Consider the following 245973-nt stretch of genomic DNA (forward strand, 5'->3'; position numbering starts at 1 on the left):
GGTAGTGGTAGGTTTAATTAAAACAAAGAAGTTAGAGTTAATCGGAATGTCATACCGATAATTAAACATTTTGCTATTCTTGACTATATCTTGCCCAAAGATAAAGCATATTCATATCAGCATTTTTTATCAATTGCATCTTGTTTTTTTTCCCTTTATCACTAATTGTAAATGTCTAAACGACTTTGATTGTAAAGGGGTAACCTTAATATCTGCTTAAATAACATTATTAAATAATTGATGAATTGATACATGTGAACTTTTGTTACACCCTTCCTGCTGTAAGCCTTCACTTCCGTACACGCTACCACAGGAACTAATTGCTCATATACCAGGATATTGGTGATCATATCTTAACAGGGCTCATCACTACTTGCGAATGTGAATAAGACAGTTTAAGCTCTAATGTGTACACCGCATGTGAAGCGAAAAATGGAGACAACAAGTTTGATTCGGAATTTGTATTTTGATCACATAACATTAAGCTAAATTTTAAACGATATAGTGTTGAAATAAAGTATAAATAGTCACGCTTTTTGCAGATAGAGAATAAGACTTAGTGTATTTGAGGCGGTTTGTGTGTAACATTAATTTTCTATATGGATATTACTTTCTAAGGTATAGTTAATCAGACAAAGAAACTTCAAACATGAGTATCTTAATTTGGCTGTTAGCAATTATTGTGAGCGAAAGGGGACTTCAGGGTACCCATGTTCATATTGCAAGCAACACTATCCTTATGGAAGACATGTATAAGAAACTTAAGTTGAATCATATGTTTATGGCGGAAAATGGAACGTCACTTTATGTGACGGGCAAAAATTACATTTATCACCTAGATACAAGGAAAGATTTGCATAACCAGACTGAAATTAATAAAGTGAAAACTGGACCAAATGTTGAGGCGAACGGCGAGTATGAAATCGACGATGTTACCAACATTGTGATACCGAATGGTACAGACTATTTAATAACATGCGGAAGCAGTTACAGCTTCTGTCATAAACGATTTCTTAAAAACATCTCTGACTGGACCGAAGGATTTAAACCCGCCATCAACAGCAGTGCAGCAGTGGCATTTGTTGCTGATTTTGATAGTAAAGAGTACTTGTTCGTTGGTTGCCCGCATGGAAGCAATCAAACAAATACTGTCTGTGAAAAATTCGGGATATCTTGGTTTGCGAACTTTGGTGGAGCAAAAGAAGGTCCATTGTTTAAGACTGCCGATAACTTACTGCTGATAACAGAAAAATATATAAAGGGATTCTCTATTGACCACCACCGACTTTATTTCAGCATACAACGGAATAAGACGGATAACTCTGCTGTCAGCAGAGTTGCAAATGTTTGTCAGACAAAATCTAAAATCGCAACCAAAAATTATGTGTATGTGGATATGGAACTGAAATGTGGGGACTTCAATTACATGCAAACTGTGGCAAAGACGTGCTTTGAAGGAGAATGTATATTTGTTGCTACATTTACCCAAGGAGAACACTCGGCCGTTTGTGCATACCTATTCTCCGATATCAAATCGAGGTACATGCGAATTATGTATAAATTATCAACATTTAGTGTATAGTTAACAGCATTTAACAGCACTTCTTTCACTTTTAAATTGTAATACTCCATATAAACTCAAAACCTGATCCGATGTGCTATGGTATTGATTTTAGTTATATAGCTGTATTTGTAAGTGTTTGGCTTTTATTGTTTTGGGTTTGTAGTACTATAACCAATAAAAAAACACTATAGCATAATGTCTTCATTATATTTGATAGATTGGCAGTCAATGTAAAACGATGTTACGATAAAACTCTTCAACTGCCTTCCCAAATATATGACTACTTCAATTATCCGAATAATAGGCCATGTACTAGAAACGTAAGTAAACACTTTTTGTTCAACAAATTTTCTATTAATAATAAAATACATGTGTTATATGTAAAAAAAATACAAACATACCAAAATAATGAAGCTGTATAAGCGCTGTCCGGGTCAATATATAGAAGATGAATATCACCTCTTGCCTGCCTGTAGAATTTACGGTAATAATGCTGACAAGTTAAATTCCAGAAACTGATAAGCATTTACGACCTTTTTGTGTAGTGTTTTTTTAGTAAGTAACACACGGTTGTAAGAAGTAAGGTTCTAATGTTTTGCAATTCATTTTCTTTGTTTATAAATTTGATTTTCAGTATAATCATTATAGTTTAATATATATGCTTTGCCTTTACTTGATTTAATCTGTTTAAATGTGAATTGTTATAGAATGAAACAAATGGTTGTATTTTTCTGCGAACGCATACCATATGTTTTATTTAAATGGTATTCAAATTGATTGAACCGTTTTAAACCTTATCTCGCTTCATTTGGTAAAACTGAGTTCGGTTTTAATTAAATAGTTTTGAAACAAATTAATGAAGATTTTGTAAAAATAAAACAATCACATACGGATAGAGTTAATGTGTTAAAAGCTTAGGATAAGTTAGTAGGATATAAAAAAATTTAGCTTTGTATTGTTCAGCCCAATAAATATTTGTTTTTTTGGTCCAGAGAAACAATATTTGTTTCAAAACCAGTAAGTCTATGTATGGATAATATCGGAACTAACAGACTGGATACCGACAATGCGAGAAATATAATAACGTAATGTCCTATGTAACAAAGTTGGATCTGATTATTTGACAACGCACTATATTTAATATTTTTACATGTTTTGATTAGACTATGAATCAAACCGGAATGAACAGCACCGACGAAAATTTATTATGTGACGAATACGATATTTATAAAGACGTGATAGGCGATAAAGCCCTGCAGATGGATGCCAGTGTAAGGCTGAAACACACGGTCGTTACTGCCATCACCTTGGTGTCCGTCCGCGGACGTGTGCTAGCTCTACTAGGGACAGCCGATGGAGAGATTATTAAGGTGAGTAGATATTTATAGATTATTATATAAATATAAATGCACGAGTTCCTGAACGGACGTCATGAGAAAGAGAGCTCGTCTCAAAGCGTGATCGGCTTATTACCTACAAAAGTGACAAGTACTACCTATACCATGTAAGTGTCGTGTGTGTGGCGTGACAATTGCCATAGCATCAACACAACAAACATATATCAATGTTCCCGCCTAGATTTCCAACACGAGCAATCGACAGTGCATTCAAACCGAATTACTGTCAAAGACTGATTATTGCAGTTAAATAGTTCTATGTATTTTAACACCTTATCTAAGCAAAGTTATCAGTGTAGTGCGTTAGTGCAGTTACATTTTACGTTATACCAAAAAATAAAAAAAATGTAATCATGGGTTTCCTTCGTTTTCGGGCAAAATAATACAATTATTGCCTTCACTTTCAAAATTATCTGAAAAGTAGTTATAGTAATCGCACTAAAAGTATGCTGACGATACAGGATACTTACAAGAAATTGGTTACAACATTAATAAAGAAGAATTATATAAATATAGAAAAATGTTCGGTAGAGGACACGAGTTTATATTGTGCTCGTTTTCACTATTGAAAAAATCGAAGGATGATCAGTTTGGGCGTCGTCACCCGAGTCGTGTATTCAGCTATTCACGCGAACCTAGTTAGCACACACGTTAGGAAATCTATCATGATGTATAATATAATTGCTAAGAATCTAATTGTTAAAAACATAAAAATAACAGATCGGTGCTTCTTATAGTTTATTTCGGCCATCTCAATTTTATTAAAAACGAAAACAAACAAAACGCAATGAAATAATAGAAGCGCAGTGAAATACAGACTTAAACATAGGAAATTATTATAGGACATAACCATAATAAACATATTGACAATATTACATTTATGAAACATGCATACCTACACAGAACAAAGCGAGCGGATCTTACCATCTTAAGCATAGATACATTATGCCACATATAGAAATGCGTTCCTTCACAGAACATAGCGGATCTTGCCTTCATAAGCATTGATACATTATGTCACATATAAACATGCATACATACATAGAACAAAGCGAGCGGATCTTACCATCTTAAGCATAGATACATTATGCCACATATAGAAATGCGTTCCTTCACAGAACATAGCGGATCTTGCCTTCATAAGCATTGATACATTATGTCACATATAAACATGCATACATACATAGAACAAAGCGGATCTTACCATTGTAAACATAGATACATTATGCCACATGTGTAACATGCAAACCTACACAGAACAAATCGGATCTTACCAATGTAAACATAGATACATTATGCCACATATGTAACATGCAAACCTACACAGAACGGAGCGGATCTTACCATCATAAACATAGGTACATTATGCCACACATGAAACATGCATACCTACACAGAACAAAGCGGATTTTACCATTGTAAACATAGATACATTATGCCACATATGTAACATGCAAACCTACACAGAACAAAGCGGATCTTACAATTGTAAACATAGATACATTATGCCACATATGCAACATGCAAACCTACACAGAACGGAGCGGATTTTACCATCATAAACATAGGTACATTATGCCACACTTGAAACATGCATACCTACACAGAACAAAGCGGATCTTACCATCTTAAACATAGATACATTGTGCCACATATGAAACATTCATACATACACAGAACAATGTGGACCTTACCTTCTTCATCATAGATAAATTGTGGCACATGTGTAACATGCAAACCTACACAGAATAGAGCGGATCTCACCATCATAATCAAAGATACATTATGCCACATATAAAACATGCAAACCTACACAGAACAAAGCGGATCTTACCATTGTAAACATAGATACTTTATGCCACATATGAAACATGAATACATACACAGAACAAAGCGGACCTTACCTTCTTCATCATAGATACATTGTGGCACATATGTAACATGCAAACCTACACAGAACGGAGCGGATCTTACCACCATAAACATAGATACATTATGCCATACATGAAACGTGCATACGAGCTCGTGCCTACACAGAACAAAGCGGATCTTACCATCTTAAACATAGATACATTATGCCACGTTTGAAACATGCATACCTACACAGAATAGAGCGGATCTTACCATCATAATCAAAGATACATTATACCACATATGAAACATGCGTACCTACACAGAACAAAGCGGGCCTTACCTTCTTCATCATAGATACATTGTGTCACATATGTAACATGCATACCTACACAGAACAAGGCGGATCTTACCATCTTCATCATAGATACATTATGCCACATATAAAACATGCATATCTACACAGGTCAGAGCGGATCTTACCATTATCATTATCGATATATTATATCAAATATGAAACATGTATACCTGCACAGAACAGAGCGGACCTTACCATCTTAGTTATTTGTTAACAATCCGATGTATTCATTTAACTTGAGAAAAAAAAGATCAGTATTGTGTATTTTTCGAAAAAAAAACTGGACCGGCTTTAATAACTTCTGCATATTTAAAAGTATTTGATACCCTTAACGTTTTTTCCTTACGCCAGGCTACACAACCTTAATATATTTGAATTGTTACCCCACATTTGTTCTCGTTCTGTCTATTACTACTTTGGAGCTTTTTGGCCGTCTTGTATTTAGATACTGCTTTACAATGCTCCCCTTTGTGTATATTTGAAGAAATGGATAAAACTGTGCTTCCAAGCCTGCAATTTTACATACTCTTATATAGATAAATAACTGTTTGGCATATGTTGTAATATTGCTTTCAATTATGTTTGCTGAAAGCTACTTATTACCTGGTGATTTTTGGTGATTCGATTTTTGCGGGAATGAATTCTAATATTCTCAGTGCTATCTCATACTTGTCATCACAATTAAAGTTACTGATAAACTGTAATTGTCTTGCTGTTCATATGCCAACCAGTTTGTATGCACCTTACAATACTTCATTCATTTAGGCTGCAAGCATGATTTTCTTGACACCTGATATTTCAGCACCTTCAGTGCTTTGATTCCTATTGAAAGGGGGATCCAGTAAATTACTGCCTCAATAAAAATAACTTTTTAAGAACTGTGATCCTCATTAATTAAAACTCCTGTTTGCGAAGTAACAGGTCCTAAGTAGCATATATTTTATATCGTTAACAATTAAATACTTAGAATACAATTAATTTAATCTAAACGTTTTGAAACCATCACTTCGTTTTAACATTTATGTTTTCCGTATTAGATGACAAGTAAGTTGAAGTACAACTTTCCGTTATTGTGCATCACATTCATTTACTTATTGATTTCCTGTTATAACTTATTTTCCGGAAGCACTCAATTCACCAAGAATATGTGAACAACAGTGTCGATTGTATCGAAACTAGCATAAAAAGCTTTTCAAAACCAACATTGGCAAAGGGGCTGTAATGCATGATAGTTTTGATGTGAGTGCGGTGTCCTGTGTGTGTCATCGAAGACAGCTCGTGTTTCGCTGATCATTCAAAGACCTCAACCATTTAATAATAAAGATACTTTGTCGCATGTGAAACGGCCTTTGATGTATTGATGTACGCCTTGCGCTGAGTGCCTGTCGTGCCTTTTGGTAGTTTTGTTGCTACTGGAGTTGCCCTTGTAATGTCCATTTCATTATCAAACGAGACAGTTGGCTGTTCTCTAAAAATCTTAAATCTAAGCGTTACTAAATGTAACTCCTACCTTCAGGCCCTGGTGTATCCGCGGGAAGAGGCTGAGGTCTTGTCTTGGAGAGCTCTTGTAGACAGCCGTCATGCAGTTCTGCCGGACATGTTTGTGTACGGATACACATTGTTTGCATTCTCGGAAAATATGGTAAGCGTTGGGAAATTTTATTAACATTTACTTTGACAAACGGGTCCTTGGTATTGTCTAAAGACTTTGGTTGAACTTGATTATTGAACAAGCTTGTGTTGGAATATATTTTGGTGAAGAACATAAACAATGGCTTGTCTTAGATCATATTAAATTCACAAGACTATCATAAAATGTGTTAACAGAAAACTGTCGGTGACCTGAAAAAGAGTCGGCATATGGTGCATACTAAGAGAACCAGGTAAACAAGGTATCTGTACTGTTGAAACTCGATGAAAACTCAACTCGAAGAGGAGCAAAGCATAATCGGATATACACGGAATTGCAAAATATTGGCAACAAATACTAATCACATTTATAACAACATGTCTGTTAGGGAGATTATTGCAAACTAACATGACCCCGGACCAGCCTGACAATAATCATAACAGTTATTCAATGGATAACTTTCATAGTCGCATGATAACCCTTACCAAAAAGGCGCGTTGTCTTTGGTTGATTGTAATCATTATTTATTTTTTTAAATTGCAATTATTGAGAGCGGTTGCCCTGAATTTTAGCGTCATATCAAATAGAACGATTTGACTGGCAACTGGTGACCAGTCAACCTAACCTATGAATTAAATAGTGTTTCCCCATTAAGATGAAATATCAATTTTGATACCTTGTAGGTAAAAAAGATAGAATTGGCGAACTGTTCCGATTTTTCAACTTGTGACAAATGCATAGCAAGCAAGGACGTTTTCTGTGGATGGTGTATGTTGGATAATAGGTATTTTAAAATAACTAGGTTGTGATGTTAAACGAAATAGTAGATAACATGAATTATTCTCAAAATGTATGCCTAAGATAAGAGCACATTCATTTGAAACGCCGACAAGTTTAGCATTCATCTCTTTAAATTGAGAGTGTTGTAATAATAAGTCATTTTAAATATAATGTATAATTGATGTTTCAATATAGAAAATGCACATCACAGTTTTTTTTTGCATATAATGCACTTGCATATATCAATTAATTTTAATAATTTTCTAGAGCTAGAGGTGGACAATGTTCAATATAGATAACCAATAAGTAACTTTAATGAATCCGAAAGCTTAAAGTAATCCTTAGCATGTTGCTCTTCAGATGCACGACCACACCACAGTGTTCAAATTCAGATTGGATATTTGCTGTAGGCTCAGCGGGTATCTGTCCACACATAAACCAAACGAGTCCGAAAGTGATAAGAACTGATGAATCGTCAGAGGTTTGATGTGACACTTATTGTTCAGTATAGAAATAATTTGAGATTGAAATGTAAAGTTTTTTCTCTGCTAAGTTAGTTGGGGTCATTGCTATGTGTCATTGCTACGTACATTTCTTTTTCTTGTTCTGCTGCAATAAGCATTAATCTTTGTTCCTTCTCATCTTATTTAAATAACAACTATTGCAAAATGACTTGAAGGATTTGGTATTATGATCTTTGTTTATCATTGGTATTAGCTGGTCGATTTAATAGACAAATAGAATATGCCTGTGTTAAATGACGTTTTTTCAGTTGACACTCACCTTGTCCCATAACCTGAGTACTGGACTAGAGTTGAGATGCCAGTTTGAAAGCTTGGTCGACAACAAGACTATATTGATGAACAGCAGTGTTCCGGGTGTAGAAAGAGGCGACGAGGTAACAGTTAAGTGTCGATCGCCAGACTGGACGGAACTAGAACATCACATCGAAGGTATAAGCATAAATAATTTAAAAAAAACGTTATGAATTAGTTATTCTCTTTCGATGCATATGTAGTCATCCATTGTTGTTAAGTAGTCCAGATATTTGGTAAACGTTATGCTACCTGGCTTGTCCCAGAAGTTTGCATTCTATTACTTGGAGGGTTTTCATTGTGTTAATAGGAGGGTTAACATTGTTTTACTGTGAGGGTTTTATTGTGTTACTGGGAGGGTTTTCAGTGTGTATCTGGGAGCGTTTCCAGTGTGTGACTGGGAGGGTTTCCATTATGTTACTAGGAGGGTCCCATTGTGTTACTGGGAGGGTTTTCAGTGTGTTTACTGGGAGGGTTTTCAGTGTTACTGGAAGGGTTTCCATTGTGTTACATGTATGGAAAGTTTCCATTGTGTTACTGGGAGGGTTCTCATTGTGTTACTGGGAGGGTTTTCATTGTGTTACTGGGTGGGTTCTCATTGTGTTACTGGGAGGGTTTTCATTGTGTTACTGGGAGGGTTCTCATTGTGTTACTGGGAGGGTTTTCATTGTGTTACTGGGAGGGTTTTCATTGTGTTACTGGGAGGGTTCTCATTGTGTTACTGCGGGGTTTCCATTGTGTTACTGGGAGGGTTCTCATTGCGTTACTGGGAGGGTTTTCGTTGTGTTGCATGGAAAGTTTCCATTGTGTTACTGGGAGGGTTTCCATTGTGTTACTGGGAGGGTTTTCATTGTGTTACTGGGAGGGTTTCCATTGTGTTACTGGGAGGGTTTTCAGTGTGTTTACTGGGAGGGTTTTCAGTGTTACTGGAAGGGTTTCCATTGTGTTACATGTATGGAAAGTTTCCATTGTGTTACTGGGAGGGTTCTCATTGTGTTACTGGGAGGGTTTTCATTGTGTTACTGGGTGGGTTCTCATTGTGTTACTGGGAGGGTTTTCATTGTGTTACTGGGAGGGTTTTCATTGTGTTACTGGGAGGGTTTTCATTGTGTTACTGGGAGGGTTTCCATTGTGTTACTGGGAGGGTTTTCATTGTGTTACTGGGTGGGTTCTCATTGTGTTACTGGGAGAATTTTCATTGTTTTACTGGGTGGGTTCTCATTGTATTACTTGGAGGATCCTCATTGTGTTACTGGGAGGGTTTTCATTGTGTTACTGGGAGGGTTCTCATTGTGTTACTGGGAGGGTTTTCATTGTGTTACTGGGTGGGTTCTCATTGTGTTACTGGGAGGATTCTAATTGTGTACTGGGAGGGTTTCCATTGTGTTACTGGGAGGGTTTTCATTGTGTTACTGGGTGGGCTCTCATTGCGTTACTAGGAGGATCCTCACTGTGTTACTGAGAGGATTCTCATTGTGTTACTTGGAGGGTTCTCATTGTGTTACTGGGAGGGTTCTCACTGTGTTACTGGGAGGATTTCCATTGTGTTCCTGGGAGGGTATTCATTGTGTTACTGGGAGGGTTTTCATTGTATTATTTGGAGGATTTTCATTGCGTTACTGGGAGGGTTTCCATTATGTTACTGGGGGGGTCCATTGTATTACTGGGAGGGTTTCCATTGTGTTACACGGAGGGTTTTCATGGTGTTACAAGGAAGGTTTCCATTGTGTTACAAGGACGGATTTCATGGTGTTTCCTGAAGGGTTTCCATTGTGTTACTGGGAGGGTTTCAATAGTATTACTGGGAGGGTTTTCATTGTGTAACTGGGAGAGTTTCCATTGTGTTACATGGAGGGTTTCCATTGTGTTACTGGGAAGGTTTTCATTGTGTTACTTGGTGGTTTTCCATTGTGTTACATGGAAAGTTTCCATTGTTTTACTGGGAAGATTTCCATTGTGTTACATGTATGGAAAGTTTCCATTGCGTTACTGTGAGGGTTTCCATTGTGTTACATGGAAAGTTTCCATTGTGTTACTGGGAGTGTTTCCATTGCGTTACTGCGAGGGTTTCCATTGTGTTATATGGAAAGTTTCCATTGTGTTACTGGGAGTGTTTCCATTGTGTTACTGGGAGTGTTTCCATTGTGTTACTGTGAGGGTTTCCATTGTGTTACTGGGAGTGTTTCCATTGCGTTACTGCGAGGGTTTCCATTGTGTTACATGGAAAGTTTCCATTGTGTTACTGGGAGGGTTTCCATTGTGTTACTGGGAGTGTTTCCATTGCGTTACTGCGAGGGTTTCCATTGTGTTACTGGGAGGGTTTCCATTGTGTTACTGTGAGGGTTTCCATTGTGTTACTGGGAGTGTTTCCATTGCGTTACTGTGAGGGTTTCCATTGTGTTACTGGGAGTGTTTCCATTGCGTTACTGTGAGGGTTTCCATTGTGTTACTGGGAGTGTTTCCATTGCGTTACTGCGAGGGTTTCCATTGTGTTACATGGAAAGTTTCCATTGCGTTACTGTGAGGGTTTCCATTGCGTTACTGGGAGGGTTTCCATTGTGTTACATGGAAAGTTTCCATTGCGTTACTGGGAGGGTTTCCATTGTGTTACTGTGAGGGTTTCCATTGTGTTACTGGGAGTGTTTCCATTGCGTTACTGCGAGGGTTTCCATTGCGTTACATGGAAAGTTTCCATTGTGTTACTGGGAGTGTTTCCATTGCGTTACTGTGAGGGTTTCCATTGTGTTACATGGAAAGTTTCCATTGCGTTACTGGGAGGGTTTCCATTGTGTTACTGTGAGGGTTTCCATTGTGTTACATGGAAAGTTTCCATTGCGTTACTGGGAGGGTTTCCATTGTGTTACTGTGAGGGTTTCCATTGCGTTACATGGAAAGTTTCCATTGTGTTACTGTGAGGGTTTCCATTGTGTTACTGTGAGGGTTTCCATTGTGTTACATGGAAAGTTTCCATTGTGTTACTGGGAGGGTTTCCATTGCGTTACTGGGAGGGTTTCCATTGTGTTACATGGAAAGTTTCCATTGTGTTACTGGGAGTGTTTCCATTGCGTTACTGTGAGGGTTTCCATTGTGTTACATGGAAAGTTTCCATTGCGTTACTGTGAGGGTTTCCATTGTGTTACATGGAAAGTTTCCATTGCGTTACTGGGAGGGTTTCCATTGTGTTACTGGGAGTGTTTCCATTGTGTTACTGTGAGGGTTTCCATTGTGTTACATGGAAAGTTTCCATTGCGTTACTGTGAGGGTTTCCATTGCGTTACTGTGAGGGTTTCCATTGTGTTACTGTGAGGGTTTCCATTGTGTTACATGGAAAGTTTCCATTGCGTTACTGTGAGGGTTTCCATTGTGTTACTGGGAGGGTTTCCATTGTGTTACTGGGAGGGTTTCCATTGTGTTACTGTGAGGGTTTCCATTGTGTTACATGGAAAGTTTCCATTGCGTTACTGTGAGGGTTTCCATTGTGTTACTGTGAGGGTTTCCATTGTGTTACATGGAAAGGTTCCATTGCGTTACTGTGAGGGTTTCCATTGTGTTACTGGGAGGGTTTCCATTGCGTTACTGTGAGGGTTTCCATTGCGTTACTGTGAGGGTTTCCATTGCGTTACTGTGAGGGTTTCCATTGCGTTACTGTGAGGGTTTCCATTGCGTTACTGTGAGGGTTTCCATTGCGTTACTGTGAGGGTTTCCGTTGTGTTACTGCGGGGTTTCCATTGCGTTACTGGGAGGGTTTCCATTGCGTTACTGTGAGGGTTTCCGTTGTGTTACTGCGGGGTTTCCATTGCGTTACTGGGAGGGTTTCCGTTGTGTTACTGCGGGGTTTCCATTGTGTTATTGGGGGGATTTTCAGTGTGTTACTGGGAGGGTTTCCATTGTGTTACTGTGAGGGTTTCCATTGCGTTACTGTGAGGGTTTCCATTGCGTTACTGTGAGGGTTTCCATTGCGTTACTGTGAGGGTTTCCATTGCGTTACTGTGAGGGTTTCCATTGTGTTACATGGAAAGTTTCCATTGCGTTACTGGGAGGGTTTCCATTGTGTTACTGGGAGTGTTTCCATTGTGTTACTGTGAGGGTTTCCATTGTGTTACATGGAAAGTTTCCATTGCGTTACTGTGAGGGTTTCCATTGTGTTACATGGAAAGTTTCCATTGCGTTACTGGGAGTGTTTCCATTGCGTTACTGTGAGGGTTTCCATTGTGTTACATGGAAAGTTTCCATTGCGTTACTGGGAGGGTTTCCATTGTGTTACATGGAAAGTTTCCATTGCGTTACTGGGAGTGTTTCCATTGCGTTACTGGGAGGGTTTCCATTGTGTTACATGGAAAGTTTCCATTGCGTTACTGGGAGGGTTTCCATTGTGTTACATGGAAAGTTTCCATTGCGTTACTGGGAGGGTTTCCATTGTGTTACTGTGAGGGTTTCCATTGTGTTACATGGAAAGTTTCCATTGTGTTACTGGGAGGGTTTCCATTGCGTTACTGGGAGGGTTTCCATTGTGTTACATGGAAAGTTTCCATTGCGTTACTGGGAGTGTTTCCATTGCGTTACTGTGAGGGTTTCCATTGTGTTACATGGAAAGTTTCCATTGTGTTACTGGGAGGGTTTCCATTGCGTTACTGGGAGGGTTTCCATTGTGTTACATGGAAAGTTTCCATTGTGTTACTGGGAGTGTTTCCATTGCGTTACTGTGAGGGTTTCCATTGTGTTACATGGAAAGTTTCCATTGCGTTACTGGGAGTGTTTCCATTGCGTTACTGTGAGGGTTTCCATTGTGTTACATGGAAAGTTTCCATTGTGTTACTGGGAGTGTTTCCATTGCGTTACTGCGAGGGTTTCCATTGTGTTACTGGGAGGGTTTCCATTGTGTTACTGGGAGGGTTTCCATTGTGTTACATGGAAAGTTTCCATTGTGTTACTGGGAGTGTTTCCATTGCGTTACTGCGAGGGTTTCCATTGTGTTACTGGGAGGGTTTCCATTGCGTTACTGTGAGGGTTTCCATTGTGTTACATGGAAAGTTTCCATTGTGTTACTGTGAGTGTTTCCATTGTGTTACATGGAAAGTTTCCATTGCGTTACTGGGAGGGTTTCCATTGTGTTACATGGAAAGTTTCCATTGTGTTACTGGGAGTGTTTCCATTGCGTTACTGCGAGGGTTTCCATTGTGTTACATGGAAAGTTTCCATTGTGTTACATGGAAAGTTTCCATTGCGTTACTGTGAGGGTTTCCATTGTGTTACTGGGAGGGTTTCAATTGTGTTACTGCGAGGGTTTCCATTGTGTTACTGGGAGGGTTTCCATTGTGTTACATGGAAAGTTTCCATTGTGTTACTGTGAGGGTTTCCATTGTGTTACTGTGAGGGTTTCCATTGTGTTACATGGAAAGTTTCCATTGTGTTACTGTGAGGGTTTCCATTGTGTTACTGTGAGGGTTTCCATTGTGTTACATGGAAAGTTTCCATTGTGTTACTGTGAGGGTTTTCATTGTGTTACATGGAAAGTTTCCATTGCGTTACTGGGAGGGTTTCCATTGTGTTACATGGAAAGTTTCCATTGTGTTACTGGGAGTGTTTCCATTGCGTTACTGCGAGGGTTTCCATTGCGTTACTGTGAGGGTTTCCATTGTGTTACATGGAAAGTTTCCATTGCGTTACTGTGAGGGTTTCCATTGTGTTACATGGAAAGTTTCCATTGCGTTACTGGGAGGGTTTCCATTGTGTTACATGGAAAGTTTCCATTGTGTTACTGGGAGTGTTTCCATTGCGTTACTGCGAGGGTTTCCATTGTGTTACTGGGAGGGTTTCCATTGTGTTACTGGGAGGGTTTCCATTGTGTTACATGGAAAGTTTCCATTGTGTTACTGGGAGGGTTTCCATTGTGTTACTGGGAGGGTTTCCATTGTGTTACTGCGAGGGTTTCCATTGTGTTACTGGGAGGGTTTCCATTGTGTTACTGGGAGGGTTTCCATTGTGTTACTGTGAGGGTTTCCATTGTGTTACATGGAAAGTTTCCATTGCGTTACTGTGAGGGTTTCCATTGTGTTACATGGAAAGTTTCCATTGCGTTACTGCGGGGTTTCCATTGTGTTACTGGGAGTGTTTCCATTGCGTTACTGCGAGGGTTTCCATTGTGTTACTGGGAGGGTTTCCATTGTGTTACATGGAAAGTTTCCATTGCGTTACTGGGATGGTTTCCATTGCGTTACTGTGAGGGTTTCCATTGTGTTACATGGAAAGTTTCCATTGCGTTACTGGGAGTGTTTCCATTGCGTTACTGTGAGGGTTTCCATTGTGTTACTGGGAGTGTTTCCATTGCGTTACTGCGAGGGTTTCCATTGTGTTACTGCGAGTGTTTCCATTGTGTTACTGTGAGGGTTTCCATTGTGTTACATGGAGGGTTTCCATTGTGTTACTGGGAGTGTTTCCATTGCGTTACTGTGAGGGTTTCCATTGTGTTACTGGGAGGGTTTCCATTGTGTTACATGGAAAGTTTCCATTGCGTTACTGTGAGGGTTTCCATTGTGTTACTGTGAGGGTTTCCATTGTGTTACATGGAGGGTTTCCATTGTGTTACTGGGAGTGTTTCCATTGCGTTACTGCGAGGGTTTCCATTGTGTTACTGGGAGGGTTTCCATTGTGTTACTGGGAGGGTTTCCATTGCGTTACATGGAAAGTTTCCATTGCGTTACTGGGAGGGTTTCCATTGCGTTACATGGAAAGTTTCCATTGCGTTACTGCGAGGGTTTCCATTGCGTTACATGGAAAGTTTCCATTGCGTTACATGGAAAGTTTCCATTGCGTTACTGCGAGGGTTTCCATTGTGTTACATGGAAAGTTTCCATTGCGTTACTGCGAGGGTTTCCATTGCGTTACATGGAAAGTTTCCATTGCGTTACTGTGAGGGTTTCCATTGTGCTACATGGAAAGTTTCCATTGCGTTACTGTGAGGGTTTCCATTGCGTTACTGTGAGGGTTTCCATTGTGTTACATGGAAAGTTTCCATTGCGTTACTGGGAGGGTTTCCATTGTGTTACATGGAAAGTTTCCATTGCGTTACTGGGAGGGTTTCCATTGCGTTACATGGAAAGTTTCCATTGCGTTACTGCGAGGGTTTCCATTGCGTTACTGCGAGGGTTTCCATTGTGTTACATGGAAAGTTTCCATTGCGTTACTGTGAGGGTTTCCATTGCGTTACTGTGAGGGTTTCCATTGTGTTACATGGAAAGTTTCCATTGCGTTACTGGGAGGGTTTCCATTGCGTTACTGTGAGGGTTTCCATTGTGTTACATGGAAAGTTTCCATTGCGTTACTGTGAGGGTTTCCATTGCGTTACTGTGAGGGTTTCCATTGCGTTACTGTGAGGGTTTCCATTGCGTTACTGTGAGGGTTTCCATTGTGTTACATGGAAAGTTTCCATTGCGTTACTGGGAGGGTTTCCATTGCGTTACTGGGAGGGTTTCCATTGTGTTACTGTGAGGGTTTCCATTGTGTTACATGGAAAGTTTCCATTGTGTTACTGGGAGTGTTTCCATTGCTTTACTGCGAGGGTTTCCATTGTGTTACATGGAAAGTTTCCATTGCGTTACTGGGAGTGTTTCCATTGTGTTACTGTGAGGGTTTCCATTGCGTTACTGTGAGGGTTTCCATTGTGTTACTGTGAGGGTTTCCATTGCGTTACTGCGAGGGTTTCCATTGCGTTACATGGAAAGTTTCCATTGTGTTACTGGGAGGGTTTCCATTGTGTTACATGGAAAGTTTCCATTGCGTTACTGGGAGTGTTTCCATTGTGTTACTGTGAGGGTTTCCATTGTGTTACATGGAAAGTTTCCATTGCGTTACTGTGAGGGTTTCCATTGCGTTACTGTGAGTGTTTCCATTGCGTTACTGTGAGGGTTTCCATTGCGTTACTGTGAGTGTTTCCATTGCGTTACTGCGAGGGTTTCCATTGTGTTACTGTGAGGGTTTCCATTGTGTTACATGGAAAGTTTCCATTGTGTTACTGGGAGGGTTTCCATTGTGTTACTGTGAGGGTTTCCATTGTGTTACATGGAAAGTTTCCATTGCGTTACTGGGAGTGTTTCCATTGCGTTACTGTGAGGGTTTCCATTGTGTTACTGGGAGGGTTTCCATTGTGTTACTGCGGGGTTTCCATTGTGTTACATGGAAAGTTTCCTTTGTGTTACTGCGGGGTTTCCATTGCGTTACTGTGAGTGTTTCCATTGCGTTACTGTGAGTGTTTCCATTGCGTTACTGTGAGGGTTTCCATTGCGTTACTGTGAGGGTTTCCATTGCGTTACTGTGAGGGTTTCCATTGCGTTACTGTGAGGGTTTCCATTGCGTTACTGTGAGGGTTTCCATTGCGTTACTGTGAGGGTTTCCGTTGTGTTACTGCGGGGTTTCCATTGCGTTACTGGGAGGGTTTCCATTGCGTTACTGTGAGGGTTTCCATTGCGTTACTGTGAGGGTTTCCGTTGTGTTACTGCGGGGTTTCCATTGCGTTACTGGGAGGGTTTCCGTTGTGTTACTGCGGGGTTTCCATTGTGTTATTGGGGGGATTTTCAGTGTGTTACTGGGAGGGTTTCCATTATGTTACTGGGAGGGTCTCCATTGAATAACTGGGAGGATTTTCATTGTAATACTGGGAGGGTTTTCAGTGTGTTACTTGGAGGGTTTTCAGTGTGTTACTGGGAGAGTTTCCATTGTGTTACTGGGAGGGTTTCCATTGTGTTACTACACGGAGGGTTTTCATTGTGTTACACGGAGGGTTTCCATTGTGTTACAAGGAGTTTTTTCATTGTGTTAAAAGGACGGTTTCCATAGTGTTACCTGGAGGATTTCCATTGTATTATTAGGAGGGTTTCCATTGTGTAACTGAGAGAATTTCCATTGTGTTACACGGAGGGTTTCCATTGTGTTACTGGGAAGGTTTTATTGTATTACTGGGAGGGTTTCCATTGTGTTACATGGAAAGTTGCCATTGTGTAACAGGGAGTGTTTCCATTGTGTTACTGGGAGGGTTTCCATTGTGTTACATGGAGGGTTTTTATTGTGTTACTTGGAGGGTTTCCATATACTGGAGGGTTTTCATTTTGATACCGGCTGGATTTTCGTGATTAACTTCTTATATAGTGAATCAAGTATAAACGGTTTAAAAACGGGTACTTTAATTTGTAGGTAAAGTAGGCATATTCTCGTAACTGCTGTCGAGTGGCTATTTATATATTAGGTACGGCCAGTGTGTCTGTCCTGCTCTTCACAAACGTTTCCCCTGTGGCTGTAATGAGAGGGGAGTTAACTGTGTTTGAATGCGAAACGTTTACAAGGTATTGTTATTCTTGTTTTAGTTAATATTCACATGAATGTATCTTTATAACATGTTATAAATTATACATAAGGTTAGATAGAAAAGACTTATTATTAAAACTTACGCTTATTATTAAAACTTAAACTAAAGATTAAAACTACACTTCAAAAATACCGGGATAATGCATAGATGGCAGTACGTGTTAGAGATGATGTATTTCAACTAGGGATGGCAACGAATACCCGAGTAATCGAGTACTCGATCGATCGTCCGAGTACTCGAGTACCAAATTACTACTCGAGTACTCGAAAAAAATCTATAAAAATCACCAAATACACGATTTACAGACGAAGAATCAGATCTGGTTAATTGCCAAGAGGACAATTTACGGTCCCTTTGTTTTCCTTTTATTTAATTTTATATTAAAGCACATAATGAAAGTCTAAAATGACCAATAATACGACCAACGCACAATATACGTCATGAACGATACATGCATACACGATCTTTTCTTTCCCGAAAACAAATTCATTTTTCCGAGTAATCGGGTACCCGAGTACTCGATCGAAAGATTGTCCGAGTACTCGAGTACCAATTTTACTACTCGTTGCCATCCCTACTTTTAACGTTAAATTAAATATAATGAAAAGGTTTTTCAACAACATTTTCATCCCTTGCCTCCAAAACCCTGAGCTTTTCAAAGAATTAACCAAAAAATGCACTCTTCTTGAATAGCTTTAATGCATAAACACTCGTCGAAACCGTGCTTAAAGACATTAAATGACTTACGAAATTGGATGAATAAACAATCGCTCAAACCGTGTTGATTTTCCAGAACTTCATATGATTATCCTGTTATATCGTTTATGTTGTTCATCGGACCAATTGATTATAATAAAGCAACATGGTTTAATGTTTTTAGCATGCCATATTTAATCAATATCACTGTAACGACACAGAAAGGCACACATATATTAACGTATATTTGTTCATAAATAAAGTCTACATTGATATAAAGAAAACTCGTTTATGATGTTACAATAGTTGGAGTTTTTGAAGTAGACATTGTGGATTGCATTTTTATATCGCAATTATCTGCGCGCTACATTTTAACTGGGAGCCTGTTCTGTTTACCGGGCGGGTGGTATTAACGTGGCTATTTTTGATATTACACAAGCTTAAATGACATTCTGAACTGTCTGCTATTTATCGATCAATAAAGATTTTATTTTGAAGAAGTTAAAATATTAAAATAAAGAGTCCCTCAATTTTCGAGAACTCAGTACTATCTCTAGTGACATAGTGTAGAAATTATTGCATGAAGAACCTAATTTGTGCCCACTGAAGTGGGCGTCCTTTATAAAACGAGTTTTTTTTTCGGATGTACATCTTCCGGGTAATTAATATAATTCGTACAAAATTCTTTTACCGGCCCAGTATCTTTAGCGGTTAAAAAATTAGTGAAAAAATAAAAGTTCATATATAACTGCGATAGAGTTTTAGATAATGTTTGTTAAATACCCAAGGTCCACGCGATGCTTGATGTCAGAAACAGCAACGGTATTACTAATTCGATATCTCACTCGCTAAATTCTAATGAGGTAAATAAATGGGTGGAGTATAGTATGCGCTAAGTTAACAGCACTGTGCAGTCGACTTATTCCGCACTCTTTTAATATGAAGTTTTAGGATGGAAAAACAACTGGAGAAATACTGATCATATTTAGATAAAACTTTACATAAAGAAAATTAAGCACTTGTTATACAATATATTTTAAGCAAGCATTTTGAAAAGAACAATCATCAAAAATTAGCCAATTTAATATGTCAATATCAATTATTCCCTTTGCTTCGAATTATGATGATTTAGCTTTCAATAGAAATATTTTATAAAAAAAATCCGCCTAGTTCTTACTGTCCCGCTTCTGGTCCGGATATATCCCGGTGGAAACTAGCCGGTATACCGGGACATTTGTGCCACAAAGAAAATTGCTTTCTCATATTTCCGTTGCTGTCCCGGAGTGCTCCCGGTTTAGAGGCTGGATTACCCCGGTCAGGCATGGAGTATATACGGTGTCGCGACTGTGAGTTTCCAGGTGTATCCGATGTTACCCAGGTCGTGCCCCGATACCAGCCGGTGACAACCCGATCGTGTCCCGGCCCTGCTGCTCCAACCCGGTAAAACCTCGGTCGTTCGCTGTTGAAGCCTCCGTGTCAACCGTTGTTACCCTGTTGTAACCAGATAGTATATATGAAGCGAGACAGGCATAAATCAGAATCAGTTTTCTCTCGTCTGTCAAAGAAGAAACATTTATCGCATAAGTTGTAACATCTTAAAATGCCTAGAACAAATAAAACCCGCCTGTTAGAAAAAAGTGTGATGAAGAATGTACTAGATGGAACCATGCGTTCAACGTCTGATGACGAATCGATTCGTAAGGCAAAACCTCCATTCCTGAGATAATTATCACTTGACCGTAAATCACCATCATCATCACCGACGCAGCATAGACAGAAAAAAAGATCAGAAGGTGACAATGCCGAGGAGCAAGAACCCACTTGCGATATCCAATACGAAATCGAAATTGTTGGTATCAAGCAAGTTTGTAAACAAAGTTGTCAGATAAAATCGTTTTAATTAAAATTCATCTGTCATGGCACAGCACCAATGGGGTCACTCTAGCAGGCGGTCATGTATTCATTTTTGCTTTGGCTCTTACTGTCTGTCTGTTGCCACGGATCATTGCCATGTCCTCAAGTGGGCAATTATTAGTCCATGCTCCATTGTTAATATTATGATCTACATGTAGGTCTTCATGGTCCAATTCAGCCTTCTAAATAGCCGGATATCGCATGCACATGAGGTTATGTAAGCAGATACAGTCCAGCATGACGGATGAAACAGTGGTGGGTTTCTTGCGCATGGTAGTCGGGAGAACCTGGATTCTGGACGCTAAATTGCCAAATGCATTCTCTATGACCCTTCATGCTTTGGACAACCGATAGATGCAAATCCTCTCAGTTATTTTCAGTAAACGCTTCGACTAGGGTTTCATGGGCCAATTTATTTAGCCAAACGCGTCATCTGCTGCAATAAATTACGCTACATCAGCGTCGTCACCAGGGGCCCAGGAGCAGGGAAACCTGCACTCCCATTATTCTATACACTCCTTCAACTCTGATTTATTGGACGATTGTGCATCACCTGCAGACTCTGACTGTCCGACCTCCACCCACATGATGTTCAAGTCCCCATCTACTAAAGCCATCATAATAATTGAGTGAAACTTCTTGTAATTGAAATACTCGGATCCACCACACGACGAGCATTTCATAGCGATATGTATTCCACCCAGAGTCCTTCCTGACAGTGTGCTCTCACTGCCACTTTATTGAGAAAACATCAGCCTTGGCTCTCCATTCCTGTGGTGTTGTAGGACAGTCGACCCCCTCATCCGTAGTTCATCTAAGATAGCATAACACACCTAAAACATAAATTTAAACAATATAGCATCTTATTATATTGCTTTTCACTGAGCTACATCATTTAATCACATTGGGGAAAGGCGTTGGTCAGATCCATCATAATCAACCAAAACAACTTCAATACACTTAATAACAATATTGCATTATTAATACGATATACTACATGATATTACAATATATACTTGCATTAATAAAAAATTAAAGAAGTTGGAGATGGTGTTAAGAAGGCGTACATCAGTGAGTGGTTGTTCTCCCCGCTGGCTAGATATCGCAAAGCAATGGCTTACTTAAGACCAGGCTAAATTAAACTATCTGTACCATGTATCGTGTTTGGATATTTGATGCTGTAATTACTGCAGCAGTTCATGGAACATCCCAGGATCAACCCGAAGGAAGTTTCGGAACGACCGCTCATCTTCAATCCGCAGTTCCTTTAGAAGCCTGGAGTAATGTCCGAATTAAAGCTCTCTGTAACCAAAGGCGAACCCACACTCTCTTGCTTTGGTGTTTTCTTGGGTATCGTCTGTTGTGTAATAACTGAATCCTTGGAACCATTATGGTGCAAGGTGTCTGATAATGTGCCTGTTGTAGCTGACAGTTTACCAACTGGAGTCTGTTTTGGTCTGCATCATATAATTCAACTCGCTGATGTTCGATGCTCTCAACTTATATACACCGAGAATTTATTCGGGGCTAACCGTTCTTACACCCTGTCTGATCGTAACTTCGCCGTCTGTAATTCTGTCATGGAAACGGTATTATCCGGCATAAACGCTGACAACCCGGGTCAGCCCGTAATGGCGGGGGTCTACCGGCCTCAATAGGCGGAGTGCAGACACACACTGTTGCAAACCGTCTGCTTAACAGGCTTAGACTATGTCAGTCCCTTCCTCAATCGGTGCAAAACGATGCATTACCGACTAATGTCGGAGCTTGTCCGGCTTAACTCCGTGGTATCACCGTATGTTAACCTTGAGTGGAGTATCTCAAACCGTGTAAGTCTTCCCGGTTTAACACGGTGTCCCCGGACCATGCTCCGGGACGTACCGGGCCCCAAACTGGAACAGTGAGAACTTGGCTTAATAACAGTGTAAGTATGACCATTTTGGTTTTATTTAAACACAATATTTATTCGTTGAAATATGAAAATGATAGTATATCAACCGAAATAAATTGTTTATATCAAGAAGGTCACGATATATACACACTCCGTATTGACTTTTTATTTGGAATATACTTCAAGTTTTGTTTCATGTTTGTAATTGCGATTTATGATTTTTTATCATTTTAAAAAAGTAAAGAAATGAGAGAAATCATTAAGATATACTTACACTTCGATACATTTACAAAGCTTATACATACTGGGATTTTAATTGATCGTACATCGTTTTTGTTAAATGATACAATGTTTTGAAATACGATAAAAACATTCTTAAGAACGAAACAATTGTTTTGTCACGTTTATGTATACAATTTTATCATACATTCTTACAGCTAGTCATGTGGATGCGAATTTATTTTTAGACGTGACAGCATAATTTATTTATAATTCAAAAGCGTAGCAGACAAGATTTTCGGCTGTCTAGTGTGACCTTCGAACGTAACGATATTGTTGACTACACGGCACTTACTCACCTTTGAAAAGTTTGTTTCAAAACTTTAACCTTTGATCGTTCTTATTAGTTTTTCCAACGAAAGACGATGGCAGACATAATACAAGTAGTTCAGATGTAGTACAGATGAAAGTAGTGTTATTGTGCATTATTCCGTTCAATTACGTTCCTATTTTCAGTGTAAATATTTGTTGCATGTTACCTTTAATAACTGGGGTATTGTTTCGCCTTTTGAATAAACACGCAACAGTATAACATATTTTTTTAATCTGGTAAGAGATCAATAAGTAAACAGTTATAGCATGTTTAAGAAAGAATAAATTTATTAAAGAATACACGTTTGACCGGCGTATCTGCAATTACTTGAATATTGCAGAAATAAAACAAAACGTATAGTAATATATCGTGATACGCTTTTGGCGTATAAAAAGGTACCGTTAAGCCCCTTAATGTACACATTCACAAGACAAGTGCAGTCACGTGCTGTTAAATTAACACCAATAAAATAATAATTAAAGAAAACTATATTTATAGTTTGTTTTGATTGATTTTCATTTTGTTAACAATACAAAATAATTCATGGTGCCCTTGATTCTTTCCTCAATGGTCATTCTTGTATGTTAAATAGGGCTTACGGCATTTGGTCAAAACGGCCTAAAACCTGAAAAACTAAAGAAACACACCTAGTAGCCAAAAGTTTAAACATAAACCCCGTTTAATGGCATAGGGAAACGCCAAAGACATAGAACACAAAATCAAAACAGAAATCACAAACAAAAAAACATGGAACAACAGCACAAAACTCCACAAACAACACAGTGCATATATACTATATTAAACACTAGGTGTGTTTATCAAGGATTGTTAGGTACCGCCTTTGAACGGTCAGTAAATTGTAAAATTACGGGGGGTTTAAACCAGTTTGCTTGCACAACCTCACTCTTATCCCAACAATCCAGAAAAAGTAAAAACCTAAAAGATAAATCTTATCAAAGTATGCATTAAATCATATCATAAAACAAAATAGTCTCTTATGTTTACCACCTTTCTTTCTTTCTATATACTTCGCTCGATATTAGAACCATTTGTCCTTTGATTATCTATTTAGGCTTATTTGGCAAGAGATAAAGCAGTCTTGAAAACCTTATACAATGTGTTTTTAATCATCATCTCTTTCATGCAATTTTACAATAAATAGTAGCTAAAAAGCTTCTACAGGTGTCCGTTAAAACATGTTTCAACGATGTGTTAGCTTCATTTTCTATAAGTTTTATTTTTGCTGTATTTAAGATGTCTCAAGTGCAGTTTTAGTCAGTGGACATGCAAATGGTGTCCTTTGGATGGACGTTGCGTGAAGAAAAACAATTCATGCAATGAAACTGAGGTAGCACCTTATATTTTCAAATATATAAAAAAATGTACAAGATATATAGAATGGCGTCTGCAAAAGTTTATGAAGTTTTGGTCAGACTACCACGAGACACGCGATACATTAAAAGTTTGACGTAAGATGTAATAACTCAGTGTTTTAACTAAGACATTTTGGCAATACGATAGCAGGGGCATTCTATGTTCAATGGCCGCTATATTATAATCAATGATTCCGTAAGACTTATTAATGACTACAGTATTCAGTGATGGCGTAAGACATCGATATGAAACAATATCCCTGTATTATTATTTCAGAGCTCAGAAGAGATCGATGAAGAAAACGGATGTCCACATGTTACAAATTACACCGTTTCTGATCCAAATGTGCTGGATGGTTCCGGTGACGCGCACTTAGCAATTGAGGAAAGCTACAATGTTACTGTCAAGGGCGAGAACTTTATTGAGGTACGGCAAATCAATTTTCACTTATATGAAAGTTATAAACTTTGCATAAGGCAGAACATTTTCAATAGCTAATCAATACTTAACTACTGATATTAGACATTTTATAGTTCAATTTAAACACACGGAGTCATGTTCGAATTGTTGTATGAATATCAGAAATATCTCTCTAGTGAACAATGCAATACAATATCGTTAGTATGTATAGTAGAATGTTACAACTGCGAGTTTAGAATTTTCTGAACATCAGGGATATCTGAATTCAATTTAATATAATATGACACACCTTCACTTGATATACAGACTAATAAAGACTATTATTATAATGTTTTAGCCTCATGATGCTGCAAATTACCAGTGCTCTGTGAAAAACTCAGACCTACCTGACGGAGAAAAACTTTTTCCGGCAACAAGAATGAATAAGTTTGAGATTATGTGTCACATTCATAAGGTAATAAAAACAGAATACTACAATGTTATTAGATCAAAACAAATATACATGAGAAACATTGAACATTAGTTTGAACATTAATTTTCTTTTCAACGACCCAAAACATTAATTTTGATAATGAGGTAAGTTGCTTTAATATTTGCAAATGGCACATCCTTAAGATAAAACACTTTCGGTATGTGTTTTTGAAAAAGGAAATATGAAGTATAATTGTTTGTTTATCATAATATCTTAATATATCTCACCGAATGAGCACCTAAACCTATATTTCACTAGTGGCTATTTAAATTGTGTGTTCACAAGGTGAAGTAGATCGTGATGTTACACTGAAACAAACAGTTATTATTTTAATTAAATGCCTAAAAGGGATATAAAATAACATTTAAGTATTTTCAGAAAACGGTGCCAAATTATATGCAAACGTAACGTCATTTCGGAAACGACGTCGTTTATATTCTGTTCCAGCCCTGTGCGCACGTATAAGCGAGAGAGGGTTAACTGCCAAAGCAGTGATATTGATCAACTTGTTCTCTTATTGCCAAATTATATGCAAACGTAACGTCATTTCGAAACGACGTCGTTTATATTCTGTTCAAGCCCTGTGCGCACGTATAAGTGAGAGAGGGTTAACTGCCAAAGCAGTGATAACTTGTTCTCTCATTGTTAGAAGCAGCAAAATATCACTTGTATTTCCATGATAGATCTCTATAAACATCGGAAATCATTTAATAAAGATCCGTAGAAATCAGATTCATCGTGGCCCGACAACGTCCATGACATATTTATTTTATATGTTGATTGATGTCAGGAGAACACTTAAACAATAAAAATATTAAAATTTGTCTTTTGTTAACAAGGGAGGCATACAAAGGAATCTTGACTCGCTTACAAGTCTTCATGTTGACCTTCAGTCAAGACAGCTTGACGGACGATCGTTTAAAGGTAAAACTTTAATAATAGAACGATCAGTAATCACCGGGTTTAAATATTCAATCATTTGTTAATGATTTTTTCCTCAATATTTTTTAGTATTTAATTGTTCCACAACAACCATGTTGACATGAAACTTGCCTGTCTTATCTGTCTGTCAGTAGATGTGTATATATTCTATTTTTAGTTGTGTTTTATCAATGTGGTTCTCGAATCTCCCCCTCAAACAACTGTGGACAATGTGAAAGTTTTAAATACTACCAGCCATATTTAAAATGCAAATGGTGTAATGGGCTGTGTATCTACGGGGGAAAGCCTTGTACAACAGCAGAAACCATGTGCCCTGACCCAGTTATCACAAAGGTATTTGAAATCATCCACTTACGTAGAATCTGGAATTACATTCATATTGTGTGTGTTTAATCTTTAATGAATATGAACAAAAATACAATATTTTTTTAAAGATGCACTCTTACTCCCGCATAACATCTACCACGATTAATACTATTGTTTTATTTTCCAAAAAGGATGAACAAATGTCGAAAACAATGGTTCTTATGAAGGATACCTATTTAAATTTGAAAGAAATGTGCATAAACACAGTATTACTACCTTTAGATTATAGTAGATTATAGTAAATCTTTTAGCATTCACCAATCATTTAATATGGTTTGCGTTTTCAACTACTAAATACACGGTTACAATCTTGTTATCAGTAATTGATATTTTCCATAAATGCAGTATTTAGTATGTAGATAAAGGTTTATGACTCAAAATGTGTGTTTGTTATACATGTGTATATATCGATTTTGAATAAGAGTGTCACTTAATAAAAGCCTGACACCGAAGGTGTGTATCGATTTCGAGTACATAACCTTGCTGATATTTATTTCAATATGTATTACTTCATTCTATGGCCACAGTACAAAGACGACATTTAAGAGTTATTTGACATTTGTTATGGATTGTGGTATATGCCTTGACAATTCAAACCGTTCCTTTCGGGATTAATAGAGAAATTATGTACTAATTGTTTTCGTTGTAAATGGAAATTGTCTTAGCTAGTTTTGCGACTCAACTAGTTTTTTGACACTTATGTATGTCTACTTATTTTTACTGAAGTTTGACGGGTTCAAACGTTTTCGAGGAAATGACCGGGATTGTATCAGTTCTATTAGCATTACGCAGTTAAGTTGTATACTTTTTGTCGTTTTGAAGAAAATTTCGGTCATGTATAATATGTGCAGGTATATCCTCTTTCTGCCCATATCAATGCTGTCACTCCCATAACTGTCGAGGGTTTTAACCTGGGTTCCCTACAAAAACAAAACGCTGTTAGTGTCGGGAACATCTCCTGTGTTACCAGTCACACTGCTGCCGATATGGTAAACATATCAACAAGGTCGGTATATAACTTCACGTTCAAGTTTTACGTTATTGAGAATTAATTATCGCTCCTTGGATATAAAATAATTAATTAATCTGAAGCCGTTGTCAGTGTGCGTTGTCAGTGTTGCCCGCCTCCATACTGGTAAATAAACAATTTAAATGAAATCAAAATTGCTGTTTTCGTTATGTGGATGTAGTTTGTGTTATCAAATGTTGTATTCTTACAATATGAATAACGTACTGTGAAATATCATGCCTAAAAACAGACGTACTGTTTTAAATGTTAGATGTTATCGTCACCAGAAAATTGTTATTAAACTTCAATAAGAACTTGGATGATAAGCGTACACATGTACCTGGATTAGCAACATGTGCCTGTTCTCAACCCAATAACGACTGACCATTACCAAGCCTACCTAGATTTAAGTTTCTTTACGATTCGCAGTTCTAACGAAAAAAAATCAATTTTTGTATTGATGAAGGAATGAGAACTAAGCAGATGCATAATTCATTAGTATGTGGTTTATTAATATCAGAGTCGTGTAATGTTTTGTGATTTTTAGAATAACATGTGAGCTTGGACCAAGTCATAGAGTAACAATGGAAAATGTGACAGTGAATATAGCAGGCCACAATCCGGTTGTGTATGAAAAATACAGTTTCAACGTATGGTTGTTTTTATATAATAAATTATGTTACAATTTGAAAGTAACGCCATTATATATTTACTTATTGAATGTTGTTTGAAATTTGAACTTTGCCATAGTATGTGTTTTTCAATATCTAAAGGTTGCTGTATATAAAAGCGCTTACCATAACCAATTCTTAAATAAATGATTAGATAAGGAAGGCAATAATAGAAACTTTGATTTAAAGTTTTTGAACAATTATCAATGCAGCGCTGTAACAGTTTCAGATTCCGAGAATCACAAGTATTTTCCCGAGATACGGACCTTTGTCTGGTGGTACAAATGTTACGATATACGGCGAATATTTAGACACAGGTTGGGAGAGGAAGATAAAGATTGGAGAGCATCTAGTTATAGTGCCTATGTACGTCCGAACTAGCATGCTGTAGTTTAAAGCATAATCGCTGAATCTAATTTCTTTTGACATAAATTAACTGACAATTTGATTAATGTTAATGAAACACTGACCCATGTCATGATGTCTGACAAGGTTACGTTAAAATTCATAAACATAATTACTTATCTGTATAATTGCAGACTTCGACTGAGATGTTGTTATATGGCTTAGATTTTAACAGTCTTTGTTTATTGTCCGACATAAGTGCAGGCTGTAGATAGAAGTAAAGAGCTTGTGTGTCTGAGAAAGCTTTGTGTGATATTAAGTATACCTGTACAAACCATACTGTATTCGTAACATTTAATGTCAGGTCTATGAAGCCAACCATGGCCGAATGTAGGACAGTAAAATTCAATTCAACCACCAAGACGAATGCTTCAGTTTCCATGGTTTTCGATAATCAGATCGTTGAAGGAGTCAACTTCACGTACGTTACTGACCCTGTAGTTTGGAATATTCAACCAAGAAACAGTTTTGAAAGGTACGTGTTTATACTTTGTCGCGTTGACGGTCTTGTTGTTTCATGTTAACTAAACTTTAGCCTGTTTTTTTTTTCGAACAAAAAAGTCTACGTTTAATGATTTGTCATAGTGAGGGTGTTTTGGGAGTCGTGCAACAGCTTTAACCATGGCCATATCTTACAAGTACATGTTCAATTTGACAAAACAACTATGTGTGGCATGTCGCATAACTAATTTACCAAATTATTTGTCTTGTTCGAATTGTTCGAACTTTGTTTGATTAACAAAACAGAACAAATATTGACATAAGGATGCTTACTTGTGTTTTTTACAATTTTAATGTCAAATGAGTTTTTGAAAGTATAATGATAAAATAATTTATTTTCATCACCTATTAAAACAGCGGAGGACGAGTTTTAACTGTGACTGGTCTTAACCTGTTGTCCGTGCAAACACCGTGGCTCAGTGCCCATAACAGTGACGGAATAACTACAGTTAAAATAGTGAGTTATAACGATTGGATAAAAAAAAGTTTTTAAGTTTAGGGATTATTTGGAGTACAGAAACAGAATACTATATTCAGTTTGCCTTTATTCTTCTTTGCCTTGTTATGCGCAATGTCAGTTTTATCCCATTTTATCTAATATAAAGTGAATATTTTTTTTTTTTTTTTTTTATTGTATAATTGTTGATGCTATTAATTCTAGCCTTGCATTTGCGGAAGATCGCATGACCCACATAACAGTGAGTTTAATGGAAGTTTGACATGCAAAAGTCCAAGGTTTACTTTCCGAGGGTCCAGACAGCGGACAAAACGGTCACTTGAAGCTTTGGGAAACATGGAGTAAGTTTTGTTTTTCCTATTATTACTTGTAAAATGATCGTTATATACGTCATACAATTGAATTATATAAACTATGCGTTAGACAAACTAAAAAAAGAATCTGTATTTACAATATGTATTAATAGACACTTCACAACACTGTCACGGCACTTTCTGATATTAGTGAAACATTAATGCATCAACTTGATATTATAAATAAAGCTTAATTAAACGCAAGTGTTTATAAAAAATCTTTAACAAAGGGTAAGTTTTATTATGGAAGACCTTGGCCCTTTTTGTGTACAAACTGTGTTGTTTTTTTAACATTTGACTTGTATGATGTAGGGTTAGTTTTATTATGGACAACGTGGGCTCTATGCCTTTATTGTGTGCACCAACTGCTTTTTAACGTTAGTCCAATATGTTTGAAGGTCAGTTTAATAATGGACGGCTTAGCTCTATACCCTTTTTCGTACAAACGGTATTATATAACACTTCTCCGATATTTTAAAGGGTTAGCTTTATCATGGACGACGTGAGCTCTGTGCCTTTTCCGTACAAACAATATTATATAACACTTCTCCATATTTTAAGGGTTAGCTTTATCATGGACGACGTGAGCTCTGTGCCTTTTCCGTACACACGGTATTATACAATACTTCTCCAATATTTTAAAGGATAAGCTTTGTCATGGACGATGTGGACTCAGTCAGGAATTTGCCGTCCAACATTTCTGTCCTCCTATACTATCCTGACCCTACGCTTTACAACTTCACCGAGACTCTGCGCAACACACAAGTCATCATTATAAAAGTTAGTTTAACTTTAAATAATATCTCATTGCTTTGTTTGTTAATTTATAAGAATAGATAATAAATTTCGTTTTATAAACATGAATATGGATAGTTCTATAACACAATATAACAATGCATATAAAGCTTACAAATAAAAAATAATTTAAGGGTGAAAATTTGGACGTGGCAGCAACCGCCGAAGACGTACAGGTGTTAATTGACTGTGAGAAATGCAATGTTACAACTCTAGAGAACAACCGGGTGTACTGTACCCCTCCAACAAGTGCGCCCAAATGTAACGATACCAGACACACGTTGTTTCCTATTAAGGTAAAGCTACCATTCTTTCGTTTGAAAAAAATTAACCTTTGATACCTTCATTAAGCATTGTTTAAAACAAAGTTAGCTTATTTCTATCATAACACATTGTTTGAATTTAAAATTAACTTGCACTACGCATTGTTGGAAGCGTGGGTACATTCATTATGCAAAATTTCTATGAAAAACGTGTTTTGAATTAACTACACCAAAAAGCAGTTTTTCTCTTTTATTACTTATTGTCTAAACCAAACCGCCGTTTATTACACTTGCCTTGGAACGGTCAGTAAAATGTAAATTTACTGGCGTATTAAGTGTAATAAACTGCGGTTTGGTTAAGACATACATACTATATGTAAAAGCTAGGTATGTTTATCAAGGATTGTTAGGTCTCGCCTTATCCTCGCCTATTAAAAACCTCGCCTTTTTGTTTGAAAACATACCCAGCTTTTGTAGTTTTTCGCATAAATATTGTCTAAATCAAAGGTCACTAATACTCATTGGTTGAAACTCCTCGTAAAGGTTAAACAAACTGGCATGTTGCTACTTTTTTTCGTTCTCAATGAAATGTTACGAAAGACTTTTTAATTTATTTCAACAAATACCGAAATTATTCCAACCGTTCTAAAATAATATCATGTAACGTTAAACGTAATTGTTCGCAGGTGCGCATTGGATTTCTAACACGAGTGGTTGGCCAGATGGAGTATGAACATTCTGAGCCATTGGAACCTAACGCTTACACGAACATTCGACTAATTGGTAAGCACAAAAGCTATAAATTGTGTATGATCTTGTTCCTACCCCGACATTTATTGATATTTGATAATGTGATTCTAATATTTAAGAAGCTGTAATTGTTTGTGACTTATATTCTCGTTGAATGTTGGATTGACCCTTGTGCATTTATACGTGCTTGTGCTTCAATTAATGACCGTTGTGTTCGTCACTTTAGCAACTATTTTACTGTAATATTTGTGTTTGAACAAACATAATACAATGTGGCCAGGTGGCTTTGTCAATATAATATACCACAGACCTATTGTTTGAAGACTATTTAAGACTATTACTAAACGGTTGTAAATAACATAGTCCATTTCTCATGAATTATTTTGCAGCTGGCGTTGTAGGTGGAGTAGTGCTTCTAGGCTTGGTGTCTTTGGCTGTTGCATGCTTAACTATTAGGATGAAGCTGCGAGATCGAATAATGCAGGAAAGGAAGGGTTATGAGTATAAGCTGGATAAAATGGAGGGTCGCTATAGAAACCAGTGCCGAGAAGGTAAGTCCAAAGTAACTCGTGAAATTATTATAAGAATTGAGCATTTACTTACTAGAAATAATTAAGAAAAAACAAACGAGAGCGATATGGAATGTGTGTTGTTTGTTAGCATATTCAAAGCTATTTGCTTTTATTGTTAAATGTGAGGATAGGTTAGTTTGAGAACCCATTTCGACAGCAAATGCTTTCCACTCGCTGTTCGTTCCAAGGCGCTAACCCAAATATATACTTTAGACGAATTGTTTATTTGGGGATTAAAGATTTATTAAAACTATTGATAAATGAGTTTCGTGCGACATTTTGCAGAGTTCGCTGCTCTACAAACAGCCATGGTCGATCTTACAAGTGAGCTTGAAGGTGGAAACGTCCTGTTCCGAGATTTTGATGACTATGCTTGTAAAACTCTGTTGTCTGCGGAAAAATCACTTGGTTTGATGTCACCCCCTCCTATAATTGTAAGCATGGCAAACATAGTAGTATGAGTTGTTCAACATTTAATGATCTTTGCAGTTCGTAAATCCGATGCTCAGCATTAACTTTTTATCCTATATCTTGAATCTAAAAGCCAGAAATAGAAACTGGTTTGATCGTCGCAATAAGATACAATACTTATAATAATAGAGGATGTGACATGACCCCCATTCAATACGGGGTTTATTAAACGAGTTGTTTTTAAAATTAATATTAACGAGCGAGTTTATATCGACTTTAGTATACGAGTTTATTGAATTTAGTATTTATTGACTTCGAATGTGATATACAATTTATATCAGAAAAAACAAAACTTGGTCACCTATCTAAAAACACACGCCCTACTTAATTTATGATATAAAATGCGAGATTCATTTCAGACGAGTAGCATCGAGAAGGAGATGGAGCAGTTCAAGAGTTTGTTGAAGAGTCGCCAATTCCTTCTGACTTTTGTTCGAGCCCTGGAGAAGCAGAATAGTTTTACCATCCATGACAGGTCTGCCGCCATGTATAAGTTTTCCTTTGTCTGTCTATTTCTCAAATATTATAATTATTATTATTTTGAAACCTAATCGATAGATATTATTCAATAATTTATTTACTTATAGGTCTGACGTTGCATCATATTTGATGGTCATCAACCATGACAATATGGAATTCATCACGAGGTACGTAATTTCTAATACCGTGAAATTAGAATATTTTGTTTATGCGTTTCATGTTATAATTAAGGAAGCGTTAATTATTTGTTTTTGTTTTTACAAATTAATGATTGCTAGTGCCTCTCACAATAGTTTACCTTTACAGCATTTTGACGGACCTACTTGATGCTCTCATTGACAAAAATGTAGCAGCCAACACTCCTAAACTGCTTTTGCGAAGGTGCGAATGGTTAAAAAAAGTTTTTACTGAAAATGTTGTCTATTAATCAAATTAATATATTACTTTAAAATAAATGATGTGGCGTAGTTATTTCTCGAGTAGTGTACACTCAGTAAACTGTTCAACCTTAATTTAAAATCAGTAAAATCAGTATCATCATCATTTATTATAGCATTGATCTTTAAAAGTATTTGTTAATAGGTAATTATTTTCAGGGCAAAAACTGAACTTACCTCTTATAGAAAAAAGTTTCTTCTCCAGGTCCGAGTCTATAGCTGAAAAGTTGTTGACTCACTGGCTGTCAATCTGCCTCTACCATTATCTAAAGGAGCATACCGGGTCGGTACTGTTCATCCTCTATCAGGCTATCAAGATACAAGTGGAGAAGGGCCCAGTGGACTACATCACATCATGTGCAAAATACACGCTATCTGAGGACAAACTCTTTACTGAAACTCACCAACCAAAGTCACTGGTATTGCTATTTGTTACAAGTTCATTGTATATAACCCCGTATGTTTGTGCTCATCCATTAGGGATGGTTTCGCGAAACAGCATATACTTATGAACTACTCCTGTATAAGACATGACATATTTGGCTCTTGTATGGTGTACTGGTTAAAGTCTTATACACATACTTATAGTATAAAAGTGATACATTATTTTAATACGGTTTCAGACGCTGGAAGTTGATCATTTCCAATATATAGAAAACCAGCAGAAGACCATTGATGTGGTAGTTCTCGACTGTGACACAATCACCCAGGCCAAGGGCAAGATGTTAGAGATTCTGTACAAAAACGCCGGATACTCGCAACGGCCTTCGGTTCATGCAACCCGTTTAGGTAATCATATTAGTCCAACAGATGAGAATCAAGGTTACTGTCTCTTATTGTTTATGCTTCGTTGGCACATATTACACTATGACATCATGTTTTCTTGATTTGGAACACAATTGTTTTGCAAAACACATAGTATATACAGGTAAATGATGACATAGAATGGTGTTTTTCACATATTCGTACCTGATTTAACTAACTATCATCTAATCAGTCCAGTCAGCCCAGATAATAATATATAATGAGTTCATGATCAACAACATGTTTCATACACACGTATCGGCTTGAGCTTGCCATAAAATGTTCGGGTAGGGTAAACAATGTTATTTCTTTAAGTTAAATAGACCATTTCTTCTATTATTTCTAATAATAAAATTAATAAATACTTAGATTACTCAATCATACCCTTAAACAGAATTTGAAGAGAGTGGCGGTACCAGAAGAACTCTTCTTGACGAGGATGCTTCCAGTGTGAAAGACGGCCTTTGGAAGAAAATCAACACTCTCCAACATTATAACGTCCCGGATGGGGCGAAAATGTACTTAGGATTAACAGAGAAGATCTGACGATGTCTGTAAATATAAAGACAGGTAAACGATACTTTCGATGTTTCCTTTTCGAATGGGTCTTGATATAGTATGTTTTTGTCAAAACAACGTTGTTTTCATAGAGTTTATATTGTGCTCCCCTAGCATCTGGGTGAGTAGCAAATGGGGTTTTGGTAAGGTTTAAAAGATGTTTTTCTTTCATTTTCGTAAATAATTAACTCGTTGTAATCATGATATTTTTTATGTTCTTTTCGCACTCTAAAGCAGATGTTTATATTTTTACGTCAGCGGCGTCCCCAGAATCGTTCATTATCGGGAGCATAAGAAAGTCAAAACCAATTGTTCGCACAGTTAGCGGTTCAAACTTTTGGCATTTGGTATGAGCTGCATGAAAATGTATCTCTGTGCATGCTGCGAGTATCATGAAATGTTTTAATGTAAATGGTGTAATGACAATCTTGGAAATCTCTGTACATCATTCAATAAAAACATTGCGACTGCTCATTTTGTATATTCTCTTTTGCAAGGTGAATTCATCTATAATTCAAATATATTTGATCTTATTTCAAATCGCTTGAAGATTGAATTCGCCGTCTTAAACATACATCTTCAATTCATCACAGTATTGGAATGGAATGTGTCTCTCGTATCTTTCAAGAATGACCCAACTCTATGGTTTACCTAAATGTTATACAAAACTAGTTAGTTTTAAGATATTTTCGATTAAAAGGACGTTAATTAGTGTGTGTATACCACGTGATAAATTGCGTCATATATGCCACGTCGGAAGGCAACATTTTGCTTCGAATGAAGGCTTTAAACAAAGATAACTTTCCTATTCATCACCGTTTCAAATGACAATAGCGCAGTCTGCGACGCCTACGGAGCCCCGCCTTCGATCTTTAAACAGAGTTAGATTGAGAGTTTAGTTTCTTAGAACATTTCGACAAACCTTTTCACAATACGACCGCTTGATGGAGCACTGTTTATTAACATTATTTTGTAAACATGTTTGTCGAAGTGTCTGATGAAACTAATCACCTTATCAAACTCCGGTAATAAAACGAAGACAGTGCTCTTTAAGCTACATAAACTGCCTATTGTTTCATTTAAAATGGTGTAGTAAAAGAAAAGTTGTCTTTGATTTAAGTCTTTATTTAAAGCAAAATATTACCATCTGACGTAGCATATATGACGTTAATTATCACGTGGTATACACAAACTGTTATTGGAAATACAATAAAATGCTTCCATTTGACATGTTACGCTTAATATTTCAATATTCTATGCTTTTCCTTACGTTGTTTTCGGACGTCTGTTCTCGGACAAATATGTTTCAATATTGATCAGACCTAGAATATTATTTTGTGTGGCATCAAATGAATCCATATGTCATGATTTACATTTGAAGTAATAATTTTGATTAAAATAAGGAAGTTAATTTGAAACGGTAGACATTAAATGTTTGTCAAATTTCATAGAAATTCCCATGTACCGTTTAATGAATTGAGAGGATGAAAATAATTAGATATGTATATTGAAGACTATATCAAAGCGTTACTAAACTATATATATAGGTTTAGAACCTTTTGGCATTAATCTGTTTTTTAAAATATTTCACCATCAGATGAAACAGCACAACGAAGACGAGGAGGTGAAACTGGCCAGCGATTTCTTCCTACCACGGCTCCTCAACACAAAGGTATGTCAGCTATTTGTTCCTTAGGAATTGGTTCATTATTTCCCGATTTGCAGTATGATGTTAATTCACATCACAAAATGATGTGGATTACAAAATTATGTAGACTAAGCAACATCCAACTGCTTATAGACAATTCTTTTCGTCTCAATAGTGCATGTAACGATCTAATTTTGATAGGGATTTTACTAAAATAAAATGTTTTGTGTGAGCTGATGATGAAGGTTTTTGTTTGGTTTAGGAGCAGCTCAAATATGTAGTGATCGTTCAATTCGGTTAATGTTCTTAAACTCTTGCTAACGATCGTCATGTTTTTGGATTAGCCTACTTTTAACAAAACATATGAATGTTTTTTTCTACAGGGTACTCTTCAAGAATACATAGATGAATTCTATTCCCAAATCCTGCATGTCCCGAATGATCCGCCCATTATCATTAAGTTCCTGTTTGATATGCTGGACAGCGCGGCCAACAGGTGCAACATCACAGATCCAGATGTCATTCACACTTGGAAATGTAACAGGTTTGTGAGCGATATACGTGTCATTAAATTCAGAAATATGTTTATTGGTTTACATTTTGAGCATTAAGACCATGTAATTGTAACAGGAGTTATTTAAAGGCCAAACGGACAACTGTTAAATTACAGCCTGATGTTGCGTTTCTGGGTGAACATCATCAAAAACCCCGAGTTCGTGTTCGACATTCACAAGCCAGTAATTGTCGACTCCTGCCTCTCCGTGATTGCCCAGACTCTCATGGATAGTTGCTCTACCACCGAGTCAAAGCTGGGCCCGTAAGAAGGGTTCAACCGACATCGAAATGAAATGCACAATTTTAACATCGTTTAAAAAGAGCTTAACAACATAGAATAAGTACTATACCAAAATTAAAAAGTGTAGTCACCACTCACTTCTCGTTGTAAAACTAAATATCCATTTTACCTACAAAATCAAACACGCACTTCTCTCTTTAACTTTCACAATATAATTGTAATTTTACGTTACTTTCACGGATTACGTTTATTGCTGATGCTCGTTTTTACGTAGTTTTGTAAGCATTTATAAACACTTTTGTAGCATATTGGATCCTATTTTACTCCAGAACATTTTATAATACATTTTCACTTTTTTCGTAAGGGCTCTCCGTCAAACAAGCTGCTGTTTGCCAAAGAAATTCCTCGCTACAGGAAGATGGTGAAGGAATACTTTGCGGAGATGAAGTCTCGTCCAGCGGTCAGTGACCAGGATCTCAATTCGTATCTCACTCAGAAAATATCTCAGGTCAGGTTTAGAGATTTAGCAATAAGATCTGATATTTTCTTTTTTTAATTCGTTCGGAAAATGAATGACATTTTCCTCGTATATATTCCTCTTTTTTGGATTTGTGCTTTCTTCAGATTTGACTCTGGGTCACCAAAATAGCTTGTTCGTGCATTAGGATTATGGTTCCGCAAACAGCAATTTACATAAAACTGTCTCATATCTTCTTTTTCAGAAATATTCAGGAAAGATTTACCAATCCACTGCTCTTATTGAGATGTTCAAATTTGCCAAGAGATACCGACAAAAGGTTGAATGTTATATCACAGTACACTACACTTATGTCATTTTAAAAGAGTCTTGAGAGTACTCGTTACATTTCAGAAATATGATCAAATTTGACACGTGTTTATGTTTAAGAACGCGTTGAACACATTTAAGCAGTGTAGTATATGTATGATCAACGGAAATGATACATGTTTATGTTATGTTGTGGAAGGATATTGTTATGCATTTGTGGTCTGTCTTGTTTTTTTGCAGTTCGTGTCTCTCGTTCAGTGTCTTTAAGACCCAATTTTTGTGTCTTTAAATAGGGGTTTTGCTTAAAAGATTCCACTGCAATTGTCCCTATATTCTTTATTGTATCATTAGTGTGCTGTATCATTAAGATTAATTTAGGTATGTTGAATCTTCTTGTTGATCACAGATAAGCGACGAAATGGACAACGAAGAAGCAGAACATCCGGGCACTTTTTCCTCCTTGTCCTGCAAGCTGCAGTGTATCTTCATGGCCATGGATCAGTTCCAGAAGTAGATAGTGGACAAGTTATTGCCCATGCTACTCATCGGCATTGGAGTTTATCTGATACAATTGAGGATAAGATGCCAATGACCATAGTTAACAGTGACTCTATTTAGTTCTAAATTTAACCATTGCCATTTCGAACTATAACCATTGTCATTATTATGCTATTATAAGTATGTATTAATATAAGAACTAACTGTTATTTTCCTCATGCAATTTGAATATAATATTGATAACGAATATTTCTTTTCAAATAGTTTATTCGTGTTTGTCGAATTATATTGACTACTCATTATATTATGTTAATGTCATTCCAATCGTGAAGGTATCATACTTTGGATGGAGTTATTGAATGCATCCAAAACGTCACCCTTCTAAAATTAAACATCATTAACTGATCGACAACCATTCTCGTCGTTGGAAGTGTACCTCATTAAGATATAAATCTTCATCAGCATAAACGAAGATAAAACGACTGACACTAGAAAATGACAATGGCTACATTATGATATGCTACATCAGTACACACTCATGTGAGAAATGTACTAGTGTGTTTATTGTTTTGTTCTTAAATTGCTTGTATAACCATTCACTGCTTACATTTTTTGGGGGGAAAATCAAAACTTAATGGCCTAGTTTAAGCCTTCTATAAGTGCCCCACCCCAAAAAAAACAAACAAACGTGTATTTATACACAACCTCTGTTAATTAATCTTAATCTAATTGCCTAATTGTCTTATCAGATCTCTGATCTGAATATCCTGCTGTGCAGTTTGGGATGTTTTATGATAGAAATGGACACTAAATGGCCATGAGCTAATAAACGAATACACAGGAAAATGGCCCTACTGTGACACCAGTGCAATTAGCGGGAGATGCACAGCAGGGGATTATCATGCCAAACATTCCTTAAACTAGGCCTTTTAGGGCTGTCCGCAGCGCTAAGTTCGAAAAAAGATTTTATCGGATTTCAATCAAATAGCTGTTGCCTTTTCTGGAAATGTCTTTTTACAAAATGAATATGTTTTTTGTGTCAAAAAAGTCAGTATTCAGTATTACCTAATCAACACTGTTTTTTGGCTATGTGGTGATTGCATCTATTTTAAGAAATATATTTGCATTTGTATTACCAGGAACTGAGTCTAACCAACTATTTTCCAATATTTTATTGAACATCTTTCTCATTTAAAAATATATCATCATAACCCAACAAGACTTAATAAAAAACCTTTTTAAGCGTTTTGATTGTTGGCCTTCCCCATCCACCGTTGCACTGGGCACCCCCTTAAGAAATTTGATCTCGTCAATGAAGCATTTTCTAAAGTCTCTTAAACAACTCGGAAGAGATTCGTATGTTTGTGGAAACATACTTCTAGCAATAAACTTCAAAAAGTCAATTATTTGAAAATTAACCGATATAAGAGGTAGACAATTAATAATGTAGATTGTGATAGCCTAATTAATGGCTTATCTTGTCCCTGAAGTTATTATTGTATTATTGTTCTTTGTTGATAAAGATAGTTTGATGGTTGGTCTGTTTGTGGTGTTTTTTACGTTTTTTGTCTCTCTTTAAGTGTCTTTTGGGCCCTTACCTTGTGTCTCTTAATGCATTGTGTTCCGAATATTTACTACTGGGTTTGTCCCTGTAGGTTTTATTGTATTGTATCATTGAGCCTTTTGTATCCTTCTTGATTTGTTCTTATGGTTTCCATGCATTACTGTGTATATATTTTCATTTTAATATCTTCTTAGATTTCCTTAATGTGGAGGTGATCATGATATCTATGAAGTAAATGAAGCTTAATTTTCAAATGAACTGATGAAGGGTTCCATATTTTGTACAGGATGCAATATGTATGCAATTTAAATAAAATCATAACCATCCATCTTTGTAAATGTCTACAAATACATTTGAGTTAAATTATACTCACACCACGAGGTGTAGAGTGTGTTATTTATGAAACACCTTGTCCCGTTCTGTCGGTCGTACCGGGTGCATGACGGGGTACTTAGGGAATAGGTCTATAAGGGTTAGATTGTAATATGGATATGTCTTCTATTTAAAAAAAAAAACACATAAAATCTATGTTTAAGAGAAAATGTGGCAAAGAAAAAAAAAACACAAAGTATAAAAAATGCGAGCTTCCGTCCGTCCGTACTGGGATACAAGTCTGTTTTGAGGTTTTTTCCTTCGATTTCACACACATATTGACAGTGTTAAGGGAAAATTGTGCAAAAGAAACATTATTTTGTGAACGGTATATTTAAGGTTATTGCCCTTTCATTATTTGATTTCTTCTATATTACTTCTCTCCATAACTCCATATTTTGAGGTATTGACTTCGTATGCATATCGAATGTGTTTAGGAGAAGTGTTGTACAAAAGAATAAGTACTTCGTGTATGATAATTCTAAAGTTACCATTTATTTTAATTTTTACTTACTTTTTCACTTCTCTCCATAACTTTAAATCTTTATGGGTATTATATATCCCTTTACTTCCATTGCATTGATTGAACAAATACTATTGAATGTTATACTAAATATTCAATACATGACCAATGAGTATCCTGCTAATAATCCAGCAATGGTCTATATAACTGTCATCATTTACAACTTTTATCATATACAGTGGTAGACCCAGTTTACATCATTGATATGGAATCTCATGATTAACAAAATCTTAAACAAAACTACACTGTCTGTAGAAATGTGCTTTAAATCCATTCTGAGCCAGGGGAAGGCTCCCTGAACGAATGCGTAGACCAGAGATGAATCACGCGCCAACACACCAATTCATATCAGACTGATTTATGTATTTCTGTAAACAACAAACGTTTTTAGCTTGACTTTAATTTGAAAAAAAAATGATTTTTTTTCTATTAAACCCGGTTACTACGTCTGGATTAAGCTTAATGGCAAGTACGGTTTTTTAGTCATATTTCATAAAGCATTCTTTCATTTGAATGCATACTTCAAACGGTTGTTCCGGGACATCAGACAACTGATTAAGACAACATTTACTGATTTTAATTGAAGTATATCCCTTGATTGACAAAGGGGAAAGTAATAATTCAAAAACACATAAATTCAGTTGACTTGATGGTAACGTCCATCAGACAATATAATAAAACAACTAATTTACCGTGGAATTCGGTCGATTTCGAATAAGAATTTGTGATAAATCAAACCTTTCTGTCGCATAGCCATTGCTATTTTATATATCTATTTTTAAAATTTACAGGCGTGTCCTTAAATAAAAGGGCCGCGTAGGAGTTTAAGAGGGAAATAACTAGTATCACCTTGCCGTTCATGTACATATAGGTTTTATCATGCTGTTGCAGCAAATGATATGACAATACATAGACATTCTTTTTTTAAAACCCAGAAGAATTAAATATAAGCACAACCATCTCTGAATTAATAAGGAAGTGATCAGCGTGTGCACCGCAGGATTTGCGTCTTATTGCAATTAATGAGAGTTATTAAGAACCTTAACTTCCTAAAGTCCAAACAACCTAAGTATTTATAACACCCATCACTCTACCTGTATGTGACTAGTTGTAGTCATAAAGCCTAAAATGAACAGTGTGAAAAATGTACACCTAACTTTGCATCTTATCAATTATCAGTAATATATATAAAACATGTATGATATTTTTGATATCAACAAACAATGTAGCCCATTAGCTTTTTCATTGCCAATTAATACACTTCAGTCACATTTTTCCAAATGTCAACAAGCATTCATCCTTCATCCCGAAAATAAATCAACATATTTCATTAACAATAATCATTCATAGATAATATAACATGCTGTGATACATTTTGCCATACCTACGCACAAAACGCTAGAAGTAAAATATGACTTCTTATAATGATTTCAGTGTTGCAGATTTCTTCTTCCGAAAGCAGTTGTATGTTTTCAAGGGAGTACAATAACGATAAAAAAACCCGACAGTCCCTGTTTCTCTCGTCGTTCAATGCCTTAATACGCCACATGTGTCATCCAGTTTCGTAGCCTGAAACAGTATGTAATAGCTGGCTTATTTAAGAAAGAACTGGAACCGGCCAAAAAACGCCGAAATGCCCCTTTAGACAGAAAGCCATTAATAGTCGGGGCTGTATGGACAGATAGCCTTTAGTATCGTACATATTTTCACATTGACATCCCCTACCTTTCCATGCAAGTTACAAATATTGATAGCTATATTTTTAAGAACGAACAAAAGAGATATTTTGTCAGGATTTAAGTCTTTAATGAAAACTTAAAACATTACTTTCTAGGCTCCTGCAGCCGCTACAACTGCACAATGGATTTACGAACAGTGACTTTGTGACTCACAGACCAACAGAGGAGGTTGGTCTGGTGAAGTATTTCTTGTAAAAGTACTTCTGATTTATCATTATTAACTTCATTTCACAGAAACGTACTGACAATTTCGTTAGTATATAATTCATAGACAATTAGCTAAACTAATGAAAAACGGAAGTACAAACAATGTTAGTAGTTGAAACACTTAATTAAAACCGGGCCAAGCGATATTTAAAATTCAATTTGAAATTATACAATGTAAGGAAATAAATTATAATGAAACAATCGTTAAGATTCAAATGATTTCATCAGGTTATGTACTCAGCCTTCTTCATTCGAGCAAGTACAAGATAATGCTGAAAAACCTTTGGTCCAATAATACGGGTGTTAAAAATATTTTTCCCAAAGTGGTGGCTATAAGTGATGGTAGACCGCCGTGGAACCTACAACACTAAGTAGGTAGTACTCCGCCTACTTCACTCTTGTGACTATCAGACCCAGTCGGAAAACGTTTATTGTCAACTTTGTGCTTGCCAATTTTGCGGGAGTTTAAAACGAATTTAACAGTTTTTCTAAGAATGATGACCTTTATGGGTGGTAGGTAGACATGTCCCCTACGACACCTATTAAATGGAACTCCGCCTACTTCACTTTAGCGAGTACCAGACACAGCCAGAAAACAGGTTTTTGTCGAATTTTTGCCAATTCTGTGCCAATTTATCAAGTCCTTCAAACGAGTTAACGAGTTTTCCTACAATGGTGATTATGTGTGATGGTAGGTGGAAGAGTCCCCTACAACATCTACGAGATGGCAGTCCGCCTAAGTCACTCTAGTGAGAACCAGAGTAAGCCGAAAAACAGGGTCGATTTGGTTCCAATTTGAGGCTAATTTAGGGAGTAGTGAGTATCGGGAGTTAACAAGTTTCACAACATGGTGACGTATATGGGATGGTAGGCGCGCGGGCCCCTACAACATCTACTAGGTGGTACTCCGTTAACTTCATTCTATTAGTATCAGACATAACCGGAAAACAGATCTTTTTGGACCGAATTTATGAGTTTACCCAACGTATTGACCTAATTGGTGTGATAGGTGAACGTGTCGTCAAAGGTTGTACTCTGAATTAGCTAAGCTCAATAAGCGAGAAATGATTCTGTATGAAATGTTCTTCCGGCCAGAAAATAAAGTTCTGCAGGAAATATATACTACGAAAACTCCAGGCATCTTCAAGCACCAGAAGAAAAATACTTTCATGTTAAAGCGAATGAAGAAACAAAAAACAAGCTCTAGATAACTTAAGTGAATGATGTAGGTAAGTGTCTTGATCATCTTTACAGTATTGAAAACCTGGTATTCATTATCAATAGGGGTCATCTGCTGGTGTTCAAAACTACCTACAAATTATAAACTTTCTAGGCCGAAGACTTCATTAGCTTTTTTCCTTAACCTTTGATCCACTGATCACGACATCATTATGGTCAAGTACTTGTCATAACCAACATTCCTACCAAGTTTGAGACCCCTGGGCCCCAGCATTCTAAGTTATTGATCGGAAACGAATTTTCAGCTCAATGTCACCACAACATTGACCTTTGATCCACTGACTTCAAAATCAATAAAATTCAACTTAAGGTCATGTCTAACCTGCTTACCAAGATCGACATCCCTTGGCTCAAATGTTCTTCAGTTATTGATCTGAAACATATTTTCTGATAAAGGTCACTTCGACTGTAACATTTTATCCACTGAACTCAACACTGGCAGGGTAAATATGTTGGGCATGACCAACCTGTCTACCAAAGTTGATATCCCTAGACCTTAGCGTTCGCAAGTTATTGATGGGAATATGTGTGGACGGATGGGCACTTACTTACTTTTAGGAAGATAAAAATCCGAGGAATTGTGAATTCATTGTGTCCGACAGCTCGCAAATTTTGTTTACAGCTCGATTGTGACGCAAGCTTATAAAATAACTTGATTCTGTTTCCTTGATAGAAACCAGTTATTGTGCCCATTTTGGTAAGCCATAAAACGTACTCTTTGTGGGGATCGATTTTTAACCTATTGGTTCACAAATACCACTAGACCAATCTCATCGTGTTTTTTAAGCAAACACATTACTCGACAAAAAAGTTCCAAGTTATTCACATGAACATTAAGCTAGTACACATTCTTGCATTGACAAAGCCACATAACTCTTGCTATTAGTTAGCCTTTTATCAATTGCAAAAAAGCAACTACTGAAAACCGCTTGTGGTGATCTTGTAGTACTCAATAGGTCATCGAAAGATACTGCACACGTGCTAAACATTGTAACATTGATGCTCCATCTTATTTAATGTTTTGTTTCTAGATCATAAGTTGGTTTTGTCTCTTTACGTATTTAACTTACAGTTATAGACGATGGACTACACCAGTTGTGTTTCTTGAAGTACTGGTAATGCCAACCTAAGAAAGTATTACCTGATGAACGAATATACAAACTTTGTTTTCTATTGTGATAGGAATTTATAAATCCATCTTACCTAAAATTGGGCGCATACATAATAAGTGAAAAAAGGACTGCCCGCTCTGCCAAAATTAATTTATAATTTTCGGCTTATCTTCTAACAATGAACAAAGTTTGAATACAGGGTTTGATTTTTGTCAATCTTACAAATAAATTGGAAACAGTTTTAGATCAATATTTTAAGAATGATATACAGTGATTGAACTCGCCATATTTATAAAACTTGGTGTAAAGATAATGTAGATATCCTTTCTAGTTTGAAAGAACATGGTAAATATTACTTTTTGTTTTAAATACCGAAACCTAATTAAAAGCCTTGGGTTTTAGTTAGCAGGCCTGAGAGTACCATGGTTAAGTGCTATGTAACGGCTTTGAGAGTAATATGGCTAAGTGCATGCTTTGAAGCAGCTTTTATAGCCACTAAACAGTATTTATTTTTAATGTTCGACTACTGGGCTTGTCCCTGTACTTTTCATTGTATTATTTCTTTGAAGCGGCTTTTAGAGCAAACACGTGTATACACACACACGCACACACACACTCACACACAAACACGCACACACGCACACACACAAACATACACACAAAAAGACGCACACACGTGTACACACGCACACACACGCTTACACTCGCACACAAGCACACACACGCAAATACGCAAACGCACGCAAACACGCAAACGCGTGCATACACACACGCACACTTGCACACGCACGCACACACACACACGCGCGCGCGCAAACACGCACACACACACACACACAGAATGGGGCAGAATGGGGAGATACTGAATAGTAGTAACGAAGTCCTGTGTGGTCATAGTAGCATGCCTTTGGTCTTTCATTTCAACGTTTGTTTCCAGTGCCATTAAACCGGGCTTATGTTTAAACTTTTTGCTACTGAGCTTGTTTTCTGTAGCTTTTCGCATAAATATTGATATTTACAGCAGTTTTGTGAGTGCCGTGTGGAAGCTGTAAAAAGTCGCCCGCACTTACATTAATGTTGTCATCATTTCCAGTTTTGTGGAGTGTTTAGCTGTTCTTCCATGTTTCTTGTTTGTGTTTTTATGTTATATGTCTTTTGCGTTTACCCAGTGCCATTAAACCAGGTTTATGTTTAAACGTTTTGCTACTGAGCTTTTTTCTGTAGCTTTTCGCATAAATATCCAAATGCAAGTTGGCCAACGCTCTCCTAAAACGTTACAGTATCATGATTTATTGTAGCGGCTGTACTTCGCCCATAGTGTAGTTTTGCATATGTTCTTGTCCTTTCAGTTCGTAGTGTATGTTCTGTTCCTTTCGGGGCATTGGATATCTCTTAATTGCTCTTGGGAATAAAATAACACCTTATCAAATGCTTAAATGGCGTTGACCAAGCTGTGCTTGTTACCAATGAACAGTTTCAATTAAACTGAAATTGGTCATTTCAACATTTGGATCAAGTTTATGTTTGTGAAGGATATTCTTTTCAGAATTTCGTTTTCATTCGATCCGTTTATGCGCATGTATAGCTCAAGATTGTTTGTCCCAAAGAAATAACCAGTTATGATCTCCTAAATTGTTATGCCACATGCAATTTATAATGCATTTTATGGTCAATCTTGAAATACAGCATAGCCATATTGGAAATCAGGCCTTCATTCTTCCATTGAATGCATGTTCCAACTTAAAGCTTGTTTATCCCTATGACTATAAATATTAGCATTTTGTATTAACTGTATTTCACTTATTTCGTGCAATGTTAATGACTTAACAAATTTGATTCCATACAGGAAACATTTGCCTGAGAAGCATTACAAAATAATTGATGAATTGAAAACTAGTAGCTATTGTTACACACTTCAAGCTTCAATGAAAGCTTTTCACTTCTGTATGCTACCATAGGAAATTATTGATAATATTAACCAGGAAATATGTGGTCAAATCACGTGAGGACTCATCACTACTTGAAAGTATGTGCAAAATAAGATTTATTTTCAAGATCTGATGTAAACACATCATGTCGAAGTTAAACTGGAGATAAAAAGTCTGATTCGGAATATTTTAATTTTGATTCAATATAATTAAGCCAAATTATAAACGTTTAAATTCAGTCATGCTTTCTCAACGTACATATTTAATAAGTGGTGTTGAAGCTTTTTATTGTCAATTTTATTTTCAATGGATTTCAATGTGGTTTTGACTTAGTTAGTAGGACAGATTAACTTCAAAAATGAATTTCTTAATTGGACTGTTAGCAATTATTGTGAGACTGCAGGGTGCTTATATTGCAAGCAACACTATCCTCATGAACGACATGTTTAAGAACCTTAGTTTGAATCATATGTTTATGACGGAAAACGGAACGTCACTTTATGTGACGGGCAAGAATCACATTTACCACTTAGATACAGCGAAACATTTTCATGACCTAACTGAGATTGATAAAGTGAAAACTGGACCAAACGATGTTGCGAACGGCGAGTTCAAAATCGACGATTTTACCAATATCGTGATGCCGTATGGTACAGACAATTTCATAACGTGCGGTAGCAGTTACACATTCTGTCATAAACGATTCCTAGAAAACATCTCTGACTGGACCAAAGGATTTGAACCCGCCATCAACAGCAGTGCTGCAGTGGCATTTGTTGCTGATTTTGAAAGTAAAATGTACTTGTTCGTTGGGTGCCCACATGGAAACAAGCAACAAAAGAACCTCTGTAAAAAATTCGGGATATATTGGTTTGAGAACTTTGATATGACACGAAAAACAACAACGTTTAAAAATGCTGATGACTTACTGCTGATAACAGATACTTATGTTAAGGGATTCGCTATTGATCATCACCGACTGTTTTTCAGCATACAACGAAATAAGACAGATAATTCTACTGTCAGCAGAGTTGCAAATGTTTGTCAGAAGCTTGATTCTGCTCCGAATACGTATGTGGATATGGAACTGAAATGTGGAGACTTCAATTATCTGCAAGCTGTTGCAAAGAGGTGCTTTGAAGAAGAATGTATAATTGTTGCTACATTTACCCAAGGAGAACACTCGGTCGTTTGTGCATACCGATTCTCGGAGATTAAATCGAGGTACATGCGAAATAGTTGTATTTTATAAAAAAAAAGACTTTGATTACACTTAATATCATTTAAAAGCATTACAATTTTAATATAGGGATATACCATACCAACTCACATAGTTGTGTCTTATGTGCTATTATGTGCACTTTAGTTATATGAGGAGTATTCGTTAATGTGTGACTTTTATTGTTAAACAATTATCTATAAAACAACAACACTAAAGCAAAATCTGTATTATATTTGACAGTTTGGCAGTCAATGTTAAGCGATGCTACAATAAAACTCTTCAACTGCCTTCCGATATGTATGACTACTTCCATTATCCGAACTATAGGCCATGTACTGGAGATGTAAGTATGCACTTTTATCTGACATGTATATAAAACATTTTTTCTATCAATAAGAGGGTCACGTGTGTTACATGTAAGAGTTGTACAATCAAACTAAGATACTTAAGACTGCATAAGCGTTGTCCTTGCCAACGTATATACGTACATCACTTATTGTCTGTGTGTAGATTTTACAGTGTTATTTGATGACAGTTCATACCGCGTAAATATTATGTTAACCAAACCACAAATAAATATTTCATAATTCTGTCAAGTTAAATACCAGCAACTATCAAGTCATACGAAACCTATTTAAAACGCGCTTTATAAATGTAAAACACGGTTGTTAGAAATAATGTTCTAATATTTTGTATTTTATTTTCTTCTTATATGAATTTGATAATCTTTTTATTACAAAGCTTAATTTTATAATATGCATTTAGATTTTACTTATTTTACACTAACTGTTTGAATGCAAATTGTTTCAGAATGAAACACATTGGTTTTATTTGTCTGTAACAGCATATGAGTTTGAAATGGAACGGTGACCTTTACAGAAATAACACTTTTTGTCAAATCATGATTATTTGGATTTTTATAGTCAACAACTTATTTGTCTGAGTATCTAACGTACATTATATGCTAGGTCTTTTGGTCATGAACTATGTTTAATTCAAATGATATTAAATTTGATTTAAACGTTTCAAATCTTATCTCGATTCATATGGTAAAAACGGTTTTTATATGAACTATACAGTTTTTAAAAAATATATAAAGTTTATTTCTGGAATTTCATTTTAAAATATTTTATATGATATAAACACAATCACAAAGGGATGGGGGTGACTGTGTAAAAATTTAAGATAATATTGTAGGATCTCTAATGTAGGTTATTTGAGACCGAGTTACTGCATTTTCGCCCAAAGAATATTATTTTTTAAGAAGATTGAGTGCAATAAAATAATCTTTTTTAACCAATAAGTCCGCTTCCGCGGCTAAGTTTACTTCGTTCGACCATATGCATGGATACTATCGGAATTAATAGACGGTGAATCCGACAACGCCCAGTATTTAATATTTTACATATTTTGATTAGGCTATCGATCTAACCGGAATCAACGCCACTGACGACTATTTCTTATGTAACGAATACGGATTCTCAAGTTTGAAAGACGTGATAGGCGACACAGCCCAGCAGATGAATGCCAGTGTACGTCTGAACCACACGGTCGTAACTGCCCTCACCTTGGTGTCCACCCGTGGCCGTGTGCTTGCTCTACTAGGGACAGCTGAGGGAGAAATAATTAAGGTGAGTACATAGGTATATGTCATTGAATTTATATGAATATAAAGAAGGAGTTCCGGAGCGGAGTAATCAGACGTCAGAAGAAAGGGAGCTCGTCTAAACGTATGCTCTAAGTATAAACTACACACGTGACAAGTTCTACCAACAACATTTTAGTGTTTCTGTGAGACAATCGTCAACACAACAAACACATACAATTTCCCGCCTAAATTTCCAACACGAGAAATCGACAGTCAAAGTATAAATGTTGCATCTTAATATTTCTATGTTTTTGCAACAACATGACTTTACAAAAGTTATCAGTGTAGTAGTTTATGGCAGCTATACACTACTAGTTATCAAATTTCCAACTTGTAAACATGATATTTCCTACGTTTTCGGGCAAATTATTACACAAGAAAATCTGAGAAAAAGCTATATGAAGCCCCCTTAATTAGATAACGATATAATTATGATATATAAGAAAGTGAAAACCTCATGGATGAAGATGAAGAAAGATAATTAAAAAATGAGGACAATCTAAATATAGTATGACTTTCCGTATAAAGACACATTTTTATATTGTGCTCGTTTTTTTATTATTGAATAACTCAATGTACAGTGATGACCAGTTTCGTCGACGTCTCTTGAGTCGTTTATCCAGCTATTTATGTAAAATTTTGTTCGTTTAATATTGACCTATATAATAGCTAAGAATGCTAATGTTAACAACATAAAATAACTTATACTTAAATTTTAACTTGGCCATCTCATAATTTATCAATACAGAAACAAACGAAATGCAATGAAATAGTATATATGTATACACAGTGAAAAACAGACAAAAGACAATACAATGCGATAAAACAGGTGAATTAATCTTTGAAATGAACATTGAAACATATTCTGATATATACATTTTTTTCTAATTTGTTGTATTCCTACGGATGGGTGTGAGATGTACCAAGAGACAAAGTTTTGGTTACATGTTAATTGTGTGATGTCCGATTAACAAGTGCTATGGAAGTGAACGAAATCAGTTTATATTAAACAATACAAGCAATTGAGTTTATGATTAAAGGGAAGTAAATTCAAGTTTACGCATTGTCTGTTGTAGTGTTTGGGTAGTGTATATAATACAACATGATTGATAAGCTAACAAAAGAATCAAGTCAACTACAAAATGATTTAATAGATATACAAAGAAATTGCATTTAGATTATGACTTACAGACATAAGTGTTCATTGTCGCATAACAGTTTCTTGACAATACGATTATATATTGCAAGCCTAACCATCAAGTATTGCAATTAAGTAACGGACCTTATTATCAAAAACATAAATACATAAAACCACATATGGGACATGCATACTTATATAGAACAGAGCGGACTTTACCATCATAAACATAAATATTTAATGTCACATATGGAACATGCATACCTACACAGAAAAGAGCAGACTTTATCATCATAATCATAGATATATAATGCCACAATGGAGCATGCATACCTACACAGAAAAGAGCGGACTTTATCATCATAATCATAGATATATAATGCCACAAATGGAGCATGCATACCTACATAGAACAAAGGGGATCTTACCATAATAATCATTGATATATAATGGCATATATGAAACATGCATACCCACACAGAACAGAGCGGATAGTACCATCATACTCATAGATACATTATGCCACATATGAAACATGCATTCCTACACAGAACAGAGCGGATCTTACCATCATTCTCATAGATACATTATGCCACATATGTAACATACATACCTACACAGAACAGAGCGGATCTTACCATCATACTCATAGATACATTATGCCACATATGGAACATGCATACCTACACAGAACAGAGCGTATCTCACCATCATTCTCATAGATACATTATGCCACATATGAAACATGCATTCATACACAGAACAGAGCGGATCTTACCATCATACTCATAGATACATTATGCCACATATGAAACATGCATTCCTACACAGAACAGAGCGGATCTTACCATCATTCTCATAGATACATTATGCCACATATGAAACATGCATTCATACACAGAACAGAGCGGATAGTACCATCATACTCATAGATACATTATGCCACATATGAAACATGCATTCCTACACAGAACAGAGCGGATCTTACCATCATACTCATAGATACATTATTCCACATATGAAACATGCTTTCCTACACAAAACAGAGCGGGTCTTACCATCATACTCATAGATACATTATGCCACATATGAAACATGCATTCCTACACAGAACAGAGCGGATCTTACCATCATACTCATAGATACATTATGCCACATATGAAACATGCATTCATACACAGAACAGAGCGGGTCTTACCATCATACTCATAGATACATTATGCCACATATGAAACATGCATTCCTACACAGAACAGAGCGGATCTTACCATCATACTCATAGATACATTATGCCACATATGAAACATGCATTCATACACAGAACAGAGCGGATAGTACCATCATACTCATAGATACATTATGCCACATAAGAAACATGCATACCTACACAGAACAGAGCGGATCTTACCATCATACTCATAGATACATTATGCCACATATGAAACATGCATTCCTACACAGAACAGAGCGGATCTTACCATCATACTCATAGATACATTATGCCACGTATGTAACATACATACCTACACAGAACAGATCGGATCTTACCATCATACTCATAGATACATTATGCCACGTATGAACATGCATTCCTACATAGAACAGAGCGGATCTTACCACCATACTCATAGATACATTATGCCACGTATGTAACATACATACCTACACAGAACAGAGCGGATCTTACCATCATACTCATAGATACATTATGCCACGTATGAACATGCAAACCTACACAACAGAGCGGATCTTACCATCATACTCATAGATACATTATGCCACGTATGAACATGCAAACATACACTGAACAGAGCGGAAAGTACCATTATAAGAATAGTCTATAGATACATTCTGCCACATATGAAACATGCATACCTACACAGAACAGAGCGGATCTTACCATCATAAACAAAGATAAACAATACAGCGTGTTTGTTTTAGGTTACTTAGTACATGGGGATTCGAATTTGGCGGAAATAAAACCACAACTACATAAATATTTAAGTGCTATCTCATTCTAGTTAGCAAAATTAAAGTTAATGTTTAACTACGTCTTATTTTCTACCTGCAGCCCCGTTTGTTCCAACCTTTCAACATCTTTTGCTTTATTCATCTACGTTGCAATCATGATTTTCTTTACAATCGCCATTCTAGCACATTCAGTTCCTAATCACTAGAGGATTAAGTGCATTACTGCCTCAATAAAATACTTAACTACTCAAGTACTGTTATCATCATTATTCAAAACTGCTATTTACAATGTGCCAGAATCTCAGTAGCTTGTCTTAACTTTTGTAACAAACGAAATATTTAGAACATAATAGTTTAACCAAAACGTTTCGAAATCATTGCTTCGAAATAAAATAGAAATGCTACTTTATGTCATAATTCAACAAGAGAGTTCTTTCGGGAGCACTCAATACATCCAAAGTATTTTTTAAAAAAATATCGACCTTAGTTCATTTGAAAGTAAAAGAAATCAGTATTTCAAACCAACATTGACAAAGGGCTATAAACCATCACCATTTATTATTTTTCACTGACCGTTACAAGACGCTTACCCAAACAATTTTAAAGATGTTGTGATGCATACAGGTGTAGCCAACTTTGTTGTTTTGTGACGTTGTCTGTCTCTCGCTTGGTGTAAGTTGGTTCATCAACTTGTACCTTTAAACAGGATGTGGATATTATCTTTAAGTCTTTTTTTTCTCAGAAAAAATGTTAATGCATACACTTATATTAAATTGTAACTTTATGTAACTCCAGGCATTAGTGTATCCAAGGGAAGCGGCTATGGTCCTGCCCTGGAGCGCTGTTGTGGATAGTCGCCACGCAGTACTGTCGGACATGATTGTGTACGAATACACATTGTATGCATTCTCGGAAAATGTGGTAAGCGTCGGCGGTTGATGTAATGATAATAATACCTTTCATGTGTTTCCAGCCCTGGTAGAAAAAATCTTACCCGTGTGCATGTGTGTACGCCGTTAGAGAGGCTAGCCGAATAACCGGCAACAAACGTGCTGGAGGGTCGGATTTGTCGATCCGTACCTTAAACACATAATTTATATTTGTTTCTACATTTCTTTAAGTATCCATTTGGGAAAAGCACACTGACATCATGGCGCGTTTAACTTTATATCAATGTTGACTTTAAATTGATCCGCTAAAAATCCGCTTATTTTCTATTGAATTTAAAGTTTTAATTAATTATATATTAACTTGCGCTTCATTAAAATATTATAAAATTATTTTCAGAAACCATTAAGTAGTTTGAGCAACTGAGGCTAAATTCCCCGGGAATGCCTGTCCGGTGTGCAAGAAATAAGCTTCCTCTTTTAGCCTGTTCAGGCTTATTGTCTCAGGACTTGTTGAACATAATACCTATCTCGAGATTATGTTCGAATGTTTTACCGTTAAAAGACAACACTGGCTTGTCTTTGATCAGTTCCATCTAGGATTATTTTACTGAAATCGGTGTGTTACCTGAAAGGGTGAAAGGGTCGGGCTAGGTTGCAAGACTTAGAGTCCAGTTAAGACACTATCCATATCTCTATTGTTCCAACTCCATAAAAATTTAACTCGTAGAGGAACAAAAATATCGGAATAAGGAATTACCCTTATTGGTCTAAAGTTTTAGCTATATTAATGATGAAAGGATCATTAAGGAGTTTATTGCGAATTGACATGTCGTCAGCCGCCTTGACATACAGATTCGTTACTATAAGATCAATGGAGATTCTAACTAGTCATATGTTAACATGGGCAAATAAATGCACATGGTTATCGATTCAATATAATTATTATTGTGTTGTTAATTATTGAGTGCGGTTGCCCGCGTCAGATTAAACGAAACGATTTGACTGGGGTTTGGTGACCAGTCCATCTGATGTAATTTATTAGTTTATCCCCTTTGCAAGAATTATTGATTTTGATTCCTTGCAGGTAAGAAAAATAGAGTTGGCGGACTGTTCCGTGTTTTCAACTTGTGACAAATGTATGGAAAGCAATGATGTTTTTCTGTGGATGGTGTATGTTGGATAATAGGTATACATAAAAATATTGCAATGTTAAATAAAATAATCAAATGCATGAATTCTCATTTAAACGTAAACCAAAAATAAAAGCATATTCGTTTTAAACATCGATATGTTTATATTTAGAGTTAAAAGTGGTGTATTAAGCAGAATTTGATTTGAATGTAAAAAAATCAGTTTACAGTTTTGATGCATATTATACTTTAGCATATATCAATTATTTTCTAGTATCGAATACCGACATTGTTAAATAAGAAAACCAATTAGTGGCTTTAAAGAGTCTGTAAACCAAAAGTTACCCATAGCATTTTCCTTTCAGGTGCACGACGAGCACAGAGTGCTCAAATTCTCAGTGGATATTGGCTGAAGGCTCAGCGAGTTTCTGTCCACAAATAAACCAAACATGTCCTAGCGTGATCAGAACAGATGAATATTCCGAGGTTTGATGTGACACTTATTTTTCATTAAAATAATTGCAGATTGAAATGCTGAGTCATGTATCTGCTAGCATAGTTCGAGTAACTGCAATGTAACTTTTACACGCCGAAATAGTACGTGCATTGATAGTTTGTTATACTACAATATATACAAACCTACATTCTATCAAGTCTTATTTATATAACAAGGATTTCTAAATGACTTAAATGAAGATGATGTTGTTTATAAATGGTCCTCAATGGTTTTCTCTTAAAGTTGTATTGTCTTGTTAAATTAAATATGCAAACAGTGTATGCCTGTGTTAAAAATCACATTTTGCAGTTGACACTTACCTTGTCCCATACCTTGAGTACTGAACTAGAGTTGAGATGCCAGTTTGAAACATTGGTCGAAAACAAGACTATATTGATGAACAGCAGTGTTCCGGGGTAGACAGGGGCGACGAGGTAACGGTTATGTGCAGCCCTCCGGACTGGACGGAACTAGAACATTACATCAAAGGTATGAACATAAATGAATAATAATCATAACATGTAATCATGTTAAATAAGAAAAAATCTTTTGATGCATGTTTAGTCCATCTTTGTTTTTAAGTAATCCAGTTAATCGGTAAAAGTTATGCTACCTGGCTTGTTGCAGTAGTTTCCATTGTATTAGTAGGAGGGTTTTCAGTGTGTCACTTGGAGGGTTTTCAGTGTGTCACTGGAGGATTTTCAGTGTGTCACTGGGAGGGTTTTCAGTGTGTCACTGGGAGGGTTTTCAGTGTGTCACTGGGAGGATTTTCAGTGTGTCACTGGGAGGGTTTTCAGTGGGTCACTGGAGGATTTTCAGTGTGTCACTGGGAGGGTTTTCAGTGTGTCACTGGGAGGGTTTTCAGTGTGTCACTGGGAGGGTTTTCAGTGTGTCACTGGGAGGGTTTTCAGTGTGTCACTGGAGGGTTTTCAGTGTGTCGCTGGGAGGAGTTTCAGTGTGTTACTGGGAGGATTTTCAGTGTGTCACTGGGAGGATTTTCAGTGTGTCACTGGGAGGGTTTTCAGTGTGTCACTGGGAGGGTTTTCAGTGTGTCACTCGGAGGATTTTCAGTGTGTCACTCGGAGGGTTTTCGTGATTTCTTTCTTATTAAGTAAAAAACATATAATTGATTTAGAAACGGGTACAATATATATTCTCGCTACTGCTGTTGAATGGCAATTTATATTTTAGGTACGGCCAGTTTGTCTGTCCTGCTCTTCACAAACGTTTCCTCTAAGGCTGTAATGAGAGGGGAGTTAACTGTGTTTGAATGCGAAACGTTTACAAGGTAATGTTGTTCTTATATTTGCTAAAATTCATTTGCATTATCAGTATAGAATGTCTTTAAATATACAATAAGGCTAGACGGTTAAGAGTTTAGAATGCATAGATGGCAGTATCAGTAATGGTGGCTCTCTATGTATACTTTTACTTAATCAGAAGCTATCCAAAACCGTTTTCACCTGTTGCCGCCTAAACTTGTGAGCTTTTGAAGCAATAAAGCAAATATAATGAAAACAAATATTTTTGCATTTTAGAGTCTAGAAGCAGGAACACTCGCGATAACCGTTTTAAAGATAATTGATTTTTGAGTAATCCATCTTTTGCCTTTGTTTCGAGTTATATTTAAAGTGCTCGTCGGATACAAAGATTATGATAAAACAACGTGGTTAAATAACTTATATCATGACATATGGATTATATGTACCTCTTAAGATACTAAATACACAACCACCTAATTAATTATTCATACAAGTATAGATATAGAAAGTTAGAAGGATACAATGAATGATCTTTTAACGTTCGATAGCTTCGATCAAATTATTACATCGAACTGTTTCTAATATCTAAATTCTCCTTTCCATTGAACTTACTTCGAGCGGTATTATTTCTCTTAGTCCTTCAGTATTCATGTATTATTGACGTCGCGTTTCTTGACGTCGCTTAGAAACGCGACGTCAGTTTGGGATAGGTCTTAATGTTGTACCATGGAGGATCACTTGATCAAAATGGACCATCAAAATCATTATTGTAAAATAAAACTATAAAATGTGTTCGATATCAAAAAAACCTTTACCAACAAACAATTGTATAAACTGATTAAAGACAAAAAAACATCAAGATACAAAAAAACATATGTTTTTACAAACCTTTGGGAACAATTAATGGATATTTTATAACTCGCCCTCAAATTCGAAGGCTACGGTTTTTAACAGCTTGGTTTACGAACATTAAAACCTGATTCATCAAAACTCAGAAAAATGTTTCGGAGTATGTTTTGCTTGCTTAAAATAATCTGATTTTTAATAAATTGGTAAACTTAAAAGTCAAGGACAACATTACGTATAACAGTATCAATGATAAAATGTAGGAACTGAACGCAACCCAACAATTACATACATGTAGGCTCACGCGATAACTTGTCAGCCAATCAAATCGCAGGAATTTCAGTTAAGATACCATTCGGAACTCCTCGGCCATTTTTACAAAAACAACCTCGGATGTATATGGACGGTTTACATACTCAAAAAGTGGTACGTTTAAGTCCGCTGCAAATAGATCGCGTAGTAATCTTATTAAGTAGTTAAAATTTATGACTTAACTCTTGGGAATCGTTATTATGTTTGCAATAATACACTTCACTGGCAATCAATTTAAACTGAGAGCAATGAATACAACTCTTAAACACTACATTTAATTAATGCTTTTATTCAAAAAATTACGGACTACTTCAACAGATGTACCGGCATACATCCGAGGTTGTTTTTGAAAAAATGGCCGAGGAGCTCCGAATGTTAAGATACTTCTGGGGTAGTGCTAAAACCCGATACATTGTAACGATATTGGGAAAAACCGGTATCACAGTTTACGGTACCGGATTATGTTGATACCAAGGTTTTCGTCACAGTAAGTACCGGGTAATATAAAACTCGGTATCAATAGGCCCGATAGCAATGTCCACAATAATCTGTTATGACTTTGAATATGTTAAAGAACATAATTAGCATGTATCAATAGGTAGACCGTCTGCTAAGAATTACACATTTTTGACATACTGTATTTCTTGAGTATAGTAGCTTTAATTTAATAATAATTGATTTTTGTTTGTTTTGTTTTAATGTGGTGTTTGGGGAATAGATTTGAAAAGAAGTTACTATAAAACTCGATGTTTTAATTAGTACAATGAAAATGAGTTTTGATCATCAAAAATCCGATAAATTAATGTCACAAACATTCGTAGATTTTTCATATCTTTTGTGGTGATTGTGAGGTAAACTTAACAGGCAAAAAGGGTAACAAATAGGTAAATATAGGTTTCTTGATATTTTTTCTTTCACTTTTGACGTAGAATTGGATGGAAACTTAGTCATTCCGTACCCTAGCCATTTCGTTCCCTCCATTTTTTGAAATTGTGATTATATGGCCCATGGCTATTAAGAGGTGACACTTAGATGATCTTATTGAAAAGCAAAAACTGCAAATAGAGGTCTTTATCCGATAATCATACCTTCAATAGGCAATAAAAAGCGGGTCATTTGATACTGAGATTTGTCATCTGATAATATCACGGTATCACTGGAAAGTGACGGTATGCTACTAAACTTCCTTTTAGTCATGTTTCAACAAAATCCGCTACGTCTTTGATGATTTGTATCAAAAATAGTCTTATCATCATATTTGATGAGATGAATTACTTGTTAAAAAATAACAAGATAAAAATAGACTAAAAGTTGAAGTGTTTATGAGACCAGACTGGTGAAGCTATGGAGGAAACCTTTTGATTATGTTGTTTTTTATCACAATCCCTAACTGATACTACGACCTATAAATTCATGCTATTTTCAGTAAAAAGCACCAATAACACGTCTATAGGTGTCCATGAAATCACGTATGAAATATTGTTTAGCTTCATTTGATAAGTTTGTTTTGTATATTTAAGATGTGGCAAGTGCAGTTTTAGTCGTTGGACATGCAAATGGTGTCCTTTGGAGGGACGTTGTATCAAAGACAATAATTCATGCAATGGAAATGAGGTAACACATGATATATTTCTTTTAAATACAGCTGAAGTTCATGAAGTTATGGCCACAGCAGTATGTGTCGTATGGTCGTACTGATGTTTAGAATTTGAAGCGTATGTTTAATAATAAAATAAAAATAATACAGGATTAGAAATATATTCTAAAAAGAGTGATCCATTAAAGGCACAAACACTTAAAAAGTTTGGCATTAGCAGTAATTACTCGGTGTTTTAATTGAGACTCTTCATGTGGGCAACACAATTCAAGGAGTATTTTATGTTCAAGAGTCACTATGTTATAATCAATGATTAATAATAAACCCATTACACTAGACGAAGATCATAAAGACCGCTCTACGTCCTGGCATTTTCGACGAACGCAGCGAGGACGCAGTCAATTCTTAAAAAAATGCTTTACTCAAGTTCATACTACGTCCTTACTGCGTCCCTGCCAGGCATTTACAGTGTCGCACTCGTTCCAAATACGTTCTTACTGCGCGCATCTTCACGCGTGCACCACGTCCAATGCGTTCTTAATACGCGGGCACCACGTCCAACGCGTTCTTTGTAAGTTCCTTACTACGATCAGGAAGATTGCACCACACGCTTACCAAGTGATTATCACGTCCTCATTACGTTCTAATAACTTGAATTTATTTGTAATATGTGGCACGAACGTACCATAGTCGTAGAGAGGTTGTGGGGAGAACTCCATTGTCGTAACAAGAACGCAATGACAACCTAGAGACAACGCGATAAGAACGCCATTTAATATTTCCCGTCCATTACCACTCTTGCACTACGTCAATCAAGTTCCTACTAGGTTTTAGTTACGCCGTCACTAAGTCCATGCCGTCGTTAATACGTATTTCTTAGTTCCTACTATGTCCTGTTTCGACCACGTCCTCACTTTTTTTAAACATGTTCAAAGTCTGCCCATGTCCTTCACGTCCATAAAGACCATACCACGTCCTTATCGGTGGCTACTGCTTTCCTTCTACGTTGACCAAGTTCTGACTGCGTTCTGTCATATTGTTGAGGACGTAGTTGGAACGTGGCCTAATGTAAAGTGCATTATTTTACTATATTACTATTTGATAACTACAGTTTACATTGGTGAGAAAAACAACGATATAAAATAAGATTCAAATCACCTTCTTTCAGAGTTCTGAAGAGATAGATGAAAAAAGCAGTTGTCCACGTGTTACTAACTACTCTGTTTCTGCTCCAAACATTTTGGATGGTTCCGGTGATGCACACTTAGCGATTGAGGAAAGTTACAATATTACCATCAAAGGCGTAAACTTTATTGAGGTAAGACAAATATATTCTTACTAATAGGAAAGTTATAAACCCTGCATTAGGCATTACATTTTTTGATAATTAAGCATTTTTAACGATTGGTACAAAAATATTTTATAATACAATATAACGCTTTAAATCCACACAAACGTATACAAATTGTTGAATGAATATCAAAGATATGAATTTGTGAACATTTCGAAATTTAGTATGGACAATAGACAGTTGAAATTGCGAGTTTTTAATATTCTCATCTAGTGTGTTGATCGAATTTCCTGTTAAAGGAATAGGGAAATCTGAATACAATTCAATACAACGTTTGCATGAGACTTTTTTTCTGATGCTAATACTAATAAGGAATAATAAGAAACGTTTTTGATTTTAGTCGCATGGTTCTGCAAATTACCAGTGCTCTATGAAACACTCGGATCTACCTGATGGAAAAAAACATTTTCCGGCAACAAGAATTAATGAGTCCCAGATTATGTGTCAAATCCCAAAGGTAAAATGAAAGACATGAAAGAGTTGAAAGGCTTTAGGTGCGACAAGCGTGATTTTTCTTTTTACACAATTCTGTTCTGAATATGTTGAGTAGCCCCCAACTGTAACCGTTAAGTGCCTGTCATTACCTTACAATAGGTAATGTACATTAATGAACTGTTCATACAATTAGCGAGTTTCGTAACTAATATACTTATCTCGCCAGTTCTTTGCTAGTGTGAAGTTAATTAAAAGAAACCTGATATTGGCTATTGATTATTTGTAGCAAGTAAAGTAAGGCAGGGTCTTTAAGTCAACACATTCACATTTCCTGCTTAATTATTTATATTTATCTATTCACCTCGGTTCCTCACAATGATAAACTTCAGCTTGCTTTCAAATTCACATTAACGTTTCAATCTTATGAGCGTATTTACAGCCAATAGACGCAACAATTGTATGAGATGAAAACTATTTCCATTAGGTGCATTAAATTCTATTTTGAACATAAATTTGCGTTGAAACTGTCCATAGCATTGACATTTATAATAAGAAAGAGCTAAATTGTTTCAATACTTTTAGGTAAAATGGCACACGATTTTAGTAAACGTTTGGTAAAATAATTTATAGAGAATAATTGCTTGTTTCAGTGTAAGATATGTATTATATAATTCATATTTATTACACCGAATCTGCATAAAAAGCTATAAATCAGAAGCTTGCAATTTACTGTTGGTGTTCACAAGGTGAAAATTATTGCGATAAAACACTGAAACAAACAATTATTCTGTTAATTGTATTTATAATATTTAATGGATACAAACTGACAGTTCATTAAACATTTTTTTAGAAAAGCGCACTAGCCTGTATGCAAACGTAACGTCAAACCGAAACGACGTGGTTTAAATTGTGTTCCAGCCCTATGTGCTCTGAAGTTTGATTTTGAAGTTATACCGGGCTCAACTGTCAAAACAGTGAACATTTTCTGTTCGTACACTGTTTGTGTTCACTGATAATTCTCTATAAATCACCGGAAAGCATACAATAAAGTTCCGTAGTAATCTGATTGATCGTGTCCAGACATATTCCCATAACATATTATTTACATGTCATAAGTTGTCAATGATGCATGGAGAACATTCAAACAATTAAAAATAATTTATACTTATTACTCAAGTATTGATATTCGACTTTCGTTTATAAGGCTGGCATACCAAATATTCTGGGCTCCACTACAAGTCTACACGTTGAACTTCAGTCAAAACAGCTTGACGGCCAAACGTTGAAAGGTAAACTATAAAACGATAAAAGAAAAATCATTAATCACCTGGCCCCAATTTCTCGAAACTACGTAAGTCCCTTATAACAGAATTAAACTTATCTCACTATTTCTCTTTGTCTATAATTCGCATAATATTAACTTCATTTAGAGTTATTCAACTTTAAATAGGATTTTTTGTGGATATCACAAATAAACATATTTCATTTACCAAAATCAAATTTAAGTATGTGTTTTGACTATTTGAAATAAGCTACTTAAGCCTGTTACGCTTAAGAAGTATCCAGAAATTGGGGCCTGGTTTAGGTATTAGATTCTATCTGAATGAATAATTTAATTAAAATTACAGGGACTAGACCAGTAGTCGAAAATTCAAATACGAACCCTATTTAGAAGCAAAAGGCCAGTGCCTAAACGAAATTGAACCTGAAAACATAAACGAATTAACATACACACGTACACACGTAACAAAAAGCCCTCACATGCATCAAAATACCAATAAGTGATTGGATTACCGCATTGGAACAGCCAGTTCCACGAGTTCACCAGAACACGAGTCTAGACAATATCTATCAACGTTTTATTTTTTCACAACAACCATGTTTATATCAAATTTGCTTTTCCATTTATCTATAAGTAGAGGTGTATATGTGCCGCCACTCATATTCATTTCAGTTGTGTTTATCAATGCGGTTCTCTGGTCGACCCATCAACAAACTGTGGACAATGTGAAAGTTTTAAATACTACCAGCCATATTTAAGATGCCAATGGTGCAATGGGCAGTGTATCTACGCGGGAGAGCCTTGTGCACAGCAGAAAAAATGTGCCCTGACCCAGTTATCACAAAGGTATTTGAAGTTGAACCATTTAAGTAGACTCTTCAAATACATACATATCCTCTTTGTTTTTATTTTATAACTGTGAATGGTCGTACAGGCATATTTCAAGAATATTTTGGGATAACCGTCGGTTTACATTGATTCCGAGTACATGCTTTTACTGATATTTATTTCTATATGTATTTCTTTATTCTCGATGTCCACTGTACAAAGATTGCAGTTTGAGGAATATTTCACCTGTGTTGTGCTAGTTTATTGATTTTGGTATATTTTATTTAAATTAAATCCGTAACTTGTGGAATTAATTAAGAAACTACGTACTAGTTATTTTCATTGTAAATGGAAAGTGTCTGCCAGTTTCGTGGTTTAGCCAGTTTATGACAATTATTTAGATGCCTACCAATCTAGTGGAAATTGGATGGGTTTAAAACATATTCGAGGAGATGAACGAAATTGTATCATCTGTATTAGAATTAACGCAGTTTAGTTGTATAACTTTGCCATTTCGGTGAAAATTTCGGTCATGTATACACTATGTTGCAGGTATATCCTCTTTCTGCCCATATCAACGCTGTCACGCCCATAACTGTCGAGGGTTTTAACCTGGGTTACATAAACAAAACACTGAATGCTGTTAGTGTCGGGAACATCTCCTGTTATACCAACCACACTGCCGCCGATGTGATAAACATATCAACAAGGTCGGTATATAACTTCAAAGTTGTATGTAATTTAGTTTTTCTGATCCTTGGAGATAAAAAATACAAGAAATATAATCCAGCTGAAGCGGATGCTATTGTGCGGAGTCAGTGTAGCACGCTTCCATACTGCTAATAAACAGTTTCAACCAAACCCAACCTGCTGTGTTCATAATGAGGATGAAGTTTGTGTAACTGAATGGTCTTCCTAACGATATGGATAACGCACCGTGCAATACCATGTAAATAACTATACCCACTTGTTCCAATGTTCGATCATATTGTCTCTCGAAAGTTGTTACTAATCGAAAATAAGGACTTGAATGCTCAATGCACATCAGCTGCAATGTCAACAAATATAAACTATTTCTGAAAATGTGATATGTTGTAACATTGAATTATTTTGAAGAAAGAATTTCAACAAAATATACATTTTGCGCCGGAATCAGAAATCGAACCGTGGCCCTTTTGGTTTGCAGGTGGGGACTAAAAGCATTTCAACGCAGTGTCATGCAGTGACATATGTTCTCAGACGGTTTAAAGAATAAAATCACTTTTTAATTCTGGGAGAGTTTGTAAACATATAAGCAAAAGTTGTTTAAATTCAAATATTTAAGTAAATGCTCTGTACATTTTAAAGAAGCGCTCCTTTTTGTCGACTTGTTTCGCTAGAAGTCAGAAAATAAATAAGAAGTGTTCAAGGGGCCTCATACAACTAATAATTCATTATGTATTAGTAAATATTAAGAAATATACAGGTCTAAATAGAGTATGTGACATTAAGCTTGTTCTCGTTCGTGGACCTGTCCGTATCCTGAGCAACGACTTGACCATTACTCAAAGCAGATCTAAATTGAAGTGTTGGGTTTGGCATTTTTCTTTTATATCTAACCTACGTAATGTTTTAACTATATGATTGATAAAAGGTGTAATAACTGAGATGATGCATGATTAATTAGGGTGTGTATTCTTAATGCTTAATGTAATAAATTGTATATTTTAGAATAAAGTGTTGGCTTAGACCGAGTCACAGAGTAGCAACGGAAAATATTACATTGACTATACCAGGACATAATTCTGTTGTATATGATAAACACAGCTTTAACGTATGTTTATTTTGTATGCTATTTACTTTTGGAATTTAGTACTTACAGTTATATTTGCCACAGTATAGTTTCTTCAATAAATAACGGCGGCTAAAGGCCTTTCGATTAAAGCACTAACCTTAAGTATTCTTAGAATATTAAATACAATTAGCATCATTTTGGAAAGGAACATTGCTTCGTCACTTTAACAATAAAGCAATGTAACAGTTTCAGTTCCCGAGATTAACAAGGATTTTCCCGAATTACGGGCCTTTGTCTGGTGGTACAAATGTTACGATAGACGGCGAGCATCTAGACACAGGTTGGGAGAGGAAGATAAAGATTGGAGAGCAACTAGTAACAGTGCAAGCGTACGTCCGAACTATCATGATGTAGTTAAAAGCATTATCGTTTGATCAAATGCATTTTGACATGATTTAACTGGTATTATGAATAAGGTTAATGAAACTCTGACCAACGTCATCGTTTCTGACAAAGTGTCTCAGAACGTATTTTGTAATTTCATAAACATAATTCCCTATTTGTATAATTGCAGACTCCAACTGAGATTTCAGGTTGTACGTGTAGTTATTGGTAAGAAAGCATTTTTGGCGAGAGTAAGTGTCTACACAACTTTTGTGTGAAGCTGTAGAAGGTATATGTTATTTGAATTTACATTTTTATGCTAGGTTCATAGATCCATCTTCGGCAGAATTTAGGACAGTAAAATTCAATTCAACCACAAAGACAAATGCTTTAGTTTCCATGGTTTTCGATAATGAGGCCGTAAAAGGAGTCAACTTCACGTACGTTCCTGACCCTAAAATTTGGGATATTCAACCAAGAAAGAGTTTTGAAAGGTACGTGTTTATACATTGTAGCTTTATCATTTTCTAATAGATACGTACTTATTCTTGTTTAATATACTTTAGCTTTTTTTTTCTTTTCAAACAAAAAGGCGAGGTTTTTAATAGGCGAGGATAAGAGTGAGGCTTATGCACGCAAACTGGTTTAAACCTCCAGTTAATTTACATTTTACTGACCAATACAAGGCGAGACCTAACAATCCTTGATAAACATACCTAGTTTTTATATAGTATGTATGCACTGTGCTTTTTGTAGAGTTTTGTTCTGTTCTTCCATGTTTCTTGTTTGTTTGTTTTTTGTTGTTGTTTTTTGTTCTATGTCTTTGGCGTTTACCCAGTGCCATTAAACCGGGGTTATGTTTAAAAGTTTAGCTACTGAGCTTGTTTCTGTAGTTTTTCACATAAGTTACCATGACAAAACAAACATGAACAGGCAGTCTCATAACTCTTACCAAATTATTTGTCGTGTTCAACTGATTCGAATACTTGTCCGACTTAAAAAACAGAACAAACATTGACATACAAAAGCATGCTTGTTTACAAGTCTAATGTCAAATAAGTTTTTAAATTATTAATGATACTAGGTATAATTTGCGTTACCTTTTAAAATAGCGGAGGACGATTTTTAACGGTGACTGGTCTGAACCTGTTGTCCGTGCAAACTCCGAAGCTCAGGGCCCATACCATTGACGGAAAGACTTCAGTTGAAATAGTGAGTATATTGACCTTGGATTGTACAATGTTTTAATCAAATAAGTTTAGAAATTAATAATTCTACGTGTACATACACTGCATATTATGTCAGGTTTGTCGTTTAACTTTTTTTAAAGCATAATGCCAGTTATAATTTCATTTATATCTATGTTTATATTAAAATTTGTTGTCGTTTAACTCTTTATTTAGTATTTCGGTTTAACTGTTAAATGTTTATAATTTTAGCCGTGCAGGCGTGGAAAAGCGCATGACCTCGCGGACAGTCAGTTTAATGGAAATTTAGCATGTAGAAGCCCAATGCTTATTTCCCGAGGGTCAAGTAAGGCGGCAAAGCTGTCACATGAAGTATCGGGAACCATGGAGTATGTCTTGCTAGTCCTGGCATTTATTTCATAAAAAGAAAAAAAAATATAATAAAAAACATATTGTTCCGGAAACACAGATTGTTTGTGGAGGGTTTTAACATTTGTCCAATGCGCTTTAGAGTTAGTTTTATATTGGACGACTTGGGCTCTGTGCCCTTTTTTGTGTGCACCAACTGCTCTTTAACTTAGTCCAATATATTTTAAGGTCAGTTTAATAATCGACGACTTCGGCTTTTTTCGTACGAACGCTATTATACAATACTTCTCCATTATTTTTAGGATTAGCTTTGTCATGGACGATGTGGAATCAGTCAGGAATTTGCCGTCCAACATTTCTGTCCTCCTATACTATACTGACCCAACTCTTTACAACTTCACCGAGACTCTGCGCAACACACAAGGCATCATTATTAAAGTTCGTTTATTAAGTAAAGATGATATAAATTGCATATATAATGTGTTTATTTGAGAATAGTTAAAACATTTTTATACAAAAGTGTATAGATAACTTAATAACGCAGTATTAAATGTGTATAAAGCTCACGAATGAAAATGAATTTAAGGGTGAACATTTGGACATGGCTGCCACCGCGGAAGACGTACAGGTGTTAATTGACTGCGAAAAATGCAATGTCACCACTCTGGAGCACGACCGGATATTCTGTACCCCTCCCACTATTGCGCCTAAGTGTAACGTTGAAAGACAAACGTTGTTTCCTATTAAGGTAAAGGTAACATTATTTTGTTTGCACCAAAATACCGTTCACTGCATCCATTTGGGGTTGTTTAAAATAAAGGTAGCTTATGTTTTAAGTTAAATTAGTTTTTATGACACTACGCATTGTTTGAAAAGAAAAAAAATAAGTTATTGCATTACGCAGAGTGTAAATCAAATAGTAGTTAGGGTTCATTCAGTGCGCATATGACACAAAAAAAATTGTTACATCAATTTCGATTTGTCAAAACCAATATGCAGTTATTAACATTCATATCGTTTTGTCTCAATCAAAATGAAATTTATTTCACTCGCGTTTTCTATATCAGCGGTCGAGTAGCTTAGCTTAATACATCATTTTATAAACATGATATTTTGTTTCTTTCATTTCATTCAAAATTAGATTATTATAAAAAGAGTATTTTTGACCCTCATTTTAACAAACAGTGTAATGAATTGAAATTGATTCCTTCATTTTTTTAATACAAATCCATTGGTGTTAAGCTTAATTTTTTGCAGGTACGCATTGGATTTCTGAAAGGAGAGGTCGGCCAGATAGAGTATGCATTATCCGAATCAAAATATCCCCATCTCGAAATTATAGGTAAACACAAAAAAAACTAATAAGTAGGTCTGGTTTTATATAAAATCCGCAACCCCGACATTGATTGTTATTTTATAACGATATTTTAGTATTCATGTACACTGTAATGTCTTGCGACACACAAGAATCGTTGAAAACCTGTTGGGATTGATTCCGATGCATTTAAACACGCTCGCAATTAAATTGTTGAGCATAGTGTTCGTCCCTAACTATCGACGTGTGGTTTACTGGACGTGGTAATAACATATCTCACAGACTGGTTGTTTCAAGACTGTTTAAATTATTACTTAACTGTTGTATATAATAATAATAATACCTTCTGATTCATTATTTCGATGTAGCTGGTGTAGTGCTTTTTCTATTTTGGTGTTTCTCATTAGCTTTGTTAAAATAAAGAAGCTGCAGGAAAGAAAAAGACTATTACTTAACTGCTGTATATAACTTTCTGTTCCATTATTTTGCAGGTCTCGTTGTAGTAATAGTGTGTGTATTCTTTGGGGTGTTGTGTTTGGCATGTTTTATAAGGGTGAGGCTGCGAATAAAGCATGAAAGAAAAGATAATGAGTATAAACTGGATGAAATGGAGGGTCGCTATAGAAACCAGTGCCGAGAAGGTGAGTCTTTAGTAAGTGTTGAAATATATTATTGGAACTGATTATTTGATTGCTAATTACAATAAATAATAGTAATAAAAGAGTGCGAAATAGAATAATTGTTATTTTCTTACGCATATTCAAAGTCGTTTATTTTCATAAATGTTAAGATATGTGTGATGTTTAGAACCTATGTTAACATCTAATGCTATCCACTTTGTTTTCGCTGGCTGATCGAAGGCGTTAACCCGAATATTTGTTTAAGATTATTTATTTGCCTTTCGGCTTAAATAAAAATAAATTAAAACATTTATAATGAGTTTTTTGGGACATTTTGCAGAGTTCGCTGCTCTACAAACAGCCATGGTCGACCTTACAAGTGAGCTTGAAGGTGGAAACGTCCTATTCCGAGAGTTCGATGACTTTGCTTGTAAAACTCTGTTGTCTGCGGAAGGATCACTTGGTTTGATGTCACCTCCTCTTTTAATTGTAAGCATGACAGGCATAGTAGTATGAGTTGTTCGACAGTTAATTATTTTGCAGTTCGTAGTTCCGGTTCGTAAGGTAGGACAGCATTGTGGGTTATTTAACAATTTCTGACGTTTAAAGCAGAAGCAATTAGTCCTCAGTATCAATATTTTACCATCTATCTTGAATCTGAATGTCAGTTATATAAACCCATCTGACTTTGACAATACGACACACTTCTTATCATACAGAGGATGTTACATCACTACCATTTAATACGAAAATTATTAAACGATTTCATTTTTAAATTGATATAAACAAGCCTTTTTGATTTTGTATCGATTTTACTATACAAGTTTACTGATTTTCGTATTGATTGACTACGAATGTGATATAACTATTTATATCATAAATACTTATTCGTTGAATAATAGAGCTAATTTATAAAACGTCACTATATGACGCGCATTTTCAACGCTGTTCTTTTATGACGTCACACCAAGAGTTATTATACTAGTTATATATCAGACATTTAATTATTCTGAATTTATTTAATGATGCAACATGATTAATGATAAAAATGCGATATTCCTTTCAGACGAGCAGCATAGAGAACGAGATGGAGCAGTTCAAGAGATTGTTGAAGAGTCACCAATTCCTTCTCACTTTCATTCGAGCCCTGGAGAAGCAGAATAGCTTCTCCATCCATGATAGGTGTAGCGTCATATATTTGTTTTCCATTTGTCTGTCTTTTATTTCACAAAAAAATGTATAATGAATGAATTCAAGCATGCCATTAGCAAACATAATTTTGAAACTAGCATTGTGTCTCTAAACAGGGGTTTTGTATTAACGTTTTGACTACTGGGCTTGTCTCTAGAGTTTCCATTGTTATCATTATCCCCCGCCGAATCGAAGGTTTCTTGAGGGGAATATTGTTTCTGCGTTGTCCGTGCGTCCGTCCTTCAGTCCGTCCGACTTTTATCTGTCCGTTACCATATCTTAGTAGGGATTGACCAGATCAAACATTGTCAGACAGTTCCCCTTCATGATATATCGACCGCTTGTGAACGTGGCTGTCATAGTGCCAAAAACTAGGTCACAACGTCAAATCTTAGAACTGTCACATTAGAGGCATTATATTTGGTTCACTATTCATCAAACTTAATCCGAATGTTTCCCTTGTTGCACACTAGACCAAATTTTTAATTTGGTTACACGTGATCAAATCTAGATCACTAGGTCAAATCTTAATAAACTCTGATTACACACTGGAGGCTATACTTTTGCAATAAATCCGATCCAACCTTTATGAAACCTAATCAAAATGTTTTCCTTGATGATTTTTTTATTAAATTTAAACTGAGTACCGATGGATACGAAACTAGGTTACTAGGTCAAATCTATTTTTTGATTTTATAAAGTTAATGAATACAGATTTTTCACCGGTTTATTTTATTTTAAGGTCTGACGTTGCAACATATTTGATGGTCATCAACCACGACAATATGGAATTCATCACGAGGTGCGTTCTTCCTTATACCGTGAAATTAGAATAATTTTGTTTTTGCGTTTCATGTTAATTTTAATGAAGTGTTAATTAGTTGCTGCTTTTTCACATTATAAATGACAGCGATGCCACTCACAGTATTTTCCCTATACAGCATTTTGACGGACCTACTTGATGCGCTCATTGACAAAAATGTTGCTGCCAAAACGCCCAAACTACTTTTGCGAAGGTAGGAATAGTTACAATAAGTATTTACTGAAAATGTGTATAAAACTATTAATCAAACTAATCTATTAATTAAACATAAATGATGTGACGCCAATAATTACTCGAGGAGTGTACAAGCAGGGAAATGTTCGAACCATTACTTACAAACAGTAAAATCTATTATAGCAGGGAATTTTAAAAGTAAATTTACATTCAATGGGTGTTGATTTTAAAGCAAAAACCTCACTTACCTCTTTAGTTAGAAAAGTGTGTCTTCTCCAGGTCCGAGTCTATAGCTGAAAAGTTGTTGACCCACTGGCTGTCAGTCTGCCTCTACCATTATCTAAAGGAGCATACCGGGTCGGTGCTGTTCATCCTCTACCAGGCTATCAAGATGCAGGTGGAGAAGGGACCAGTAGACTACATCACATCCTGTGCAAAATACACATTATCTGAGGACAAACTCTTCACTGGAACTGACCAAACGAAATCACTGGTATTGCTACTTGTAACAAGCATATTTTAATAGCCCCGTGTGATCGTGCTTTTCTGTGAGGGATGGTTTTATTTCGAGAAACTGTACTACGAATATTTTAAGCATTAGAATGATATGATTTTATTCATTATGAACTACATCTGTATCAGACATGGAATTTCGTGCTGTTTATGTTATATTTATGATTTGTAAAGCAACGTCCTGGAGTATCATTCAAAACTATTGTAGGTCTCTTACACATACTTGTATTATAAAAGCGTTTATTTTTATTGTTTCAGGCGCTGGAAGTTTATCATTTACACAACATAGAAAACCAGCAGAAGACAATCAATGTAGTAGTGCTCGACTGTGACACAATCACCCAGGCCAAGGGCAAGATGTTGGAGATTCTGTACAAAAACACCGGATACTCGCAACGGCCTTCGGCCCATGCAACAGTATTAGGTCATCATATAAGTCAAACAGTTTTACTAATATGTTGTATTTTACTCGTTGTTACTGTCCCTTATTGTTTATTGTTGGCACATATTGCTAAATGTCATCGAGTTATGTGTTCTTGATTTTAAACACATGCTTTTAATTGCATAACACAAAGTGTTTAAAGATAAAACATGGCATAATTTGGGTATTTCATATGTGTATCTGTACCTCATTTAGCTGGATATCTAATCAGTCCAGTCAATCCACAATTCATGATCAACAATAGGTTTCATACAAACCTAAGGCTATATGCATGAGCATGAGATAAACTTTTCGGGTAGGGTAAACAATGTTCAATGCTTTTAGATCCGACTAAATTTCCATTATTATCTTATTAAGAAAAGATTTAACGCTTATATTAATCACTCATAACCATTAACAGAGGTTGAAGAGAGTGGCGGTACCAGAAGAACTCTTCTCGACGAGGATGCCTCCAGTGTGAAAAACGGCATTTGGAAGAAAATCAACACTCTTCAACATTATAACGTCCCGGATGGGGCGAAAATGTACCTGGGGCTAAACAGACAATACTTGACCATGTCTTTTAATATAAAGACAGGTAAACGATAATTTCGGGGTTTTATTTTTTTCCCAAATGGGTCTTGGTCTAGTATTTATTTGTTAAAACTTGTTGTTTTCATTAATATAACATCTGCTCCACTAGAATCAGGATTAGTTGCAAATGGGGTTTGGGCAAGAATTTATTAATGTTCTACTTCAGTTGTTGTTGTTTTTTGTAAAAAAATTAATTCTTTAAATCATATCTTTTTATTTTGACAACAGCGTCGTCCTCAGAATCGTTCGGGAACATAAGGCAGTCAAAGCCAATTGTTCGCACAGATAGCGGCTCAAACGTTTGGCATTTGGTATGAGCAGCATGCAGACGTATTTTATCCGTGCATGAGAATCATGAACTCTAATACTGTAAACGTTGGATGACAATCTTGAAAATGTCTTGATATGGGCTTGAAGTCGAGCGCACAGCGCTCGACTACACTTCCTATACTGTTTAGTTGGAAGGTACTACTTCCTTTCTTTGCCGAAGTCATGGATACCTGTTTTAGAAACACTGAACCATAAAATGAGAACCGGAAAAGCTTGTCATTCATTGCTCATATAAGGCGCGTGAAGGCCGGTAAGAAAATTGTACATGTTTCTGGTTGGGTCATACCTCAGTTAATCAATACAGAAACACCCAAGGTACATGTAAATTTTTACAACGTGACTGTAAAGACTTCAATATATGATCAGAAACTATATTTCTTAACTCTACAATAGAGTATTAAGCAAAAGTTAATTTGTCATTCAAACTATTATTATTTCTGACGAGTTAATATCGTTGAAAAAAATCTTTATTTATGATGTATATGTATTTATCCGCATTGCACGTGAACAGTGGCCACCTGTTTACAAGATATCAATTTTAGAAACACCATCAACATCCTAAAGCGACGCCATTTTTTTCCGCCAACTTCATCTGCAATGTCTAAGTTAAGGATTTTCAACGATGTTTTGTCGATATGGTTAAGTGATGTCAGTGGTGTATGTGTGTTCTGACAGCCGATACCTAGATCGAGATCCAGGTAGGTGGTGTGGAATTTAATCCATTGCCGAAATATTAAAGGAAACTGGGTACTGTAAGCGGTACACATGGATCAAGGCCAGTGGTCACCCTGAACAACTGACTTCACAGAACAAAGACAGGAACTACCACATTGGTTGTGCGTACCAAGGTACACGTTGCAGTTTTTAAACGCTTTGTCTCGACATTCGGAACACCTCGGCCATTTTCGGTCCTATGCAGTCTCGAAAGATGCTTGATATTTAATTTTAGAATGTTCAAGCTCGTAAGGACCCAACTGTTTCGCCCTTCCACAGGTTCCTTATTTCCAAATATGGTAGTATGTAAACATAGCCAATTATTCGATCCAGATGAATTATAGATCCGAAATCAGTTGATGTTTGCGTTCACGGTGCAATTTTTGTAATTTTAACTTATTGAATAGTTATTGATAGTCTAACTAGATGCCATCAAATATATTGAGTTATTCAATAGCAGAGAAACTTTATGTATAGTGATGTACATAGTAAATGTACAAACATGCTAGCCGGGTACTGTCATTTGCAAATAGGTTCGTACATTGAGAAGGCTTCAAAGGCTTATAACTATTGTAAGAAAGACTCACTTTCAAAATTTTAGTGATTTCTTTTAAAAATCATCGATTATAAATCATGGCCAAACAGAAATGGATGTGGCATGTGTTTAAGTTAACTCACGCGCGGCGGTCCTTTTAAAGTATGCGTTTGTCAAGCCTAGCTTCCTGGCAGCGGCAAGTGGTATAATTTCAGAGGTTGAGGTACTTAGTTCAACTCCATGTTCAGATTTTTTGGTCAGGTTTAGAGGTGAGACTTGAGCATTAAGTCCTATCAGTTGAACCTGGAATGCCAGAGTTGTATTAACTGGGTCTGTTGCGCCGGTGTAACGTTGTAAACTGACCCCCATAGAATAATGACCCCCCGGTCATTATTTTATATAGAATAGTGACTCCCCGGTCAAAATATTATGACCGGGGGGTCATAATATTATGACTCCCCCACACGTAAAAAAATGACCCTCACAAAGAATTGTGCCCCCCTATAGAATAACGACCCCCTAACCCAAACCTTAACCCATCCAAGGTACACTTACAACATTATAGGCATCGGAGGAGAATATGGCAATGACACCCGTCCGTGCGTGCGTCCGTGCTGCGTACGAGCAATATTTTTTTGTGACCGCAACTCTTCATTCATTATTGGACGGAATTGATTCAAACTTATAGGGATTACTACTACCAATGCCTAGTTGTGCAGAAAGAAAAAAATGATTTGCTCCACCTGTTCGGGAGTTGTGGCCCTTAAATTCGAACAACATCTTATTGTCATGGGCGTCACAGGTCATAAAACATGGGACTTCCCCACAACCGATACGCATATTTTATGGCTTATATTGATATAATTGTTTACGTTTACTACTTAAAAACGCCTGAGAAGTGACACAAATACCCTAAATCCAAAAAGGATGTCTCTTCAACAATATACTGAAATTTGAATAATTTTTTAACGACGAGGAGCGTCACAGGTAATAAAACCACTATGCTACCCCACACCCGTTTCGCCTATTTTTGGAGGTATATATTATGAGTGATATATAGGTGACATAAAGAAGGTTAAGGGTATTTGACATCACTTTCAGGGGTGGCATAAAACAATGTGCTTTTCCACGTATGAATTGCCTTTTTACATTCTTGCACTCCAGAAAATGAACTAGTTTACCTTCAATAGCATTTTTTCGTAATGAGCCCGCGAACCAATGCTATAACGAAATTAGTGCAGCATGTAGGATGCAATAACAAAATGATGTTTCTTCTAAAATTTCTGACAAAATTACCGTTACTATAAGTTCTAGAATGCTTACACTACATTGTACAGAAGGTAAATTAATAATTATATACATGTATGCGTTACATTATGCGATGTCACAAAGTTACTAGGCTCTTAAAGGTACTACCTCAACGAATCTTGGAAAAATCTTGGAAAATAAAACTTACGCCTGTTGAAATACTTGAAGCATGATACCTTTATAGGTAACAAAATGATTTAGATCTATACCATGTTCTAACCAAAAAGTCATGCACCTTTAAAGCAAGGGTTTCGTGATCTATGTTCTAAGTTTGTTCTACCGTGTACCTTGAAAGTTGCAGGGGTTTCAAGTTGCAAAAGGATTCCTTTATGTATCCCCATTCCATTAGGTCATCTGTTTCTATTGGCAAAGGTTTGATACGGCGACACAATATCCCTTTGGCGAGACTTATACGCTTTAATAAGCAAGCGCGCTATCATTGCGCCACCGAGGCTCACGGTCAAGATCTTGAGGAAGCTAACCAGCTAGCTAGCGTCGGTGGTTCTACCCAGTTAAAAATTGCCCGGAGAGGCACCTGGGGTCTACCTCCATCATGTAAAGCTGGTATGTCCACACCACAATGTCATCGTAGAGACACAATATCCCTTTGGTGCCTTCCTCCACCATGTAAAGCTGGTTATGTCCACACCACAATGTCATCGTAGAGACACAATATCCCTTTGGTGCCTTCCTCCACCATGTAAAGCTGGTATGTCCACACCACAATGTCATCGTAGAGACACAATATCCCTTTGGTGCCTTCCTCCACCATGTAAAGCTGGTATGTCCACACCACAATGTCATCGTAGAGACACAATATCCCTTTGGTGCCTTCCTCCACCATGTAAAGCTGGTATGTCCACACCACAATGTCATCGTAGAGACACAATATCCCTTTGGTGCCTTCCTTCACCATGTAAAACTGGTTATGTCCACACCACAATGTCATCGTAGAGACACAATATCCCTTTGGTGCCTTCCTCCACCATGTAAAGCTGGTATGTCCACACCACGTAAAGAGGTGGGAGGGTCATAAAACTGGGATATAACAACAACAACAACAACAACATCGGCCTCAACCGATATATAGCTGTTTTTTTTTAAGATGCGTTATGCTACCGGAATTCGATCAATAGAGTGTATTAAGGTGGCTTGCCTGTCTTCTTTGACGTCAGTCGACGTAATAATGGTCGAAAAGTAAAGATATCGTATTGCCCTGATATTTGGTATTCATATACAAGGACACCTCTCCTTCATTTTGTACGATTCAGATCTTTTATATTCCTTTTTTGTTTAGCAAAGGGCTGTTTCGTACTAACAATTAATGAAAAATTGAAGTATCTGGAGTAAAAATGGCTTCTTTTTTTTCGCTATATTATTTTCAAAAACAACATTCGGATGCTCTTGACAAAGGAAACAAATGATATAAGTCTGTTGTCAATCGGAAATTTCATAAAATGTCACTAAGAGGACGGGAGGCGGACTTCGGATCCACAGGTCCTGGGTTCAAACCCCGCCCATAACAAGTTTTTTCCATCAAAATCTCTTCAAACCATAAACACGTGCTTGTCGAGGGACGGTGTCCACATTCATCCCTAACTTTAAATAAAATTTGGTGTAAGCTAAGATTCTACCCATAATATCTATGTTCTCAATTACTCAATTTTAAGACTTAGTACATTTATTTTAAGTGAATAGATAAGAAAGAATAAGTTAGAAATAGGAAAATAGTAAGAATTGTTTGTAAATAAATACAAATAGTTTATAGTAACCTTAAAACGACGTAGGTATATCTAAGTCATATATACTGCTGTTGTGTCAGCTGTAGACGCAGCAGCAGCAGCAGCAGCAGCAGCAGCAGCAGCAGCAGTAACAACAACAACAAATATAAGCAATAGAAACACGACAGTGACTTGAAATGACATAGAGTATGTTAGTAATAGGTTAGGTGGGGGTCAATATTTTATAGATAAAATCGGGGGGTCATTATTTTATAAGGGGTGTCAGTATTTTATAGAAAGGGGTCATTATTCTATATAAAATAATGACCGGGGGGTCATTATTCTATGGGGGTCAGTTTACAACGTTACACCGGCCATCAGGCTTGAATGTTGTTTTTTATGAGTGTGCATCTACGTATTTGCTTTATCTATAGTTCTACCTTATTGTTGTGAACAGGCCCGTGGGGAAGTGATGACGAACCAGCCAGCCCGAGATTTAATTGGAGTACCGCAACACATCATAAATATTTAATATTTCAAGATAGCGGTAAGGAAATTTGTTATATGCCGATCATAAATTCCACACGCAATACATATCACAAACAAAATACGGTAGTCCTTATTCCACTAGAGTGTAATACGACTGCATTCCACTTTGCTGACGTCACATTATACACATCATTGCGCAATATTAAAATTACGTCATAAAACAAATTAGTTTGTCATTAAAATAACATTTATTATGAAAGCATGTGTCTTTTTAGTAATTTGACCAATAACGTATGTAATAAAAGGATTGTTAGTACTGCGTTTTGATCCAGAATATCGTATTCGACTATCGTGGATTTTCGTGGATTATGATTTCACTCATCTTGTGCCACGTGAATTCAAAATCTGCAAAAAGATCCACTCTCGAGAGTCGAAAACAACCGCCCGGATCAAAACGCAGTACTAATAACACTTTTATATCTAAACGAAGCATTATGTGAGTAAGTTTGAATCTTCAAGTTGATTCCTCTGTTCACTTTGTTCCTAAATGACTTGGTTACATACCGTTTGCGGCCCTCGCTTGGGATATTATCTTTTTCTAATAAAAATGAATTAATCTAAGTATTGGTCATTGATCAGTTTTGTGAATCTTTTCACACATTTTATTTGTTCTTTTCATGTGTGCATTACATTAAGTTCAACCATTCATACAATTTTTTTCATGAATACATATCCATTCATTCATTCATTCAGGATTGTTCACATTGAATTACCTAAAATGTCAAAGGCAAAGGGGGTCAAAAGTGTGCCGCTTAAATTACAATTAGTGCCTTTTTCCTCCAAACATCCTAAACACACTCAAAATGCCTTAAAACACAAATTAATTGTTAATATCTATAGCAAGGCAGGTTGCTGGTCTGCCGAGACGTTCAATGACAAAAATCTGGTAGTCAAATAATGGTCGTGTGCGGAAGTACATACCACCTCATGACACGGGCTTCCGAGAGAGAACTATTGTCTTTTAATAAAAGAAAATCTAAGCATTTGTTGTTTTTACTGATCCAGAATGCTGCGTTGTAGTCATTTAGTGGAGTTTCACCTTAGATTTATTAAAATATGCCCATTAGCTAATATATTTCAGTAACTTTGTCTTCAAAATCTTTGAATTCATTAACTCTTCTGCGCTATTTATCAAATTTACGGCTACATATAGATGTTTGTATGCCGCAAATGATTGTTAACATTTTTTTTTTCATACTTTAACAGTGTAAGATGGAAATTGTATTCTTTTTATTCTTGCTTTTGTGTTTTCTCTGTAGATTATTATGTGCCAAGAAGCTACGTCATCTCTCTACCAAGCGGTCAAGCTTTTGATACGATAAGATGCAGCTATGAATCCCAAATTTTTGAAGAATGTAGATGTTAGTCACCCCTGTCGGACTTCTTTGTGTGTCATTTACAGCCAATCAGTCATAATTAAGGAACATATACACAATAGGAAAGTGATGCTCTCTTTCATTAATGCCAAATTTAGCCTTGAAAACAGATACTTGGGGATGACATTATTTTTTATTCTCACTACTTCATTTATTTATATGTTGGTACTTACAACTTTCTATCATGTTGCCAGATAACTTCGTTTAATCGTTGTAATTTATTGAAAATGTCTATTTCCATATGTGTCGACGCCTGTCGAAAGTGGTACAAAGTCGGCAATTTCAATTAAGAGACAAAAACGTGTTTAAAGTTTTGTAAATTTATTTTACTGACTTAAATTATTATAAGTCACCATTTTGTCGTAAATTTATTAAACTTAAGGTTAAACAGACGTTTAAATCGCATCCCTAAAATATCCATATTGTCCGACAACTATGTAACTGATAGCGGCGAGTTATACGACATTATATATATATATATATTAATGGTTTACACCAAAATAAATTCATAAGAAATTGGCGCTTGCTTTATTAGGCTGTATAATGTACATTAAAATAGTCACTTACAACTTTTTGTACACATATAGATAGTGCCAAATTACCTCTGCACCCTGAAGTGACTTTGACGAAATTCTTATTTGACAGGAAATCCGGTTCATACATGAGTGTCTTGAACATTTTCATACAATTTTGTCTCCCACCAGATGCAGAATTTACTGATGACTGGGATCACTATTCTACATCAGTTTTACAATAACAAAGGTTGTTATTCTTCATCATATATGTATTCTATTGTAAACAATATTATTGTACATGTTTGTGCATATAAAAAATAAATTGTCTACCGCAACGGAACGCTTTGTAATTCAAAATAATGTGAAATTCTTCAAAGGTGTATAAACATAGGACAAACGTTTGCCTATCATTCCTAGTATGACCCACTTAAATATGCACTCTTGCTCCAAAATAAAATTTACCATAATGAATAATATTGTTTTAATATTCCGAAATGGATGAATAAATGTCGAAAACAATGGTTCTTATGAAGGATAGCGAGTTTTATTTGAAAGAAAGGTGCATAAAACACGGTATTTCTACCTTATGCGACTATAGTAGAACACAGTAAATCTTTTAGCATTCACCAATCATTTAATATTTTTACCGTTTTCAGCTATTAAATACACGATTATAATCTTGTTATCAGTAATTAATATTTTCAATAAATGCACTATTTAGTAAGTAGGTAAAAGATTATCACTCAAAATTTATGTTTGTTACACATGTGTAGGTATTGATTTTGAATAAGAGTGTCACGTTAATGTATTTAGTGAACTAAAACTATAACGTTTCCGGCAATAACATTTCAAGCCCGTAGAGGCAGCGCCTTAGTTCATATTATCATTCAATAGAAAGTGTACGACTGCTTCTTTTGCAAGCATTCTTTTGCATGGTAAATCATTCTATTGTACAAATAAATGTGATTCAAGCATTCTTTTGCATGGTAAATCATTCTATTGTACAAATAAATGTGATTCGTATTTCAATTCGCCATCTTAAAAATATATTGAAGTATTGGAAAGTGTTCCTCGTATCTCTCAAGAATCCATTCATATAGTAATCCTTAATGTAAATTTAAACTAGTTAGTTTTAAATGCTTTAAAATAAATTAACTTCATGAGATATACACAGAACGTAATATCATTTTTATGCTCAATAGTACTAATTCTTTGCTTTTCGTAACCTTATTTTAGGTCGACTGCTTTCGGACAAAATGTTTTACTATTGATTAGATCAATTACCAACGGTTAACGTATTATATTTATAATGGAATCTTTAGAATAATCCATTGTCCGCATCATAAAATGAATCAATTGATCATAATTTGCAGTTGAAATAAATAGGTAATTTTATATATTTAAATTAATTAGAAAAATATGTTTTTAAAACGGTCTGCATTTAATTTTTGTCACATACCATAGACAATTTCATATACAATTTCATGAATTGAGAGGATGAACACAATACGATATGTTTACTGAAGGCTATATCGAAAAATATAATTATATAGATATAACACAAATATTATCTAGTTAACAAGTTATCATGTTACTTACTTAGTGGAATTCGCAAATCATAAACTAGGTAACCAGTTACTGCTAGAAGCCAGAAATGCATTTTCAAATAAGTGATAACGCGAATCGTATCTAGCTAACCAGTTATTATGTCACTTATTAAGTGGAATTCGCAAACCATGACCATGTTCTACCTGTTAGTGTTGTAAAGCATGAAAATATAACAGGTGGCTGTTCTGGCACGTTCAAGTCTGTTTTAGTCTGATGTTATTTATCTTACCGAAAAAGTTTCGCGAATATTAACTAGATAGCTAGACAATTATCGCGAAAATTGAGTGGTTAACGCGGAACAATTCGCGGACATTATCAGGTTATCTTACGGCATAATATGCTACCATAGTCATGTTACATAGTTTCACCATCAGATGAAGCAGCACGAGGAAGACGAGGAGGTGAAGCTGGCCAGCGATTTCTTCCTCCCAAGGCTTCTCCTCACCAAGGTATGTCTGTAATTTGATTGGTTCATTATTTACCGATTTGCAATATGATAATGCACATCACATAACAATGTATTCTATTTAATATTAATTGTTTAAAGACAATGTCTTTAGTTTGTATTAGTGCTTCTAAAAATCTCTTTTTGATAGAGATATAACTTAAATGAATTCTTTATTGTGAGCTTATGATGAAGGTTTGGGCAATTGGTTTAGGAGCAGCTCAAACATGTAGTGATTGTTGAATTCGGTCAATGTTCTTCATCCCTTACAATAATTATTGCTAACACTCGTCATGCATTCGGATTTGCGTACTTTGAACAACACATCTGAATGTTTTCCTGCAGGGTACTCTTCAAGAATACATAGATGACTTCTACTCCAAAATCCTTGATGTCCAGAATGATCCGCCCATTATCATCAAGTTCCTGTTTGATATGCTGGACAGTGCAGCCAACAGGTGCAACATCACAGACCCAGATGTGATACACACCTGGAAATGTAACAGGTTGGGAACATGGATAAGAGGATTCCGATCCCCAAACATTACATACCAAATGTTTGTAGTTTAAGACATAATCACACGACACAGACGATGTTTAAGAGGTTGATCTAAATAATACTCTCTCTAAAAATCACTTCCATACTTCGAACCATCTAAAACATATTGCTGACATGTTGGTGAACGGTTATAATACGTGTCATTCCACTCATAAGTATATTTAATGTGTCCTATGGTTTAAGTTTTGAGCAATAAGCACATGTAACTGTAACAGGTGTTATTTAAAGGCCAACCGGAAACCTGTTTACTTGCAGCCTACTGTTGCGTTTCTGGGTGAACATCATCAAGAACCCCGAGTTTGCGTTTGACATTCACAAGCCAGTCATTGTCGACTCGTGCCTCTCTGTGATCGCACAGACCCTCATGGATAGTTGCTCTACCGCCGAGTCAAGGCTCGGCCCCGTAAGAACGGTTAAATCGACATCGAAAAAACATGAACAATTATAGCAAAAAGAGCCTTATAACTAAGAATAAAGTTGATATCAATTTTAACAATTTCAGTAACACTCACTTCTCGTTGTCAAACTATTTTTTGACGATAAAATTGTATTTATCATTTACTCTAACGGATGACTTTCGTTTTTTAGTATTTGTGTGAGCATTTAAACACCATGATTAGCATATTCCAGAAAAATATATTTGATAACACATTTTCGCTTAATTTATTAAGGGATCGCCGTCAAACAAGCTGCTGTTTGCCAAGGATATTCCTCGCTACAAGAAGATGGTGAAGGAATACTTTGCGGAGATAAAGTCTCGTCGAGCGGTCAGCGACCAAGAGCTCAACTCATATCTAACACAGAAAATATCTCAGGTCAGTGTTAGAAATTGAGCTACGAGTTTTAAGCTTTTTTTAATTAGTTCGGAAGTATATGACAATTTCCTATATTTTTCTCACTTTTTTGCATTTGTGCTTTTCAGTAGCAAGCTTGACTCTCGGTGACAAAACTCTTGTACATCAATTTACATGCAAATGTCTGTTTTTTTTACAGAAATATTCCGGAAAAGTTTACCAATCCACTGCTCTTCTTGAGATGTTCAAATTTGCCAAGAGATACCGAGAAAAGGTTGGTTGATATTTCACAGAACAACAAGATCATGTCATTTTAAAAAGTCTTCGGTGTATAGACAATGACAAACATTGTAAATCTCAGAAATATTATCAAATCTGACATGTATGTTTGTTAAGCGAAAGGATATAAAAACAGCGGTGAATGAAAGTGAACACAATAAGTGATTGCCTAAATTTAGCAGTATAGTATATAATGAACACGTGATATTGATATTATTCTGCTACAGAAGGCTTATGAGATGTACCTGGGTAACTTGTGCATTCTGTGTCTTTCGTTCAGAGTCTTTTTGAACCCTAGCATACTACCACTAAACAGGTATTTTGGACTCTAGCATTCTACCACTAAACAGGTATTTTGGACCCTAGCATACTACCATTAAACAGGTATTTTGAACCCTAGCATTCTACCACTAAACAGGTATTTTGGACCCTAGCATTCTACCACTAAACAGGTATTTTGGACCCTAGCATTCTACCACTAAACAGGTATTTTGGACCCTAGCATTCTACCACTAAACAGGTATTTTGGACCCTAGCATTCTACCACTAAACAGGTATTTCGAACCGTAGCATTCTACCACTAAACAGGTATTTTGAACCGTAGCATTCTACCACTTAACAGGTATTTTGAACCCTAGCATTCTACCACTTAACAGGTATTTTGAACCCTAGCATTCTACCACTAAACAGGTATTTTGGACCCTTGCATTCTACCACTAAACAGGTATTTTGGACCCTTGCATTCTACCACTAAACAGGTATTTTGAACCCTAGCATTCTACCACTAAACAGGTATTTTGAACCCTAGCATTCTACCACTAAACAGGTATTTTGGACCCTAGCATTCTACCACTAAACAGGTATTTTGAACCCTAGCATTCTACCACTAAACAGGTATTTTGCTTAGAAAGAACGCTAAGAATAATTCTTCAAGAAGTATGGTTTAAGTGCGTTGAATTTATTTTTCTATGATCACAGATCAGTGTTGAAATGGACAACGAAGAAGCGGAACATCCGGGCACTGTATCCACCTTGTCCTGCAAGCTGCAGTGTATCCACATGGCCATGGACCAGTTACAGCAGTAGATAGTGAACAAGCTAATGACCATGCTACTACTGTAACATTGGAGATTATCTGCTTCAATTGTTGATAGCGGAGGAGAATAAATAGTTTTGACATCGTTTACCATGAACAGTTTCAATATGACGGGCACATTAAGAGACTTAAAGCGAACCAATGGTTATGAAAAATTTCCACGTTAATGCATTTTTAATAAAATGCCAATGTCCATTGTAAAAAATGAATCTATTTGGTACTTGTAAAAGAATATATATATATATTGTAACTATGTATCAATAGTAGAATTTTGTTATTTTTCCTCATGGAATTTGTATATATATTGTTGTTAACGAAGTGTTTTCAAAAAAATTATTCGTATTTTGTATTGTTATCTTGACTACTCATTTTGTTATGGTAATGTCAATACAAGCTGCACAGCTATAATACTTTGGATGGAGTAATTAAATGCATCCGAAGGATCACCCTTCCAGAATTAAAACAGCATTAACTGATTGACAACCATACTCATAGGTGAAATTGTACCTTATTCTTACATTTCTTTAACAACAGAAATAAAATAGAAAAGATATAAGGGCTGCCATTATGCTTCACAAGACAATAATACTTCTTTATTTCATCAGTATTTCATGCTACTACAGTATACACTCTATGCTGTTATTTGTTTTATATAGATGCACTCTAACCACCAAATAAGATTAACCACAATTAATACTATTGTTTTAATATTCCAAAAAGGATGAATAAATGTCGAAAACAATGGTTCTAATGAAGGATACCTATTTAAATTTGAAAGAAATGTGCATAAACACAGTATTACTACCTTTTGTGATTATAGTAGATTATAGTAAATCTTTTAGCATTCACCAATCATTTAATATGGTTTGCGTTTTCAACTACTAAATACACGGTTACAATCTTGTTATCAGTAATTGATATTTTCCATAAATGCAGTATTTAGTATGTAGATAAAGGTTTAATTTGAAAAAATGAGCATAAAACACGGTATTTCTACCTTGTGAGACTATAGTAGATTACTTTAAATCTTTTAGCATTTACCAATCATTTAATATTTTTGCGCTTTCTGCTATTAAAAACACGGTTCCAATATTGTTATCAGTATTTAATAGTTTCCATAAATTAATTATTTAGCAAGTAGTAATTCAGGTTTATCATTCAAAATTTATGTTTGTTATATATATGAGTATGTATTAATTTTGAATAAGAGTGTCACTTTAAACTTGTGTATTGCTTATATTTCCATTTACTGCTTTCATTTTTTGTTTGGAGACATCCAAGACTTCCAGCGATTTGGTCACAACAATGAAATAGTACTAGTTTCTTAAGTGTCTTGAACTTCTCATATGAAGCTAAAGTGTCTATCAAACTGATGAAGAATTCTATATTTTGTACAGGATGTTGTATGTATGCAGTATAAATAAAATCATAACCGTCCATGTTTGTAAATATCTACAATCATTCATGTTTGATTACCATAAGTGATAACAGGAGCCTCAAGATCAACAAAATATGTTTAACAAAAATGCAATGTCTGGAGGAATGTGCTTTAAATAAATTCTCAGCCATGGGAAGGCCCCATGAACAGACGCGTAAGCTGAGATACATTTCTCGACATCACACTAATCGATTTTTGACAAATCTATATTTTTTTAAAACGACCATTACTTATAAGAAGGGTTTTCTAATGATATGCTTTGTGGCAAGTTAGGATTTTAGTCAGATCTCATAAAACGTTCATTCATTTGAATCCATGCTTCACACCGTTGTTCAGGGGCATCAGACAATTCTTTTTGATCATATTGTACATTCAAATTAAGGTCCTTGAATGACATAGGAAGTTTGGTAATTGTTTAGGGGATTGAAGTTTCTCAAAGAAACGTCAATTCAGGTGACCCAAGCCCTAGAAGGCAGTGTTCAGCAGGTGATATTGTTGACCCCAGTCCTTGAAGGCAGTGTTCAGCAGGTGATATTGTGGACCCCAGTCCTTGAAGGCAGTGTTCAGCAGGTGATATTGCGGGGCCCAGTCCTTGAAGGCAGTGTTCAGCAGGTGATATTGTGGACCCCAGTCCTTGAAGGCAGTGTTCAGCAGGTGATATTGTGGACCCCAGTCCTTGAAGGCAGTGTTCAGCAGGTGATATTGTGGACCCCAGTCCTTGAAGGCAGTGTTCAGCAGGTGATATTGTGGACCCCAGTCCTTGAGGGCAGTTTTCAGCAGGGGGATATTGTGGGGCCCTGTCATTGAAGGCAGTGTTCAGCAGGTGATATTGTGGACCCCAGTCCTTGAAGGCAGTGTTCAGCAGGGGATATTGTGGGGCCCAGTCCTTGAAGGCAGTGTTCAGCAGGTGATAGTGTGGACCCCAGTCTGAGTGTGATTGCAACTAATAAGACTAGAGTGATTATATTGATATTAACTTGCTAATTAACTCATGTACAAACAAACACACAACATTTAACATTTGTTTGACTAAGTCTCAACTTATGACCTAAAATAAATATTGTTCAAAGTGCGAAGATGCGTACCTGATGTTCAAAACATCAAGTCGAAGAAAAAGAAGAAATTAATATCTACCAGTGCATGTTAATAAAATTTCTTTTTAATGAATCTCTGTTATTGAACCAAAGCCTGTTAACATTTCTTTATGATTTTATCATGAATCAATTTGCTATTGATAACAGAAAACTGTGTCAAACAATAATTAGAAGAATATGTTGACATCTTTTGAGAAGATTTGAGGATGAACCCGAATTCTCTCACTTTATTTCTTTTCATTCTTTTCAAATGGCAGTCATTTCAGGTTTGATTCTTATTTTGGTAAGTTCACGAAGCATGAACGCTCTGCCACGTTTGTGCAAATACAATAAGTGCACTAGTACTTCTTGAACGCACGGAAAAAAAAAAGAATCATCCTTATATTTACATTATCTGGTTTTATTTATTCTTGATTTGCGTCTGCATGATCCAGGTGAGCAAGAATCAAAGGAAACATGTAAACAAGAGATATTTGTCAAACATTATGCCCCCACCACCCAAGCACCATGTTGTCAGGAATATTTGGACAATTGAATGCAATATGCATGGACTGAAATGACAGCTGATTTACCATTGACATAGGATGCCTTTGAGGCAGTCTTAAGATTATGACCATTCTTATTGTGAGGATAGTAGGTACAGTTTTTAATCATGTTCAGATGATGACTGATATTTACAGATACATGTTTCCTCTTAGCAGCAGGGAATGAATAAATATGACGTAGATTTTAATGACCTATATGAGTTGTGACCTTGACCTTTTACTCTATGGACTCAAAATCCATAGGGGTCATCTACTGGTTACCCTCAACCTAAATGTCAAGTTTGAGATCCATGAGTGATGGCATTGTCGAGTTATCACACAGACTAGCTTTTAGCCTTCAATGTCACTGTGACCTTGAGCTTTGACTCAATGACCCCTTAAATCAATAGGGGTCATCTACTGGTCAGGCCCAACCTCCAAGTCAAGTTTGAGGATGGGTGCAAGCATTGACGAGTTTTCACTAGGACATCTTTTATTGCATTCAAGGTCACTGTGACCTTGACCTTCACACCGATGACCCCTTAAATCAAAAGGGGTCATTTACTGGTCAGACCCAACCTTCATGTCAAGTTTGATGACCATAGGACCAGGAATTGCATTCAAGGTGACTGTGACCTTGACCTTTAACCCCTAAAATCAATAGGGGTCATCTACTGGCCATCCAAGTCATGTCTAAGGGTCATGGGTGCAGGCATTGTTGAATTATTACTCTGACAACCTTTTATCATTTAAGGTCTCTCTGACCTTGACCTTTAACCCAATGACCTCTTAATCAATAGCGGTCATCAACTGGTCAGGACCAGCCTCCATGTCAAGTTTGATGACCGAAGGTCCAGGCATTGTTGAGTCATCACTCAGACAACCGTGGACAACATTTTTCCGTCAAAGGTCACTGTGACCCTGACCTTTGACCCGATGACCCCTAAAATCAATATGGTTCATCTATATATATATAATATTATAATGGTATATACAAAACATTGTATTGTATTGTATTGTATTTTTATTAAACAAAATGCATCAACACACAATGTAGCCCATATCTGTCACCCATTTTCGTTTGAATTGACAATCAATACATCTTCTTTTCTTATTTTTTTTTCAAATGTCAACAAGCTGTATAGTATTCTGCCTTCATTTCCAAAATCTACCACCATACTTCATTGTCATTCATAAATAATTTAAAATGCTCTGAAACATTTTTGCCATTCCTACACTCAAAACACTAGAAGCAAACTTTATATAATGATTTCAGTGTTGCCAATTTCTTCCTCTGAGGGCAGTTGTACGGTTTCAGGGGACACACAATAAGGATCAATAGCCGGCAGTCCCTGTTTCTCTCGTCGTTCAATGTCTAAATACGCCTCACGTGTCGCCCAGTCTCGTAGCCTGAAAAGTAGGCAATATGTTTAGCTGGTCCGTTTCATAAAAAGCAAGTACTGCCGCAGGAATGTGAGAATGCCCTAGAAAGGCCTCGTTGGATAAATACGGTAGTAATTAATATGTGAAATATTTTTATGATAACCTTCCCATGCAGTTTGGAATTATTGATCGCTAACATACATTTATAAAGAGCAAAGTATTAACACAAAGATGATAAGTCATTGCATGATAGAGTGGATGTCAACTCGTGTCAGTTGCACTTTTAAATGTGTGCCAACTGTTACAATATGCACCCGTCCCAATTATAGGACACCAAGTTTGGTGATAAGTGGTTGTAGGTAAAAGAGAGTGGACACTGTAAAGACAGTTTTTGACAATTCAAGGTTCATAACTCTGGATTGACTTGAGTGGCTTCTGAAGTTATTGGTCAGACAAGGCTAATTTTAGATAATTTATACAATTAAAAGAGTGATTTCTCTTGAATGACTCTAGTTATATGGCTGGTTAATAAACCTATCTCATACATTTTCCTGCATACACATTCTGATCAAATTGGGTAATGATTTGAAAAAGGCTTCTAAAGTTATTGATTAGACAAGACCAAATTGAGGTAATTTCTATAATAACCGGGCAATAATTAATATCACTAAAGGGTAATAACTCTCAAATGATTCAAGCGCAATAGCTGGTTAAAAAATACTTGTCAAAGATATTATGCCAATACACATTCTGACCAAATTGGTGATGATTGAACTAAGGCTTCTATTATAGTTAATGAGCTCAATGGACCATTTTTGAAAGCTGAAATATAATTAATTATACTTTTCCTACACAGTTCTATAGTACTCTGTAAAGGGAAGTAACCGATGTGTGGAGTTTTATACTACATATCAACCGGTTTAGCATTGGTGTCAATAAATTATAAAAAAAAAATGGCAGCTTCTGGTAAACATGTTTTGTAATTTTCTGAGGTGAAATTTTGTTTCCTCACTGAATTGAAAACTTAACTTAAAAAAAAAAATCATTAGGCAACAGTTCTCTCAACAATTTTCATTGGACTTTGAAATGTTTGTCATGACTATAAAAGCACCTGTTGCAGCTTGTCAAAGCTTTTTTAGTTGAACTATTTTTAGAGTATAATTATTATTACAATTAAAACAGTTTGGTTATTTTGACAGGCACACTTATTTACATGTGACATGCCGCAAACTGTCATGAAACATTTGCACCTTCAGCTTGATATGCAGTTAGTTCCACATAAAGAACACTGAAAATGTGTGAAATTTGACCACAGGGACTGAAATTTGACTTCAATATATATATATAGCGAAAATTTGAGATAGAAAAATTGACGTTAGCGGAATTGTTATTATTTAGAAACAGAAGAATTAAATTGAGGACCAGGAATAAAGTTTGACACAACTGGAAAAGCGATATTTCAGAGATAGACATGGTGAGTTTGACCTGATAATAAGAAGGAAAAAAGGCAAAAGTCCAAGGAACAAAATATTAATTTTGTGTGGCCTTATGTTCATAAATCTATCACATCTTCGGTTGAAAATCAACTGACATAAAACTCCAGAAGCTATGTTTCTTGTTTTTCATTAAGTCATTTTAAGCTACAACACTGCTTATACCAACCCTAGAAAGTATTCCCAAATAATTGAATTTCTAAAAAAAATAATATTATGATAGAAATTTATCTTACCTAAAATCTGGTGAATACATCATAAGGAAAATACCAGGAACGAGTCCAATTGTGATCAATCCCAGCATGGAGCAAGCCTGATGAAAACTGTCTGCCTCCCGGTCATAATCAGACCAACCATAGGACTGCCAGTTCTGCAAAAATAAATGACACACTTTCAACTTTTCAGCTTTCAATGAACATTGAGTTTGAAATCAACATACCTGTAGCATTAAATTTAAATGAATTTTGTGTATGTGTTTTCTTAAAGTAGTTTGAATTCATATAATCAATCAACAATAAATATCCAACAAATTGTTATGTGGTTGAGGTGTTTTTCTTTATCTCGTACAGTCAAAACATTATAATATATACATGAAGGGCACCTGCAAGGCTGTGGTTCACAGTTTAACAACATTCGGAACACTTCGGCCATGGCCGAGTTGTTACGATTGTATTTAGTAGGTCTATCTCGACACTTGCCGAAGAAGGTTGATTTGTTACGATCGGCAATGTCTTTAATTCTTGTTTGGAGCAAAATATATATGCACTTAAATGATAAAATAATGTTTAAAAACATTTATCTATTTCAAACGAAAAATACTTCTCTAAATACAATTTCAATATTTTTCATCCCCCCTCCCCCTGTTTATGCACAACCCCGTTTAGACGTTGTTAGGGATTGGAAGAATCCCGTATAAGATGTCTATTATTTTAGATAGCTACTATAATGAGCTATCAGGGATACTTTTTTATTATTTTTACATTTCATGTGTATCCCTGTAACGCTACAACTCTCTACCATTTAACACCGGGCAAAAGAATATATAGTAATATTATGCATCGATGTTGAATAATAATGATATAATTGTTACAAATGTACCTGACAGTGATCTTAACTGGATTAAATTTGTCGTCAGAGTCGTTATATTCGCAAAAATATACTCTGGGTCAAGAAATGATCGTTGCAGCCCACCATTTTGTATACATGTTGATTTTTATCAAATAAATTTGTACCCATCCGTCAATGATAGTTAACCTTCAAACCCGCACTCACAGTTATCCTCGCTTTTCTATGTATTTAGCAGAGCAACACAACCTGTGTTCAAAATAAGGGTGATACCTAATTTGTCCGTTGTATAATGTTAAACAGAAAATTAAATTAATTTCAAAGGATAAATAATAAATATTATTCTCACAGTAAAGCCATCATCATCCTCATAATCATGATCATCATGTAATCATCATCATCATGGTCATAATCATCATCATGTAATCATCATCATCATCATCATCATCTTAATCATCATCATGTAGCAGCAGCTGCAGTAGCATCGACAATATAACGATGTACAAGAAAACTTTGCATGCTATCTGAACTCTTTCTTTTTAACGAGTCCATATATAAACTCCAACCATAAGAATAACTTGACAGATGTTTTAATAGTTATAAAAACGTACATGCAAAAAAATAATGCATATCACATATCTTACAGGAACATGAAAAAAAAAAATAACGTTCAATGTGATCACCAAGATGAAAACAAACGGTGCAGGTATCAGCATCAAACAATTTTGGCATGTGACGCGAATACTCTCCAGTGTTCATTTTTTGGCGGCTGCTTCTTTGAGCACTTGGAACCACTCGGCCATTTGCCATGGAAACTGTTCGCGGCTCCCGCTTTGATCATTTCATTTTTCAACTTATTTTATTTCATTATCACTGCGATGGCTGATACTGTTAAAATATTGTACAATTCCGTAAAGGAAAAGTTTAACTTTGAACTTAAAGACGAGCAAGTAAATATTATTTAAGCATTGTTTGAAAACAGAGATGTGACTGCTTTGCTGCCAACTGGATATGGAAAATCTATGTTCTACATTATCCCGCCATTGCTCATAGACCAGCAGGTTATCATTACAAATTCATATGTACAATATTATAATAATTATTCTTAGTATTATTATTATTATTATTATTATTATTATTATTATTATTATTATCATTATTATTATTATTATCATTATTATTATTATTATTATTAATAAATTAATTAATTACAAATTGACATAACTACTCACCATCTTAAAGAGAACATGCATATTCTCTTTGAAGTCATTAGTTTTTACTGCGTATTTGCACATAATCATATTAATAATCCGATATGTTTCACATAACGTGTTATCCATTTCTGATATTACTGAGGTAGGTGTTTAGCTTAATTATGTCACCTGATTGGAATAAGCCTTTGTAGCGCAGTGAGTAAGATGCTGGACTACAATTTTGGCGACACGGGTTCGAACCCGGTCTCCGACACAATTTTGGTACTTTTTTTTTACAATGATATCTGAAATTCAATACAGAAAAAAAATCCCTGCCATTCTGTGACACAGTCCCTTCAATAACCAAAATATTCCGAATCCTTTATCCCATTTCATGCATGTACACAACCTGTCAGATTTGTCCTAGATTACAATCGATGCATGTAAGTGCATAATGGTATCTGAACATGTTTTTTTTGGCATAATGACATAAATAAATATGTGTTTAATAGCAGGCAATGATATTTTCGTAGACATTTGAATTTATAACAGAGATAATTTAAAAATTGTGGCCGCGAGGATTCTCTACGCAAGGACCGCTTGCTCCTTTTTGCTGGGATGGTAGATGTCACGAGTCTGCCATAGTAAAAAAATCGTCAAAAGACTCGTTGATGGCCATTTAGGTGGACTATTATTTTAGACTAATGGGGAACCTAGTCTAAAATAATAGACATGTTATAGACATGTTATACTGGATTCTTCCAATCCCTAACATCTAAAGGGGAATGTGCAAAAAACGGGGGTGTTTTAAAAATATTGAAATTGTTTAAAGTGAAGTATTTTATGGTTGAAATTGATCATAAAGAGTTATATTCATATTTTACCATGTAAGTGAAATGTTATTTTGCACTAAACAAGCATTTAATGCATTAAAACATGTTGTTTACCTTTCCAATAAAACGAAAGTTGACTGACACAGACAACAATTATGCGAAGGGGAACAACTCGATACAATCGTAATAACTCGGCCTCCTCCGACAAAGCTTCGAGATAGACCTCGTTATACAATCGTAACAACTCGGCCATGGCCGAAATGTTCGGAGCGATTTAAAACTGTGCCCAGAAGCCTTGCAGGTGCCCTTCATGTATATATCGTTATGTTTTGACAGAATGAAATGAAGAAAAGCCGTCAAACTCATAATTATAAGTTGGATATTTATTTTTTGTGTACGGAACTAATATAAAACAAGTTATTGATCGGAAACCGTTTTTCATGTTAAGGTCACACTGACCTTGACCTTTGACCCACTGACCTCAAAATCAATAGGGTTCATCTGCTGGTCATGACCAATACACCTACCAAGTATGAGGTTCCTGGGTCAAAGCGTTCTCAAGTTATTGATCGGAAACCGTTTTTCATGTAAAGGTCACACTGACCTTGACCTTTGACCCACTGACCTCAAAATCAATAGGGTTCATCTGCTGGTGATGACCAATACACATACCAAGTATGAGGTTCCTGGGTCAAAGCGTTCTCAAGTTATTGATCGGAAACCGTTTTTCATGTAAAGGTCACACTGACCTTGACCTTTGACCCACTGACCTCAAAATCAATAGGGTTCATCTGCTGGTGATGACCAATACACATACCAAGTATGAGGTCCCTCGGTCAAAGCGTTCTCAAGTTATTGATCGGAAACCATTTGGTATTCCTACCGACCGACCGACCGACCGACCGACAGACAGACAGACCGACCGACCGACATGTGCAAAACAATATACCCCTCTTTTTTCAAAAGGGGGCATAATAACATTATCTGGTAATATTTCTTGTTTTTATTATATTTTATAGACGCTATATGCTTTAACCCGGAATCCTGATCAGAACAACTACCCACTTTTGATACTAAACAATTTGTACGTGAAGGATTTGCCATATCAAAAATCTAAAAAAAATCCGTCAACGTACAACTATTTGGACTAATGGGGAACCCTGCAGCGCATCTGCATTTTAATGCCGGGCCCATATAAATATTTATACTTGGCCACTATTTTTTTATTCATTTTCAGAACCATGACTGACTGAATGTTAGTCGCTACATTACTATAAATCCGTAAAAATACCAAACCTTTAATTTTGTTGGATCAGCGTCAGCAAAATGTTCTTCTAAACGTTTCAATTCGTCAGCTTTGTCAATCATAGGCTCATTTCCGGTGACTACACCCAGCTCTTTGCTCCTGTCAGATGTTGAAATTGGTCGACTTGCAAAAATTTGGCACCTACATCGCCCCGTTTGCGGCAAAAGTCTGATGCCCTGCCGGAAAAATGTTTGCAAGGTCGCCATTTTGTCCTCGACCTGAACTTCCGGTTCTATTTTGAACCCTATGAAAACGGTTACGTTAAACTCTTACATCTACATCGTGCATCGACTAAATAACATCTTTCAGCATTCACCAATCATTTAATATTTCTTGGTTTTCAGCTATAACAAACACTGTTACAATCTTGTTATCAGTAATAAATATTTTCCATAAATGCATTATTTAGTAAGTTGTACAAGATTTGTCAGTCAACATTTATATATTGACCAAGGTTAGGCAGAACTAGTCACTCTAAAATGCCGTCCAGGCTTTTTTTTAATGATGGTTAGCCAGGCTAACCATCATTAAAAAAAGAGCCTGGACGGCATTTTAGAATGACTAAGGCAGAACAAACTCAACATTTATGTTTGTTATACTTGTGTATGTATTGATTGTGAATAAGAGTGTCACTTTAAGCAACATATAAGGTTTAAAAATATGATACTTTTTGGAATATAGCTCAACACTATATACTACTTTAAGGGTTGCAAGGGTTGTGTTGTGTATAATTGCGTAATCACATACAAACATGTGCTATATTTACGAATATGAAACTGTTGAAACAACAAAAAACCCGCCCTTTAAATCCTCCAAATTTACTTTTTATGTCGATATCGGAGACAAAAATTGATAAAATACGCTAATAATTAACCATTTCGGACTTGAATTGTTAAAAATTTCTTGGTGGAGTTCCCCTCAAACCATCTGCAAAATGTTTAAAACCAGATAAATTCCTTTTATAGGGAAGGGGCGCACGGAAAATGGTTGCGCCGCTACGTTACACCCCCTCTAACGTCAATTCATGGATACGACCCTGTGATGGTCCCTTAATGTGGCATTGTTTTTTACATACCTTGAAAACATTGAACGGAGAATTGTTGACATGTCTGTAAACATAGATAATTATAATGTAATAATTGAAAACGCACGCAAAATAATCACTATTGAATATGATTGTACATGAAGACGCCTTGTTTTTCATTGTTTACAAAACAATGTAAAATTACGTATTGTCTTACAATCTGTTTGTGCACGTGTGCTTATTGGAAACATTTGCCCAGACATCATTCTTTGGAGTTTGCAGTTGATGTATATTTTTCACGAAGAAAGGGCTGAAAATGATGCCTAAACTATGAATATTTGATTTATATTGTCAGCCTCGTGTTTATATTACCGGTGTCGTTGAGCATGCTATGATCTTTTTTGCAGTGTATTTGCTAGGTATTTTTAATGACATCACCAAATTTCGTGTTTTGTAAACCCTTTAATAATACATCTTTAAAGCGATCTTTACACATCTATATCTAAACATGCACTTATTTGGATCTCCAACTCTGTTACCCATACACGTGTATATGACTGTGTACACATTTATGTGACACAAAAAAATAATACTAGTAATACAAAACGTTATTTGCTAATTTTATATGTATGCGTTCGCGCCTTTAACTGTCCGTGTATGTTGGGGTGGGGGTATATGTAACCAGATCTCCATCTTTTATATTTATTTCACGTTACAAAACATTTTTTCAACAAATAATTACAACGTGAGGTATATGTATAGTTAGTTATGTACAAATGAAAGTTACGAATAATTTAAACATATTAAATGCTACACTTTATATACAGTTATTTACACAATATTGCGCTGTCTCAACTTATCACATAAGCCAATGAACCAGTTATATTAAGTTACTACAAACAAATGCAACATCATATATTGTCTGGTTCCCAGAGTACTCTGCACAATAAGAGATAATGAAATGGTAAGGGCAGGTAACCCAGGCTACATCATATATAGTCTGGAGTTCCTTCCTCTAACACTATCGTTTTCGGTACTGTATGGAATATCAGTAAGCAGGGAACCAGACTACCTAATATACGAAAAACAAATGGTATTCACATCAGAAACACCCGTTTTTACAACTTGATAAAAGCTTATGTTTAATGTTCGTAAATGTTTATTTAAACGGAAATCTTCACCCCTGCCCTTGTGACTTCCCGTTGCTCAGTGGTACTCGACCGTCCATTCTTCCAGGCGTAGTCGTATCTGGTAACGTGTCTTCTCACCGCTGTCGTGACCTTGTCATTTTCAAGAAGCAGTCTTCTCATGAAGACTTTACAATTGTTCTGCAGACACTTAGACAGTTGCTGTTGAATGTTGCGTCCGGAAAAGATGTTTCGCTCCCATCTTTTTTCCATACGAAATCCTCGGCGACACATTTTTCTGAATACCACATACTTCCTGCAGCGGTACTTTGGCTGAATAGCAACCTCATAGATAGCAGGGACTTTGGTTTTGCCGCTAAACATTTCTTTAACTCGGAAACCACCAGCTTTTCTTGAAACGCAGGCTTCTCCGTCGATCTTGTTTGTAGACATTGCCAATTTCCAGGGACTCCAATTTAGTTGCCTCATCAGGAAATTGTTTTCGGGAACGTTTTCACGTCGCAGCTTTGGGAGATTTTTATCAGCGAATTTATTGGCACTACTTTTGGGTCTCCTTAGGCGCTTAGGTGGGGTCTTGAATTTTGTAACAGAGGTTTTCTTTGCCATCACAGCCTTTGCTGTCACAATTTTCTTGGCTTTAGAAAGTGGCTTGCCAGACTTCGATGACATGGCTGAATCAGTGTCCATTGGGGCCTTGTCCCTCAAGTCACCGAATAGCTTATCAAGGTCTTTGTTGACTTTCCCGCATCGAGCGCGAACCTCCTTCTCATAGGAAGTGAACAGATCGTCACTCTTCTCACGATAGCAAACGGTCATCAAAAAGTCGAACACATTCTTGAAGTCGCTGAGCCTCAAATGCTGACCTCCAGTGCGCTTAGCAATATCCCCGTAGAAATGGTCAGCGCCGTAGCTTGCGCACTGGACACTGTAAATGCGAACGCCAATGCCAGCAAGAGCATCTGCCTCTTTCCTCCAGTCCAGTTTCAGCTTGTTTTGTGGATAGTTTGGCTCGTGGGGGTTACAGTCGCCAATCATGACGAGTGCCCTCTGTGTGCCCGGCGTCCAGGACAATTTGGTGCGAACCTCGTGAAGGACAAGCTCGTAGCACTCATCGCTGTCGCCACCACCCGTGGGTTTCACGTTTTGCACGAAATCCATGAGTTTTGCAATGTCAGTGGTTAGATCAACGTGTTTCGTAATGTAGTTATGCTTGTCGCAATAATCGCCGTGCGCGAAGATGCCGATCTTTATACCGGGGATGTCAGCCTGAAGCCTTTGTGCCATGTCCGATACACGCCCCCGTACTTCTGCGAGGCAGCTGGACATACTTCCCGTCGTGTCGAATGAAAAGACAATCTCCATATTGCCGTTTGGTAGAGCCATGTTCAAGCCTTCAAAAAAGGAACATTATATGTATAAATACATGTCCATTTCATGTGTGCAATATCTAAAACATCTATAAATATTACAGAAGAAACAACAAATACAATCTTTACATACAATGCTTGTTTAATAATACAATTAAAATCAGCATACCTTATTTTGTATATAAGGGGAACTACTATTCAAGTAATATTCTTTGAAGCTCTTATAGTTATCCGTTAGTGTTCGGAAGAATTGGTTTAGCGTACTGAAGCGCTATAACCGTATTTATACTACCGCAATGAACGAATTATTGCCACTGAGCATGCCTGTATCGACTTCATGAATAGACTTGCAAGCGGTATAAATAGTAACAGTGACGTTATCCTTTACAAATAGAACATGCTAATAATAGTGAATGTATAATTGTATACAAGATGACCTGGTTATATGTTTAAAGTTTAAACTTGATGTATCTGATAAATGGTTCAATATGTATTCATTAAAGTATTTTTTTATATAGTTTTGTTTAGTACCAAAGTACTATGCAATTCGTGGCCATAACATAATAGAAACAACAGAGATATGTCATTTCATTTTTAAAATGATCTAAAAGCTGCACTCTCAAAAATTGACTGGGTTGACTTTTTATCTATTGCAGAATCAGCTGATTTTGGCATCACTGCCTTCAATCAAGTCATATTAGATAACTCAAAACAGATCTCTTTTGTTTGAAAAACGGCTGAAAAAATACATTTTTTTTTAATTAAAGCATTAGTAAGGCTTTTAGCCATAAATCATCACATAACTGGCTCATTCCAAGACAAAAAGAAATAAAAAACGGTTAATCTGTGAGAGTGCAGCTTTAATTCATAATAATACAACATAACATAACATAGGTTCAGTTATTGCAGTGAAAGGACTAAGCCCAAAATGCAACTTTTTATGAAAATCTAATAAAGATATTGCAAATAAAACAGTTTACAACAATATAATACATTCAAACAGGTTAACTGTTGTTTATAGATAACACATCTTAGAGTAAGTATTTAAAAAAAAATCTCAGCACGGAAATATTGGGATACTTTTAAACAACAAGGGATTAATTACATAACAGAAACTCTCTTCTTAATGCAAATGCTGTTGATTAATATTTACTACATGTATTTAGATATATCAATGAAACATTGCTCAGGCATCTATTATTGCTCCACTAAAACCAGTTTTTTATACTTCAATTTATTTATTTTCTGCAATTTCGGTATCAAAGAGTAAAATAGTTAAACTATTTTTCTATTATTTATGAAATGTACACATAACACTGTTTTATGCCCAAAGTATTGTTAACTCGTGAGGTAAGGAGCTCATATAAATTAGAACAACTTCAGAGATAATGCGTTCGGTTTTGAAATTCAGAAAGGGATCAGGCTTGTCGATATTTGAACTTAATTCGAGATAGTATGACCACACTTCTACTAAGTTTTGTAAGGATAGGATGAAAAATGGTAGAGAATGAGAGCTTGGACAAACCGTTGACAATGAAAAGGGTTCAGCTCGAAGCTTTAACGCTAAATATACCACGTGTTAATTGTACACGTTGAAGTTGAGGGGTAAAATGTGCCTTCATATGTATATTAATCTAGATTAATAGCAACGCGGAAGAATGTTCCAACACGGAGCGAGAGGCGGCTCGATCCCCGATAGTTGCACATTACAATTGTGCAGTATGCCACATTTGTATGGAGGCTATTCGTTGCCAAAAGTCCAGACGTGTATGTGTGTATTTTAGGTTTGTATCATTGATGATTTACCAATTTACATTTTACAACCGCCAACTCATCGGTTGTATGTTTACATTTTACACTGCACATTTTCATTTTTCATTGTACCGATTGGAGTTTTATTCTCGTTGCATCTATTCAACAGACGATTTAGTCGTGTTTATAAAGTTGTGTATGTTAAACACACGTCATTCTGTGAAAGTCACATGCCGGGTTTTACATTGCGGTGTTTAGAAGACAGATTTCAGTTCGTAGTTCTACAAAATACATTGTATGGTGGTAACTTTTCATTCGCAGTTGAACATGTTTACGAGATGAATTTAATTTTATTCATAGATAGCCCCGCCTTAACCATGTCTTAACTCCGCCTTAACCATGTCTTAACTCCTCCTTACGTCTTTCGGAAATTTTCGCTATCACTTGGCTCTATTTAAACCAATTATGGATACTTTGGACCATGGACATTGCGAACCTTATTATGGACATTACGAATCATCTATATTATGACACTATGGACTATGATTTGGAAACAGGATGGATTATAAATTATTTCATGTCGAATAAAATAATATATGATATTACAACATGTATTGTCTATATAATAGTATTTAATACGCACATATGACATGAAATGAGATGTATGCAAAATGATACTTGACTCAAACACAACAAAATGTAAGTCATTAGCATTAAATTATACTTCAAAAATGAAAAGTCCCATTGTCTTATTTTTCTTTTAAAGCTGCACTCTCACAGATTGGCCGTGTTGACAACTATTTTTATTTTTTGTTTTGGAATTAGCCAATTTTTGCGTAAATGTCTGGATACCAGTGGTATAAGACTGCTGACAAAAGATCAGATACAGTTTTTCAGTTTTACGTTCGCAAATTGATGTTGTATGGCTAAAAGTGATACTACAGTAACGTTTTAAGAAAAATGAAAAATGTCGGCAGTTTTCCAAACAATTTAGATCTGTTTTATTGTGAGTAATCTTATTATTTGTATAGAAAGCATTGCTGCCAAAACCAGCCGAGTCTGGGAGAAGAAAAGGTTGTCAAAACTGTCAATCTGTGAGAGTGCAGCTTTAAATTACTATAAACACTATTTTAAATTCAACCATTAGAGGACACTTTCTTGCCTTTTTGCAATGTTTAAAGATTGCAAATTATATTAGATAATTTAAAATTTACGAAGAAAGAAATCTAAATTTTCATTAAGTGGAAATTATTCACTAAGATGCCCCAGAGGTTTCTAACCTGGTAGCTGGAACTGTATGGATAAAATACACTAAGATTACAACTTCATATAACTCGTACATTATACTGTAACGAATATTATTTTATAGGTAATTAATAAAGTATTTTAATGATGAAGTCAATTTATTGCTAATAAACAATTATTTCTTGCTGCTAGCTTTTATACCCCACCCACACTCAACAGTCAGGGCTTTTTTCACATTTAGGCGAAGCGGACCTAGCCCTTTTGGAGGGGGAAAATCGCGCGTTTGTTTTTTCTAATCTAAGACTCATGATATCTATTTTTTCATGTTCTTGAAATCCCCCACTTGATTGTTATGGTTCACAGTGGCAGATCCCGTAATTCATAACTGGGGGACACAAGTGGGATGGAGGGCTGTTCTTCCATCCACATGGATATTTTGTTTCAATGATGTATCGAAATTACACGTTTACACCATACATGCTTATTAAGATAGTAAATGTATAACATCAGACAAACTAGGTGGATATCATTATGATGTCCATCAAAAGTTTCGTGGGTTTGCTGGAGCAGGTTTTGAACAGGGACTTGCGTTAGAGGGGCGTTACTTAAGGGCACAACTTTTTGGACATGATCCCTCGAGTCGGCATGACATTAATATGTTTAAAATGTGGGATTTGGGTTATGGGGTACTCCCCCTAGAATATATCAAATATTTTTAGTCTGAATTGGTGCATTATGGCGTAATTAAGTACTTTTTTTCTGAGAAATATTGACAAAAAAAAACCTTTAAGTTTACTTGCGGGCCAACTGGGGGAGGGGGGGGGGGCACAGGCCCTACAGCTTTTTGCCTGCTTGGGTAAATAAGTAAAAAAAAAAAACTGACAGTGGCAGTATAAATCTGGGTCCGTGAGCCCAGCTCAGATACACCCAACTGTAATTGACTAATTAATATGGTGATTTAAAACCCATTTAGGAACATTGATCGTCAAAATTAAATAAAAGATGAAGTTAATTTTAGTTTTTATTGTGAAATAAAAAGAGAGTACTCGGACTTACAACCGGGAATTTACAGGAGGTAGGCGAAGACGTTATCTCCCTTGCTTGATTCGACGGAAATAAACGAAAGAAAATCTGATTCGTTAGCTCCGCCATTCACCTTCGTTTCTTTCGGTGACATTTACCATATAAGGTATAGGCGAAATCGTCTTTCCTTGTAATTCTGAACTTGTCAATTGACTTTTGTAAACCTGGACTTGTTGGACTGCAAATGTTCATTTTACGAATGCGAGTGTCGACTGTAGGATTGCAGTTTTACATATGCATGATACGTTTTACTAAATTACATCATCATATTGTTAAAGGCAAGTTATACGATCTATGTTTTAGTGAGTTTATACAGGGTCGATCTGACAAATATACATTTTGACTACTATAACGACAAATGACAAATCAATACGGAACAACTGACGAATAGAAACAACAAATAACACGTCTACATTGACAAATGTAAGAGATATTTGGTACGATTAAGAAGCACATTGTGGGAATTACACGTCTGGACTTTTGGCAACGAATAGACTCCATACATTTAGCACCCAACGTCGTGCCCGTGCTGGCACGACTTTCATTTTTGAATGTCCAATGTTTTGCTAACTTCAAACAGCTAAAAAAATATTTTGGCGTTGTTGTTTTTTAAACTGGAGAATTTGTGGCTACGTCATTATTGATAAAATGAAACATTTATAAAGGTAATCTGTGCCTTCATTATATGTTGTTGTTTTTTGTTTTAATCCTTTAAGTCAAATGAGCTAAATACGAACATGCATTTTTTGTCTTAGAATGAGCCAATTTTTGTTTAAATGTCTGAGAACCAGTGATATAAGACTGCTGACAAAGGTTCAGATCGCAGTTTTTCATATTTACGTTCAAGAAATTGTGTTTTATGCCAAAAAAACTATTTTTTTTATTAAAGCGTTATTAACGCTTTTAGCCACCAAACTTCATTTTTCGAACAATTCAGTTATTAAGAACTGCGATCAGATATTTTGTCACCAGTCTTATATCACTGCTTTCCAGATATTTTCAAAAAGATTGGTGATTCCAAGACAAAAAATATAAATGTTTTGTTAAAACGGTCAACCGGTGAGAGTGCAGCGTTCACATTTTAATATTTTATTAAAATAATGTCAAAACTTAAACCCTGACATTCTCCTTTTGTAAAGTCCACCCTTCTTATACATACCATAAACACCATGACATAACGTTTGGCATAATTATTAATGATATATAAATAACCAGTAACAGGGGCGGATCCACGATTATACGTTAGAGGGGGGTGTAACTTTTGGGAGTGTAACCTGTATGACTGGCGCCCCTCCCTCCCAACCGAAATTGAGTTGGTTTAAAGTGACGCCACGGGTGTTTGGGGGTACTACTCCATCATGGAAAGTTTTAACAATTTCTAGTCCGAAATGGTGCATTGTGGGCGTACCAAGCTTATTGCTTTTTTCTCCTACATTGAAATTAAAAGTAAACGTGGACGTTTAATGTGTTGGGGGCGCACCGGGTGACCCCCCCCCCGATCCGCTAGTGAGTTAATTATCATTCTCATATTTATTTCGTCATAATCAACATGGCAAGTCTACATAACTTGCCGTAAATCTGTTCCATGCAGTGGCATATCCGCTAGTGAGTTGTCATTCTCATATTTATTTCGTCATAATCAACATGGCAAGTCTACATAACATGCCGTAAATCTGTTCTCTGCAATGGTGAGTCCGCTAGTGAGTTGTCATTCTCATATTTATTTCGTCATAATCAACATGGCCAGTCTACATAACTTGGCGTTAATCTGTTCTCTGCAATGGTGAGTCCGCTAGTGAGTTGTCATTCTCATATTTATTTCGTCATAATCAACATGGCCAGTCTACATAACTTGCCGTAAATATGTTCTCTGCAATGGTGAGTCCGCTAGTGAGTTGTCATTCTCATATTTATTTCGTCATAATCAACGTGGCCAGTCTACATAACTTGCCGTAAATCTGTTCTCTGCAATGGTGAGTCCGCTTGTGAGTTGTCATTATCATATTTATTTCGTCATAATCAACGTGGCCAGTCTATACGACTGGTCGTAAAGCTGATCTCTTCAATGGAAATTTAATACAACTAAGTACATAATTCCGTTTGCAATAAAGTCTTCATTGATATTATCCGTTTGAATCAGCATCGTTTGCTCTGACCAGGATATATTTTATAGTAACGAATACATAGATAAATGAAAACATTAAATACCGAACTATTTCCTTCGCCGTTTGTGTTAGCCAAATGTGTAATTTGGTCTGTATTTTCGACGGCTGATGTGCGTACTTAGGACGGGCCCTGAGGGGCACCGTTTAACAAGCAAATTGAATAATTTCTCTTGAAAGCTTCGCTTTTTGGCCGACCCGGGTCAACATATATGACAGCTAAATGCTTGAACAACCCCAAACATTAGCCATAACATTCAAATGTTGACAAAGTTCCTTTCAATGTTGATAAATTCCGCCATTTTTTAACAGAAAAAAGATATACATAATAGTCTAGTTTCATTTGTTTACAGATGTGGTGTAAAGAATTTGTCCTGGCGTTTCCGTGTTCGACGCCTGCTGCCGATGCGAGTGTCCCATGGCGTGATAAGCAGCCCATAAAATATTGTTGTTTTTTTATTTTCATTATCAAGACTGATTTTACCCAGCTGAGGCCACAGGCAACTATTAAAAGTAAGCCAGGGCAGCTGTCAGTGGGATCTGCATCATACATTCAAGTCTCTGTGAACTATTTCTTGTCTTAATGTATCACCTTGATATGTTTTTTTTTCTTCCAAATCTCCAGAAACGTTCAATTATTGATTCAATCGAAACAGCCGCTAAAGGACCTCAGATAACTAATTGTGTTTTGGATTTAGATTGTAAAGAAAACGCAAGTCATACGCAAGTCACTAGGCTGAGCGGTGAGTTCATCCATCGATGTATTTAAGGACCAGAAGATAAGAGATATACAAGGTTAACATCTCAGTGGCTTGGAAACGTCCATAGAAAATTTTCCACTAAGTACGATTTGTCTAAAAACATAATAATGGTCAGTCGGAGCTTCGCGGCCATTTTTATCGCAAACAACGTTGCTTTCGATAAAAATGGCCGAGGAGTTCCGAATGAACGGTATGATTAGTACGAAGCGTCCAAAATAACTGGGTACGAAACTGTTTTGGTACGAAACGAAAAAGTCCCGCGTACGAATACATTTTACATGTTCACGTTTTCCAAGCTAAAAATCAAACACATGATTTTCACTATATTATTTTGTCCATTGTCATAGTTGGCATTTGTAAACATCTCTGGTCATAACTTTCTTTTGTCCATCGGTCAGCGACGGTGTTAGGCAGTTGTCAAACATTCCGTAACCTACTACAATATTCTAAACTATGATATAACAAGAGATGTTTGTCAAACATTATGCCCCCCCCCCCCGAGCGCCATGTTGTTAAGATTATATGGACAATTGAATGAAATATGCATGGACCGAAATGATTTGTCGCTAACATTGTATGCCGTTGAGGCAGTTTTAAGATTATGACCATTCAAAGTTTGAGGATATAGTGTGTTATGACCATGACCTTTGACTCTATGACCTCAAAATCCATAGTAGTCATCAGCTGGTCACCTAAAATCTAAATATTAAGTTTGAGGGCCATGGGTGCAGGCATTGACAAGTTATCACACAGACAAGCATTTTTCGTTCAAGGTCACTGTAACCTTGATCTTTGATCCAATGACCCCTTAAATCATAAGGGGTCATCTACAGGTAAGACACAACTCCAAGTCAAGTTTGAGGGCCATGGGGGCAGGCATTGTCCAATTATCACTTGAAACATTTTGGCATTCAAGGTCACTGTGAACCTGACCTTTGACCCAATGACTCCTAAAATCAATAAGGGTCATCTCCTGCTCAGACCCAACTTACATGTCAAGTTTGATGATCATAGATTCAGGCATTGTTGAGATATCACTGGGAGAAGATTTGTTAACTTTTTTGCGTTAAAGGTTACTGTGACCTTGACCTTGGCCTGATGACCCCCAAAGACAAGAGGGGTCATCTACTGGTCAGGCCCAACCTTCATGTCAAGTTTGATGACCATAGGTCCAGGAATTGTCGAGTTTGCTTTCAAGGTCACTGTGACCTTGACCTCTGACCCCTTAAATCAAGAGGGGTCATCTACTGGTCAGGCCCAACCTCCAAGTCAAGATTGAGGGCCATGGGCGCAGGGATTGTTGAGTTATCACACGGGCAACCTTTTATCGTTCAAAGTCACTGTTACCTTGACCTTTGGCCCAATGACCCCTAAAATCAAGAGGGGCCATCTACTGGTCAGGCCCAACCTCCAATTCAAGTTTGATGGCCGTGGATGCAGGCATTGTCGAGTTATCACTCAGACAACCTTTTACCAATCAAGGTCACTGTGACCTTGACCTTTGGCCCGATAACCCCCAAAAACAATAGGGTTCATCTACTGGTCAGGCCCAACCTCCACGTTTAGATTGAGGGCCATAGGCGCAGGCATTGTCGAGTAATGACACGGATAACCTTTTACCATTCAAGGTCAATGTGACCTTGACCTTTGGCCCGATGACCTTCAAAAACAATAGGGGTTATCTACTGGTCAGGCCCAACCTCCAAGTCAAGTTTGAGGGCCATGGGTGTAGGCATTGTCGAGTTATCACATGGACAACCTTTTACCATTCAAGGTCACTGTGACCTTGACCTTTGGCCCGATGATCCCCCCAAAACAATAGGGTTCATCTACTGGTCAGGCCCAACCTCCAAGTCAGTTATGAGGGCCATGGGTGCAGGCATTGTTGAGTTATCACTCGGACAACCTTTTACCTTTCAATGTCACTATGACCTTGATCTTTGACCCGATGAGCCCCAAAAACAATAGGGGTCAGCTACTGGTCAGGCCCAACCTCCAAGTCAAGAATGAGGGCCAAGGGTGCAGGCATTGTCGAGTTATCACTCGGACATCCTTTTACCATTCAAGGTCACTGTGACCTTGACCTTTGGCCCGATGACCCCAAAAAACAATAGGGGTCATCTAATGGTAAGGCCCAACTTCCATATCAAGTTTGATGACCATAGGTCAAGGCATTGTTGAGTTATCACTCGGACAATCTTTAAAATTATTTTACCATTAAAGGTCACTGTGACCTTGACCTTTGACCCGATAAGCCCTAAAATCAATAGGGGTCATCTAATGGTCAGGCCCAACCTTCATGTCAAGTTTGATGACCATACGTCCAGGAATTGTTGAGTTATCACTTGGACAAGCTTTGACCGACCGACCGACATGCCTGTGCAAAGCAATATACCCCTCTTCTTCGAGGGGGGGGGGGGGGGCATAATTATGTCTACAGGTCGGTTGTTTATGGCTGTAAATTGGTTGAACTTCGGAATCATATTCAACGTTGAAACAATGTTGTGTGCCTGCTGGAATAGGGATGTTAAAATCCATGTGGACATACATACTTTATTCAAGAAAAGTGTATACAAATATTACAGAATTAACATAAATAATGTAAAAAGTCCGTGAAGAAAACATTGACAAATAAAAAAGTGTTTGAAATATAAAGCACATTTATGATCTAAAATATCCTCGACTAACCATGATTCGCGGATTTAAGGAATAAAATAAAAAATAATAAAGTTGAGCAAAACAATGAAATAAAAAAAAATTTTTTTTCAGACATGCCATTTATTTATCCATATTTCCACAAGTATTTAAGAACAAACGGTCAAAAGTTCACGTAAATAATGTCAACAGAGTACAGACACTGAAACTAGGCCGCCATCTTGATTCTAGTACCTTGATTCGCGAGCTCTGACGTAATCTAGGTCAGCACGTTTTAAAATAAGTAAACGGTATTATTTGGAATTGGTTTTGAAATAAATCGCCATTTCGGAGATTGTATACAAATGACAGGTACAAATATAATGTTTTAGACAAAAAAAAAAGAATAAAAAATGCCGGTTAATGAAAGAACATTTTGAAACCTTAATTTGCTTTATCATATCATGTGTTTATGCTACTACAGTATGTGAACTATGAAGAACAAATGTCTAAGTGATCTTTTTTATTCAATACTTAAAATAAAAACAAATTGAAAGAAATATGTATTTTAATCCCTCGCAGCTGACATTGCATGAATTGTCAATGAATATCTTGATACATGTTTCTTTCATGCTTTACGATGAAATATGGGGTTTTAACAGTGAAATAACAACAGTGAAAAAAATCAGAACTACTTTTAAAATCCTTTGTTGTTACATGTACTTGCCTTGGTCAAAACAGAACACTGGACTTCAGTAAATTATGTCAAAAAATGTTTAAAAAAATAAAGAAATATTTTATAAATTTAAATAAATATATAATTGGAAATTAACAACTTACCGTTTATCACCGGTTATCCCGTTTATCAAACATTAAATACTGATCTTTGAAGCTGAATGTTCGAACATTTGCTTTCATTCCAAACAAATTACAGACAAAAACAACTGTTCGAACATAAATAAAATTTTATAGCATCGTTCAAATGTATTTTGAACTGTTAACCGTTGTAGTACGTAAAATGAGCATCCTGGAGAATTCACACAACAATTTACAGATAGATCCGATATTTTTTACCCCATCCACATCTCAAAATGTGTCAACAAACTAGCGTGGCATTTACTCTTCCGGAAAACAAACATTTTAAAGCGAAACAGACTGGTCTCTGACAGTAAGATGACTGAATATTAACTTACTTTAAAACACGCGTATATGCAGTCTTAAACTAAGAAGAATGGTTAAAATCCAATGAGTATCCACATTTGTTTTGCTAACACATTTGACCTTCCAAATTTTCATTCTATAAATAGCGGCGTAGTAATTTGGTTAAGATAAAAAGTGTTTTCATTAGTTTTTGGAACATTAGTGCACTAATAATACTTCATGTTTACTATTCATAAAGCTTTGCAATAAAAAAACGAGCGAATATTAAGCAATAAGAATGAATAGCAGAGAACTATTTCTCAGCAAACCGAAAGTAGAAAAGTTGACAGCTATAATTATGCATGAGGGGCGCCCCACTCGTGAAAATATGTTTTTATATGACACTCGTGAAATAAAATACGATCTTACACTGAAATAAACAAATATCCTCTATTTATTTTCAAACAAAGTTTTAATTATAGTAGGGATTTTTCAATACAGGGCGAAACATATGACATTCAATGATATACGAGACAGGCAATTTATTAATCGCCATAACCTTGTATACCGGCGGCGCCCGGAAAAAAGGTGCCTATTTATGATACGGGGGTGGTTGGTTTGGCTGGACCATGTGACCCCCAGCTGGTTGGGCGGTATGGGTCTGTCCTGAAATCGTGTTGTAATTAGTTGGCGCTGAAACAGAAAAAAATGTTATAACTATGTGTTCAGTATTCAAAGTGTATGTTGTCCGTTCTTCTAAAAGTACGACATGTTCCCCACATGCGTTCATTCGCTCTACCACATTGCGTACATTCGCTCTACCACATGGCGTACATTCGCTCTACCACATGGCGTACATTCTCTCTACCACATTGCGTACATTCGCTCTACCACACGGCGTACATTCGCTCTACCACATTGCGCACACTCGCTTTACCACATAACGTACATTCGCTCTACCACATGGCGTACATTCGCTCTACCACATTGCACACAATCGCTTTACCACAATGCGTACATTCGCTTTACCACATCGCGTACATTCGCTCTACCACATTGCGCACAACCGTCGGAGCACATGTCCCGATAACAATATAACTGTTAATTCAATGTCGAACAAATACGTTTTAATAAATAGACTATAACCCCACCCTAACAAGATGCTAACTTAAGCTTAGATGTATCGCCAGTGGTGATCAAACCGTCCTACCGTATGTCACGGTAACAATATACTTAACCAACTGTAATTTCCAATGTGGAACTTATGCGTTTAAATAAATACACTATAACCTCACCCTAACGACACAATTACCACCAGAAGATGTATAAGTTGTGATGATCCAACATTTCGAACGCTATACACAGTGTCTACAGACTGGTCTTCATCCGCTAAAACCCCACACCGCCTTCACAGGTTACACACTTACCAGTTGATGTTGTGTTTCGAACGCTATACCCGGTGTCAATAGACTGATGCATATGCGCTATAACCCCGCCCCACCTTCACAGGTTACCCGATTACCTGTGGATGCTTACTCTATGTCAATAGACTGATTTACAACCGCTATAACCCCGCCCACCTTCACAGGTTACCCGATTACCAGTAGATGCTTACTCTATGTCAATAGACTGATTTACATCCGCTATAGCCCCGCCCCACCTTCACAGGTTACCCGATTACCAGTAGATGCTTACTATATGTCAATAGACTGATTTACAACCGCTATAACCCCGCCCCACCTTCACAGGTTACCCGATTACCAGTAGATGCTTACTCTATGTCAATAGACTGATTTACAACCGCTATAACCCCGCCCCGCCTTCACAGGTTACCCGATTACCAGTAGATGCTTACTCTATGTCAATAGACTGATTTACAACCGCTATAACCCCGCCCCGCCTTCACAGGTTACCCGATTACCAGTAGATGCTTACTTTATGTCAATAGACTGATTTACAACCGCTATAACCCCGCCCCGCCTTTAAAGGTTACCCGATTACCAGTAGATGCTTACTCTATGTCAATAGACTGATTTAGAACCGCTATAACCCCGCCCCACCGTCACAGGTTACCCGATTACCAGTAGATGTTTACTCTATGTCAATAGACTGATTTACACCGCTATAACCCCGCCCCACCTTCACAGGTTACCCGATTACCAGTAGATGCTTACTCTATGTCAATAGACTGATTTACACCGCTATAACCCCGCCCCACCTTCACAGGTTACCCGATTACCAGTAGATGCTTACTCTATGTCAATAGACTGATTTACAACCGCTATGACCCCGCCCCACCTTCACAGGTTACCCGATTACCAGTAGATGCTTACTCTATGTCAATAGACTGATTTACAACCGCTATAACCCCGCCCCAACTTCACAGGTTACCCGATTACCAGTAGATGCTTACTCTATGTCAATATACTGATGTACAACCGCTATAACCCCGCCCCACCTTCACAGGTTACCCGATTACCAGTAGATGTTGCCCCTGTCGTGATTATCTGCCCGTTTGATCGCTGTGCCCGGTACTGATAGACCAGTGTGCATGCGCTATAACCCCTCCCCACCTTCACGTGTTACGCACTTACCAGAAGATGTGTCCCCTGTGTCTATAGACTGGTGTACATCCGCTATAACCCCATCCCACGTTCACAGGTTAACAACTTACCAGAAGAGTTTGCTCCAGTCGTGATTATCAGCCCGTTTGATCTCTGTGTCCGGTACCGATAGACAGGACAACAAGCGCACATGCAGCAGGAGACGATGGACGCGATGATGGCGACGAACACAACAAACCCGACCACACCCCCAACTATCGTACCGACGGGACTGAAAATATATTAGTATATAAAGAAAAATCAATCATCGTCTAATTATAAAGACGCATGTACATGTTTAGACAAATATAATTTATTTTTTATAAGGAAACAATGTTTTTTCCTTTAAAACCGAAATACCTCAAATGCGTTGTAAAGTGACCGGAAGCGAAACAACTTAAAAATACAAACTATCAATCAAATTTTAATTCTTTGCTAAATATATTCATCGTGTGCCATGGCTATGTCTGTCCTACAGTGTTAATGGATAGTGAAAACCTAAAACTGGATAAAACTACGTATTCAGTGGTAGATTTGCGTTCTCCGTTACCTCTAACGTACGCAGCAAACTATATAGGCATGCTACTTCTTACGCATTTGCTGTAAAACAATAATTATATGATGAGTAAATATTTCGCTTCGTACACCTTTTGGCACTAACCTTTCATTTCATTTTTATTCGATTCTAATAGCAGTAGCCTCCTCTGCATTTGGTGTTACGGACAATACAGAGTCATGGATAGCCTTCAGTACTGGTAACGTATTTTCTAGTGGTAGTGGTAGTGGTAGTGGTAGTGGTGGTGGTGGTGGTGGTGGTGGTGGTGGTGGTGGTAGTAGTGGTAGTGGTAGTGGTAGTGGTAGTAGTAGTAGTAGTAGAAGCTGAATTTGAAGTGTAGTAGCTTCCGCAGCATTGCGTGTACGGACAATACATAACCATGTTACCTCCAATACTGGTAACGTTTTTACTAATACAGAATTTTGTGATATGTAATGCGTTTGTAAGGAACACCTTTAAGCACTGACCTTACGTTACAGCAATACTTGTAGTAGTAGTAGCTTCCGCAACACTCGCTGTACGGACAATACAACTTCATGTAAACTCCGCTACGGGTAACGTAATTACACCTCCATCCTGCGTCTGCCAATCCTAGCTGCAAGGCTTTGGAGAAAGACAAGCAGAAAATCAGTTGTTATAGGCAAAACATATGGCAACAAGGAACACATTTATAGGTACATGATCTAAATACACCAATCAACAATATAAACGTAATTTTCCACTGCACGTAATACAAACATTTGACATGTCCAAATAAGATTTAACCAAAACAAGAACGAAAACATTCTATAAACGTGTATGTTTTCTATACATTTTAACGTCGAAGTCTTAGGTTGTTTGCTGCGTTGACAAACTATCTCTCTCATAAAGTTTATGTTGTTGTTCTATAATCTTAATAATTTTAACATGAAAACAATACATACCCAGGAATATGCCAGATATTATTCTCGATATGTTGTAAAAAGACATTTTAATCGACGGTTTCTGTTTACAATAGCGTCACCTACATATATATTATAATATACATGCAAACAGAAACAGGATATTCGACTGATTCATTTCCGCTTTAAAGGGGTACCATTGACTAAATGAACAAGAAGATAAGTGCGCATAAACATGTGACCAATACCAAAAGGAAGTTTATTTCCGTTTTAATGTGAAAAGAACATCACGCTCATAGTTGATATAATCATTTTATTTGCCCTTTCCCTCGAATTCTGAGAATTACGACAATGGCTTCTAGAAAACAACAACATCATATGTTATCAATTGTGCCTTTAATTAAAAGCGATGATGTCTCTTGGCCACTTGATAACACTTAAACTTTATGGGCAATCACATATATATATTTATATACACACACCATAATTATATTGTAAACAGTATTTATAAGTCTATAAAAACGACCTGTACATGAATATAATTTAAAATGCAGTATTTAAAGCTGCACTCTCACAGATTGACATTTTTTTATTTTTTTTAGTTTTTATCTCAGAATCAGCTGATTTTGGTATCAATGCCTTCAAAGCAGTCATATCAGATAACCCAGATTAGAACAGATTGTTTATAGAGCTCAATTAATTGAAAAACTGCCGAAATTTTCATTTTTCTTATAGCATTAGTAACGCTTAAAGCATCAATTTTCGAAAGTGATTATGAAAAACTGCGATCTGATCTTTTGTTAGCAGTCTTGTATATTGGTTTCAAGCCATTTACGCAAAACATGGCTCATTCGAAAACAAAAAATAAAAAAGTTGTCAAAACGGTCAATCTGTGAGAGAGCAGTTTTAAGCATGAAATAACCACAAAGTCCAAGACTCTCATTTCTCGCGTTGAGAAAGTGTACAACAACTAGCGACTTTTTGTAATGTTATTGTTTGTTATAAGCGCACACACGTACATTTTAAAACAAAATACACGTCGATATCATTATGGATGCAGTGTCATCATCCAAAACAGCCACACATGGAAAAGAAAACACGCCGCAATTTACTTACACTTGACAAAGTCTTGAACATTCGAGTCCAGTTTAACTCACGATATACGGGTCTCTCATTGATTGGCATTGTGTTGTTGTTGTTGTTTGTACTGTTGTTGTTGTTATTATTTTTATTATTATTATTATTATTATTATTATTATTATTATTATTATTATTATTATTATTATTATTATTATCATTATTGTTGTTGTTGTTGTATATGCTGCTGTTGTTGTTGTTGTTGTTGTTGGTGGTGGTGGTGGTGGTGGTGGTGGTGGTGATATCGTGTTGGTTGTTGTTGTTGGTGGTGGTGGTGTTGTTGTTGTTGCTGCTGCTGCTGCTGCTATCGTCGTTGTAGAATTTTTTTTCAGTTATTGTTTTTCAAAATTATCGCAACAAAAATAAATGTATTTTGAAATGCAAATTAACACTAAGTGTTCGGATATCCGTTTTCTAGACACAACAATATCTTATCACATTTGAGGAAATGAAATCCAGATTGAAATCAAAAAGGATCCTGAATTTGAAGTGTTTTCATTAAACGACCAACGACCATGTCAAGTAAATTTAGTTCGGGCACAGATGTTTTTATCAATGAACTTATATTTTTGGTTTTAATCTATTTTACAGGTAAATTGATCTTTCTCTATAATGTATATTGCATTTTAACTTATGTGTACGTCTTTATTTACGGTAAAACATATTTCGATTATTTTTCTTGCTATCTTTTTTGTACATGTTTACCATGAACGTATTTCACTGAACATTTCTACCTCATGTTTTTCTATACATGTTTACCATGAACGAATTTCACTGAACATTTCTTACTCATGTTTTTCTATACATGTTTACCATGAACGAATTTCACTGAACATTTCTACCTCATGTTTTTCTATACATGTTTACCATGAACGAATTTCACTGAACATTTCTTACTCATGTTTTTCTATACATGTTTACCATGAACGAATTTCACTGAACATTTCTACCTCATGTTTTTCTATACATGTTTACCATGAACGAATTTCACTGAACATTTCTACCTCATGTTTTTCTATACATGTTTACCATGAACGTATTTCACTGAACATTTCTACCTCATGTTTTTCTATACATGTTTACCATGAACGAATTTCACTGAACATTTCTTACTCATGTTTTTCTATACATGTTTACCATGAACGAATTTCACTGAACATTTCTACCTCATGTTTTTCTATACATGTTTACCATGAACGAATTTCACTGAACATTTCTTACTCATGTTTTTCTATACATGTTTACCATGAACGAATTTCACTGAACATTTCTTACTCATGTTTTTCTATACATGTTTACCATGAACGAATTTCACTGAACAATTCTGCTTCACGTTTTTCTATACATGTTTAACATGAACGTATTTCACTGAACATTTCTACCTCATGTTTTTCTATACATGTTTACCATGAACGAATTTCACTGAACATTTCTTACTCATGTTTTTCTATACATGTTTACCATGAACGAATTTCACTGAACATTTCTTACTCATGTTTTTCTATACATGTTTACCATGAACGAATTTCACTGAACAATTCTGCTTCCCGTTTTTCTATACATCTTTACCATGAATGTATTTCATTAAATATTTCTACTATAATACGTGTTATTATTTTTTTTAAATATATACAACTTGTATCATCATAAGCAGAGGGTGGTATTCAATATTGGTCTTAAATGGAACTAAGAACGATATAGCTAATCGGATTTGCGTGACATAAATAACACATCTATACCGTGAATGAAGTGGACAATACAATATATAAAATACATCATGTGGCATGCATTGGATATACGAATACACTAGACGACTGAGAATAGTTTCAAGCAACGCAGTATCTTGTGTACTTTAAACTGCGTGTTTGTATATTTAACTTAAGCACTTGAATGTCATGTCATCGTCACATGGACTGCTGTTGTTCTTTCTCTTCATATAGAGTGATCTCTATTTTGAAATATGAAGTAATCAAATGACTATATAGAGAATTCGACATAAACATTGATTTCATTAAATCAAGCAACGAAATAGAAGGATTATTCTTTAGTTTAAGATTACACAGTTAATTAGATAAAAGAACCGGTATGTATTCTTTTAATTAACATTATTTTTTCAGCCCCTGTTTCAGCGGATCAGAGGTGCAGTTACCTTGACACGTTCGGTAAAATCAAGTACCGGTCATGTGAAAGTGGGTGTTGCGGAACAGTTCATCACGCGTACTGCTGCGTACACAGGTTATAGAATGACGTTGGTTGAAGTTTTTGTAATTCTATTTCTAGTACTACTGCTACTACTACTCTTACAACTACTGCTATGATGATGATGTAGATGATGACGATGATGATGATGATGATGATGATGATGATGATGATGATGATGATGATGATGATAATGATATGATGATGATGATGATGATGATGATGATGATGATGATGATGATGATGATGATGATGATGATGATGGACCAAAAACTATATAAAAAAACATTCACGTATTGTAGGACTGTTGTATTTTAGAACACTTTGATTACATTCATGTATATTAATTTTGAGGCTTTGACAACAACAATAACAACAACAACAGCAGCAGCACCAACTACAACACCAACTACAACAACAAGAAAGTCCAACAGTAAAATAACAATCACAAAACACTTTCCTATGAAACAGCATTGAATTTATGAGAGAAATAATCCTTATAATTTGTTGAAAATTAGACATATGCATGCATATATCCGTTTCTTTTCGTTTCAGGCAGTTCGGACTAATTGTACTCGGAGGTGTCCTTGGATTTTTCATCTTTGTCTGTATTATCGCCGTATTAATTCACTGCTGGTTTGTTCATAGAAGGAGACACCAATACAACGTAATTGTAACTGGTACAGATATTTTTTAATCCTACTAGTTTCATCTACATGCTAAAATGCATGAGTGATTTTCATACATGTTCCATTCGAAGAAAGGTTGATGCGACTTGAGAAGTATCCGTAACCATTTAAATATGTATAAGTTTCCTAGTCTCCGTGCACTATTCCGAGGAGAAAATCAAGATGTGACTTATTGTGTTGCCGTGTTTGTCAATGTATTTGCATTAAAGTGACTCGCTCATGTTTTTGGACCAAAAATTAGTTTTCCCGGTAATGCATCTGAAAACACATATTTTATCATAATTTTACTTTATGATATCGAAATTGCAGGGAAAAAATACTGTTATAGCATAAAAAAGTTCCTAAAAGCAATTCTTACCGGGTTTTTTAAAGATAACTCTTCAAGTAAACATACCAATCGTAACAACTCGACCATCTCCGGGAAGCATCGAGATAAATTCCCGTTGGATACTGATTGTAAACATACTAGTAAACCATACAATGCAGGAATAGCAAACGTTCGCGTAATCTGGCCTTGTTGTTTTTCATGTCTTCATTAGGACAACACACTGACTACGGGTCGACCTATCCAACTGACCCCTATAGTGGCCCGGTTCCTGTTGTCGACGTTAACATTGACGTTACACCACCCACCCCATCTCCCGTTAATATAGACATAGGTACTGGTATTTACTTAATTATATGCATATATGTAATTATATAAAATTTAAAAAAATGAATTAACTGAAAGATGCAAATACTCCCAAATAAGATTCACCACAATTAATAATATTGTTTTAATATTCCTTTAGGGATAAATAAATGTCCAAAACAATGGTTCTTAGGAAGAATACCGGTTTTAATTTGAAAGAAATGTGCATAAAACACGGTATTTCTGCCTTAGGAGACTATAGTAGATCACAGTAATATTTTAGCATTCACCAATCATTTAATATTTTTGCGCTTTCTGCTATTAAGTACACGGTTACAATCTTGTTTCACTAATTAATATTTTCCATAATTGCATTATGGTATAAGTATTAGAGGTTTATCAGTCAAATTTATGTTTTGCCTTTGTATGTATTGGTTTTGAATAAGAGTGTCACTTTAATTAACATGTTTTAACTGATATGGAAGCGTCCAGGTGCCAAAGTGAAAAATATTTTCCTGTATACTATGTCCTAATTAGGAGGAACTGACTCATAAGTATGACTTACCAAGTCCTAACTACGAGATACTTTGCAATAATTAAGCATTACAGACGAACCCGTTGGCTCGAAGTGCCAGGGACCGGCAAAAGTACATCGAGCCTCGGGAAATTCGAGCCAAGCGGGAATGCTTACCTTCAGTATTACGAAATCGGTCCTTTACATCCAGTTCGAGCCAATGAGGAAATCAAGCCAAGCGAGTTCGAGCCAACGGGGTACGACTGTAATTAAGCAGTAATTACGACTAACTATCTCCTAATTATGAGATACAAACTCATAGTTATAAATTACTTAGTCATAATTAGGAGATAGTATACTAGAAAATACTTTTCACTTTGGCACCTGGACGTTTCCATAGTATGATATGTGAATGTGGTCTTCGGGTAGTTATTTGAAACTGTAGTTTTATTAACCAATGGTTTTGTTTAAAGTTTATTTATTTTACAAGCGATTGTAAAAAAAGTTGGCCGATTGTTCAGAGTTACGTCAAAGTCAACATTGGTCCAATCGGCATGTTTGTTAAGTTTAAAGTTGAAATACATGTATGTTAATATGTGCTTTAGTATGTAAATAAAATAAGCACAGCTGAATCAGTTTTCTCAGTATGTGTTAGAACTAAGAAGTACTGTAGACCACAAGTGTGTGCATGAAACTGTCAGAGAAGTAAAGTTTAAAAAGTTAACAACGACGCTGTTAACAACATTGTTAACTTTAACTATGTTGTGAACAAAGCGTCCATTATGTATGGTATGTATTACAACAGTATATGAGGAAAAGTATGCAAGTATCAAACGGGCCGTTTTATATTGTATTTTCAATGTATGTAGCCATTATACCAATATTATTTGTTATGGCAGACATGGGTAACAACCAGCCTGCAGGTCGAGTGGAAGACGATGTCCAACCGTACTATCAGGACGATGTACAGCCCTATGACCCATACCCGGCGGGCGAGGTTGACGTCAATGTGGATATTCAACCTTACAACCCGGCAGGGCAAGTTGAGCCTGACATTCAACCGTATCAGCCCCAAGACCTTCAACCATACCAACCGGAACCGGATGTTCAGCCATACGGGGGAGACACACAGCCATACGGAGGGGATACCCGGCCCTATCAGGATACGCAGCCGTACGGCGGGGACACGCAGCCATATGGCGGAGACACGCAGCCATATGGTGGAGACACGCAGCCATATGGCGGGGACACGCAGCCATATGGCGGAAACACGCAACCATATGGCGGAGACACGCAACCATATGGCGGAGACACGCAGCCGTACGGGGGAGACACGCAGCCCTACGGTGGAGATACACAGCCCTATGACCCCTCCCGAGCAGGGATCGCGGATTACCCGGATACTGACCCATATCCCTCAGAGCCGGCTGGGTATGCGGATGACGACGATCACTAATATTGCACACAAAACTAATAATGTACATGTACCTTTGCTATATGCCAATCGGAAAACCTCAGATGTATGCCAGTTAATTAGTAAAAGTAGTTCGTAAAATTAACTATAATACAAATGTTGTAGCTATTAAATGTAGTGTTATAACGTGTAATTTGTATTCACTAATTTCAAATCATGATTCACAGTAAAGTGTATTATTGCATAAAAAATGATTCCTAAGAGTAAAGTCCTTTGGCCTAACTGCTAAATTGAAAATACTACGCAATCTACTTGCAGCGTAGTTAAATGTAACGAATTCTGATATTGTTAACCGTCCATATACATCCGAGGTTGTTTTCGATGAGAAAAGGCCGAGGTTTTCCGATTGTGCTATATGCAGGTGTAGCCATCTAAGAACATCCCTCTTAGAATAAGCGGGGCATGACTGATCCATTCTGTCACGCTCCAATCATAACTAATATACGTGGATAACTGACGCATCGTGTTATTGTTGAAGATCGAAGAGATCATTTTCTAAATATGCATATTATGCAATATATATATAGGTTATTTAATGGAAAATGTTTCTAGGCGTTTATCAAAATATGTATGTAGATATTGTATTCTTCGTACGTAATGAAGAATATATATACACGTATAGATTATACATGACCGCTTTTACTACAATTTATTATTAATGCAAAATGTTAACTCTTGTAAAATCTAGTTATTGACTTATTGTATTTGCATATACATGTACTAATAAAGAATAAACAAACATTCTATGATTGTTAACTGCACACACATGTAGGCATAAAAGTGTGGACAAGCCACAAAGGCACTCACCGTCGTAGTAGACTTTCAGTTCAGTGGCATGCGTGCATTTACTAAGTAAATTTACCATGCAGACTGTATGGAGAATGGTAGGCCTACCTAAAATACAGAAGTTGTATTTGTTTGATGTGGTAGTTCATCCGGCGAAGGAGCAGCTGTTCTTTAAGGGGTGTTACCATCAAGTATCCATTGTCCGCACTTGAACGGCCAATGGTGTATACAATGAAGTGACTCTCTTTTTCTAATTCACAATTAAAGATAAACATTAAGCTAGATTCAGGGTGAAATGGGAGTCCCATGTGACAGTGCTATACACTCGTGCACGAACCAGGGTAGTTCTTACCAGGCTTACAATCTGTTTGAGCACTATGAAAAAATAAATATGACTCACATTCTTATCGGAGCACTCGACGAATGGGCCTTGCCCGAATGCGAGTATATATAAACGTACACCCCAACCCCCGGAATTGCTTTAGTAGGTAGATTTAAGTTGAACCCGCAAAGTCGTGTGTATATATTGCTTTATGACATTGACGAGTTGACAGCGATTTAAGAATAAAGTCCTTCTTCGACGTGTATAAATAAATAAGCATAAAAGACATGGTTTCTGTCAAAAATGCGACGAATTCTTCCTTCACGTGTGAAAACAACTCATTTAAGAACCCCATCAATACCGTAATACCGGAAACGGATTATACAGCAGGAGCTGACCCTTGGACTTAATGAGGTGTGTCATGTGTACTAGGGGGGCTCCGGGGCATACTCTCCACGATAAAAAAATGTATTCTGCTATACCTGTTTGAGCGTTTTCTGAAAATGTTTATGTTTATGTTTTAATAACCATATATATTTTACAACGATTGTGAAACAAGTTATAACAACACTATATTAATCACTTTCGTTGGCACGATGTTACGCGAGAGTGGAGTCTTGTGATGTGAGGAAAACCGGAGTAGCCGGAGGAAACCCACTTGTCCGGCTTGGTGAACACAAGCCATTTTCTGAAAATGAAGTGTTTTGCGCGGATTAGACTAGGTCTATTGTATGATCGTGTTGGAGAGGGGAGGGGTGTAAACACACAGAATGGGAGTAGACGAACTGCAATTGTTTGAATAAGACTGACTACCAGAGCATGGATGGTTTATTCTCAAAACGAAGATGTTTTAACGGGCACACGGCATTTGGAGTACATGATAAGTTGTACCAAGTAAAAAGTCGCGCCAGATTTGTAGTAGTCGTCCCATGTATATGATCGTATATATTTAAGTTCTTGATGCGATGCTGTCGCCTTAGAACTCGAAAGGCCTGTTGATAATGCACGTGCAAATCCCGTTTGCGTAAAGACGATTTGACTAAATAAACATCCGGGTCTTTGAAAAATTCAACATGGCAGCCGTCTGGAGGTGAATTTGCGAATTTAAACTTTTATCTTCAATTTGGCCCTTTGCAGTTCTAGTTACATAGTCTCATGTAACAGTTAAGCAATGACAACCGCGGATAAACATAAACTATAGCCTTGAACAATTGCCAAGACCCCGTTACCGGTTTTTCACGCCCATGCTTTCGGTTTCCGCCATGTTCTTTGGAAATGTTCTGGAAAAAAGAACATAAATTATGTATTAGTCGCGCATATTTTCACAAGTTCGTACTTCATTTTTTATTCTTTGAGTTATTTTTTCAAGGGTTATGTTTACATTAGATAGTTTATCTTTCAGCATGATGCCAAAATGAAGATAGATAAAACAAAGCTGAAAAAGGCTTCTTCGGAAGTGGTAAGTTACCATTTATGCGGCATTCTGAAAGCACATGCACTATCAGAGATATCTGGCATTACGTTAAATGTTGTTAATTATGTTGAACACTTCCATTAGTTGTTTTAACAAAAAATAAGAATAAGTTTGGGCTGTATTTTTTCCAATTATTAAGTCCGGGAATTTGATCTCTTCAGTCTTTGGGATTGTTTCAGGGACTATTACAGCTGCCAATAATTTGGGAAAATATGCTTTTTATCAGGAGAGAGTGGAGCTTCCGGTCTTGAAGACAAATAAATTTGAATACATATAAATACAGTCCACTCCTCGCATAAGTTCCTCTTTCCTCGGTAACTCCGAGGGTTTTACAAGTAAACCGCAGACTTCTGCCGAGTAAGTAAGCCGTTTTCCTTGTCAAGTTTCACTGGCGTTGCTTGATTTCCGTGGAGGGTTTGATTGACAGATGGGTAGCGACGGGGATTGCCGGATCGGGTTGATTTATTGACCTCAAAGTGAAACGCCACATTTAATGCATTGCTACTGTTGAAATTATTATTGCATTTGAAGTTATTTTATTTACAAAATTAGTTGATCTTTCTAGCATTTGTTTCCTTAAAGGACAGAAAACTTATTCTGTAATAGTACATCTATATTTTGTTCAGCTATTAATTTACCTTTGAACTCATATTTGTAGTTTTAACATTAACCTTCATCAGCATAGTAATTTGCCTGTTGTTATCCACACTATTAAAATCACCATAGCATGTGTTTTTTTTTGTTTTTTTTTATCATTGCTAATTGTACCTCATATTGTGTAACATATCATTGGTGTTTCCGCATTCAAGATAATAGTTTCATTTCATTGTTGAATATTACGTTATAAAAGTATGAAGGTAACTCATGTTCAGTGGTATAAAAATCACTGATTTAATCTGTAAGTACTATTGTCTTAATATCTTCCTTTTCTTCAAATAAATACAATTTCCCTTTCAATTGAAATACTTTATTGAAAATAATCGGGTAAGTATGAATATTTTAATTAAAAAGCTATTTAAACCATTACTTCTTAGTTGATAATTGGAAATTATTAGTATATAAAGCAATATAGTATTTTTGGCAGTGTGGAAGTCAAGTGATTTGCAAATTTCGTAGTGATGGTCGCGCTAAATTTAGCCTTCTTTTGATTTGTGGAATGTTTGCAATTGCAAAAAATGTAGATAGATACCAGGAGATTCTTATTGGTTTCCTCGGAGTTCAGCGGTGTTTACACCTCTGAGAAACACGGCAATGGTAGTTCTTTGGTCCACTGATTAGTCGCGGAGGGTGAGACAGTAAAACACCGAGGAAAGTGGATAGAGTAAAACTATATTTTGCGTCCACGATGCTGAAAATCTGCAGAGTAAAACGAAAAGTGGAAGTTGTGAGAGGAGTGTACCGGAGATAAAAATAAGGCAGGCTGCAAAGTAAAAAATATTGGCTTTGTTAGACGTTTATAACTATAACAGCTTGATAAGGCTATGAAAAGAAGTGGAAAATGTTGACATTTTGAGAGTTCAAAAACAAGAAACAAATGGTGACAACCTGCAAAACTTTTATGCATGCATGTTAAACCCGGATTTCGATTCCAACATTAACATTCATCTTTCAGCTCAAACAGCTTTGGGCAATCACTAAGAATTAACCTTACCATCACTTTACTAAAGGGATACGGGTGGTACCGTATTTTCTCGACTATAAGGCGATTCGCTTATAAGACGGCCCCCTAACTTTGCCCATGAAATCTGGTGCTTTTTGTTTCGACTCGCTTATAAGACGGGGTCAATTTTTAAGCAAATCTAAAATGCTAAAATTCTTCCTAATGTGTAAAAATGTTCAAGCTCAACGGACAATTATCGACTTTCGCGGTAACTGTTTTTGTTTTACTCAAAGAAAATGGCGGTCAACTGTGAGCTCTCTATTTGGAGGTAGGTTAAAAATGAGTACATAAGTTTGCAGGACAGGTCGTTACTTATCGGAATTGTAATAATTCATCAATAACAACATATGTATGTTTTAGTTTTTTTTATTGAAGACACCAATGAAGTTCTTCGGCAAAATAAATGGCTTCAATAACATAACTGCGAAAAGCTGAGGCATGAATAGGTGTTTGTTTAGCAATAATGCTTTAGGCAATATTGTCCCTTGATTGGCGACAAACATAAAGGATTCATATTCTCATTGTCATTTGTTTGCTTAATCAAATTGACAGTTAGGTACCTACATCATATTAAGATTCCAATTTATTGATTTGATATATCTGTCAAACTAATTATACTGACACGCGCCATGAGAAAAAATGCAGATATAATGGTACACTGTGTGACGTCAGAGCACGCGCGGTGAAGAGATTTCGTGTTGTTGTTTACTTAATTGCCCCAAACTTGTATCAGCAGACGATATGCTGGATAGACGAATACCCTATGTAAAATTTTACTGATTTTGACTTGAATCTTTTTTTAATATTTTATCGACCCGCTTATAAGACGGGTCCCCTACTTTGGGGGTAAAATCGGGACCCAATTTCCCTGTCTTATAGTCGAGAAAATACGGTACTTCCTCTTGAAAATTATAACCATTTCTACTTCTGAAACAATGAGTTTTGAGCAATTTTTATTACTTTTTTGCCCCAACACTGACATAAAAAGCAAACTTAAGATTTTTAGGGGGAGCGCAAGCCAGGTGTGCACCTTCCCCCCACCCTCCTTAATCGGCTAGTGCATAATGTTAAAACAGGTACAATTACTTGTAATTACTCAATCAAAGATAATGAATAGTTAATCACTGTTCTCATTTATATGCATTGCCTTAAATTCTTTTTCAGCCTGCAGATTGCAGGGTCATTATAGAGCGCATAAAGGCTGTCTCACAGGAAAGCCTCTTGCAGGAATTACAAGCTTTGAAAGCCTCTACATTTGTTAAGGTAAACTTTTTTTCAATATTTTATTGCAAGTAAAATATGACTTTCTTGTTGTGGTATTTAATTTTTTCAAAAAAAAACTTAGTATGATATAGCATTGGGTTTGTGTTTAAACTTTTAAAAACTTTTTGGCCTTTGCTTTCCTTCATCTGCTATGTTATCAATTTATATTTCAGTGCGAACTTTTTCACTGGAGCGATGTCTTGGACATTTTTGATGAAGTTCTTGAAAGAGGATGTAAAAAGGAGAAAGATACCTCCTGGATTTTGGCCTGTGATCGACCAGAAAATGGAGAGGTAATCTTTACTTTGTACACTTTACTACTGTTCACAAAATTAATTATCAAAACATGCTTGCCAGTCGTTTAAATAAGCAGCCTTACAATGCTAGTTTAATGAAAGTCTAGGTTACAGACTGAACATAAATTGCCCTTGTTCGCAGCAGTTGTCTTAAAGTTTGAAATCTCAATCGGTGATGTCGTATGGCAAATACTATTTGTGTATTACAATTTCTAATTTATATATTGACTTAGCCGTTTTGGACCGAAATTGAAAAAATAATTAACAATTTGGACTGATTTTTAGCTATTTTCTGTTACTAAAATTGATCTGGCAAAGTCAAAATCGGTCCAGACCGGCAAATTGTTGTTTTTTTCAAAGCCCTGGTTATAATGTTCTAATGATAAATATCTGTTCTGAAACATTTCAGTTGAAGACACTACTGCTCCAGGTGCTCAGCTTTACGTCAATGCTAATTGAGCATAGCTTCTCACGTCATCTCTACAATTCCATGGAGCACCTGACTTCCCTCCTGACCTCCTGTGACATGACTGTCGTCCTAGAAGTTCTCAACCTGCTCTATGTTTTTAGGTAATACCATTTCCCAAAATGTTAAAGATTTGACTTTTGGATGAACAAGCCCAATTTCTTATACTATTGCTTGGCATCAATTTTTTTAACAAGCCCTGGTATAAAAAATTAAGAATTTGAGCGAGCCCGGGTGACATTTTACCGTGTAGGGCTTGCGGGCTTGTGTTTATTTCGACCACTGCTGATACAATTTCTGCTTTGGTTGAGTTCAGGATATTTCAGAGTTTACTGTCCAACAAACGTTTTATTTTTCAATGGAATAATACTAGTGATGGGTTAAGAAATATGTGGCTGATCCAACTGCATTCATGTGTACGGGCTGGCTTATACATAGGCCACTATGACAGGGCAGAATGCAAGAGTAACAAATGTTGGCAATGTAACAATACATCTTCTTGTTGATGTTACTTTTTGACTTTGACATTTTCATCAAAGCCATATCAACAGCTTATAAGTGTCTCTGTTGTTGCAAAGTCTGAAATATCTGTCAGATACAATTATGTCATGATTTTGTACAGACTGGCTTCAACAAAGGTCATTCTGCAAGAGAAAGAATGTTAAAAAGCAAAACAGCAATGCGTCTCATTGTTGATGTTACTATTTTGACTTAGACATATGATCAACAGCTTTTAATGCAAGTGTGACGTCTATGAAATGCATTCATGTGTACTAGCTGACTTGAATTATGGTCGATCTGACAGCAGAATAGGGGTCACTCAGACAGTGCAAAATGCAAAAGTAACAATGCTGAAGAACAAAATCAGTAATTAATGTTGCCGATATTGCTGCCTGACATGTACATATTAATTTGCCTTGTTTGCTGATCAAATAAGTTGTAAGTACTTATAAAGAAGAGACAAAATTGAGGGAACAAATATTTTAGCTGGTCTGTTTTTGAAGAAAAAAGTCATTATGTATGACTTAAACCAAAGCATTTTATAACTCAAAAACAGTAGTACTTACTGGTACACAATTTGCCAGAGACAATACAAATATGTTAACATTATTATTCCTATCATGCGAAATAAAACAAAAGACCAATAACGTTTCTTGCTTTTATACTACAACGATTTACATATATTGTTTTCAAATATACAGTATACATATTTAATAAATGAAAGTTGTGGCGTGTAAGACCGCACAGTAACATAAAACCCTGTCGGTGGTCGACTTGCCGGCTTGTAATTTGTTAAGCGAACTGTAATACATGTCAGGCTTACTGGCAGGGGTCACCATGTATTTTTATAGCTATGAAAAAAATGAACCGGGGCCCCCCACGTTAAACACTACACGTGCTGGTTAACTAAAACCACCAGCACCCCAACCTTGACACATGGTAAAATGTTGGGAATACACTTCCCGACGGCCATGCAAGACTGGAAACCATGTTTAAAACGACCCCTGCTGCCACTACTATTTACGAAAATACTATGGGAAAATACAACTGAAACTTCTAACCCAATGCCAAGGACCCAAGGCTGAAGCCACCTTAGCGCTGGGAGAGGCTGCAAATCCATTTAGCATTTGTGCATTTGTTATAATATTAAATAATTAATTATTATTTTAGTGCCAACAGTTAACCAACCGACATAATTTTATGCTTGTGAGTGTATACCCATTGGTAAGGAAACTGTTGCCTTACTTGATTTCCAGACCAAACAACGTATTGTTGATTTTATATCTTATTCTATTGATTATCACAAAGCCCTGGCAAGTGTTACCCTAACTAAGCGTCAGGGAAACAAGGCTGGAGCCACCTCAAACGCCTAGGGGGACCATCCTTGCCGTGGGCATTTGCGCACTTACTCGAAATGTATAAAAAGAAGCTGATGGCAGCATGGATATGCGCACGCATATAAACATACTGACATAGATGTAAACATATATATACATGTACGCTTGTTGAGTTTGAACTTTCATGTAAGCACAGACGACATTAACACACTATATGCAAAAGTTGTATGGTCCCAGCGTGGCAATGTGATGAACAGCAGTCAAACAATATAGTTTTAGTTTTTTTTAGTTTATTAACAAATACAATAGACAATATGTCCATGAGTATACATTTACAAATAGAGAATTATATGCATGTAAGTAATCAAATGGTCAAATAAATTACCAATGATCATATAAATAAATATTCATGTTTCATGTCATAGAGACACAATATAGCATTATGTACATGTATATGACAGCGAGAGATCATTGTGTACATGAATATATATGCAATATATATCGCATAGAAAACGTTCGTCAGAATAGCTCTGGTTAATTGGGCTGCTTCCTGATGCCGAATATGTGAGGGTCTAACATGGGCAGATTGCTGCGATCGCCACGTGGGGTGAGACTGAAACGATAAAATTCAAGATGGCAGTATCTGATACATTATTGATACCGATTCTACTAAAATCATACATTATAAAATTGAGAACATTAATATCTTTACAGTAAGAGGTCCAACTTTATAACGCGGTTAAGCAACGAGAAGAAGCAGGGGCTGATCATTCAGCTAACACACCTGGCTGAGAGTTGGGGAGGGAAAGATAATGGCTTCGGGCTGGCTGAATGCTGTCAGGATGCTACCATCTCGGTAAGTTAGTTTATACTGATTAAGTTCAGCTTGATTGTGAAGACAGAGCTATCATCTAAAAAATAATGTATTAAATAATTTCTTCCATACTTTTTCTAGTGCCTTTCGTAATAGCCTTCTCATATTGATAATACTGGTTTGGGTTAAGTTTAGTTTGTTTTTAAGCTGTAATTTTAATAGGTTTATATTGGCCATGAAATGGTTTTTAAATGACATTAACAAGGGGACACTGTACTTATTCTTATTTGAAGATATTAATTTGGAGTTTTGCAGGCTGGCTGGTAGACAATACTATCATTTACTATTTGATTTTGTTTTATTGGACACGATGTTCCATTACAGGAGTTTCCCAGTAGTGCCACAACTCTGCATTTTGAATTCTACCATGAGAACCCTGAAGAAAAATCTGCAAGGAAGGTTGGTAGTTTAGTCTTGATAATTATTTGCAGAAAATTAACATGGCGGGCCAGTGGTGGAAATTAACACAAGCCCGCAAGCCCTGCACTGGTAAAATGCCTTCTGGGCTTGCTCAAATTCTGAATTTTATATAGCAGGGCTTGTAAAGAAATTTGATGCTAAGCTATAGTATAAGAATTGGGGCTTGTACATCCAAAAGTCTAATTTCAATGACAGGGCGGGAATGAAACCCTCTTTCAACCTTGTCACTTGATGGAGGTTGATTGTAGTGTACGGAGTCGGTTCCAGTTTGACTATTGATAATCCATTCAACTCAAGTAACCGGTTATCGATAGTACAATTGCTTTTACAATACCGTAATTGTAGTTTTATTCTTGTACTCATAATCCTTAACAATGCTTATGTTATGTGTAGGTTTGAAGTTATTAAGTGTTCTTGTTACTTTCGGTAGTATTGTTTGTAACCTTAATGACACAAAGCATTATAAACAAAATTGATGTTAAAAATGTCTTCTGAATTTTTTATTTTCACTGGTTTAAGTAAAATGCATGATAAAAGTGAATTTATGCAAGTCTGATTTAGTAGGTATAAAAGTGTCTACTAAAAATCTCATACCAAGTCAAATCTCGGATAAGTATTCAGTAATCTAACTTGATTATTTTGGTTGCAGGGTTCAGCCAATATTGTGACCTCCATTCACGTTGAAAATGTGGACAAGATCGGTAAAATACCCTCACAGATTATGGAAGATATTGTTTCTGCTTACGAGTTGCAGAAAATGCCACAAAAGAAACAGGTATTGTAAAAATGCAAAATTGTATGCATGTATGAATTGTGATTGTGTTTGATAGAGGTAAGAGCTTAATAAGTTCGAAAAAATATTTTTGAAAGTACTCAAATGATGAAAACCAACAACATATTTTTAGGTAGAACCAATCACCCAAATTATTTTTTAGGTTTAACAAGCCTGTAGTTCTTAATAATACTGTTGGCTTGAAAAAATATAGTTTTAATTGCTACTGCCTGTATTTTAACAACCCTGGACTGTGTTTCCAAGTCTGTATGTTGTAATTGCTACTGCCTGTATTTTAACAACCCTGGACCGTGTTTCCAAGTCAATATGTTGTAATTGCTACTGCCTGTATTTTAACAACCCTGGACTGTGTTTCCAAGTCAATATGTTGTAATTGCTACTGCCTGTATTTTAACAACCCTGGACTGTGTTTCCAAGTCAATATGTTGTAATTGCTACTGCCTGTATTTTAACAACCCTGGACCGTGTTTCCAAGTCCATATGTTGTAATTGCTACTGCCTGTATTTTAACAACCCTGGACTGTTGTTTCCAAGTCCATATGTTGTAATTGCTACTGCCTGTATTTTAACAACCCTGGACTGTGTTTCCAAGTCTGTATGTTGTAATTGCTACTGCCTGTATTTTAACAACCCTGGACTGTTGTTTCCAAGTCCATATGTTGTAATTGCTACTGCCTGTATTTTAACAACCCTGGACTGTGTTTCCAAGTCCATATGTTGTAATTGCTACTGCCTGTATTTTAACAACCCTGGACTGTTGTTTCCAAGTCCATATGTTGTAATTGCTACTGCCTGTATTTTAACAACCCTGGACTGTTGTTTCCAAGTCCATATGTTGTAATTGCTACTGCCTGTATTTTAACAACCCTGGACTGTTGTTTCCAAGTCCAAATGTTGTAATTGCTACTGCCTGTATTTTAACAACCCTGGACCGTGTTTCCAAGTCCATATGTTGTTATTGCTACTGCCTGTATTTTAACAACCCTGGACTGTGTTTCCAAGTCTGTATGTTGTAATTGCTACTGCCTGTATTTTAACAACCCTGGACTGTTGTTTCCAAGTCCTTATGTTGTAATTGCTACTGCCTGTATTTTAACAACCCTGGACCGTGTTTCCAAGTCTGTATGTTGTAATTGCTACTGCCTGTATTTTAACAACCCTGGACTGTTGTTTCCAAGTCCTTATGTTGTAATTGCTACTGCCTGTATTTTAACAACCCTGGACCGTGTTTCCAAGTCCATATGTTGTAATTGCTACTGCCTGTATTTTAACAACCCTGGACTGTTGTTTCCAAGTCCATATGTTGTAATTGCTACTGCCTGTATTTTAACAACCCTGGACCGTGTTTCCAAGTCCATATGTTGTAATTGCTACTGCCTGTATTTTAACAACCCTGGACTGTTGTTTCCAAGTCCATATGTTGTAATTGCTACTGCCTGTATTTTAACAACCCTGGACCGTGTTTCCAAGTCCATATGTTGTAATTGCTACTGCCTGTATTTTAACAACCCTGGACTGTGTTTCCAAGTCCATATGTTGTAATTGCTACTGCCTGTATTTTAACAACCCTGGACTGTTGTTTCCAAGTCCTTATGTTGTAATTGCTACTGCCTGTATTTTAACAACCCTGGACCGTGTTTCCAAGTCCTTATGTTGTAATTGCTACTGCCTGTATTTTAACAACCCTGGACCGTGTTTCCAAGTCCATATGTTGTAATTGCTACTGCCTGTATTTTAACAACCCTGGACTGTTGTTTCCAAGTCCTTATGTTGTAATTGCTACTGCCTGTATTTTAACAACCCTGGACTGTTGTTTCCAAGTCCATATGTTGTAATTGCTACTGCCTGTATTTTAACAACCCTGGACTGTTGTTTCCAAGTCCTTATGTTGTAATTGCTACTGCCTGTATTTTAACAACCCTGGACTGTTGTTTCCAAGTCCATATGTTGTAATTGCTACTGCCTGTATTTTAACAACCCTGGACTGTTGTTTCCAAGTCCATATGTTGTAATTGCTACTGCCTGTATTTTAACAACCCTGGACTGTTGTTTCCAAGTCCATATGTTGTAATTGCTACTGCCTGTATTTTAACAACCCTGGACTGTTGTTTCCAAGTCCATATGTTGTAATTGCTACTGCCTGTATTTTAACAACCCTGGACTGTTGTTTCCAAGTCCATATGTTGTAATTGCTACTGCCTGTATTTTAACAACCCTGGACTGTGTTTCCAAGTCCATATGTTGTAATTGCTACTGCCTGTATTTTAACAACCCTGGACTGTTGTTTCCAAGTCCGTATGTTGTAATTTTGATTAGAAGGAATCGTTGGCTGAATGAAAATTACTCTAGATTTATTGTCATGTTTTCAGACCCTGTTGTATACACACATTAGACTGGCACACCTGTTTTCACGCTATGAGACCAGAATTCAGTGTGTACAAGCCAGGCTCCAGTCTATTGCCATACTAGGTAAGAATTTTGTTAAGTCTCTCCAAATATTTCCATGATAGTTTATTGAGAAAATTATTACCATAGTTACAAGATTGAACATTGTCAAGGTTCAAAAGTTAAATCAGTGTTAAGGGTTTATTCAGTGTTTAAGGCATAAAACTCCTATGCTCATTTTAAAGGGTAAAATTGTCTTACTCTTCTAGATAAGGTGCTCGGTGTTCTCAATAAGAACCGGCTGCTGGCTAAAATAGGCATTTCAAATGTCAGTTGGATGGGTTCATATTTGCAAAATAAGTGAATTTTAAGTGGAGTGAGTAGTAGCTGGTCGTTTCCTTTACTAATTGGGATGGTTCATCTTAATCTTTTTGAGAACCCTATGTGCTCTTAACATAATCTTCCGATCCTAGCATTTATAGATCAAGTTTTCCTGGCGAAAAGTGTTCCGAGCAGATCTGTCATCACCTGTGACCTCATTTTAAAAATATTTCTTCATGTGTTTTAGTGTACTCCAATGCCATACAAGACAACATCAACTCACTGCTCTATCCTGGCTTTATTGAGGAACTGGTGGACATTGTGGAGCTCAAGACTAACGAAATTGTAGTATGTCAGATATTTATCATTATTATAAATGCTGGTTTTGGAATACATATATGTGGTGAATATTGTAGCAATACTTACCAATTATATAAGGCAACAATGTTTTCTTGTTTAACTCCAGTTTGATGTATTAAGATGCGTTTTCTTAAGTTCCGGCCAAACTCTGAGATGATTTGATTTGACTAGTAACTCAGTTGAATTGTTGTGCCCATACTTCTAGGATTACAAGTTTTGTTTTGTATTTGAAGGACATCAAGAGTGCTGCTCTGAGAACACTGACCTCCATCATCCATCTCGAGAGAAACCCAAAGTAAGTCCAGGTCGTCTATGAAGGGAAGTGGGGGCCCAAATTCAGCCCCATTACCCAAGTATTTAGTAAAGAAAAACAATTGCGAATTAACTCTGTGTGTCTACTGTATATTTGATTTACAGTCACTTCAGAAAAAATAACTGATATCCTCCATTTAACACTGTATAATATATTCATGCATAACAGTCAGGATCAGGTAAATTTTGTGGGACAATATGTTGCGATATTAACACCATCAATGGCCTATGACTGTAGAAATGTAATTTTCGTAATACACATCTCCTGCCCATTGCAGATTGAGCAACATAGTGGACGCGACTGGTGCTGCCTCCTACCATGGGTTTCTGCCGACCCTGGTCAGAAATTGCATACAGCATATGACCGGTGAGATTTTAATAAATCAGTGGGTGAAAGCGAATCTTTCTTTTTTTACATGGTATTAAATTAAGATGCAGATAGACCCTCCTCCGCTTCTATCCTTCATGTTCCTTTAGTCATTGCCTAGACAATTGGGTGTCAAATATGAATATGTGAATCAGTCAAATTGAATATAAGTGTAGCTGTCTTTTTTGAAAATTGTTGATATCTTGTTTCATGTCTGAAGAAAAAGTAAAGATAATGTGGTCAACTTCGTTGTAGTCGCGCAAAACCCTGGTGATAACCCATTAACTGTGCGAGATATTTAAAACTTAAATCACAGTCAACAGGTTTCATTTTCCCTTAAGGCCTAAAAAAAAAATACATTTGGTTCGGGTTACCCGACCTACCTACGGAATAGGCGCCGACCCTACCATTTTTATAGTCAGTTTGAAAAAAAAATGAAAAACTAAAAAAAAAAAAAAAACTAAAAAAAAATAAAAAAAAATCCACTTTTTTTTTTTAATTGCTTTTCAATATGTAGTTAAAACCTTAAATGCTTATACAGAAGATAACTTTAACACCATTCTCCAATGATGAAAATGATTTTCTTATATAAAGCCTAATAAAAAATAAAAATAAAAAAGAGCCTACCTAACCTACCTATTTTTGAAGAGGATGTAACCCTAACCAAACAATTATTTTTTCTAGGCCTAAGGATAAAGAATTAAAAATATTTATTTTTAACTCCATTCCAAAAACAAAGCTACTCTCCTTAGAAGTCTTCAAACTATCTCTCCTTTAGCACAGAGAATGTATTGAAAACTGATTAACCATCAGTGATTATTTTATTTATTTAGTATAAAATTTTGATTTTATTTAGGAAAATGATGAATTTGAAATATTTGACAGGATCAATACAATAAATCTTAAAAGAGAAAATAAAAAAAGTCACAAATTTCAATCAATATGTAAGAAAATAACACACACACATGTTGCCAGAGGCAATATGCACATGAAGCAACTATGGTGTAATTTTCAACTATATGAGTTGAAATTGAATTTTAGTTTATTTTTATGTATCCCATAAGTTAACTTTATAAGGCCCTTTAATAAAGGATAGAGGTTGGACAATAACATCATTTAGGATAAATTTGTGCATTCATTTGTACGGGCTGGCTTGAATCTAGATCACTCTGACAGGGCAGAATGCAAAATGAATAAAGCCGAAGGGCAACATAACAATACATCTTGTTGTTGATGTTACTTTTTGACTTTAACATTTAATGAAGTATTACGAAGTCTGACCATTAACTTGCTGTTGACTAAACTTAAGCTGGCATTCATGTGTACGGGCTGGCTTGAATCTAGGTCACTCTGACAGGGCAGAATGCAATATTAACAAAGTCGAAGGGCAACGTAACAATACATCTTGTTGTTGATGTTACTTTTTGACTTTGACATTAAAACTCAGAACATAAAATGAAGTTATCTTTCGATTCTAAGGGTTATTAACTTAATCTAGCATTCATGTGTACGGGCTGGCTTGAATCTTGGTCACTCTGACAGGGCAGAATGCAAGAGTAATAAAGTTGAAAAAGAGAAATACATCTCATTGTTGATGTTACTTTTTTACTTAGACATTGAAATAAAATATAATGAAGTAATATTATTAATTTGTTGTTCACAAAAGGTGTGGTAGCATATTTGTGTACAGGCTGGTTAGAAAGAGGGTTATAAAGGAATAAGAGCTGACAGGCCATGCAAAAATTCATCTTGTAGTTGATTTTACTTTTTGTATTTAAAAATTTTGAACCAATCATTAAATTAATCTTGTTCGAATGTCATGTCAACATGGAGTACTGTGCAATAAAAAATTGAATAAATGGCTTTGTTTCTAACTCGTTCGATAAAGTGCCTATAACGCTAAAACAGTGTGTTCAAAATAATAACATTAGTATACATTTACCTAGTGTTGATAACAAAATGTACCATGAACCAGTTTTTCCAATCCCTTCAGATGCCGATATGAAGGCGTTCCCGCTGTCGTACGCCACAGCCTTGTTCTCCTTCCTGTATCATCTAGCCAGCTATGAAAGTGGTAAGTTAATCAGTGGTCGAAGCAAACCCTGCACTGGTTAAATGCTTTGAGGCATGCTCAATATATGGATTTCATAGCAGGGCTCGTTGAAATTTTTTGATTACATGCACTAGTATAAGAATTTGTTTTTTTTCCAATCAAGTCTTATTTCAATGACCAAGTTTACCTAATATTTGAATTGTTTTCGGGTTATATTGTTTAATTGAAAAGTAAGTTGGATGATCTGGCAGAATAGCCGTGTGGATGAACTCCACACAGCAGTTACTTCCCTTCGTTGTACAGTATCATATCACATGATCATAATCAAAATCATGCGACTGCGTTCAAAATCTTGCACAGAATATTTATTTCAAATTAAATTTAGCTTTTAGATGAAACTTGCAAATGCTTAAATATTTTAGCTAAACAATACGGCAATAAGATAAATAAAATAAAGTCCTTAAAATTGAATAGCAGGAATCAAGCTATTTCTGTTTGTGTTGACAGAGATCTTCTCATTTTGTCAAGAGATATCACTTTATAGGGTTCATAAGAGATTGTGATATACGCAACATAAAATTGCCTGCAATGTACCATTCTTTTCCAGACTTGGAAGCAGTTTATATGGTCATATTAAACATAAGTTTTTGATCTTAGATGTCACTTCAAAAGTCCTTAATTTGAATGTCAACAATTAAATATATTGGACTTGGTGTTTTTATTTATTACTAAGTGAAGTTCAATGCACACAAATATATAGCAAAATTATAAAAATGTGTCACGAAGATGATCTCAGTTTTTGACTAAGAACAACCCAGATGGTTATTGAAACTGGCATATGTATGACCCTTTCAATTTGTGTACACAGGTGTGGAGGCCCTTGTGTCCTGTGGGATGATGGAATCTCTACTGAAGGTCATCAACTGGTTTGGGGTGGGACATGACCATATCACGGTATTTATAATCTTTATAATGTCTAAATAGCAAATAGCTGGTCAGAAGTGTTCAAAGTTTCTGATAAAAGGATTAAACTCTTTAGTCACAGGAGTAAAGCACATAAAAATGAATAATTTCTTGTAATTGCAGTTGTTATGCCCCCACAAAGTGGCGGCATATAGGGTTGCCCTTGTCCGTACGTACGTCCGTACGTACGTACGTACGTCCCGAAGATTGTTTCCGATCTAATTCTTGAAAACCGTTTGTCCAATCCTCACCAAACTTTAAACACATGTTTGTGACCATAATATCTTGATCAAGTTCGATAGTCATGGAAATCGCTTTAGTCATTTAGGAGTTACGGCCCTTTTTTGCCAAAAATACTTCAAAAATATATGTTTCCAATCTAATTCTTGAAAAGTATGTGTCCAATCCTCACCAAACTTTACATACATGATTGTGACCATAATATCTTGATCAAGTTCGATAGCCATGGAAATCGCTTTTGTCATTTAGGAGTTACGGCCCTTTATTTGCAAAAAAAGACTTGAAAAATACGTCCCGAAGATTGTTTCCGATCTAATTCTTGAAAACTGTTTGTCCAATCCTCACCAAACTTTAAACACATGTTTGTGACCATAATATCTTGATCAAGTTCGATAGTCATGGAAATCGCTTTAGTCATTTAGGAGTTACGGCCCTTTTTTGCCAAAAATACTTCAAAAATCATTATGGCTTATTTTCTGTGACAAAAAACCGAAGTGGGGGCATCCGTGTCCTATGGACACATTTCTAGTTTTATAGATGTTTTGTTCATAATTTGTGATTGTTTATCTAGCAGTTAAAGACGGATTCCAGTTTGGAATTTAAGTTTAGTTGACAGTCTTAAACTACAAGTTCTTGTATGTCACAACTAGTGTTCAGGGGTTCTAATGTTCAGGAGTGAGAGCCTTTAAGTGCAGTCTATTGTACAGTTTTAAATATTGTTTTTTTGCACGGACATTTGCATCAAAAACAGTAGGAAGTACCTTGAAATGAATCTAGATGACTTTGGAAACCATTTCAAAATGGTTCCATGCCCATGTACCCTGCTTTGGGCTTGATTCCCTCATACTCACACAAACCCATGGCTATTACTCCAAATTGACAGTTATCAGCTGATCGATCCCCTGTAGTATTGTATTGATGTGTTGTAACATCCCTTGCAGTTTGCGACGCGTGCGGTGCGAGTTGTCGACCTGATAACAAACCTGGACATGGTCACCTTCCAAACACAGGGTGGCCTACAGTCCTTTATAAACAGACTTGAGGTATGTATGGTGAACATGCAATGTTTCTTTGGTAGTGTGTATGTGTACAGTAGGTGAGGTCAAGGAAGCTAATCATGTCTTTGCTAGACAAAGAAGCTTATTTATTTGTCTTATGGCTGTGCCACTTAAGTAACAGGCCAGAGTTTCTTAAAAAATCTTAACCTCAATAAGTGAGTATCTTATTTCATTGAGCCAAATCACATGAACTTCATTTTACAACATGATGAAAAATGTTCATCATGATTATCATAAAGATGATTTCCTTTTAAAGTCTCTAAACTCTGAAATTGAATTATACTAAAACAAATATATCCTGCTTTAAGGGCTATTCCAGTAAAAAATATAACCCACGGTGGGAAGGCAATTATTTAAATAGTATATAGGTGGGTGTCTTTTTTTGCTAATTTGGACCCCGCAAGGGTAAATTTGCTTCAGTAGTTGGTTGACATAATTTAAAAGTGCCTTTCCCCGGGGAGTTATATGTTTAAATGGAATAACCCTTAGGATGATCCTTTGTATAGGGGACTTGTTATTTACTGATGTGTTATTTCTTTTCCAGCATGAGGTGTCGATATGTCGAGCTGAGCAGCCATTTGAAATCCGTCCACCGCGTAGTGACTCCATTCTCGATTCACAACCGGAGTCACCTCCCCTTGCTATGGAAACAGACACGCCCCATGATGACCATGTCAGTGAGGACACGCCAACCCATACTGACTCCTCCCCCGAGTCAGCCTCTGGGGCTGGGGCGACCGCTATGGAGGTAAACCCTGATAGGCCTTCAACATCAACGGGAATCATGCATGATCCAGATCTGCCCCCGCTACCAGACTACTCTGCTGCTAAAACTGGTATGTTAGTGAGGAATGTGAAAATATTGATATGTTATATAAGTAAAAACTGTGAAGTCAAACAGCTATTTGTGTATTTATTATAAAGAAAATATTGATGGAAATGTGCTTATTTAGAAAGTTGTCTCAAACAAGGCCACAAACATGTTAAGTGGATAATGCTTGGAAGTTTTTTTTAATTCAAATATTTTTTACAAAGATATGTTGGTATTGAATAGCACTCTATATATACATACATCCTGAAATAATTGTTGGAAGAAACTTGGGAGTAAATAAAATTTCAATCTGTAAACTCATGATTTCTTCCCCTGCTCTAGGCCGTCAGTGTTTTCCCCAGCGAGCAGCACTGCTGAAGTCCATGCTCAACTTCCTCAAGAAAGCTATACCAGAGCCAGCCTTCTCTGACAGCATGAGGCATTGTGAGTTACCTTTCCTTTGTTACACTTTTGGTGTTAATATTCTTTATTCATGAAACTATATTGTAGATTAATAAATTTTTCCTGTATGTTCTATTTCCAAAAGATTCTTTTAGAAGTTTGTAGTTTTGTGAATAAAGAATGTGTACAATTCAGTTTTGCTAGCATTCATGTGTACGGGCTGGCTTGAATCTAGGTCACTCTGACAGGGCAGAATGCAATATTAATAAAGTCGAAGGGCAACGTAACAATACATCTTGTTGTTGATGTTACTTTTTGACTTTGACACTAAAACTCAAAATCAAGGAGATCCTATTGTCTTTGAAGTTAGCTAGCATTCATGTGTACGGGCTGGCTTGAATCTAGGTCACTCTGACAGGGCAGAATGCAATATTAATAAAGTCGAAGGGCAACTTAACAATACATCTTGTTGTTGATGTTACTTTTTGACTTTGACACTAAAAATCAGAATTGAGGCGGTGTTATTGTCTTTGAAATTTGGCTAGCATTCATGTGTACGGGCTGCCTTGAATCTAGGTCACTCTGACAGGGCAGAATGCAATATTGATAAAGGTGAAGGACAATGCAACAATGCATCTTGTTGTTGATGTTACTTTTTTGCTTTGACATTAAAACTCAGAATCATGGAGGTCCTATTGCCTTTGAGGTTAGCTAGCATTCATGTGTATGGGCTGGCTTGAATCTAGATCACTCTGACAGGGCAGAATGCAATATTGATATAGTTGAAGGGCAACGTAACAATACATCTTAATGTTTATGTTACTTTTTGACTTTGACACTTAAAATCAGAATCGAGGTGATCTTATTGTCTTTGAACTATGGCTGGCATTCATGTTTATCGGCTGGCCTGAATCTAGGCCACTCTGACAGGGCAGAATGCAAAATCAATAAAGTCGAAGGACAATGCAACAATTAATCTTGTTGTTGATATTACTTTTTGAGTGAAACCTTTTCATGAACAGCTTTAAAAAGACACAGTTAGTTGTAATACCTTCCAAATGCATTAATGTGTAAGGGCAGGCTTAAACATAGTTCACTCTGACAGGGCAGAATGCAAAACATTTGACTTTTTTTTTTTTATTGCTTTTTGGGCCGCTCAAATTCTAGATACATGTTATATAAAGTAGTGCTTGTTGATTTTTGATGCCAAACACTAGGGTAGGAATTCTGGCTGATTCATTCGTATTTCTTATTACAAAGACTGCTCTTATGCTGTTGTATATAAATAGAAAGATAAGCCCTTCAGTTGAATGTGTTATGATTTCAGTGATGGATGGATCATTACCAAAGTCCCTGAAGCACATCATCAGCAATGCTGAATACTACGGGCCTTCACTCTTTCTGCTAGGTAAGCACTTAAATACATTTATAGTGAGTTTGTAGTTCATTATACCCCCACAAACAAAGTTTGAGGGGGTATATAGGAGTGAGCTTGTTGGTCGGTCGGTCGGTCTGTCTGTCGGTCGGTCGGTCGGTCTGTCGGTTTTCATGGTTTCCGGACGATAACTCATGAAAGGCTAGACAGATTTGAACAATTTGTGGTACACAGGTGTAACATCAGAAGATACAGGTCAAGTTCAATATTGGGGCTGGTGGGGCCAAGGTCAAGGTCACTGTTACTAAAAATAGAAAAACGGTTTCCGGACGATAACTCATGAAAGGCTTGACAGATTTGAACAATTTTTTGTACACAGGTGTAACATCAGAAGATACAGGTCAAGTTCGATATTGGGGCTGGTGGGGCCAAGGTCACTGTTACTAAAAATAGAAAAACGGTTTCTGGACGATAACTCATGAAAGGCTAGACAGATTTGAACAATTTTTGGTACACAGGTGTAACATCAGAAGATACAGGTCAAGTTCGATATTGGGGCTGGTTGGGTCAAGGTCACTGTTACTAAAAATAGAAAAACGTTTTCTGGACGATAACTCATGAAAGGCTAGACAGATTTGAACAATTTTTGGTACACAGGTGTAACATCAGAAGATGCAGTTTGGTACACAGGTGTAACATCAGAATATATAGGTCAAGTTCGATATTGGGGCTGTTGGGGCCAAGGTCAAGGTCACTGTTACTAAAAATAGAAAAACGGTTTCTGGACGATAACTCATGAAAGGCTTGACAGATTTGAAAAAATTTTGGTACACAGGTGTAACATCAGAAGATACAGATCAAGTTCAATATTGGGGCTGGTGGGGCCAAGGTCAAGGTCACTGTTACTAAAAATAGGAAAACGGTTTCCGGACGATAAATCATGAAAGGCTTGACAGATTTGAACAATTTTTGGTACACAGGTGTAACATCAGAAGATACAGGTCAAGTTCGATATTGGGGCTGGTGGGGCCAAGGTCAAGGTCACTGTTACTAAAAATAGAAAAACGGTTTCTGGATGATAACTCATGAAAGGCTTGACAGATTTGAACAATTTTTGGTACACAGGTGTAACATCAGAAGATACAGGTCAAGTTCGATATTGGGGCTGGTGGGGTCAAGGTCACTGTTACTAAAAGTAGAAAAACAGTTTCCGAACGATAACTCATGAAAGGCTAGTTTTTCTTGTCAGCAGTGTAACTTCTAAATTACTCAACAGATTTAAATAAAACAATACATGCATGATAAAAGAAGATGCAGTGTGCAGTAACCTTGGAGTTATGGCCTCTTTTCAAAGGAATGGTTTGCCATTCCTGTGTCCAGGCGGCATTTGGGGGTATTCGTCACTCCTGTGACAGCTCTAGTTAGTTCAGTTCATATTACCATCCCTTGCTATTAAATTTTGTGCTGGGCATGGGGTGAAAGACCTTTTCGTCAGAGATTACAAAAGGTTCACTAAGTTGAAAATATTCACTAAGATGATGTATTCATAAATACTCTCTACTTTTTATCAGATTTATTTATAAATGCATACATTGTTTAGACCATTTTCTTGCTTATTGTTATATTTTTGGTGTACGAACATTGTAAGTTTTCTTAAAATTCAACTTAGAAAAAAGGCAATTTTCAACTAAGTTGAAACTTGTCACTAAGATTCTTTATGAATGATTTATCCAAAAAAATATTAGAAAAAAACAAACTCAAACAGACCTTCATCTAAACTCATCATATCAATATTTCTGTGAGAAGTGCTGAAGATAGTAATGGTACATTTTCCTTCCAGCAACGGATGTCGTGACAGTATACGTGTTCCAGGAGCCATCGCTGCTCTCCTCCCTACAAGATAATGGCCTTACTGACGTTGTGTTACATGCTCTTCTTATCAAAGATGTAAGTCAAAGGTGAAGCAGTCATCAAAGTTAAGATTTTCTAAACATGTTTGAATACTAAGTCTGTATAATAATGTGACCCTCTAGCCAAAAAAATATGTTTGACAAAATTCAGGCTTGATCGGGCGTACAGACTTGTGGTTATTTCGATCACTGGCAGACAGTGGATAACTGTTAACATCTCTTACAATCTTGACAAATGAGAAGGTGAAGCAAAACATCCATTCATGTCATGTTAGTTGTTAAATGAAAATGCTTTATTGAATAAATTCAAATTCATCTCTCCCAGGTTCACGTACATGTGAAGTATTGGCTTCCCTCGCAAGTGCATTAATTGTCCTTTGCCTCAACACCAATTGTTTATAATGTTCACTTATTGCCCAAATTTACCCGAATAATTATAAATTTGCCCATACATTGTTAGATGTTATGAATTTTGCCTGTTCCAGGTTCCAGCTACAAGGGAAGTATTGGCATCCCTACCGAATGTGTTCAGTGCCCTGTGCCTCAATGCACGAGGTCTCGAGTCGTTTGTCAAGTGTCAGCCATTCGAGCGACTCTTCAAGGTGTTGCTTTCCCCGGATTACCTGCCCGCCATGAGGAGACGAAGATCTGCTGACCCATTTGGTAAGTTAAGGACTAAAAACAAAATGAGTAAAAACATGTATTTTCACGACAACTGAACACTTTCGAATGTATAAATGAATGTAAAAGAAAAAATTGGCGGAAATTAACCGAACGCAAAAAAGACAAGAGGAAGGAAGAAAAACAACTAGACGGTTGAATTGAAAATCTGGGTTTGTGCATGCAAATGTTGCTGATCTTACATGTACGTTTTATTAACCAGAAAACAACATCATTAAGTATCACTACATTTTATGAAAAAAAAGTTGAGACAAGAACATTTATTTAGTTCGCTATCTTCAGAAATACAATATTTTGTAAGTGACAAATGCATTCATGTGTACAATATTTCGGCCTGTTTCAGGCGACACAGCAAGCAATCTGGGCAATGCCATGGACGATTTAATGAGGCACCAGCCTTCACTCCGCATTGCTGCCACCAAGGGGATCATCAGGGTGAGTTACCATTTCTGTCTTGTACTAACATGTTTAAGGTCATGACCCTCACTTTACTTTAGGTGAAAGTGGCTGTAGCCTTTGATGGGGGAATTTGGAACAAATAGGGGGGATTTTTGAAGAAATAGGGGGGATTTTTAAACAAATAGGGGGGATTTTCAAAAATAAATTTTCACTAAAATCATCATGGTTTTCTGGTTTACCATTTATCAAAATTTGTCCTTAACTTTTAAATACACATATATCTTAATGCTTCATTGAGCTGATTGTTCCAAATTTTGTCCAAGTTAACAACATATTTATTGACATCATTGTTAATTTCAAAACATGAAATATTTTATGATGTGCTGATAGATTTTGATAAAAAGGTACAGTTAAACACTTTTCTCAAATCTTGTTAGATATACTGCAGATTACAAGTGTATCCATTAAACATTAGAGCTGTCAAGATTTGAAAGTAAACAATGATGACGTTAACAAAGTTGTTAACTTACAAAAGTTCAATCAGCCCATTGTATGATCATCAAGGTTATGAATATTTTGAGATAGTCATGCTATGGAGATTTTTTTTTTGAGGACTGAAACCCATATTTGGATCTGAAAGTAGTAGATTTAGGTTGCTGATTGTGTAAATCCTTCTTCACCAATTTTCAATATGGAAGTCTGATTACATTTTTCTCACTCCGTGTTTACTTGCATTTTCATAGCATGTTTTCCTCTTAATAATGCATTCATGTGTACGGGCTGGCTTGAATCTAGGTCACTCTGACAGGGCAGAATGCAAGATTAATAAAGTCGAAGGGCAACGAAACAATACATCTTGTTGTTGATGTTACTTTTTGACTTTGACATTAAATTTAAAAGAAGTCTTTATTTTGATCATTATACCGATGAACTTAGCTAGCATTCATGTGTACGGGCTGGCTTGAATCTAGGTCACTCTGACAGGGCAGAATGCAAGATTAATAAAGTCGAAGGGCAACAAAACAATACATCTTGTTGTTTATGTGACTTTTTGACTTTGACATTAAATGTAAAAGAAAGTTTAATTTTGATCATAATGTCAATGAAGTTAGCTAGCATTCATGTGTACGGGCTGGCTTGAATCTAGGTCACTCTGACAGGGCAGAATGCAAGATTAATAAAGTCGAAGGGCAACGTAACAATACATCTTGTTGTTAATGTTACTTTTTGACTTTGACATTAAATTTCAGTATTAAAAGAAAGTTTAATTTTGATCATTATGTCAATGAAGTTAGCTAGCATTCATGTGTACGGGCTGGCTTGAATCTAGGTCACTCTGACAGGGCAGAATGCAAGATTAATAAAGTCGAAGGGCAACAAAACAATACATCTTGTTGTTTATGTTACTTTTTGACTTTGACATTAAATGTAAAAGAAAGTTTAATTTTGATCATTATGTCAATGAAGTTAGCTAGCATTCATGTGTACGGGCTGGCTTGAATCTAGGTCACTCTGACAGGGCAGAATGCAAGATTAATAAAGTCTAAGGGCAACGTAACAATACATCTTGTTGTTAATGTTACTTTTTGACTTTGACATTAAATTTAAGTATTAAAAGAAAGTTTTATTTTGATCATTATGTCAATGAACTTAGCTAGCATTCATGTGTACGGGCTGGCTTGAATCTAGGTCACTCTGACAGGGCAGACTGCAAAAGTAACAAAGTTGAAGGGCAACGGAACAATACATCTTGTTGTTTATGTTACTTCTTGATTTTGACATTCAAGTAATTAATAAGGAAATCTTATCATCAGGTGACTATTACCTAGAATAGTTGGCTTAGCTCATGTGTACAGTTGGCTGAAACCAAGGTCTCTCTTCATTGTGTCAAAAATTGCTCTGAAAGCAAAGTCAATGAAGTGAGAGAGGAGTTTTATTTGATAAGCTATTTATGATATGTTAGCCATTCAACTTTTATTAATGTTTGTTCATATGTGTGCCGAAATAAATCTTATCTTGAGGGTGAGAGTTGTCTTGTAGTTTTCGTGCCCACCCCTCACTCAAGGGGTCATGGGTTCAATCCAGACCAGGGAAACCTTTAAATGGCCTATCAAAAAGAATCTAGTTCTGGTTTTTGCCAAGGAAATGGACTCCTTGAATTATTCATGGAAGCATTCAACTATTTTCACAACTAAATAAAGTAAATTAGTTAAACTTATGTTTATCTACCTTGTTTCCTTCAGTTGCTTCAAGAAGTGAACCAGATGGGTAGTGACAAGCAGTATGTATGTCAAAAGCCAGCCCCAAAGGCAGACCAGCTGTTAAGCGTGCGGTCGCCCCAGGTGCAGGATGGGGGGTCATCAGATGAGGAGGAGGAGGAAGAGGAGATGACAGGTGCCTCTGCAGCAGGGGGCGTTGCAGGTGTGGTGTCAGCGGAGAGTCAGGAGGGGGCTGGGACCAAACCATTACAATCAGAATCATCACAGTGAGTTGGGTCTTCTGTAAATAGTTGTTATTGTTAACATTTAATTCAATGTTGTTCTTTAATGTTTGACTTTTTTAAGATTACATGAAAGTATGTATAGTTCATTTTGACACTAAGTGTTTCTTTTCTGGAAAGGATTATGCTGGTGAAATAAGCCATTGTAATTTTTTTGTTTTAAAAACTCAATTGATTAGGTTCTAAAACACCAGTGTTCTGTACTTTGACTGTTAAGTTAATGATTTGTATGAATTAAAACTACTGATAATGCATTCATGTGTACGGGCTGGCTTGAATATAGGCCACTCTGACAGGGCAGAATGCAAAATTAATAAAGTTGAAGGGCAACGTAACAATACATCTTGTTGTTTATGTTACTTTTTGACTTTGACATTAAATTTCAGAATTTAAAAGAAAGTTTTATATTGATCATTATGGCAACAAACTTACACTAGCATTCATGTGTACGGGCTGGCTTGAATCTAGGTCACTCTGACAGGCCAGAATGAGAGAGTAAAAGAGATAAAGGGCAAGGTCACAAAATATCTTGTTATAATGTTACTTTTTGACTAAGAATTTGAAAGAAAGTTTTATTTTGAGCATTTTGTCAATGAACTTAACTAGCATTCATGCATACCTTTTGACTTTGACACAAATAAGCACATTTTACCAGATGCTGTACAAAAAAATGGTCACAAATTGCATCTCAATAACATGTATGAGAAGATAATTATACCCCCACAAACGAAGTTTGAGGGGGTATATAGGAGTGAGCTTGTCGGTCGGTCGGTCTGTCGGTTGTCATGGTTTCCGGGCGATATCTCATGAAAGGCTAGACAGATTTGAAAAATTTTTGGTACCCAGGTGTAACATCAGAAGATACTGGTCAAGTTTGATATTGGGGCTGGTGGGGCCAAGGTCAAGGTCACTGTTACTAAAAAAAGTAAAAGGGTTTCCAGACGATAACTCATGAAAGGCTAGACAGATTTGAACAATTTTTGGTACACAGTTGTAACATCAGAAGATACAGATCAAGTTTGATATTGGGGCTGGTGGGGTCAAGGTCACTGTTACTAAAAATAGAAAAATGGTTTCCGGACGATAACTCATGAAAGGCTTGACAGATTTGAAAAAGTTTTGGTACACAGGTGTAACATCAGAAGATACAGGTCAAATTCAATATTGGGGCTGGTGGGGCCATGGTCAAGGTCACTGTTACTAAAAATAGAAAAATGGTTTCTGCTTCATAACTTTAATTGGGTATGAGATATTGTGATGAAACTTGCTGTATAGGCAGCCTCTGTGAAGACAATGCTTGTGATTGAAAATGGGGCCAGTGGAGTAAAGGTTTTTGTGCACTGTTACGAAAATAGAAAATCGGTTTCCGAACAAGAAGATGCAGTGTGCAGTAACCTTGGAGTTATGGCCTCTTTTCAAAGGAATGGTTTGCCATTCCTGTGTCCAGGCGGCATTTTGGGGTATTCGTCACTCCTGTGACAGCTCTAGTTTAATTTGTACATTCCCTAAACGATTTACATTTCTTTTCCTTTCTCTTTCCAGAAGTGGGGCCACAGCCCAGTCGTCAGGTCCAGACAAGCATGCAATACCCCTAATGGACTATGTGCTTAATGTGGTGAGTGGAATATAAAATTGATATTTCTGGGGGTATTTCCAACGAAAGCAAGTCTAGGTATTCTGTCATTGTTGTCATAAGCATGTGAAAAATAAGCCTGGGCAATAACTCATTAATCATTCAAGATAATCTGGTTCACATTTTTTAGAGAAAGTATGCGCAAGAAAGCATAGGCCATAACTCTGGATTGATTTATTGTGGAGTTATTCCCCTCTGTTTGACTAAAGAACAACAGATGAGCATTAGTTTTTGATCTGCGATGCTTGACTTTTCACATTATAATAAATGACATCTCAATGTCAAATTGATGCATTCATGTGTACGGGCGGGCTTGAATCTTGGTCACTCTGACAGGGCAGAATGCAAAAGTAACAAAGTTGAAGGGCAACGTAACAATACATCTTGTTGTTGATGTTACTTTTTAACTTTTGACACTAAAACAAATAAACTTGAATCTTATTGTCATTGAAAATGGGCTAGCATTCATGTGTACGGGCTGGCTTGAATCTTGGTCACTCTGATCGGGCAGAATGCAAGACTACTAAAGTCGAAAGGCAACATAGCAATACATATTATTGTTGATGTTACTTTTTAGATCGACTATTCGAAGAATTAGGAGAGCTATACTACTCACGGTGTCACCCCTTGGTTAAGGTTTTGCATGTTAGCACACATAGGATTATATCTCGGCAACTACTTGAGGTATTGCATTGAGACTTTATACAATGGTACTCAACCATCCAACCTACTTAATTAACCAAGTATGATAACTCTACTTTGCATTTAATGCCAATAATAGGCCTTTATTATTTGACTTAGAAATTCTGGTTAAGGTTTTGTGTGCAAGCACACATAGGTTAATATCTCAGCAACTACTTGAGGTATTGCATTGAGACTTGATACAATGGTACTCAACCATCCAACCTACTCAGTTAACCAAGTTAGATAACTATAGTTTGCATTTAATGCAAATAATAGGCCTTTATTATTTGACTTAGAAATTCTGGTTAAGGTTTCGCGTGCAAGCACACATAGGTTAATATCTCAGCAACTACTTGAGGTATTGCATTGAGACTTGATACAGTGGTTCTCAACCATCCAACCTACTTAATTAACCAAGTTTGATAACTCTACTTTGCATTTAATGCCAATAATAGGCCTTTATTATTTGACTTAGAAATTCTGGTTAAGGTTTTGTGTGCAAGCAAACATAAGATAATATCTCAGCAACTACTTGAGGTATTGCATTGAGACTTGATACAATGGTACTCAACCATCCAACCTACTCAGTTAACCAAGTTAGATAACTCTAGTTTGCATTTAATGCAAATAATAGGCCTTTATTATTTGACTTAGAAATTCTGGTTAAGGTCTTGCATGTTAGCACACATAGGATAATATCTCAGCAACTACTTGATGTATTGCATTGAGACTTTATACAATGGTATTCAACCACCCAACCTAATTGAATAATCAAGTTCAGGGATGTGATTTGTCCCGGGATGCGGAATCCTGCGGATCTTATGGCCCCAGGGACCCCCCCCCCCCCCCCCCCCCCCCCCCCCAAAAAAAAAAAAAGATACAAGTGTGCTTTTGGTTGTTAGAGTTGATATCCCAGTTTACTTCAAATTTAAAGTCTGAAGAGCTTCTAAAAAGCCATTTTTTCATCTAAGGCAGTGTGCTTTTGACCCCCAAAGTGCACCAAGAACCAATGGCCGGAATGGTTTCAGCCTTCCAGCTTCCAGGTCAGTCACATCCCTGAAGTTAGATAACTGTGTTTTGCAAATGATGGCCCTTTATTATTACACTTAAAAATTCTGGTTAAAATTTTGCATTAACCACATTTATGTTAATATCTCCGCACATCATGTATTGCATTGAAATCTAATCTAACACTGATCCATGCATGTTTCGCCAAAACTTTTCAATCATTACACTAAAAAGCGGCGGAATAGTCGAGTGCGCTGTCTCTGTGACAGCTCTTGTTACTTTGACACTAAAACTCAGAATCTCTAATATGTATTTGTGTTTGATTATGGGGTAGCTTTCATGTGTACGGGCTGGCTTGAATCTAGGTAACTCTGACAGGGCAGAATGCAAGACTAATAAAGTGGAAGGGCAACATAGCAATACATATTATTGTTGATGTTACTTTCTGACTTTGACTAAATAAAAGATAATAAATGCACTGCACAAGTGTCCATATAAAGGCTATTTTTAGAATTTAGTTAACTGATTGGAACTATTTGTACTTAGGTGGTTCTCAATATTAGGAAGAAGTATAAGGCACCTTCAATTGATCCTTATGGTAAAAATGATGTTAAAATAAAACCAAAAAAAACATCTTGGTTGTTTATACCTTTGAGTTCTATATTCAATCTCCAGATGAAGTTTTTTGAAGCTAAACTCACTAACAAACCCAACCCTTCATAGTTATTTATACATTAAATTCTACATTCCATCTCCAGATGAAGTTTGTTGAGGCTATACTCAGTAACAACTCTACAGATGACCATTGCCGCGAGTTTGTCGGACAGAACGGCCTACCTGAGCTTATGGAAATCCTTGGACTGCCAAACCTGCCGATAGAATTTCCAGCTTCTCCAGCATGTCAGGCCGTCGCCTCAGTCTGCAAGGCCATATTGGTTAGTCTAGTCCAAGTGTTTATTCTCACCATTTTGTGAGGGATAATCAAATTGTGGAAAAAAAATACTACACTTAATTGTTGAAAAGCCAGTTTTAAAAATAATTGTTTCTGATTATTATCTAGCAATGTCTAATTGTGACTTCAGTTCTGAAATATACTTTTCAGATGGAATTTGCAACAATTTATGTAGAAAATGGTGGGGGGAAATGATGTAGAATATAACTGTTTTCAGATTTGTAAACTTTGTAAAAAAAGTATCTTTTCAGATTTGTAAATGGGGCCTGATATTGGCCCTATGGTAGAGAAAAACACCATTAGTCTAATAGTTTTCATGTTTTTATAATGACAAAGGCCTTCACAAGCTACTGAAAAAAGATATTAAGACATAAAGATCATTTTTTACTGGTATGTTAGATTTATTATTTGTAAAATGTGTCTTATTTTAGTAAGACTGGTCATATTGGGTTAAAAAAAGGATTTACAATTTGGGATAAATTTATTGATATAAAATATTGTAAAAACTTCTTTGATTAAGGAGCAGATTTGTAATCAAGTCAATTAAATGTCAGTAAGTTTTTCCCCATTCTTTCACAGACGTTACTACGAGATCCAAAAGTGCTTGAAGAAGGCCTGAAGAAGCTGAACACTGTGTTAGAAAGCCTTGAACCCCTACACCAGCCTCTAGATCCCCCAGGAGGCTCTGTGTTGTTACGAGAACTCGCCATTGTGGCCCACATACCGGACGCAACCCTTTCACCCTCGGCTACACCGTTGTTACATGCCCTCTCCTCGGCGCATGCGTACATTACAATGTTCGTGCATGTTTGCAAGATGGGGCAGGTGAGAAAGTGATAATGTTGATTTTGTGTGTCTCTAGTTTTGAAGGAAGACAAGCTTATTAATAATTTTAATTTAGAATAATAATAAAGATAATAACAGCATTTGACTTAAAATATGTTAACATTGAAGAGTTTTATGAAAGTCTATATTTCACTCTAAACTACTGTGAGAGTTTATTTTAAAGCAATTCTGTCATCTTAATAATCCGCTTTTTCTCTTTTGTAATACAACTATGTCTTATTTTCAAGCAATTTAATTTGATATTTCATTTCCACAGACTGATATGAGAAATATCTCGGTGAGTCACTGGGGCTCGCCACTGGGTCAGAAAGTGTTGTCTGGCCTCAGTAAGCTGTACACGTCACTCGTATGGGAGAGCACAGTCCTTCTTGCCCTGTGTAGTGAGGATAAATTACCATCTGATACAGACTTTGGTAGAGCTGATATGAACAAACTCCTTCCTAAAGACTTCAAGGTGGAATCTGAGAGTAAGGAGGAGGATCTGTTATCCAGAGCCTCTGTGAGCCCTGGGAGTAATGGTGTTAGCCAGGCGATGGAGTCGCTGTCAACTTCAGATGCCCCAATAAACATGGAGACAGATGATACGACGCCAGGAGAGAAAGAGGGAAAGAAGACAAAGTTGTCTCCTGCGTTGCAAGCTCAAGTGAAGCAGTTGAAGCCCTTGATGACAGTTTCTTCGAGGCTTGGGCGAGCGCTGGCAGAGTTGTTTGGACTTCTGGTGAAGTTGTCTGTTGGTGGACGTCTCCGACAGCGTGGAAATCAAATGCCGCCGACAATGCCGATAGTTCCGAATCCATCAGCTCAAAGCCTGGCCAAGTGGTTGTGTAAACTGTTGACAGATGGGATCAAATGGGAACCTCCTCAGTATTCACCACACCCTAGACTTAGGTATGAGATTTAAGTAAAAATGTGAAGAAAGGGATGAAAAAAGTTTAGGCGACTATAAATTAATTGCTAGATTTTCTTCCACACCCCCTCTGTTTTATTGATGCATATAAAAATGTTGAGCTAGGGTCTGTATTTGCGTATCTGTCCGTTACTGTCAGGGAACAGCGCTTATTCATCCCTAGGATGTTGGTGTATACAGTAATATTCACATGTAGAAAAGGAGAATTGTTAAGATACGTTTGTGATTTGTCTGTATATGGTTCCTTATGCATAAAAAAGAGCATGAACTCATATTTAACTGATCTAAGAAATCTCAATTTAAGAAAAATGAAAAATTGAAATGTCGCCCCAAGAAATTGGATGAGAATCTAGCAATTAATTTATATTAGCCCTATATAAATAATGCTGAAGGTTAAATGATTAGTCGAGAAGATCTTTATACCTAACAGACCTTGATTGCCAGTTTTAGCTCGACTATTCGAAGATATGGAGAGCTATACTACTCACCCAAGCGTCGGCATCGGCATCTCGCCTTGGTTAAGGTTTTGCATGTAAGCAACTTTAAGTCATTATCTCATTAAATACATCATGTATTGCATTGAAACTTTAAATATGTATTCCCAACTATCTAACCTACTAAATAAATGAAGTTAGATAACTCTAGTTTGCAATTAATGGAAATAATAGGCCTTTATTATTGGACTGAGATATTCTGGTTAAGGTTTTGCATGTATGCACACATAGGTTAATTTCTCAGCAACTACTTGATCTATTGCATTAAGACTTCAGACAATGGTACTCAACCATCCAACCTACTTAATTAACCAAGTTAGATAACTCTAGTTTACATTTAATGCAATAAATTGCCCTTTATTATTCGACTTAAAATTCTGGTTAAGGTTTTGCATGTAACCACATTTAAGTCAATATCTCAGCAAATACATCATGTATTTCATTGAAACTTTAGATATGTATTCCCAACTATCTAAACTACTAATTTAATGAAGTTAGATAACACTTTTTGCAATAAAATGCAAATTATGGGCCTTTATTATTTGACTTAAAAATTCTGGTTAAGGTTTTGCATATGTAAGCACACATAGGTTAATATCTCAGCAACTACTTGATGTATTGCATTGAGACTTAGTACAATGGTACTCAACCATCCAACCTACTTAAATAACCAAGTAAGATATCTCTATGTTGCATTTAATTTAAATTATGGACCTTTTTTTATTCGACATTGAAATTCAAATACATCATGTATTGCATTAAAACTTCATACAGAGGCTCCCAACCATTCAACTTTCTTAATTTATCAGGAAAGATAACTCTATCTTGCATATTATATTATTTTTGCCCCTTTTTTATGCGACTTAGAAATTATGATTAAAGTTTTGCATGTTAGCACACATAGGTTAATATCTCAGCAACTACTTCATGTATTGCATTGAGACTTTATACAATGGTACTCAACCACCCAAACTACTTAAATATCCAAGTTAGATAACTGTATTTTGCAAATAATGGCCCTTTATTTTTGGACTTAGAAATTCTGGTTTAAATTTTCCATGTAACCACATTTATGATAATATCTCAGCAAATACATCATGTATTGCATTGAAAACTAATCTAATGTTACAGTGATCCATGTTTCGCCAAAACTTTTCAATCCTTACACTGAAAAGCAGCGGAATAGTCCAGCGCGCTGTCTCGGTAACAGCTCTTGTTAACCTGTTACTTATTTTGTGCTCACTAGTTTGAAAAGTGTGTGAAAATTGTGCTAAATGAAGTACATATACAGGGTTCTCAAAATGAACTGGCCGCCGGCCTATTTGACCGGTTAAAACCAGAAATCGGCCGGTTAGAATTGTTCTAGAAACCATAAGGTTACATTCTTTTCTGACATATTTAATACTTATTATCTATTCTTACTTCGGCGTATGTAAGAGTCTTCAGGTTTTAAATCGTATTGGTAAGAATGCTCCGTAATTCTTGCATGCGCAAGCATGCTTTCCTGTTAGAAGAACACATTGCCGATGTCCAAAAAAAGAATATACCATTATTCACCTTAGAGTTCGGACACTCTAAAAATTCGGACACCGGTAATTATTTTCAAAAATAATAATAATAATATTTTGCGTACCTAATATTGGACACCCAAAGGACATCAATCATTACATTCACAGTTACCAAGTTTCACAGACAAAAGATTATTGATTTTTATCTTAACAATGCCTGGCTAGATTACCTAACCATATACACAACTGTGACAAGTTAATTAGTTAATATCCATCCTAAGCGATTTATTGCCTGTAGAAAAAGAGGAAGTGTGAAATATTTATTGGAGGATTATAGAAACAAGAAGGGCAATCAAGGGATTAGGAAAACAAAGACATGACATTTTGTAATTTTAAAAGTTCTGCCAATAAACTTTGGAACTTGTACCACACTTTATAATATAGACTGTAAGAAGTAATAATCGTACAGTTATACTCATTCAATGATATAGGTTACTAATTAATGTGATGAATTAAAGTTTGAAATGAAATACTAAAGTTACAATCGAAAACACCACTCAGACACATTAATCCTGCATAGCAATGTCCATGCTCTCCTCGTGGGTATAACTGTCAGTTATGTGACGTCACACAATCTGACTGTTTGATCTGAAGCGATAGAATGTGCTTATTCATTTCAATGCATGTATAAAATGGTGTTTAATGGGATTTTAATTAATTTGATGAAGGATTTACACTTATAGGCATAATAAATAAGTTTATGACCATTTATAACTACGGATAAATTAAGAAGTGGTAAAATGCAAACATGAAGAAAAAAGGCAGCTTTAAAATACATGTAGATAAAATTTAAAAATGGTAATTTTCTATGAATTCTGACAGCAAAAAAATAATTATTTAAAGGTGTCCAAACTCTAAGGTGAAATACGGTAGATGACTTTTTTTTTGGCCACAAACAGCCACTTGTAATTATGAATACCGTAATTAAATACCATTGAGTATTTATCCATTTATTATAGACCTGTTGCATAAGTTAGCGTGATATTTCTCTTTTTAGTTTATATATTTGATGGATTCTTATTTTGATTTGTTTGCCGGAAACTTCAGGAAAAGAAAATGGTTTAAAAAATCGGTCTAAAATGTGTTCTTTTTTCTATTTCCAATCCAAAACGGCTTAGTCAGTGATGATGTGGTGACTTGTCAAGGTCTTTCTCTGAATGTATGCTATGTATGACATTTCTGTATATTGTATGTGAACTTATGTACAAAACAGTATTTCTATCGAAATTTTGCACAGTACTCTAAATGGCTCAGAATGCAGGAAATTGCATTCTTGTTTTAAAAAAGACCAGCGGGGGGGGGGGGGGGGATGACCCCCCCTAGAAAGCCTGTTACAAATTCAATTTGGCCTGTTCAACTCAAACATTTTGAGAACCCTGCATATATGTATTTGTCGAAAACCAAGTTTACTTGATTAGAATGTTATAAAAGAGCCATGTGGATAAAAAAAATTATGCTTGTGTGAATCAAAGATCTACATGATGTATAGTAATATAATACTTGTTACTCTCCCTCAGGTTGACATTCCTGGTATGTTCACTGGGGTTCACGTCTGTGATGTTGTTCGACGACAAGAAACAACCCTACCATCTCATGCTTCAGAACTTCATGGAGTGTGATGGACAGACAGCACTCTTTGAGTAAGTCTTGAATCGGTTTCAGTAAGATATTAATCATAAATGTCATCAGATAAGTTTTCACATTATGGATTTGGCTATACTTGAAGCTATTTAAATGAAAAGAAGTGGAAATAAAACTCACATCTTGCGATGTTCCTACGCCATGCGATTTATTTGGCAAGTTAGATTTAGAACCTAAAACTTCTGTTACAAAGAAATATTCATGTACATTAAATACAAGCCCACAGCCCTTTAATAAGACAAAGTGACCAGATCGTTCAAAAAATGACAACTGACAACTTTTTTGGTTGTTGTATGATGAAAGGAAATGCACACTTTGTTTAATCACAAGAAAGGTGATGTATTTACTAGTTATGAGTGCAGAAATTACAAAACCACTACATTTAGAAGGCATGCTAATAGTTGTGATCATAAGAACTTTTCTTCAGGCTTGTTACTCTTTTATGGCCTATGTCTCTGGCCAGGCCAATCTTTTTTTTAAATGGCCTCTACTTTTTAAGTATGAGGGCCCATTGCCCCATGTTTTCAAATTTTAGGCAGATTGAATGTAGAATCTCTGACATAGCATTCATGTGTACGGGCTGGCTTGAATCTAGGTCACTCTGACAGGGCAGAATGCAAGATTAACAAAGTCGAAGGGCAACGTAACAATACATCTTGTTGTTGATGTTACTTTTTGACTTTGACATTAAATTTAAAACAAGGCTTTATTTTGATCATTATATCGATGAACTTAGCTAGCATTCATGTGTACGGGCTGGCTTGAATCTAGGTCACTCTGACAGGGCAGAATGCAAGAGTAACAAAGTCGAAGGGCAACGTAACAATCCATCTTGTTGTTGATGTTACTTTTTGACTTTGACACTAAATTGTAGAACATAATAGAAAGTTTTCCTTCGATTATTAGGGTTATGAACTTGCGCTAGCATTCATGTGTACGGGCTGACTTGAATCTAGGTCACTCTGACAGGGCAAAATGCAAAATAAATAAAGTCGAAGGGCAACAAAAAAATACATCTTGTTCTTTATGTTACTTTTTGACTTTGACGTTAATCACATATTCGCGAAGATCTTATAGTCTTTGAACTTTGGCTAGCATTCATGTGTACGGGCTGGCTTGAACATAGGTCACTCTGACAGGGCAGAATGCAAGACTTGTAAAGTCAAAAACAATGCAACAACATATCTTGTTGTTGATGTTGCTGTTGACTTTGACATTATCATCAATGTTATAAAGTCTGATCATTTATTTGCCTTTAACAAAACGATTGCTAGCATTCATGTGTACGGGCTGGCTTGAATCTAGGTCACTCTGACAGGGCAGAATGCAATATAAATAAAGTCGAAGGGCAACGTAACAATACATCTTGTTGTTGATGTTACTTTTTGACTTTGACAGACATAAAATTTCAGAATTTAAAGGAAGTTGTATTTTGATCATTAAGTCCATGAACTTAGCTGTCATTCATGTGTACGGGCTGGCTTGAATATAGGTCACTCTGACAGGGCAGAATGCAAAAGTAAAAAAGTTGAAGGGCAACGTAACAATACATCTTGTTGTTGATGTTACTTTTTGACTTAGACATAAAATTTCAGAATTTAAAAGAAAGTTGTATAATGTATTTTGAAAATTATGTAAAAGAACTTAAGCTAAAAAACAAGTTGCTGTTAAACAGCCAGGATCTGCCTTGGTTAGACTCATCATCATCATAACATCTGATACTGATGAGTCTAACCAGGACAGATCCACCCCTTACAGTTTAGACCTCCACTGGCAAGGATAAATGAAAGCATATTTGTATTATAGCCATACCAAGGAATGGGAACAGAGTGTTTCAAACTTTAAACTGTCTGTTTTCAGTGTGTTCAACTGGGCGTTATCCATCAATGGATCTGTGGCCTTGAATGAAGGGCTGGAGGACCCAGCACTACCTTGTAAGTTGATGGACTAGTTAACAGACATGTTTTGTACCTTTATGAACATTCCTGCCTATCTTGATGCATATTGAATTTTAAGAAGCAAAAAAGATTTTGATTTATTTTTATTAATATTGAATTTTAAGAAGCAGAGACTATTAGCTACAGCAGACTAATAAAATTAGCTACAGCAGACTAATAAAATTTTACTTTTTTTATTAAATATTTTTGTGTTTTTTTAAAACAAAACAGTACTGAAAGAAAAACAACTTTTAATGTGCCAGTTTTACAAGCGTATTTTGCCAATTATGTAAAAGATACAATGTTCATACTTGCAAATGATATAAGTTATTTCTTCAATTCCAATGCATTGTTATCTTAGTAGGTACTGGGAGTTTCCTGGACGCATGGCTCATGCTGATTGAGAAGATGGTCAACCCGAAGACAGTACTCGAGTCCACACATCTGCTCCCGGCCAAAGCCACAGGCACCTTCCTCAAGCCCTTTGACCCCATACAGTACCTCATAGGGGCTCAGAAGGTAGGGGGATTGTTTAATTAGTTTTACTTGATGTTTTAAACGAGTTGTCTCATTATGTTATGAAATCAATCTCTAAAATTGTCTGAGGCCCTGCTCTGCCATAGCTATGGGCGCTTTGATCAAGCCACTTAGATGTTCTACTCGATGGTTCAAACTAGTGGTTTCAATATGTTATAAAATCTATCTCTTAAATTGTATGAGGTCAGTGATTTTTTTGGTGCAATTTACTGCCATTTTTAAGGCTGTTTCCCCTTGCGAAAAACTCCATTTTTCCCAAAATTTTATAATTTTTTCCCAATTTGATAAATGTAGATTACTTTCATGAATTAAAAAGCAATGAATTTCTTGAAATATTAACCAAATCTTGACAAGACTTACTCTTTCACAGCATAATGTATGCATAAAAAAGTTAAAACATGCATACTTATATTATTTTAGCTATTTTGGCCGCTTTTGTATTTTTCCTAAGTCTACTTTTTCCCAATTTGCAAGCCACAGGCAGTTAACATTATTCAAAAAAAAATCACTGGAGGTACCTCTCCCTGGCAAATATATGGGCACATTGCTCAAGTCTTTTAGGTGTTCTACTTCATGTTTCAAACTAGTGGTCTCAATATGCTATAAAATCAATCTCTTCAATTGTCTGAGGCCCCGCTTCCGGCCAAATCTTCATGTTAGTTAGAAGGAATTTTGATAACTCATGGAAGCAAATTTAAGGCTGTATATCAATTCTATTAATGAATATAATGGCAAAATTTGGTAGCTTTTATATTTTGTTAAATGTCTTGTTTTCAGGCTGCGTTCATGGCCGTTATGAACCTGTGGAACAAGAAGCCCTTGAAGGTGTTTGGTGGCCGCATGTCTGAGTCCATCCTAGCCATCCTGTGCCATATATTCAAAGCAGAGACCATTATACAGGTATATTACGCCTAAAAAACAACTTTAGTTTAAGATATTTATTGCTGACCAAATTTTCAGTCCATAATTGGAGTATGAATGGTAAACTGACCTGAAACAAGAAGAAAAAGTATAATTGCCATTAATTATTGTAAATCCCTTTCTACCAACCAATCAGCTTTCAGGCCATTACCAGAAACAAAAAATATATTTTTTAGTTTTGCCTTGCTTCGTAATTTAATAGCTGGGATTTAGTGAATGTCCTTTTACAAGTTCATTGTATACATTCTGAATTAGGTCTGGTCAAATGCAAGATTTATGTTTCAGAGAAACCTCATTTGACAAATTTATTTGTAAATTTTGTGGAAAGGCTTGTATATATGACGTTTTATGACTTAATAATCTTGGAATTTCCTTTACTATAGATCATATGCATACCAATAATCTTGGAATTTCCTTTACTATAGATCATATGCATACCACAAGATATTATTTTATATCCAACAACATGATGCTGAATTGAGGCCATTCTGAATCCAGTTTCATTTTATGTCAATTGTTTTCCCCATTTAAGGAGCACCTGTCAAAGCAGAAGAAAGATGAAAGTAATGGGGCCACTGCAGGCCCCTCGTCCGCCGCTGCCGGGGCCTCAGGTGTCGGAGCCGCAGGGTCCAGCTCATCAGGGACCCTTGTGGGGGCCTCGACTGCCAGGCCAGTCAACGAGGGATATGTCACCGCGGTTAGTTTGCTTAACATAGCTATTTCTTTGTATGGTTTTGGATATGCATTTTGTATCATATTGGAAGATTATGCCATAATTGTGTTCATAATCTATTTAAATAGGGTGCTGATTAAATTGGAGTGTCAATATTGCCATTATAGCCAAAATACAAGCTGTGGAAGAAGTTCCATTGCAGATCATGCATCAGATGTTTATGTTTGTGTCCCCTTTGTGACATGGCATTAAAAACTTATCTGGCAATGATGAATGTTTGTGTGTTCTTATTTTCTTGTCCACTCACTTACTTCGCATTCTTAATAATTTAAAGGAATTCTGAATCATTAAACTTATGATAAAGCAAGTCAAAATAATTGGTTGACCTTCTACATCATTATTCTGTTATTACAGCTGATGGAGATGGGGTTCACTCGTGCCAGCTGTATAGACGCCTTGAACCACACCCAGACTCTGGAAGAGGCCACAGAGTATCTACTTACAAACTTTGACCCCACTGCTGCAGAGGTGAGGGCTCAATTATAGAAATCAAAAAAACGTCTTGTACATGTCATTGACCTTGGCTGTATTTTCATTTTATATTTGATTACAGTTGTTTACGGTTAAACATTTCTGAAATATTGATAGTGTCTTAAGCTATTCTCTTCCCATGGTCATTATGAATGGTGCTCCATGGAGTAAACAAATAGCGAGAGGAAATGTCCGTAAATCAAGCCCTGTGGTTCTTTGAGTCATAGGGTTCAAGTTCTGACAATATCTATGGAAATTATCTTTTTATTAGCTGAATTAATATTGATAACACGAAAAGATGAGTAAGAATTAGTGATATTTAGCTTATCTCTATGTAGAAGAAAATCTGTAGAAGAAAATCAGTTTGGGTAGCCCTGTAGTTGGCGTAAGCTTGGCCATCACTCAAAAACAGTTCAAGAAAGTCAAATTAAACCAGTTACACATGGTGCCAGACACAGTTCACACATGCATAGCAAGGGCCATAACTGTAACTGATAATTGTTGAATTAAGCCCCTTTTAACTGGAAAAGCGTGGACAAGAGTTGGGATTCGCTCTGCGGCGCTCTCGTCAGCTTATTATAATTAATAATTCATACCTTACTGGTCCAGTGGTAAAGTCTTTCAGCAATCCAGAGGTTCATGGATCGAATCCTGTAAATCCTGTATCAACATTGTCTTCTATACTGTGAAACAAATAGTTCTGTTCTCTGCAGCCCCCATTCAGTATGCCCGAAATAGCAGGAGTGGACTTGGATGAAGATGAACAAATGATGCAGGCAATAGCTCTCTCACTTAAACCTGAAGCCAAGGTAACTATTTATAGAATCTCTGTCTCTGGGTAATACCATAATTTTAGGTATATATATAGCACGCAGCAGAAAAATTGTTGGAAAAATTGAGTAGTATCTCTTAATACTATTTTTAAATTTAATTTCAGGGAAAAAGCAAAAATTCCAATGTTCGCTTGACGTGTTATTGTCCGCAATTTAATATTTTAAAAACGGATTCTTAGTGTATAATCTACAGTATAAATGGGTAAAGATTGGATATTTATCTGATCAACAGTTTGTAGAGTATGTGGAGTTCTAAACTTGTTAGATACTTTCTGTGGGATAACATGACTTGTCAAACATGTCAAACTAAGAGTGATGATTGCAATCATGATTGAGATTCATTTTTGGGAATTTGATTCCATCTGGACTCCCTCAATTCGTACCTGCAGAATTGGAAAACATTCAAGTGTCTGTAAATAATACATGTGCATTTTTGTAGTATAATTCTGCTTGTGTTACATTTCAGGCTGAAGAGGAAGCCAAGAAAAAAGAAGCTGAGAAGGCCGCTGCTGAGACTGAGCAGAAGAGAGAAGACAGCCAGGAGCCTCTGAGCAAGGCCACCCTGGACAACTTTACCAGCAACCTATTCCCAGGTAGGTGGGAAACTAAGCATAGTTGTATACAAGGCCTTTGAGACAAAACTATGATCAGCGTCTCATCAACAATTATACATGTCTCATTAAAATGATCAAGGTTTCATTAAGGAGGACCTATGTCTGATTAACCGTGATCCATATTGTATGGGAACAAGATATCTTCAACACATGGTATAATGTTTCTTACACTTGTTACAACAGGCTGCCTGGCCCTGCTGGACATGCTGCCAGAGACAGTGTATCGTGTCTGTGAGCTGCTTATTGTGGTCACTCAGAGGAACGGTCAGGAGTGGCAGAACATGGCCCTCAATACATTAGTTGACGAGGTAAGGATACAGAAACTGTTTAGTCTGTCAAATTTTTTATTAGTTTTTTTTTTGCATATACAGTTGAACCTTGTTGGCTCACACTCCCAGGGATCCACAAATCAAGCCTCAGGACATTCGGGCCAAGTGGGAATGCTTACCATCAGTATATAGAAATCTGTCTCTTACATTCAGTTGGAGCGAACAAGGAATTCGAGCCAAGCAAGTTCAAGCCAATTGAGTTTGACTGTACACCCAGTCAAGGGTTTGCTTAGTCTTCTGTTCAAAGTTAAAAGCATTACCAGCACAAGCCTGATCATATGACAAGTGGGATACTTACCTTAGGTTAATGAATTAAGTCAGATGTTTTTTATGTATACCGGACCAGCCTGTCGCCCAGACAGGTGAAAAGTAAGAGTTGCATGTAAAGTGCCATGGCTGTATTTTTCAGATAAAGAAGCTAGCTCGAAGTATCCTGTCGTTGTCCTCTCCATCAGACTTCTCAAACCCCATAGCAGAGCAGGATGCCTCCAAGTTTGCTGTCCGCATACACCTCTTCACTCTGCTGTTTGAAGTATGTATACGTGCATTTAGAGAGGCAAATTTCATGTATATTTCTACGTACACAGTAGAGAAGATAGAATATTCAGCTCTCTATATGCTTTATCAAATATTACCTACCCTAGCCACATCTCAGACCACTGTGCTCAGGAGTGTGTATATGTTTTAGTGGGTTCACGAAGTCAATTTAATTGGTGTACATTAATACCCAGATGAAAAAGAAAATGAAATTGTTCGAAAAAAAGCAAATAATTTAAATAGAAAACTATTCATTTTACTATGTGCAAAACTAGCAAATGCTCACACTAGGACTATCTTTTAAGGGTATGAATTTGTGACTTCTTTAAAAGCTTGCAATTTTGCACATCTACTGTGTGTCATGCATGTAACATTCTGTAATCATGTTTTTATCCCATCACCAGGAGACCATGATGCCGTGTGCAGAAGCCGTAGAGAACAGCGATCTGACTGAGCTGTTAGTCCAGGTTATGATGGCTGGCAAAGAGTACTTGCTCGCTGTAAAGAATGCTCCAACCCCAAAGTAGGTGTACTATGTTAAATGTTAAGTTTTGATTGGGCAAACTTATCATGTTGAAGTAATTATCTATTTCACAATTTAAATGCACTCTTCAGATTTAAATGCACTCATTCTGAAGTATTTGATCTGCTCCAACTGTTCAGTTTAGAATGCATACAACGAGATCTGACAATCTATGAATTGATAAGAAATTGAATAATAATGAACGGTCTTCCCACCATAAATATTTTTTAGGTCTTATTAATGTTTGTCTCTTAGCTTAGATATATGGTAAAGGTTAAACCCTGTTTATATCACCAGGTGGCTGGCTCCACTACTGTTGTTGCTGGATTTGTATGAGAAAGTTTCCGTCATATCAAGAAGAAAGTTGGATGCTGAGGTCTCCATGGTAAGGAATCAGTTATGAAATCCAGTCAACACTCATGGGTTTAAAAAAAGACCTATGACTTAACTGACATACACATATTTCTCAATGTCTGTCTGCCCCTTAAACTTTATTCAACGTACGCTTATTACAGTTAGTTATGTGTACCATGTAAGGGCCCAATCGTAATCAAAGTTTAGTTTAAACTTTTATTAACCAGGTTTTCAACGAAAACCGGGTTATTAGATTGAGGTTGTCGTTGGGCGGGCGGGTGGGTGTCAAAACATTGGTTTCTGTTCAATAACTTAAGTTAACATTGATAGATATTGATGAAACTTGGTGTGTAGGTAGCTTATGGGAAGAGCTAGCTTGGGATTACTTTTGAGGGGGGATGGGCTAAGGTCAAGGTCACTGTTACTAAAAATAGAAAAATGGTTTCTGCCCAATAACTTTAGTTAGCATTGATAGATATTGACGAAACTTGGTGTGTAAGTTGCTTATGTTAAGAGCTAGCTTGGGATTGCTTTTGAGTGGGGAGGGGCTAAGGTCAAGGTCACTATAACTTAAAATAGAAAAATGGTCAAGGTCACTGTTACTCAAAATAGAAAAATGGTTTCTGCCCAATAACTTGAGTTAGCATTGACAGATATTGATGAAACTTGGTGTGTAGGTAGCTTATGTGAAGAGCTACCTTTGGATTGCTTTCGAGGGGGGTGGGGCTAAGGTCAAGGTCGCCTGTTACTAAAAATAGAAAAATGGTTTCTGCCCAATAACTTTAGTTAGGATTGATAGATATTGACGAAAGTTGGTGTGTAGGTAGCTTATGTCAAGAGCTAGCTTGGGATTGCTATTGAGGGGTGAGGGGCTAAGGTCAAGGTCACTGTTACTTAAAATAGAAAAATGGTTTCTGCCCAATAGCTTTAGTAAGCATTGACCGATATTGATGAAACTTGTTGTGTAAGTTGCTTATGTGAAGAGCTAGCTTGGGATTGCTTTTGAGGGGGGTGGGGCTAAGGTCAAGGTCGCCTGTTACTAAAAATAGAAAAATGGTTTCTGCCACTTAAAATAGAAAAATGGTTTCTGCCCAATAACTTTAGTTAGGATTGATAGATATTGACGAAAGTTGGTGTGTAGGTAGCTTATGTGAAGAGCTAGCTTGGGATTGCTTTTGAGGGGGGATGGGCTAAGGTCAAGGTCGCCTGTTACTTAAAATAGAATAATGGTTTCTGCCCAATAACATAAGTTAGCATTGATAGATATTGATGAAACTTAGTGTGTAGGTAGCTTATGTACAGAGCTAGCTTGGGATTGCTTTTGAGGGGGGTGAAGCTAAGGTCAAGGTCACTGTTACTAAAAAAGAAAAATGGTTTCTGCCCAATAACTTTAGTTAGGATTGATAGATATTGATGAAATTTTGTGTGTATGTACTATTAGCTTATGTGAAGAGCAAGCTTAGAATTTCTTTTGAGGGGGATGGGGTCAAGGTCACTGTTACTAAAAATAGAAAAATGGTTTCTGCCCAATAACTTTAGTTAGCATTGATAGATATTGATGAAACTTAGAGCGAAGGTAGCTTATGTGAAGAGCTAGCTTGGGAGGTGGGGTGAAGGTCACTGTTCCTAAAAATAGAAAAATGTTTTTCTGCCCAACAACTTAGTTATAATTGATGGATAGTGATGAATCTTAGTGTGAATATAGCTTATATGAAGCTGCAGATTGAACTTGCTTTTGAGGGTGGGGACTTCAGAAGGTCAAGGTACTTGATTTGTTGAGTGTAAGTTAAAAACTTAAGTTTTTTTTTAAAAAGCAGACAACTGATTTTTTGAGAATATTTTACAAGGGAAGTTAATTTTTCTGTTGATTTATAGAAAAACAAAACTTTCTTACTTGATTGGGTAACAAGTTTATGCCTTAATCCAGCTTATGGTAGCTTTAGCAGAAGCGGCACTCTTGCAGCATTGGTGATACAGTATTGTTTAGAAATTTGATTGACATCTTGTAAGATCTTTTCTTAATTTCATTCTAACATTCAAGAAAACATTTTATTCAACAATCTCTGCAGGATCTGTGTATCATCAATGCTGGAAATAAGACTCTGCCTCCAATAGGCGGGTGCTGGAAACTAAACTTCATATGCTTTTAAGTGTAGCATGTAGAATTAAGAATTTTTTAAGAATTTTTATTAATTAGCAAATGACATATCCAATATATTAGCTTATTGGTATCAAAAAGATAAAGTCATACAACAAATTAATTGGCTATAATTTCTGACTGCCCATAACAAAAACCTGGTTTCGTCGCATTGCGGCGCTTCTAGTTTGTTCTACAACTGTTGTGAAGGAAGTTTAATTGATTAAAGCTAAGTGGACGTTATGCGAGAGAGTGGTTTTGTATTGTTGGGGAAACAGTAGAATCTGGAGAACCCCTGCTTGTCCTGGTGACACCGAACCAAACTCACATACGCCGAGGCCCGAAATCGAACCTGGACGCCTTAAGGAGAAGCAAATACACTAACCACTGGGCTTATCAAAGAATCTGTGTTTGATAGTAAAACCTGAACACACTCATTTATGAATGCTAAAAACTGTCTTGATATAGAATTGGGGTTATCTATTTATTTTTGTGCTATGATTTTACAGAACAACTGTCACACCTGGAAATGGTTTGATGACTCGAATGGTCGCTGGTGCAAGTATACTGCAGGGAATAACAAGACGATAGACGATGCCTACCAGGCAGGGGAGAGTAGTATAAGATTCACAGCCGGACGACGACGCTACACCGTTCACTTTAGCTCCATGGTTCAGGTACAGATATATGGATATGATTGTCAAGATTAAGCAGAAATTTATGAATAAATCAAGATGCTTACCAGCCTGAAGTGTAGTGTGAGATTCATGGCCTTGCAATGGCATTGCACAGTTAATTCAGTTCCATGATTTAAGTATAGAAATATGAACATGATTGTCAAGATTTAGTAGAATTTAGTTATTAGGTCAAAATCCTTACCAGCCTGGCAGTAGCATAAGATTCATAGCCATGCAATGAAATGGATTTGATGGAATCTAAAAAGATAAGTCTTGCCAAGCATGTCCAAGATTGTAATTCTTTGAAAGTAAAGAGTTGAGATCTATCTGATATAAAAATAGGCTTGTCATATTATAGAGCTATCTATAGGCGACAAAAAAAAAAGAAAAAAAAAGGTCACCCCAAATTGTCTTGGTATGTTTTTAAAGGGCATTGCTTGCTAATTATATCAGAGAAATGTATGGAAGAAATGCCTAACAATACTGTATTGATAATGCTTTTGCAGTTTGTATTTTTATTCTTTATTTTTTCTATTAGATTTGTAATAACTTATCTTTCAAGGTCTAAAAATATTTTTTGTGATATTGTATTTGGTATATTTTTTATATTTCCAACGTCACATGATTTGGTACAGAGTCACCAAGTAATCCAACGTCACATGATTTGGTACAGAGTCACCAAGTAATCCAACGTCACATGATTTGGTATCGGATAACCTTAACATGCATATATTGTGTCTGTATGTTTTAGATCAACGAGGACACTGGAAACAGGAGGCCAATTATGTTGACTCCGCTCTCAACGATGGAAATAAAACAGTCAAATGAAAAGAAAGAGGAAAACACATCAGAGGCCCAGGCAGTGTCCGACAGTAAGGTGGATAAGATGGACACAGATTCTGGGGCCTTGACAGAGGACAAAGCTGCGGTGAAAGTTGTGACGGGCCTCACATCAGCACAGATATCAAATATCATCAGGTAGGTGAAAGATCTTGTGAAGAGATTTTTTTTGTGTTTGTTTAAGAAACATGTCAGGGCCTAAAATTTATATATATACCCATGGGATAGTTGAGTATATAAATATCTTGTTTTTTTTGTTACCTGCGCCAAAAAAACAAAAATGCTGCTAAATTCAATTTGTAGTATCGAAGTGTGCTATGAGACTATGTTTTTAGTCATACTATAACTTGATGTGAACACATGGGACATTTTAGTTGAACCATCTTAAACAAATGTTTCAGCTCTGTAGTGAGTATGATCAGTGTGCCAGTAGAAGCTGAGACTCTACACGCAGCCTTACGCCTGATCCTGCGACTGACACGGGAACACAAGTATGCTTTGCAATTTGCTGAGCTGGGCGGTCCTCGACTGTTACTTGGGCTTACACAGGCGTCGGCGTTCCAGGGATTCTTGTCACTCGTCACACTGATCTTCAGACACATTCTTGAGGAGCCGGCTTCACTGAGATACTGTATGGAGAAGGTATGACGGAGATAATGATTATTGAAATTAGTAGAACTTGAGTCAACTTTGCTTTGAAAATATGAATGGGGAAAAGGCGGTAGATTTTACGTCAAATCTTATTCATGATTCAATACCACAGAAGTTACCTTGTTTTACACAACATTCTGTTTTTCCAAACTGAAAATATTTGCAATATCTGCGACCAACATCATATAAGTTTTATCGATTGAAAAGTAATTGTTAGCTTTGCTCAGTAATTAAGTCAACATTTGGCCATAGATTAAATGCATTATAACAGGAATGGTTATCACATATTGTCATTTCTTTTAGGTGGTGAAGAACTCGTGTTCCGGTGCAGGGTCAAGTATTAGTGGTGTATCACAAAGGAGTTTCGGGGCCAAGGAGATGAACTATGTTCTACGTGTACTCAGCCCTGCAGCTTGCCGTGACCCACACCTGTTTGCCGAGATAGGCAAGGAGTGCATGAGGATTGCCCTACCTCCCCCGTCTAAACGAGGTAAGTTGTGTTTAGATCTATTCATATTTACTGTGTAGTCTTATAGGGGTGAGGTTTGTTAGTTAACTCTATAAACATATATTCATTGTCCTCAATAAGAACTGGCTGGCGGCCAAAATGCCAGGATCAAAATTGGAAAAATATTTGAACTTAAAAGTAGTAGCTGATCGGTTACTTTACTATCTTACTTATTGGGAACCCTGTATATTGAATTTCAAATTAAGTGAAAAAAAGTTGCGTTCTCAGTGTTAATATAACCTAATGTATTTTTTAGCAATATTGATAGGTGCATCAAACTTTGCAAAAAGGATCCTCTGATTTGTTTTAGATGAGGAAGAGTCACGGTTAACGGGTCCAAACGCTCCCCAGATTCTGCGGTGCATTGCGACCAAGCAGATGTCCAGTACAACAGTTGTCTCCCCCATGAAGGATGTGGTAGAGAGCTTACTGGACGGCCTTGTGGTCAAATATGCGTGGAATAATGAAGATGGTAGGTGGATCATCTTAAGACAGCCCCAGAACACTATTACCCCTTTTTCATTGATGTCCTTGGGACATTACCCTAGGAAAAGGTGGTAATCATTAATAAATTAATGAGGCAGTTTCTGGGAGTTGATAGGGGTCGTCTTCAGAGTCTGGGCTTTATCAGCTTCAAAAAACAATTCTTTTTTGTATAAATGTCGTGGAATGAAAGTTTTGAAATAAGATCACAAATGATATGCTTCATATTAAATTTTTGTATGAACATGAACTTAATTTTTTTTGGAAATTAAAAATTGATAACACTGATGTTCTTACTTTAGTTGTCATTGTTAAAAGTAACACAGCAAGACTTAGTGTCCCCCAACTTGGCTGACATACGGACAGTCATAATATTAGATCATATCTTAGATTATAAGTATGAAGATAAATCATGTTGTGATCATTAAATGAACTTATCATTAAACTCATATATTAACATTGTGGTGGAAGCAATCAGGGTCACTGTCTGAGGTGATAGCACAGGTGTTTACTGAGGTTACAGATCTGCAGTTTTGATCTTAAATGTTTCACATCATGTTGTCCCAAAATTGCGCTAAACCCAACTTTTTTCTAGGTGCTGGTGGAAGTGGAGAGGGCAAGATGTCCCAGTCACTATCGGAGGTTTTAGAACAGGTGGTTACTGAGCTAACAGATCGGCAGTCTGAGATCACTAGGCAAAACAGCACGGCTGAGATGTTACACACTGAAGATGATCAGGTAGGGGCTGCTTTTCATGCATTGTTTTTAAGTCGAAAATATATCTCAAGAACATATGGGTTTATGGCCTGTAAGAATTTAACCATCAGAGGCCAATGGTAACACACTGGATAACTTTTCTGCAGGCTATCTCTGATTAGTTTGCATATTCAAGCAATTTAATTGGTAAACTGTCATTTTTTGGATAAATATTGACTAATCAAATATTCAGTTTGAATTAATCGCTTTTATAGAATTTTCTTTAGTTCTCCCTTTCATACCTTAATGGTTGCCAACAGATATATTGAGAAATTCCGAAAGGCAAGTCCATATTGGTTAGACTAAGAGCTTGTTAAACATATTTTTGTGGAGGTTTATTTCACCAAACACAAGAAATACATATTTGTACGTTATAATAGACATACCTTAATCAGCAGAAGCTTCTTTTCAGGTCAATGCTGAGGGTAGCAGTGATGGAGCCAACAAGGGTACAGATGGGAAATCTGGGGAAGACAAACAGATACAGAAACCCTTGTTAACGAAGTCCAACATCCTAAGGATCCTCTCGGAGATCATAAAGTCGTACTGTAACTGCACACAGCTTGTGACCCAGCATATGTACCATGCTAAGCAGTCAGAACTGCTTGAAGAGGTATGGTTATGAATTTAAGAAATGAGTACGAAAATTTATTATCTCCCAAGTGTATAGGCGTACTTGTACCTTAACTTTAACCAGCATTTCACCAAGCATATCTACCATGCAGGGCATTCAGAACTGCTGACAGAGCTAAGCTTATTTCGCTGCTGTAAAATTTTATAATGTAACATTTTTATCTAAAACAAAACTTGGAATTATTTTTTTGATAAATAGTTCAAAGACAAGCTTGTTTCTGCTTGATGTTAGTTGTGTTTTGTATATTTCATCAACCAAATTGCAAGCACCCTTTAGAGTTACTCTTGTTTGCCTTACCTAAGGGAGGTAAAATTAAATACACAGCTAGTGTTTAAATTTCACTGTGTAAATCATTTTCTCTTAAATGTTTCAGGACTGCTCAGTGCTAGCGTTTGTACTGGATCACTTACTTCACGCAAGTGGTAACATGGGTGATAAAGACTGTCCCGCTCTTTCCCGCGTGTTCATCGCAAGTATTGCATCATGCAACCACTGTCCCGAGGCGCAATTGACCCTCGTCAGTGAGGTGAAATCTGCGCTCCAACGAGCTTTAGGCCTGCCAGAGAGCTCAGACAAACACACACGTGTTCAGGCATTGGTGGGCATCATTAACACTATGATAGAATCGTGTCCCACCCCTGGCCAAGTCCCGAATCAAGTGTTCAAAGGGCAACAGACTTTAATGAATAATATGGTGAAAAACTTGTTAAAGAGAGGCTTAGTGACAGATTTAGCGCGGATTCCGTATAGTCTGGATCTATCTAGTCCATTTATGGCAGCAACAGTGAATGCTGGTCTCAAGCCGCTGGAGACATTGTCGCGCAGTGTGAACCAGCATAGTCAAGGTGGTGTTACTGCAAAGCAGAAAAAGACCACGGCTGATGTGCAAGAGTCTGCTGAGAATAATACGACTACTCCTAATGCTCCAGGTATATGTCGGTTTACGATTTACGAAAATAGAGGAGATAAAGTGGATAATAATTTGTTACTTATTTTTTTGAGCAAGGGATTTTTATTTTGAATAGAAATATCTTATAAGTCGTTCCTTTCATTAATGTCAGAACTGCACAAGCAGATGCCTTAGTCTTTTAGGCAAACTTTGTATGGTCAGGGATGTTACATTCATGGCAAAATGATAATGTCCACATACTTCTGAAAAAGCCTTGACATTTGTGTTTCATGAAGTTTTCTTTCTTTCACCAGAATCCCAGGAGGCCCAGCAGCCAGATGGGAATGAAGTATCGATAGAGGAAGTTCTCAACCCATCACAGTCAGAAGGTAAGCATTAACATTCCTGTAAAGCTTGTTTCTTTATTTGTTGTGTGTTAAAGACAGAAGGTCAATTGACAAGTTGATTACTCTCAATTCTTGAGTCTTACTTTCTATAAATAGATAGGCTTAGAGATTTGTTTAAGACTTTCTGACTTATGCTAAAAACTTGGAATTTAATAATTGGCTACATGAATCTTGTTTATTCAGTTAATAAAAAATGACTAATTGATTACTCATATGCAGCAGATCTATGTATGGTCATGTGCACAGATGTTTCTCAAATGATACTGGACCAAACGTTGATATCAACAGTAAAAATATAAAAGCTTCGATCCCTTTAATAGATTTTTTAAGTTGTGCACATTAGACAGGTCAGGAATCACAGTGTATTGCAAGCCCCAATTTCTCGAAACTTTTTAACCTTAAGGTTTAAGTAGCTTATTTCAATAAGCCAAAATACATGCTTAAATAGTATTTTGATAAATGAAAATTGTTTAATCTGATAATCATGATGATAATTCCTTTCTCAAGTATAAAAACTCTTAAAAAAGTTAACATATAGCAATTTATTGAAAACCCAAAATAGAGAGCTTAGCTTAATCATGTTATAAGAGACTTAAGAAGTTTCAAGAAATAGGGGCCATAACATCAATTAAGACTATTGTTTGCAGGCTTAGAAGAGACACACCAGGAATCTGTAGTTGAACCTGCTGCTGGGACAAATGAACTTGATGATGTGATAGATGACCTTCTCGATCGAGGTCAAGGTGGCGACCCAGAGTCCCAAGTCATGGGGGAGATCATCATGGACACTGGTAAGTAACATGAATGTTATAGGGGTGGGGTTAGTTTTAGGCACCCCCACATGATCTTGATAATTTGAAACACTGGACACTGTTATTTGTGTGAGGGGATTTGGAGATAATATATTGCTTCATAAGGCCAGATCAAAATAGGCCAAATGTCATAGACATCCATGCATCGCACCACTACCATGTTCATTCTGAACAATTGGTTAATATTTTTGTCATTTTGGCTTAACTCTTTGGGAAACCTTGATAGATGCACTTAGTTAAATGACTTATGTTAGTAAATGTGTTGCCGACTATAGACCACTTGACTATCAAAAACTGCTGCATTTCAGACCAGCCTGTGGATGACCAAGATGTTCTAGTGGACGTGGACATAGAGGAAGGTGATCTGGATGACCACCACGACTCACAGATGATCTCACAACTCATCTCTGAGACAGATGATGATGATATTGATCATACACAGAGTGAGTTACCTACTGGATTGGCCATCCTAACAAGAATTGTATTTGGAGCAATTAGCATGAATTATTTACATTTCAATTATGGTATTAAAATGGTATCAAGCCCAGTTTTCAAAAAACTTGAATTCTGTACATGTTAAATTATAAATGCATGTGCTGGGCCATAATATTCATAAACTTCATAGTTAATATTTTCACCTTTGTGATTTTTTTGAATTTTTAACAACAAAAATCTTAAATAACCTCTATTATTTTTTTTATCAAATTTATTCATATACCTTGACTATATGGATCTTTTTCTTGCTAATATAAACACTACAAGCTTTCTTTAAATCTAACCGGCTGGTGCTACTTTTGTGTCCCCTGTGAAGATAGGGATTAGTTTTACCGTTGTTTGTGCACTTTGTTTCAGATTAATAACTTTTGAATTACTTACTGTTGACATGTTATGCGTAATCATTGTCGTAAGATTACCCCTATTTTAGGGTCAGTAGGTCAAGTTCATGTTGACCTGTACTAAAAACCATAATTACATCTGGTTCGCAGAATTCTAACTTATCAATGCAAGATGTACTTTAAATATTGTTGTAAAGGCTTCATGATAGATAGGGGTGAGAACAAACTTCTATTAGATATAAAGACCTGGCTTTCTAGAGGATTGCTGAACCATGTTCTTCCAGCTTGCAGGATTGTTCTTTGACGTACCATTGACAAAAGGTAAAATAGTTGAAAACTAAATGCCTATGTGGAGCTGTGTTTGTAAGACTTGGATACCTGGTATCAGAGAAAAGGTTGACTGATCTTGGGGTTAAGACAAGAACTTTTTAGGTTAGGGAACTGAAAGTACTTCAGTGAGATGGCTACCTTCTTCCCGTGAACATAATCATGATGTTTCATGGAGTATAAAGTAGCAAAAGCAACCTCTTTGGTCATTGTGAACTTTGATTATTTCATATCAAGTTCATTTGTACTTGTATGTAAAGACACATTAAAATGCAATTAGTGTAGTTCAGATTTATTCTGTAATGCTATTATCTATACATGGGCATGGAAATGGTGTTTTATGGAGTACAAAACAGCTGTAACATAGTCTTTTTGTCACGGTGGAATCCTATTTATGTAAGATTCATGTGCATTAGGCCTAGTTTAAGGAATGTTTGGCATGACAATTCCCTGCTGTGCATCTCTTGCTTATTGCACTGATGTCACAGTAGGGGCCAATTTCCTGTTCATCTGTTTATTGGCTCAGGGCTATTTAGGGTCCATTTCTATAATAAAACCTCCAAAACTGCACAGCAGGATACTCGGATCAGAGATCTGATAAGACAGTTAGATTAAGATCAAAACACAGAGGTTGTGTACAATAAACGGTTGGGGGGGGGGGGGGGGTCACTTATAGAAGGATTAAACTAGGCTTTTCAGGCTTAAAGTGGTTGCACTGTCCATACATGTGTCACTCTGATACCATCAGACTATGGTGTAACTTACTCAATTTTGTTAAAATTTTAATCAGTTTCACAGAAATATATACAGCAGTGTAAGAACGTGTGTTAAGCAATTGCACTCTGACCTCAAATGCCAAGGTCCCACTTTGGCTATCATCAAAGAAGTCAAAATTTGGGGATATTTTTCATGTTTCTGTGACAGCTCTTATTCTTGAATTATTGAATTAATGCTATTATCTACACATGAATGTTATAATGATGTTTTATGGAGTACAAAATAGCTATACTAAAGTCTTTTAGTCACGGTGGTACCTTATTAATGTGAGGTTCATGTGTATCTTTAGACACATCTAAATTGAAAGCTTTATTTGGGTCATGATCTCTTCCTGTAATGCTATTATCTACACATGGATGAGGTGTATGATGTTTTATGGAGTACAAAATAGCTATATTAAAGTCTTTTAGTCACGGTGGTACCTTATTAATGTGAGGTTCATGTGTTTCTAAGACACATCTAAATTGTAAGTTTATTCAGGTCATGATATCTCCCCCCTATGCTATTATCTACACATGAATGTTATAATGATGTTTTATGGAGTACATAATAGCTATATTAAAGTCTTTTTGTCACGGTGGTACCTTATTAATGTAAGGTTCATGTGCATCTTTAGACACATCTAAATTTGTAGTTTGAATGCTATTTACTAAACATGGACATGGAAATGGTATTTTTGCGTGGAATGTGAATTGTGGCTTACACATAGGGATTACTTTGTGTGGCGTCAGTGTTGTTGTTGCCCATGTTTAACTGTGGTTTCAGTCTTCAAACTTGGTATGCTCATTGGTCATGGTCAAAAGACGACCACTATTGATTTTTAGGTCAGAGGTAAAGGTCATTTTGACTTTTAAAAGAAACATAACGTGTGCTTTAGTTTCTTGTCCCTTTTGAACAACTGGGTGTAGAGTCTTCTAACTTGGTATGCACATAGGTCGTTATCAGTAGCTGAGCTCCTTTTTTGAGGTCAAATGTCAAGTTCACAGTGACTTGAACTAAAACAATGGGGGCTCCAGACAGACAACACATCTGATTCACGGGATTCTTATGTTCACCATATTGAGAGGATGTGCAGCGCATGTAACAACCAGCTTGGGTCAAGGTCATGCTTAAAGGTCATAGGAATATTTTGTGTCTTCTCCATATTTCTTGAATTGCTGGAAGGATTTTGAAATAACATGGAACAAATGTTCATCATATTCCCAATGCCAAATGTCCTGGAACTGAATGAGACAACCATAGTGGGGTGGGGAGACTTCTGTTTTTGATAACAAAAGAAAAACACATCTAAATATGTTTGTGGGCATGTTAAAAAAAACCATGTTCATTGTAGATTTAATGATATTGGGAATTGTCATCTTTAAATGCAATTCTCTTCATGGTGTGATGTGGTGTACAAAATACTTCGAGCAAAATGTTTTAGTAAAATGTTGAATCTCTTTGATGTATATATTTGATTATAAGACATGGTGTAAATGGTTTATCAGTAGGTTCATGTGTTTTAAGACACATCTAAATTGAAAGCTTTATTTGGGTCATGATCTCTTTCTGTAATGCTATTATCTACACATGGATGTTTGTATGATGTTTTATGGAGTACAAAATAGCAATATTAAAGTCTTTTAGTCACGGTGGTACCTTATTAATGTGAGGTTTATGTGTTTCTAAGACACATCTAAATTGTAAGTTTATTCAGGTCATGATATCTCCCCCCTATGCTATTATCTACACATGAATGTTATAATGATGTTTTATGGAGTACATAATAGCTATATTAAAGTCTTTTTGTCACGGTGGTACCTTATTAATGTAAGGTTCATGTGCATCTTTAGACACATCTAAATTTGTAGTTTGAATGCTATTTACTAAACATGGACATGGAAATGGTATTTTTGCGTGGAATGTGAATTGTGGCTTACACATAGGGATTACTTTGTGTGGCGTCAGTGTTGTTGTTGCCCATGTTTAACTGTGGTTTCAGTCTTCAAACTTGGTATGCTCATTGGTCATGGTCAAAAGACGACCACTATTGATTTTTAGGTCAGAGGTAAAGGTCATTTTGACTTTTAAAAGAAACATAACGTGTGCTTTAGTTTCTTGTCCCCTTTGAACAACTGGGTGTAGAGTCTTCTAACTTGGTATGCACATAGGTCGTTATCAGTAGCTAAGCTCCTTTTTTGAGGTCAAATGTCAAGTTCACAGTGACTTGAACTAAAACAATGGGGGCTCCAGACAGACAACACATCTGATTCACGGGATTCTTATGTTCACCATATTGAGAGGATGTGCAGCGCATGTAACAACCAGCTTGGGTCAAGGTCATGCTTAAAGGTCATAGGAATATTTTGTGTCTTCTCCATATTTCTTGAATTGCTGGAAGGATTTTGAAATAACATGGAACAAATGTTCATCATATTCCCAATGCCAAATGTCCTGGAACTGAATGAGACAACCATAGTGGGGTGGGGAGACTTCTGTTTTTGATAACAAAAGAAAAACACATCTAAATATGTTTGTGGGCATGTTAAAAAAAAACCATGTTCATTGTAGATTTAATGATATTGGGAATTGTCATCTTTAAATGCAATTCTCTTCATGGTGTTGTGGTGTGCAAAATACTTTGAGCAAAATGTTTTAGTAAAATGTTGAATCTCTTTGATGTATATATTTGATTATAAGACATGGTGTAAATGGTTTATCATTTCTGAATAAGTAGTAGTGTTTTTAAGCTATTCTCTTCCCATGGTCATTATAAATGGTGCTCCATGGAGTAAACAAATAGCAAAAGAAAATGTCCGTAAATCAAGCCCTCTGGTTCTTTGAGCCATAGGGTTCAAGTTCTGACAACATTTTTGGCAGATACTTTTTATGAGCCATGGATGTGATTTGTCCGCGGATTCACGGAATTCCGCGGATCTTATGGCACCAGAGACCCCCCCCCCCCCCCAAAAAAAAAAAATAAAAATATATATATATATATATATATATATATATATATATATATATATATATAAAAAAAGTAAATTTTCAGTTGTTTAAGTTAATATTCCAGTTTGCTTCAAATTTAAAGTCAGGAGAGCCCTCAAAAGAGCTTCTAAAAAGCCATTTTTTCTTCTACAGCAGTGCGCTTTTGGCCCAAAGAGCGCCCCATAAACCCAAGGGTGAAAAAGTGTCAGCCCTCCGGCTGCCAGGTCAATCACATCCCTGTGAGCTGAATTTATGTTGATTGACAATGAAAGACATTGGAATTGATGATTTTAGCTGTTCTGTCTGTAGAAGAAAATCCGTTTAGGTGTTGTCATAGCATTGCTGTTGTTGTCATTGGCCTTGGCCAGAACTCAAAATCTGTTCCAAATAACTTTGGACACCTGTTGCGAGAAGCTTTATCCACTTGTATAGCAAGGCCCATAACTCTGATTTTAATAATTGTCAAGTTCTGCCCCTTTTGACATTTGCAATCACACTGTTTTGCTCTTGTTTTTTTACTCATTACAAGTAAGTCTTTGGGTAAGCATGTTTCTTTGACAGAGTTCAATGCTTTGTAATTTGAACATTGACATCAAGTAGTTCATTAACAGTATGTTTAGAATTGCAAGTTTGTTGGTCACTTTAGAATTAAGCATCTCTCATCAGCTGGTGGCATTTCTGGTTAAAACAAATCTGAACTAATTTTTTCTATTACAGACATCACAGATCACATGGGTGAAGCTGAAGACACAGCGGACAGTGCTTCAGATGCAGATGATGAGGACAATGATGGAGATGATGATGACGATGATGATGAGGACGAGGATGATGATGAAGATGAAAGAGATGAAGAGGACAATGAGGATGAAGACAGTGAGGTGAGTGGGGTTGATGGTTGTGGTTATGAAGATGATGATGATGATGATGATGATGATGATGATGATGATGATGATGATGATGATGATGATGATGATGATGATGATGATGATGATGATGATGAGATGGAGGGTGAAGGTGAAGGATGAATACAGGTGAGAAGTGTTGATGGTTGTGGTTATGGTGTTGTTGTTGATGATGGTGGTGGTGGTAGTGATGTTGTTTTTGATGATGATGATGATGACCAGAAAGATGATGTTAATGAGAAGATGGTGGAGGTGGTGGTTGTGGTGGTGGTGTTGGTTATGATGGTGATGATGATGATGACTAATGACAATGATGATTAGACTGGTTTATGAGCACTTCATTTCACACTTTAGTTGTCTCTAAGATTTTAGAATATTTGCTATACTCTTCCCATGGGCATGTTAATGATGTTTTATGGAGTAAAACATAGCAACAGCAAGTCTTTTCAGAGTAAGTTGAACCCTATGTTTTCTTTGTAGGGATCATAACTTTGTAAGGAAACATCATTTCATTGAGATTATTTCAAAGTTGTGAACATTTTTTCCAATTATGTTATTCTGTACACTTATTTATGGTAATGGTGTTTAAGAGAGTTAAAATAGCTATATCATCTTTTTTTTAGTCACAACTTGTAGCCTTGTTATTTCAAAGGGACTTGGTGATTAGAAGATTAATTTATACTAATTGTTTTGTCAAAACAGCAATAAACATACATGAATTGAATCATGATTGAGTCCTTTTCCTGGGATGTTTATTTGAGGAGGCCTTGACAAAGTGTTGTTAATTGTGCTTGAATTAAACTGATAGGGAGGTGAACATGTAGTTAATACTAATAAATGTTAGCTTGATTGTGAAGACAGCTTAAGTTGATATGGGTAGGAACAAGTACTAGTGTCCTTTTTGTTAGGCCAAGAGAACATAAGCCTGGTGGTGCTCGAGAGCCCACAACCCCTTCAGGGTTCGCACAGACTTGAAAAGTGCTTGAATTTTGGGCTGCTAGATAAAAAGTCCTTAAGTTTGAAAAAGACTCCTTGAAACTACTTGATTTTTATTGTTGCCTTGAAAACTGCTTGAAAAGTGCTTAAAAAGTAAGAAATGGTCTTTAAATTTCCTTTCAAGTTTAAAAATCAGTTTGTCTGCGTATTTTATGATCGTAGTAAGAAAGACAAAAAGTAGAAACTTTACATAAATAGTTCGATTTAGTTTGGGTCTCGCTTAAAGAAAGAGAATTTATGTCAGTGTATCCGTACGGATAGTGTACGGGGTTTTGCCTGTGTTGCTATTTTCACAATATAAAATATTATACAAAACCGTTTCCGTTTTGGTTTCCAAGATGGCGTGCGTCTTCAATAAGAAATGGTTTATTTCATACCCTTTGTTGGTAGATCAGGACAACAAGCACAAGGCAATGTGCAAACTTTGCTCCAAAGTCATTGATATAAGTTCTATGGGCGAGTCTGCGATCAAAAGCCACGCGAAATCAGACAAACATAAACGGAATATGTTGCCGTCAACTTGTACGCTGGACATGTTTACCACTAAGAAAAGTGATAGTTCTACTGGTTCTACAAACATTTTTCCCTCTATACCACCACCACCACCAACACAGCAATTGACCAATAACAAGTTGAAGCAATTATAGACAATTTGGGTGAAATTGTATGTTCTAAAACATTGAAATAAAAGTGGAAATTTTATATTTTGTTCCAAAACTTTTAAACATTTGTCGTTTATGTAATAACGAGTAAAGATAGTCCTTGAAAATCAACTATTAGTCCTTGAAAACTCCTTGAAAACTCCTTGAATTTTAAGCCTGACTTGCTGTATGAACCCTGCCCTTTGGTAAGAGGCGAACACCTAAAGCACCTCGCCTCTTTAAAGATACATTTTGATAAATTGTTTTGTTTTGTTGTGGAAAATTCTCTTCCCATCGTCGTGCTCATTGGTTCTCCATGTAGAGGGCAAATAGCGAGAGAAAATATCTGTTCATCAAGCCCTTGTGGATCAGTTGGCAGAAGAGTTCAAGTTTTGGATAACACACACAAATGAAATAACATAAGCTTCATGATTTGGGGCACTTATCACATCCCGGGATTGCTCTAGTTAAAAAATAGTTGTGTTTTTGTTTTAACTCAAATCTTATGGATTTCCCAGTTCATGCTTATACCAATACACCACCTCACCTTCTTAAAAAGGTACATAAATTGATACACTGTAAGCTATTCTCTTCCCATGGCCATCTCTAGTAGTGTTTCATGGAGTAAACAAATAGCGAGAGAAAATGTCCGTAAATCAAGCCCTGTGGTACAGTGGGCCAAGGGTTCAAGTTCTGACAACAGCTTTTGAAATATTATGGCACATCATTTACTAAAACAAAAGTTAGTAGATTGTCTTACTTGGGAGAATGGAAGTTCAGATATTTTCATAGCCTTATGAAGTTGAGTTGTCTTACTGGTAGTGTTTTTAAGCTATTCTCTTCCCATGGTCATTTTAAGTGGTGTTCCATGGAGTAAACAAATAGCGAAAGGAAATGTCTGTAAATCAAGCCCTGTGGTTCCCTGAACGATAGAGTTCAAGTCATGGACTACATGTTGGAGAATCACAAAACGAATGAAATACTTTACATTAAACGCTTGATAGTTGAGTAGTGAGGCTTACATCAGTACTCAGCAATGTGAAAATAATATTATTTGCTTGTCTATGACTTAAAACTTATCTTCCAGTTATATTTCTTATCAACAGTTCTAGTTAAAATATTTGTATAAAGGACGTGTAGATCCCCAATTTTGACAAGTGTCGTACTCTAGAAAGCACAAATGATTATCATGAACCATCTATAAGATAAACCCTCAGCTTAATTGGTTGTTTGGACAACAGTCGTGTCAGTGACGTCACTCTTTTTGTTGACATATCATTCATCTTTTTATCACAACAAAATGTCATTTGACCAAGGACAAGTGTTCTACAAGATTTATTCCAAAGATGTAACAATAATTAGAGTATGAATGCAATTCAAAGGTCATTCATTCATGTAAGAAAGCGCAATAGCAGTGTGAATATCTGATGATGCTTCATACCATCTTCTTCAGGGTTCGGATATGGATGCGGACAACTATGATTTCCAGCCTGAGAATGCCCCGTTTGGCCGTATGCCATTCGGTCGTACATTCGCAGACCAGGGAATGTTCATGCATGCTGACGAAATGTTCACCGGAGGTATGTTAGTTGAAACGTATTTATTGAGTAACAGTAATGAAACAGGTTATTGCATGTTTATATTAATAACCCTCGTTGGCACAATGTTACATCAGGGGGAAGTAGTGGGGGAAACCAGAGTACCCGGAAAAAAACACTTGTGAGGGTTTGTGATAAAAAAATGTGTTGATGTATGTTGAGATGAGTTAGGTAGGAAGGTTTTACATGTATTTGAGGCGTGTGTTTGCTTGCGGTTATAAATAGTACAAGTTATATTAAATTTGTACATACAGCTTCAAAACCTGTTTACCTCTTCATTTTTTTTAAAGAAATCCAGTCCTAAGAATTGTCACAGGCTGGGTGTTATCAGCGATGTTGTCCAATAAAAAAATGAACTCAAAACGCTTTTTAAGATATTCAAATGAAGATGGTAAACAAACAAACAATATGTGCATGTATAGTAAGGTCCATAATTTGGGTTTTAATCGTTCATGAGTAATTTCCCTTGGTTGACTTAAATAAAGGAAGAGCAGACCAGCCTTGACTTTCGTTTTGCAACACTCTTTGTTTTGTTTGTTGGTGTATTAATTTCGACATGCATTGTTCAGCAGTTGAAAATGTAACTTTACTGAAGAACGACAGTTACGAAGTAAGGCAATAGGACAAGGAGAGAGAGATGATAATATTTACTTTCAGCTTTTTCCTTCATCCTTGTGCATTTCTCTACTATATGCGTTTGTACAATGTCTTTTTATGAAAGAAATAATGCTTAGACTTAATCACGGCTATTAATTCTTCATTCCAGAAGGTTGTTATATGATTTGTTTTTTTACGAGTAAATATTTGCATTAAATTTCATGAAATTTTAGAAATAGTCCCAATCCAAGTGCAGCTAATCCTAATCCTCGAACTTGGATTGTATTGCAGGCAGTAACCAGCATGTGTTGTTTAATGCCCTCGATAATGGTGGCAACATTCGAACCTACCAGGTGCCCATATCCCTCCATGACAACGACAACAATGGCAACGACGCTGCCGGTCAGTGCTACCATGTGTTGTGGATTAATGCACGAGTTTCTCTATTTAGATAAATATCCTGCACAGATTTCTATTTCAGTTTCAAGTAAAAAGTTGAGGCAGGCAGTTTCAAAATTATACAATGTTCTACACTCTTCTATACTTATAAATTGATGTATTTGACAGAATTGTGAAGAATTGGTGCTAGTTGCAGGAAAACCCTTAAATAAATATCATTGCCTCAAGGCTATTCCATTTAAACATATAATCCCCCGCGGGGAAGGCACTTTTAATTCATACCATCCCCCTCCAGAAGCAAATTTACCCTTTCAGGGTCCAAATTAGCAAAGAAAGACACCCACCTGTTTACTATTTAAATAATTGCCTTCCCCCGTGGGTTATATGTTTTACTGGAATAGCCCTCACCAAAATAAGTTTCAGGATAGAAATTACCTCCTCACCTGAAATTGATTTCTCTAACTAGTATCTTACTGTAATCAATGAATCAAATGGCTTTACAATTCTTCCTAAGAGAATTATGTGACTTACAGATGGTGTTTTGTGCAGCTAGCCCCAGTTTCCACAATTTTAAGAGTTAAAAACCCCATCAAACTTCAAGTACTTCTAATATATGTTGGTGATTTTAGGTTGCAGATCATCGGTTAATGAATCTCTTCTGTTCCACAGCGCCAAGTGTTCCTCCACCCCCAAGCAACGTGTCGATGATCCACCCCTTGTTGGTTCGCCAGTCCGATCCCCAGGGTGTGGCCTCGCGTCTCCAGCGAGGGAGGGGCCGTGGTGGTATGTGTAGATACAACCCGGGTACCCAGACTCTACATGTCAACTTTCCACGCCCACCCAATCCACCAGTCATCCTGCAAAGGTAAAGAGTTAACACATAATATTTTCTATGGCTCAGAAAAAGGGGCAAAGGCTTAAGTTTAGTCTTAGTCATCATACTTCTGTTTCCAATTTTTTTTTTTAAACAACTTCAATGTTTTTTTTCACTCTAAAGGGAATTGTGGCAGGTCCCTTTGATAGGGGAAAAATAGCCTTGTTTTGGCAAGAAGGGGAAAAATATACTTTTTCATCAGCGGAATGAGGCCAAATTATGCTTCCAAAATGGGCCGAAATAACAACACTGAACTTGGTGTGGAATCTTAAAACTTTGAATGCACACTGGCCATAGCCAGTAGATGACCTCTATTGCTTTTGGAGGTCAAATGTCAATGTCATGGTGTCCTTAACTAGAAAAAATAGGAGTCCACCAGACAGGCGCATATCTTGTTCGTAGAATGTTACTCATTTTCCTAAGAATAAGGAATTAAGTCATTTGTAAAGGAAAAAATTGTTAAAGGTAGCATGTGAGATTAGAAAAGATTGCATCATTTCAAAGATGCCAAGTAACTGGCCCTAGTTTGTAAATGCCTGTTAAAAGTGAATTTTAGACTTGTTGATGACCTTTGATGTACATGTAGATAAATCTGTTAAAATTACCATCAACTAAAGAGTCGTTAAACTTAAATTTGTAGAGTAGAGAAGTCTTGTCTACATTATTGTAGATTGGTAATCTACACTGCTGAGATAAAAGCCTGGCTATTCTCCAGTTAGGTTTTATGACTTTCTGGGTTATTTCACTGGGAACACTTGATTAATGATAAAAATAAGATTTTCCTTTAACATAGTTTGCTTGTCATTTCAGTTCTTTGGTTCAAACATGTAATAGAGGTTAAAGGTTGTTAGTACATTTATAGTTGCATTATCATTTATTTCATGCAAGTTCATACTAAAGATACTGACATAATGTTTTTGAAAACTGCCTTCTCATAGGACAAAAAATAATTGTTGAACACTATTAAAGAAAACATATATTAACATAATGTACTATAAAAATATGACAAAATTATATTACTGTTTAACTCAGCAAATGGCAATTCAATTTTAAAACTTTTGTTCATCCAAGATTAAGTTTATACTGATGTTTTATTTTTGCTTTATTGTGGAAGCTGTAAATTCATGATAATTGAGTCTGTTTCCTATGTCAAAACCAGTATTGAGATCTGTTTTTAAGATGTCAATATTGAATTCCACTCAAAAAATAGACCACGGGAAAACTTTAGGCTCTAATGGGTAGGAGTTGACACCTTTACAGCTATTCAATATTTTGTGTATTTTTCTCTGCTGTTCACTCAAATATTCTTGAATATTATCTTATATTCTTTAACCCTTTAGCGCATGTATACGAGATAGGCCGACATAGCTCATTAGCAGATGTAAACGCATCTGGCCGACCCTATACACTACTGGATGTAAACGCATCTCCCGCATATTTCAATAGGGTCATTTCAATACTTCAATATTGCATCTTTCTTTTTGTAAACAATATCCCGGATGTTTATAAAGCTGAAGATTAACCTTTTGTGTATTGATTTTCCCTCGAAAATGTCGTCAGCTAAAACTTAAAGGTCATTATTTATACTGCCAATCACAGGTGTGAGATCCCACTGTGACGTAATAAAACCTCGAGGAATGGCAGTACTGTACAGTATAGAATTTCCCCCAAAACATTGATGCGTAAATCAATGAAATTATTATGTCAGTTTAATTTACCATTGAAATCAATAAAGATAATAATTATTTGTAGATAATATTTTGTGTTACAAACAATAGAAACAATAAGTAGCTGAGAAAATGATGAGTAAATTTTCTGCTGAGCTAATCGATGGCCAGCATGGATCCAGTCGTAAAATAGGTCAAGTAAACAACATTTGTGCAAGCGTTTGATGATTTAGATCTTTTTATTCATTACTTGGAAAACATTTATCGGCTTTCTTTTTGTAAAGAATTTTATGAGGGGTTAATAAAGTTAAACAGACACTCTGGACTGGATCTCTCAGCTGGATGACACCGGACATTTCTGTGTATTATACACAAGAACATCAATTGTCGGCTTTTTAATCCAGATGTGTCTTTTTTATGATAGGGGTAATAAAATTTAGATCGATCCCAGCATATTATTACCCTTTGATTTAATGCAATTATGACATTTCAAAGAAATGTTACAATTCCATCTTGGAAATGCATTCACAGATGAAATAAAAGAATTTTATGTTTCATCATTGACACCATTTATTAGATAAATTAATTACCTATAAAAAATGTATTCACATAAAAAAGATTTGGAAACAATTATTTGGAGTAATATTGATTTTAAGGTCATACTGCTGTATTCATTTGCTCATTTTCGAATATCCTGAAAAGTACCTATACAGATAAGGACTGCTTATCAGTAAGATGGCTATTGACTGGGAGGTGTAATCTGGCCACTTGTCTATGTGCTAAAGGGTTAAGCCTCCTTGGTTTATATTAATTTATTTTAGCTTGATTGTGACAAAAGCTGATAGCTCATAAGATCATTCTCAAGTCCATTTTCTGGACAGTAACCAGTACTGAGTCCTTTTTGAGAGGCCATGTGGAAGTACCCCTGGTGTGATTCAGACCCACAACCTCTTGGGTGAGAGGAGGACATCTATACCACAAGACCACTCTCACCCTCAGCCTCCTTGGTCCGAGCACTATTGCAGACATGGGCCATGGTCATTTCTACATATAATGGTAATATATTGGTGTAGTTGTGTTAACTTCTGTTATAACAAGGGGCATTTTGCAGGCTTCTTGGTCCAAGCACCACAGCAGACATCCTGCAGTTGACAAACTCCCTGAGCACCCAGGCCGGCCCTGCCCACACCAGAGTTGTACTGGCCAACAGCAATCTGTCCATCTCCCGGCCAGACGAGGAAAACATTCTGGAAGAACTGTATCAGGTACCTACATACTCCCCCTCTCACTGATCACCTAGGCTGTCCATGCCCACATTGGAGCCTGCCGGATGATGAAAAACATACTGGAAGGGATAAAGATTATTAGAATGATAAAGTTCAGGATTATTAGGATGATTAAGATCAATATTATAAAGTTCAGGATGATAAAGTACAGGATTATTAGGATGATAAAGTTCAGGATTATTAGGATGATAAAGTTCAGGATTTTTAGAATGATAAAGTTCAAGATTATCAGGATGATAAAGTTCAGGATTATTAGGATGATAAAGTTCAGGATTACTAGGATGATAAAGTTCAAGAATATTAGGATGATAAAGATCAGAAATAATCCTAAAATCGGGATTGAGAGCTTTTAAGTACAGAAATGCCCTGTAATGAATATGAATGCTGTGAAAACAATTTCAACAGTGATCTATACTGCTTAACCCTGCTTTGAGCCGGAATCCCTCGTATGCAAAAAGGATATAGGATTAGGATTTTCGGTTCTGTTGTCATCCCTGTTACAAGACGCATTCTATGGTTTTATGCATACTATTTTCCAGATTAACTGTCAATATTAACTTTGTTCAAAAAGTTTGTTCTGGCAAGTCTACATTGATGTGACATTATGTCTAGCATCGTTATAGCATAATGAAATATCCATTTATCCAACAGGAAACATTCCCAGATGCCAGCAGCGGTGTAGGTCCGAGCACCTTGTCCAACATTCCCAACACTCTGAACAGGTGGACAGAGGAGGCGAAGGTCTTGGACGGGGACAGTGTGCATGACTGTATGGCAGGTAGGCACTCTTGAAATGATATGTCTTGGCAATTTTGAGTGCTGTGCATTCCTTGAAACAGGGTCATTACCCTAGAACTCAGGCAATATGATATCACTAGAAAATAGTTAATGTGAAAAGGCTGAGTAATCAAGTCATGCTTAGCCAGTGCTCCATGGAGAGGGGGGGTTGATCACCCTGCTTTTCGGCACCCTGTTGTTTGACAGAGCCTTCTTTGATGTAAATGAACTATATTTGATATTTATTGGACACATTGTCAAATCCAGTTTTCAGAATTAAGTATAAAAATAAAAAATACATGATTTTGACACTAAAGAAAAGCTAACAGCTAAGGTATTCAAAACAAACAATTTGTATTGAAAGTAGCTTCAACACATTCACAAAATTAATTGAACATTGGCCCTTACAAGAGCCCCATTAAGGTTCATTCAATGTGCATCACAAGTGCCTTTTCTGACATAGCACCCTGCCCTTTTCAAATCCTGGCTGGAGCACTGCCTAGTTTCAAGCCTTATGGACACTTTCTAATGGAGGTATAAATCATGTTTAACCTGGCGTTTAGGACAGTAGTTTGACAATGTATGGAAACTGGGTATGTTGAGCAATATGTGATTAATATGCATACATGGGAACTTCCAAATATTGTTTTATATTTGTATATATGTACAAACAGTCAAACCTGTATTAAGTGGCCGCCTTTGGGAAAAGGTCAAAGTGGCTGCTTAAGACAGGTGACCATTTAATCAAGGTGAAAAATATAAATATGCCAAACTGAATTGCAGCAATCAAGCCAGAGATCGTGGATGTGTTGGAGCGTTACAGGGATGAGGAACTAGCAGAGAGGCGTGAGAAACGTCGTAAAGCTGCAGAAGAGGAGGCTGCCAAGAAGGCTGCAGAGGAAGCGAAAAAACGGGAGCAGTCAACAGGCGAACAAAACATGGAGGTTAGATGGAGTAGTAAAGCTTGGGTGGATTTTGGCTAGATGTTTTGGGTAGTTAGGATAGTTTGCATTGGATGAGGATGACGGATAGGGAATAATTTATTTTGGAAAGGTGTTGAGTAAGGAAATAGAAGAGTGGTTGTGTTAGTGTATAGGTGCATTTCAATATGAAAAGGTATTTTGATATAGTTAACAGATTAACAATCTTTGTTTCTTGTGATAGTTGTAATTATACCTGTTTGTAAGCACCAATGCCTCTTTGGATATAAAGAATTAATCATTACTTCTGAGGAATATAAGAATTAACCATTAACTCAATTGATATAAAGAATATACCATTACCTCTGTGGATTTTAAGATAAACCATTAATTCTGAGGAATATAAGAATTAACCAATACCTCTGGGAAATATTAAGATTTATAGCTGGATTTTTTAATACCATCGTATTGAGACAAAAGATAATTAGTGATCCTTGCTATAATTGTTGAAAAACCAGGGATTTTCCTAAGAATTTTTTTCTGCTGGGGGTCCTGTGATCCTCATGGTTGACAAATAATCTCTTGACTCTGAAGTAAAACCGAGGAAAGTTTTCTCTGTCAGAATGAGTTTGTTAAAAATGAAGCTTTCTCTATTCCAGGTGTCAGTTTGTACAACAAGTGCTACTAGTACCCTGGGGACAGATGTGAGCAATATCCCTCTGCCAGGGGAGACTACTGCACAGACAACCTCAACACCGGCTACACTTAGTGAGTTACTGCTGTATTACCTCCCTTGATGGTCAGTTGTATAGTAGAAATCCTACAACTTGTATTGAAAGATAAATATATGATACTAAGTGAGCAACATCCCTCTGCCAGGGGAGACTACTGCACAGAAAACCTAAAACCCAGCTACCCTCAAGTGAGTTTCTGCAGTATTATCTCCCTTGATGGTCAGTTGTATAGTAGAAATCCTACAACTTGTATTGAAAGATAAATGTATGATACTATGTGAGCAATATCTCTCTGCCAGGGGAGACTACTGCACAGAAAACCTAAACACCAGCTACCCTCAAGTGAGTTTCTGCAGTATTATCTCCCTTGATGGTCAGTTGTATAGTAGAAATCCTACAACTTGTATTGAAAGATAAATGTATGATACTATGTGAGCAATATCTCTCTGCCAGGGGAGAGCATTTCTGTTTTTCCAAGGAACTTATTACACTTGTTGCTAAAGGCAATAGGCACAAATATATAGCAAGACCCAATACTCTTCTTAATATTTTTGGAGTTATGTCCCTTATTTGATGGGGAGAAAAACTGACATGTGTTGGCTCTGCAGATTTCTTGTCTACATTCTTACCACCAGGAAAATTCTATATGGTTTTGAATTGAAACTACTCATTGGTTTGAAAGAAAACCAAGAATAGCATTTTAGTTGTTAAACTTATTTACAGCCTGAACACAATGGTGGGCCGATTGTTCATAACTTTGTAAAAGTAAAAAAAAATGTTGATAACGGCAGTGTTGTTAACTTTAAATAGGTGAAATATTTCATCATGTGCTTATACAAGTACAGCTGAAACAGTTGTCTCAAATCTTGTCCAAAAAAACTGTAGGTCACAAGTGTATCTGTTAAACTATTCTTTGCAGTAACAGTTTTTAAGTTAACATCAATGAAGTTAACAACGTTATTAACATAAGTTCTGAACAAATGACCCATTGTAACATGCAGGTAGCAGAAATATACAAGCACAGTTTCATTTGTATGATGCTGACATTTATCACTGCAAGAGTAAAGCACTGGCTATTCCCCAGTTGGTCGTGAACAAACATCTGGATTATTCCACAGTGAACAGTTTTCTCAGAAACAGTGGAATTGGTTAACTTAAAAATGTAATGCAGGGTTATAAAAACAGTTTTGTTTGTATAAAGCTGATTTTTATCTCTGCAAAAGTAGAGCACTGGCTATTCCCCAGTTGATCGTGAACAGACATCTGGATTATTCCACAGTGAACAGTTTTCTCAGAAATAGTGGAATTGGTTAACTTAAAAATGTAATGCAGGGTTATAAAAACAGTTTTGTTTGTATAAAGCTGATTTTTATCTCTGCAAAAGTAGAGCACTGGCTATTCCCCAGTTGATCGTGAACAGACTTCTGGTTTATTCCACAGTGAACAGTTTTCTCAGAAACAGTGGAATTGGTTAACTTAAAAATGTAATGCAGGGTTATAAAAACAGTTTTGTTTGTATAAAGCTGATTTTTATCTCTGCAAAAGTAGAGCACTGGCTATTCCCCAGTTGATCGTGAACAGACTTCTGGATTATTCCACAGTGAACAGTTTTCTCAGAAATAGTGGAATTGGTTAACTTAGAAATGTAATGCAGGGTTATAAAAACAGTTTTGTTTGTATAAAGCTGACATTTATTTCTGCAAAAGTAGAGCACTGGCTATTCCCCAGTTGGTCGTGAACAGACTTCTGGTTTATTCCACAGTGAACAGTTTTCTCAGAAACAGTGGAATTGGTTAACGTAGAAATGTAATGCATGGTTATAAAAGCACAGTTTCATTTGTATAAAGCTGACATTTATTTCTGCAAAAGTAGAGCACTGGCTATTCCCCAGTTGGTCGTGAACAGACTTCTGGTTTATTCCACAGTGAACAGTTTTCTCAGAAACAGTGGAATTGGTTAACGTAGAAATGTAATGCATGGTTATAAAAGCACAGTTTCATTTGTATAAAGCTGACATTTATTTCTGCAAAAGTAGAGCACTGGCTATTCCCCAGTTGGTCGTGAACAGACATCTGGTTTATTCCACAGTGAACAGTTTTTTCAGAAACAGTGGAATTGGTTAACATAGAAATGTAATGCAGGGTTATAAAAGCACAGTTTCATTTGTATGATGCTGACATTTATCACTGCAAGAGTAAAGCACTGGCTATTCCCCAGTTGGTCGTGAACAGACTTCTGGATTATTCCACAGTGAACAGTTTTCTCAGAAATAGTGGAATTGGTTAACTTAGAAATGTAATGCAGGGTTATAAAAACAGTTTTGTTTGTATAAAGCTGACATTTATTTCTGCAAAAGTAGAGCACTGGCTATTCCCCAGTTGGTCGTGAACAGACTTCTGGTTTATTCCACAGTGAACAGTTTTCTCAGTAATAGTGGAATTGGTTAACTTAGAAATGTAATGCAGGGTTATAAAAACAGTTTTGTTTGTATAAAGCTGACATTTATCTCTGCAAAAGTAGAGCACTGGCTATTCCCCAGTTGGTCGTGAACAGACTTCTGGTTTATTCCACAGTGAGCAGTTTTCTCAGAAATAGTGGAATTATGTCTCCCCCTCTCTGGGGGAGACATATTGTTTTTGCCCTGTCCGTCAGTCCGTCAGTCCGTCCGTACGTCACACTTCGTTTCCGATCGATAACTGGAAAACCGCATGACCTAGGATCACCAAACTTGGTAGGGAGGTTGGTCGTGAGGTGTAGAGGATCCCTATTGTTTTTGGGGTCACTAGGTCAAGGTCGCGGCGACCCCCAATATAAAAAACATTTCTGCTCAAAATCTTGAGAACGGTTTGACCTAGGTTCACCAAACTTGGTAGGGAGGTTGGTCATGAGGTGTAGAAGATCCCTATTGTTTTTGGGGTCACTAGGTCAAAGGTCAAGGTCGTGGCGACCCCCAATGTAAAAAACATTTCCGCTCAATATCTAGAGAATGGTTTGACCTAGGTTCACCAAACTTGGTAGGGAGGTTGATCATGAGGTTTAGAAAACTCCTATATTTTGGGGGGTCACAAGGTCAAAGGTCAACATCGCTGTGACCTCTAATGTAAAAAAATATTTCCGTGCAATATCAGGAGAATGCTTTGATCTAGGTTCACCAAACTTTGAAGTGAGGTTGGTCATGATGTCTAGATGATCCCAATTGTTTTGGGGGTAACAAGGTCAATAGTCAAGGTCGTGGTGACCTTCCATGTAAAAATCATTTGCGTGTAATATCTTTATGTCTCCCCCATTCATGGGGAGACATATTGTTTTTGCCCTGTCCGTCAGTCAGTCCATCAGTCTGTCAGTCAGTCAGTCAGTACGTCACACTTCGTTTCCGCCCAATAACTATAGAACTCTTAGACCCAGGAACTTCATACTTGGTATGCTAGTTGGTCATGACTAGTAGATGACCCCTATTGAATTTGGGGTCACTAGGTCAAAGATCAGGGTCAACGTGACCTTGAGGTGAAGAAACGGTTTCCACTCAATAACTAAAGATCCTTTGGGTCCAGGAACTTCATACTTGGTATGCTAGTTGTTCATGACTATTAGATGACTCCTATTGATTTTGAGATCACTAGGTCAAAGGTCAAGGTTGCCATGACCTTGAAGTGAAGAAAAAGTTTCCGCTCAATAACTAAAGATCCTTTGGTTTCAGGAACTTCATACTTGGTAAGCTAGTTGTTCATGACTAGAAGATGACCCCTATTGATTTTCAGATCAAAAGGTCAAAGGTCAAGGTTACCTTCAGGTAAAAAATGATACGTTGGCGGTGACCTTAAGCTTAAAAATGGTTTCTGCTCAATAACTTAAGAACGCTTGTACCCAGGAACTTCATTCTTGGTACGCTAGTCGGTCATGACTAGTAGATGACCCCTATTGATTTTGAGATCAGTAGGTCAAAGGTCAAGGTTGCCATGACCTTGAGTTGAAGAAATGGTTACCGCTCAGTAACTAAAGAACACTTGCACCCAAGAACTTAATACTTGGTATGCAAGTTGGTTATGTAGATGATCCCTATTGATGTTGTGATCAGTAGGTAAAAGGTCATGGTCACGATGACTGTGAGCTGAAAAATGGTTTCCGATCAATAATTGAATAACGCTTGCGCCCAGGAACTTCATACAATGCAAACTTCGTTTACATTTTCCATGATTAATCAACAACACTTTCTTCTCTTCACTATTTAATATAATCGAATAAACCAAACTTCACTGTTGGTTTGTCTCCAGTCCAAAGTTACAAATTTCATGTCCATCATTTATTTTTTCTCAGCTACGACCACACAATAGGGGAGACAAGCGCTTTTTCAAAAAAGCAATCTCTAGTTGGGTAACTTAAAAATGTAATGCAGGGTTATAAAAACAGTTTTGTTTGTATAAAGCTGACATTTATCTCTGCAAAAGTAGAGCACTGGCTATTCCCCAGTTGGTCGTGAACAGACATCTGGATTATTCCACAGTGAACAGTTTTTTCAGAAACAGTGGAATTGGTTAACATAGAAATGTAATGCAGGGTAATAAAAGCACAGTTTCATTTGTATGACGCTGACATTTATTTCTGCAAAAGTAAAGCACTGGCTATTCCCCAGTTGGTCGTGAACAGATTTCTGGGTTATTCCACAGTAAACAGTTTTCTCCAAAATAGTGAAATTGGTTAACTATTTATAAAAGTAGATGTATCTTTGAATACATGTATGAATCAATGAGACATTTGAATGATAGGATCATCTGTGTCGCTAATTATCACACAGAAAAATGATCAACTCTTACCATCTTGTCCATGGTTTGAGCAGTGAATACTTATAACTTGTTTATTTAATGTCATGTCCGTCATTTCTAATCTTGTTTTCTTAATTACAGATGCCAGTGAGGCTGCGAGTGTTGCTGAGGCCCTAACAGAACGGATATTTGACAACATCAGCGGCATGTCATCTCCCCTTACCTCCAGCTCTGTAACATCATCAGCCCCTCCTGTGGAGACAACAATGGGGAGTTTCCAGGCTATGCCACCCCTGACAAGCTCCGCCCAACCCCAAGCCCCCCTTCCCATGCAGACCCCAGTAGGGGCTGCCCTGGGGTTAGGCTCAAGGCCACCCTTGCCCCCGCCTCCAAGTATTGGTTTCACACCGGACATCATACCCATGTATCCGGGAGGCCCTGCTCTTCCACAGTCGCTTGTTTCTAGTTCTCCCCTAATAGGGCCTCCCCCGACAACACTACAGTTCACACCAGGCCCGCTGCCTCCAGCAGTTAACCAGATTTTTGCCCCTCCGACATTGCCTGTGCCTCCTCCACCAAGTTTTCCAACCGACCTTACAGCTTCATCATCACCAGCTACACTCGGTTCATCGAATGTTACAAGCTCTAGCTCCACCCCAGCAGGTCAGGTGCCCATTTTCCCGCCCCTCAGTATGAGCACCCCATTCCCGGTTCTGCCCACCCCAGCCCCCACCCAGGGGATGTTTGGCAATGTGCCCCCTGCTGCTTTGTACACCCCAGCCAACCAGGTGAACCCAACAACTACACCTCAGGCACCTAGGGTCGACAGGACTGGATATGCAAGGTATTACATGGCTTTTGTTAATGTTCTTCAGTAATCAAATTAGAACAAGCCTGCAAGCAATGCTCTGGTAAAAGGCCTTTCAGTCTTCTCTAAATCAAATCTGTGTTTTATATAGCAGGGCTTTTTGACAGATTTTATGCCTAGTGCTCAGCACTGCTGTTGTTAGTGTTTGGGCTTTTTATTCAGAAGTGTAATTTTGATCGCAGGGTATTGACTGCGCAATATCTTGATGTGATATAGATATATTTCTGATGGGATTTTCCCATCATGTAAATGATTTATACATCATGTTTTTGCAGACAAAGAATAATAATAACAAACAATTAGATATAAGTTTTCAAGTGAATTTTTTTGAACAAGTTGTTTTAAGTTGATAATATTTTAGTTATAATGCCTTTCGGGCATGCTCTTATTCTGAATATTATATAGCAGGGCTTGTTAAAAAATTTGATGCAACAAAAGTATAAGAATTCGGGCTTGTTCATCCAAAAGTCGTTACCTAAATGCAAAAAATCAATATCTGCATCTATTTGCCTATTGAGGTCTTGCTCTCAGATGACAAATGCTGTTCAATGGTAATCTCCATTTAAGTTGTTAAAGCTTTGGTTTAAATATTATCGCATGTGTGCGTTGTTTCAAGATTTTTTTTATCTGTTTGCAGCAACCTGCGAGAGATATTTGAGTCTTACATGAGCACAAACTTCCCCCTGACGCCCTTGACAAACACGACTCAGTCGAGTGACCAGCCCTCCAGCCGGCCAAGCAGTACAACCCCTGGTCTTGCTATGAGTAATCTGGCTTCTCTGTTGGTCGGTGGTGACAATGACCAGTCCGGGCCAAGCCCTGTCATCACCTCGTCTAGCGGGTTTGGAAGGTTAGGGGGCAGGGCTCGCACCTCTGCCCTCACAACATCCTCTCTGGGGCCTACTCTACCCCCAAGGGTTGAAGCGGAGTCTGGGATGATCACGCCAGAGGATATATCTAATATCACCAGTTCGGATGGGGCCACTGTACATTCATCACGCTCAGGTAAGAATGGACTGTGTTCGGGTTTGGGGTTTATACAAATAAACTTCACTCTTTTGCAAATTGAAATAAAATTTTGGTTGGGGTAATCTATCATGATTGAAAAAAACAACCACATCAAAATTTCTAAGTATAGAACAACACATTATTGAAGACAAACTGTCTCCTGAAATTTGGTATTAACATGGGTGTGTATAATTATGAATATTATATTTATCTGACCCACATCAACATGACTTGTGTATATTTCAGAGAGTCCCCAGGAGGTGGACAGGGCCTTAGTGAACCTGGGACCTGCTTCAGGGGTCAATCCAGCACCTTCCGCCGACAGGTTAGCTTCTTCACTTTATACTCAGTCTCTATTGTTAAAGATTGATCTGGTTTGCAATTGACATGACACCATATCACCCGGATATAAATATTTATAACTGTTAAACCAATGGAGATTCACAAATGGAGTGATTATCCTGGATAAATAAATGGATTCAATGGACTGCATTCTATATATTGCTTTGTAAACAAAGTATGTCATTATCAAGGGCGCTCTTAATCTGATTTAGTCTTATGTCAGTTGCAAATTGAGGTCAATCATATGATTGTTTATCAGGCGTGCAGATCGTGCAAATTCAATTTTCCATTATATGTGAGGTGACAAGGATTCTAGAGTCTAATCACCGTGCACAATATCTCTGAGGCAGGGGAGACAACTCTTCCAATGAAATCACATGTTACAATAAAATACACTTCAATTACCCTGTATTGTCTGTTGTCTCTGCAGGCTTATAGTCTCAAGTGGCTGTTTTAAAAATTGTAGTGAACCGAGTTCAATTCTAGCTTTCGCTCATGAAACTGAAACTGCTGAATTAACTATTACTAATTACAAGGTTTATCTTAGCCAAATCACTCACAGTACCATCCCATAATGGTTTTAAATGGGATGTGTAAACGGAAAATTAATGGGTATTCCAGACATTTTTCAGCTGGACAAGATCAACTTTCATGTAAATGAAAGATGAGCCCGTAGATAATTGGTGAATGTGGGCACTTGCTTACTAAAAGTGTCTGAAAATGTAACAAGTTAAATTATTAATTATGACACAAAAATAATTTTAATGCTTGGCCTACTTTCTTGCTAACAGAATGCTTTTGAATGGGTGTTTACAAACATGTACCTTATCATATGGAGTCCTCCAATGGTTGGATTTGTGGCATTGTTAATTTGTTGGAAATAGTGAGCAGTGAAACACTTTTGTCTGGCTGAAAAATGTCTAGAATATAATGCAAGTAGATGTTTTTAAGATTTGAGATTTGAGAGGCAATGTCATATGATGATACTTCACAGGTGTCCGGGCGTATGAATGTCTGTGATTTTAAATACCTGTTCTGAAGCATTGCCTGTGTTTGTGTATTGTTGTATTCCACATTTATGATATTTTGAGTACTTTCCTTAAGCTATTTTACTGATCTTGCAAAGATTAAGAGTTTTCTTCCCCTGATTTTACTTTAATGTCAACCAGACTTTGACATTCAACAATGTTGAGCAGGCGGGTGTTTAGGGAATTGGGAAGAAAATCTTTTAGAGCTTAGTAAACAAATAGCTGAATTTTCAGTGAAGAACTTCGCTTCTTAGGTTTTTCTTAGAAATAAATGTTCGTGACAATTTGCAGAAGCGGAACAGAAAATGTGCTTGCATCCTTTTGGATGATTTGATATAGAATTATACTTTTGAAGCAAGTATACCAATGAATATTGTCAGATATTGAATTAAGTCGAAACTGGTTTTAAATTCAAGGTTGTAGTTATTTAATTCATGATGAGAATAAGCTGCGTATTAATGTTTTATTAGCTCATGTTGTTGTTTTTTCAAAGAATAAAGTTCAGGTTTTATAGCCTAGGTGTTGTCATTGTGCAAAAACATTAACGTTTGCCATAACTATAAAACATCCAAGATATTCAAATGAAACTTGGTACACATGTTGCCAGAGACAATAGGCAAATGTATAAGACCAAGGCCAATTACTTGGGCATTAATAATTGTTAAAGTTTGCCCCTTTTATGAATTCAAAATTGCAGACATGTGTATGCTTACGCTGCTCTTTTAAGTTTATGTGCTGTTTAAGGCTTGGTTTATGATGATACTTTACTTGGCGTGTGAATTAACCTGTGATTTCAACACCTGTTTTTCCATGCTTGCCTTATATAAGGTTGGCAGTCTTTTTTATAAATAAGTTTGTAGCTTTGATAAGAATTTGAGAGGGAGGAGCCATTTCATAAGCTTGCAAGGATGATTTATGATTTTCTCCAGATATTGATGATGGTAGAATAACGAGCTTTTTAAATCTGAGCGAGCTATTTAACCTGCACTCTCACAGATTGAAAGTTTTGACATTTAAAAATCAGAATCAGCTGGTTTTGGCATCAGTGCCTTGAATTCAAGTCATGTAAGATAACCCATAATAGAAAAGATCTCTTCATTGTTAGAAAAACATGCGAAAATTGCAATTTTCTTAATGCTTTTTAGCCAAATAAACATTTAATTTCGACCATTGACTATGAAAAATGGCAATCTAATCTTTAGTCAGCCTTCTAATATTACTCTTTTTTTTATCAAAACGGTCAATCTTAGCTTTATTTCATTTACAAAAAGGCTTATTGTAAGGTATTTTCTTAGCAAGTATTGAAGCAAAATAAATGATTGAACACAGTTTTTGATTGGTCACGCAACTGACCTGTGTGTATGATGATTGCCAAGTGCCTGATCATTGGTGCCCCTTTTCCACCAAGAACTCTGGGGCAGGAGTGAATTATGGTTGTTGTATAAGATTTATAGACCTAGAGAATGTTAGGGTATGCAAGGCAGAAGTACTGTATGAAAATTTTAGTTCCTTAGGAATAGGTTTGTTTTTGGGTGAACACCATGTTACATCTTCACCAAAATCTCTTAAAGCACAGTTAACAAGACACTGGTTGTCATTCAGCCATTGAATTGACCAATAAAGGGATTCAATAAGTCAATAAGTACAAGCACTTAGTTATTGGTTGTATAAGTCAATGGATAACTTAAATTTAACTTAAGATTGAAAAGAAGCAATTGAAATTGAGCTGTGCTATCCTCTTCCCATGTATAAGCTTGAGCAGCTATATATGGAGTAAATTGGTAGCTAAATAAATGTCATGCTTTTCCAGAACCAGTGCTCAAGCTGCATTTTGGTCATAGCCTGACAACATAGTGGCTAAAACCAGCACTCAAGCTGCATTTTGGTCATATTCTGACAACAGTGGCTAAAATTAGCACTCAAGCTGCATTTTGGTCATATTCTGACAACATAGTGGCTAAAATCAGTGCTCAAGCTGCATTTTGGTTATAGCCTGACAACATTGTTAGTGGCTAAAACCAGCGCTCAAGCTGCATTTTGGTCATATTCTGACAACATAGTAGCTAAAATCAGTGCTCAAGCTGCATTTTGGTCATATTCTGACAACATAGTAGCTAAAACCAGCGCTCAAGCTGCATTTTGGTCATAATCTGACAACATAGTAGCTAAAATCAGTGCTCAAGCTGCATTTTGGTCATATTCTGACAACATAGTAGCTAAAACCAGCGCTCAAGCTGCATTTTGGTCATATTCTGACAACATAGTAGCTAAAACCAGCGCTCAAGCTGCATTTTGGTTTTAGCCTGACAACATTGTTAGTGGCTAAAACCAGCCCTCAAGCTGCATTTTGGTCATATTCTGACAACAAAGTAGCTAAAATCAGTGCTCAAGCTGCATTTTGGTCATATTCTGACAACATAGTAGCTAAAACCAGTGCTCAAGCTGCATTTTGGTCATAATCTGACAACATAGTAGCTAAAACCAGCGCTCAAGCTGCATTTTGGTCATAATCTGACAACATAGTAGCTAAAATCAGTGCTCAAGCTGCATTTTGGTCATATTCTGACAACATAGTAGCTAAAACCAGCGCTCAAGCTGCATTTTGGTCATATTCTGACAACATAGTAGCTAAAACCAGCGCTCAAGCTGCATTTTGGTTATAGCCTGACAACATTGTTAGTGGCTAAAACCAGCGCTCAAGCTGCATTTTGGGCATATTCTGACAACATAGTAGCTAAAACCAGCGCTCAAGCTGCATTTTGGTCATATTCTGACAACATAGTAGCTTAAACCAGTGCTCAAGCTGCATTTTGGTAATAAGAAGACAGCATGTGGTATTGGAAGTTAAGCTTCAATTAAATCATGTAAATTTGAATAAAGAGAATTAATACTGAGCTGTGCTATCCTCTTCCCATGTATAAGCTTGAGCAGCTGTATATGGAGTAAATTGGTAGCTAAAGTAATGTCTTACTTGTCCAGAATCAGCGCTCAAGCTAGTTTTTGGTCATATTCTGACAACAAGGTGGCTAAAATCAGCATTCAAGCTGCATTTTGGTCATAGCCTGACAACTTAGTGGCTAAAATCTTACATGTATTTGTTATTTATCGGAAACATCTTACAAGTTTTCTCTTAAAGATGATTACTTGTAGTAGGGCTTGCTTCAGCTTAATGGATGAGAGAAAACATTCTCTTAGGTCATGTTTAAAGAAGGAATGATTGTGTTGCCCCCACACATGGTCAGAGCAATGATCATGTTGCTTTCACATTTTTATGCCCCCTTTTGAAAAAAGTGGGGTATATTGTTTTGCACATGTCGGTCGGTCGGTCTGTCTGTCTGTCGGTCGGTCGGTCGGAATACCAAATGGTTTCCGATCAATAACTTGAGAACGCTTTGACCGAGGGACCTCATACTTGGTATGTGTATTGGTCATCACCAGCAGATGAACCCTATTGATTTTGAGGTCAGTGGGTCAAAGGTCAAGGTCAGTGTGACCTTTACATGAAAAACGGTTTCCGATCAATAACTTGAGAACGCTTTGACCCAGGAACCTCATACTTGGTAGGTGTATTGGTCATGACCAGCAGATGAACCCTATTGATTTTGAGGTCAGTGGGTCAAAGGTCAAGGTCAGTGTGACCTTAACATGAAAAACGGTTTCCGATCAATAACTTGAGAACGCTTTGACCCAGGGACCTCATACTAGGTAGGCTTATTGGTCATGACCAGCAGATGAACCCTATTGATTTTGAGGTCAAAGGTCAAGGTCAGTGTGACCTTAACATGAAAAACGGTTTCCGATCAATAACTTGAGAACGCTTTGACCCAGGGACCTCATACTAGGTAGGCTTATTGGTCATGACCAGCAGATGAACCCTATTGATTTTGAGGTCAGTGGGTCAAAGGTCAAGGTCAGTGTGACTGTAAGCTGAAAAAAGGTTTTCTGATTGTCCATATTTTATTTTCTTATATAGTAGACAGTAGAAATTTATATGTCACTAAATGCATGAGTTGAAGTATCAGTTTTCAGTGAACATCTAGTTTAATTATGCCCCCCTTCGAAGCAGAGGGGTTATATAATTGCTTTGCACATGTCGGTCGGTCTGTTGGAAGACCAAAGCTTGTCCGAGTGATAACTCAACAATTCCCGGACCTATGGTCATCAAACTTGACATGAAGATTAGGTATGACCAGTAGATGACCTGCCTCATATGCATCCAATGACAAATCAGCTGTCATTTCAGTCCATGCATATTTCATTCAATTGTCCAAATATTTCTGGCAACTTGGCGCTCAGGGGGCATAATGTTTGACAAACATCCCTTGTTTCCTGAGTTTTGCATAATTTCATAGAAATCGGGGGGGGGGGGGGGGGGGGGGTATTAAGTGCCCCCTGGAGGCGGATATATCAAGATTAGTCCCTTCACACCTAGGAGAGGTTTTCAACATTAGTGCTACACTGCTGAAAATATCTTAGGTCCTACGATTCTTGATCTTAAATGGTTTATATAGATTGTGATTTGAAAAAAAAATTGCCGGAGAAATCATTACTTAAAATATGTGACGATATTCTTTTCTATTTCAGCAGTTCAGCAGAGGGTGTGGCCACCTCTGCTGCTCCCCCGGTTGCCAGTTCCAGCTCCCTAGCATCTAGTGAGCAGGGTGCCAGTGGTTCTGCGCCCAGTGTGCCAGAGGGGCTTGATCCCTCATTCCTGGCTGCTCTGCCTGAGAATATACGAGCAGAGGTTATTGCTGATCATCTGCGGATGCAGCGTATACAGCAACGTACAAGGGAACAGCAGCAGAACACGCCCCCTGGGGGTATGGAGGTGAATGCTGAGTTCCTAGCTGCTCTGCCACCCAATATACAGGAGGAGGTGAGTGATTTATAATGCATTTGAATAAGAAGTCAGAGGGAGGTAATGCTTGTCAATAAAGACAGGTTAAGGTAGTCTAGTGGTGAAGGTGTCAGCTTGTTGCCAAAGTTTGTGAGACCAGGCAGACTCATGGTATTTAAAAATGATAGAATACTGGTTTCTACCTAAGAAACATATGCTTATTAACTTTTATAAGCAAGAATACTGGTTTCTACCTAAGAAACATATGCTTATTAACTTTTATAAGCATTGACCACAAATGAATGAGTATAAATTGAAGCAGAAAAAATCATCAAAACCAATACAAACTTAACGTTAATGCATGTAAGGTAACTCTTGGTAATTTTTCCCAGGTGCTAGCCCAGCAGCGTATTGAGCAGGAGCGTATTACGGCCGCCCAGAATCCCACGACCACCAACCCTGAGGCACCTGTGGACCCAGCCAGCTTCTTCGCAACCCTTCCTTCGTCACTCAGACAGTCTGTCTTGGCCGACATGGATGACACCATGATGGCTGTACTGCCCGCTGATCTCGCTGCCGAGGCCCAGGGTCTCCGACGGGAGCTGGAAGACAGACATAGGCGGATCATGCAGGACAGATTGTTCACCCAGCCGGGCTCTAGTGGGTCCCTCTCATCTATATTGAGACATGCGGGTATGCTCGGTAATCTCTCGGGCTATTTAGTACTCTTGCCGTGGTGTTTTCGTACTGCATGCAATACATTGCCTCTAGTCTGCTGATGTTGTGGTGGTTTTATGTCTTGTCAATTCTTATAATGACTTAAAGAAAAAGAAATATTGGTGTTTGTATAAAGTTTTAAGTAATTTTTTTTCTTTTCTCTTTCAGAGTTAATTCAAACACTGAAAAAATAATGTTTATAAAGTGAATATTTTTCCACTCAAGTCTGAATTAGAGCTAAACTGAAGTTTAACTTTTTTGGTTATACTTGTACTTCTTTTAACTTTTTAACGATTGTGTCCTATCTTAAATATGAAAGTTAAAAGGTTGTGAGAAGTTAAACACTCAATTTCCCTTCTAGGAACAATACGCTGCACTTTAAGCCGGAACCAGCGAGCGGGCCAAGGCTTCAGTTTTGGAAATCGGGACCGAGAATTCCTCCCAGCTCTGAAACTGCGGGGCCGACACCTGCTAGACCATGAAGCTCTGACTTGTCTCCTAGTCCTGCTGTTTGTTGACGAACCCAAGCTCAATACGGGACGTCTCCATCGGGTTTTACGAAACTTGTGCTACCACGGGCCCACGCGTGCATGGGTGCTTCAAGCCATGATGTCGATCCTGAATAGAACTGCTGATACCCGGGTTGATGTGGAGGATAAAACAAAGACTCCAAGTAGTGATAAGGGTAAGGGGAAGAAATCTCAGTCACAGACCCCTATGCAAACTGAGGGGCCCTTAGGGTCCAGGATCGAGGCGCGAAGTCAGGGCTCGTGGTTGTCTATTAGCCTTGAGGCTGCTCTTGGTTGCAGGGCGAATGTGTTTCAGATTCAACGAGCCCCAGGTAAGAAGCATACATCAAGTGCCAACGCCATGGTGACTATACACGCTCAAGCTGCGCCTATAGTGTGTAGACATGTGTTAGATGCTCTTATTTCACTAGCTAGGATGTTCCCTAATCACTTTCTGCCTTCCAAGGCTAAAGAGGTGCAAAAATGTGATAGTAAAGATAAAGAAACAGATGCCAAGTCTAAGACTTCTACAAGTGCCACAGGTGCAACGCCCAAAGTAAAATCTATAGAAAAGACTGACTCTAAAACAGAGTCGCGAGAAACAGACTTCTGGGAATTACTAGTGAAACTTGATTCTTTATGCAGTAGTAAAAAAGGCAAAGGAATTCAACGGACACATAGTACTTTAAGCAATGAACACGAACCAGGGTTTAGAGACTTTGACACCTCCCCTATTGGTCAGCTAATGGTCATGCTGTCTCACCCAGTGATCAAACGGAGTCAGCTGCTGACCGATCGTCTCCTCAGATTATTGGGGCTGGTCTCACGGGGCCTGTGTGACAATGGCCCCTCTGTGATAGGGACCACGGGACTTTCGAGGGCACAGGAAGTGACCCCTGCAATTGTGCGCAGAGTGGAGAATACGGCTTCTTCACTGTCACAGGCTGCTGCTCAGGTATGGAGGAGTGACTTTTCACATTCTGTGATTTAAATGGAATTTAATTGCGGTAAATGATTTAAAGGGACTAGACACAGATGATAAATTGCAAGAAAAAAAAATGACATCGTTGTGTACAAGATATTGAATCATACTTACTTATGTATCACATTGCTTACCACACATGCAGTTTTTGGGCATTTGTTCAATTGGTAATTTACAGGGGTTGTCGACCACGTAAATCCCAATAAGGTAAAAAATAGCATTGGTAAATTTATCTGTACTCCTAAACAGGTATGATTTACCATGGGAAACCATAAGCATGATTTTTAAACAGGGAAACACAGATGAGACAACAACATGATTGTTGCGTTCATTCTTTGAATCATGTAAAATGATGTATTATCGGCCTCCTACTATCTCAATTACAATTTTAGTCTTGTTTTGAGGAATTCTGTATTTGCCCATCTTTGGACCATCTGGTGTCTAGTCCCTTTAAGATGATAGTAAACTGCTGGTAGCCTAAACAAACATTGAAAGAATGGAATTTACAGGTACAATCTCAACTTCCAGACACACAAGAGAACAAATTCCTCTTGTAAAACACTGTATATTAATGGAAAGCGTGGGCCATATAATGGTACCTTTAAACAATCCACAAATAGTAATTAAGTTGAATTGTGAATGACTTAAAAAATCTGTTATCATAGTTTATTGAAACACAAGGCTGTGGCACAAGTTTTTTAAACTACTTACAAATTGCAAAGGTCCAATACCTAATCAAGGAATCCAGCATTTAAAAATAAAAATGTATTTACAGAGAAAAGAGAAATATCAAACACTAATTTATGCCAAGCAATTTTTACACAAGATTTAATTTGAAAAGAAGTTTACAGGAATACAGGCCTAAAAAAACTGATTTTGTGTTTATACACATGCATTTGTTTAAATATCTAGTTTTAAAAGCTTTATTCTGATGAAAATTTTAAACACCATTCCCTAATATCATGACAATAAAGTTCTAACAAAGCCTAATATTTTTTTTTAAAAAGCCTACCTATTCTACCGGTTTTTGGACAAGATGTAACCCAAACCTTAATTTTTTTTTAAAAATTTGGGCCCTAATAGATCCACAATACTATTTGTTACAGCCTTCCTTTGAAGGAACCAGGAGTCTGGCCAGACTTCCAAGCCCTAAAACATAGGGGTGTAGGGGGCCATTTCATCATGAGTCATGGGAGCAATTTTTTGAGAAATTTTCAATGGTGGTAGTGCATTGTTTTAAAGCCTATTTTTTTGGCTCTACTGGCCATAGGCCAGAAGAGCTTATGCCATGGTAATGTGTACCTAGTATGTGCATCCGTGCAACTATAAACAATTGCTTGTGTACACAATACAGTCTTCAGTTTTGATTGTATCTCGATGAAACTTGTACATTATCTAGATATCCATTAGAGCTCAGTTCCTTTCGAAAACCAGCCAGATTTGCCCATGCATGCCTAGATTATGGCCCTTGATAGTATAAAAAAATGCTATCGTGTAAACACTAGCTTGTGAACACAATACAGTCTTCAGTTTTGATTGTATCTCGATGAAACTTGTACAGTATCTAGATATCCTTTAGTGCTCGGTTCCTTTCGAAAACCAGCCAGATCCGACCATACATGCCTAGATTATGGGCCTTGAAAGTATTAAAAAATCAGTTGGTCTGTAAACAATTGCTTGTGAACATGATACAGTCTTCAGTTTTGATTGTATCTCGATGAAACTTGTACAGTATTTAGAAATCCATTAGAACTCGGTTTCTTTTGAAAACCAGCCAGATTTGCCCATGCATGCCTGGATTATGGGTCTTGAAATTATAAAAAATGCTATTTTAAGCTAAGTCTATTTTTAGCCAAGACTACTTGAGCGAAGTCTATTTTTAGCCAAGTTTACATGTAAAGTCACAATTGCTTGTGAAGGTTTGTTCAAATTATGCCCCTGGGGTCATTACTAATCTGCTTACAACACTTCCTGTCCTCAGATGTTGAACGTGCAGCATTTTCAGCTAACCCAAACACTAAAAGTGAACTATATATTTGTTGCCTATTACTCAAACGTACATGCTCTGGATTGAAAATGACCACAAGAGCCATGCCAGTAGAGCATAGGCCCTTTTGGGCCTCTTGTTTAGGTACAAAATGGCCCCTTGGGAGAGCCTAAATTTAAGAATCTCGCTCATTTTAATGTTAAACCCTGTACAATGCATGCTTTTGAAGGGCATTTAAACTACATGCTAACAGAATGATATCATTTCTGTTATTCCGCCAGGCAACGGGTGGAGAGACCAACAGTCTACCTGCCACTCCGGCAGCCACCACAGACACTCAAAAGAAAACAGAGGCAGTGGAAACTGGGAAGAAAGGTGGGTTAAATGAGAAGACTTTTTATTATTTCAGTGGTTGAAATTAACATAAGCCCACTGGCCCTGCACTGGTAAAATGTCTTCCAGGCTTGCTAAAATCCTGAATTTTATATAGCAAGGCTTGTTAAAAAGTTTGATGCCGAGCAATAGTATAAGAATTCAGGCTTGTTCATCCAAAAGACTTATTTCAATGACTTTTTATTTGAAAAGACTTATTGTCAATTTAGGAAAACAAAAAAACAAGCAGTTTTGTAAAGCCAACCCATACACATAATTATTTATAAGACTGATGGATTATTCACAATATCATTATACAGAGCCCGAAAAGGAGGAGGAGGAAGCCCCCATCTTAGAACGCCAGCTCGCGACGGCCGTGGAGGTCCTCACTTCAAAGGCATGTTCAGAGGAGGGCCTGGAAGATGCCACAACACTTCTGCTGCAAGTTTCAATGGCAAACCGTGCCACACGCTCCTCTGTGCTTGATATGCTGCTAGGCGGGGCACGGCAAGTTGGACTGAGTGTCTGCCAACACATTAGGTATGCAGATATATGTACACTCATGTTTGTGATTGCTTAGACTCTGATGAATGAAGTTCATATGAATAAAATTAACCAGTTTAACATGATTTAAAATGGGCTACTTGGCTTGTCCCTGTAGTTTTATTTTGTTTTGTTGACCAAAAAATTACAAGGGTTGAGCCAGATTTTTAAAGTCAGGATGCTGCAGAGGAGAGAAACGGTGTGAAAAGGGCACATTGTGTCCGATATGTAATCAAAACATTAAAATATTTGACTGTCTTAAGCATTGAATTCCATGAAGCCAGAAGGGTGCTCATGCTTGTCTCCATGAAGGCAAAATGGTGCTACCAAAAAAGGATAGGGTGGATCGCCCTTCTGTAACACTTAAGCTTAAACCCTAAAATTATGAATTCCTCTCCTGCTAAGGTTTCTTTAGGAATCCTGCTCAATACAATTGAGTACTCTAGAGTGCACAGTGGAGTTACTTCTGGAATACCTGAAACTATAAGTTAAATGCCTGGGCCTACAATGCTGAATGGGGATCTACGACTACATTGGTATATCATATGACACCAGTCCTTGATGCTAGTGATGTTTTGATGAATGATTACCATTGAAAATTGATTGGTTGGGCCTGAAATTGGCAACAATCGATTGTTTTTGGTCGAGTTGTTTTTCTTCTTTCCTCTCATTATTTGCGTTCTGTTAATTTCAGCCAATTTTCTCCTATGAGTTTGTTCATGCATTTGGAAGTGTTCAGTTGTTACCATTAACAATATGGCTAAAAGCAACAACAGCACTAATTAACTTCAGACATACGCATAGTTAAGAGATATTGTACAAGAATATAATTAATGTATTGTCAATAACAGATTGTACTATCGATAATCAATATTCAAGTAACCGATTATCAATAGTACAAACATGAACCAATTCCCAACACTACTTGATACAATACAAAGAATGCAAATACAATATCTGAAATGCTAATTTTATGTCAGAGATTATTTTTATACAGAAATGATACCCTAAATTCCTTTGTTGGTTTCAGGCTTCTGTTTGAGGAGTTGGTGAGCCTAAGGGAGAAACAGACAGGATTGGAACCAGACCTGTCAGAAGAGGGCCGGGATCAAGATGTCGTCCAGTCAGGACAGGGCAAGGGGGTGCTGCAAGACAAGTAAGGAGTTTGGGCTCGTCTAGCATTCAAATATTGTTTTAGTGGTTAGTGTGTCTGAGTCTGGGCTGGTATTTATAAAGCATGTAAAGTCATTCCCTAAGTCACTTTCATCATTTAAGTATCTCATTGGTCATATGATATCGGTATTTTCATTGACCATATTGAAAAAAAAAAAAACTTCAATGTTAAAAACATGTATTAATTTCTTTCTAATTTAACTATGAAATTTTTAAAAAAATCGACATGAGTAAAGAAATGACTTAAGAATTTTTTGAATGCATCCCCTGGATTAGAATGTTATGGATTCAATCCCCACTCAGAGCTTGGTCAATGATAGAACTGGTCATCACCTAGAAATGGTAAATTGTTCTTAATCACATGCAAAGCAGATTTTAAAGCTCATCCCAGAATCAAGCTCCACGTCAAATAAATATTATCATCTTCTTTCAATATTTTACAGAAAAATGAATTGTGAAAACATGTGATTTTACTAAACTTTTGATATTATGTTTTATATCAGTTGAGATTGAGATTTGACTTGAGTATGTTCATTTTATTATGTCTCCCCCTCTCTGGGGGAGACATATTGTTTTTGCCCTGTCCGTCAGTCCGGTAGTCCGTCAGTCCGTCCGTACGTCACACTTCGTTTCCGATCGATAACTGGAAAACCGCATGACCTAGGATCACCAAACTTGGTAGGGAGGTTGGTCATGAGGTGTAGAAGATCCCTATTGTTTTTGGGGTCACTAGGTCAAAGGTCAAGGTCGCGGCGACCCCCAATGTAAAAAACATTTCCGCTCAATATCTTGACAATGGTTTGACCTAGGTTCACCAAACTTGGTAGGGAGGTTGGTCATGAGGTGTAGAAGATCCCTATTGTTTTTGGGGTCACTAGGTCAAAGGTCAAGGTCGCGGCGACCCCCAATGTAAAAAACATTTCCGCTCAATATCTTGAGAATGGTTTGACCTAGGTTCACCAAACTTAGTAGGGAGGTTGGTCGTGAGGTGTAGAGGATCCCTATTGTTTTTGGGGTCACTAGGTCAAAGGTCAAGGTCGCGGCGACCCCCAATGTAAAAAACATTTCCGCTCAATATCTTGAGAATGGTTTGACCTAGGTTCACCAAACTTGGTAGGGAGGTTGGTCGTGAGGTGTAGAGGATCCCTATTGTTTTGGGGGTCACTAGGTCAAAGGTCAAGGTCGCGGCGACCCCCAATGTAAAAAACATTTCCGCTCAATATCTTGAGAATGGTTTGACCTAGGTTCACCAAACTTGGTAGGGAGGTTGGTCGTGAGGTGTAGAGGATCCCTATTGTTTTTGGGGTCACTAGGTCAAAGGTCAAGGTCGCGGCGACCCCCAATATAAAAAACATTTCTGCTCAAAATCTTGAGAACGGTTTGACCTAGGTTCACCAAACTTGGTAGGGAGGTTGGTCGTGAGGTGTAGAAGATCCCTATTGTTTTTGGGGTCACTAGGTCAAAGGTCAAGGTCGCGGCGACCCCCAATGTAAAAAACATTTCCGCTCAATATCTTGAGAATGGTTTGACCTAGGTTCACCAAACTTGGTAGGGAGGTTGATCATGAGGTTTAGAAAACTCCTATATTTTGGGGGGTCACAAGGTCAAAGGTCAACGTCGCTGTGACCTCTAATGTAAAAAAATATTTCCGTGCAATATCAGGAGAATGCTTTGATCTAGGTTCACCAAACTTTGAAGTGAGGTTGGTCATGATGTCTAGTTGGGGCCTGGCTTTTTCATTTTGGAAAATTGAGGTGTTTAGTGATGATTTAATGCGTAAACACTTCTCGCTTGTTTATTCGAAATAATGGGCGATAAAAAATTACATTAAGAAACTAGAACAGCAGTAGCACAAACATTGATTCTATGATTTTTATTATTATTTCTTTGTTATATACTTTTAGGGGAACAAATTTCTAAAAATTGGGGAACAACTGATTGTTTTTTTATGGGGACATATATAGCTAAATTTTGGCCTTGGCAAATAATGGTGCAAAAGCCCTGTGGGCCATTTTAATAAAGATTTTAGTCGTAAATTGAAATTACCTTAGTGTCATCTATATAGTTTTATTATTTTGCTCCATACTTAAGTGAATTGAACTACAGTTTTAAAAAGGATCATAAAGGAATCAATGTGTTGCCATATGTAACTTTTAAAGAATAATGATATCAAATGATAATGTCAATCAACCTATCCCGCAACAACGAATCACTGAAACCTGTTAGTAATGCTTTTTAAAATTGTTGTCTTCAAAGACGATATTTGAGCAAATATTGACATTTGCTGAAAGGTTCAAGCCTTCAGTATCATAGATTTAACACTCCTAATTATTTGCCACACTTTATTTCTTAGTAAAAAAAGTGCATTTTACAAAGCATGAGCGAATCCCTTTAAACAGATTGAAGATTATAGATATTACAACTAAAATTCTTGTGTTGAAACCGCCACTGAAAATATTTACTTTTATCATTCACCACCTTTATTCCTCAGGTATACTGGTCATTCTGTGATTGTCATGGCCCCAAAGAAATTGAAGACCGGGAGAGAGCTTCAGCTGGCCTCCATGTCGAAGCTTACAAGCAAGTCTTCAAGCCAGCATTTCTTCCTTCGCATAATCAAGGTGATCATACAGCTGCGGGAGGCAGCACGCTCTGCCAATAAGGTGAAGAAGGTCTCTGGAGCGTCTGCTGCAGCTGCTGGCACTGGTAAGCATTGAATTAGGAAAAATCTGTCACAGGTTACTTGAGGATCTCAGGGTGTTGAGCAAATATGTGAAAGATAAAACTGTGAAGTGGAATATGTTTATAATATTTACACATGTTACTATATATAGTAACATTTTACTATAGAAAAAAATAAATGGATTTTTGTTTCCACGGATGAGATTATAATGGCACGTGAGGGTGATTATGGCATAATTTCCCAACAGAGGAGAGCATAAAATACATGTTATTTAGCAGTTGTCTAAATTTGCACAAGTTGCCTGCTAACTATGGACAGGTGAAACAGTTGTGGGGCTTGTTATTAACTACTGGTTGAGAGTATTTCTTTGTTTTTGTCTGTACATTATCTCCCATATTTGAGACCAGTAGGCGGAGCTTAACTATTCAGTAACTAGCATATGGATAAATAACAATGATATTCACATATTGTATGCAACCGACACTAATTATTAAACATTGTCCCCGACATCATGAAACAACATAGTTATGTCAGTCACTACCTTCATGATTGAATTTGTTGAACTAATTTCAATTGCTCAGAATAGCCAACCAACTGGTACTTAACAAAACATGAACTTAAAAAAGTTTAATTACTTGATTGATCCAGAAGTCTAATGTTGCTGACTGCTTACATGACTGCTTTGCTTGATATCCTTGACACTGAATTTTTACCAATCAGAAAAATCAAAGTGAGATATTGATATATTAATTATATCTGTTATCATTTTACACAAGCGACCATTACCCATTCTCCAGGTGCCAGTTCTCGTCACCTACGTGATATCGGGGAAGCCATGGCTCTGTTGGAGGCTGAAGCTGACGCCATTATGCAGTTTGTGACTCGTCGTCGTGACGGAAGCAACCACGCGCCACCAGCTGTTGAGATAAACATTCAGGATGCGGGAGAGGATGGGAATGACGCGGACACCCCACATGTGCCGCCGCCTGTACATGGAGCGGTGGGGCTCGGGGCCGAAGAGGAAGGGGCCGGGGCAGCTGAACAGGAGGGGGAGGCACCCATGGAGACCGACAAGCCTGGTAATATATGTAAATCCAATGACTGTGTGTGGTTGAAAACGTGTATTTGAGTGTTGTTTATGGAAGTTTAGGCAAAATAGAGATAAACAATACAATCTTTGTTGATGTATTGAAGAATATTTCCTTGAGTATAAAAATTCATAATGTAGAATGACTTGACTTGAAATTAAGGTCAAACCGATGGCATACATATCTGAAAAAATAATGTTAAAATGAATTTGGTTGTAGAAGAAGTGAATGTTTATCACAAAGGGGTTACTTTGATGACATTGCTCAATACATGTATACAAACCTACATGTACAGTTTCATGATAATGCATATGTTGGAAATAGTTCATGAACATTGAACTCCCACACAATAACCTCTCGGGAGTCGGAACCTCCCAATGCATCTAATGAGGTCAAATTTTAGAAACTGGGGGATGTCTGGGGCAGATGTTATGTGGAGCTTTATAAAGTAGCCAATATTGTCATAGTCACTTTTTTCTGCAGGTACTTCCGGAGAGTCGGAACCTCCCAAGGAGACAAACGAGGTCCAACTGCCACGCCTAAGTGAGCAACTAGGGCTGGAAGAACTGTGGGTGCACCTTGGCGAATGTCTTACGGAGCTAGACAAAACGCCCGACCACCATGCTGTCCTCATCCTTCAGCCCGCTGTTGAGGCTTTCTTCCTGGTTCACGCTGGTAGGTGACTTTCAAGTGTTGAATGTAATTTTCACACTAAAATTGGCTTACAATGAAATATGTTGATCTCTTCTTTTGAACTGCCAATTTGAGTTAAAACATCCATTAACTCTAGACATTTGATTTGTGTATCCGGATATTTAGTCTTGATTTCATGGATTTCATTAGCTGACTGGTCAGCGATAGTAAGTACGTAGAAAAGTTATGACAGTGATGATGGGATTAACAAATATAAGCTTCAATGTATGTGGTTCTTGGTACCTGAGAGGAAATGGTTGTATTATGTATTTCTAGAATCACATTTAAAATGAGAATTTAAAAACCTTTTCAGGAGAGAAGGAAGGCAAGGGCAAGGAATCGGGCCCAGCAAAGCGTGAAGACCAGCTCGCCCATCTTAATGTAGACATGCCGGCCTCACCCCAACCCTCTGGTTCAGCTGTTGACCGCCCAGGACTCAATCGGGAAAACAGTATGCAGACAAGCATCACAGCCTCCCTGCCTCCCGATGCCCAGAAGTTCTTAAGATTTGCTGGTATGTGTGAGAGAAAAAAAATCATTGTATACTTTTGTTTGACTTATAGTGAGATGGGAAACCTATTTTATGGTTTGTAGCAAGTAATAATTATCAGGGATGACAACTTTCAATATTATTTCTGAATCCTTGATTTGGAGTCTTTAAATTCAGAATGCTGTATATTTCTTGTTTTCTTGCTGGAAAATTTATAATTGCATTAAACTTTTATTAAAAAGTACCTTGAAATGGAGATAATGAGCTTAAAAGACATTTGAAAAGGGGTCATAAAAGGGATCATAGCCCCTTAAACCTGCTTATGGCCTGATTCCCTCTTACTCAAACTAAATATTCAGGATTGGCATTTTTGGGTGAGTTACCATGCCTGGTCTATGGAGTTGATAGTCAATGAAAGTCAATGATGCACACCTCATTAAAATGTTACCAAGTGTACTTGAAAATATAACTTATTTGAACAACATTCTTATCTAATATGTAAACATGAACCTGAGCATGAATGTATGTTGTTTAATTATCGAAAATTTGCAAAACTGAATATTATGTTACTTTGATCAACAGAGACCCATCGAACAGTGTTGAACCAGATACTTCGTCAGTCGACCACTCCTCTGACAGATGGCCCGTTCTCTGTGCTGGTTGACCACACAAGGATTCTCGACTTTGATGTGAAGCGACGCTACTTCCGACAGGAGCTAGACAGGATGGATCGAGGCATGAGGCGCGAGGATCTGGCTGTGCACGTGAGACGAGAGCATGTGTTTGAAGATTCATTCAGGGAGTTGTTCCGGAGATCTGCTGATGAATGGAAACATAGATTCTACATTGTGTTTGAAGGTAAAAAGGGTGGATATTTTGAGATTTGCTTGATATGTTTGTATCTAGACATGGAGAGTAGGGTTGCCTTTAACTGCTGCACTAATGCAGTCATCACTGTATTATACAGTGATCAGGTATTGAAATTGAGATTTTCTTGTACAAGACCTGAAAACTATATGTTCATTTAACTGTATGCTTTTCTTGAACAAGCCAAACTATATAAACATATAACAAAACTCAAAAAGTTTTACAAGCTTGGCATCGACTAGGACTTGCAATATTGTGCTTACTTCGAACACTGAGTGATTGAGCACTGAAAAATTGTATATGTTGATTTAGGGCTATTCCAGTAAAACATATAACCCTGGGGGGAAGGCAATTAATTTCTTAGTATATGGGTGGGTGTCTTTTTTCACTAATTTCGAACCCAAAAGTGTAAATTTGCTTCTGCATAGTTCAATATTGCCTTCCCCCAGGGGTTTTTATGTTTAAATAGAATAGCCCTAACCAATTTCTTTATATCAGTACTCTATGTGATGTGGTTTTCATCAAAGTGTCACTAAGCATAATTTAAGTATTTGAGAGTAGTTTAATCATTATGTCCATGAAAAAATCATATTCCAAAATTATATAATTTGTAATATCAAATTTGCAACACCAGGTGAGGATGGACAGGATGCAGGTGGGCTTCTGCGAGAATGGTACATCATCATCGCCCGTGAGATATTCAACCCAATGTACGCCCTCTTCACCATCTCGCCCGGCGATCGCGTCACCTACACCATCAACACTCTATCCCACTGTAACAGCAACCATCTCAGCTACTTTAAGTTTGTTGGCCGCATCATCGCCAAGGCCATCTACGATAACAAGCTCATGGAATGCTACTTTACCCGGTCCTTCTACAAGCATATTATTGGCCAGGCTGTCAAGTAAGAGTCTATTTCTCACCTATTCCCTATGTGGAGTATGTTTTACATTTAAATTGATATTTTGATTAAAGGATTTAGATTGGTTAGGGGAAGAGTAAAAATGGGGAAAAAAAAACTGGATGCATTACAACAGTTATATTTATTATGAATGGTATGGTTGAATAATCAATCAAATATCATGAGGGAATCCATGCATTATCTTAATAAAAAGGTGTTAGGAAATGTTCTTTTACAATAGTAGTACATAATGACAAAGTATTGCGAAACAAAAATTCAAAATAAAGCATGTAGAGAAATACCCGCGTAAATGATGAACAAAAAAACTGGCAAGGTTTGTGTTCACTGTCATACATGTGACTGCTACAAAAATTTAGTAAGGTAAAACAGTCTTTTAGCAAGTCATGTTAATACAATCAATCAACTTAATAGTTTCAACGTAAATGAAACTTAATCTTGATGTTCTTCTCCCAGGCACACTGACATGGAGAGTGAGGACCACTCATTCTATAAGAGTCTTGTATTCCTGCTCGAGAACAACGTCAAGGACCTCGGCTATGAGCTCACATTCAGCACTGAGGTAGGGTGTCATGTTGTGTACTTTCTGTTTGGTATGATGTGAATGTCTTTTGGAATTATGTTTTTACGTAAGCCTTCTTTTCGTTTCTATCCCTTGACATAGAGCGACGGGCAAAACATTGGTTAAGAGCATGTCTTAAGAAAAAATAAATATTTGTCCACAACTTTGTGTACCAATATAATGGTTACACATAAAGTTTACATGCATGTTTCAATCAGGAATTGTTTTATGTTCTTGAATACACCCAGAAATACATGTTGCTATAATTTACCAATGATGTTATATCACGAACCTATCAATATCCGTGCCTATAAATATCTGTGGTTATAAACATGAAATAACATGGGGTAAACAATTGAGAAAATTGAAAATATTGAAAAGCAGAATGCATTAGTCATTCAGTAACAAATAACTCCTGTTATCTATTTCCCAGATTCAAGAGTTTGGTGTGAACCAGATCAGGGACCTGATTCCTGACGGTCAAAACATCTTAGTTACGGAACAAACAAAGTATGATTACGTCAAGTACGTGTGCCAGATGAAGATGACCGGGGCTATACGGCAGCAACTGAATGCTTTCATGGAGGGGTTCTACGATATCATCCCGAAGAAGCTCATCTCCATTTTCAACGAACAGGAGCTAGAATTGTTGATATGTGGACTGCCAACAATTGATATTGATGATCTGAAGTCAAACACTGAATATCACAAGTATCAACAGACATCATTGCAGGTTAGACAACCCTTTTTGTAACCTGAAAAGCAAGGCTGACTTTTTATTTGGCTTCGACTTTATAATCGACGATGTCAACTCTCTTGTTTCCCATTGGTAACTTGAATGACTTATTTTACAGCCTTTAAAGCTGCACTCTCAAAGATATTCCATCTTTACAACTTTTTTATTTTTTGTCTTGGAGAGAGCAAATTTTTGCGTAAATCTCTGCAAACCATTAATATAAGATTGCTGACAAAAAAATCAGATCGTAGATATTCATATTTCCGTTCGAAAATTTATGTTTTATGGCTAAAAGAAAAATGCATAAAACATCAATTTTTGAACTTAAATATAAAAATCTGCGATCTAATTTTTTGTCAGCACTCTTATATAACTGGTTCTCATGGATTTTCGCAAAAATTGGCTCGTTCCAAGACAAAAAAAAATAAAATTGTCAAAACATTCAATCTGTGAGAGTGCAGCTTTAAACTATTCCCATTGGTCATGGTCATTAACTGAACACTACTGATTTTGGGTCAGTAGGTCAAATGTTAAGGTCAAGGTTACCTTTGTACTGCTAACAGGAGTGATGTCCAATTTTGCGGAATTTTAGATATGCTGACTTTGTTTCATAGATGAGAACAGACCAATTCATGACTGCTTAGATCTTGAATCCTGTGTTGCACCTATACATTTAAATAATAGTACATTAGATGTTAAACACTGACTTTTACTATCTGATTTTGATGCACTTTTTCACTCCTCTAATTTTAATAAATAACCAGGTCAAAGGTCAAATGTTGGTATAGTGTTGTTCCTGTTGTTGTCATCAGCATCCCAAAACCTTAATGTTAGCCACAACTGGAAATTAACTTGAAACTTAGCAGGCAAGTTTCACCATGTGTAGCAAGTCCCATAACTGTGGCTTATGTAGTTCATTGAAGGCCTCGACAATACTGTTATCCTCTCATTTTCAGATTCAGTGGTTCTGGCGAGCACTGCGATCATTTGATCAGGCAGACCGTGCCCGATTCCTGCAGTTTGTGACAGGAACGTCCAAGGTGCCGCTGCAAGGTTTCGCCCATCTTGAGGGTATGAACGGGACACAAAAGTTCCAGATACATCGGGATGATCGCTCCACAGACAGGCTACCTGCGGCACACACATGGTGGGTACACTGTGGTTTTTGCATACAATTCCAATACAAGAGTAGTTTTAACAGTAGTAACTGTTCATGCAGGGTTTTTGTGCTAAATGAGTCTTCACAGGTGTTTTGTTGTCGTTTAACTGTTCACTGTTGGCTTATCTTTCAAAATGGACTGACAATTTCAGTTATGACCAGCAGTTATTTTTCTTTCATCCTAATATGATTACAGTAGGTGGCAAACCAAAGACCTACTACTTATAAATAAACGTGGATACCTCTGTTAATTTATTTCAACTGTTTACAATGGCATTAATAATCTTTCAAGAATCATACATTCATTGATTTTTACAAACTCAAAAGACAAAGAATGGTAAGCTTGGACAATTTGATTTTTTAGCATAAACATTTGCATATATGTGCATTCGTTGTTATTGTTACTTATGTCTTTATTTCTATTTCATTTCCAGTTTCAACCAGCTGGACCTTCCGGCCTACGAGACGTATGACAAACTGCGCCATATGCTGTTGTTGGCCATTAACGAATGCTCAGAAGGCTTCGGGCTCGCTTAGACTGTCTTACCATGAGGTTTTGGATTGTGAAAACCTTTTTCTGTCTGAGGGATTTGAGCTTGAATAGACGTCTTAAACTGAGAGCTCGCTTTGACTTACACTTTCACTAAGCGCGTTATAGACTGGCATATGTGTTTTTCAGTGAGTGCATTTAATTTGTGCAGGTGTAACTCACTGAATGTTTTAGGCTTGCAAAGACCCCTCAGTTCAGTGGGTTAGGCTCACGTAGACATCATTTACGGAGAGCCGTGGACTTGCGTAGACATCTCTCACTTTGTGCAATTTACACAACTATTCACAGATTGTTGATAATCGTGATCTTTATCTATAAATATTGAACAATTTTTCATTTTGACAATGTGTACACATGCACTTGTATTATACTATGTTTTGAGTACAATTCTCTCTATTTTCTGCTGTTAATGGTGAACATAATTGTGATTATCATTATGAATAGTGTTGTTTTGTTTTGTACATCATTGGTTCATTTGTTTGTTATTTAAACTATCCTTATTGACGTCTACTTGTGCATGTATGTGTTAGTGCTCAGCTTGGAAGAGATACAAATATCTTCATTTATGTACATGGTGTTAAGAAAGGAACAAATATTAAGTGCTTTATTTTTTGTGATTTAACATTTAGTGCAATTCATGAGCTACTGTTTAGTTACCATTGTGTTAGCTGAAGAGCTGTAATTTGCTGTATACTGTTAAAGATACAAACTTTAAAGTGCTATATTTTTTTGATTGAACTTAAAATTTATAAGCTAGGATTTAGTTTCCATTCACAATTTGCATCATGTGACGGCCAAACATAGATTTGCTGCATTTGTGAATTGTACTTCATCATAATTATTTATTAACTGGTAGTGCTAACCTCAATTCTTGATTTTCAATGTCATTTGAATATGAAATATTAACAAAGGAATATTTAAGCGTAAAAGCAGACTCTGGAAAAATTCTGTGACATGGGAAAGCGTGTCGTAGGCAGATGATGAACCATTGAAGATTAAGTGTAAGACTGACAAATGTAACTACTAGTTTATATGTAGTTACCTAGTCTTGTCCTTGGCCATAGAAATGTATTGGCTATCTCCTTGCTAGTTCCGTGTAGGCAACGACAACATGAAGAGGTATGTGCTGCATAGCATGTTTCAGAAATCGTCGTTTTGTAAAAAATGTTTGAATACATGTCTGTGGATTGAGGGAAAGGTCGGAATTGAACACTTTGCATTTAAATACTAGAACTTGTTATTACTAACAATTGTTATATTGTATATTGTTTATACATGTATATTGTTTATACATGTATATTGATTTCTTCATTGTTTTCAACTTTAGTCTGTGTAGATTTGTTATATATATTTTGCAGATATTCATGAATGCATTAACTCCAGTGCTATGTTAAGGAATGTATGCTGTTGGTATTCAATATTGTGGTATATGTTACTTGTGTAAAACTTGACTTGTTGGGCTAGGGTCTTGCTTCTTTAGAGGAAAAACGAACATCTGAACACACAATGGAGATTCTTCAGACTGCTTGCCTAAAACTTAATGTAAATCATTCAATCAGAAAATTGAAAGTATTCTCAGAATTCAGCTGTTCTTTTAAAAAACAAATGAACATGTGATATACCCATACAAAGGGATTTGGTTTATAAAAATCATGTCAAAGTTCTACCAGAATAATCTAGGATCTGAATTGATTCAAGAAATTCTAAACAAAGGAAAGAAAATTACAATCGTGTTTGTTAAAAAGCAAATCCTCAAAGGCCCAAATATGTTGGGTTGCCTGCAAGTTTTGTTTATATTATTATAGTGCTACTATTGTGTCACTTCGAATTGCCTTTGTTGATGTTTGACACTAGTAGCTTATTTAAAACATACATTTATCAAATTTATGAAGAATTCGTACAAAATGAAGTAAAAGTAAGTTTTTGTAACACTCATATCTAGCCGGTATTGACCTGGTCTAATATATGTTAAAACTAGTTAATTTGTAATGTCCAAGTATACTTACATGTACAGATATACAATTCTAAATTGAAGAATGTGTTAATATAAGTGAAAACTATGGATGACTTGTCTTGAAGCCTGTTACATTTGTCTGATTCTTTGTAAATAAATCATGTTTTGAAACTGGTTCTTATTGTTTTTAGCAGGGAATCAAGTTAGAATGACAGACATTCAAAGTGACACTCTTATTCAAAATCAGTACATACACACATATAACAAATATAATTTTTGAGTGGTACATCTTTAACTACTTACTAAATAATGCATTAATGGAAAATATTAATTACTGATAACAAGTTTTTAACCATGTTTTTAATAGTTGAAAATGATTCCTGAGTGCTGAAAGATTTACTGGGTCTACTATCATCTCATAAGGAAGCAAGGTCTACTATCATCTCATAAGGAAGCAAGGTCTACTATCATCTCATAAGGAAGCAAGGTCTACTATCATCTCATAAGGAAGCAAGGTCTACTATCATCTCATAAGGAAGCAAGGTCTACTATCATCTCATAAGGAAGCAAGGTCTACTATCATCTCATAAGGAAGCAAGGTCTACTATCATCTCATAAGGAAGCAAGGTCTACTATCATCTCATAAGGAAGCAAGGTCTACTATCATCTCATAAGGAAGCAAGGTCTACTATCATCTCATAAGGAAGCAAGGTCTACTATCATCTCATAAGGAAGCAAGGTCTACTATCATCTCAGAAGGAAGCAAGGTCTACTATCATCTCATAAGGAAGCAAGGTCTACTATCATCTCATAAGGAAGCAAGGTCTACTATCATCTCATAAGGAAGCAAGGTCTACTATCATCTCATAAGGAAGCAAGGTCTACTATCATCTCATAAGGAAGCAAGGTCTACTATCATCTCATAAGGAAGCAAGGTCTACTATCATCTCATAAGGAAGCAAGGTCTACTATCATCTCATAAGGAAGCAAGGTCTACTATCATCTCATAAGGAAGCAAGGTCTACTATCATCTCATAAGGAAGCAAGGTCTACTATCATCTCATAAGGAAGCAAGGTCTACTATCATCTCATAAGGAAGCAAGGTCTACTATCATCTCATAAGGAAGCAAGGTCTACTATCATCTCATAAGGAAGCAAGGTCTACTATCATCTCATAAGGAAGCAAGGTCTACTATCATCTCATAAGGAAGCAAGGTCTACTATCATCTCATAAGGAAGCAAGGTCTACTATCATCTCATAAGGAAGCAATACCGTGATTTCTGAACCTTTCTTTTAAATTAAACTCCATGTTTCCATCATAAGAACGATTGTTTTCGACATTGATTCATCTTTTTTGGTATATCAAAACAGTTGTATTAATTGTAGTAAATCTTATTTGGAAGTAAGAGTGCATCTTTAATCAATTATGAAATTCACTGTCCTATTCGGGGAAGTAAATATTGTTACAGGATATTTACCTGAAAAATATGAGTAGATTTTCATCTCCGATATTCAAAGAATTGCGACATGATATTTAACTGAAAAATATGAGTAGGTTTGAAGTCTGATATCAGAGTATTGGGACGTGATATTTAACTGAAAAATATGAGTAGATTTACAAGTCCGATATCCGAGTATTGCTACAAGATATTTAACGGAAAAATATGTGTAGATGTTCTAGTCTGATATCCGAGTATTGGGACATGATATTTAACTGAAAAATATGAGTAGATTTTCAAATCTGATATCCGAGTATTGCGACATGATACATGTACTGAAATATGAGTAGATTTTTAAATCTGATATCCGAGTATTGGGACATGATTCATGTGTTTTTACTAAAAAATATGAGAAGATTTTAAAGTCTGATATCAGAGTATTGGGACGAGATATTTATCTGAAAAATATGAGTAGATTTTCAAATCTGATATCCGAGTATTGCGACATAATACATGATATTTAACTGAAAAATATGAGTAGATTTTAAAGTCTGATATCAGAGTATTGGGACGTGATATTAAACTGAAAAATATGAGAAGATTTTCAAGTCCGATATCCGAGTATCGCGACATGATATTAAACTGAAAAATATGAGCAGAAGTTCAAGTCTGATATCCGAGTATTTGGACATGATATTTGACGGAAAAATATGAGTAGATGTTCTATTCTGATATCCGAGTATTGGGACATGATATTTAAGTGAAAAATATGAGTAGATTTTCAAATTTGATAACCGAGTATTGCGACATGATACATGTATTTAACTGAAAAATATGAGTAGATATGAAGTCTGATATCAGAGTATTGGGACGTGATATTTAACTGAAAAATATGAATAGATTTTCAAGTCCGATATCCGAGTATTGCGACATGATATTTAACTGAAAAATATGAGTATATTTACAAGTCTGATATCCGAGTATTGGGACATGATATTTGACTGAAAAATTTGAGTAGATTTTCATGTCTGATATATCCGAGTATTGGGACATTATTTTTTACTGAAAAATATGAGTAGATGTTTAAGTCCGATATCCGAGTATTGCGACATGAGATTTAACTGAAAAATATGAGTATATTTACAAGTCTGATATCCAAGTATTGCGACATGATATTTAAAGCTGCACTCTCACAGATTGAACGTTTTGACAACTTTATTTTATATTTTGTTTTTGAAAGAGCATCTTTTTTTTGCGTAAATATCTGCAATCCAATGATATAAGATTGTTGACAGAAAATTAGATCGTAGATTTTTTTACTTCCGTTAAAAAGTTAATGTTTTATGGCTTAAACCGTTACTAACGGTTTAAGAAAAATGCATAAAACATCAATTTTTTAACTGAAATATTAAAATATAAGTAGATGTTCAAGTCTGTGTACAGTATTGCGTGAAAAAAGATTCTGCTACCCATTCATGGTTGTAAATTACAAAAAAATAGCTCCCTCTGTGTACGTTAATTGAACTATCGACGAAAATAAGGTCAACGCTCATTGATTTGAATAGAATCAGGATGTCAAAGGCGGCGCCAATAAAGGTTGATGCCTATGTTGTTTTTGTTTTGTTTTTATGCATTATCATTTTTGAACTAATTTGACAAAAATGGGCAAACAAACAAAATTCATGATTTAAGTACATTGTACTGATAAAATAAAAGCGATATTTTTGCGGTGATTTTTTTGTGAATTTGTGATCACGTAGCTATTAATTAAAAACAACAACATTTATTAAGATAATTATTTTTTCTTTACCAAATCATATGCTTTTTTCTTAATAAATCAAAAGTCAACTGAGTTAAAAATGAAAACAAGACCATGGGTGGCTAACGGAAGGCCACCTGGAGGAAGCACATCTCCATTAGTCTTCGCAGAAAGCGTTAACAACTTTTTTCCATTTCAAAAATTATTTTTCATCTTCAGGTGTTCATTCATGCTTTTTTAATTATTTTAATATATTTTAATTTAACATGATCGTATTAAAATATCTCGTGAAAACAATGCACGTTCATACTAGGCTTGCCGACTCACTCAAAACACTTTAATCTTTACAACGATTTTATACCGTTCTCCTTCGTGTAATTCTCATCCGATACCGTGATTTGGTCTATCACAGGTATTGTTGTTTTCCGAGTGCAGATCGCCAGGTTTGGAGATAGATCAGCACGTCTAAGAAATGCTTACTGGTTTATTTTGGTATTTTTATAACCGATGTTCATCCTTAATTTGGTTAATCTATGGCTTCACCTGCGATAACGCGAAAGCCGTGCTTCACCTGCATAACGCGAAAGCCGTGATTCACCTGCGATTACGCTAAACCCATGATTCACCTCCGATAACGCAGACGCCGTGATTCACCTACGTTAACGCTAAAGCCATGATTCACCGGCGATAACGCAGACGCCGTGATTCACCTTAGATAACGAGGAAGCCGTGATTCACCTACGATAGCGAGAAAGTCGTGATTCACCTACTATAACGAGGTAGTCGTGATTCACCTACTATAACAAGGTAGCCGTAATTCACCTACTGTAACACGGTAGCCGTGAGTCACCTACTATAACGAGTTAACCATGATTCACCTACTATAACGAGGTAGCCGCGATTCGCCTACTATAACGAGGTAGCCGTGATTCACCTTCTATAACGAGGTAGCCGTGATTCACCTACTATAACGAGGTAGCCGTGATTCACCTACTTTAACGAGGTAGCCGTGATTCACCTACTATAAAAAGGTACCCGTGATTCCCCTTAGATAACGTAGAAGATGTGATTCACCTACGTTAGCGAGGTGGCCGTAATTCACCTACTGTAACGAGGTAGGCGTGATTCACCTACTATAACGAGGTAGTCGTGAATCACCTACTATGACGAGGTAGCCGTGATTCACCTACTATAACGAGGTAGTGGTGATTCACCTACTATAACGAGGTAGCTGCGATTCGCCTACTAAAACGAGGTAGCCGTGATTCACCTATTATAACGAGGTAGCCGTGATTCACCTACTTTAACGAGGTAGCCGTGATTCCCCTACTATAACGAGGTAGCCGTGATTCACCTACTATAACGAGGTAGCCGTGATTCACCTACTATAACGAGGTAGCCGGGATTCACCTACTTTAACGAGGTACCCGTGATTCCCCTTAGATAACGTAGAAGATGTGATTCACCTACGTTAGCGAGGTGGCCGTGATTCACATACTGTAACGAGGTAGGCGTGATTCACCTACTATAACGAGTTAAGCGTGTTTCACCTACTATAACGAGGTAGCCGTGATTTACCTACTATAACGAGGTAGCTGTAATTCACCTACTATAACGAATTAAGCGTGATTCTTCTACTATAACGAGGTAGCCGTGATTTACCTACTATAACGAGTTAAGCGTGATTCACCTACTATAACGAGGTAGCCGTCATTCAACTACTATAACGAGGTAGCCGTGATTCACCTACTATAAAGAGGTAGTCGTGATTCACCTACTATAACGAGGTAGCCGTGATTCACCTACTATAACGAGGTAGCCGTGATTCACCTACTATAACGAGTTAACCGTGATTCACCTACTATAACGAGGTAGCCGCGATTCGCCTACTATAACGAGGTAGCCGTGATTCACCTTCTATTACGAGGTAGCCGTGATTCACCTACTATAACGAGGTAGCCGTGATTCACCTACTTAAACGAGGTAGCCGTGATTCACCTACTATAAAAAGGTACCCGTGATTCCCCTTAGATAACGTAGAAGATGTGATTCACCTACGTTAGCGAGGTGGCCGTAATTCACCTACTGTAACGAGGTAGCCGTGATTCACCTACTATAAAAAGGTACCCGTGATTCCCCTTAGATAACGTAGAAGATGTGATTCACCTACGTTAGCGAGGTGGCCGTAATTCACCTACTGTAACGAGGTAGGCGTGATTCACCTACTATAACGAGGTAGTCGTGATTCACCTACTATGACGAGGTAGCCGTGATTCACCTACTATAACGAGGTAGTGGTGATTCACCTACTATAACGAGGTAGCTGCGATTCGCCTACTAAAACGAGGTAGCCGTGATTCACCTATTATAACGAGGTAGCCGTGATTCACCTACTTTAACGAGGTAGCCGTGATTCCCCTACTATAACGAGGTAGCCGTGATTCACATACTATAACGAGGTAGCCGTGATTCACCTACTATAACGAGGTAGCCGTGATTCACCTACTTTAACGAGGTACCCGTGATTCCCCTTAGATAACGTAGAAGATGTGATTCACCTACGTTAGCGAGGTGGCCGTGATTCACATACTGTAACGAGGTAGGCGTGATTCACCTACTATAACGAGTTAAGCGTGTTTCACCTACTATAACGAGGTAGCCGTGATTTACCTACTATAACGAGGTAGCTGTAATTCACCTACTATAACGAGTTAAGCGTGATTCTTCTACTATAACGAGGTAGCCGTGATTTACCTACTATAACGAGGTAGCCGTGATTCACCTACTATAACGAGGTAGCCGTGATTCACCTACTATAACGAGGTAGTCGTGATTCACCTACTATAACGAGGTAGCCGTGATTCACCTACTATAAAAAGGTAGCCGTGATTCACCTACGATAACGTTGAAGATGTGATTCACCTACGATAACGTTGAAGATGTGATTCACCTACGATAGCAAGGTAGCCGTGATTCACCTTCTATAACGAGGTAGTCGTGATTCACCTACTATAACGAGGTAGCCGTGATTCCCCTACTATAACGAGGTAGCCGTGATTCACCTACTATAACGAGGTAGTCGTGATTCACCTACTATAACGAGGAAGCCATGATTCACCTACTTTAACGAGTTACGCGTGATTCACCTACTATAACGAGGTAGCCGTGATTTACCTACTTTGACGAGGTAGGCGTGATTCACCTACTATAACGAGGTAGTCGTGATTCACCTACTTTAACGAGGTAGCCGTGATTCACCTACTATAAAAAGGTACCCGTGATTCCCCTTAGATAACGTAGAAGATGTGATTCACCTACGTTAGCGAGGTGGCCGTGATTCACCTACTGTAACGAGGTAGGCGTGATTCACCTACTATAACGAGTTAAGCGTGATTCACCTACTTTAACGATGTAGCCGTGATTAACCTACTAAAACGTGGTAGTGGTGATTCACCTACTATAACGAGGTAGCTGCGATTCGCCTACTAAAACGAGGTATCCGTGATTCACCTACTGTAACGAGATAGCCGTGATTCACCTACGATAACGAGGTAGCCGTGATTCACCTACTTTAACTAGGTAGCCGTGATTCACCTACTATAAAAAGGTTGCTGTGATTCACCTTAAATAACGTTGAAGATGTGATTCATCTACGATAGCGAGGTAGCCGTGATTCACCTACTATAACGAGGTAGCCGTGATTCACCTTCTATAACGAGTTAAGCGTGTTTCACCTTCTATAACGAGGTAGCCGTGATTTACCTACTATAACGAGGTAGCTGTAATTCACCTACTATAACGAGTTAAGGGTGATTCACCTACTATAACGAGGTAGCCGTGATTTACCTACTATAACGAGTTAAGCGTGATTCACCTACTATAACGAGGTAGCCGTGATTTACCTACTATAACGAGGTAGCCGTGATTCACCTACTATGACGAGGTAGTCGTGATTCACCTACTATAACGAGGTAGCCGAGATTCGCCTACTATAACGAGGTACCCGTGATTCCCCTTAGATAACGTAGAAGATGTGATTCACCTACGATAGCGAGGTAGCCGTGATTCACCTACTTTAACGAGGTAGCCGTGATTTACCTACTATAAAAAGGTACCCGTGATTCCCCTTAGATAACGTAGAAGATGTGATTCGCCTACGTTAACGAGGTGGCCGTGATTCACCTACTGTAACGAGGTAGGCGTGATTCACATTCTATAACGAGTTAAGCGTGTTTCACCTACTATAACGAGGTAGCCGTGATTCACCTACTATAACGAGGTAGCCGCGATTCGCCTACTATAACGAGGTAGCCGTGATTCACCTACTTTAACGAGGTAGCCGTGATTTACCTACTATAACGAGTTAAGCGTGATTCACCTACTTTAACATGGTAGCCGTGATTTACCTACTATAACGAGGTAGACGTGATTCACCTACTATAACGAGGTAGTCGTGATTCACCTGCTATAACGAGGTAGCCGAGATTCACCTACTATAACGAGGTAGCCGTGATTCACCTACTATAACGAGGTAGTTGTGATTCACCTACTATAACGAGGTAGCCGTGATTCACCTACTATAAAAAGATAGCCGTGATTCACCTACGATAACGTTGAAGATGTGATTCACCTACGATAACGTTGAAGATGTGATTCACCTACGATAGCAAGGTAGCCGTGATTCACCTTCTATAACGAGGTAGTCGTGATTCACCTACTATAACGAGGTAGCCGTGATTCACCTACGATAGCGAGTAAGCCGTGATTCACCTACTATAACGAGGTAGTCGTGATTAACCTACTATAACGAGGTAGCCATGATTCACCTACTATAACGAGTTACGCGTGATTCACCTACTTTAACGAGGTAGGCGTGATTCACCTACTATAACGAGGTAGTCGTGATTCACCTACTTTAACGAGGTAGCCGTGATTCACCTACTATGAAAAGGTACCCGTGATTCCCCTTAGATAACGTAGAAGATGTGATTCACCTACGTTAGCGAGGTGGCCGTGATTCACCTACTGTAACGAGGTAGGCGTGATTCACCTACTATAACGAGTTAAGCGTGATTCACCTACTTTAACGATGTAGCCGTGATTTACCTACTATAACGTGGTAGTGGCGATTCATCTACTATAACGAGGTAGCTGCGATTCGCCTACTAAAACGAGGTATCCGTGATTCACCTACTATAACGAGGTAGCCGTGATTCACCTACGATAACGAGGTAGCCGTGATTTACCTACTTTAACTAGGTAGCCGTGATTCACCTACTATAAAAAGGTTGCTGTGATACACCTTAAATAACGTTGAAGATGTGATTCACCTACAATAGCGAGGTAGCCGTGATTCACCTACTATAACGAGGTAGCTGTGACTCACCTACTATAACGAGTTAAGCGTGATTCACCTACTTTAACGAGGTAGCCGTGATTTACCTACTAAAACGAGTTAAGCGTGATTCACCTACTATAACGAGGTAGCCGTGATTTACCTTCTATAACGAGGTAGCCGTGATTCACCTACTATAACGAGGTAGTCGTGATTCACCTACTATAACGAAGTAGCCGTGATTCACCTACTATAACAAGGTACCCGTGATTCCCCTTAGATAACGTTGAAGATGTGATTCACCTACGTTAGCGAGGTAGCCGTGATTCACCTACTATAACGAGGTAGTCGTGATTCACCTACTATAATGAGGTAGCCGTGATTCACCTACGTTTGCGAGGTAGCCATGATTCACCTACTATAACGAGGTAGTCGTGATTCACCTACTATAACGAGTTAAGCGTGATTCACCTACTATAACGAGGAAGCCGTGATTTACCTACTATATCGAGGTAGCCGTGATTCACCTACTATAACAAGGTAGCCGTGATTCACCTACGATAGCAAGGTAGCCGTGATTCACCTTCTATAACGAGTTAAGCGTGTTTCACCTACTTTAACGAGGTAGCCGTGATTCAACTACTATAACGAGGTAGCCGTTATTCACCTACTATAACAAGGTAGCCGTGATTCAACTACTATAACGAGGTAGCCGTTATTCACCTACTATAACAAGGTAGCCGTGATTCCCCTTAGATAACGTAGGAGATGTGATTCACCTACGTTAGCGAGGTGGCCGTGATTCACCTACTGTAACGAGGTAGGCGTGATTCACCTACTATAACGAGGTAGCCGTGATTCACCTACCATAACGAGGTAGCCGCTATTCGCTTACTATAACGAGGTAGCCGTGATTCACCTACTATAGCGAGGTAGCCGTGGTTCACCTAAGATAACGCAGAAGCCGTGCATCACCTACGATAACGTAGAAGATGTGATTCACGTACTATAATGAGGTAGCCGTGATTCATCTACTATAACGAGTTAGCCGTGATTTACCTAAGATAACGTAGAAGATGTGATTTACCTAAGATAACGTAGAAGATGTGATATACCTAAGATAACGTAGAAGATGTGATTTACCTAAGATAACGTAGAAGATGTGATATACCTAAGATAACGTAGAAGATGTGATTCATTTAAGATAACGTAGAAGATATGATTCACTTAAGATAACGTAGAAGATATGATTCACTTAAGATAACGTAGAAGATGTGATTCATTTAAGATAACGTAGAAGATATGATTCACTTAAGATAACGTAGAAGATATGATTCACTTAATATAACGTAGAAGATGTGATTCATTTAAGATAACGTTGAAGATGTGATTCACCCACGGTAACGAGGAAGCGGTGGGTTTCCAGGGTAACCACCGAAGTGTTGCACGACTAGATCATCACGAAAAGCTTTGGACTCAGGCTCAGCGAGCATGGTAGGATTTTATACTGGAATTGCCGATGTTTTACATTTATGTTATTAAGCCTGCTAGATATGAATAGAAATAAAATCCACAATTTTGGCTTCCAATTTCGAACTATACGAGCCGAGAAATACTGATATTCTTTACAAATATCATTGTCGTTTTCCTTTAATGATGTTTTTTTCTGCATTAGGCGAAGCAAATTTATTGTTTAGTTTCTCGGCCACTCTATTTTATTTTCTTCATATTTGTATCAATTCTTTGCCCAAAACAGTCAATAATAAATAAACGAACATCTTCATACGATATTTAAAGTGGCTGTACTCCGTATGATAAAATAGCGAAAAAAAGTAAATTGTCGAAAACTGACATAAACTTGGTATCGATGTGTACAATGCATTGAAACTTACTAACTGAAGTACCACATAGTGTACAATTAATTTTTTTCCGCATTTTTTTCGTATATTTCCATTAAAAATATTAATAGGTATGTCTACCTCGTAGAATTAATTCCTTATGCGTGAATGGCTAGTCGATGTTATCACGTGATATTACCAAGTTAGGTATTTAGCTTAAATATTCCAATCGTTTAGGGTAAGCCTTCGTAGAACAGAGGATACATCACTGGACTGCAATTTTGGCGACACTGTTTCGAACTCGGTCTCCGACTCGATTTTTTTATATGTTGGTATTTTTTTACAATTACGATATCAAAAAGTAAAACTTTTTTTTTTTGGTGCTAATCTGATGTACAGTCCCTTTAAGTATTTCAAATGTTTCAAATGGTGCTTTATGCGGGGCACCGTCACGCCACCTTTATCTGCCGCATACAGTATGCGGCGGCGTGGTGCCTCTATGTTGCACTGTATACGGCTTGCTTCAGAATCTCAATATTTCAAGAGTTAATCTATCATTTTCTGCCGGAATACTTACAGTCATATTTTCATTCATGGCCATATTTTCTCACTTTTCATTGTGATGGCCAAAGGCGTTACTGTATATATGATTGTTATTATAATAAAACACCTATTTATAGAATATTTGATAATCATATAAATAGTCTGAATAGGTAAAAACCGGAAGGCATCAAAATAAAAATAAATCGCTGAAATAAGGCAACTAACTCATTTTTGAAACATTTTCATTTCAGTATAGATCTCTTAAAATATCATATTATAACATGTAGTTATATTTCGTACCACTGCATTAATGTATACAAATAACATTTCCACGGAAATGCAATATCAATCTACCATTTAAACCTTCAAGTTTTGTATTATGATCAAATCCCAGGGTTTCAAATCTTGGATGAATTTGTACGGGAACTAGCGGTTCTGGTTCCCGACCCGGCTCTCAGAGCCACCGCTCGTACGTGTGGTCGTGCATGGTACGAGATCTGTTTCCTCTCTTCTGTCTTTCCTTCTGGCTCTTAGAGCCACCATAGTACATGCGTATGTGGTCGCGCATGTTTCGAGATCTATCAAATATTGATATCCCCACACCTTCTCTGTACACACCCTCCCTTTTCGTCTTGAATCTCATAAACTATTCAACTTCTCGCTTTTCTACCCCTGTCACATCACAACATCTCATACCTCAAACTATTTCTTTACCACAATTTCACCCTCTTCTGTTTCTTCCATCTCTCTCTCTCAATGCCCTCCTAACTCATACCTCTTTCCCCCTTTTCACCCCCCACTTCACCCCCATCTTTCTCCCCTCTCTTTATCCCTATTTTCTCCCCTCTTTATCTTCCTCTCTTTATCCCAATCTTTCTCCCCTCCAATTTCTCTCCCCTCTCCCCCCCCCCCCTCTTTATCCCCCTATCTTCGTTCCCTTTCCTTTCCCTCCATTTTCCCCCCTTTCCTTTTCCCCTCTTTTTCTCCCCTCCACCTCTTCTGCTGATCTCCCTATGTAACATATATTATTCTAATACATTCAATACATATAGGTAGAAGCGCAGAAATGTTGAAGAACAAAATCCAGACGAATATATGGTGTAAAAAGACACTTCGAATATGGACAGAATCAAGCATGAAGTCAACGACTTAACGTTATTTAATTATATATAAGATTTTGAATTTGAGCAGGCCCGGAATACATTTTATCAGTGCAAGGCCGGGGGCTTATGTTTATTTCAACCACTGAAATAATAATAATAAGTCTTATAAAATAACTATTAATTATTAGCCCTGGAACACAGCATTTAGCCTCGTACAATAATACAGTGCCGATATTGATATCAGTTAGCGGCCCCGGGCCGAAAAGTGATATAGATATAAAGCCCGTATTTTAAAGAATTTGATTGAACAGGGCCAAAAATGATATAGATTCGCAGCTGGAAATTCGGAAACGGCAGCCATTTTATTTAAACTTCAGTTTTTAAACGTTAATATTTTTTTTAATAAATTTAGTGTTTGAACTTTGAACTATTTAAACGCACATAGTTCGTGCCAATACGACTGCCCTCGGACAAATAACAGGGCCAATATCCAATAGTAACAATTCGGCCATCTCCGGCAAGCTTCGAGATATCTGTTTTTTGATATTAGCCGAGGAGTTCCGATTTGGCCAATATCAAATCACTTATTTATTAACATATAATTGAAATGACTTCATTTTTTCTCAATGCAAGGATATGAGACAAGTTTAGGGGCTCATGATTAATTACCGTAACCTATGTGTATGCCTTCAAAATGGTCTTGTCCGAAAGAATTTCTTGCAAAAACACAGATACAATTTTATTTCATGCTTGCATGGTACCAAGGGAAGTGAAAAACCGTGTAAAAACTCTTGTCTTTACGTTTATATACACACCTCAAATAATAAATTTAGAAAATTCTGAAAAGGTCAGTAAATCTTGCGTCAGTGAATAGCCACAGGCACTATGCCAATTTTCCGATATAAATTTAATTAATTGTAACTAAAAATTCAATTTAGAGATCAATATATATGTCTGTATTCAGTCGAAAATTGCAATACATGTTTATAACATTAATTTCGGAATTCATATAATAATGACAGTTTGTGAACTATCTGGAAAGATACTTTTCTGTTCTATAAGGATGTTATTAATATATGCATTAACGATTTTAATTTTTACAATTTACAGAAATAGTATTGGTAAGTAAAATTACTTAAATAGTTAACACTATTTTAAAATTTAATATAGCAAACTAAAATGGTTTAATTTAATAGTATGTTGTCGCCAAACGTGTAAACACTAGCTGCATCTTTGTAGTCTTTGGAACGTGTTTTGCAAATACCCATTTAATTTTTAAGACAGAGATGTGATACAAGAGCTGGTGCTGACAAGGCGGGCATAAAGTTATGTTCCCAATAAGTTCCAAAATAATGTTTAAGCCACAACAAATTGATCATATGTTCTACAGATTTTGCCAAAAAAAAGTAGGAGCGAGCGAGCGAAAAAAAATTATTTTTTTAAATTTAAGGCAATTCAGAGGCGAGCGCAGAGCGAAAAATTAAAAAAAAAATAAACAGTTTATATCTTACAAAATTTATCATACAACTATCATGAATTATGTCAAGAAATACTTTTTAATTGCAAACATAGGTTCTCAGTTATAAATGAAAAGGTTTTGATGGTAACACATGAACATCTGTCTCAATATTTAACAAATGGCAATAAGATCCAGTGCTTTACTATTATTAACTTCAATTTAAACGTGGATATATTGTAAAGACAACATTTCTCATAGTAGCCTGCAATTATTTGAAGACCAAAAAGAAAACTATTGTATTCATTCCATAACTTACTATCACAAATTTTTTTTTAGACTAGTAAGAGTAATTCATCATTTGAGTATTTCCAAATATTGGGTCAGGTCTAAATTTCACCACTTGAAGCAAAATTGTAATGACTTTGACATGACAGAAGATGGAAAATGTAAATAACACAGAGAACATTTCTAAAAAAAGTGGATTAAATTGCGGGACAACATAATTAAAGCAGCACCAAACAAATCTGCAAATGTGGCAACGATCATTATATTAGAGCAGGTGGTGGAATAAAGATGTTTCCCTTTCAAGACCTCGCCTTTACCACGAACCTATGGTTTATAGGTCTGTGCCTTGAAAAAGAATATCATGACGGCCTCCATAGCTTCAATGTCTGTAAGAAACAGGCCTCTTTAATCACAGGCCACTTTACTGGACTTTCGGTCCAGCCAACCCCGGGTAAATCCACCACATTCATCTGGCACTGTGGGGCCACCTGGATGGTAAAAACACGGCCAATTTCCCCGGTATACCCCCGGACCCTGGGTGGGGGGGGGGGGTGGCGGGGGGGGGAGGGGGGAATATTTCTAAAACATTTACAAGTCCTACTATTTTTATCAGTTTATAACAATTATGAGTATATGAAAACTGAGAAATGCATTTTAGAATTAAAAAAATAACTTACGAATTTAGTGTCATCATCATCATCATCATCATCATCATTGTTGTGTACAAATAAAACATTTAAAACAATGTAATAAAAACCAAACTGTGAAGCCAAGTCCTCAAAGAGGCACAAGGATATTGCTAAAGAGACCGGTAATACATTTAGACAAATAAAATGCAAAGAAAGATCTATAATTCTGACACATGGTAATGCTTTAAATAGTCCTCTCATTGTGTGTTTATGGTTAAAGTGGAGACATACAGTATTTTTTATAATGAAGACTTAAATTTGTATGGCAACTTAAAGCCATATAAGGGGATTAAACGCCAGAAATATTGTGTGAAGTCTCCCAAAAGACTCAATGCACTTAAAAGGGCTTGGCACAGAAATGAAAGTAAAAATGGGAGCAAAACCTAATTTATCATTTATTTTACATTGGATTGCATACAAATGGCTCTGTTATTACTTGACTAATATTAAAAATAAAATTAAGAGACGTGTTGATCCAAACTGTAATTATTCTTGTTTGCATTTTATGGAGTTGGACATAAAAGAGTCATTTAGTGAAGAGTGATCTAAAGGCTAATTATTCAAAATAGATTAAGTATTATTGAAAAAAGTCTGGTATACATTGCTGAAAAGCTTAGTAACCTGGCTAAATATTTGTTTAAGGCTTTTATTGACAAAAAAATAAATCAGTTGAGTATCTTATCAGTTACTCTTTTGGTGTTGTTGTTTTTAATAAAAAATGACAATTTACTCAAAGAAATTGAGACTAATAATTATAGATTAAGACAAATATAATGTGTAAGGAAACTTCTAATGAGTGGGTTTTATCCACAGCTTAGGAGGTAAAGTGAAGCATGATCTGCCTTGAACAAATACAATTTTAAGACAAGTTCTGTCAACTTAGTGCACCAGTCAATTGTAACCCCCCCCCCCCACCCAGGTCCGGGGGAATACTGGGGTTAACTCGGGGAAATGGGCCGTGTTTTTACCTATCAGGTGGCCCTGCAGTGCTGGGTGAATGCGGTGGTTTTATCTTCGCTTAAAATATAGAGGGGAATGGACCTTACCTCGAGTCCCTGGGGTGTGGGGGCATTTGGCAGGGATTATGCCATTGGATCGTCCGCGCAGGGTGGGGATTTTAGCCGGGGTTGGCTGTACTGAAAGTCAAAGTCCCCACTATTCCCCAGACCTGGGGGGGGGGGCGTGGTTACAATTGTCTGGTGCATATCCACTTGAACGTTGTACTGGTACTCTAACAATTGAGCTTACTGCGTGGATAGTCACCGCCCCACCCCAACCCCACAGAACTGTTTACACAAAAAAAATCTGCAGCCCAAACACAACAATGCTGAAGTAAAGGCATGCATAGATTTCAGCTGGTAAAGCTGACTGGGTGCCAAGCTCACACTCATCCTACCACAACCCTCAAAACTGCACAAGGCAATCAATAATTTTACAGAATAGTAATTAATGTTGTTTTAATGGCAAGGCATGGTGTGAAAAATAACACGGCAAAGTATGACTAAAACTTACATTTCATAGGGTATTCCTATAACTGTTGAGAAAATGTTGACATTTAGTCCATGCATGCATTTAATCCGATGTAATGATTCATGCATGCCATGAACCGTATGATCATTTCAATGACTGTCAAGTACATTTTCTGTGTGCTCACGATTTTTCTAGAGGAAATAGAGTGCTTCAACTATAAGGAAACATCTAAATATTCATAAAACGAACATTCTTTGAGGTTACAATAAATATTTTCTCTTAAACAAGCACATTTAATTTAACACAATCCATTTCCTTGTTGTTACAATGGGCCTTCTTTACGCGGATTGAAAACGGTGTCAATCGCCGGCAGCCGCATCGCACTTTCGTATATCCTTACTACTATGTACGAGGTTTATCTCGAAGCTTGCCGGAGATGGCCGAGTTGTTAAGATTGCCAATGTAGGGTAAAATTCATGCGGAATCTTTTGAACAATAGCGCGCAAAAATTGCTGTCGAACGGAGTTAAAACAACATCTGGATATGTTTTTTATATATTTTTAAACACAATTTGGAGAGTTATAGTTTGAGGGAGTGGGGTTCTATGGGGTGGGGGGGGGGGGGTGAGGGTTAACAACGCACAGACACCTGTAGTGCATACCAGACAACCAGAAACGATTGACAGGTCATATTTGAGTACGTTCATGTTTCAATTTGACCTATTTGAAGCAAAATTATAAATTGTAACAACATGATGTTTATAATGGGTGTAAGTTAATTCAATCAAATGGAAATCTCCCTTAAATTCCTCTAATCGCCGAGTATTCATCGCATGCAGTGACGAATCTTGCATATTTCACGGCCATTGCTCGATGATCATTGACCGCCGTCTGCGCATGCGCAGTATGGTAAGTATGACACATTTCACGGGTCTAAAGAATTTCATGCCACACCGGAAATAAATAACAACGGTGCGTCCTGCAAAATATTCCCGACAAAAAAGATTGTCAACAAATAGGCTGTTTTGCGGTTACCCGGACCTGATTTTGTCCTGACACGAGGAAATTTTGCTCGCGAAGAATGTTAAGCTTGGAAATACCTTCAAAAAAGGCGTAGTCGACGTTACAGGTTTAAATTCTATGTAAAAGAAGTTCAGAAAATAGAGGAAATTCAGCAGTAAACAAAAAAAATAAAATACGCGCGGTCAAAAGGTATGAGCGCGCGCAAAAAAAAGTTTTGTTTTTTTTCGTTTTCCGAATTTCAGGTGCGGCAAATCCGACGAACAAATGATCAATTTGTTGTGGCCTTACTCATTCTGAACTGGAACATCTCCGCCATGTTTTGTCGAAAAAAAACGGAGCCTCAGTAAAAGTAGTTCGTAAAAATTTAAATTATAGTATTAATTAACTGTAGAGTTTTAACATGTACTTTGTATACCTAGGTTTAAATTGATTGCCAATGAAGTGTACTATTGCACAAAAATAAGATTCCCAAGAGTAAAGTGATGAAATTGAACTGCTAAATTAAAATTACTACGCGATCTACATGCAGTGTAGTTAAATGTAATTAATCTGACATTGTAAACCGTCTATATACATCCGAGGTTGTTTACGATGGAAAATGGCCGAGGAGTTCCGAATGGATGCATACTGTGTGTGGCTGTGTGTGTTTATTGATTGTTCGTGCGTCGTTTGTACTAATACAACTTGACTAGATGTACATATATAATATCTGAATTTGATCGAACGGTACGATCTCTGAGCGAATTCAATTGTTTCGATTTTTCCCCCTGCTTTCAATTGTATATTAAGAAAATAAATTTCATTATTATAATAAGATGATAATTTAAAAACATACTTATAATGCAGAAAATTAGTTATAGGAATAATACCGAATACGATTTATACGTTTTAGAAATAATCAATGTCGGCACAATATAGATTGACGCAAAAAATATTTACTTTTTTATTTTAATGCATTTTCATGTTTAACATATTTGACTTTAAATATCAAAACGAAAAAAGCCTAGTATGATTTGTGCACAGATTAAAATATTAGCGATATTTGGGCGCTTATTAAACTGTGAAATTTTTAGCCATGTAATTAATTAAAAATAACAAATTTATAAAGGATAATACTTTCTTTTTCGGTACACAACTCATATGTTTTTGTTTTTTTATTTGACCATTAAGGTCAAATGAGATTTACATGACAATGCATTAAATTTAAGAATCAATAAATATGTTGTCTATCAACCGATATTGTGCGCCTTTTACAAAGTTATTTACTCCACGTGCATCGGTTTCGATATTGAAGACATATTTCGACGGATTTGGCCTTGGGGCAAATGTCCCATCAGTTAATTAAACATTAAATGATGTAAGCGTCAAAAGAGGCTCCTCTTTAATTTTATAGAGAAACAAATAACGGGTGAAAACGATTATTTTTGACAATTTTTACTGAAGAAAATTTTACTTTAAACAAATTTTAGATTTAAAGTATGTTTTTTAACTAGAATATTCGATTTTTATCAAAGTGAAAAGACGTTGCTCAATGTGTGCATTATGTGCATCAGTATTTCAAATCAAACTAAAATAAGCAGTATCTATTTAGCCAAATATTTATATTTGAAAGTATACATGTTGAACCAGTCGAACCCCGCTGGCTCGAACTCCCACGGACCGGCGAGAATACCTCGAGCCTCGGGAAATTCGATTTAAGCGGGAGTGCTAATCTTTTACATCAGTAGAAAGAAAACGGTCATTAACATCCAGTTTAAGTCAACGAGGATATCGAGCCAACCGAGTACGAACAAGCGGGGGTCGACTGCATATGTGTTCTTTATTAGCCTTATACATAGAAAAAGAACCGTTACCATCAATTTAAGATATGAAACAAAGTAGTGTTGTTTGTTCTTATCAAAAACCATTATTACCAACAACCTAACAATTGGTTTAAAGGCCTGCTGTGCATCTTCTGCTAATTGCACTGATGTCACGGTAGGAGCCAATTTCCTGTTTATTTGTTTATTGGCTCGGGGCCATTTTGGGTCCATTTCCCATAATAAAACCTCCAAAACTGCACAGCAGGATATTCTGATCAGAGATTCTGATAAGACAATTAGGCAATTAGATTAAGATCAATACACAGAGTTTGTGTACAAAACGCGTTTTTTGTTTGTTTTGTTTTGTTTGTTTTGTTTTTTAGGGTTTTTTTTTTTTTTGGGGGGGGGGGTCTCTTATAGATGGATTAAACTAGGCCATTAATAGAAGGGGCCTCGTCATTGTAAAAGTCAGAGGCACAATCGAGAAGATGTTTTCTACCAGCCGATAAATAACAACCAAAGCAGAACTCCCATCCTTCCAACACCTCTCCTCCTTCCCCTCTGCCCCAAATTATATAGAATACAAAAAATTAAATCTTAATCCGTCAGAAATATATACCCAACGGCGCTTTTGTTTATATAAAAAAGTTGCAGTTTTGGTGTGGAAAGATTTGCTTGAAATAATGCACCAATCAATTGTTACCACGTCCCCAGGACCGGGGAATAGCGGGAGCTTTGACTTTCGGTCCAGCCATCCCCGGTAAAATCTGTTGGTAAAAGCCCTGCCAAAAGCCACCGCACCCAAGAGCATCCTAAGTAAGCCACATTCCGCGCTATTTTTGGCGCGAAAACAAAACCACCGCAGTCACTCGGCACTGTGGGGCCACCTGGAAGGTAAAAACTCGGCCCTTCCCCCCCCCCCCCGCTATCCCCGGTACATCCCCTGACCTGTGGGGGAGGCGTGGTTCCAATTGACTGGTGCATAACGAAGACATGGTTTTGTGTACAGTTTCAACAACATTGCGTCTGTATGTAGCCATTATTTCTGCCTGTTTTAAGTAAATGGTGTTCCAACACACGTGTTGGATCACTGTCTGTCATGTTGTTTTAGTGAGTTAGTTTGAACGAACCGACGAGACCGCCCACGGAGGAGATTTAGATTGTTTCAAAAATTCCAAATTAATTTTATTTGAAACCAATAAACAGTTCGTGGAACCGATTAACAAAATTGGTTAATAACAAACAAAAACGCTCTAAAAATTTCAAATATCGAAGGAACTAATGGGACTTTGTCATCAACTCATGTATCGTATGGTTGCTTTTTCGAGGGAACATGTCTAGGTAGTTATTTTAAAGTGGCACTCTTATTCAAAATCAATACATACACATGTATAACAAACATAAATTTTGAGTGATAAACCTTTAACTACTTACAAAATAATGCATTTATGGAACATATTAATTACAAGATTGTAACAATGTATTTTATAGCTGAAAACGCAAACATATCAAATAATTGGTGAGTGCTAAAATATTTTCTGTGATATAGTTTCGACTCATGAGGTAGAAATACCGTCTTTTCTGCACCTTTCGTTTAAATTTAACTCGTTATCCTTCATAAGAACCATTGTTTTCAACATTTATTCATCCTTTGGGGTATATTAAAACAATTGTACTAATTGTGGTAAATCTGATGTGGGCGTAATAGTGCATCTTTAACTATGTCGAAACTAAGAGCTATATGGGTAAGATTTTTCACATTCGGGACTCCTCGGCCATTTTTGTCAAAAAACAACCTCGGATGTATTTGGACGGTTTACATACTCAAAAAGCGTTACATTTAAGTCCGCTGCAAGTAGATCGCCTAGGAATTTTATTTAGCAGTTAAACGTTTTGACTTAACTCTTCGGAATCTTAATTATGTTTGCAATAATTCACTTCACTGGCAATAAATTTAAACTAAGATCAATAAATACAACTCTAAAACACTACATTTTATTAATGATATAATTAAAAAAAACTACTTCAACTAATGTACCGGCATACATCCGAGGTTGTTTTCGACAAAAACGGCCGAGGAGTTCCGAATGAGATTGTTCAATGCTCATTTGATTTTGTGATTAAAATGTTCAATTAAATTGGTAACACAGGCATACCCGGTACCATTCAATTAAATTGGTAACACAGGCATACCCGGTACCATTCAATTAAATTGGTAACACAGGCATACCCGGTACCATTCAATTAAATTGGTAACACAGGCATACCCGGTACCATTCAATTAAATTCTTACGACATTTTGTTGTTAGGATCGCCCCATTGATCATTCGACACACCTCGGCAATTTTTCATCGAAAACAACCTCGGATGCATATCGACGGTTTACATTGTCAGAAATCTTTACATTTAACTTCACTGCAAGTAGATCGCGTAGTAATTTCAATTTTGGCAGTTAAACTTAATGACTTTACTCTAGGGAATCTTAATTATTTATGCGATAGTCCACTTCACTGGCAATCAATTTAAACTTAAATATATAAATTACACGTTTGAACTCGACAATTAATTAATACTGAAATGTATAAGTTTACGAACTATTTCTCCGAGGTTGTTTTCGATGGGAAATGAACGAGGAGATCCGAATGCCTAATGATGTGTAACTCGTGTTTCAGAAACAGTCACTTCCCCTTACAATACTATTTTGAACGAATAAGAACCGGTGAAACAGAAGGCACGGAACAAAGCAACGAAATCGGTAAAACGTTTTTAAGCTGTATATATGAATTAACATAAGCAAAAATGCGAGTCAGCTAGTTTATTTATACTGATTTATTTTATTGCCGAAAGCTGAAAGTTTATAAACTCACTCTCGAATCCGTTTTCTGAGCAGCAACCAGAACAGTCATATTGAGCACTGCTGGTGAGTATCGAAGCCTAAACCCCTTGGTTGAGAGACAGTCACCAATAGCATTATGCAATTATAGCGATGGTGGGGTACAAAGCCAAAACCCCTTCCGTGAGAGACGGACACCTATACCGTTTTAAGTGGGGCTCGATCATAAAGCCCCTTGGGTGAGAGGCGTACACCAATAGCATTATACCATTATAACAATGGTGGGGCTTGAAGCCAAAACCCCTTGTGTGAGAGGCGGACACCAATAGCATTATACTATTATAACAATGGTGGGGCTTGAAGCCAAAACCCCTTGGGTGAGAGGCGGACACCAATAGCATTATACTATTATAACAATGGTGGGGCTTGAAGCCAAAACCCATTGGGTTAGAGGCGTACACCAATAGCATTATACTATTATAACAATGGTGGGGCTTGAAGCCAAAACCCCTTGGGTGAGAGGCGTACACCAATAGCATTATACTATTATAACAATGGTGGGGCTTGAAGCCAAAACCCCTTGGGTGAGAGGCGTACACCAATAGCATTATACTATTATAACAATGGTGGGGCTTGAAGCCAAAACCCCTTGGGTGAGAGGCGTACACCTATACCATTATACCATTATAACAATGGTGGGGCTTGAAGCCAAAACCCCTTGTGTGAGAGGCGGACACCTATACCATTATACCATTATAACAATGGTGGGGCTTGAAGCCAAAACCCCTTGGGTGAGAGGCGGACACCTATACCATTATACCATTATAACAATGGTGGGGCTTGAAGCCAAAACCCCTTGGGTGAGATGCGGACACCTATACCATTATACCATTATAACAATGGTGGGGCTTGAAGCCAAAACCCCTTGGGTGAGAGGCGGACACCAATAGCATTATACCATTATAACAATGGTGGGGCTTGAAGCCAAAACCCCTTGTGTGAGAGGCGGACACCAATAGCATTATACTATTATAACAATGGTGGGGCTTGAAGCCAAAACCCCTTGGGTGAGAGGCGTTCACCAATAGCATTATACCATTATAACAATGGTGGGGCTTGAAGCCAAAACCCCTTGTGTGAGAGGCGGACACCAATAGCATTATACTATTATAACAATGGTGGGGCTTGAAGCCAAAACCCTTGGGTGAGAGGCGTTCACCAATAGCATTATACCATTATAACAATGGTGGGGCTTGAAGCCAAAACCCCTTGGGTGAGAGGCGTACACCAATAGCATTATACTATTATAACAATGGTGGGGCTTGAAGCCAAAACCCCTTGGGTGAGAGGCGTACACCAATAGCATTATACCATTATAACAATGGTGGGGCTTGAAGCCAAAACCCCTTGGGTGAGAGGCGTACACCAATAGCATTATACCATTATAACAATGGTGGGGCTTGAAGCCAAAACCCCTTGGGTGAGAGGCGTACACCAATAGCATTATACTATTATAACAATGGTGGGGCTTGAAGCCAAAACCCCTTGGGTGAGAGGCGTACACCAATAGCATTATACTATTATAACAATGGTGGGGCTTGAAGCCAAAACCCCTTGGGTGGGAGGCGTACACCAATAGCATTATACCATTATAACAATGGTGGGGCTTGAAGCCAAAACCCCTTGGGTGAGAGGCGTACACCAATAGCATTATACCATTATAACAATGGTGGGGCTTGAAGCCAAAACCCCTTGGGTGAGAGGCGTACACCAATAGCATTATACCATTATAACAATGGTGGGGCTTGAAGCCAAAACCCCTTGGGCGAGAGGCGTACACCAATAGCATTATACTATTATAACAATGGTGGGGCTTGAAGCCAAAACCCCTTGGGCGAGAGGCGTACACCAATAGCATTATACCGTTATAACAATGGTGGGGCTTGAAGCCAAAACCCCTTGGGTGAGAGGCGTACACCAATACCATTTTACCGTTATAACAATGGTGGGGCTTGAAGCCAAAACCCATTGAGCGAGAGGCGTACACCAATAGCATTATACCATTATAACAATGGTGGGGCTTGAAGCCAAAACCCCTTGGGCGAGAGGCGTACACCAATAGCATTATACTATTATAACAATGGTGGGGCTTGAAGCCAAAACCCCTTGGGTGAGAGGCGTACACCAATAGCATTATACCATTATAACAATGGTGGGGCTTGAAGCCAAAACCCCTTGTGTGAGAGGCGGACACCTATACCATTATACCATTATAACAATGGTGGGACTTGAAGCCAAAATCCCTTGGGTGAGAGGCGGACACCTATACCATTATACCATTATAACAATGGTGGGGCTTGAAGCCAAAACCCATTGGGTGAGATGCGGACACCTATACCATTATACCATTATAACAATGGTGGGGCTTGAAGCCAAAACCCCTTGGGTGAGAGGCGGACACCAATAGCATTATACCATTATAACAATGGTGGGGCTTGAAGCCAAAACCCTTTGTGTGAGAGGCGGACACCAATAGCATTATACTATTATAACAATGGTGGGGCTTGAAGCCAAAACCCCTTGGGTGAGAGGCGTACACCAATAGCATTATACTATTATAACAATGGTGGGGCTTGAAGCCAAAACCCCTTGGGTGAGAGGCGTACACCAATAGCATTATACTATTATAACAATGGTGGGGCTTGAAGCCAAAACCCCTTGGGTGAGAGGCGTACACCAATAGCATTATACCATTATAACAATGGTGGGGCTTGAAGCCAAAACCCCTTGTGTGAGAGGCGTACACCAATAGCATTATACCATTATAACAATGGTGGGGCTTGAAGCCAAAACCCCTTGGGTGAGAGGAGTACACCAATAGCATTATACTATTATAACAATAGTGGGGCTTGAAGCCAAAACCCCTTGGGTGAGAGGCGTACACCAATAGCATTATACCATTATAACAATGGTGGGGCTTGAAGCCAAAACCCCTTGGGTGAGAGGCGTACACCAATAGCATTATACCATTATAACAATGGTGGGGCTTGAAGCCAAAACCCCTTGGGCGAGAGGCGTACACCAATAGCATTATACTATTATAACAATGGTGGGGCTTGAAGCCAAAACCCCTTGGGCGAGAGGCGTACACCAATAGCATTATACCGTTATAACAATGGTGGGGCTTGAAGCCAAAACCCCTTGGGTGAGAGGCGTACACCAATACCATTTTACCGTTATAACAATGGTGGGGCTTGAAGCCAAAACCCATTGAGCGAGAGGCGTACACCAATAGCATTATACCATTATAACAATGGTGGGGCTTGAAGCCAAAACCCCTTGGGTGAGAGGCGTACACCAATAGCATTATACTATTATAACAATGGTGGGGCTTGAAGCCTAAACCCCTTGGGTGAGAGGCGTACACCAATAGCATTATACTATTATAACAATGGTGGGGCTTGAGGCCAAAACCCCTTGGGTGAGAGGCGTACACCAATAGCATTATACCATTATAACAATGGTGGGGCTTGAAGCCAAAACCCCTTGTGTGAGAGGCGGACACCTATACCATTTTAAGTGGGGCTCGATCATAAAGCCCCTTGGGTGAGAGGCGTACACCAATAGCATTATACCATTATACGATGGTGGGGCTTGAAGCCAAAACCCCTTGTGTGAGAGGCGGACACCAATAGCATTATACTATTATAACAATGGTGGGGCTTGAAGCCAAAACCCCTTGGGTGAGAGGTGTACACCAATAGCATTATACTATTATAACAATGGTGGGGCTTGAAGCCAAAACCCCTTGGGTGAGAGGCGTACACCTATACCATTATACCATTATAACAATGGTGGGGCTGGAAGCCAAAACCCCTTGTGTGAGAGGCGGACACCTATACCATTATAACATTATAACAATGGTGGGGCTTGAAGCCAAAACCCCTTGTGTGAGAGGCGGACACCTATACCATTATACCATTATAACAATGGTGGGGCTTGAAGCCAAAACCCCTTGGGTGAGAGGCGGACACCTATACCATTATACCATTATAACAATGGTGGGGCTTGAAGCCAAAACCCCTTGGTTGAGAGGCGGACACCTATACCATTATACCATTATAACAATGGTGGGGCTTGAAGCCAAAACCCCTTGGGTGAGAGGCGGACACCTATACCATTATACCATTATAACAATGGTGGGGCTTGAAGCCAAAACCCCTTGGGTGAGAGGCGTACACCAATAGCATTATACTATTATAACAATGGTGGGGCTTGAAGCCAAAACCCCTTGTGTGAGAGGCGGACACCAATAGCATTATACTATTATAACA

At 36.9% G+C, this 245973-nt stretch overlaps 8 protein-coding genes and 1 non-coding gene across 20 annotated transcripts; 6 read left to right on the plus strand and 3 right to left on the minus strand.

Moving 5' to 3' along the window:
• The first annotated feature begins 345 nt into the window (after positions 1 to 345).
• LOC128217361 (plexin-A3-like) lies at positions 346 to 40565 on the plus strand. The gene is given in 37 exon segments (XM_052924473.1): positions 346 to 1539; positions 1782 to 1884; positions 2728 to 2934; positions 6687 to 6812; positions 7484 to 7584; positions 7941 to 8061; positions 8353 to 8533; positions 17634 to 17730; positions 24101 to 24194; positions 24497 to 24646; positions 24978 to 25094; positions 25952 to 26036; positions 26212 to 26387; positions 27272 to 27426; positions 27977 to 28079; positions 28324 to 28466; positions 28810 to 28980; positions 29364 to 29463; positions 29668 to 29804; positions 30461 to 30596; positions 30746 to 30907; positions 31561 to 31657; positions 32014 to 32175; positions 32482 to 32630; positions 33027 to 33142; positions 33255 to 33314; positions 33454 to 33528; positions 33790 to 34003; positions 34208 to 34373; positions 34783 to 34911; positions 34914 to 34958; positions 35205 to 35293; positions 36544 to 36618; positions 36978 to 37138; positions 37265 to 37898; positions 38113 to 38187; positions 38584 to 40565. Coding segments are annotated over 35 exon segments (5244 nt in total). The 5' UTR covers positions 346 to 649; the 3' UTR covers positions 37416 to 37898; positions 38113 to 38187; positions 38584 to 40565.
• Positions 40566 to 47455: 6890 nt separating this feature from the next.
• Positions 47456 to 62946, plus strand: LOC128217363 (plexin-B2-like). 2 transcript variants are annotated; one of them, XM_052924477.1, is made up of 12 exons: positions 47456 to 48583; positions 48822 to 48924; positions 50000 to 50212; positions 54134 to 54259; positions 55313 to 55414; positions 55724 to 55844; positions 56164 to 56343; positions 57046 to 57142; positions 59795 to 59888; positions 61040 to 61189; positions 61563 to 61679; positions 62862 to 62946. In XM_052924477.1, the coding sequence occupies exons 1-5, from the start codon at positions 47718 to 47720 to the stop codon at positions 55409 to 55411; spliced, it is 1407 nt and encodes a 468-aa protein (XP_052780437.1). In that variant the 5' UTR covers positions 47456 to 47717; the 3' UTR covers positions 55412 to 55414; positions 55724 to 55844; positions 56164 to 56343; positions 57046 to 57142; positions 59795 to 59888; positions 61040 to 61189; positions 61563 to 61679; positions 62862 to 62946. The 2 variants fall into 2 exon arrangements, with proteins under 2 accessions (XP_052780437.1, XP_052780438.1); XM_052924478.1 differs by lacking the exon at positions 61563 to 61679.
• Positions 62947 to 63622: 676 nt separating this feature from the next.
• LOC128217362 (plexin-A1-like) lies at positions 63623 to 86398 on the plus strand. Of its 2 annotated transcripts, XM_052924476.1 has the most exons (26): positions 63623 to 63785; positions 64320 to 64477; positions 65478 to 65580; positions 65788 to 65930; positions 66116 to 66153; positions 66320 to 66419; positions 67038 to 67137; positions 67365 to 67501; positions 67784 to 67919; positions 68068 to 68229; positions 68739 to 68823; positions 69288 to 69437; positions 69757 to 69905; positions 70483 to 70598; positions 71350 to 71409; positions 71549 to 71623; positions 71884 to 72097; positions 72376 to 72541; positions 72960 to 73136; positions 73361 to 73443; positions 82163 to 82237; positions 82579 to 82739; positions 83048 to 83195; positions 83464 to 83607; positions 83786 to 83860; positions 84844 to 86398. In XM_052924476.1, the coding sequence occupies exons 1-26, from the start codon at positions 63699 to 63701 to the stop codon at positions 84949 to 84951; spliced, it is 3150 nt and encodes a 1049-aa protein (XP_052780436.1). In that variant the 5' UTR covers positions 63623 to 63698; the 3' UTR covers positions 84952 to 86398. The 2 variants fall into 2 exon arrangements, with proteins under 2 accessions (XP_052780436.1, XP_052780435.1); XM_052924475.1 differs by lacking the exon at positions 66116 to 66153 and having other exon boundaries at positions 66249 to 66419.
• A 2620-nt stretch (positions 86399 to 89018) lies between these two features.
• LOC128216798 (NADH dehydrogenase [ubiquinone] 1 beta subcomplex subunit 11, mitochondrial-like) lies at positions 89019 to 95519 on the minus strand. The gene is made up of 3 exons (XM_052923463.1): positions 95281 to 95519; positions 91130 to 91263; positions 89019 to 89427 (listed from the first exon to the last, which is right to left on the minus strand). The coding sequence occupies exons 1-3, from the start codon at positions 95494 to 95496 to the stop codon at positions 89277 to 89279; spliced, it is 501 nt and encodes a 166-aa protein (XP_052779423.1). The 5' UTR covers positions 95497 to 95519; the 3' UTR covers positions 89019 to 89276.
• Positions 95520 to 97002: 1483 nt separating this feature from the next.
• Positions 97003 to 99124, minus strand: LOC128217917 (uncharacterized). Its single transcript, XM_052925373.1, has 2 exons — positions 98999 to 99124; positions 97003 to 98853 (listed from the first exon to the last, which is right to left on the minus strand). Exon 2 carries the CDS (start codon positions 98843 to 98845, stop codon positions 97478 to 97480), a length of 1368 nt encoding a protein of 455 aa, XP_052781333.1. The 5' UTR covers positions 98846 to 98853; positions 98999 to 99124; the 3' UTR covers positions 97003 to 97477.
• A 9247-nt stretch (positions 99125 to 108371) lies between these two features.
• On the minus strand, positions 108372 to 113848 carry LOC128218612 (protein shisa-4-like). Its single transcript, XM_052926321.1, has 4 exons — positions 113689 to 113848; positions 113233 to 113368; positions 112281 to 112441; positions 108372 to 110299 (listed from the first exon to the last, which is right to left on the minus strand). The coding sequence occupies exons 1-4, from the start codon at positions 113732 to 113734 to the stop codon at positions 110199 to 110201; spliced, it is 444 nt and encodes a 147-aa protein (XP_052782281.1). The 5' UTR covers positions 113735 to 113848; the 3' UTR covers positions 108372 to 110198.
• A 1369-nt stretch (positions 113849 to 115217) lies between these two features.
• LOC128218245 (uncharacterized) lies at positions 115218 to 121034 on the plus strand. 4 transcript variants are annotated; one of them, XM_052925857.1, is made up of 5 exons: positions 115219 to 115374; positions 116901 to 117018; positions 117538 to 117662; positions 118211 to 118330; positions 119716 to 121034. In XM_052925857.1, the coding sequence occupies exons 1-5, from the start codon at positions 115299 to 115301 to the stop codon at positions 120270 to 120272; spliced, it is 996 nt and encodes a 331-aa protein (XP_052781817.1). In that variant the 5' UTR covers positions 115219 to 115298; the 3' UTR covers positions 120273 to 121034. The 4 variants fall into 4 exon arrangements, with proteins under 4 accessions (XP_052781819.1, XP_052781817.1, XP_052781818.1 ...); XM_052925856.1 differs by lacking the exon at positions 115219 to 115374 and adding an exon at positions 116612 to 116748 and having other exon boundaries at positions 116901 to 117031; XM_052925859.1 differs by lacking the exon at positions 118211 to 118330 and having other exon boundaries at positions 115218 to 115374.
• A 1152-nt stretch (positions 121035 to 122186) lies between these two features.
• Positions 122187 to 220232, plus strand: LOC128218453 (E3 ubiquitin-protein ligase HUWE1-like). Of its 7 annotated transcripts, none has more exons than XM_052926121.1 (76): positions 122187 to 122292; positions 122801 to 122857; positions 125697 to 125795; positions 125969 to 126088; positions 126501 to 126661; positions 129110 to 129251; positions 129594 to 129668; positions 130339 to 130464; positions 132852 to 132951; positions 133436 to 133536; positions 133782 to 133843; positions 134139 to 134227; positions 136221 to 136301; positions 137149 to 137234; positions 138425 to 138526; positions 139086 to 139377; positions 139695 to 139796; positions 141082 to 141162; positions 142970 to 143076; positions 143525 to 143702; positions 144064 to 144155; positions 146363 to 146604; positions 148162 to 148234; positions 150703 to 150879; positions 151476 to 151721; positions 151999 to 152630; positions 156229 to 156351; positions 158213 to 158286; positions 158651 to 158808; positions 159604 to 159726; positions 160280 to 160444; positions 160835 to 160948; positions 161665 to 161760; positions 162251 to 162377; positions 162582 to 162706; positions 163137 to 163259; positions 163669 to 163787; positions 164085 to 164172; positions 166788 to 166955; positions 167707 to 167933; positions 168197 to 168437; positions 168750 to 168936; positions 169265 to 169426; positions 170033 to 170175; positions 170606 to 170806; positions 171201 to 171756; positions 172031 to 172105; positions 172771 to 172914; positions 173244 to 173378; positions 178560 to 178720; positions 181835 to 181961; positions 182868 to 182978; positions 183645 to 183840; positions 186628 to 186781; positions 187454 to 187580; positions 188363 to 188523; positions 189159 to 189267; positions 194135 to 194837; positions 195499 to 195866; positions 196116 to 196194; positions 201824 to 202115; positions 202469 to 202778; positions 203155 to 204257; positions 206553 to 206646; positions 206964 to 207183; positions 208217 to 208342; positions 210851 to 211065; positions 211840 to 212121; positions 212614 to 212805; positions 213137 to 213337; positions 213896 to 214171; positions 214815 to 215085; positions 215557 to 215662; positions 216096 to 216395; positions 217355 to 217545; positions 217992 to 220232. In XM_052926121.1, exons 1-76 carry the CDS (start codon positions 122218 to 122220, stop codon positions 218092 to 218094), a joined length of 13950 nt encoding a protein of 4649 aa, XP_052782081.1. In that variant the 5' UTR covers positions 122187 to 122217; the 3' UTR covers positions 218095 to 220232. The 7 variants fall into 7 exon arrangements, with proteins under 7 accessions (XP_052782081.1, XP_052782084.1, XP_052782082.1 ...); XM_052926124.1 differs by having other exon boundaries at positions 202469 to 202769; XM_052926122.1 differs by having other exon boundaries at positions 201827 to 202115.
• LOC128218625 (small nucleolar RNA SNORD36) lies at positions 198140 to 198212 on the plus strand. The gene has a single exon (XR_008258412.1). It is a non-coding gene; the product is annotated as a small nucleolar RNA SNORD36 (small nucleolar RNA).
• Positions 220233 to 245973: the final 25741 nt, after the last annotated feature.

This window comes from Mya arenaria, chromosome 14 (genome assembly GCF_026914265.1).
Source record: "Mya arenaria isolate MELC-2E11 chromosome 14, ASM2691426v1".
NCBI classification, from domain to species: Eukaryota; Metazoa; Mollusca; class Bivalvia; order Myida; family Myidae; genus Mya; species Mya arenaria.

Excerpts from the sequence above, each read along its gene's own strand:
- LOC128216798 (XM_052923463.1), bottom strand. The coding sequence starts at position 95,496 with ATGGCGACCTTGCAAACATTTTTCCGGCAGGGCATCAGACTTTTGCCG. Across the intron at positions 91,264-95,280 it reads CTGATCCAACAAAATTAAAG|AACTGGCAGTCCTATGGTTG; the intron begins GTTTGGTATTTT and ends TTATTTTTGCAG. Across the intron at positions 89,428-91,129 it reads ATGTATTCACCAGATTTTAG|GCTACGAGACTGGGCGACAC; the intron begins GTAAGATAAATT and ends CCTACTTTTCAG.
- LOC128218453 (XM_052926121.1), top strand. The coding sequence starts at position 122,218 with ATGGATGGTTTATTCTCAAAACGAAGATGTTTTAACGGGCACACGGCA. Across the intron at positions 143,703-144,063 it reads AAGATCTGCTGACCCATTTG|GCGACACAGCAAGCAATCTG; the intron begins GTAAGTTAAGGA and ends GGCCTGTTTCAG. Across the intron at positions 164,173-166,787 it reads TGGATGCTGAGGTCTCCATG|AACAACTGTCACACCTGGAA; the intron begins GTAAGGAATCAG and ends ATGATTTTACAG.
- LOC128218245 (XM_052925856.1), top strand. The coding sequence starts at position 116,674 with ATGTCATGTCATCGTCACATGGACTGCTGTTGTTCTTTCTCTTCATAT. Across the intron at positions 117,032-117,537 it reads TACACAGGTTATAGAATGAC|GCAGTTCGGACTAATTGTAC; the intron begins GTTGGTTGAAGT and ends TTTTCGTTTCAG. Across the intron at positions 117,663-118,210 it reads ATACAACGTAATTGTAACTG|GACAACACACTGACTACGGG; the intron begins GTACAGATATTT and ends TGTCTTCATTAG.
- LOC128217917 (XM_052925373.1), bottom strand. The coding sequence starts at position 98,845 with ATGGCTCTACCAAACGGCAATATGGAGATTGTCTTTTCATTCGACACG.
- LOC128218612 (XM_052926321.1), bottom strand. The coding sequence starts at position 113,734 with ATGTCTTTTTACAACATATCGAGAATAATATCTGGCATATTCCTGG. Across the intron at positions 113,369-113,688 it reads AATATCTGGCATATTCCTGG|CCTTGCAGCTAGGATTGGCA; the intron begins GTATGTATTGTT and ends CTTTCTCCAAAG. Across the intron at positions 112,442-113,232 it reads AAGTATTGCTGTAACGTAAG|TCCCGTCGGTACGATAGTTG; the intron begins GTCAGTGCTTAA and ends ATATATTTTCAG.
- LOC128217363 (XM_052924477.1), top strand. The coding sequence starts at position 47,718 with ATGAATTTCTTAATTGGACTGTTAGCAATTATTGTGAGACTGCAGGGT. Across the intron at positions 48,925-49,999 it reads ATAGGCCATGTACTGGAGAT|GCTATCGATCTAACCGGAAT; the intron begins GTAAGTATGCAC and ends TATTTTGATTAG. Across the intron at positions 54,260-55,312 it reads ATGCATTCTCGGAAAATGTG|GTAAGAAAAATAGAGTTGGC; the intron begins GTAAGCGTCGGC and ends GATTCCTTGCAG.
- LOC128217362 (XM_052924475.1), top strand. The coding sequence starts at position 63,699 with ATGCCAATGGTGCAATGGGCAGTGTATCTACGCGGGAGAGCCTTGTGC. Across the intron at positions 67,138-67,364 it reads GAAAGACTTCAGTTGAAATA|CCGTGCAGGCGTGGAAAAGC; the intron begins GTGAGTATATTG and ends TTATAATTTTAG. Across the intron at positions 68,230-68,738 it reads AAACGTTGTTTCCTATTAAG|GTACGCATTGGATTTCTGAA; the intron begins GTAAAGGTAACA and ends AATTTTTTGCAG.